This window comes from Lemur catta, chromosome 2, assembly GCF_020740605.2.
Source record: "Lemur catta isolate mLemCat1 chromosome 2, mLemCat1.pri, whole genome shotgun sequence".
NCBI classification, from domain to species: Eukaryota; Metazoa; Chordata; class Mammalia; order Primates; family Lemuridae; genus Lemur; species Lemur catta.
Genome location: NC_059129.1, coordinates 10,054,548 through 10,311,285, shown reverse-complemented (window position 1 = coordinate 10,311,285; position 256,738 = coordinate 10,054,548). Strand labels below are relative to the sequence as shown.

At 42.8% G+C, this 256,738-nt stretch overlaps 6 protein-coding genes across 7 annotated transcripts; 3 read left to right on the top strand and 3 right to left on the bottom strand.

The window, feature by feature from the left end:
- Positions 1–4,060: 4,060 nt before the first annotated feature.
- RRN3 (RRN3 homolog, RNA polymerase I transcription factor) lies at positions 4,061–29,845 on the bottom strand. The gene is made up of 18 exons (XM_045542642.1): positions 29,659–29,845; positions 28,290–28,395; positions 26,811–26,867; positions 23,342–23,431; positions 23,111–23,240; positions 22,641–22,700; positions 22,155–22,218; positions 21,270–21,339; positions 19,473–19,571; positions 17,342–17,434; positions 16,035–16,173; positions 15,158–15,288; positions 13,589–13,719; positions 12,156–12,340; positions 9,955–10,063; positions 8,203–8,355; positions 7,168–7,255; positions 4,061–5,609 (listed from the first exon to the last, which is right to left on the bottom strand). The coding sequence occupies exons 1-18, from the start codon at positions 29,745–29,747 to the stop codon at positions 5,448–5,450; spliced, it is 1,956 nt and encodes a 651-aa protein (XP_045398598.1). The 5' UTR covers positions 29,748–29,845; the 3' UTR covers positions 4,061–5,447.
- Positions 29,846–33,317: 3,472 nt separating this feature from the next.
- Positions 33,318–34,217, top strand: LOC123631986 (RAD9, HUS1, RAD1-interacting nuclear orphan protein 1-like). The gene has a single exon (XM_045542123.1). It carries the CDS (start codon positions 33,456–33,458, stop codon positions 34,215–34,217), a length of 762 nt encoding a protein of 253 aa, XP_045398079.1. The 5' UTR covers positions 33,318–33,455.
- A 6,879-nt stretch (positions 34,218–41,096) lies between these two features.
- On the bottom strand, positions 41,097–45,557 carry LOC123632405. Its single transcript, XM_045542640.1, has 2 exons — positions 44,329–45,557; positions 41,097–41,727 (listed from the first exon to the last, which is right to left on the bottom strand). Exon 1 carries the CDS (start codon positions 45,439–45,441, stop codon positions 44,377–44,379), a length of 1,065 nt encoding a protein of 354 aa, XP_045398596.1. The 5' UTR covers positions 45,442–45,557; the 3' UTR covers positions 41,097–41,727; positions 44,329–44,376.
- An 8,830-nt stretch (positions 45,558–54,387) lies between these two features.
- On the top strand, positions 54,388–65,597 carry LOC123632404 (group 10 secretory phospholipase A2-like). The gene is made up of 4 exons (XM_045542639.1): positions 54,388–54,511; positions 57,236–57,386; positions 59,096–59,202; positions 64,780–65,597. The coding sequence occupies exons 1-4, from the start codon at positions 54,439–54,441 to the stop codon at positions 64,920–64,922; spliced, it is 474 nt and encodes a 157-aa protein (XP_045398595.1). The 5' UTR covers positions 54,388–54,438; the 3' UTR covers positions 64,923–65,597.
- A 937-nt stretch (positions 65,598–66,534) lies between these two features.
- Positions 66,535–91,169, bottom strand: BFAR (bifunctional apoptosis regulator). Of its 2 annotated transcripts, none has more exons than XM_045542637.1 (8): positions 90,960–91,169; positions 81,272–81,606; positions 79,511–79,715; positions 78,602–78,771; positions 76,054–76,198; positions 71,345–71,518; positions 69,797–69,999; positions 66,535–67,914 (listed from the first exon to the last, which is right to left on the bottom strand). In XM_045542637.1, exons 2-8 carry the CDS (start codon positions 81,532–81,534, stop codon positions 67,722–67,724), a joined length of 1,353 nt encoding a protein of 450 aa, XP_045398593.1. In that variant the 5' UTR covers positions 81,535–81,606; positions 90,960–91,169; the 3' UTR covers positions 66,535–67,721. The 2 variants fall into 2 exon arrangements, with proteins under 2 accessions (XP_045398593.1, XP_045398594.1); XM_045542638.1 differs by having other exon boundaries at positions 81,308–81,606; positions 90,960–91,130.
- A 1,769-nt stretch (positions 91,170–92,938) lies between these two features.
- PARN (poly(A)-specific ribonuclease) lies at positions 92,939–220,081 on the top strand. The gene is made up of 24 exons (XM_045542636.1): positions 92,939–93,092; positions 93,535–93,612; positions 94,982–95,061; positions 95,562–95,629; positions 95,714–95,795; positions 100,115–100,175; positions 104,933–105,098; positions 105,766–105,831; positions 107,238–107,276; positions 108,386–108,428; positions 109,448–109,528; positions 112,293–112,349; positions 116,584–116,661; positions 120,833–120,876; positions 122,081–122,123; positions 122,820–122,895; positions 124,813–124,923; positions 125,584–125,653; positions 142,578–142,633; positions 144,015–144,101; positions 146,571–146,645; positions 199,411–199,600; positions 210,721–210,914; positions 219,082–220,081. The coding sequence occupies exons 1-24, from the start codon at positions 93,074–93,076 to the stop codon at positions 219,132–219,134; spliced, it is 1,917 nt and encodes a 638-aa protein (XP_045398592.1). The 5' UTR covers positions 92,939–93,073; the 3' UTR covers positions 219,135–220,081.
- Positions 220,082–256,738: the final 36,657 nt, after the last annotated feature.

Sequence of the window (256,738 nt, the reverse complement as noted above, 5' to 3'; positions counted from 1 at the left end):
TATTTCTAGCTAGCGGGAAAGTTTTTATGTGATACTACACCTTCATTTCTCATTTGCAGGCATAGTAACTTGCCCAAAGTCACACAAATAATATAAGAAGTGGCAGAACTAATATTACACCCAGCTTTGTATGAGTCCAAAGTCAATGCTCTTCAACACTTTAATATACTCCTAGGTGGTAAGACCATAAACAACTCATTGTAATGCCGATAAAATTAAATAAATACCAAATAGGAAGCATGGGGCCAAGACCAGGGTTTGAATCCAGGGTGATCTATTACCAGCTCTGTGACCTTGACCAAGTTACTTAACTTCTCTGAACTGGTTTTTCTCATCTGTAGAACAGGGCTGATCATAGAATCTATTTGTTCCTCGCATATAGTAAACACTCAATAGACAGCTGTTACTGGAATTGCAGTGCAAAGAGTAGTCAATAAAAGTAAGGCATTTTGGAAGTGCAAAGGTATACAACAATGTTCCGTCACTTCTGCGTGGGGCTGGTACGGTTTGCCTTAACGAACTGGTTTTTAACTTTTGAGTGATCTTTTTCCAAGTAATTTCAGAAAGTTAAATGAATCTCCTAGGCTAAGAGTCCTGCATCAAAGGATTAAGTGAGTCAGATAACCAGAAGGAAACCACCCTACCTTCCTCCGCACCCCGGCCCCACAAAGTTTGGTCTACAGGTAATGAGGAAGCAATAGCAGGTTTACTGATTTTGGACAAATTAGTCACAATGCTGCAAAGCCTGTTCCCTCATCTCAAAGATAGGAAACCTACCCTGCCTACCTACTTCACAGGATGGCTGACTGACTGCAAGGTACGAACAACATATATAGGGAAGTTGTTTTTTTTTTTTTTAAATTATAATTTTAAAGTTACTAAAATTTTAAATATTTAAAATTATAAAGTACTCACTACTTTACTGTAGTAAGTATATGACAGTATTCTATGGTAAATATGTAGCAAGACATGATGAAGTTCATAACCTGTCCTCTGGGAAATCATTAACTCAAGAAAAACAATTCACCAAAAATAGAAAGCAAAATCAAACAACCGAATACCAATACCAAAACGCTCCATGCACAGATGTTTTCACAGCTTTATCTGCAATGGTCATAATCATCACGGTCATCAACTTTTAAGGAATGGTTTATCCCATCACAGCAATACTGTGATGTGTATCACAACCGTTAAAAAATGACGAACATCAAATATATGGGGGATGTTGCCTAAGGAGTGGTGAACTGGCCCAGGTCGGAAACAGAGCAGGTCAAAACTCCCGTGCTGATCAGTAGTGGGATCGCACCTGTGAATAGCCACTGCGCTCCAGCGTGGGCAACATAGCAAGACCCCGTATCTAAAAAAATATACATATATGGGAAAACATTTTAAAAATAAAATTCTCTACTTAAATGAACATTATGTAGAAACTTGGTAAATACTTTGTGAAAGAATCTAAATTACTACATATACTATATGCTACTATAAGATCCATAGGGTCAGACTGAAATGTAACAAAGGAAAGCATTTGGTGGGGGAAAACACAGTGCAGCTATGAAAGCTCAGTTGGTTTTTTTTTTGTTGTGGTTGTTTAAAAAAGACTAATGTCCAGGCCCTTCCCCGGGAGATTGATTTAATCAGACTGGTTGAATTTTGGGGTATGGTGGACCTGGGCATCCTTAGTTTTCCAGAGCTTCCTGGGGGATTCTGGGGCATAACCTGGGTTAGGAATCACCATTGTAAGTGCTGCCTGGCAGGAGTGGCACACTGGCCCTTCCTCTCCAGTTCTCATCTAAGTTGGTACCAAGGAAGTAACATGGAAGAAATGGAAATTATCTTTGTCTTGAAAAGACCTTTCCATGAAAATGCTTCCTGCTTAGACTTTCTCGTAAGGTAGCCAATCACCCACTATTAACTGACTTTTACATGTAAGCACTGAATCCTCAAAACCCTAAAGTAGGTATCAGTTATTCCCATTTTACAGCTCAATAAGAGTAGGCTCATTGAGAGGGTAGGTAACTTGCTCAAGGTCAAACAGCTGGTTAGGAAGGAAAGCCAGGTCTGACACCTGTGACACTTTGTAAGTCACTTAGTTATTTCACATTTATATAAATTCAGGGAAGACCCAACCAGAGCACAGACAAAAGGATGGACCCTGGAGACTCCTACAATTGAAGGCTTGCTTTTTAGTAAGAGGGATAGAAAATTCCCATTGTTTCACGTAATTTCCAAGGAAATTTTTTTCCCCATAGATGTTCCTTCAAAGCATGCAACTTTCTTGAAGAAGTGTTTGCTTCCCTTGGACCTGTTCAGGCCTCAGCCACTCTTGGCTGGGTGTGGCCAAGGAGCGTGTCTGACACTTCAGAAATGATGCGTGTGGCGGCCATCCTCGCCACAGTGCGCAACTGATTTCTCAACACTCCCAGTCACACCAGCAATATTTCCCCCTTTTCGATGGTGAGGTCTCAGAAGCAGTTTTCCATTGCAAAGCCATGCCTTTTAATACATCAAATCAGTTCAAAAAAAACAGAACCATGGCTGGGTGCGGTGGCTCATGCGTCTAATCCTAGCACTCTGGGAGGCCAAGATGGGAGGATTGCTTCAGGCCAGGAGTTTTTTTTTTTTGTTTGTTTGTTTGTTTTGAGAAAGAGTCTTGGTTTGTTGCCCGGGCTAGAGTGAGTGCCATGGCGTCAGCCTAGCTCACAGCAACCTCAAACTCCTGGGCTTCAGCGATCCTACTGCCTCAGCCTCCCGGGTAGCTGGGACTACAGGCATGTGCCACCATGCCCGGCTAATTTTTTCTATATATATTTTAGTTGGCCAGATAATTTCTTTCTATTTTTTTAGTAGAGACGGGGTCTTGCTGTTGCTCAGGCTGGTCTTGAACTCCTGACCTTGAGAGATCCACCCGCCTCAGCCTCCCAGTGTGCTAGGATTACAGGCGTGAGCCACCACGCCCAGCCAGGCCAGGAGTTTGAGACCAGCCTGAGAAAAACCAAGACCCTACGTCTACAAAAAATAGAAAAATTAGCTGTGTGTGGTGGCATATGCCTGTAGCCCCAGCTACTTGGAAGGCTGAGGCAAGAGAATCACTCGATCCCATGAGTTTGAGGCTACAGTGAGCTATGCTGACCCCACTGCACTCTAGCCTTGGTGACAGAGCGAGACTCTTGTCTCAGAAAAAAACAAAAACCAGACCAACAAAAAACGCTACAGAATCAAAAGGACATTTATGTGAGAAGTCTTTTTATTGGGATACTGTTACAGTCTGAGTTTCGCGCCGAAAAATCATTAATCTGCCATTCTGCTTCTGTAAACCTGCTTGCTCCTGCTTACTCAAGATAGGACCCGCAACACAGAAATTCCTAAGTGACTACAATACCCATGGTTCTGCGTAAAATGATTACAGCCCCCTCGTTTTGCGTGAATCAATTACAAAACTCATGTTTTGCATGAACAAGATATGGCCCAGAGCCCAAACTGCCCAGATCCTGTTACACCAAAGATAAGAAAATGATGTAATGCTTTACTCAAGGCTTTCTGTACACGTGCTTGCTCAATCTTAATAATTTTCCACCCACAAATTTACAATATAAAAACTTTCTGTTTCAAAGGCTCACTGCTGCTTTCTGTGCCGCCTCTGGGCGGTGCAGATAGTTGCTGGCCAGCTAATAAAGACTCCTGATTTGGCTCAATTCGGTCTTTAGGTGGTCATTTCCCACGTCTCAGACCATAACAATACCTCCCTTAATTGGCATAAGAATGAAAATTCCAGATTAACCATGTCAGTATTTTATTTTCACAATGGATTTTTTCCTGAAACTCCTTCGAAATTAAACAGACTTCTTTGTAAATACTAGCCCTATCCTTCTACATTAAAACTACTTCCCAACCCACAAAGATCCCACTTACATTAACTTCTGTAGATACATTTTCACTTACCCATTTTATCCAATACACAAAATCCCACCTTTTTACCAGCAGTTAAAAAAGGAGAACCTTAAGGTTCTTAAATGACTTTCTACCAAGTCACCAAAAGAAAACCACCAATATTCCAAACTTTTTAAAGCAATAAAAATTTCTATTTTACAAAAAAGTATTTACAGACTGAAATTCAAACTCTACATTGCCATCAGTATTACACAAGAGCATACAAAGCCCTAGGAAAGAGTATTTCATTATAAAATGTTTGTGATCAAGAAAATATTGCTTGCCTTTAAATAAATAGAAGTGGCAGAAAAATAAATACGCTTAAAGGTGGCCATTTTCACAAGTAAACATAAAGTACACATATAAGAAAGAAAGCAAAAATGTGCTTGAGCTTCAAAATGACTCTAGCAGCGCTTGCACAAATTGGTTACAAAGCGAGGGTGTCTTAGACTACCCCTCTCTGTGTTCAGTTATAAAAATACAAAAAGAAGCTTGGAGAGAAGGACTTCCCCAAGCTAAATCCATGATATGCACAGCCATTAGACAAAGACTGCAGTAGTAACTTCGGTCTATTGTTGCTAGCACAACCATTCCACCGAATAACCTAAAAGAAAGGCTTTTTTCCTCCTTCGGACAAATAAAATAACCAACTGATACTGGTCAAAATAATTTGATGTAACTGCTACAATGAGCAGTTCCAATTCCAAGAGGATGCTTGAGAGCCCAAGTGTAAAGCACTGTGTCATGTGTTTATGAAGGTCCAGGCCCACTTGCAGTCAAGGGGAATTACATTTACCTGGACCTCAAATTTTCTTTAAAATCCATTTTTATACTGTACACCATTTGTCTGATTCTGTTTCCCTAAATCCTCAATCTCTTCCCTACGGACTTTTATTGGTCTTTGAAGTCCCTAGGGATCCTTTTCAGTACCACCTCCAGGGCTCGGATTCCCAGACCGGGTCTGGCCATCTCCCCACTTTCTGTCTAGCTTCTCTGCACCCCACTGAAATCCCAGCACACAAATACAGTTACAGCAGAAGCTAAACAATGTAGCCAAAATGAACACAATTTAGTAAAACAGAGGTAAACAGAGGATTTACCCGAGAGGATTTTTCACTGAAAGCAGATCAACAAAGTCCTATGACGATGCCTCTGACAAAAGCCTATGTTAAAAAGACAATCTGTTAAAACGGGCTGCTGCCCATACTAGCAATTTCACAATTAATTATGTCAAAAACCTGTGACACAAAAAGTGTACCCATTAAACAAACAAGAAGTCTTCAAAATTTATCATCAACCCCACTGTAAAATATTGCACATGATACTCAGTCTTTTCATTTTGTCTGTCAGAACAAAAAAGAAAAAACCACATTTCTGTTCAGATTTGCAAGTATGATGCCTGAGCCACACACTCCTTGTAGTTCAAGCAACGCCCAGACAGCACGAACCAGGTGCCAAAGGGCTTGGTGGGGAAGCACGTGGCTCGTTTCAGTCCTCTCGGTCACCAATCCTCCGGGTCACAGGGACTGGTCTGGCATGTACAACACAGGTGGGGAGCCCACACTACTCGAAGGACTTCGGAAGTGCGCGTCAAAGGAGCTTGGTGTAATCCCGATCACAGTATCATTCTGGGCCACTTCACCTTTCAAAAAATCATCGTCTTCATCTTCTACTGTCTCCTGTATAAAGAGAAATCGTCAGGAAGATTCTAAGTGGTTACTGAAAAGTTTTCAAGATTTCCTTTCCTCAGGAATGTGCTACTTTTGTAAAGATGAGGGTGAAGGAAATATCTTAATTTACTGAAAAGTCTGATTTGCAAACAGATTTCAGGCTCAATGAGGGCAGGTAATAGGACACATCATTCTTGTTCAGTTCCAGCCCCTGTATCTAACACAATGTGAATGAATGATGTCCCCCACAAATGCAAAATATGAGGAAAAGTATAAAATGAGCTTTCCAATGATTACTATAATAAAAAAAAAAGATTATTAGAATCTTGAATCTTGTGGGTTAAAAAAATAACCAAAAAAAAAAAAAGGCATACTAAAGCTGAGTTTTAATGTAGGAATAAATGTGCTATGAAATAAACAGAAGAGTGACATCATGTGTTACTGGATTCTAATTTTCTTCTCTGGCCGTACCGCGCCAGCTCCCCCTAACGTCTGCTGGAGGACATGCCGCAGATCCACGTCTTCCCCACACATTTGTGGAGATCTGTAACATTGATGAAAACTCCTGAGATCATTCCAACACGAGGCAAGTTGGGATTGTTACTTGCTACTAATGATCAAGTGGTGAAGATCTAAATTTGTTCAGCTAATTTGTAATTAATCTTCACTCCCCCAAGCCAGTATGTAAAGTGTTATCAAAAACCCAAAAACTAGGCCAGGCATGGTGGCTCACGCCTGTAATCCTAGCACTCTGGGAGGCCGAGGCAGGTGGATTACCCAAGGTCAGGAGTTCGAGACCAGCCTGAGCAAGAGTGAGACCTCGTCTCTACTAAAAATAGGAAGAAATTATATCGACAGCTAAAAATATATATAGCAAAAATTAGCCGGGCATGGTGGCGCATGCCTGTAGTCCCAGCTACTCGGGAGGCTGAGGCAGGAGGATTGCTTGAGCTCAGGAATTTGAGGTTGCTGTGAGCTAGGGTGACACAGCCCAGGCAACAGAGTGAAACTCTGTCTCAAAAAACGAAACAAAACAAAACAAAACAAACAAACAAAAACAAAAACCCAAAAACTAGCTGGGCATGGTCGCCCAGGCCTATAATCCTAGCAGTCTGGGAGGCTGAGGCAGGAGGATCACTTGAGGCCAGGAATTTGAGACTAGCATGGGCAACATAGTGAGACCCAGTCCATACAAAAAATAAGAAAAATTAGCTGGGTGTTGTGGGGTGCGCACCCCTATAGTTTCAGCTACTTGGGAGGTCAAGGCAGGAGGATCACTTGAACCCAGGAGTTTGAGGCTACAGTGAGCTATGACTGCACCACCATACTCTAGCCTGGGTGACAGACTGAGACTCTGTCTCAAAATAAACAAATAAATATTTTTAAAAAATAATAAAAAATTTTTTAAAATCCCAAAACTCTTAATAAGAAGAATATAGCCTGGAATATAGCTTGGAATTTTGTAAAGGCAGAATGAATACAATTTAGTATTTTTAAAGTGTAACACTGCTTATGACCTATAACCACAATGAAGATTCCCAGAAAGTGTGTTGAGTCACAAATTTACCTTTTTAATGGGTTTCTTAAACTCTTGAAGCTCTTCAGCACTCATGTCTTCCCATATCTGATAAACAGGATCAATGAATTTCTTTGACCTGTCAGCAAAGATCACATTTCAAAGACAAGTTTATGCAGCAAAAGTCAAAATGTATTCAGCTCTCCAGACTCATTTCCCAAAACTGAGACATGAAAACAAACTATGGCTCAAGTAATAATAATGTCCCAAGTACCCCACGTAGCAGCTCTTTGTGTGCAAGAGCTCTTTCACTCGTGCAGATGCAGCGCCATGCCGACTGTTTCTCTCCTTTCCCTTTTCAAGTGAAACTGTTTCTAAACTTTACAAAGACTGACAACTGAGTTATGGTACGTCTAGACGAACACAGAATTGTAATATTCTGGAACTCCCTTTTTTATATTCCTACAGTAACTTACTGAAAAGATAAGTCTAGGAAAAACAACTAATCTGGTTTCCATCAATCAAGACTTAGGGGACCCAACAATCCCAGATGGTCACACTGCTTGCTAGAAACTGCATAAGCAAAAATCTTGCTTACTTACACAAATGCAAAGTTAAGGCTAGCTTGGTGGGTTTTTAGAGTAACCCACCTAGATAAATCATTTGGCTTTTGGTTATCCTGAACAACAGTATAGGATGTGGTCTCTAGAGGAAGGAAGAAGTTACTTGGCAAAAAATTATGAGCCAGGAAAAGACAGCACCCTCCCTCCCTATCCTGGCACCTTTATCCCCATACCAAGAAAAGAAAGGAACAGAAAACAAAAAAAAAAGAAAAGAAGAAAGGAAAGGAGAGGAAAGGAAAAGGAAAAGGAAAACACCCTTGGTGTCAATCTTGGTTCCTACTGAGGCACAGATCTATAAACCCTAGTGTGCCTATGACACTTGGCAGACTCTGCTCAGTGTTCTCTAGGTTAGGCCTGGGAAATATGTGCATGGAGACCATGAGACCCTAGCTAGGAAGGGCCACTTATGACAAAGAAACCCTAAATTCACCGCCAACAGTGCCACCTGTTTAGGAGTACCCACCTTTTAAGCACACAAGGATCAAAGGGGAAGAAAGTGTCAAGCGGGTTCGTGCAGGTTTGCACGGAGTCCCCTCCGGCTGTATTTCTAATAACTGGCAGCATCTGGCGATTGTTCCTCTCAATGATGGTGTAGCAGAAGACCAGCTGGTATTTACTGTGGAACACCAAAACCAACACAGAAGGAGGCATTAACATGCTGGAGTTACTCTGCACAGATGTGACTTGTGTATGACAACAACCCTGACCACACAAATAATGCTGAACATAACAAGTGCTAGTAAAAATAATATAAAGCAGGCCAGATGCAGTGGCTCACACCTGTAATTCCAGGGTTGTGGGAGGCCAAGGCAGGAGGACTGCTTGAGCTCAGGAGTTCTAGACCAGCCTGAGCAAGAGTAAAACCTTATCTCTACTAACAGAAAAAATTAGCCAGGAGTCCTGGCATGTGACTGTCATTCCAGTTACTCAGAAGGCTGAGGCAGGAGGATTACTTGAGCCCAGGAGTTTTGAGGTTGCAATGAGCTACGATGACGCCACTGCACTCTATCCTGGGCAACAGAGTGAGACTCTATCTCAAAAAAAAAAAAAAAAAAAATTAAAAAAAATAAACATCTCACTCCTCACCTCAAATACACAACCCCCAATCTAGAGCCTCCAGACCAGTCGGCTCATCAAGTGCAGCCCTCTGTCCGCACCCAGAGAATACTCCAGGGGCGGCTGCCTGTTTTGCTTCATCAGTCTTCACTCTTCCCGTTGCTTCCCATCTCAGCAATGTGCCGAAACCTTCCACCCACTAAACGCTGTTGCTTGTTGGCTTCTTATTCCTTTTCTTAATCCTTTACTATCCTTTTTGAGATCTCAGGACAGATAGGATACCAGGAACTATCATGTGATTACTGAGGGCTGGTGGGAGAGAAAAAAACTAAAATCAAATTAAAAAATGGATACCTGGAACTAGATGCTCAGCAAAATGGAATTAATGTTGGTGAACAAGAGCAGCCAGCTGTCCAAAGGGGACTGAGGGACAAAAAACGAATAGACGCGTAGCTGCTGAACATTTTTAAGCCATGATCCTGCCTGCGTATCCTAATTAAATAAATGCCCATGGCCTCCAATTCACGTTCTCCATAACGCGGAATAACTTAGTGAACGCTCACAAAGGGGCCAGGCGGCCTGCATTCAAATCCCAGCTCTGCTGCAGTCTGGCTGTATGACTTCAGACAGGATCTAAGCTCTCTGTGCCTCTATCTCCCCGTTTATTAATTGGGGTTAATAATACAGTCATAGGGTTATATGAGGATTAACTGAGTTCAATGTCAAGTGCTTACAGCTGTGCCTGGCGCAGAGTAAAGCCGATGCATTAGCTATAGCCACAAGGTCCGAGATAATGTGCTATCTAAACCCACCTCCCACTGACGGCGTTTACCTCACGTCCAGTTTAGTTTTATTACTATTACAGGAGTCACTCAAACAAGCATCTTTGGTTTGTACCTCTCGGCCTACTAGTTGCCTTATTTATTGCAAAGTGCCGAGGCTTCCGTTGAATTACACCCTCTGGATAAAAAGTGGTAACAATTCCCAATGCCATCTAAGTTTAAAAATAATAGCTGCACTGCAGTATTTCCTGCAAGGACTGAGTTGTTGGTTTTTTAATGTTACTTGTTTCACAGAAATTTAATGGAATCTTACAATACTGATCTGAACACAAACTTACTTTTAAATAACGTCCATCAAGAAAGTGTATAGGACTTACTTTGTGATGGCAGCAAAAAAGTTCACCACCGAGGGCAGGCAAATCTTCAGAGGATTTAGCTGGCTCATCACTATCCGTTCAAAGTTTAGACCTTGAAGATACCTCAAGCCTTTGATTACAAAACAAACAAAAAAAATTTTAAGGTACAAATGTCATTGAAAAGCCTGTATCTTTAAAAGCACAAACTGTCACACATTAAAAAAACAATTAAAAAAATTATTGTTTGCAGAAATGCTGTGACTAAAGGTCCACGAAGGTAGGTGGCACGGAGTATCACTAGGCCAACTACGTTCACTTACGACAAAGGCAGCTAGCTCTTCTAAAGATAACCGTTTGTGCTTTTTTCAGATCTAGGAAATAAGCACGTGTTCCTAGAGGGCTGGGATTATATGACAATTTAGAATTCACATGTTTGTAAGCTCAGCATATGGTAAATTTATAGAGAGGGGGAAAAAAGATCTTGTGATCTGATTTCAGCAAACAATCATGACAGGCAACAAAACAACAACCTCATTTTGACTTGCATGTCTTAAATTATCAGTGAAGCCGAGCATTGTTTTCAGGTGCACATTACTTGCCATATTGTAACAAGAAAATTCTGAAGGTAGAAGCAAATTTAGACAGAAACCTCTCTCGTGGAACTAATGAATATAATTCTCTCCTATGTTAGTAAAATAAAGACCCCACATTTATTTTCAGATACAAGCAGACCAATTTGTGCTTGAGTACATTTTCCTACAGTTCCTTGGATACATATTTCAATAAAAATTGCACAAATAGGATAATATTGTGGCTTGTAAGAAATACATCCTCTTTAACCAAGACTCCTGGCACCAGAGAGAGGCTTCCAATGGTGCCCCTGTAGCACCAGGGCAATAAAAACAACCACAAGATTCCTGGCATCAATTTATACAAAGAAAAGCAGAGATTTTATTCACCCTATGAAAACCCTTGTTCTCCTGTTAGTTCATAAAACTAATTTTAACCCACACATCTTTTTAGAAGCATGAAGTAAATGCAACCCACACAAGATTCAGTTTAGGGCCGTGGTTCTTAGCCCAAGGAGACTGTGCCCCTGCAGAGGACACTGGACAATGTCTGGAGACAGTTTTAGTTGTCACAGCTGGGGGTGGTAGGGAGTTGCTGTTAGCAGCTAGTAGGTGGAGGTGAGATGCTGTTAAACATCCTACAATGTACAGCTGCGGTCCCCAATCCCTGGTCCTCGGCCTGTTAGAAACTGGGCCACGAATCACTGCCTGAGCTCTGTGCCACCCCACCCCATGGAAAAATTGTCTTCCATGAAACTTAGGAACTGGGGTCTCACAGCAAGAGGGGAGTGCCAGGTGAGCAAGCAAAACTTCATCTGTATTTACAGCGCCCCTCACCCCTGTTCTGTAGAAAAATTACCTTTCATGAAACCGGTCCCTGGTGCCAAAAAGGCTGGGGAGCGCTGATGTATAGAACAGCCCCCCACGATGGCCTATACAGCCCAAACTGTCAACAGTGCTGAGGTTGAGAAACCCTGGCTTAGAGGAAACAGCCTACTAAACCATTTGAATTATTGACAAAAATAAACAAAACAACTTAAATTGACTTAATTAATTACATTTTTCTTAGGGACCCTCTTCACTAAAATATACTAATCTAATAACAAGTTTCAACTGATAGATTACTGAAAACTCTCATTAACTCTCAAGTGTTCCGAAAGAGGAGTTTCATACTCTTGTGTCTGAACACAAGCTATATAGTCAGCCCCACCTGCCTTCAACTGCTAATCCTGCCAATAACTACATGATCTTGGGCAAATTACCTCCCTGTGCTTTGGCCTTGTCTGCAAAGTGGGAATCCCTGTCATTCACCTTGCTGTTTCCAGAACAATAAGGACAAAGAATGTTGGCAGCTTGGTGCAAGGAACCGGAAAGCCCAAGGGCTCAGCCTCTCCACCAAAGAGGTCTTCACTTTTCACATCCTCTGGAGCAGGGGTTCTCAACCTCAAATCTATCAACAGTTAAGAAGAGGCTTAAGGAGTTTTTAGGGGCCTATGAACTGCTTGAAATTACTTATAAAAGTTTGAGTGCACATGCGGTTTTCGGGATCCACAGTTTTTATCAACATCACAAAAAGTAAAGAATCACCATTCTAAAAGGTGATAAGTATACAAGGAAAATCCAGTTTGAGTCCGTGAACCCCATATCACTGACCTTCCTTCAGGTTTCCACTTAAAAGCTGCTTGTGTCTAAAAACAAAAGTGTAGAACACAGCTTGGCAGGCTGCATAAAACGGTCCGTGGAGAGCAACATCACAAAAAGCCTTTGTTCCTGAATCCTGGTTATTAAGGTACATGTGCAGCCAGTTAACCAAAAGATCTAGACACGATTTTACAGTACTAGAAAAAAGAAAACTTCAAGTCAACTTTATTTACTTTATTATGTTACTAGAATAACATAAAAACACATAATTCCCTCTCATTATAAACTACAAAAAGTTCTTTAAACATCATCCATGGGAATAAAGGAGAAGCAAAGGAAGGAAGGAAAAAGATGGGCTGGTGGGAGAACAATCTTCCAATTACAAGGCAGGACAGATCTGACTTTCCAGGAATAAATGTCCCAAGGGATGGAAAGTTTCTCCTGATCAACTCAGAAGGGCTTCTCTAACGGGCTGTCAGCTCTCTTAGGGAGATATGGCCAAACAGGGCACATGTGCCTGCATCTCACAAAACAAAGACGGTCTAGTGGACTTCACTGTTCCCTGTGCGATTCTGATGAAGTCCTATGGCCAAACCATTTAGTTGTTGGGGAAGGGTTTTTAACAGCATTATTGCCCAAAGATATCTTCATGGATCACAGGAAGAAACTGGCCTCCTAGACAGGTCTTTCTATTACCTTCAAGAGAGTTTTTCTTCAGCTTTAACAGATACAACTGTTTTGGAATGCACATGAAAAAGGACAAACCTATGAAAAGAATCAAAACAGTATACAACAGGCCGGGCACAGTGGCTCACGCCTGTAATCCTAGCTAGCACTCTGGGAGGCAGAGGCGGGAGGATCGTTTGAGCTCAGGAGTTCGAGACCAGCCTGAGCAAGAGAAAGACCCCGTCTCTACTAAAAATAGAAAGAAATTAGCTGGACAACTAAAAATATATATATATAAAAAATTAGCCGAGCATAGTGGCACATGCCTATAGTCCAGCTACTTGGGAGGCTGAGGCAGGAGGATCGCCTGAGTCCAGGAGTTTGAGGTTGCTGTGAGCTAGGCTGACGCCACGGCACTCTAGCCTGGGCAAGAGTGAGACTCTATCTCAAAAAAAAAACAAAAAAACAAAAAACAAAACCAAAAAACCAAAACAGTATACAGCACTGTACCCTATCCATGAAGACAAACGGATCTTCAAGTGTAACCACATAGAGAAGATGACAAAAGCCTTGCATATGAGGTTTTATATCTAAAAAAGGAGACATTTTATTCCAAAATCGCATCTTAGAAATAAACATCTCGCATAGAGTGGGGGGAACAGATTTTTTTCACTTTAAAGACAGACCAAAAAAATTAAGACATATTTCTGACGTGAGACAGCACTATACTCTTTTTAAAGCATGATATTAAAAAGTGCTTGGAAAATTAGGTTACTTACATAAGAGGAATAAATTTAGCTCTTGCCAAAAAGCTTCCAATATAATTTCCAGCAGCTTGCCTGATGATGGCAGGGTTATTTGGATCCTGCAATTTTTTCCAGAGATGTTCCAAAAATGCTTCAGCAAATCCCTATAAAAAGAGAAGGTGTTGGTCTGATTTTTTTTAATGCTTAAAATAGTTTAGCTATCAGAATCCAAAGATTTTTACTTTACCCATGTGGGAAGAAAGTTCTAGTACCTCAGTTATACTGCTAGATAAAGAATGAACACAGTTATGGTTTTTCTTTTTCTTTTTTTTTTTACAAAACAGGGTCTTACTGACACCCAGGCTGGAGTGCAGTGGTGCGATCATAGCTCACTGTAATGGTTCTTAATTTTTAAAACAATTTGAGATAATACTACTGAAAACAAAAGGTATCCCAGGTATTAAAATCCAGTGGGCTGGACACAGGAGCTCACATCTGTACCAGCACTTTGGGAGGCCGAGGCAAGAGGATCACCTGAAGCCAGGAGTTCCAGACCAGCCTGGGCAACATAGCAAGACCCTGTATCTTTTGTTTTATTTTTTTTAATTAGCTGGGCATGGGGGTGCGAAACTGTAGTCCCAGCTACTTGGGAAACTGAGGTGGGAGCATTACTGGAACCCTGGAGTTTGAGACTGCAGTGAGCTATATTGCACCTCTGTACTCAAGCCTGGGCAACAGAACAAGACTGTCTCAAAAACAAATAAATAAAAATATTCCAATGGGGATCCCAAACCTAACTGAGCATCAAAATCAACCCTGAAGATATAGATTCAGTAGGTTTATGACAGGGCTTTGGAATCCACATATTATAAAAGCTCTTCAAGTAATTCTGAAGCTCACCCAGACTAAAAACCAGTATAATCCACTCCATGAAGTTCTAGACATGGGAACTCCAGCCTTTGAACTTAAAGCACAGCTGGTATTTAACTAATTATGCTAATCATGGAAAAAAAAGACCGACTAAGCTTCTTAGCAAAGGGTGTAACTCCCAACTTCTCCCAAATAGCTCTTTTCCACAGCTAGGAACACCCAAGTTTGGGTGGACTGGGTTTAACCTTCTTACGCATGACAAATACTCTCCTGACTGTCCCAGGAAGCTACAAAAAGTTGTAAAGAAGGAAGAGCCTTCTGTATATTTTCTGCCCCCAAAGAGAGCCAAAGCATAAAGTTATAAAATTCTGGATCGAAAAGTTGGTTTCCCCTGAAAGGGAATAAAGGAAGTAACAGTTAAATATCCCATATGAGAGTTTAATAGAGAAAGGCTTGAATTGAAGGGAAGAACTCCGCCTAGTGGCCAAAGGCAGGAAGGCATCTTCAGAGCAGGAGCTGAGCTCACAGGCAGCAGCAATCCCCTCTGTCCTTTCCACGTGTTGACAAGGGGATATGATTTTATTAAGGGACTATTAAAATGAGCTCAAGGAGAAGAAATACTAACCAAATTTCCCTGAAAAACTGGGGTCTCTCTTCACCCCAATTTTAAAGGGAAAAATTGTAGGCAGCAAAATAATAAGCTAATATAATGTTAATGACATTTTTACTTACCAATTTGAAGCTACAGAGGTAAAACATGAAAAACTGTACATGGCAAGAGGCATGAGTAGGCAACAGGAGTTTGTCAAAGATGTTTATCAGATCACGGTATAAATCCTTTGTTTTGTTGTTATCAATCTTACCTAAGGAGAAAATTTGGCATTTCAGTTTTATAAATACCCATTTTCAAGCCACTGGATTCATTTGCCAAAATTTTAAAAAGAACATAATAACCGTTAAGAAACACAACATTATCCATTAAGCTATGATAAAAAAAATGCTATTTTTATTTGGCACAGATTTTCCTTTTTAAGTCTAATAATCCAGTACTGGCAAGGCAGCAGGCCCTCACCTCACACACACAGCCATGATGCCATAAACATGAGCCCTTCTAAAGGGCAGTTTCACAACTCATAGAGCAGAAGCCTTTGCTCTAGCAATTCTACTGCTTGCTTTGCTCAGTATAGTACCAACATCTGGCACAATGATGACACCAAGCAAAGATCCTTTAAATTCAATACATAACACTAAGCACCACGAATCAGTGCCCACTACACCATTCCTAAGTTTCTTGAGCAACTTGAGTATAATTTGATCTCTGCCTAAAACCGACCAAACTCCATATATTACCTTTAACACAACAGTCACTGAAAAGATAAGGGACTTCAGAAAACAAATATAAGTGAGCCTAAATCCCAGTCCCATTTCCAAGCCATGTGACATTGGCAAGTAACTTGACTCCTCTAAACCCTTTTTAACTCATACTGAAAGTGATTTTTACAGGATTTTTATAAGTACTAGAGATAATATATGGAAAACGCCTAGCACAGACCCAGGTACACTAGGTGTTAAACACAGTGTAGCTACTGTAATCATTATGGGTTGTTACCATCTACGTAGCAGACATCCTTAATGTAGGATAAAAGCAATGACAGCAGGATGTCCAGGCGTTCAGCTACAGGATGTACCATCTGATCAGGCCGTTCAGGACCAGCCACTGTTTCACGTTCAGTTTCTTCGTCTTCATCCTTTGAGGATAAAAAGTAAAAACTGACATTTAAAAACACAATGTATACTATTCAGATGATGGGTACACTAAAAGCCCTGACTTCACTACTATACTACTCATCCATGTATCAAAAAAACCACTTGTACCCCCTAAATCTATTGAAACAAAAAATAAAAAATTAAAAATCTAACATGAAATGGTTTAGTGGGAAAACCCTCACAAATGATTACTTGCTCTAAAAGATAAAACAAAGAAAATGCATAGACACCTTTCTAGGCAGTGGCTCTCATTCAGGCATATGAATCAGAACCACCTGTTAAGTTTAAAATAAAAGCACAGATTCGGAACACTGGCTTCTGGTTTGCATTTAGAAGACCCAAGCAGACTGCCCATGCAAACATCAGATTCCCCCTGCCACCCAACTTCTCTTCCTAGAGCCACTGTGATGGGCACTGTTTATCTAGGTCCCCTTTCCAGGTGAGGGTGCCCATCTCCCACCTGCTGTGAGTACTGGCAGCCAATGGCTCAGAGGTGCCCACCTCCTCCAGAGAGCTGCCCTGAGCATACAAGCAGCCAGAACTACCCTTGCATTCCTGGCCTCTTCCCCTCAGAAACAATGACACGGGAGTCAGAAGTGGCCATCTCCCTGGTCTCCAGCTGGGAACAAACTCTGTAGCATAATCTACGCTCCCTAGCTCCTGGTGGGGTCAGGCTGTAGCTCAGCGAACTCCTCTGCCCTTTTCTGTCACCTGACACCCTCTGTCCAACAACAGCTGAATCCCTGACTCAGGTTTTTCTTCCACTGAACCCAACTTCAGACATTACCCAAAGTAATACTTTAACGTATACGACCAGTAAAAAGTAGAAACTAAACTGGTCTGCTATTCTATAGATCAATCCCTCACAAACAACATATGGTTTACAAAAATAAACACTAAAAATTATAAGAATGAAAGTGAAACATACTTCTCCAAACTCAAATTTGAGGCCTTGGAACTAAACCAATTATACCAGGTAGTAAATAACATGGCAATAAACTACTCATTTAAAGAATCACTTTCAAGTTTGCTGAACTATTTTAATTATTTTAACCAAAAGCCTTGAAAAAGATGAGAGGCCACAAGCTATCTCTTCCCACCCTCTGAAATAAACTTCATATATCTGCTGCCATTAACAGAAATGCTGACCATATTAAACAATCCTTCTGTGGAATCTGTCCCAACACAAGTTTGAGCTGCTGTTTCCTCAGCATCTTCAATATCCTGCCGGGATGCATTCACCTATAATACAACAAAGCAAAAAAATAAATAAATAAAAGCACTTAAAATACAACTATGCTATTTTGGGGCTGGAAATTCATCTGATATGCATATTTTACAGGTGCCCAGATTAGCACCTTCTATAGCAATTTAACACAATACACAATTATGGTGCAACTCCATTAACTGATCTCAGTCATGAGGAATTTAAATATTATTAAGCAAGCCCCTTTTATTACAAACTTATATAAAATCAACTATGACATGATGCCCTAAATCAAATAGCCTCAACAAATTCAATGCTTATTCCATCACAAGACACTCACACACATGCCGTGTAAGAACCACATCATCATCAATCAACTGAGCAGAAAGATGATGAACTGTAAGCCAAATTTGCATTATTAAATATCTACTTTGGTATATTACATTCCAAATATCTTATTTAACATAGCACGCAAACCATGCCCTTTTTTGCTATCTATGCGTGACCTTCTTTGTAAATTATTCTAAAATGCTCCTTAAACATGTATGAAAGACTTTACAAAGGGTATGTATGCAGTTGGCCAGAGACATGTAATTCTAAGCAAGCTCCATGTCAGTTCGCTCAACTTCCAGCTCTTCTAAGACCTCATTCCATCTTTCTGCTCCCCTACAATATCAATACTTTTTTCCACCAAGGCTTATCTCTCCTTGGAGAAAAACCTGTTCCTGGTTCACAAACCTGCTCAAGTCTTCTTCATCTTGAACCACACCACTCATCCCTACTCCAGCCCTGTCCCTCCCTCTACAAACTCTCACCAAGACCTCCAACAGCCCTACCTCCTCACCATCCATGGCCCTCCACAAGACAACTAAGAGACCACCTTCTAATCACCAAACCCAAGAACTTTTACTTTTCTCATCTTCATTAAAAATGCCAGCAATATCTGATGCTGCCAACCAAACCAGCCCTTGGCATCCTTCCTCTTGGTTTTTCCTTTTTTTTTCTTTCTTTGAGACAAGGTCTCACTCTTTCACCCAGGCTAGAATGCAGTGGTGTCATCATAGCTTACTGCAACCTCAAACTCCTGGGCTCAAGTGATCCTTCTGCCTCAACGTCCTGAGTAGCTGGGACTACAGGTACCACCGGTGCCTGGCTAATTATTCTTTTTTGTAGAGATGGGGACCTGCTATGTTGCCAAGGCTGGTCTCAAACTCCTGGCCTCAATGGATCCTTCCACTGCGGGACTCCCAAAATGTAGGGATTATAGGCATGAGCCACTGCGCCTGTGACGTTCCCCCCATGTCGTTAATTGCATCATTCCACAGGTTTGTGCTCAGTTTCTTACCTGCAGCTACTACTGCTTGGTGGGTACTCCCTAGCTAGATCTCCACTTGCAACTCAACCTGTCAAAATGGAACTCCTGTCTTCCAACATCCTCCTCTTGAAGTTTCTTATTGCTGTTAACTGCAACACCAAGATTCTATTCCACAGGCAGCTGCCTTTGAAGGATTCCTTTCTCTTACACTCTGGCCTTCCCACTTCCAAACCAGTCTCAAGGAACAGTTCACCTTTCCTCCACAATGTCACTAGAATCTACCACTTCCTTTCATTCCCCTGCACCTTATTGCAGGCCTCTTTAAACAAACAAAATTTTAAGTTGTTTACAATCATAATGTGCATTTTTGAAAAATGTCAAACGCAAAAAGAGGTACACATAATCTCATCTCAACATCACTTCCTTAGGAATGCCTTTCTGACCCCCTGACTACATCAGGTTCTCTAGCTCATAATAATGAGTGTTTAATTCAAAGCACTTTCTACCAGAGTACCTTTACATGTGTGTGACTATGCATTTAATGCCTTGTTCCCCAACCATGAGAGAAGAAACTATTCGCAACTCCCATCACATAGATGTAGTTCAAGAAACATTAAAAGAAATGAAGCAAAGAATGGTGGAACTGTGTTTTTTTCCCCCATCGTTGCTACTGTTGTTTCTACAAACTGTGATTATAACAAATACAATATATTCAATAAATGAAAAGAAAAAAGAAAAACGGATTATTCAATACTTACATCCAACTTGAGTAGCTTTTCAATAATAAGCTCCAGAATTTCATGTCTCAATGTTGGAAAATATACACTAATCCTTAGTAAGTTATGAACATAACATTCCTAAAGCATAATACATAAGACAAACATTTCAACAGTGAATAAAGGTTTCATAACTAAGTAAGCAAAATCTTAATGATAGAACCTTTTGTTTCAAATATTTAAATAGAAAAAATAAAGTATCCTGCAATATAGAAACTGTACTGTTTCTATATATATATTATGTTCAGTATAATTATTCCAATTATCCCCAGTAAATTGAATTTGTTGCATATCTTAAAGCAGTGCTTCTCTACCTAGAGCAATGTCTGAAGATCCTGTGCCCTTTTTTTTATATATACAAGTCCTTTATCAGATATATATTAATAATTTGGAAATATTTTCTCCTCTTGGGATTATCTTTTCATTTTCTTGAAGGTGTCCTATGAAGCACAATTTTTAATTCTGAAGTCCAATTTATCTATTTTTTTCTTTGGTTGTTTGTGCTCCAGATATAATGAAAATTTACACCTATACTTTCTTCTAAGAGTTTTATAGTTTTAGCTTGTAGATTTAAGTCTTTTATCCATTTTTAGTTCATTTTTGTATATGGATATCCATATAGTTTACTCTTTTGCATGTGGATATCAACTTGGGCCATCAATATTTGCTGAAAAGGCTATTCTCCCCCATTAAATTGTCTTGTACAACCAGTTTTTGTATGGGTCTTATATCTCATAACCACATTGAACTCATTTATTAGCTCTAATAGTTTTTTTTTTGTGGATTCCTTAGGATGACAGATCAAAACAGAGTTTTACTTCTTCCTTCTCATCTGCATGCCTCTAATTCTTTTTTGCTTGCCTAACTTCTCTAGCTAGAGAAGTGTCGAGAGCAGACATCCTTGTTTCATTCTTTATCTTAGGGGAAAGCTCTCAGTCTTTCACCACTGAGTATGACGTTAGCTGTGGGTTTTTCATAGATGCCTTTTATCAGGTTGAGAAAGTTTCCTTCTGTTTTTGTCATGAAAAGGTTTTGGTGTTTGTCAAATACTTTTTCTGCATCTTCTGAGATGATCATGTGGTTTTTGTCCTTTATTCTATTGATATGATGTATTATTATTACTTCATTTTCAGATATAAATTAACCTTGCATTCCTAGGATAAATCTCACTTGGTCACAGCAGATAATTCTTTTTATATGTTGCTAGATTCAATTTTCTAGTATTTGTTGAGGATTTTTGCATCTATAGTCGTAAGAGACAGTGACTTATAATATTCCACTTGAAGCAAGGTACCACAAAGATTAGCAAAATTTATTAACTCCTTATTTAATATATGTACTACCCTATTGAGGAAAAAATAATCTATGCTTAGAAGGCAACCACTATTATTAAAAATTTACTACACAAATGACCTAAGTAAGCATTGCACAAAAACTTCAGCAGAATTCATCTACAGAAGAGTCTGCTTTCATGGGTATGTTTACAATTAGTGATATGTGAAGCATTACCTTCTAGTAATTCTTATCTCTATGAGCATGAAGCCTCTAAAGATATTTCTGAAATGGACTCTGACCTTGGCTTGCACATAGCAATAAGAGAAAAAGGCACTGGGAATCCCCAGTGGTCACTCACTAAGAAACAAACCTGAATCAAATTCTTAAACTAGAGCTTGATATCTAGTAGACAAAACCACTTTTAAGAAAAAGACCTAAGATCACCTAAAACAAAATCACACAAAACAACTTTTCTACTATTTTCCCCATGAAAATATCTCTTACCAATGTTCTCTCTGATTTTCGAACAAATGGAAATTTTTCCACCAGTATTGGCATAAGAAACCATGGTGTCCTATTAAAAAAGAATTCAACAAATCCATGTTAACTGGACCTTCTAGTAAAGTAACATTTCCATTCTAAAAGCAAATATGGATAGATACACAGGAGTCAAACAGCAACCCGGATCCCAAACAACTGGAACTTGAAATTAATGTACAGTTTCAGAGAAAAATAAGTAATGACTTAGGAGAAAATAAATTTCTATAAACTTTGATGCCAACAGTAAATCAAAGGGAGAGCTTTTTTCCTACAGAAGAGTATCAGGGCTTCAGTTTAAAACTTAAACACTTCCCACAACACATACATAACTTTAAAAGGGGAAAAATGTATCACCCTGAATTGTAACAAATAATAAACTTATAGAGGGAACCAGAAGTCAACCCCTCCAAAAGAAACCCACAAACCTGAAAAGCTTTTCTTAGAACTGCAATTTTTATTCACATGGCATGACACAAACACACACAGGGGTTTCTCACTGAAAATTTTTGGATATATCTGTTGAAGATAAAAGCAAAATTCCAACCGCTATACAAAATTTGGGGGAGAATATGCATGTAGTTTTGAAAAATAATTAAAGACAATGAACAGAAAACAGAAATGCCATTTTCTTTATAAAGTGATGTTTCATCAACCGGATACAAAAAGCACACAGCATATGACTCAAATTTTGATGCTGTTAGCATTTTATAATTTTCTACTAATTGATTACAATTTTCTTGAGAATTAAACATCATTATAAACTCATGACTAGTGGTTAGTCAGAAAAAAGAGCGGAAAAAAAAAGAGAATTAAACATCATTATTCAAAATAAAGAATAAGCATACTCACGATGGGACATATCTTGCTATTATTTGCAAGGCTCTGTGACATGTGTCAAAATTTGCAGGAAGGTCTACAAGGAGAAAAGTTGAGTATGAACATCATAACAAAATTAAAAACTGAAAAACTGTGTACTTAAAGCTAAAAACACTTGCTAACCAAAACTGAATAATTTATCAGAGAAATAATAATTTCAAGATTTTTCTCTACAATCAATGAAAACTAAATGAACTAATTATGTAAGTAATGCATTCATGACAACTGATTGCACATTAATGCTGAATGTAACAATAAGGATTCTATCAAAAGTTGTCACTTGTTGCAGTCTACTTACTAGATTAGGTGCCAGTATATTTTATCATTCATGAGGACACAGGAGGCATTCCTTGCTTTAATCTTTTTTATAAAGATCCTCCCACTTCAGCCTCCCAAGCAGCTGGGACTATAGTCATGTGCTACTGCACCTGGCTCTACTTGAATACTTTTTATACTTACTCTCATCTTCATCATCAGAATCTGAAACATCTACATCGCCTTCCTTAATGATCACTCGGGCTTTTGAGAGAAACGGAAAGTAAGTTATTCTGTTATTGACCTAGAAAATGAACAGCTACACAAAAAACCTATTTTTCCACAGCCCAAACTTAGTACAATAATTAGATTTACAACCAGAAGAAGTAAAGCAACTTTAAATAGCTAAAAATTCCTAGATGAATTCTAAGACCTCATCAGAAGCTCACTAAAGCAAATTACAACCCATTAAAAAAAAAAATCACAACAACAAAAGAATCTAGACACCTCTATAGCGGTCTTTATAGAGAACAGACATCTACTAGAACTCGTGCCAATATGCGACTGGAATTTTCCGTGGTGGTGGAGCCCCCTACATAAAAGGGGAAGGCAGTATTTTAATAAAGAGGTGTTTAAATAAAGAAAAATAAAGCAAGTGAAGAGTAGCCACTTACGAGGTACAAAATGGGAAGCAATCATGCTGAGACACGGTCTGAGGAAGACAGTTTGTGCTGACACAAGATTACCAAGAAAAGCCAAATATTCCTCCACCACTGTTTTACTTCTGTTCAACCAAGGCAACCTCTAGAGTAGGGAGAGGAAGATGAAATAAACATTTTGTTGATATATACTATTTTCAAAGTACTGAATTACATACTAATCAGTGAAATGAATGGTGAACTTACCAATATAATACTGATAAGCTGTTCAAAGTCTTTTGTCAAGTACATGATAGAAGAGCGGAATTCTAGCAGCCAGTTAATGATCTGGTCATCCTTAAGTTAAAACAAAGAAAAGTACTTTCAAAATCACAAATACTCTTAAGATAGCAGAGAAAATCATACCTACCTTACGTCAATCATCTATCAATAATATTTAAGTTTGGGGGGTGGTCACAAGCTTGGAAGGAAATAAAAATTGGGTAACAAAGCATAAAAAGGTATCACACACAATAAATGTTCCCATTTTAAAAAAGTAATCTAGTAACTCTGATATACAGGAAAAAGAATTAAGCGCAAGGCCGGGCGTGGATCACGCCTGTAATCCTAGCACTCTGGGAAACCGAGGCGGGAGGATCATTTGAGCTCAGGAGTCGAGACCAGCCTGAGCAAGAGTGAGACCCCGTCTCTACTAAAAATATAAAGAAATTAGCCAAATAACTAAAATCAGAAAAAATTAGCCGGGCATGGTGGCGCATGCCTGTAGTCCCAGCTACTTGGGAGGCTGAGGCAGAAGGATCGCTTAAGCCCAGGAGTTTGAGGTTGCTGTGAGCTAGGCTGATGCCATGGCACTCTGGCCCAGGCAACAGAGCAAGAGTCTGTCTCTAAAAAAAAAAAAAAAAAAAAAAATTAAGTGCAATACTTCAGCCTGATTTTCTTTGCCCTTAAAAAGTGAAAATAACTCAAATATTGACACCGGGGACTTTTTAAAACCGCAGAAGTATAGCAGATTCAAATATTAGAAGATCAAACGACCAACAGCTATCTCTATTTCCTCTATATTCAAGCTAACCAGAAAGCATTTTAATAACATTGAGTCTAGGCTGATTAATTGGAGTCATCAATAAATTTAACTTTTTCTAAACTCAACCTGTGGCTGGGTTTAAATGTACTAAGATGTGTTCTGTATAAATAAATGATGGTTCTACTACTCCATGAAATATTTTTTAGGCAATAAGATTACTGTTCATTCTGGAAACAAGCAATTTTAGAAGAAAAATAAAGGAAAAAAAAGAAAAGATTACTGTTCATAATAATTCTGAGTGACATGAGAAAAACTGCTAAATTAAAAAGATCTATGTATAAAATACAGTATCAGTTACATAAAATATGTCATTTATATTCACGCATATATACAACATACACAGGAAAAAACTGTAAGAAAAATCCCCAAATTTGTGAAAAACCATGGTTAATGCTCATGAAGACCCAGTAGGGGAAAGAGACATATAAATAAAAGCAATACAATGTCCTACCTACAGGGATAGACTGTTCATAAAGAGCAACATTTAGTGAGAACACACCATGTGCCAAGCATGGTGTTCAACACTGTATATCTTTTTCTAATCCTAAAAACTGCAAGATGATTACTTATTCCCATTTTAAGGTTCAGGAATCTGAGATTAAGAGAGATGAATAAGCAATTTGCCCAACCAAGAAGCCAATAAGAACCAGGTTCAAACCTGCCTGTCTGGGTCAAGGCTATGCTCTGCCTACTTTCCCACGTGCCTTGCTCCATGTGAAGGAGCTGCCATCTTTTTCATACTTTCATTCACCTACTGAGTGCTTTCGAAGCCATTACCTTGTGCCAAACTTCCACGGGATTCACCATTTTCTGATGAAACTCCAAGATAAAAGAGGATTGGAACTTAGAGACCACTGAAGAGGTTATTGGAAGAATCCAGACAAGAGAGCATCAATAAAACAGGAAAACCTGGAAGAGTTTTTTCCTAGACGACTTGGTGAATGAACAGATATGAGGGGTGATAAAGTCCAGAAAGACTCCGAAGTCCCTAGCTTCAGAACTGGGTAAGCAATACACAGTTCAGCACATAAAGAAGGCTGTAGGAGTCGGTCTGTGAGAGAGATGATGAATTTAAGACATGCTAAGTTTGCAGCACCTGTAACAATTCTGGGTAAATATATCTAACAGGCAGTTAAGAAATAAATCAAGAGCCCACAAGAGCAATGTGAGACATAGATACAAATTTGGGAGTTATCAAAACACAGGCTTGCAAAGAGTGAAAAGGCAAAAAAAGAAAATGAATTAAAATTATAAAAATAAAATAAAAAAAAGAACACAGGCAGATTTCAAAACCATGAGGGAAGATAAGGAGATCACACAGGAAGAATCTGTAGAGTGAGAAAAGGATCAAGTTTGGAAACCCAATCAATGACAAATTTAAGAGCCTATCAACAGAGTGATTAGAGATTAAGTGATCACAAAACAGAAAGATCAGAGACATTGAGGAAAGGTTTTAAGAAGTGGGTGGCCAACAGTGTCAACTCCTACAAAGAATTCGTATGAGGCTGAAAAAAATAAGTCCACTGAATCAGTATGTAAGGAATCACTGGTAACCTTTGTCAGGGTAATTATAATAGTCATAAGAATAGTGGACTTAAATGTGAATGAGAAATGATAAAGTCCAGACTGTCAGCAGGAACAAAATAAAGCTAACAATTACAAAGTCCTTACTTTGGGGTCAAGGGCTATTCTAAGTGTTTCCTGTACATTAATTAACTCATTGTTGCTTTTACAGTCTCCATGCTTAAAAAACCTCCTTTGGTTTCCTGATTTTACACAGAGGAAAACAGAGGTAGAGAAGTTAAACAATTTGCTCAGGATCACACACTGCCTAACAATGGAATTGGGATTTTATTCCTGGCAATCTGACTACCACTGCCATGGTAATGAACTATTCTTTGCAAAATTGGGCAATAAAGGAAGAAAAGTGCAACAAAACGTATTGAGTTATTACTATATGACAGATATATATCTTTAAGTTGGAAACACTGAAAGAGGAGTAGCTTGAAAGCCATGTCAACTTTGGTTTTGTTTTTGTTTTAGCCTTAGAGAGATATGAATGAGAGTTGCGTGCAGCACAGAGGAAAGAGGTAGTAGAAAGGATTAAAGCAGGTTTCTAAACAGGCACAGTGCCTCACACCTATAATCCCAGCTACTTGGGAGGGTGAGGTGGGAGGATGGCTTGAGCCCATGAGTTCAAGGCTACAGTGAGCTATGTATGATAATGCCACTGAACTCTGTCCTGGGTGACACAGCAAGATCCTGCCTCTGGAAAGAAAGTAATAATAATAAAGCAGGGTTTCCTGATGTCAGCACTGTTGATATTTTCGGCTGGATTATTCTTGGTTGTGGGAGGCTGCCTGGCACATTGTGAGATGTTTAGCAGTATCCCTGTTCATCCACCCACTAGATGCCAGTAGCACCCTTCCCTCTCAACTGTGACAACCAAAAATACCTCCAGCCACTCCCAAATGCGCCCTGCAGGCAAAACTGCCCCTAGTTGAGAATCACTGGATTAAAGGGATCACAGAAAGAGCAAGTCCTGAACAAAGGAAGAGAACCAAAAGTGCAAAATAATGTCTGCACAAAGTGGCAACTTTGCTAATGATGATCAAACACAAAATTAACTACCTTTATGTCTGGATCTGACAACTGGTTCTTCAACAACTCAAAGTCACTTGTTTCACCCTAAAGGAGAAAAAAAAAAGTTATGCTTGTTTTGGCTTCCTGTTGGATATCAACAGTGGGACTTTTAACTAAACCTTAACATCTGGTGAAATTACAAAAGGAATATTTTAACTTTCACACATCAATGGCAGATTATAAAATCTTTTTTTTTTTTTTTTGAGACAGAGTCTCGCTCTGTTGCCCGGGCTAGAGTGAGTGCCGTGGCATCAGCCTGGCTCACAGCAACCTCAGACTCCTGGGCTTAAGCGATCCTACTGCCTCAGCCTCCCGAGTAGCTGGGACTACAGGCATGAGCCACCATGCCCGGCTAATTTTTTGTATATATATTTTTAGTTGGCCAGATAATTTCTTTCTATTTTTAGTAGAGACGGGGTCTCACTCTTGCTCAGGCTGGTCTCGAACTCCTGACCTCGAGCGATCCACCCGCCTCGGCCTCCCAGAGCTAGGATTACAGGCGTGAGCCACCGCGCCCGGCCAGATTATAAAATCTTGACTACAAAAATTTAAATTCATGTTAGTTGAGCCAGGGGGCTTGGAAAAAAGAAAATGGAACAACTAAAAAGCATTCATATTTAGCTATATTGTACACTGACATTTGAACATGATAGTTGATACTCCTGAGAATTCTCAAAAAGCATAAAAGGAAAAAACTGTTGTAATGATCTAATTCAGGAGGAACTAAAATAGTAACCATTCATAAATATGGATGTAAATGAATACTATGTATAAACGAACAGTCATTTACCTTTTCCTCTACCACTGAGATTTGGTAGAATCACTTATAAGCTCATGCATAAAACAAACAAAATCTCTATTAACATAGCTGGTTTATTGTCCGGAAGTAATGCTTAGGTAATTCCTTAAAAAATAAAATGTTCCGGCTGGGCACAGTGGCTCACACCTATAATCCTAGCACTCTGGGAGGATAGCTTTTGAGCTCAGACCAGCCTGAGCAACAGACTCTGCCTCTACTAAAAATAGAAAAAAAAAAAAAAATTAGCCGGGCATGGTGGCATTCGCCTGTAGTCCCAGCTATTCAGAAGGCTGAGACAGGAGGATTGCTTGAGCCCAGGAGTTTTAGGTTGCTATGAGCTAGGCTGACACCGTGGCACTCTAGCCCACAAGACAGAGCAAAACTGTCTCAAAAATAAATAAATAAACAAATAAAATGTTCTAATGGTTTATTCTAGCACTTCCTAAAGTTTTTAAAAGACATTATGTAAATAAAGCATTTAAAGACGCGAAACCTCTACAAAGACATTATTACTCTAATTGTGAGCTAACAGCATCATGCTATTAAATACTGGATTTCAATATTCGTATCTTAAATTCATTTTATTATGTCTACTGGTCTTTAGTACAACACCTATAGTTGTATTCTCATCAGACAAAAACCAAACCTCAGACATTATCTCCTCTTACCTTTTTGTACTTCAACAAGACTTCTGTCACAGTTCCACCAAACCGAACGGTTTTTCTTGGGGGAGAATTGAAAAAATCATTCTCTAAGGCAAGCATATCTGAAATCCTGTAGAATCAAGATCATCAAACTATTATTAAGTTCATGATAAAGAATAATAAAAATTAGCCAACATTTATTGAACCAACGTTGTTCAGTGGAACTGCTGCCAAGGCCACTTAACTGGTCTCTCTGCTTCCACTCTTCATCTCCCAACAATCCATTCTAATGATCTTTAAAAAACTGTCTTTCCACTGCACTTAGAATAAAGACCCAAACTCCTTACTTCTGTAGGTTTTCAAAGCTCTACATTAACCTGGCCCCTCTGCTGACTTCTCTGACCTCACCTCAACCACTTGTTTTACTGCAGCCATAGTGTCCTTTCTGTTCTTCAAACTTGCCAAGCTGGTTCCCATTGCACTGGCTGTTCACTCTATCAGAAACACTCTTTTCCAAGCTCTATACATGGTTGGATTCTTGTCTCCACTCAAGTTGAAGCTCAAATGTCCAAGGCCTTCAATATCAGCAATCTCAAGTACCCATCCTCTCCCTTCCCCTTCCCGTTACCCTGTCATATTTCTTCACAGCACTTATCGCTATCTGAAATCATCCTGTTCATTTATTTACTGGCTTATTTACTGTCTTTCCTCCCTAGACTGTAAGCTTTGTTGAAAGTGGGGACGTTAGTCTCTTTGGATAAAGTACCATCCCTGGTGTCTAGCACAGTAAGTAGGAGCTCAATAAATATTGTGAATTACGTTATGCTAAGTGTTTTACAAGGTTTGCTTCACTTAAACAGTGTGGGTTAGTGAAAAAATATGGCATCTTACTAATGACTCTGAAAGTTAAACCCCAAAGTGTCCTGCGGGGGTTAGAGGCTTTCAAAGAGGAGCGAGATAAAGACTGTTAAACAAATATGTGTGTCGAAACAAATTCCAAACAAGAAAATCTTAAGATTCTATTCGCCACCAATGACAATATTCGGCTAATAATCCAAATAGCCCAGGGAACCCCTTCGAAATCTAGACGAAAAAGCGGGAGAAAAGAGAAGTCCAGGAACAGAACGCAGAACCTACAGGCCTGGGACACTCCGAGGGAATCAATCCAGTGGGGAGAAAGGGGCCTCTGGCAAAGAGAACAGACTCACTTCTCCAGACACGTCCCATCTCCATTACCCACTTACGGGGAATGGGCTCACTCCTGCGACCCCGAGGTGACCCTGTACCCCCTACTCCTCTACTAGCTGTGTCCCAGCCCCTTTCAACCCGTTCCCCCAAGCCGGGTCCCGGGCTTTGGTCCCAGACGCACAGAAGGAAGCGGCCCGAATCTTACCCGGTCCTCGACGCGCCCAGCTTCTTGACTGCAGAGGCCGGAGCAGACGCATCACCGGGCAACCGCGTGTGAAGCAGCGGGGCCGCCATTGGGCCGAACCAACACGGCGGCTGAACCTCGCGCCGGAAGCCGTGCGCCTCCGAGTCCCCGCCTCCGTCCCGGAAGTCGCGCAAGGAGAGCGGCGGCCTTCAGCCAATCACGCTGGGCGAGAGCTGTGCGCTCAGCGGGCTAGAGCGTCGTAAAGCCGTCTCCTGCCCTCCCCGCCGCAGGCCTCGCCTCCCTGGAGGACTGGCTCCGCCCGGCCAGGCTGGGGCGCTGGGGGCGGGCTCTGGGGTGAAAGGATGGGAAGGGTTGGCCCTGTCCCGCACTGAGGATTCCAAAGTAAGGGTGGGGACGCCCAGGAGGTGCTAAGTGGTAGCCGGGTTTCCCTGCGTATTAATTTCTTGCAGTCAGAGCCTTCCTCGTTCAAACTGAAGAAATTGAAGCCCTGTGATGAACCCAAATCCTCAAGGAGGAAAGAGGATGCGAACCCGGCCGCGTCACTTAGAGGCCCCGGCTCTATTCCCACTGTACTATTCTCACAGACACCCAAAATAATCTTACCCTCTTGAAAACAGACTCCACGATGGGACCTACCCAAAAGCCTCGGGACTGTGATGGTGCTGGGGTGAGAAATCAGAGGCGAGAGAGTTCCCAGGAAGAGTTAGCCTTTGAACTTAAATGTTTAAAGGGGGAACAGGAGGCTGCCAAACCTACACAGCAGCGACAGGTCATCCAGGCACAGGGAACAGCAGAGGCCAAGGCGTGGGGGCCGCGGGGGATGCAGAGGGAGAGGTGGGACCGCCCCTCTCCTCGGTTTCTAGGCGGGGAAAGCGTTGCAACTTTTGGAAACTGTACAGAACTGTCAAAAAGACGTAAAACCGGCTGCAACAATTTGTTAAATATAGTTCTGTTTTGTAACAGTGTAAAATCAGTATCTGTCTTTCTGGTCCTTACTGAGTTGCAGGGGAATGTTGGGAGTTCCTGGAGAATGATGGGCAGAAATCATCAGTGTCCCAAGAGCGGTGGAAATAAGTGCACCCTAGCTCGCAAAGATGCTGCAAGATAGCTGTTTAGGCTGGTCCGAAGGTAGTGAGTTATCTCACTTGATTGTTCACAGTCAGTTACAGATTGAACTCCTTGTTCTACTACTTTCCCCCCTCCTCACTACTGCGCTTGACTAGTCTTTAAAAAAAAAAAAGATAGCTGTTTAAGTGGGAACCTCTTCGCCTCCACCCCAAAACAAAGCAAAAAAAAAAAAAAAAACACAAATTCATGAGCACAATTCACATCAGTAGAAGTGTAAATACACTGTCAAGCAATTTGACAATTACTTTATTCTTTCATTTAAAAAAGTCTGACATGAACAGGATATATTAATGTCCGTTATAAAACATAATAAAATGAACACCTGAGAATGCACCACCCAATTTAAGAAACAGAATAGTAACCTGTACTATATTGGAGCTTCCTGTGTGCTCCTCCCAGAGCCCATCTTCTCCTTGCTTTCCTCCCAAAAGTAATCACTATCCTGAGTTTTTAAAAATCATTTTAACTTTTCTTAATGTAATTACCATATATCTTCCTAAACAATGTACTACTTACTTTTGCTTGGCTTTAAATTTTATAAAATTATTTCTATGCTTTATTATACCACTTCTCATTTTCCATCAACATTATGCTTCTAAAATCCATCCCTGTTGTATGTAGTTGTGGTTCATTCTCTCTGCCATATAGCATTACATTATATGAATATACCATGACTTAATACTTATCCATTTTCCTATCATGAACATTTGTTTCCTTTTTCTCTTCCCCCCATTATGTAAATTGCTGCTATGAATACTCTTGTACAGTGTCCTGATGCACATGTGCAAGCGTTTTTCTAAAGAATTGTTGGCTTGGAGAGTATACAAGGCATGATCAAAAAGCTTTCCAAAGTGGCTGTGCCAATATACACTCCCAGTAATATCTTCTCCTTAGGCTGGGCGAGGTGGCTCACACCTGTAATCCTAGCACTCTGGGAGGCCGAGGCGGGCGGATCATTTGGGCTCAGGAGTTCGAGACCAGCCTGAGCAAGAGCAAGACCCCATCTCTACTAAAAAAATAGAAAGAAATTAGCTGGACAACTAAAAATATATATAAACAATTAGCTGGGCATGGTGGCACATGTCTGTAGTTCCCAGCTACTCGGGAGGCTGAGGCAGGAGGATTGCTTGAGCCCAGGAGTTTGAGGTTGCTGTGAGCTAGGCTGATGCCATGGCACTCTGGCCCAGGCAACAGAGTGAGACTCTGTCTCCAAAAAAAAAAAAAAAACCCCACAGTTTCTGGGGTCCCAACCCTGTACTACGGGGACCGTCACCCCCAAAGTCAGCTGGGGGCGGGGGCAGTCAAAGGGCCAGCTGAGAGAGGGGTGCCGCGGGAACAAGCCCTGAGCACAGAGGAAGCGCCTCTGTTTTCCACAAAGCCAGGAGCCTACGCACCACCTTCACGTAAATCAGGAATAGACGCCCTCAAGACACTTCAGAGCTGGCCACATTCGAGGCTTCTGTCAGCCTAGGGCGCTGATGGTGTGAGAGGAAGCCGAGTCCCAAATGATCATTATTATCATTACCATTATTTATAACAAGGAAGATGGGCAACCTTTGAGCACGCGCCAACTCTGCCCCGCATTTCAATTTCTGGAAGGACCATGGCCAGCAGGTGGCGCTGCAGCACGAGCCTGGGTGCGTTGTGCGGCCGCCTGCGCAAGGCGCGCACGGGACAGGCAGGCCCTGACTTAGGGTGGTTCAGCTGATGAGTTTTCGGCTTTACGATGGTGCAAAAGTGACACGCATTGAGTAGAAACTGCACTTCAGGTACCTACACGACCATTCTGGTTTTCACTTTCAGTACAGTGTTCAACAAATTACATGAGATAGTCAACACTTTATTATAAAATAGGCTTTGTGTTAGATCATTTTGCCCAAAGGTGGCTACTGTAAGTGCTCTGAGACCATGTAAGGTAGGCTAGGCTAAGCTCTGCTGCTTGGCAGGTTACATATATTACATGCACTTCGACTTACAACATTTTCAACTGAATGCTGCGTTTATCAGGGTGTAACCCCATTGTAAGTTGAGGAGTATCTGTATTAATAAAGCACATGCTGACTGAGCGCTTCCTAGTCTCTCTGATGCCTGGCTTCCTCTTTAGGGTAGATTGATGCCTGGCTTCCTCTTTAGGGTAGATGGCAACGATGGCTCTGTTATTCCTCCTGATGCGCACTGCCACGTAATTCTGCAGCTCCACCACAAGAGGGTGACTTGTTCCACTCTTTCGGCTGGTGCCGTGTCACTTGCTTTGGTCAGTGGAATGTTAGCTGATGTGATGAAAACAGAGGCTCGAAATGGGCTTGCATCGTGGAGCTTGCTCCTGTGCACCCCAACATCCCCATGAGAACACAGCAGATGAGGGAGAGACAAATGGAACCGAGTCCAGTTGTCCTCTGCTGTAGACTGAGCATGTCCCCCCTCAAATTCATATGTAACCCTAATCCCCAATATTGAACTCTAGTTCCATGATAGGCAGGCTGAGGTGTTTAATCCGCCACTTACTTTACATTCATTGAAAAGGTAAGATGGGGCTCGAACGCTCTGCGCCCTGACAGGAGCGGCGGCCGGGCCTTGCCAGGCGGGCATGGGTTAAAATTGGAGCCTATTTCCCAACCTGAAGACAAACAGCATCATGTGGTTACTAACTGCTCTTCATTCACCTATTGATGCCTCCCAGAAAAAAACGGCCCCAACGTTCCCAGAAAGCCCGGCTGCTATTCCACCACCAACCACTGGAGGGCCCCAAACACCGCTATGGGTCACCACCGCTTCCCATCACTCACACGCGACAGGTGCCTGGGCAGCCCATTGACCACAGCACCATCACTGCCTGGATATCACCTGAGTCTGACACAACAGCAGAAAGCCAGTTCCCAGCCCACCGGAAACATCATTACCGAGACCAGGCAAGACATTCAAGTCGAAAATCTACCACCTCCAAGTTTCCACATCTAACCTTTGAGAGTCCACAATCTTCTTCCATTTCAGAGACATTGGAGATCCCCTTAATCAAGGAGTGCCCCAATCAATCAGAAAAGGACAATTCCAGAGGACCCTTAGTTCCAATGCTCAGTCCCCCAGGTTGTAGGGACCTGTCAGTACATGCACTTCAGAGTTTACCTTACGTGTTCATTCCCCCTGACATCCAGACCCCAGAGTCCTCTTCTGTGAAGGAAGAACCTGTTCCCCCTGAACAGAAGGAAAATAGCCTTCCAAGCTGCTCTCTTCGCACTGCTACTACTAGCAGCCCAGAGCCTGGGCCCATTCTGGTTAAAGACACCCCTGAGAACAAGTATGGAATCGAGGTCACGTGGAGGAGACGACAGCACCTGCTTGCTTACCTCAGGGAGCGAGGGAAGCTGAGCAGAAGCCAGTTCCTTGTGAAAAACCGACTAGCTCTCTCATCAACAATCTCCAGAAATTGCTGATTTTCATAGAGTTGCTAAAGTCACTTTCCTGGCTCTCAAGAGTATACAGAGTATAAAAGGGAAATAACGCAAATAGAAAAAAAGGTATCTTAACTAGAGTCCTGGAGTCATAAGGGAATTCACTTCCCTGATTTGCTTTTTAAGATACCTTGTGTCATAAACTGTTCACTTCATATTTTTCTGGTATTAACTGTTTAAAATGTATGTAAACAAATGGTTGCAGAAAGTTTTTAGAGAAAAAAAAAAAGGTAAGATGGATTGACCTAATCCCCAGTGTGATGGTGCTGGGAGGTGAGTGTGTCGTGAAGGCAGAGTTCTCATGAAATAGAAAATTAGAATCACAAAAAATAAAAAGGATAAATTAGGAAGGTAAGGTAAAAACAAAAATAAAAGAGAAGCCAGAGAACTCTCTCCCCCCTTACACCTTGTGAGGACAAGGTGGAAAGACAGCCATTTATTAACCAATTAACCAGGAGTTGGGTCCTCCCTAGACACCATGAATCTGCTGGTGCCTTGATCTTGGGCTTCCCAGCTTCCAGGACTGTGGGAAATGAATTTCTGTTGTTTATAAGCTACGAGGTCTATGGTATTCTTTGCTGTAGCAGCCCAAGTGGATATATATATATATTTTTTTAGGTTTCCTTTTTCTTTTTCTTTTTTTGAGACAGAATCTCATTTTGTTGCCCAGGCTAGAGTGCCGTGGCGTCAGCCTAGCTCACAGCAGCCTCAAACTCCTGGGCTCAAGCGATCCTCCTGCCTCAGCCTCCCAAGTAGCGGGGACTACAGGCATGCGCCACCATGCCCGGCTAATTTTTCTATTTTTAGTAGAGACGGGGGTCTCTTCTTGCTCAGGCTGGTCTCGAACTCCTGAGCTCAAGCAATCCTCCCACCTCGGCCCCCCAGAGTGCTAGGATTACGGGCAGTCTGGTGCTGCCACCTGGTGGCGATGGCTGGGATGGACAGAGCCGGAGGGCATCATTCTCTCTCAATTCACCCTCCAGACACTTCAGAGCTGGCCACGTTGGAGGCTTCTGGCAGCCTGTGGAGGTGGCTCACGCCTGTAATCCTAGCACTGTGGGAGGCTGAGGTGGGAGGATTGCTCGAGGTCAGGAGTTCAAGACCAACCTGAGCAAGACCGAGACCCCGTCTCTACAATTAAAAAAAAATTAAATAAAAAAATTAAATAACAAGGGCACTGCCAAGTCATGGGGAATAGAAAGCTCTGGCTGCCCCACCCACCTGCTGCGTTAACCAGAAGAGGCAAGCTGTGGGCGTCTGGAGACCCCCTGCAAGCCTTCCCCAGAACGCCCAGTCAGGGAGGGTCCCCCCTCGGAGGAGCTCCAGGTGCGGGAGCCCAGGCTTCCCCTCTGCTGCTGGGGCTTCCTGGTGCGGCACGAGCTCCCCGTGGGACAGAGTCTGATTGTGCAGCCTGGCACTGCGCTAGGTACTGGGAAGACAGCTGTGAACAAAACTGAGATCCCTACCCTCTAGGAGCTGACATTTTAGGGGAGGCTGATCAGTTAAACTAATATCAGAGCAGGTTAATTCCAGAAGGTAACTGTTGTCAAAATGGAACCAGGTGATATAATAGAGGTGGCCAACTCCTCTCCACAAAGGGGCCACGGTTCCCTCCCTGAGAAAATGACAATGAAATGAAAATGAGCCATCAGATATTTCGAGGAAGAGATTCCAGACAGCAGGAACGGCAAGTGCAAAGGCCCTGGGGCTGGAGCTGAACGGAGAGTACACGTGTGAAGGCTCAGCCCGTGAGGTGCTGCCACCTGGTGGCGATGGCTGGGATGGACAGAGCCGGAGAGCATCATTCTCTTTCATTCACCCTCAAGACATTTCAGAGCTGGCCACATTGGAGGCTTCTGGCAGCCTGTTGAGGTGGCTCACGCCTGTAATCCTAGCACTGTGGGAGGCCGAGGCGGGCGGAGCGTTTGAGCTCAGGAGTTAGAGACTAGCCTGAGCAAAAGCGAGACCCCATCTCTACTAAAAATAGAAAAAATTAGCCGGGCATGGTGGCAGACGCCTGTAGTCCCAGCTACTCGGGAGGCTGAGGCAGGAGGATCGCTTGAGCCCAGGAGTTTGAGGTTGCTGTGAGCTAAGCTGATGCCACGGCACTCTAGCCGGGGCAACAGAGTGAGACTCTGTCTCAAAAAAAAAAAAAAAAAAAAAAAATATATATATATATATATATCTTCTCCTTAAGCTCCTTATTTTCCCAAAGCACAGCTAGGCTGCCATATTGTTGTTTTTTTAAATTCATTTATTTATTCATTCATTCATTTATTCAGAGACAGGGCCTCATTATGCTTGCCCAGGCTGGTCTGGAACTCCTGGGTTCAAGTGATCTTCCCACTTCAGCCTACGGAGTAGCTGGGACTACAGTCGAGTGCCACTGAACCCAGCTTTTGTTTAAAAATTTAAATGGAACCCTGAGAATAATACAAAAAATTCTTAAAACTAAATAGCATAACTTAGAGTTCTTTGGGAGCCTCTACTCAGTCAACTTGTTCCAGGGGCCAACTCATCCAGGATAAAAGCCTCCTTTATTCAGTCTTGCCTTCCCCAGAGTCCCATCTTCCTTTGTCTCCAGCCCTAGTCAAAGAAAATAAAGACCCTCCCCTCCAAAAACAAAAACAACAAAAAAACAAACAAGGATTAACATGCTACCCACAAAGGCACGGCCCTGCCCACAATGTAGCTGTCCTTTCACCTCACTGTGCATTATGTTGTTTGTAATTGTTCTGAGCCTCTTCATTCCAGAATGAATGTTTGCTTTACTTTCACATACCCAGAAGACCCATTAAACTATTTTTTCAAAAGAGCAGTCATTCCCTAGAGATACATTTTACAACCATCCCTAGAGTAGTTCTGTTGGTTAAAGCCTCTTAGCTTGCTAGTATCCGAAACTAACTTGAGCTAGTGTAAGCAGAAAAGGAGTTTGTTCTAAGGATACAAGGATATTGTAAGGCACCAAAAAAGAATTTCTGGTCGGCCAAATTTGGGTAAGGTGCCCTCCAGTAATCTAATCAACACTGGCTAGAAAGATGAGGTCAGAATGGCTTCCAAAGATTCTTTGCTGTGGATGAGAAGGTCACTATAAATGCTCAAGAAATGTTTTGGAAATGGATGAATGGTGGGGGAGGAGCCAGATCAACAATTTCTAAATAGCAAAAAAAAAAAAAAAAAAAATAGCAGATGTCCCATTTGTTCCTTTATCCTTTCCAAAGAGTCAACAGGTATTTTATGAGTCAATTATCTTTATAAAAACTCCACACTTATAAAAACAAAAATTTGAGATCTCAACTATGTCTTTTGTAATACACATGCATGTATACATATACACATAAGCATATATTCTCCCTCTCAAAGATAATTAATTTAGACCCTTCCTTACCCTAATAGCACAAAGAAGTATAAAGTAGTTTCTCAGCTTTGGCATTATTGATATTCTGGGCCAGCCGGATCCTTCTCTGTTGTGCGGGGAAGGGGACTGTTCTGTGTGCTGTGGGATATTTAGCAGCATCCCCCGCCTCTGCCCACTAGATGGCAGTAGCACTACCCGCCTCCACATAGTGACAAGCAAAAATATCTCCAGACGTTGTCAAATGTCCCTGGGGGACAAAAATCATCCCAGTTAAGAACCGCTGGTATAAACACAAAACTTATTTGAAACAATTCAAGAACAAAAAAGCAAAGTATAATATACAAAATCGTATTGTAAAAAGTCCTAAAATTTCCATTTTTGTTTTAATATTCTTGAGAGAACATATGCAAATCACTTTCAATTTTATTCTGCTGGAAAACAACGGTGGTACTATACAAGAGTCTCATGCTGTTTAATTCCTACTTGGAATATGTTTTTCAGATTAATTTTTATTTTTATTTTTTTAGAAACAGGGTCTTGCTCTGTCCTCCAGGCTGGAATACAGTGGTGTGATCACAGTTCACTACAGCCTCAAACTCCTGGGCTCAACTGATCCTCCCACTCCAGCCTCCCAAGTAACTGGGACTATGGGTATGGCTAATTTTTAAATTTTTTCAGAGATAGGGTCTCGATATGTTGCCCAGGTTGGTCTCAAATTCATGGCCTCAAGCAATCCTCCTGCCTCAGCCTCCCAAAGTGCTGAGATTACAGACATAAGCTACTATGCCTGGACATTTTTCAGATTTTTACCAAGAAGATTCTACAAAGAAAAGTACAGTAGTAAAAACCGAAAGGAAATGACTTCTAAGGAGACCAAATCTCATCTTTGTGTTCCTTGTAGGAGCTATCACTTAATATGTACTAAGTAAAAATCAATTTTATAACTTTTTAGTAACTCCAGTTTTGAAAGTCTTCGATAAGATCAAAGGTAAAAATAAGACTCTGAGCTCTGTCATGTTGTTTTACACTGTCACCATCCCTAGCCTTTTCACAATTGAGCTTTGACTATGGCAGAGAAATTAAATGAAATGCTTAGAATAGTGTTGAATAGAACACACATTGATTTTTATTCAGGTTAATGTCAAGTATGACCTTAATTACTAGAAGAATAAAACTAAATCCAACATACTTAAGTGTATTTTATGTCCCGGGGGAGAAACAAAAGAAGAAAGGGAGAGAGGATTCCAGACTTCAAGGAGCTTACAAACTTATGAAATCAGACTTTAACTTGCATATTAATAACTTGAGAGAAACTTGAAAAGGGGGCACAAAGGGGAAGGTACAGAATATATAATATATAGTATAGTCAATAATTTTTTTTTTTACTGAGCCCATTCTTCTGCAGAACACTTTTAGGAGAGAAGGTAAAATTATCCTTTTTCATTTCAAGTTCAAACCTCTAAGATGATTATTTTAAAGGAGGTTATTTATAATACAGTGAAATGATAATTATACTGATCTGGTAGGAAAAAGACTCAAATTCAGGATTGTAAGATTTTAGTTCAGCCTCTGCTATTAATGAGCTATGTGATCTTAGGCAGGTCACTTATGATTTTTCTTAGGTTTTTTTTGGGGGGTGGAGGGTGGAAAGGACTGGACTACATGGCCTTTGGGCATCTTAAAGTCAATGGTCAATCATTACCTATGGACCAAGGTCCATATTTATTATTGCTTAGAAACATTAGATTGTAAACAACCAAAGTATCTATCAATAGGAAACAAGTTAAATTAATTGATACATCCACTAAACGTAATACTACATGTTCAAAAAAAGAATAAGAAAACTTTTTAACTCCTAAAATGGAAAGCTCTCCTAGATGTATGTTAAGTGAAAAAAGCAAGGTGCTGCACAGTATGTAAAGGAACACTGGCATACATAAACTCTTTGTATATATATCATATATATAATGAACATACATTATACGTGTAATATATGTTCATCGTATATATATAAATCAAAGAATTGACAAGAAACTAATAGCATTTAATATCTGTCAGTAGAACTGTGCCAAGTGACAGGAGTAGGGTTATAGGGAGATTTCACTGTGTGCCATTTTATGCTTTTTTTTTTTTTTTTTTGAGACAGAGTCTCACTCTGTTGCCAGGGCTAGAATGCAGTGGTGTCATTGTAGCTCACTGCAACTTCCAACTCCTGGGCTCAAGGGATTCTCCTGCTTCAGCCGCCCAAGTAGCTGGGACTACAATTGTGTGCCGGCTAATTTTTTCTATTTTTTTGTAGCGGGGTGGTGGGGGTCTTGATCTTGCTCAGGCTGGTCTTGAACTGCTGGCCTCAAGCAATCCTCCCGTCTCAGTCTCCCAGAGTGCTAGGATTACAGGCATGAATCACTGTGCCCAGCCTGCTTTTTTAATTTCATAATATGGAAATATATAGTCAAAGAATTACATTTTAAATATTTACCCATCTTATAAAAACATTTCTTTTAAAACTTGGAAAAAATAAACCAGAAAAATTTAGTGTTTTTAAAATACATAAACATCTGTATTCACTAAGATGAAAGCAATTTGTATTTTCTTTCAAGGTGACCATTTTCTGTTTCTAGGCACACTGTAGGTAGCACGTGAAGTTCTTAAGGTTCTATTTACCCAAGATAAAATCTAGTCATACTAGTATTGATTAGCCATTGCATGATAAAAGGCTTTTCTGAGGGTTCCTGCAAATGCTTACACACCCCCTTCTACAATGTCCTTTGTTCCATAGTACATTAAACTTAATTTTTCTCTAAGTTCCTAATTGTAGTTCTAGAGTTATTAAAACAACTGGGCTTACCTGGCGCATTCCATATATATAGAAACTCAACTATTGTATATATTACTTAAAAAGAAATTTATAAACATCATATGGCTTATAAATTGTCAGTTTAATTCAATTTTTGCGGTAAAATACACCCAACATAAAATATACCATCTTAATTATTTTTAAGTGTTAAGTATGTTCACATTGTTTTGCAACCATCACCAGCATCCACCTCTGGAACTTTCTCATCTTGCAAAACTGAAATTCTGTACCAATTAAACGACTGTCCATTTCTGCCTCCCTGCAGCCTCTGGCAACCACCATTTTACTGTGTCTCCATGATTACTCCAGGTATCTCATATAAGTGGAATCGTACACCATTTATCTTTTTGTGACTGGTTTATTTCACTTATCATAACGTCCTTTCAATTGTTCTTTTTTCCAAGCATCTGCAGTGCATAAAGTCTTCCAGCTTGAGTTATTAAAATTATAAATACATAAATATTGAAGCAAGAGACAGAGAAAGGAAAACTATAAAAACTAGAATTTTTGTAAGTTTCTATCAAAGGTACTGTACCATTTAAAAACCCACTTGGCCTATAACAGGAAATTTCAAAAGGAAACTATATCTGTATTAGAGCAGTCTTATACAAATAATCCAGCAATATAAAGAAAGAACATAAGAGGAGGCAGGCCTAAATGAATTTTATTAGATTATCATTAAAATGTGCAATAAAATCAGATTTTAAATACTTGGGAAAATGAGAAACTCAGAAGTTGTGAGCATATACATATCAGTTGCAGCATATTATAATGCACTGATTGCATTAATACCTTCTGATAGCTATTTCATAAAGAGGTCACAAAATATCCTTAAATAAAAAGAGTTGTTTGGACTCTAAAGAGCTGTCAGGAAAAAAAAAAAGAGATAAAAAGAGTTGTGTTTTTTAATATCCGTTTCTGTGGGAAGTTTACTTACATACATATTCACCTAGAGTATGTGAGACATTATTTTCCATTTGGAATGCTGGAATGCCTTCATGAGAAAAGTCTATTTTAAAAACCAAATTATTTTAAAACAAGGTTCATTTGGAATAGCGCAGTTTATTATGGCTTAAAATTCTGGCAATAGATAACTTTATCACCTGAAGCTGGAAAACTATCCCCATTATCGAAACAGGTATACTTGGCAGAGGCAGTCCAGTAAGTCTGCTGGTCTGAGAGAGGTCAGGACTGTGGATGGAGGTTTCCAAAACAAGATGAGGATAAGTGTGCTTTTATAAAGTTGGCAGTTAAATCTGAAGAAACATTGGTGAGTTCTGAAAAGAAAAAGGCAATTTTTATTTCAGATGATATTTATAAACAAAATAATCTGAAGTAAACAAGAAAACTAAAGAGTTGCTGATTCTCATTCTCTCTGTGCCAGTAAAGCTTTAAATCAAGAAGTAACCCACAGATTGATCTGGAGTATTACAGCTCAAGTTACAAACTTTAATCTGGAAGGAAAGCTTATAATATGTACCGTATAACATACTGTACATTAAATGTACATCTATTCCAGCTCCTCCATTTGTGTGACATTGGACAGATTACTTAACTTCTCAATATCAAATCTACTAACTTTGAAGTGAAGATTATAATGGTGTCCAACACAAACTGTTGTGAGGAGTGTCTATAAATCACTTAGTACCTACCATGTGTAGTGAATTATCATCCAATAGCACTAAAGTTCAGCTATTATTATTACTAAATGCTCTAATCTGTGTTGATTCAGAGATGTACAAACTGGGGATACAAAGACAAATAAAACAAAAATGAAGAAGATTCTCATGTAGAGAAGATACAATTACTACATAAAGGCTGAGTCACCTGACGATCAAATTAAAAATTTTTAAAGTATCTCATGAACTATAGAGCAGTTTTTGATTATTAAAGGTCAGGATTTCTCAATCTCACAGTATTGACATTTTGGGCCAGATAATTCTGTTGTGGGGTGCTGTCTTGTGCACTGTAGGATGTAGGTAGCAGCATCTCTGGCCACTACCCACTAGATGGCAGCAGCACCCCTTCTCTCCCTGCTGTAGGCTAGCCACATGAGCCTCAGAGGCCAAGCTGGGGCATCAGTTTCCACTCCTGCTCCCCCGGGGAACTCCTAGCGCGTGCCTGCCTCTCTGGCCAGGATCTGGGCATCACCACCTACATGTGGGGCACTCTGCTGTTGGCAAATGCCAGGCGCCAAAAGGTAGAATCACAATCTGGGAGTTGAAGACTTAGCAAATCACCTTGGTTGGCCAGAGAACCAAGTTGAGAAGGCTTGGTATTCTGGAAGGAGAATGGTGGGCCCACATCTGAGTGTCACTGGGGCAAAGTGAAATAGACCAAGTTGGCCACAGATCTGCCCAGCCAGGCCCCCTCTCCCTCTGGCCAGTTGAGTCAATTTACAGATAAAAATTAATTGTACAACTGAAACTTGAATGATTCTGAAGTTTGGAAAACATTTGGCTACTTGTATTATCACATGAGCTTTCTACTTAATGACAAGACCCTTTGTGCTAACCTGTTTTTTTTTTTTTTTTGAGACAGAGTGTCGCTTTGTTGCCCTGGCTAGAGTGAGTGCCGTGGCCTCAGCCTAGCTCACAGCAACCTCACACTCCTGGGCCTAAGCAATCCTACTGCCTCAGCCTCCCGAGTAGCTGGGACTACAGGCATGCGCCACCATGCCTGGCTAATTTTTTTTTTATATATATATGTTTTAGTTGGCCAGATAATTTCTTTCTATTTTTAGTAGAGACGGGGTCTCGCTCTTGCTCAGGCTGGTCTCGAACTCCTGACCTGGAGTGATCCACCCGCCTCGGCCTCCCAGAGTGTTAGGATTACAGGCGTGAGCCACTGCGCCCGGCCGTGCTAACCTGTTTAATGAATTTATGAGTAAGACTGTTGAGGACGAATTCCACTTAACTCCTCAACCTCTTGTCAATTAGAAAGATAGAGAAGATCAGAATTGGTGACCCTGCTTCTCTGTGGGTTAAGTGCTGTTATGATATACATACGGTATCAATATATCATTGCACACAGTGATATACAATGCCCATTTCTGTGTATCAATTTCATGGTCTTTCTCCAGTACTGTTTCAAAAGTTATGTGCGCAGGTTACCGTGGTGCATACCTGTAATCCAAGCACTTTGGGAGGCCAGGAGTTTGAGACCAGCCTGGGCAACATAGTGAGACCCTGTCTCTACAAAAAAATTGTTTCAAAAATTAGCTGGGCATGGTGGCTCATACCTATAGTCCTGTCAACTTGGGAAGCTGAGATGGGAGGATCACTTGAGCCCAGGAGTTGGAGTTTACAGTGAGCTATGATGTGCCACTACACTCTAGCCTAGGCTACAGAGTGAGAGCCCGCCTTTAAAAAAAAAAAAAAAGTTACCTGCTCTAAGGGATCACCAACCTCAAACTGAGGACATTCTTCCTGATAAAAATCAAAAGGATTGAAAAAGAATTGAAAAGCAAATAACTTTCCCACCCTAGGTCCCAATGCCGTTTAATGCTGGGTTCCTGTACTACCTAAAATCTCTTGTTTCAAAAACCTTGCAGAGCCCAAATCCTCCACCCACTCCCAGACCTTATAGCTCCCAAAAGAACATAATTACCACTCTCTCTCTCCCAAGCCTAAATAAAAGGAACCGATTTTGTTATCTTTCGCAGCAGGCAAAACCTTACTAGCACTCATCCACTCAGACCACCAGGGTTAAAAAAAAAACCTACAAAAACAGCTAGTTCCTGAAAGACAAGGCCACTTCGCTTCCACTAACTTTATTCTTTTGGACAAGAGGGGTCGTGGAAGCCACCAGAAAACACAGACCAGGACTAACAGTCAAGGATTCGTGTAGGTGGTGACTCTGCCCCCAAAGGCACTTACTTGCCAGAGGCCTGAGCAGCCACTCAAATGGCTGGGGTCCGGTCCCTACTAGAGAGGGCCACTTTTCTTCACTGCCACGGGGGCTGCCGCACTCTCAGTGGGGACGGACTGCTGGGCCTGAGTGGCTGGAGCTGTGGCCTCGGTGACAGGTGACGCGGTGTCAGGGAGCTCCTGAGATAGTTTCTGGTCAGGTAGTGGTGGAGTAACTGGATTCTTAGGAACCTTCAGGACATGCGACGATGGCCTTACAAAAATCTCCTGGACTACAGGGGTGCTCCGGGAGGTCTGGGCAGGCTGAGAGACCCGTGAGTCCACAGCCTGGGTTCCAGCAGCCTGACCAGGCCGAGCCCCAGTTTGAGAGGCCCGAGGAAGATTCTGGAGCTGGCTCTGTGAAACCACAGGCTGGCTCACAGAAATGCCTACAGGCTGACCAACAGAGATGGAGGGCACTACAGGCAGGCTTTTCGAGGCCAGGACGGCGGGCGGCAGAGGCTGGTCCGATGGGCACACAGCTTGCTGACCAAACCACGGCGGGCCTGGGGAGCCAACTGCCTCTGAGCTTTTGTCATCTTCAGGCTTGGGACCCAGACTCTCTTTGCAAAAGTCTTGAGGGGCACCGCTCTCCTTGGCACTTTCCCCTCCCTCTGCGTCCTTGTTCTCCTTTTCCTGCTCTTTTTCCACGAGGCCTGTGACGGTCATTTTTAGCGAGGTAGTCCTCCGCAAGGTCCGCTGGCGGCCGCGCCGGCGCCGCTGGATCTGCAAAAAGGTGGTGGAGACGCTGCCTATGGACAGCGAGAGGCGGTGGCTCAAGTTCTGGCGCAGGGCTTCCACCACGGTGGCGGGCGGCACGCGCCAGGCCTGCTTCGAGGCCTCCTCGGGCAGCAGTTCGATGTTGCCGGTGTACCAGGAGATCCACCAGAGCAGGCTGAAGAAGATGATGATGGACCCCATGTAGACCAGTGTGTCGTAGAAGAGCAGGTTGCAGAACACGCCGGTGAACAGCACCGCCATGCCCACCGCGTCGAAGATGACTCCCAGCCAGAAGAAATGCCTGCAACGGCCCAGGCCCGACCGCTTCCCGTTCGTAACCACGGGCGCTCCCGAAAGCTCCATGGGTTCCCACCGTCGCCGCCGCAAGGTCCGCAGAGGCGACCAGGCGAGCGGCGCCGCTACCACAAGGTCCGGGGCGGCCGCTCGGTCCCCAGGGCAAAGCCGTCGGGGGTGGGGGGGGTGAGGGGTGGGGCCCAAGGGCGGGAAAGTGAGGCGGTCTCTCGCCCGCCCTGCGGCGGAACAGGCGCCTGCCCGAGAGGCGCGCGTGCGCAGTACGCCCCGTCGCCTGCGCGGCCACCTTCTGCGCCTGCGCAGGGTCTCTCCTCACCTCTAGTGTGTTTAACTCCCGCGCACCCCTTCGAGCTCTGTGGGTGGTGACATTAGTAACTACTGGCGCCGCTGGACCCTGGTTGGGGCAGCAGACTGTTCCCGCGGTCCGGGAGGGATAGGAAAGTCCCCCGCACGGCTGGGAGTGCTGTTTGGCCCCCAGATGCAGCCACTTTCTGAGAAGTTCAGTTTTTTTTTTTATTTTGGTGGAGAAATGGCGAAATTAGGGTCTACTGTCAGATCTGGATTCCAGTCTTATCTATTTGCCCCCAGCGACGACTGTTAACATACTGGTGCTAGTTAACAGCAGACCCGGAGGTGAATTCCCTGAGAGTTTTCCGCCCCCTCCGGTTTCTTCCCTTTTGTTTGTTGACCTGTTTGCCCAGGCCCTTAATACTGAAACTGAAAAGTGGGACTACTTTTCCCCCTGGGAGGAAAAACGTGTGAAAAATAGAAAAACTAGCTGGAACCTGAAAATTAAAGAGCTTTAAAATGAGCTCATTTCAAGCTTTGAGAACACGGTGCAAGAAAATTAAAACCCGGGTTCAGACCTGGTGTCATTCAGGTTGTATTAATGAAAAGTTATAACCAAGTATAGGCCTTTGGTTGCTCCCTTGCTAAAAGTGAAATTTTGTTTTTTAAATAAACTTAAATTTTAGAATAGATTTAGGTTTATAGAAAAGTTGTAGGCCAGGCGCAGCAGCTCACATCTGTAATTCCAGTACTTTGGGAGGCCAAGGTGGGAGGATCGCTTGAGCCCGCGAGTTCAAGACCAGCCTGGGCAACACAGCGAGACACCCCACCCCCACCCTCTGCACCTCTACCAAAAAAAAAAAAAAAAACCAAATTATGAAGATAGTACAAAAGGTTCTCCTGTGCTTCCTTTGTTTATCTTAATGTATTGTGAAACTTTTTATTTCTTTTTTGTAGGTGTTTTTGCAAGTTCAGCAAGCAATGTTTTAAGAACTACTTGAACTCATCAGTAAGACTATGAACCCAGGTTGTACCCCTGAAATATGGCTCAGCTGTGCCTGATGCCACACAATAAAAACATGGTCCAACTTCCTAAAATATCAGTTTTATTTGATAGTATTTTAAAACAATATTATAAAACAAGTATATATTTTCAGAATAAAATCTAAAATCAGAAAGCAGAAGCTCTGGACTAAATACCCAGGATACAAATTTGTTCTTATACTGCAGAAGATGGGGGAAAAAAATTAAAAACAAATTTGTTCCCCCTAGGCTACTCAGGAACACTGGTCATGGTGCCACAGCGTACACAAGTCTCAGTGTGTTTTCTTTTTTTTTTAGAGACAGGATCTACACTCTGTCACCCATGCTGGAGTGTAGTGGTACAATCATAGCTCACTGCAGCCTTGAAGTTGTGGGCTCAAGGGATCCTCTCACCTCAGTTTCCCAAGTAGCTGGGACTACAGGCATGCACCACCACACCTAGCCCCTAATTTTTCTAATATTTGTGGAGACGGGGTCTTGCTATGTTGCCCAGGCTGGTCTCAAACTCCTGGCCTCAAGTGATTCTTCTGCCTTGGCCTCCCAAAGTGCTGGGGTTACAGGCATAAGCCACTGCACCTGGCCAACTCTCAGTGTATTTAAACATGGTATATTTTCCAGGAATTTTAGTTTCTTAGTGGTAAAAAACTTGAAATTTTTTTATATGGAATATTTACCTTTATGAAATAGTTATATATATATATATATAATAGTTTTAATATATCAAAATAAGCCTGGAGACATGGAGTAGAATAGAAAATCCATATATATTTAATATAATAGTCATTATATTATCTCCAGGGTGGGGCTTTTTTCTTTTGACATTGATTAGAAAATGTCAATTGCTATATTTATAGAATGGTGATATAAGAGAAACTCCTTGTTTTTATGGGAGAAGCAATCTGCCAACAAAAGCCCCCACTGTATTAATATAAAAGAGAGAATGCAGTTTATTAGTATGTATTAACAGATCTGTACGTACAAAAGGTAGCTAAATCTTTGTGCTGCCTTTGTGGTAGCTGGATATACCATCTGAGGGAGGTGTCGCTGTGGCTTGGGGACCAACTTGGTGGCCAGTCAATAGTAAAGAGCTTCCTTCTTGCAGCCCTGGCTGCTTTACTTTGCTGAGGTTTCTCTGGAGATATATTTCTCTCTTTTTTAGAAGTGAAGTCTCATTGTGTTGCCCAGGCTGGACTCAAATTCCTAGGCTCAAGCGACCCTCTCACCTCAGCCTTCCAAGTAGCTAGGACTACAGGTGCATGTCACCATGCCCAGCTAATTTTTTGATTTTTTTATAGAGACAGGGTCTCCAGAAGCTGGTCTGGAACTCCTGGGCTCAAGCGATCCTCCTGCCTCAGCCTCCCAAATTGCTGGGATTATGGGCATGAGCCAATATGCTTGGCCACAAAATTTATTTTATGCAAGCGTCCATTTATTGGGGGATATGATGACCCCAAATCATAGCATGTGATAGTATTTTTTAAAGACTCAAGATTATTTCTGGGGAAAAATCCTAAGACAGATTGAGAGGAAGAGGAAACACATATTCAATCAGAAAATGAATATACCAAATATTGAGACCTTTCAGGAAAATGAAAAGGGGTTATGTCCAGTGCCTGGCCAAGTCATATTGGAGCCCCAGGTGAAAGGGAAATTGTATACCAGCATGTACTTTTATTAATTCTTAACTTTTTAATGGCTAATTTTCCCTACAAGATTAAATCAGTTGAAAAATAATGAAAAATTGAAAATTGAGTGTATTAAAACTTACAACATTGAATTTAAATATAATATTGATGCCCAAACTAGAATTTATTACAATTTTACATTCCTGGCTTTAATAAGGAGCAAACATAAGTAACATTTTGAAAATGTACTTCTTAGCTTATCTCATTTTCAATTGAGAGAATTGCTATGTTTTACAGTTTTTCATCAGCCAGTGATTATCTTAAATAATTTTAATTACTTTTAGCTTACTGAAACAGTTTTTGCAGAATCCCATTGTGCCTGTTATTGTTAAAAAAAAACCCCAAAAACATATAAAGACTACTTCCAAATTTAGAAAAGATTGCAGGAAGCAAAATTCATGAATCAATTTTAGAAGATCAGAACACAGTGGTGATTTTTTAAAATACCAATTGTTGACATTGCATGCTGCTTAAAATCATTGAAGATGACATTTCAAAAGGATTTAAATCATTATTAGAATATTTGCAAACCAACTCAGTGACTGCTTGTTGTAAATTAGATTATTCATTGAAAATAATTTTTTGCCAATTAAAATCCAAGGACAGTTTAATTTTTTTACATCTCCATTTCAAAGGTGAACTTGGGATATCCATACTATCCTAATATTTTTTAGTGTGCCCATTTCCCATAATAATTGTAATTAAATCCAGTTATTCATACATTTTCAATTTCTTTTTTATTCTTTAATTCAGAGGACATATTCATATGTCTTGCTGAAGTTTTACATGCATGAAGCATACTTTCAAAGTTACAGTTATGTAAGAATAAAGAGCTATGGGGTGCACAGCAGTGATTTTAAGCCGTCAGAGGCCTGAATGAGTTTGGGAACTCTGTGCAATCAGGCAGAATAAAACCTTTAGGGAGTTCAGCTGAGGACAGGGCCCAGGTCATCAGTGGGGGTTTGTCCTGGTCACCTGGGGCCCTACTCACCAGCTGGGCACTCCCCACCCATCACTCCTGATGCTGCCAAGCCCTCTGGGTATTGTCCCCAAATCCTCCAGGATGGAAGCTGATGAACTTTGTCTCTTAAAAGGATCCTTCGAGATCCCTGGATTGTCAACTGTCAAAGTCACCTTGGTTTTTCTCCCTGTTTGGTTTCAAAATGAACAGTCCAGGCTCACAGGCAGTAAGGTGACATAGATAAATGGCATACCCACCCCTGTTTCAGATGTTCACATGTCTAGGTTAGTTAGGGGTGATGTGAGACCACACAGTCTTGTTACACAAAGTGGAATTCCCAGCCCAGAAGGAGACATTTTATTGCCATATTATCATGTCATTCAGTTCAAACATAGTCTCTTTTTATTTTGGATTTTTTCTTTGAATCTACTAAAGAGGACATGTTTTGATAATCTGAGGTTTGCTTCGGAGGCCTTAAAATTTCCTTTAATTCGAAGCATTCAGCATGTGAAAATGCCATATTTTGGGATAACATTTGGAAACAGCAGGTATCAGTGCTCTTTCCACTTTGGTTTAACTTTAAAGTCCTTCCATCTCCCATAGTTCAGTTATTTTGCTCCCTCGTCTTTCACCGAGTATCCTAGTTCACATGTTCTATGAACTGCCCACATTCAAAGCAAGCTTCATATATGTAATGTACCACTTTCTTCCTCTTAGGAGTTACACACTGGAAGGTAGGTTGTTTCTAGCACTATAAACAGTATTTTTGAATTCTGATTTTTTATTCCATATTTATGTGGATCAATGAACAAAGAAATGGCTTCAAGACAGGAGGAAGAGGGGAAAAAAGATTCTTTTTGATACTCCACTTAAATTTAAGGTAAAATCCATTGTTTTTGCCTGGATTACATTCTAAAAGCAAAGGGAAAAGTAATGTATAATTGTAGATGGATCAATTTTTTTTGGAAGGATCATATCAAAACATGTGAGGGAACTAATAAAATTGCAGATGAAATTATTCCAGCTACATGCACTTAGGTTTCAATTTGAGAGAGGTCACGGTAACCGCGCCGCGTGCACGCGACTCCCGCCCAGTGCCGCCTGGAATTGTGTTTTCTAACTAGCCTTGATGCTCTGGTTTTAACCTTATACTACGTAGAGTTCCTCTACTCTACAAATCTTTCATATACTTTAAAACAATTCAGAATGAAAATAAACATTGACAAAAAAACCCCATTAATTGAGAAACTTGGCCTTAAGTATAGCCTACACTTTCTATTGCAATAATATTAATAATTCCAATATAATTCTGTACCAACTGCCTGTTATACCCATATCCTGAAACATAATTCTCTATCTACACACACATATATAATGTATATGTTTAATTTGAAATTTTGATTATATTTGCCCTGTCATTGATACAAGTTTGGTATATTGTTGGCTATTTTCAAAGGATTTTCTCCGGGCAATTCGTAAGTTATGCAAAAGAAAATGTCGATTTTTCCATTCAGTGTAAGTGTGTAACTTACTTATTTTTCTTAATTATATAAACTATTTTATAAGTTACATTCTACAAAATAATAAAATTTATTTTCAAAATTTTGTCCAAGAAATTGTTTTTAAACCCTTTCATTTTGTGTATCAGATATTTTTCTACATCTTGACAGAGATATAAGGGATATGTAAGAAACAGAGCCTATATAAATTTTACAATTTATTGAATTTTGACATATGTATACAGCCATAAGAACATCACTAAAATCAAGATAATTAACATATTCAAAACTCCTCAAAGTTTCCTCTTGTTTCTTTTTAACATTGTCCTGTCTCTCCCTCCCTTCTTTCCGTCTCTTCTTGACACACTCATCTGAATTTGATAGAATTTTATGTAATAGAATCATATAGGTTGTAGTGTGTGTGTGTGTGTGTGTGTGTGTGTGTGTGTGTGTTGGATTCTTTAAGTCAGCATAATCATTTTGAGATTTATTCATGATATTTTCTGTATTAGTCCTTGGTATGAATATACTACTATTTTTTTTATCCTTTACTTTGGAAAGAGATATGGGGTTTATTTTCCTTTTATTTATTTATTTTTTCAGACAGAGTCTCGCTCTGTTGCCGTGGCATCAGCCTAGCTCACAGCAACCTCAAACTCCTGAGCTCAAGCGATCCTCCTGCCTCAGTCTCCCGAGTAGCTGGGACTACAGGCATATGCCACCATGCCTGGCTAATTTTTCTATATATATTTTTAGCTGTCCAGCTAATTTCTTTCTATTTTTTGTAGAGACGGGGTCTTGCTCTTGCTCAGGCTGGTCTCGAACTCCTGAGCTCAAACAATCCTCCCACCTCGGCCTCCCAGAGTGCTAAGATTACAGGCGTGAGCCAACGCGCCCGTCCATTGTGTTTTGAAACCAGACACCAGGCACCATGCTGCCCCTGAGGTCCCACGGGCTGGGGCTGACAGAGCTGGGGTTGAGTCCCCTCTAGGGTGATTAGGACCCAAAGACCCTGGGCCTTCCCTTCTGTTAAACAGAAATGCTTACATTAGTGAGCGCTCTAACCCCACCAACATACTTTCTCCAACTTCCTTCTCTCTCTCTCTCAATGACCAGTCCACGGTTTCACAATCTTTACTGTAAGAAAATGTTTTCTTCCATCTGACCCACTGATTTCCTGCTTGGAGCTTCATGCCAAGGTTGTCTAGCAGGTGGTGGCCTGTACCGTCTTGCACTGCTTCCCGACGTCGCCCCGCATTCTAGGAATCCTCTTGGCATGGGCTCTTTCACACCCACTGGCCTCTGTCCAGCCAGGCTCCTCTGCCCAGCCTGCTTTCTCTCTATTTCTCACCACTCTCATCCCCTTTGGCAAGTTCAGCTGAGACATCTAGTCTGGAGGATTTAGCTCACTGCCACCCCTGAGCTGGCCGGGGAGAGGTTGGGCACTTTCTGTTTCCTGCCTCACATCTTCTTGGCCTCAGCTCGGATTCCAGCCAGGACTCTGGCAAACAGTCCATGCAAGCCTGGACCAGATTCAGGCATCCCTCACTTCCTACCCTGCTCCCACAGGGCAGCCCGCAGTGAACGGGAGGCAGGAACCTGGGGATAAACGCTTCTCCCATTTGTCCCTTGGGCAGACAGTTATGATACAATTTCTAGATGGATTCCTGGGCGATCCCTTCGGGTAAAGACTCAGTTGCCCGCAGTGTGGCCACCTCTGTAAAGGCACCCTCGTTCTAGCTTTTCTCTCCTTCACTCTCCAGGTCCCTCGCTCTGCTCCCTGGATCCACTTCCCCAAATAATCCACCTGCTCCACAGTCCTCGGTCCAGGCCCTGCTTTCAGTTAGGACCACGGGGCCCCACTCTGGGTGCCCACAGCCGTGTGCCTTCCACTTACACTGCCCTGGTCACATCCTCGTGTCCCTTGGTGCTTTCATGCCTGTCCCTTGAGCCCATGTGAGCTCCTTGAGGCAGGAATGGGGCCTGATCCCCTGCTGTACCCTCGCACAGGGCCTGGCCCTGGGAGCTAAGTGATGAATGAATGAATAATTGACTAATGCTTTGCAATTAGCTTTGTCTTCTATGCACTGATCAGTTTCTTGCTCTGTGCCTACTATGAGCTCAGTTTTCCCATCTGTCAAATGGGCATCCCACTGTCTTCCTCAGGCTTTGGTTTCAAAGCAAACACTGAGGCAATGTACCTGGCCATCTGCAGGGGTCCACCCTGGGCAGGGGGCTATGAGTCCCCGTTTCTTGGCCCAATTCTCGGCTAGACCCATTTCCTGATGGGCACAGCACTCTGAGCCTCATTACTCACATCCTCTGCAACTCCAAGTCTTGCAATGTCTGTAACCCACATTCTATATAGAAAGCCTTTATTAAGCACCTAGGGTGGGCTAGGCAGGCCAGCGCTGGGCATATAAGAGGAAGGAGCCCCAGACTTGGCCTTGAGAAGCTCACATCCACGTGGGGAGACAGTTACTCCAGGAGTGTGGCAGACAAGGGACTGGAGCCACAGATGTTCGCAGAAGGAGGCAGAGAGAGGGTTGGTGCCAGGTAGAAATGAGTTAGAATCACGGTTCCTCTACTTCTTGGCTCTTAGCTTCTCTGACCCTCAGTATCTTCTTGTGAAAGGGACTGCCAGGGGCCCCAGGTTGTGATAAGATGGTGCACCTGCTGCTGGTGGTGCTGGAATAGCTGGAGACACATCACCTTTGTTGTCATTGTCTTTACAAGAAACAGGAGGAGGGGTCTAGGGTCCCACTCTCAGAAGTAATTACGAGGTGAAATCAACAGAAATTGGTGACTATTTGGGTAGCACCGGCACTAGGGACAAAAAGCGAAGAGATATCGTGGACTGTGATTACCATCTCTTCAATACTGGCACACATTGTGTCTGCCTTCCTGGCCCACACAGTCCCTGGGAGCGGTGGCCTCCTTACCCTTGCACAGATGAGAGACATGAAGCCAAAGGGTGTGGGATGCCTGGCGTGCTCAGACACAGTTGTGGCCCCTCTGCCCTCCCCCGTCGCAGCCCCATCTTTCACCAGAACCCACTGTGACCTTGGGCAAAGCTGTGGCTGCCTCAGTTTCCCCACTATGGCGATGGTGGCGGGATTGTAGAGAGTTGATTTCAAGGCGTGTCAGGAGTGCAAAGTGTCCTACATTTACACATTTAAGGTAAATTCAGTACCACCCCATCCCCAAGTCTCCTGCTCTTTTTGGGGTGGCCAGGTGGACGCTTGGAAGGGGCTGCGGGGAACCATAACATCGACAGAGCGCCCTTGAGCTCACTTAAGCCGAGGAGAAGCCTGGCGTCCTCCTGGCCCCCGCGCCCCAGCTGGCGTCTCGAGCCCATCGGGCGACCAAGATGCAGAGGTGGGGACGACCGCGCGGCCTCGGGTGCCCGCCTCTGCCTGGCTCCGCCCGCGCGAAGGTGAGGCGGGGGGCGTGGCCGGGCGCGGCGGGCCGGCTGGGGGGCGGCGGGGCTGGGTGACTACCCCGGTCCGCCCGCCCGGACGTCCCGCACCTGCCGCCTTCCGACGGGGCGCCGCCTCCGCGCCCGCCAACCATGCTGCTGCTGCTGCTGCTGCTGCTGCGGCTTCTGCCCCCGGGACCCGGGCCCGGACCCCGACCCGGCGCCGGTGAGTGACGAGCCGCCTGCGGGGACCCAGAAGCTCCCGGGACTCCTCCAGCCCTCCCTGGGGACCCAGGAGCCCTGCAGCCCCCAGCCCCCTCTTCTAACACCCACCCACCCATCCTTCCTGGGGGCCCAGGAGCCCTGCAGCCCCCAGCCCCCTCTTCTAACACCCACCCACCCATCCTTCCTGGGGTCCAGGAGCCCTGCAGCCCCCAGCCCCCTCTTCTAACACCCACCCACCCATCCTTCCCGGGGGCCCAGGAGCCCTGGACCCCCGTCCTCTCCAGGGGCCCCCACTCACTCGCTCCTCTCAGGGACTCTGCACCGGCCCCGCCCTTCTACGGGGGCTCTGAGTCCTCTGCAGACCCCCTCCCCCAGCAGCTGTCGCTCTCTGCAGCCACCCGGAGCCGTCCCCACCCACCTGGTCCGGGCTCCTGTGTGCCGACCCTTCCCTCCACCTGTCTGTGGGGTCTGAGTTGGGACGACCGGGTGGACACCGGAGGGTGAGAGCAGCTGGGCAGAAGGCGCGGGCTCGCGGGAGGGAGAACAGAGTGTCCCCTTGTCACCCACCCCTGGGGGCCACCCTCAGAGAGGCCCCCTTGGTGACCTGGCATTTCTGGGGTGCGCAGATACACGCACTCACAGGGAAGTACGCAGACGCCGCAAGCACGGAAAGCGCAGCCTCCAACAGCCCTAGACTCCCCCGGGCCCGGCTGGCTCACAGTGTACGCGGCCCCCACCGATCCACGCTGCAGACGCGGGCAGGTACCCCAAAGGGACACGTGCACACTCCACTCAAGGAAAGCTGAGACAGCCCCAGGGCACAGTGTTCACACACACGCACGCAGAGACCCTGGGCCCATAGGATGCCCAGACAGCCCTGGCACTCCCAGAGGAGGCCACAGTGTGCAGAGCAAACAGACCCCGGCGTGACCTGCCCCACCTGTGTTGGCACAGAGGGAGTGGTTTCCTTGGTTCTAAACCCAGCACCTGGTGGCCGCCCCATGCCTGGGCCCTTCATGGGGCTGGTCCTAGGCCTCTGGGATACCGGGGGGTGCTCAGGTCAGAGGAAGCGAGGACCTCCAGGGACAGCTTCAGGGTATGAAGATAGGACTGGAGCCTTGTCAGGGGGGGCGCTTACAGTGGGAGTGTTCCATGGGGCTTGGTGGATCGGGAGGTCCAGAGACCTTTCCTGGAAGCTCACCCTGTGCCGGGGCATCCAGAGCTGCCCGAGTCGGAGATCTGCTCTCCGAGGCCGGGCTGGAGGCTGCTCCCACAGGCAGACAACAGCGCTAAATGGGGACGGTCCCTGTGGCCACCTGGGGGGCAAGGCAGACTCTGGAAGGAGGTGGCCCATGAGCAGGGTGAGCAGGGGTGGGGGCACGAGGGCATTTTCGGCAGAATATGTAGGTGACAGGGCATAACTGGGGGGACACTGGAGAGTTTGGAGGGGTTGACTGCCACCAGGCCTTGGGGCGCAGTGAGGCCCCTGAGTTTGTCCAGACTCCAGGGAGCCCCGGGAGGTTTGAGGCAGGGGCGCAGGCTGCGGGGAGAGTGAGGACTGGTCACCAGAGAGGAAGGTGAAGCTTTGAACTCTAAACTCATTTTCACATTTTCTTCCAATTCGCTTCGTCTCTGTTCCCCCACACTAATATGCTGCTTTTTTGATCGAGGAAAACAAAACAAAATTGAATTTAAACTTGGTCTGGATGCCTCAAAAAGTCAGTGTGATGAAAACATGTTCTAGATACAAAAGAGATGAAAGAGATGAGATGACCAAAGGCAGCGCTGGGACTGCCACTGGGTGCAGGGCGGTAGAGAGGGGACTCCCGGGAAGTAGGCGGGCCTGGGAGTGAGGTTCTGCTTTGCTGCCAAGGCCCTTGGCTCTGTCACCCTGAAAGGCCACCTTCCCCTGCTGGTACCGTGCTAGGAGGAAGGACCACTGGTTTTTGAGTCAGAGCCTGGGCAGGAGCCTCAGCTTGGGCTCTTGTTGGCTGTATGAGTGTGGCAGGCACCTTTCCCAGCTGGCCTCCTCCTTCTCGCCTGTCCAGAGCAGGGGTTGCAGTCGTGTGCTCTTGGGCACCGCTGTGTGTCAGAGCTGCCCCGGGATCCAGGGAGAGGGCTGGACTCAGGCCAAGGGGGCTCCCTGTCTGGGCAGTGCAAATAAAAGGAGATGCAAAGGCCCCTGAGCCAGTCTGGAGGGGAGTGGTGAGGCCCAGGGGAACCCCAGGGACTGGGACCCCCCCAGAGGAGACATCCTTGGTGACAGGGACCCTACTTAGCTCATCTCTGATGCCTGGTGCCCAGAACAGGCAACTGGACAAACATTTGATGTATGACTTGCAATCGAACTGCGTGTGGAGTTGACACGACAGGGGATTGGGAATTGGGACATTGTAGGGAGGGGGACCAGCCCGTGCAAAGGCTGTGATTTTTTTTTTCCATAGCTGCCTTGGATATTGATTGTAATAGTTAGTCCTTGTCATGGGCTAGGTGCTTTTCATGCACTGTTCACTTCTTTCTATGAGTTGAAGTCACCTTACCCTCCCATTTCCCAGACAAAGAAACCAAGGCACGGAGAGGTTAGGAGTTTGTCCAAAGTCACATAGCTGGGAAGTAAGATTCAAACCCAGACAGTCTGGCTGCAACATCCAGGCCCTTTTCAGGCTACTGCCCTTCTCTACAGACCCGCAGCCTCTGACCTTTTTTTACCACCACCGCATCCCAGCCTCCAGGAGGTCACATGTGCACCGGCGTGGGATCCTGGAACTGGCGGGGACTGTGAGTTGTGCTGGCACCCGAACTCCCATCGCCTACATGAACTATGGCTGCCACTGTGGCCTGGGTGGCCATGGCCGGCCCCGGGATGCCATTGACTGGTGAGTGCGTGCTTGGGCCCAGGCTAGAAGGTCCTCCACCCCCGGGGGTAGTCAAGACCTACAGGGAAATACCCAAAACTGAAGCTGGGGGTTGGCCCAGGAAGGTCCCAGCATGTGGTACTCCCTTGCAGGCAGAGGACCTTCTGGGCAATGTGGCCAATGAGGCCAGATCTTGGTGCCAGCTGCCCCTTACCCTGGCAATGGGCCTCAAAAATAACATAAAGGTAACCAGACTTATTATGCACTAGGAACTGCTCTGAGAATCCCTTTGAGTCCTCACAATAACCCCATTTCACAGATGAAGAAACTGAGGCATAGAAAGGTTAAGTAACTTGTCTGGGGTCGTGCAGCAAGGAAAGCGTGGGAGCTGGTGTTTGAACCCAGGCAGTCTGGCTGGATTCATCCCCCAACCTAGGCACTCTTGGTGCCGTGTGAGAAGTGCCTGCCCTGTGCAAGGCTGTGGGCTGAGATCTTTCTGTGACTTCCTCTCATCCACTCTCACTGCCATTTGTGGAGACGGGTGTGACGGTTATCCCCATTCTACAGGTGACAGCCCTGAAGCTCAAAGAGGCGCAGCAACTCGCCCATTTCCACAAAGCTTGTAGGTAGCAGAGGGCAGAATTTGGCTGCCTCTCCCCTAGTCTGGAGGCCATGATTGTCACTGAGAGGTCTTTATTTACCCCTGTGTCTTGGTTGCTTCTGCTGCCTTCCATGAGCTCCTGCGCTCTGGCAGTCTGGTTCCTGCATGTCCTTCAGATGTGACTCACTGCCTCCAGGAAGCCTTCCCTGAAGCCTGCCTGGGCCTGCCACCCTGTCTAGGCTCCCAGGGTCCCCAGGGCTTATGCCACATCCCAGCACTTCTCACCATGCATGTGTCTGGGGGCCATTTGCCTGTCTTATGAGACAGGGGACTCCCCAAAATGCTGGCCTCTCCGCACCACACCTCGCTGAGGGATTGGCTGATGGGTGGATGGAGAGAATACCAGTAAATGAATGAATAAGGGAGTGAATGAATGATTGACAGCTATAGGGCAGTTTGTGAGTCTTCCTCAGGGAATTGTTCAATAGTAGATGTTTCCTGAGGTCCTATTATGGGCTGGGCCTTGCGCTACTGTGGAGAACTGAACAGACTTGGTTCTGCCTACATAGTTTCGGTTATAGATGCTAATGAGGTTTTTGATGAGGGTTCCATTATAAACCTGCCCTAAAGGAAAGGAACTGGCTTTATGAGGGGGTGTAGCCTGGGGAGGTCAGGTGAGGCCTATATGATGTCCCAGGGTGGGGGCTGGTGCTTGGACTGAGACCTAAAGGACAGGAGGGGGCATGAAGTTATCCCAGGCAGAGGGACAACGAGTACAACGAGCAATGCCAGGAGATGGCAGGGACTTGACTTACTCCGGGAACAAAAAGGAGGCTAGTGGAGCTGGAGCTCAGAGCCCAGAAGCTCCGAGACTCAGAGTGAGACAGGCAGGTACCGGGCGAGACTCAGAGTGAGACAGGCAGGTACCGGGCTCAGGCACTGCCAGGGGCTGGAGGCGGTTGCAGGATACGCTGGGGACAGTGCATGGGGCTTTTCAGGGACAACACTTAGACCTGAGGATGCTGGGTCCTTGGAGGTCTTCACTCACCCCTAGTCCCGGCAACGGAGGGTGGCCAGGAGAGCTCCCTGCCTTCACCCACCTGCTGTTCTGCTCATGTGACATCCACAGGTGCTGCCATCGTCACGACTGCTGTTACAATCGTGCTGAAGAGGCTGGCTGCAGTCCCAAGATAGAGCGCTACTCCTGGCAGTGCGTCAATCAGAGCATCCTGTGTGGTGAGTTCCCGATGCCACGTACACCAACCCCCCCCAAGTGTCCCCTGGCCATCCCAGCAGAGCCAGATGACTTCTGTGCCCTGTTGCACTAACATACCACTGCTTGCAACGCTCCATAGACCACGCTTGGGTTTATCTAATATAAGTGATCTTTAACATGGAGGACTTGGAAAAAAAAAGAAAGAAACCTATATCTTCTATGTCTGGAACAAAAGGGAAGAAGACAGAAATGACACCAGGTATAAACCACCTGAATGTGTGTCAGAAGGGGTCTGGGTAAATAAACACATGATGTATTCTCACTGCAGCCTGGAGGGAGAGTATGAGGTAGAGCCGTATGTGCTGACACAGAAAGAGGGTGAATAAAAAAACAAACTGCACAATGACTTTTCTAGTACAGCACCATTTGTGTGTTTAAAAAAAGGAAAAGAAAAGAAACTTGCAAAATAGTACCATACTACTTTCCATGGCTACACGTGGGCAGCCACAAAGCTCAGAAAAAGCTGGGTAAGGATACGCTCCAAACTGAGGATGGCTGTGGTCATCTCCAGGGACAAGATCAGGTTGAGGGGGCAATGGTACAAGGCAACTTCGTGTTCTCTGTGTGTGTCTGTTATGTACAAGGAGAATGTCTTCATGAATCACTTGTGAATTGAAAGTGTAAAAGGAAAGGAATGCACAGCCTGAAGTGTTTAAGGGTGATGCGCACTGATGTTTGCAACTTACTTTGAAGTGCACCAGAACAAAACAAAACAAAAAGGCAGACAGATGGATAGAGAGAGGGATGGACTGACGGAGGGCTAAGTGATGAAGCTGAATATTAATCTGTGTAATATACAGGTGTTCTCTGAACAGTTTAACTTCTCTGTATTTTTGAAAATTTTCACAATGAAATGTGATAAATACAAAAATAATTGAAAAGAAAGAGGATGACAGGAGGGCTCCATACCTCCATTTCCTCACCTCCAGCCACCATGTGGGAGCCTCTCACCTGTGGGGCTGGCTCCACCTCAGTGTGGTGTGACGACCCTCTGGCCCCAAATATTCTGTGTGAGGAGGGTCAGAGGCCTTGGCAGGGTCCCACCCTAGTGGATAGAGGGGTGTAGAGCCGCAACTGAGCCTGTACCACAAGTGTCTATTTCCTTGGCCCTTTTTCCTAAGGCTGAGCCAGGCAAGAGTGGCCACTTCCCAGTTGGAGACTTCAGGAAACGTCCTTCCCTCCCCGGGACACAGAGCCTTCATTTCTACAAAATGGGGACAATTGTATTATATCACTAGTTGATGTTCCTTGGACGATGTTTGTCCTGCAAATGTTTTGCTTCATCTGCACAATGTTTGGAAAAGCAGTTTGAGCCAGTATTTGAAAAATCAATATATTTCACATAAAATCTGAACTTCTGAATGTTTAGTTTTCCTTAAAAAATTGGAGGCTCTAACAGCATCAGACCTAGTAGCTGCCATTGGCTGGAGCTTAGAGGGGCTGTCACTCACAGGCAGGGCCTGTCTCTCTCATCTGCCCCAGTCTCCACTGTGCCCTATTTTCTGTATGACGTTGAGGACAAGTGTCGATTACCATATTTCATATTCCTTGTGCTGTTGGTTTTGTTATAAAAGAGAAATAGTTCTAACAAACCCAGGAAAACAGAAGGTAGACCAAACAGCTGAATGTTTCAAGAAAAATGAGAGTGCTGAGCCCGTTTACTTGTGCAAATGGAGAGTATTCCTGTGTTTGACATACCTCCCTTGCTTCACTCGTTGACAGCGCCTGCCCCAGTGGACATCTGAGTTTGCAAGCCCTCGGCTGGTGGTCCGTAGCTTCTGCCTTAGTTCATTTCTAGTTGTGTGACTGTGGGCAAGTTCTGATCTCTCAGAGCCTCAGTTTCCTCAGCAGTAAACTGGGGGTAAAAATCAAGGCCTCCTGTTATGAGGATGAAATGACGACACGATGCTTCATGCATAGTAGGTGTCATTGGAGAAATGACCCAACACAGATTCTCCAGTGAGGATGACACAGCAGTGACCCACGATCACAGGGCTTTGAGGATTGCGTGAATGCAGCTCTAACCCTGAGCCCCCAAAGGAGAAAGTTACTTCTCTTGCAATTCTCTTTTAATCGTTCTAATTGCGTGGAAGAGAAAGTCTCAGTTCAGTGCTACTAATTTAGCTTTAACATCTCTTGAACACTTGCTGACCTCTTTTTAACAGAGAGCGCAGGCTTCTGGCTTCTCTTATTTAAGAACACTTCTATACCTACATTTAATTCTGGTTTTAAAAAAAATTCTTTGTATCTGTCTACTTACCTATATGTTTATTTATCTTTAATCACAAGCAACATGTATTTAATGAGGATAATTGTCACATAAGCCGTTCTCCCATCACAGTTTACATTTTACAGAACCAACCCACTTCTAAAGTTAAAAGAAAAATAAAACTACAATTAAACATGTTGTGTCTCTCAGGGCAATCGTACCTGATTTTGAAACAAAGCAATAAGAAAAGGAGTGAGGAGGAGAATGTATTTTTAAGATGACTTTCTGATGTTTGGTGTTTGCCATTTAACGGTTTCCCTGCAAAAAGCTGAATCAATTTACAAACTAGGAAGTGAGCAGTAGTACAGGCAGAATGTAGGTAAGGCTGCAGTTCGGACGGCGAGGCTTGAAGTTATCTGAAGACTTGGACATGACCCAGACAACTGGCTCCAATCCCTTTTATTTCTATTTTCTTTCAATTGAAAATAAACATAACATAAAAACCATTTTAAAATGTACAATTCAGTGATATTTAGTATATTCACAATGTCATCCAAGAGCCACCCAAACATTTTTATCATTCCCTTTCCAAGAACCCATGCCCACTAAGCCTGTCCACTTCTTCCTAACACCAGCACCAGGCAAATTTACCAGTTTGCTTTCTGTCTCTATGAATTTACCTGATCTAGATATTTTGTATAAATGGACTCATGCAATATGTGTTTTTGTTTGTGTCTGGCTCTTGTACTTAGCATAATGTTTTTGAGGGCCATTCATGCTGTAGCATGTATTGGTGCTTCATTCCTTTTACGGCTGTGGCTATATCACATTTTATTCCTCCACTGTGTGGCTATATCACATTTTATTTATCCATTCATCCAGTGATGGGCATTTGGGTTGTTTCCACCTTTTGGCTAGTGTGAATAGTGCAGCTATGAGCATTCATGAACAAGTATTTATTTGCATAGCTGTTTTCAATGCTTTGGAGTGTATACCTAGGATTGCTGCATTATATGCTAACTCTATCTTTTACTTTTCGAGGAACCACCAAACTGTTTTCCACAGCAGATGCACCATTTTATATTCTCACCAGCCATGCATGAAGGATCCAGTTTCTCCACATCCATGCCAACACTTATTATTTTCTAGTTTTTTTATTAGCGAGTATGAGGTGGTATATCATTGTGATTTTCATTTGCTTTTCTCTAATGATTAACAACATTGAACATCTTTTCATGTGCTTCTTGGCCATTTTGTATTTTCTTTGGAGAAATGTCTATTCAAATCCATTTTTAATTGAGTTTTTTGTCTTTTTGTTGTTGAGTTGTAAGAGTTCCTTATATATCCTGGATACTGACCCATGTTAGATATGTGATCTGCAAATATTAGTATTTTCTCCCATTCTGTGGGTGGTCTTTTTACTTCCTTGGTAATATCCTTGAGGCACAAAGGTTTTCAATTTTGATGAAGTCCAATTTATCTGTTTCATTTTTTATTGCTTGGGTTTTTGGTATCCTAAGAATCCACTGCGAAATCCAAGGTCATGGAAGTTTACCTCTATTGTTTCTTCTAATAGTTTTCTAATTTTAACTCTTATGTTCATTCTGAGTTAACTTTTGCATATGGAGTGAGGTAGGGGGGGTTCATTCTTTTGCATGTTGTTATCTAGTTGTCTCTGTGCCATTTGTTGAAGAGACTATTTTTTCCCCATTGAAGAGTCTTGCTGCCTTTGTTGAAGATGACTTGGCCCTAGATAGATGAGAGTTCCATCACTTTGAGCTAATGATTTGACCTCTCTGAGCCTCAGTTTCCTCACCTGGGAGGTGGGTGTTGTGAAGATGAGAAAAGGATTTAACATGATAAACAGACTGCAGGGGGATTTTTCTTCTCTCTCTTCCCCTCTCCTTCTCTCATCCTGATCTGAACTCCTCTCTGACCTCTGCTACCTCCTCTAGAGAGAATTAAAGATCTGATGTGACTCTGCACTAAACCCCCAGCTTCTGCAGACTTGATCTGCTCTGGGGCAAAGAGGCTATCATTAGTCTTACTAGATGTGTATTTTTAGATATGTGTGGATTCTCAGCTATAAGACCTTACTATGAATTAGGAGTTGGTCTCAGAGCAAAGATGAATATGGAGACATAATATAGATTTTTTAGGACTGAAAATGCCCCAAGCATTGTCTCATTCAGCCCTGTCATTTAGAGTTGGGGAGAGTAAGTAACTTGTCCCTAAAATGCTCCCTTTCAGTGTGGCTGGAGAGGAGTTGAAATGGGCTTAAATGGGAAATTTGCTAAAGATCTTTCCCTTCTCTCTTCAACTTACATGTCCTGTTTGTTTCTACCCTTGTGAAAATGATGTTTATAAAAATAGGCTGGTGGAGTCTATGCCTGTTTACAGAACTGTCCTCCTTGAACCAAACGAAAAGAACGAAAATATCTATTATGCATTTTTGGCTAAAAATATTCCCTTATTCTGTTTGGAGATATTCTGAACATAGTTGTTTATTTAATTACAGGTTTGGCCCATTTTCCATTTATGGGCCTCACTTAAATATATTAAAAAATGTTTTAACCTATAATAATATTTACTGGCAGGCCTTAATTTTAAGCTTAACCTTTGGGAGCTACTTTTCCTTTTAAGTTTTTATTCTTCTTGAAAAACGTGATGCCATTGGGTTCCTGAGGCCATGGAGCAGTGGGGCCTCCAGACTTGTCTTTGTGCGGCAACCTCTGCACGTCTGTGTAAGCTAGGTCTAGGACAGAGGGGTGAGATAGAGTATGTGATGGTTACCTAAAATAAGCTGTTTTTCTTGAAAGAGCATCTGAAAGAGACTTGGAGAAAGGAGGCAGAGAAATGCAGGAGGGAGCGCTTTATGTAGGCTTCTTACCCAGGCTGCTCGATAACCCTGCACAGTGGAGAGTGCCCCCATACTATATGAGGACTTGGGTTCAGAAAGGGTAGGACATAGCAGAGCTGGGACATAGCAGAGCTGAGACATAGCAGAGCAGGCTTTCCAAACCCAGGCAGCTACTGTCTTATCTAAATGGATTCCCAAACAGTGTCATATTGATGCAGACGAGAAGTCAAAGGTTCTACAGGCTTTGGACTCTGCCATTTGAAAATTTAATTTCCTTTTCTGTAAAATGGGGCTGACATCACCTGCCTCCTGGGGTTGCCGTGCTGACGTAGATCACCTGGGAAACTGTCAAGTGTCTCAGAAATGCAAGGTATGACCCGTCCTGCCTCCAGCTTTACTGGCTCTCCCCATGTTCACCCTTGAGTCTCTGCAGGTCCCTACTCTAACCTGTTTCCCCACTTCTTCCAGGACCAGCAGAGAACAAATGCCAAGAACTCCTGTGCAAGTGTGACCAGGAGATTGCTTACTGCTTAGCCGGGACTGAGTACAACCTAAGACTTCTCTTCTACCCCCAGTTCCTATGTGAGAAGGACTCGCCCAAGTGTGACTGACCAGGTCTACTGGACATTCTTTTAAAGAGGCAATAAAGTTCCTTCTCAAGAATGAACAACAGCATTCAGTTCTTTGCAGGAGGGAATGGAAGCCAAGCGATAAAGCCATAACCTTTATGTTTGCTTTCTCTCCCCATTCCGGAACTCGGGGCTGGAGTCTGTTTGGTTTCCAGTTTGATAAAGGTCAAAAGTCCTGTGCCTATTTAATAAAACCATGACTGTATTTATGACTGTGTTGGGTTTGGTACCATTTTTGAGGTTCCACCTTTACAAAAAGTTGGTCTTTGTCTTCTAGCCTGCTCCTGCTGGCTGGTTGTCAAATGTGAACAAACACCTACTGTGCGCCTGGTCATGTTCTAGGTCCTGGGTCGCAGCAGTAAACAAGATGGCGGTCACATGACGCCCACCCTTGTGAAGTTCAAGTCTAGGAGCTGTTAACAGGTTAAGAAAGGGTATTCCCCATCCCACTCTACTTTCAATGGTTAAAATTTATTTCCCAATTATGAAAGAAGGGTATACTCATTGCTTTAAAAAAAAAAAAAAGGAAAATACAGAGAAACATGGGGCAGAAAAAAAAAAAAAATCACTCCAATGCCCACAATCCATAATAACCCCTGTTAGCATCTTAGCGTGCTGTCCATCAGTCTTTTCTATAGTTTTAAAAATGTAGCTGAGATTATACCATATGATTTTCTCCATGTCTAATTAGACATCTTCAGAAACTTTAAATAGATGTATCAGATACCATTTTATAGAGTAATAACTTTTGGATATTGGAGATATTTCCTGTTTTTATCAATTGCTGTGAAGATACTTATAAATAAATCTTTGCCACCTCCTACCTCTACAGCCTGTTTATTTATATTCCTTAGCCCAGATTTGCAGAAATGGCCATTTTTGGATCAATGGGTCTGAGTATTTTAAATAGACACTGACACCCTCTTCTGGTGCACCCAAGCCCGCTATGATTGGTAGAGGGTCCGGGGGAGGTGAGAGGCAGCCTGTGGCCCTTGGCTGGGGTGAGTGTGCCCATCCCTCCTGCTGGCCGGAAGCAGCGAGAGTCCAGCCCAGCCTGTTTGCCTCAGCCAAGCCTCCTTCCCCGACCAGACCTGGGTACGTTACTCATCCTTGAAGCAGGGTGTGGGAGTAGGTGGGGTCGGTGTGGGAGGCCACAGGTCGGGGTGGGCAGCACTGGCCTGGAGTCTGGCAGCCTGTGGGTGGCCCAGGCCCCGCTCCGCCAACGCCAGCCAGCACCAGCGCTGTGACCTTTTCCAGCCAGCCTCTATCTCTTCATCCGGAAACAGGGAGGACACTGGCAACCCTGCAAGGCATGAGACCAGGATGTACAAACACCGAGGTGTCCCCAGACCCACAGTGCCACCAGTGTCTCTGGCAGGTCATGAGTGTTAAACAGATAAAACCAGGGAGCCCTGGGGCCTGACGAGCAAACTCGTGGAGGAAGAAAAACACTCTCCTTTCTCTTCACATCCCTTAGGTGGCTCCATGGCTCAGTGCCTGCGTCGGGCTGGGGGACTTAAGCATGGCTAGCAGATTATACTGGGCAATGCAGATTTTTTTTTGTTTTTTAAAACAACCAGTTTTTCTACAGATAGAGGTTTTATCTGTATAAAAAAATCTTTATTTCAAGTAATTTCTTCAAACTTTCAGGTGCAAAGTTTGAGTAAAATCTTCACTCAAAGATACAAAGCGTTAATGAATGGTTCATGAAGTCACAAAAGAACACTTTGGATGCAAGCGTATCTCTGGCCAGTCTCCAGAGAGATGCCATCTCACACCTGCTGTTGTCACACTGGAAGGAAATGAAAGGCCATAGTTCATCTCGTGCCATAATTAGAATCACAGCGCTTGGTGCGATTACACTTGCTGTTTTATACATCAGGACAGGACAATGAATATTATACAGTGTGAGGTCAACTTACAAAATGTTTCCTTGAACAAAAAGGACTATCCTGGAATTTATTTTACAGATTAAATCCTTAGAAACAAAACAAAACAAACCCTAAAACAAGTTTTAAGTAGCACTGAGGCAGCTGATGGGAATTAGCCCCAAGGAACGCCTCACATCCCACTCATCTCTGTGCCCAGAGACAGGGATCCAGACATTCAGTGATTACAAAAACAACAACAACAACAACAACAACAACAACAACAAAACCCCAGAGACTGCAAGTCTAACCACCATTCTAGTCTCAAACTGAATCCTTTTAGAGGCTTTACTCCGAAACCTAGCAACTCTTCAATGAGACAGAATTGTTGATTGAATTCTGGGTTCTCCTCTGTACTTTTTATGTGAAACTGTCTATGCCTATGACAAAATTTTATCCTTGTTTTCCTAAACTTGACTTATAGGCCTGGCCCCAACAAGCCTGTTCCCAGGCGCTGGGAGCCCCTGTCAGTTCCTGAGGTTGCAGCAGGGGGCCGCCGATGTGGTGGCCTTCTGATGTCGCCCATACCGCATCCTCTGGGGACTCTGAGTCTTGCTGGCTGTCATGGACTGAGCCTCCCCAGTCCCTGTGAGGAAGGTGGCCGGGTGGAAGGGCTGCTCCTGTGTCGGCCAAGCAGACTGTCCTCCCCGCGCTGGGCTGTCAGTCCCTGCTGCCATGCGGACACAGGCAGAGGGTGAGGAGGACCCGGCTGGAGCCTTTGACATGCAAAGCAGCACCTTGCTTTGCTAGGGGTAGAAAGTAGGAAGTCCGCTCCCTGCCTCAGCCCTCCTAAGCATCAAAGCTCTGAGGTCAGGGAGACCCGAAGAGCCTCTCGGAGCCTGGGCGGCGCCAGTCACAACACCTGGGTTTCCAGCCGTCGGACTTCCTTGACCACGAGATCGATGTTAATAATTGGGTTAAAGTACAGGGCCCAGTAAAACAGACAGTTGCAGACAAACTGAGGAATGAGGGGCCAGAACATGGCCACAAAAAGCCCCTGTGTCGATACTTTCCAGAAATGGCTCCACATCCTCTGCGGCACAGTCCTGAGAAAAGAAGAGAAGCGGCTCAGAGGCAGAGCTGGGGAGGCCTTTCCAACGCCGCCGCCCCAGTGCATAGACCTTTTCCCACCCATAGGCCTTCTCCCACCGCCTCGACTGTGGCTGCCCGCGCTGCAAAGACCTTGTCTCTGTCCCCAGGGCCCGAGAAAGCTTTGCCTGACCAACCCATCTTCGACTCCGAGGACGCAGCCTAGAGGCGCCTCCTCGGGCACTATGGCCTGGGCCCCTTGCCCAGCGAGGCCTCGCTGTTCCAGCCCCCACCCCACCTACACTTTTTTTTTTTTTGAGACAGAGTCTCACTCTGTTGCCCGGGCTAGAGTAAGTGCCGTGGCGTCAGCCTAGCTCACAGCAACCTCAAACTCCTGGGCTTAAGCGATCCTCCTGCCTCAGCCTCCCGAGTAGCTGGGACTACAGGCATGCACCACCATGCCCGGCTAATTTTTTCTATATATATTTTAGTTGGCCAGCTAATTTCTTTCTATTTTTAGTAGAGACGGGGTCTCGCTCTTGCTCAGGCTGGTCTCGAACTCCTGACCTTGAGCGATCCACCCGCCTCGGCCTCCCAGAGTGCTAGGATTACAGGCGTGAGCCACCGCGCCCGGCCATACACCTCTTTTTTAACATACAGATTTTTCTCTACTAGGCCACGGGCTCTCAGAGACTGTCTTCTTTACCAGAAGATCTGCCGTGTCCAGCGAGAGCCAGGGGCACAGTGAGGGCACAGACATGCCCGTTCTGGGCATGAATAAATGAGTCTGCTGAATCAAAACAAATGAGGAGGCTTCTGTCAGGTTCTCAGAACTATTTATAAGGCTGTGAGTCACAGGATGTCAAGAGGAAAGGCTGCTGGTGTGGTGGCAGTGTTATCTGCTCAACTGCCATCCCCTTCTAGAAACAGCTTCTAAGTTTTCCTTCGAGGATTCTCCCTCCCTTATTCTTTTCCATGTGGTCTGGGTAGAGCCAAAGGGAGCCCCTGGCTGTGGGGTGAGCCCAGGCCTCGAGCCTGGCCAAGGACAGCCTTGCACACCCTGGCACGGAGCCATGGGTTTATGGGGCACGTGACCCAGGCTGGGCCAATCAGAAAAAGGCATGTGTGTCCTGAGACCCTTACAAGTGCTACGGGGAAAGAAGTGCTTTCTTTCCACCAGGTTTGCTAAGCTGCTCAGATGGAAGCCTGGCATGGCCAAAGCCCCCACATGAAGAGAGCTGCCTGAGGCTGGACACAGGAGAGAACAGCGCCATGAGAGGGAGAGAAAGAGTCGGTCCTAATGACAGTATTTGGCTCTCTGGGTCCAGCCACACTGAAGCCTGGACTAGGCATTTCCTTTTTAGTAAAACCAGTTTAGGTTCTTTTCTGTCACTTGCAACCAAGAGTCCTGAGTCAGATTGTCTAGTCTAATGTGCTCATTTTATGCATTCATCAGAGAAGTTATTACTGTCCTAGATGGTGGCAGGTCAGGATTAGAACTCAGGACTACTGAATTCCCCATCAGATCTCTTTATGCTCTGCCATACTGCCATTTTCCATAAAGGACCCTTTTCCTCTCACTTGCTTACTCCTTGATCATTAAAATCCTTTGCTGCCTGCCCCCTAAATTAAATGGTATATTATCACACAGCAATAAGATGTAGGGAAACACTTTAACAACGAGCACCGTGAAATGTTCCCCTTTTCAACCACAAGGTAACTTTCCTATTCTCTGCTGAAGTGCTATTTCTCAAACCAGAGACTGAGGAGTCTCGGTAGACAGAGGATTTATTTCCTTTTCGAGTTTGAGAAATACTTCAAAGAGGGTCTTTCTCTGACTTGGTATTTCCTTCCCAGCCCCTGTTGCTCCAACCATCTCTGAAATACAAACACACTTACTTCAGTTCGCTTCTTGACCAGATTCTCCAAAAGGAGAATAATTCCAGGACTGAGAGCAACATGGCATTGACGATGAGAAACCGTGACGTCCAGTAATGGACCTCCAGCCAGTCCCAAGCAAATTCAGCAATCAGCTGGTACGGAAGGAAGGAGTATTTGACAAGGAATTCTCTCCACTGCTTCCACGTGGGCTCCCTAAGATCCTTGAAAAAGAACACACAGACACAAAAAATAATGAGGACCAACTTTTACACAAGATGCTGTGATCATCCCAGTGAGTTTTACATTTATTAAAATATCCTGCAATCTAAAATGAAATTTCCATCCATCATCTCATCTTATAATAATTAATCTTAAATTAGATAAATGTTATTTAAAAAGTTGGAATTGGAATGCTTGCCACATAATTGTGGAAGCTCAGAAGCAAAAATCTAAGCATGAGGTATGAATAATGGGATTGGAATGAATTTAAATTAACCAGAGTTTTATTACTTATTATTTATTATTAACCATCACTGCATGGGCAGCTCAAGCTATTCCCTAAATTCAACATCTTACAATGATGACAGTTTGTGAGGAAATGGCACACATACTCCCTTCGAAAAAAGTAATTTTTTTGTGGTGGTGGTGGGGGAAGCTTTTCAATTACAGATATTAGCAAATAAAAATGTTAACCTGATGAATAGCAGAGGCTGCTGGGGCTTGTTAAAATGGAAAGGTCAGGGTCTCTGCACCCCTGGTCTGGCGAGGCAAGTAACGACTAGAAACTGGGTGACTAAGAGGCGCACTGAACAAGGGGCTAATTAGCAGGCTTTAAACTGCATTCAAGGCTGAAGTCAGTTAGGCAGTTATTTAACTATATTGTTTAAAAAGAGTCTTTGGAGATTTAGAAATTCCATTTTAATATTCATAGGTATGGATATGAGATTCCTACATCCATGTGACTGTTTGATACAAACAGGTCAGAAGGACTGGCCCCAAGAGTAGCAAAACAAAGGTTATTATGCTCAAATGACCTAGTAGACACAGAGAAATCACCCCCAGTGAATGTGGTCCACCGACAACTCTGAAGGAACCCACGGGTCAAACTGGAGAAAGGCGCCCATGGTGGATGACCACCGTGCGAACAGCCTTGTGCCAGCTGACGAGCTGGACACGGATGAGCACGAACCCTGCCGTGGCAGGACAAGTAGTCGTGCTTTGGGAGTCCTGTTAAGAGACAGATTACCAAACTGGAAGGCCCATAAATCTAATCCTCTAGGGCAATCTGGACCCATCTTCTTTTATAACAAAAAAATTTTTTTCTTTTTTTAACATTTCAAGTCCAGAGGGTGGCCCCTCTTGCCATGTAATGCAGGAAACAAAACGGGCGTCTAGGAGTGGGGAAGGTCACACTGTATTTTCTTCTGCAGGGGGCTCTCTCTGCAAAATTCACATGAAGGCTGGCTGTTGTCTGCTGTCCCGTGACAGGCTACGGCCACGTCTCCATTTCCACACCACACTGAGGGACAGTCGAGTAATTCCACTGAAGGCACTCTGCAGACCTACCAGGAGCTTGGTGATGATGGCCTCCCCAGAGCTGTCTTCCTGCAGAGGGCAGATGGTGTGGATGAAGGGCAGGAAGGTGTCTGTGTAGTCAAACAGGTACAGGTACAGCAGACCAAGTCTGGGGGAGCTCTTGAGGGCATACAGCAAGAAGAGGGACCTGCCTGGGTTCACGGCCTGCAGAGGACGACGGAAGCACAGGGCCACGTTACAACTGTGGCAGCTAGCTCCCCATCACCCTCCTTCCAATCTCCCGCTTTCTGCCGGCCCCCTCTTTGCATGGTGTGCACAAATAATGCATGAACGAATAGCAAGAAGAGGCCAAGTGATCCATATGCTAGGCTACATTCTGCAAATCAGGTGTGGGGAGCAGGTGAAGGGGTACAGATGAAGTAAGGACGGCCATGAGTGGGTAACCACTGAAACTGACTATGAGTGCACTCGCCCCTCTGTTTTTGTATATATCTCAAATTTTTTATGGTAAAAGATTTAAATAAGAAAGATCCAACTTGTGAAATGACTGATTCCAGGCCTGGGGCAGGAAACGTATAAGAGTAACTTGAACACCTTGACAAATGAGAAAGGAAAAACTATCAAAGACTAATGAGGTCATGTCAAAAGGACTCACTAGCAAGTATGTTATACCTCAAATCAAAAGTTAAAGTTTAAAAAATGGACTCAAAATAAGGTGAGGAGGCTCCTGCTCAAAAAAGGACAATTTGAGCATCAATCACAATAATAACTAAAGCATACTGAAACCCATCAAGAATGTTAAAATCTTCAGCTAACGATCCTAAAGAAAGTAAGTGGCCACCTTCAGAGGATCATAGGGAACAATACCATTTTCCTGAAACTGATAAATAAAGGGAAAGAATCAAGCGATTAACCTGCCTTTCCCGTATAGACTGTACTCAGGGTGATTACATGATGACGGAAAAGCCCCTGTTTTTAAGATTTATTTCAGCTAATAAGTGAAGAAGGAATGAGAAAATTACATCACCATTTTGCAACCCCTAATGAACCAATTGATCTAAACAATGATCACAGTGGCTGCTGCCGTCAGAAAAAGGGAGACCATTGGATGTTATGAGCCTCTTACTGGAAGAAAACAGCAGCACCTAGGAAATAGCCTTGCCAAAACATCAAACCTGAACCAAAGCAAGTCTCTAGATCTAACTGCTAGACTCCCTGGTATGCGGGGGACAGAGGGACTGCTAGGGATAGCGCAGAGACAACAGCAAAATTCCAAAATGTGCAAAAACTCTACAGGACAAAATGATCTGGTTTCTTCAACAAATAATCATGGGGTAACAAAAAGAGGGAGGGAGACTCCAGAAACTAAAAGAGACTTAAGAGACATAACAGCCAAATGTAGACCTTGTTTCAATCCTGATTGCAACAAACTACCTGTTAAAAAAAAGAAGTGGGAAATTTGAAAACTGACAAATTATTTGATAACATCCAAGGATTATTTTTAACTTGGGGGGAGTACAATGGTGGTATTGTAATTGTGTCTTTTGAAAATCTTCACTTTTTAAGCCGGGTGTGGTGGCATGCACCTGTAGTCCCAGCTAATTGGGAGGCTGAAGCAGAAGGATCACTTGAGCCCAGGAGTTTGAGAGACCAGCCTGGGCAACATAATGAGACCCCATGTAAAAAAAAAATAGTCTTTACCTTTTAGAGATTCATGCTGAAATATTTACCTAAGAAAAATATGGTAGCTCAGTTTCAAAATGATCACAGGTAACAGTAGGTGGGGGAATTAATGAAATAGATGTGGCCACCAGTTGCCGTTGCGGGTATGGGTAGATGGCAGTTTTGCACTAAAGGAACACAGGTCCCAGAAACAAAGCCTGATTGTGTCCAGCCAGATCACGGTAAATATAAGAGAAAGGGAGATGACCAGGTCACGTGTGTAGGTCTGGTGTCAGTGTGAGTGCTGAACCAGAAAGGTCCAACTCTCAGTGACTTCCCATCAGATAAGGAGGAAAAAACCAACCACCCAGTGATGTGACTATGATGGCGGCACCACATGGGGGAGCTGCCTCCTTCATGGGGCTGACAGACCCGGCATTCAGGAGCAGCTGCGTAGGGACACGGGAGTCTTTCGACTAACTGTCAAGTGCTGCCCTCAGGGAGGGGCTGGGTAGCACGAGAGGGACTGGGTAGCACGAAGAGCCGAAGAAGCTGACTCATGATAAGATTCTTCTCACATTCCCATTTGTTCTGCTTAATATTGAAGATTACAAGATGACTTGTACATATTTTAAATAAGGGGTGATTGCTGAATACAAGACTCAGAAGTGTTCTGGCAGATTTTTCTTTTTTTTTAAGAGACAGGGGCCAGGCGCGGTGGCTCACGCCTGTAATCCTAGCATTCTGGGGGGCCAAGGCGGGAGGATTGCTCGAGGTCAGGAGTTCGAGACCAGCCTGAGCAAGAGCGAGACCCTGTCTCTACTAAAAATAGAAGGAAATTATATGGAAAACTAAAAATATATACAGAAAAAATTAGCTGGGCATGGTGGCGCATGCTTGTAGTCCCAGCGACTCGGGAGGCTGAGGCAGGAGGATCACTTGAGCCCAGGAGTTTGAGGTTGCTGTGAGCTAGGCTGACGCCATGGAACTCTAGTCAGGGCAACAGAGTGAGACTCTGTCTCAAAAAAAAAAAAAAGAGAGAGAGATAGGGTCTCACTACGTTGCCCAGGCTCAAGCGATCCTCCTGCCTCAGCCTCTTATATGGCTGGGACTACAGGAACATGCCACTGTGTCCGGCCACATTCTGCCACATATTAAAAACCACCATGGAACTAATATTGGCTACAAAAAGTCCAGAGTTTGACTGCATTAACAAAATAATTTATGATAAAAAAGAAGGATTTTTTTAAATATTAAAAAACAAACAACAACACAAAAAACAATGAATCTACCTCAGGAGCCCCACATCATTTCTTCAAAAAATTTGAACTAGTTTTTAAAGTAATACGTGTACAAAGTAAACAAACATCTTTTCAAGTGGCCCAGAGATATAGTAACTGACAAATAAAATTCTCCATTCCATCTAAGTCTCATTTCCTGGATAAAACCACTGGTAACCCTTCCTGTATCCTTCCAGAAATTTTCTATGCATATGCAAATACATAGATACATAAAAATTGATATGTTTTCTAATATGCTTTTCTTTATTTTCAGTTACCAATACATCTTGGGCATCCTTCCTTATGAGCACACAGTCGCCCCTCCTTTGTCAATGCTTGCCTGATGGGTGTGCCTTATTGATCTAACCTGTTCCTGATGATGGGCACTCAGGTTGTTTTCCATGTGCTGCTATTATCAACAATGCCGCAGTGAAACAACTTGTTTAATGACTTTTCGAGAATCAAACCTTCCGTTTTCACAATGACCCGATGAGGTCATTTACCAAGGAGGAAACAGGCACAAAGAGGCCCAGGTACTTGCTCCTGTTCCCACAGCCAGTGTGTCCTGGAGGAGCCCAGGCAGGTGGGCGCCAGAGCCTTGCTGCTGACTGAGGCGCTATGCTGCCTCTGCTCTGAGTGCAGAGAAGTGAAGGGTGCAAGTGTTCAAGTGCCGCCCTCCTCCTATTATTAAACGTTCTCATCCTCGACAGTATAATAGGTGAAAAAAATGACATTTGGTTGTTTCAGTTTGCGCTTGTTTAATTACGAGAGCACTTTCCCCCCTACATTTATTAGTTATTTGTATTTATTTCTCTCCATGATGTCTTTTTTAGGGCATAAGTCTGTGTATTTCAGATATTCTATAACTGATAAAAATACAGTATTTGCTTTACAGTACAATAGTCATTAAATCCTCTCTGTGAAGGAGAAGCAGCTGGTACAGGTAATTGAAGATCAATTTCTCAGATCTAGTAAAGCTGAAGACATGCGTTACTTGTGACCTAGTAACTCCACTTTTCTGTAATACGAAGAAACTTTTACATATGAGCATACGAACTTCCCAAGAATGTTCACAGCAGCACTGTTTCTTTTTATTTATTTATTTATTTTGAGACACAGTCTCACTCTGTTGCCCATGGCGTCAGCCTAGCTCACAGCAACCTCAAACTCCTGGGCTTAAGCGATCCTCTTGCCTCAGCCTCCCGAGTAGCTGGGACTACGGGAGTGCACCACCACACCCAGCTAATTTTTACTATTTTTAGTAGAGACCGGGTCTTACTCTTGCTCAGGCTGGTCTCAAACTCCTGAGCTCAAGCGATCCTCCCACCTCAGCCTGCCAGGGTGCTAGCATTACAGGCGTGAGCCACCGCGCCCGGCCAGCAGCACTGTTTCTAACAGCAAAAATGAAAACCCTCTCAGTGTCCATCAACAGGAAAACACACACACTGTCATATACTCATGCAATGGAATACTGAACAAAACAGTGAACTGTTGCCACATATAAAAGCTACGTGCAGAAGGGTATGTTTAATTCATTGAGGCCTCATAAATTAAGGGTAAAAGCCTGTAGGACAATGCTCCTATTGATTGCGGACACACACCCACAGGACAAGTAGGAAAACAGGCCCAGGAAGGAAGCACAGCACCAGCCGCAGGAACATGGTTACCTTTGGAGAGGGAGGGGTACTCGGGGGTTTCAATTCTACCTGTGATGCTTTCTTTCTTAAGCAGTGGGCATGCAGATGACTGCTAAGTTGTCTTCCATACTTTTCTCACTTAAAAAAATAAAGAGTTTACCTTATATTCCCAGAGATTTTGGGGGGGCTTCACGCCTAAGGCTTTGACACGTTCTAGCTCCATGAGGATAGCCCTTCTGTGGCTGCTGTTTTCTATGGTATACGGTGCCCTTGAAAATTCTTCCTCTGTCAAGGTTAAAAGCAATCTGTGGAGGGGCGGGGAGTAGGAGGAGATTTCTTTTGAGATTATATATTACAAGCAAACTTTCCACATTCAGAGTTCTACCTTATTGATTAAATACTTTAGGCTTGAAGTTAAGGTGAGACATTTAATATGTGTAATGACATTAATAACAGCAAATAATTGAATTGCTTACTATTTGCCAGTGACTCCCTGCAAATGCTTTCCATAAATCATCACTGATCCATTTAATAGTTCTGCACGGAGGGTGGCCTTATGCCCCTTTAGGGGATCAGATAACTGGCTCAGAGAAATAAGGTGACGTGCCCAAGGCACACCCAGGTCAGTTTTGTTCCTAAGCCTTTGATTTTCCAGTTACACACTCTGATCTCTCACATATTATTCTATTGTTATAAGTGTGTATATATAGAAAAAAATTAGAAGGAAATCAAATAAAACATTATAACATTAAGAGTCGTTGGCTGGGCGCAGTGGCTCACGCCTGTAATCCTAGCCCTCTGGGAGGCCAAGGTGGGTGGATCGCTCGAGGTCAGGAGTTCGAGACTAGCCTGACCAAGAGCGAGACCCCGTCTGTACTAAAAATAGAAAGAAATTATCTGGCCAACTAAAAATATATATATAAAAAATTAGCCGGGCATGGTGGCGCATGCCTGTAGTCCCAGCTACTCGGGAGGCTGAGGCAGGAGGATCGCTTGAGCCCAGGAGTTTGAGGTTGTTGTGAGCTAGGCTGATGCCACAGCACTCTAGCCTGGGCAACAGAGCAAGACTCTGCCTAAAAAAAAAAAAAAAGTTGTTTTGGGGTAGTGATTTAATTTAACAAAAAATTGCCGGAGACTCATCTGCTCTCCTCATCAGAAAACAGTGATTTGCCATTAAAAATGTCACCATATGCTGGCGGAAGCAGAGGAGAGAGCGGCAGGCACACACAACCACTGGCGGAGGAGGGTAAATTTATGGTCCTTTTGTGGATACTTTGATAATATTTATTCAGGCTGTACAGAGCTATTCCCTTTGACTCAGCAATTCCAGTTCCAGTAATTTATCCTCTGGGAGACAGTTATGCAAAAATACACTGTAATAATGAGGTAGAGAATTTTCTAGAGCATAATTCTGGGAGGTGAATTTCTATGAAAAACATATTAAAGTGGGAATATTTCTCTTCCCCAAAGGAGAGCTCAGAGGAGGGGAGAAGTGACTGGAGTGGGAAGGGTGGCAGCTGGGCAGCCCCGAAATGAGTGGATCTCATGTCTAAAATAAGCGACTTAGCCTGAGCAAGAGCGAGACTCCATCTCTACTAAAAATAGAAATAAAAATTATCTGGACAACTAAAAATATATATAGAAAAAATTAGCCGGGCATGGTGGCGCATGCCTGTAGTCCCAGCTACTCGGGAGGCTGAGGCAGGAGGATCGCTTAAGCCCAGGAGTTTGAGGTTGCTGTGAGCTAGGCTGACGCCACGGCACTCACTCTAGCTCGGGCAACAAAGTGAGACTCTGTCTCAAAAAAAAAAAAAAAAAAAAAAGTGACTTAGAGTGGCTGCTCCCATCACTGCGTGGTGTTCTATGTGACACCTCCACTCAGGGGACTGCTATATAAATAAATATTATATTCATATATATACACACATGTATACATATAAACAGTCTGTCTAGTACAATAGTATTTTCAGTTTGAATTAAAAATAATACATTGATATATTATAAATAGGATTATAAAGATATGTCACTTTCAATATCATACAGTTCCATATTATTTTAAAAAAGCAAATATGTTAGTTTTATAATCAGAAGGCAACAAAGAAATTAAAATTTCATTGATATAACTGCTATTGAAAATACTTTGACAGTCAAAATAGAGTTACATATGACCCAGCCAGCCATTCCACTCTATTACTGAAAACACATGTCCAAGCAAAAACTTGCACGTGAATGGTCATAGCAGTATTATTCATCATAGCCAAAAAATGGAATGAACCCAAATGTCCATCAACTGATGAATGAATAAAATGTAGCATACCCACACAACAGTCATAAAAAGAGTGAAGTCCTGATACATGCTACATCATGGGTGAACCTTGAAAAAATTACGTGAAGCGAAAAAGCCAGCCACAAAGGCCACGTATTGTATGATTTCATTTATGTGAAATGTCCAGAATAGGCAAATCCATAGAGACAGGAAGTAGAATGGCATTTGCCCGGGGCTGAGGGGGAAATGATGATTGACTACTGAAGGGTAACAGCTTTCCTGGGGAGTGATGAAAATGTTCTAAAACTAGATGGTGATGGTTGTACATATTAAAAACCATTCATTATATACTTCAAATGGGTGAATTTTATAGTATGTGGATTATGTCTCAATATAGCCATTTTAAAAAATGTCCATGGTGTCAGAAGACTTTGTTCCTCACCTTCCATTTACTCTTTCAGATAAAAACCTGTCCCTGTAGAGAGAGGCCCAAGGGCCCAGCTGCTCCAGCCAGAGGACAACTTCTTCTGCTGTCCATTTGGCCACAGCCTTGTGGACCAGGAGATCATGCTCAGATTCCCTGCTGCTCCAGTGATACACAAGCAGGACCACCTGGGGAAAAGTGACAGGGACCTTAAGCATGGAGAGCTCAGAGAAGCCCATTTCTAAATATGCTAGTGTGGGGCAGGGAAGGGAAAAGGCTGAGCTCAAAGGGAATGATGCTGAGTGTGTACATGGAAGCAGGGCGGTGCCACTGCTATGGAGAACTGGGGAGCACAACTATCCTTGGAACATCTCTCTGACTGCTGGGCAGTGAGGGAACAGAGGCCAGAAAGGGACTCATTGCAGAGCACCTGGGAGCAGCTGCACCCTTGACTCCATCAACTTGGTCAACATAACTGACTCATGTGCTTTTTCTATTGAAAAAACATTTAGATTTTTGTAGCATAGAACTTAAAAAGAAAATAAGCCTCTACATTGGAAGTTAGTGGTGCATACTTAAGATTGACTCATCAAGGCAGACATGGTCTTGAATTCACGTCCTATCACCTTTCTGCACCTGTTTCCTTAGCTCTATAGGAATAATAATAATGGTGACTGCTGCATAGGTTGTCAGAAGGATTAAATAGGATAAAGCTAACATTTACTGGGTGTTAACTATTATGTGGTCTACTTGAGTAAGCAACATTCCTGGAGAAATCATACAACCCAGCAGATTTCAATGTAGGCAGTGAATTACATGCAGTCATGTCATCAATTGTTTAAGCGATTTTAACAGCAATGACTTCAGTGGAAAACAGCGGTAGGGGGGTCCGGGCTGGGGTGCACAGAGATATAGCAATAGACTTACTGCCACACCAGTTAAAGCTGTGAGCACTCCGGAAAAGAATCCCCCTCCTCTCTGCCGATTTACTTGGCCTGTGTTGGGAGCTAAAGGAATCTGATCATTCCCATATTTTTGAAAGGCTGCAAGACTTTGGATTATGTCATTATTCTGCTGAATGTCTTCAAGTCTCATTCTAATCGCATCAGGAAATAACTTTTCAATGGCATCCCTATGGAGAACAGAGAAAAAAATCACAAGATAGTTGTTTGACTAAATATACTAATACTTACAACATTTAGAGGCCAAAATAAAACTAATAGTCAACATTTAATGATATACAGATACCCTAAGTGAATTGACAAGAATATCTGTTATAGTCCTGTTGGTAAAAGCAAAAAATTAGAAACAATCTCATGTCCACTATTAGGGAAAGAGTTAAATAAAGTATGGTATATTCATTCAATGGAGTACCACATAGTTTTCAATGAATTCACTGGATCAGTATATGTCAAGATAGATATATTTTAGATACACATATTGTTGAATGAAAATAGTAAACTGCAGAACCATACAGAGAGTATGCCACTGACTGAGAAAATACTTGCATTTTCTGTTGGCACATCTACGTTTAAAAGTATTTTTTAAAATCTTAAAGAAGTGACAACTAAGTCATAAGTGAAATTACTCAGGGGAAAAGGAAGGAAGGAAGGATTCTAACATGGAGAAAGAGGGATGAAAGAGGTCTTGCTTTATCAGTAATGTTCCAAAATTTTAAAAAGAATAAACAATGATAATATATAAAAGATATATTGCTTAGGTTATTAAAATTAGTTTATAAAAAGGGAAAAAAAGTAAAATTCAGTCATAACAGAAAGGCCAACCATCAGGTTATACTGTAGGGCCGTTTTCATTTTCAATTATATACCATCAGAGACCCCTCCTTCAAGTTCAGATTAACCTTCAGGTAAAGCAAGTCTGACAGGTAAGAGCAAACTGCAAACACATCTCCTGCGAAAAAGAGAATGTTGGGTTAATGGTTTCATGGAACTTTCTGGTACTCTTGATGATCGAGAAGGCTGCACACATTGCTAAGGCAATAGAAGAGGGGACAAGGATTTACGCCTCAAAGACCTTAGAGCACATTGTGACCATAAGGAAGCAGAAAAGAAAGATAGTCTGTGTGATGCTATGCATGAGAAACTATTAACGTGATAACTGGAACAGAGTTTATAAAAAGATTTTGAAAATCAGTATCAAATCAGTTATTCAGAATTATACAGTTATACCATCTTCTCTATTAGACCTAAGGTGTTCTCAGTAAATATTAATACAAATCAATAAAAAGTATTATATATCATCAGATTACAAGCAATGGTCTGATAACTAAAATTGATTTTTTTCTGTCACTTATAATAATCTTAGCACTTGGGAGGCCGAGGCGGGAGGATTGCTTGAGCCTAGGAGTTTGAAGTTAGAGTGAGCTATGATCAAGCCACTGCACTCTAGCCCAGGTGACAGATGGAAATCTTGTCTCAAAAAACAAACAAACAAACAAACAAAAACAATAAATTGTGGTCACCAATGAGGAAGGGAGTCTGGATTTTTCAGGTCCCCCCCCCTTCTTTTTTTGATGCTCAGGTCCTTGAGCCCCTAATTCATATTCAAGCAGATGCAGAGTGACCACCCCGGAGGTGAGCTCTGAATCTGCAGCCTTTTCAAACACTGCCACTTCCACTAAGAGAGAACACATTGTACGAGCTGCTACGGATGTGAGCTGAGCATTACCTGAGGAGAATGTTGACTTTGGGGAAACCTTCCCACCTTTCTCTGCATTCCGGACACTCTGTTTTCTTTGAAGACACCCACCATAAAGCTAGGCAGTGCCGGCAGAAGCTGTGCCCACAGTTCAGGGTGGTGGGGTTAACCAGGATGTCGTAGCAGCAGTGGCAAGAAAATTCGCTAACGGAAATCTGAGGCCCGGTGCTTTGGAGAGGGTCATCTTTCTCGAGGCCCATCACGTTCAGATCATTTTTCTGAGGCTCCTCCATCTCTTAGCAAATTCTGGGATCCACAGATATAAAAAAGTTCAGACTTGAAAACCGCTGCAAAGCATCATTAATCTAGGAAGAATAAAAAAAAGACAGCAATAGGACAAATAGTTGTTTGAAGAGAAGAGTAGTTAATACAATAATATCACCATTCTATCGAAGCTCTCATTTTTAAATGTGACAAATTCAGTTTATAAAAGTCTACATTCCATAAGCTAAATAATCATCATTGAATTTCTTTCTGGTCTATTCATTATACTTTTCAAAGTTAGTAAAGCAAAATGGTATACTGGAAATTTCAACAGATTTGGGGGTTGGGGATAGAGAATTCTGGATCCTTCCCTTTCACTAACTTCCTTTGAAATTTCTCTGGTCTCAGTGTTTGCAATTAAATTTCTACAGTCCTTTCTAGCTGTATGATTTTAAAATAACCCAGCTTCTTGGTTTGGTAAAATGTCTGGGGCTGACAACAACAGATACACTTCATGTAAATAACTCCTTTGGTCCACACAAATAATTCCCATTAGGGAATCTGATTTCAGAGGCGCTAACAGAAGCAATTCCAAGAAGTGAGTGAAGCCTTGTTTTCTGGTGCCCTGTGCCAGGCCAACTCCTCCATGACTCAATATACCTTTTCCCCCTAAATCAACCCAAACGTGCACATCATGTCCTATGGATCTGGCCAGTTTGGTGCTACAGAAACATGCTAACGTCATTAATACACAAATGGTGAAGAACCATTCTCTTCTCATTCTCATCCGGGTCTTAGGAGATTTTTTAAATGGAGAGGCAGTATGACAGAGAAGACCCTGGAGTTAGAAACTCAACTCCCCAACTCACTAGCTCTATGACCGTGCAGAAGTTACTTGAGCTCTGAGCCTGGTTTCCTCGACTGTGAAACGGTGGTAACAGTACATAAACCTCAAGGGCGTCTTGTGAGGATTAGAGACAGTGAAGGAAAGTGGCTACAATGATGAATGGTGTCAATAGGTGCCAAAGAAATGATTATTCACGCTATTTCTGGTGTTATTATAAGAGTCTCCCAATCTCACTACTGTGAAGGAAAAGAAAGGAAATCACCCTCCGCCACCCACACCAGCCATGCAGAGCAGGGCTCATGCTTTATGCTTTGCACGCATGTGGTTAAGAACACAGGTACCAGTGCTGGGTGGCCTGGGTTCTTACCCAACCTCAGCCACTTGCTAGCTGTGCGTCTCGGCTTCCTCATGTACAAATGCGGGTATTCGGAGTATTCCCCCATTGGGAGGTTTGCACAGTTCAGTAAGAGAATGTAAGTATGGTGCCTAGTACAGAGCCTGGCATATGGTTTATTTAAAGATAAACCATAAATGGCAGCAATTTACTGATTTTAAAAATCAACGGTAAGAGATTTTTACCACATTTTATAGGGTGCAAAATTTTACATATAGCATGAAAACACTATAAATAAGTAAACCAGTAAATAGAAACTAGAAAGAAAGATAAGGGTTAGCAGTAGATATGTTTGGAAGGGGAAGATCATGGGTAATTTTTGCCTTCATTTTTAGTTTTCTATATTTACTAAGTTTTTAATGAAAACGTGTGACTTTATAATAATTGTAAAAAATACAAAAATTGTAAAACTGTGTGTGTGTGTGTGTGTGTGTGTGTGTGTGTGTCTGTGTATGGTATTCCTTTTGGCCAAATACTGGTGGGAGGTCTTCAACTCAGAAAATAAATACAACTAAAATTTAAATTTGGTGTTAAAAGTAGACTAGAGGTTCCTTATCCAGCACTAAAAACATAATTAAAGATAAAATATAAATTTAGAAAATAAATGTAATGAACAAACGTATTCAAAGTAAACGATGATGGTAAAGAGAACAACCTTCTGTACAGGCCCATTAATAACTCTTCTTTTTTGAAGAGAAAGAGTTTAAATAAATGTTCTCAACAGATTCCAGATTATTTCCAGTAATCAATCATATTTGCTCATTGTTTATATGTTTAGGAACATTTAAAATGTTTCTAAGTGCTTTCCTTTGGGCAGCTTCTTCAAATTGCTAAGGAAGTAGGAAAGCTTATGTAGGATTTTGAAAAAAGAATCCTTTTGATAAAGTAGTGCCTTTATTCCACTAATATTCATGAAACAACTACCACGTGGAGGGCATTATGGTAGGAAATAATAATCAAACCATGAATATTTATTGGGCATCTCCTCTGAGCTGGGCATAGAGCTCTTGATCATACCTGGATTCAATGTTAGAGGAAAGATACAGAGCTCTGGGTGAGGGCTATGCAAGGGCTGGGCCTGGCTGGGGAAATGTCCTCATGTTTTCACTGAGAGCAGGCGTGACACAGCTGGAGATGAGGCCTGAGACAGGGTCTCGAGTGCCAGGTTGAGGAGAGGCAGGCAGATCGGAGATGGGTGCACAGAAACGTTTCAGAGGTGATGAGACCAGCAGAGCTGGGCTTGTGGATACAAATCTCACCAGGAAGGAGGGATAGACTGGGAGCAGGGAGAGCAATTAGGGACAAGTTAGAAATGAGATGTTATTACTTCTGGGACTAAGGTGGCAAACATGAAAATGTGAAGAAAGGGATAAATCTGAGAGGTGCTAAGGAAATAATTTACGGGCTCTAGTGACTAGAGAGAAAGAATGATCAAAGATGTTGGCTAGGTTTCAGAACAAGGCCAGAAAAGCTGTACTCCTGATAAAAATGAGGTCATTGTAAACAAATAGTGAATTTTAGAAATGTGGGGTTTGAGGTAGTAAGACTTCCAAGTAGAAATGTCTAGTGGAGAGCTGGAGACACAAAACTATAGTTGGGAATAAGAATGAAGCTAAATGTATGGATTTCAAAGTCGTTGCAGAAAATTACAAATAATGTATTTTGAAATTAATTTCTCACAAATTAGCCTTTTAAAAACTAGAATATACCAGCAGTTCCTTGCCTATGAGATCTGCAATTTTATTTCTCATGCGAGAAAACAAATCATCACACGCTAATGTTAAAGGTTATTTTGCAAAGGTGAGGTGACCTTAATTAACTTTGTTTTGTAACTGCCTTTAACAAATTAGAAACTGCACTGACTTTGATAACTTCTTCGGAGTTGTGCTTGTTTCATTTTACCCTAAATTCAAAAGGTGGAAGCTAACAGAGAAATGGTACACATTCTTAAACAAATTCAGTGGATCATTTCTGTTACTTCTGTATCTATTTGGGTTATGTCCACCAATTAAAGAAAGCAGTACTTTTAGAGGATGAAAGTGCCTCTTCAGTGGTAACAATCTAGCTCAGACACTAAAGTTACAAGCTGTGCTGTTGGGACTTGGGTAAATATACCCACCCCATTAAAGGCCTCTTTGAGAAGGTCTGAGCATGTTTACAGCTGTTCTTGCAGCAGGTTGGAGCCCCGAGAAGCTACTGGCCAGTTCCTTTCTGAGTTCCTTCCCAAGTGAGCACGTGTTAGAAGACTCTCGGCTACTGTTCTTTTCACCTGTTTCCCCCTTGTGTCAAAGGCCTTGAAGACGACAGGTGGGGATGGGGGCAGGATGGAGTGGGGGGAGGAGAATCGTTTTATTATCACCCCCAGTGCTCTGTTCACATGGATACACTTCTGTTTATGAAATTACAAGTGTTAATTACCTAGTTCAAAACCAAGGGGAAGAATGCATGAGCTTGGGGAAATCAACAAACCAGCAAACAGTAACAAGTCCATGGCAGGGCCTAGTGGCTCATGCTTATAATCCCAGCACTTTGGGAGGCTGAGGGAGAAGGATCGCTTGAGGCTAGGAGTTTGAGACTAGCCTGGGCAACACAGTGAGACCCCCCCCATCTCTACTCCCCCTCCTCCCACAAAAAAATCAGCCGGGTGTGGTGGCATGCCTACAGTCCCAGCTACTCGGGATGGTGAGGCAGGAGGACCCCTTGAGCCCTGTGAGTTTGAGGTTGCAGTGAGCTATGATGACCACTACACTCTGTCCTACCTCAAAAAAAAAAAAAAAAAAGTTTAAAATGATAGGCTAAACAGTACAGCAAAACTTCAGGAGTTCCCACAGGTACTGAGTCAGTCTCAAGAGCTGTTTCTGAACAAAAGTTGGGTTTTCAACTGAAACTCAAGAGAAGTGCCTGAGGTCTGAATTCCACATCAAGCTGGAGTGTGTGCACGGTACGTGCATTTCCCTGCAAGGCAGTCTAGAGTTTTTACCAGGCTCTCAGAGGGGACCAAGACCCGGAGGAGGTTAAGAACTACTATTTATCCACTGGGATAAAAGGTTCTTAATAGAACACACCCCTCTGCCTCTTGCAGTGGTTTTCACAAGCCAGGTGAGCCCGGCCACAGTGACGGAGCTTTATCATCATGGGCACCCATCTTCCTTGTCCCGGGCCAGTCACCACCAGCAGCCACCGGCCTACTAAGGCAACATCTACCCCGCAGGCAGGCTTTCTTTCATGTGGTGTTTTTTCTTTTCCTTTTAAATTGAATTTGGTGCCAGCATTTAAAAAAAAATCTAATTTTACATAAAATCCTAGATTTCTAGCTTCTCTTAAAAATATATATATATATCAGACCTGGCAACACTGGGATCTAATTTTTCACCTGCAGTCTGCTCTGGTCCTCTCCCACCTGTTCTCAGTTTTGTTACCTGCCTCACCTCTGAGTTCTCATCCCTTGTCCCATGATGTGATGTCTTCTGAGTCTATTGAAGGGTGTACTGTTAGCCTTAGGCTAGTCAGCTTTTGGAGTTGTCAGCTTATAGCTTTCCTATCTTTATTTTTGAGATAGGGTCTCGGTCTGTCACCCCAGCTAGAGTGCAGTGGCATCATCATAGCTCACTGTAACCTCCAACTTCTGGGCTCAAGTGATTCTCCTGTCTCAGCCTCCAGAGTAGCTGGCACTATAGGCACATGACCACACCCAGCTAATTTGTTTTCTATTTTTTGTAGAGACAGGGTCTTACTGTCTTGTTCAGGCTGGTCTTGAACTCCTGGCTTCAAGTGATCCTCCCACCTGGCCTCCCAAAGTGCTGGGATTACAGGTGTGAGCCACCACACTGCCAGCTTTCTTTACTCTTGATGTGCTGTCAGGTTGTCATCTATTGTTGCTGGCACAACTGATAGGAAACAATTATAATCTCTGATGATCTGGGCAATTCCAAGATATTTAATCAACATGACCTTTTCTATGTTTGCCCAAGAAGACATCCCTAACTGATCTACTACAGTAATCTGAAAATCCGTGAAAGAACAGAAAGGGCTGGGATACACGCAATCTCCCAATAATGCTACGTAACTAAAGAACCCAGCAGGAACTTGGCTATTCCTCCCTTGGAAGGAAGTTGTTTGTCTGACTGGGTGAGTGCTTACCTATGGATTTATCTAGAAGGCTACTATCCAGGAGGTGATGGCCCTACTGTTACCTGTTTCCTTCTTTAGTCACACCCAACTAATATTTATTAGGAAACTCAATTAATACAATAATTTTTATTGCATTTATCCAAGACAAATGCATTAATTCTGAGTTTAAGTAGCTAGCTTATAAAGATCTCACTATATAATGACTGACTCTTAAGAAACTGTAATTTTTAAACTGCTTGCCTGAGCAGTATATGATTATGGTTCTACCTCTTTATTCAACATACATCTATTTTGACTGTATTTTGCCTAATATTTTAGGAATCTTTCTAAGGGCTAATTTATTGGGGTTCCAGCCTGAAAAATATGATTCTAATCATTTCTTAGCAAGGATATTCAGTGTAAGAATAGAAAGATCTTGGCTTTTTTGGGCTTGTGGTTAGGCTATTTCCTTTCATTGCATAATACCTGACAACAAAGAATAATCAAACTGCTAACATTTACTGAGCCTTTGTGATGTGAAACCCACAAAGATCCTATGGGATAAGTATTACTAGCATCTCCATTTCAGAGATGAGAAAATGGAGGCCTAATTAGTAAACGGCAGAGCCAGGTTTTAAATCATGGTCTGACTTAAAGCCTGTCTTCATAACACTTCATTAGCCCAGTAAAGTAATCAATAACAGTTATCAGTTCAAAGGACTGATTGACTCTTTTATCATCTTGGCTACATCACAGAGCTGCTACTGCACAGCTGAGAAAAACAAATGGGAGAAAACAAACTAGAATGTGACAACACTGCATTCTGGAACATCAACTCCAGCTGGCAGCTGCTAGAGTGAGTATGCTGTTCTCTGCAGAAATTTTACAATAGAACCAGGCAGGTTCTGTGAAGTGGGAGTTGAGAAAAAGGAAAAAAAAAATGAAAAACAGGGGTAGGGATGGGTGAGGAAACCCCTAGCTCTGGCACCCCAGATCCACTCCTGGGGACAAACACTGGCAGAACACTACAGACATTATTAAATGTCCAAAGTGTGTCCACCTATTTATGGTGACTATGAAATCAAAATAAATGTGCCCAAATGTAAACAAGGCAAGGGTCAGAAATGGCAATAAGGACAGAATATTATGTGTTCTTCCTGCAGGTGGCAAAAACTGGCTCTTCCATTCATATGAGTAGCATTTCTAGTTGCTTACTGTGTAAAACCTTGTGTTTTTCTGACTCCAGATAGATTTTCTTTCTGGAGAGGGTCAGAAATCAGTAGGGCAAATGCCGTGGGCTCCTTTGGGTGTTGACTTGCTGCCTAAACTTTGTAGCCCCATGATTTGTTGTCTTGCGTGGTAGTGTTGGGCAAGATGAGGGCAGGCTGAGAAAGAGATCCTGGCTCTCTCAGAGCTTGTCCTCTTTCATTTCTGTTATGTGTCCTATATTCAAGAACCTATCCTGTACTAAACCCTGTAGATGTTCAACAACTCAGAAAGCTATGAAAAGCTGCTGGAGGTTACTAAGTAACCCATACTTTAGCTATTGGTTTTAAAATATCCTGTATGACTCCTATTATAAACTAATATGTCCTTTTCAGATTCAGCTCACTCTCACACTTTTTACACACTACTGTTTTGGTCATGTCTTTGCTTCTTACATCAAATCCTGAGCTCCCTGAGGTCAGAAACCAAGCCACTAAATTTTATCACCATACCTCAGAGTGACCTGCACAAAGCTGAACTCTAGGTATTTGCAGATGAAAACCAAATCAACAAATATTTGACTCCTTCACCAAAATCACCTGGTAAACTTCAACCAGGATGTCTGGGAGAGAGGCTCAAGAATGTACATTTTAAACAAGCCCTTCAGGAGATTTTTATGCACACACAAGTTTGGGAACCAGAGAAACAGTGAGCTGTTACATACAAATAAACACTAACATGCCTAAATATATATCTCAGAAAAGGTATGAATGTGTGTGAACAAAAAAAGTTTAAATGACACTTTCAATTCGCTTCTTGCCAATCCCTCCTCTCTCCATTGCCTGAAACATCCTCCTAGAACAAAATTCTGACCAAGCCCCTCGTTTTCTCAAAAGTTACCTACTATAAGAAAATAAAGCCCAGAGTTGAAAGCTGGCCATTGAATTTTTATGGCCCTTAGCAATCAACATAATTTTTTAACTTAGAGCACAAACTATGGAGCGAGAATGAATGAATTAAAATCCCAGCTCCACCAATTATTAGCTGCATGACGTCCGGAGAGAGTCACTTAACCTTTCTGTGCCTCTGTTGCTTCACCTGTAAAACGGGGATATTAATAGTACACACCTGATAGGGTTGTTGAAAGGATTAGATGAATTTAATATATGCTCAGCATTCAGAACAGTGCCTAGCACACAGTAAGTGCCATGTAAGTGCTAGTTATTAGTATTATTGTGATTGTTCCCTACTACTCCTCTAGTCACACAGGAGACTACACGATAGTCTCATCTATTAATTCCTGCTCCTTGGGCATATTTTCACATCCTCACGTTGTTCTCTCCATCTGTAACACAGCTTCACAATATTTCTGGGTCAAAAGTATCCAACTGACAAGATCCAAATCAACGGTCACTTGAAAGTCTAAATCTTTCCTGCCTCTGTGCATTAGTGTAACTTTTATTTGTGTAAGTTTCTCATCTCCTGGACTGCAATTTCTCTGTGGAGGATGGTAGAGTTGGAACAGTATGGATTTTTGAGTGAGACTGATTCCTAGGCCTACGAAAGGAATAGAGAAAAAAAGAAACAAAACAAAAAAAGACTGAGACTGATCTGGGTTCCAAACCTGGTCACCATTTATTCTCCCTGAGTCTCATAGCCTCAACAGCCTTCAAAGGGCTGTTGCGAGGTTTAAATGACAAACTCTATGCATAGATACTCAAAAATTTGTTGTATGGTAGACTGGTACTATTAGAATTATTTAACGGTGGCATTTACTGAGTGGTGGCTGTGTAATTAGTGCCAGTGCCAAACGCTGTTGGCACTCACCTGTAAAATGGGGATATTAAAAAAAAAAAAAAGACAAAAGTGTCCTGGAGAAGTACAGTTTTTCAATCAAGTTTATGGAGATACACAGGGAAATGCAAAGCACATCGGTCAGGATACACCCAGGGTGTCTGTTTACAAAGCATCAGTGACAGGAACAAACAAAACAACCCTATCAGCACGTGCAGTCTGCGCTGCCTCTGGGGTGTGCCCTGGGTAGAGAGCAAAGCTCCTTTCCTATTGGCCTTTCAGAGCGTGACATCAAGACCACCCCCAAGGGCCAACCAATGAGCTTCAGCGGGGAGGGCAGCACGGCGACAGTTGAGAGCGTGACAGCCTCTCGGCTATCACTTCACCAAAGTTGGGGGGCTGCCTTCTGCCCAGCCAAATATCCTCAGATAGACATAACCTGACTCCCATTTGCCTCCCCCTCTTTTAATAAAAGAAAACTCCTTTGTGCACAAGTTCGGATTTCTGGGCAGTGAGGCTCGGAATCAGAAGAGCCCAGCCCAAGCGTGACTTTGGGGTTTCCCTTTCTCCTTCCTGCGCTTCCGTTACCCTATTTTAAAAAGGGGCAATAATCACTCCGCCTTGGGGCAGGAAGGGGCCTCACTAACTAGACTTCAAGCTCAGCCTGGCGGCTATCAGGAACCTGATCAATTCTGGTTGAGCTGCTGCAGGCTGTGGCAGGCACTCCTGGCGGGCAGGCGCCCCGTTGTCCCCCTCCAAAGTGTATGGAAGCGACGCCTCCTCCATCCCGCCCTAGGGAGCCCCTGGAGCGAGCGGATCTGACCCTGACACCCCCAAGAAGACGCAGGCGAGGCCCAGCGACCGGCCTCGCCGACGTGGGGCCCTCGAGAAGGGATGGGGCAGTTGGCCAAGCTGGGATCCGCACCCCGCGGCCAGGACTGATGCGGATCAGGACCCTGGCCTGGGCGAGGAAAAGGCCCGCGCGTCTCCTCCAACCCCGCCAAGGGGACCGGCCAAGGGGATTCCGGCTCCGTCTTGCACATCACGCACCGAAATCATGCCTGGGCCGCTCCCTCACCACCCCCCACCGTGCTGTGGCTTACCATTTCACTCGTCCCGGGACCAACCCGGCCGTCGCCCCCCGCCCAGACCCCCGGAGAAGCGGAGAAAGAGGCAGAGGCTTCACTTCCGGAAGTAACTTGGGACAGACTGCGGAGGAGACTGCCCCCCAGCCCGCGACCATAGAGAGGCCGCAGTCGTTTCCCAATCCCCTTAACCCCTCGACCTCCCCGCTGCCTAGAGCGGCCACTCCCCGGTGGAGGCAGTCGGCGCATGCGTACTACCGCCGGTCCCGCCCCTTCCTTTTCGCCGACCAAAGGCTAGCACCCAGGTGTTATGCCCCGGGGCGACCGAGAGTGTCTGCGTGTGTTCCTCCTAGGAGGCTGTTTCTGTACCTGGAGGATACAACTTTACCCAGAAATTAAAACTAATATTATAAGACCGCACTGTATTCACCACAGTTTTTTGTTTTTTTGCATTCACATCTTGTGCAGAAAATCACAGGACCGTGGCTAAAAAGTACCATTAGTTAAGAAGGATCCATCCGTCGCAGTGGCTCACGCCTGTAATCCCAGTACTTTGGGAGGCTAAGAGTGAGAGGATCTCTTGAGCCGAGGGGTTCGAGACCAGCCTGAGCAACATAGCGAGACCCCCATCTCTACAAAAGATTAAAAAAAAAAATTAGCCGGGCGTGGTGGCTCGTGCCTGTAGTCCCAGCTACTGGGGAAGCTGAGAATGACTTGAGGCCAGGAGTTTCAGGTTGCAGTGAGCTGTGATGAGGCCACTGCACCCTAGCTCCAGAAACAGAGTGAGAATCTGCCTCAAGAAAAAAAGAAATCAGAATTAAAATGATCTTATCACCATTCCCCCCCCTCCAAGCAAGTTGGTCTTTTGAGAACTCATGCTGATTATCTGTTTTAAATCGCTGGCCTGGAGATTGCTAAAGTGCTAATTTGAGATGACATATTCTTTTCTACCTATCAAATTGGCCAAGATTAAAAATATTGGTAATCATTTTACCAGTCTCCCTAAGCCCAGGCAGTGTATGAACTCAAGTTTCTGGAGGATAATCTGGCAATAAGAATAAGCATTTTTTAAAGTTGTGGTAGAAGATACATAAAATTTACCATTTTAACTATTTTTAAGTATACTACAGTTCAGTGGCATTAAGTATATTTACATAGTTGTACAAGCATCACCACTATGCATCTCCAGGACTTTTTCATCTCACCAAACTGTAACTCCCCTCCCCTTAAACACTTTTTATACAAATTTACTTACACTATACTTTACATTTCACATACATTATCACCACTGATCCTCAACACAACCCCAGGAAATTGAGATTTAGGAAGGTTTAATACCGTTCTGGAGCTAAATGGCTGAGCTAGCCTTTGAAAACAGGTCTTCCAACCAACTTCATAATCGGCTTTTATCAAAGACCAAGGTGAATTCATTCACTCAACCCCATGCTTACTGAGCGTCTACTACGTGTCAGCCCCGTGCTAAGCTTTGGGTATCAACAGCAACCCCAAACCAACATACAACTCCTTTAAGGTAAGAGCTCACATGTTGCACTAGCCCTAGTATTCCCAGTGGCCAGTGCAGTAAAGGTCTCGGCTTTGCTTTTCCTGCTCACTAGGTAACAACCCCCATTATTCTCTATTACAGCACCCTGCTCTTTTTCTTCGTAGCAATTATGTTTTCAAATGGCAAGTTTGATTCTCGCCTGAGCTTCCCATCTTACCCCAAGTTTAAGCTACGATGGGGCAGGGGCCGTGACTTCCTGTTCATCATTGTATTTCTAGCCCTATCAGCATGGCCAGCACATAATAGGAACCCAGTAAATATTTGCTGATCGACTGACGTGAGGACATGCATATCTTCTAAAGTGAACACCCGCACACATTAGGCCACGCCTTAGGCACTTCGATGACCACGCCCCGCCCCTGTCTCAGGGAGGAGTGAAAGGAGCCCAGGTTTGGCCCCGCCCCCGATGCTGACGCAGGCGCTGACGCAAGCACAGCGGGCGCGCGCTGTTTCCGGAAGTCGCTGCCGCGGTGTCCGCTGCTGCTGCGTCCGCTGCCGCCGCGGAACTCTGCGAGTGGAACGGCCGAGGCTGGCCCGGGCGGGGCCGGGGTTCTGGCCACTCTGCAGAATGGAGATAATCAGGAGCAGTGCGTGTCCGCCGTGCACCTCTCCGCGTCCCCACTCCTCCACCCAGGCCGCTAGGCCCAGACTGCGGCCGGCCTGTTTGGCTGTGCCGGGAGCTGAGGCAGCGCCTCAGGGCTTTGGACCCTGCCTAAGCTCGTGTGCCTCTTTGGGCCTTGTCTCGCTGCGGACCGTGCACCCTTAGGGGCCTTGTCTTTGTTCGGCCTGGGCACCATCCGGGCCTTGTCCCTTTCCGGCACTGCACCCCTCGGAACTTGTCCTGCTCTGGCCCATGCACCCCTCGGGGACTTGACCCCGTGCGGCCGGTGCACACCCCTGGGACTTGTCCCCTCCACGCTCTGGCCTTTGGCCTCAGGAGCTCCTCGGCCCACCTTCCCTCTCCCCTTATGAGCCAATGGGCAGGAATTCAGGCCACTGGTTCTGAGCCTCTTCTCGGTTTCTCTGCAGATTTTAAGAGTAATCTTCACAAAGTGTACCAGGCCATAGAGGAGGCAGACTTCTTCGCCATCGATGGGGAGTTTTCAGGTATCCCTTCTTTGGAAGCTCAGGGCTAGCACCAGCAATGCATAGCCAGGGCTTTTGCAGTCCCCTAGTCTCTGACTTCTCATGCCTGATGGGGACTCCTCGCTGTTTGTAGCCTTGGGTGGGTTGTACAAGTCTCAACATTTCCCCTTAAACGTTTCAAAAGCACGGAAGCGGTGAACAGATGCGGTGGATTTGTGATTGCTCTTTGAGGATTGCAGATAGAGATTATGGTTTTGGTGCTGCTTAGAACAGTTCGACATGTATATAGAGGAAAGCATGAGGAGCAGGGTCGGCTTTTTTTTTTTCTTCGTGATAAAGTATATATAGCATAAAATTTACCGTTTTAATCATTTTTAAGTGGTTTTACAGTTCAGTGGCATTAAGTACACTCACGTTGCAATGTTACCATCACCGTCCATCTGTAGAGCTTTTCCTCTTCCCAAACTGAAACTCCATACACATTGAACTCTCTATTCCTCCCTTCTTGAAGCCTCTGGCAACCACCATTTGTCTTTATCAATTTGACTACTCTAGACTCCAAATACATGAAGTCATTAAATATTTGTCGTTTTGTTACTGGCTAGAGTCAGACTCTTGCAAGTGAATGAGGATATTCCTTTATCCATTAGGGGAAGTGTTCATTGCCTACCTAGGCAGGTGTGTTAATGTGTGTTATACTTTATCAAAACTTATAATTGCAGGGTTTTTTCTTTTTCCTTTTTTGGGGGGGGAGCAAAGACTAATTTTTAAGTTGTTGACATCAATATGAATATTTTACTCTTTTTGGCATAAATATTTACTTTTGCTGTGTGATTTTACATGTTTAAAAAGTCCTAGCTCTTTTTAAAGGAATCCATGTTAGGATAAATGTGGTTGTTGGCTTTATGTGTGCAGTGTCTAGTTGGAGTCAATTCCTTAGGAGGATAAGAGTTTTCACCAAAACTAATTTTTTCTTGACCTTGAAAATACTTTGTCTTATAGCTGTTACTCCAAGCTGTTGACTAAGATTGGTACTCTGGAAATAATATGCTTAAGGATTCATTGATGTCTAATTACACATTAATCCTTTAGAAAGCAGCAAACCTTATTCAAGCATCTAGGTTGTTTTCTTAAATGATTACTTTGCTTTAAAATCTATTTTAGACACTGGAACTGCCCAGTCTCAAGTCGAAATAGTCACATCTCCAAATTTATTGTTAGAGAGTTTAGCTTGGTGGCCAGTGAAATTAATGCTAATTTTGAAAAAGTGAGATAGGGAGCATTTCCAATTAATCTTAATTCATGATGTGAAATTATGGAGGCATTGAATGGTTGACTGACATTTTTACATTTATTAGTAAGTTAAAAGCTTTTATTTCTTAACATCTAGGTATCAGTGATGGACCTTCAGTCACTGCATTGACAAATGGGTTTGACACTCCTGAAGAAAGGTATCAGAAACTTAAAAAGGCAAGTGGATATGCTGGAAAATCTTTTTCTTTCTCGTGTTGGTCTTCTTTATTTTAAATTATAGAGAAATATAATTATTAAACTTGCCCGTTAAGGTTTTCTAAGTCCAGCACTTCTTCTCAAACCCAGCCACAAAGTGATATTTTAGTGATATTTAAAACAGCAAAAATAATTGTTTGCTGGAAAACATTTTGGGAAAAGTTTAGTATTTTCAATGTTGATTTGATTTATAGGAAATAAGATGTGACTATTTTAATCACTTGGAAAATAGGCCTGATATGATACTCTGGATGATGGATAGGTACTTAACTGGGAAAAAATATTAAGAAATGTATATAAATTAATAATGCTTCTGACACATAATCTGTAATCGGTTCTACTCGGAAGCATTCTGCCAAAGTCAAGTTGAGTAATTCAGAAAGCTCGCTTGTTTGAGAATACTTTTGCTCACGTCAAATATGCCGCACTATCGTGACAGATGTTTTATTTCCCTTTTCCAGCATTCCATGGACTTTTTGCTGTTTCAGTTTGGCCTTTGCACTTTTAAGTATGACTACACAGATTCAAAGTAGGTTGTTCTGACAAATGGTGGGAATTCTTTTGTTGTGGCATGATGTAACCCCCTAAGTCTCCTTTTATTTTATTTTCCCAGGTATATAATGAAGTCATTTAACTTCTATGTTTTCCCAAAACCCTTCAATAGATCGTCACCAGATGTCAAGTTTGTTTGTCAGGTTAGTAGCATAATTGGGCTTTTATGGATTGCCGACAAGGCAGCGTGGAAATACGGAATCTGAATTCCCTTTACAGTTTGGTTCTACCACTAATTTTGGGCTTTGGACAAATCATTACACCTCTCAGACCTTTGGTTTTGGGATTATAAATTAATGACACTGCAATCCTACCCTTTGCTTCAGATAAGGAATAAGATGCCAAGACAGATGGAAATCAGAACATGAGCTTTATTGTTAATAAAGCTGAATTTGAGAACATGGCTTTCTAACTGTATTTGGGATTTTTAATACCTTACCCCCAAATTCAGCTTATACATCAGGACTTACAGGCTTCTCCCTATCCCATTCTCCATGCACCCATTCCAAGGGTAGAGCTTTATATACAGGAAGAGCAGAGCATATGTGTATCCTATCCAAAAAGAGAGAGCCCAGAAGGGGCTAAACTACTACACTCAGTTCCTTTTCCCAAGCTCACCAATTAGGAAAGGAAAGATAGAAAACAATGACTGTTTCATCTTGAGGAGGAGAGGGCTTACTTTTTGGCCAAAGTAAGGATGCAGGGAGCTTGCCCCTTAGAATATTCACTCTAGGGTTGTTGTAGCTGATAACACTGAGTGGTAGACACTCAGTGAGTATCAGTTTTCCCTTTCTGCCCTCTTGATTATCTGTTGTAATGGATAAGAAGAAGGTTAATAAGTGGTATGAGTGTATGGATGGATATGTGATTAAAGATAGTGTAATCTTTTCTCCCTAATAATCTTGCTTCCTGTCTTCTCTCTCAGTAGCAACACGAGTCCATTTGAGTCTTGCCATCTTTCCTTTCTCTTGCAAATAAGTAGTAATGCAATTATGAAAGCCTGGAGGGTAGGCTTTTAAGTGATTGAGTCATGTCAAATTTTTTCTGAAATAAGGCAGGATATAAACAAAGGAAATTGAGAGTTATGCCTGGGTGCAGAAGAGAAAAGGTAAAGATAATTTTAATCTTGTAGCCATTTTCTTAAGTTAGCAAGTAAACCATAGTTGACATTTCCTTCACCCTGCAGTCAGTCGACAGCTTTTTACCAATTAACCGATATTTGTACATTTTCATTGAGAAATATTTTTGAGTAGGCTCAGTTTGGAAATTTGTGTGGATATAGTTTTCTAGCAGTACCAGGAACAGAGAATTACTTGAAAAGTGGGTTCCCGGGCTTTGACCAGGGGATGTTCTAATCTGGAAAAGCAAAGGCAGAGAAAAGGTTTAGACGCTAACCTTGTGAATTGTATGGATATGGTAAATGTGTCCTTGGATTTTCTTCCTTCTGTCTCTTATTTAAGGTGTTTTTTGTTTTATTTAGAATTCTGTTATTGCAGCAGAGTTGCTATCTCACAAGGGAGTTAGATTCTAGAGTCATAGGGTAAACATTGTTTCAGATCACTCTCAGAAAGCTCTTGTCACCCTTAAAACATGTAGGATTTGAGGGTAAAGCAACTTAATTTGTTCTTTGAAAAATAAGTATATACACAGTGAGATGCTCACGTGCTAGATGGGATATGAAGAGATAGGCTGACAGAACCACACATAAACCCAGGGAATGTTCTCATTGAATAGAATGGCAGGCAGAATAGCATGGCATTTACATAGCTTTTGTTTCTCCTTTTTCTTTTCTTCCTCTTCTTTTTTCTGGCTGAACATCTGTAAAATTCATGGAAGGTGGTGCATATATGGTTGTGAAAAACCAAAACATTACTGCTGTATATAGAGTAACAGATGAGTTTCTTTTTTTATAACCTTTTCCCATGCAACTTCCTGCCCATTTCACTCCCTGTTTTCTAGCTTTTGTGTATATGTATACCTATGTATGTATACACACACACAATATTGGCATTTTTCATTAATATAAATAGAATCCTAATAGTCAAATTTTATGTAACTTGCATTTGCCATTCCACAGAATGTCTTTGTAGTTCATAATATACATACGTATAATTGTTTAGTCATTTTCTTAGTTGGAATTTAGAGGCTTTCCAATGGTTATCAATAATTCTGCAATCAATATCCATGTGCACTATATCTTTTTGTATATCTAGGAATTTTTCTGCAGGATAGACTTCCTAGAAAGGGCATTGTTGAACATGTACGTTTAAAATTTTGATAAATGCCTCAAATTGTCCTCTCAAATACCTGTGCTTATCTCTTGAATCTTGAAAATGTTACATTTAGGACAAATCAAAGGTATTGGATAGTAAACCACAAATACAGTTAGTTAGTTCAAAGGTTTTTTTTTCACATTGTAGTAAAATATACATAACATAAAATTTACCATTCTTTAAAATTTATTAAAATTTTTTGTAGAGACAGTCTTGCTTTGTCACCTAGGCTGGAGTGCAGTGGTGCAGCTATAACTTCTAACTCCTGTGCTCAAGTAATCTTCCTGCCTTAGCCTCCCGAGTAGCTGGGCTACAGGTACGTGCCACCATAGCCAGCTAATTTTTTTATTTTTATTTTTTGTAGAGACAGGATCTTGCTGTGTTGCTCAGGCTGATCTTGAACTCCTGGCCTCAAGTTATCCACCTGCCTTGGCCTCCCAAAGTTCTGGGATTACAGAGATGAGCCACTGTGCCCAGTTTAAATGTATATTTCAGTGGCATTAAATGCATTCACATTGAACAAAGAATATTGTTTGACTCAAAGAATATTGTTTGACTAGAAAATAAATTGCTTCTAAGAAGGAATAGATGAATCTTTGACTCTAGATTTAATGGGATGAGGGAAAGTAGGGTGTTTTGGAGATGAGTACAAGGACAAAAATGTCTTTTCACAATCTATCTTTTGGTGCCTTTGTCAGAGGTGAAATTTTTAGGTGGGCATTATTGTAAGAATATTCAGGAGTGGTAGACAGGAGGCTGGTAGACCAAATCAAAAGACATTGAGTCTTGGTTTAGGACAGTGTAAGAAAGGAAGTGGAGGTGGGGGAAAGTTGCTTGTTTTAAAGTATAGAAAACCTGAACTTGATGGAAATGATTTGCATGTATCCCAGTTTGTGTGTGTATGTGCCTGTTATGGTATGATTGTCTTTTTTATCCCACCGTGTTTAAAAAAGGATTTGTGTTGGCTAACAAAAGATACATACTATATTTACCTTTTATCGTACAGTTAAAAAAATAAGTAAATGAGAAATTGAAAGACAAGACAAATGATATTACTATGGTACGAATAGAACACCGAATTTATGCCAAAGAAAGTCTCAGTTGTTTGTCTCTGAGCTTCCTAGCAGCAAAGAAGAGGGAAACACATAGTCAGTTCTGTGGTCCATAGGATTGAAATAATCAAGAGCTCAGGATTAGTATTAATATAGCTTTTCCCAGAATAGAGCCCTAGAACATTCACTCTTTGAATGTAAAAAATCATGACTATAGAAAACCTTGTTTCCAATCGCATCTCTGAAGTAAACACTGTGATGAGTTTTGTGGGAACATTTGGCATATGTCCCTTGATCTACACTGATGGTATAATGTCGAAGTACAGCTCAGTAAAGGGACCAGATTAAAATGGTTCAGGTGTGTAGCCTGCTGGTGTTCTGACTTAACCCAAGAATAAAAGTAGCTACAGTAATACTGCCTCTTTTTAGTCAATTTGAGTAAGAACTTTATGATTTTGCCATACTTGTTTACTACCTGTAGTATTGTTTACTTGAGATTTTTATTTAAATTTACTTATATGTTTCTGCTCATCCTAGGTTTGAGATATGTTTGTTCAGTAAGGCTTGTTACTAGGAACTTTTCTTTCTTGATCTTGGACATTACGAACATCCAATTAGGATTTTGGGGCCAGATGTAGTGACTCATTCCTATAATCCTAAACACTTTGGGAGGCTGAGGTGGGAGGTTTGCTTGAGGTCAGGAGTTCAAGACCAGCTTGGGCAAGAGTGAGACCCCCATCTCTACAAAAAAGAGAAAAATCAGCCAGGCATTGTGGTATGTGCCTGTAATCCCAGGTACTTGGGAAGCTGAGGCAGTAGGATCACTTGAGCCCAGGAGTTTGAGGTTGCAGTAAGCTATGATGACACTACTGCACTCTAGCTGGGGTGACAGCGAGACCCTGTCTCAAAAACAAAACACACACACACACACACACACACACACCAAAAGAAGAGCCCAGATATTTTAGGTAAACGAATGGATCATTTGTTGAGCAGAAATCCCTTGTCTTCTGACCTTTGGCATGTCGCTTCCTTGCCTGATTGCCTTGTTTACCTACCTGAGTTACTTCTCTGCTTCTTTTCACATATCTGCCACTAACATCCCTGAAATGTATGTTCTGTTTATTCTTGTTTCAGAGCTCCAGCATTGACTTTCTAGCAAGCCAGGGATTTGATTTTAATAAAGTTTTTCGCAATGGTAAGACTATATCTGACTTATTTTACAGTTGATAAACCTTCTAAATGTCCTTGGGAAGTAAATATGGATTTGGTCAAGAATTATCATTAATAGCTTGTTGGTTTTATTTTTATCAAAGAAGAGAAAGAGCCAAATTGGAGTATGCCTCATTCTCATTGTTTTATAGTCACAAACCTTGGAATGTTTTAGTCACAACTGAATCAGGAGTCCCCGGCCACCGATTATTACCAAGACTTATCCGCATGCTGTTGTTGCCATTCTCTTAATCTGATCTAGACTCTCATTTCTCTTTGTTATCAAATCCTTCCATTCAGGCTCTGTAAATGCCGTACTCTTTTCTTTTGGCAGTCTTCTCTGAAGTTCTTTGACCTCCTTGTCCAAAAGTGGACTAGGTGACTCCTCTTGTTACTCTTCCCCCGAGCAGCCTACTCTAAGGCAGGTGGTTTTACCTGTCACTCTTCTCCATCTCTGGCCATGCCGTGCTAGGTATCCTTGCTTCTCCATGCCACTTCCAAGGAGCCACCGTTCTTCTCAGGGGTGTGTCACCCAGCTCTACCACCCTCTCTTTGCTGACTTCACAGGCAGCCTTGGCTTTGGCTCATTGTCATTTTCTCCATTCCCATGGCTGTCCTCATTCTGGGAGACTCCAGCATCCACAAGAATGACAGCAAATGCTCTGTCAGTCCTTGGCCAGGCAGTCCACTGTCTTTGCTTCTGTCTCCCTTTAATCCTCCACACCCTTGGCAGCATTGTGGGCCTTGTCACTAACTGCACATCTCATTTACCGTCTGTGGTGTTTCTCTCTCTGAGAGCCCTGCCTCTTCCCCTTCTTGTTCGCTTACTCTAGTACCTCATGTCAGCAATCTGCTGACTACCTTCCCCTCTTGTACCTTGACTTTCCTTCTTACCCACATGGTTCCTCACTATGCTTCCATCCCTTGCTTTTCTCTCCCTCCATGGTGCTTGCCTAGCAAAGTCCCAACCATGGTGGAATCTGACCATCCACCTTCTCTGTTTCTGAGCATCTGAATATTACTGGAAAACATGACACACCTGAGCTAATTTGTCACTCTAAGTTCATGGGCATAAGCTTCAAATAAGCACTCAGTTGTGCTAAAAAATCTTACGTTTCTGACCTAGGTTGACCTTTCTGACTCTAAGATGTCTTTTTTAACCACTGATTTCTCCAAGCTCCCTACCCCGGTCATGCCCATGTCTCTCCAATGCAAATGGAAGCCAGCAGAGAAGAAGGGTTTTGTATTCTTAGCGCTAGATCCACAAGTCTGTCCTAAGTCTGAACCTCACTTTTTTGCCTCCTTCCGTTGCAGTGGAAGAACAGTCCATGTAGCTCTCAAAGGCTAGTCTGTCTACCTTGTCAGGCACAAGCTCTACCAGTTTGCCCCTCTTTCTCCTGAATTATTATTTTCCTTTCTCTACTAGATCATTGCCATCAACCTTTATAAACGTGCTGCCAGTACAGGACTTCTTAACCCAGTCCACAGGCACCGTTTTCTACTCCCCATAGGTAGAATTCAGGAGTCTGTGAACTTGGAAGGGAAAACATTTATGTCTGTATTTTTTCTAACCTTGAGCTGAAATTTAGCAGTTCCTTCCATTATGAATGTAGGCAACAATTCCAGCAGTAGTGAGCAGTATCTGGGACCGTGACAGCGGAAATCCCAGGGATCTTCAAATGACGTTTTAGTTGTTACAGATATCTTGAATGTTGTTTATGTTCATCAGTACTTTGAAATTATCATAGTTATTTTACTTGCCACCAGATCTTGTCATTTAATGTGTTGATCAAGAAGCTGATATACTATATCACAGATATTTAAAATTACTCTTTTATAACTATTTTAACATAATTACCTTACTTTATAATCTTGTATATTTTATGCATTTAAAAACATTGTTCTGAGGGAGGAGTCTGTGGGCTTCACCAGAGGCACTGGAAGGCTAAGTGCGCCTGTAGGAGTATCTCCTACAATAACCCAAACCAAATACAAACCAAACCCTTTCACTGTATTCCATATCCCCTTCCCCTTTCTACCGTGTGATGCTCCCACTCAGAGCAAGTGCCTTGATCAAGTGGCGTGCTTTCACCATTTCTTCTATTTCCCTTCCAGTGTTTTCTTCACCCTGCTCCAGCTGGGCTTCCTTCCACACCCCTCTGCTGATGCCGTGCTGGCTGCCTTCACCAGGGTCTCAAACCAGCACGTCCCTCCTTGTCCTCATCTTGCTCTACTTTTTGGCAGAATTCAGCCCAGTTGGTTGCTCCCTCCTGGCTTCCAGCACATTTTGTGCTTCTGGTTTTCTTCCTGCCTCACTCGTGGCTCTCCATGTCCTGATTGGGTCTTTCTCATCTTGCCAGCTTCTAAATATTACTTTCCCTAGCTGGTCTCATATATTCCATGGGTCTATTTTATTATTATTATTATTTTTTTTTTTTCTGGAGACAGGGTCTCACTCTGTTGCCTGGGTAGAGTGCAATGTCGTCATCAAAGCTCACTGCAACCTCAAACTCCTGGGCTTATGCAATCCTCCTGCCTCAGCCTCCCAAGTAGCTGGTTCTGCAGTCATGTGCTACCACGCCTGGCTAATTTTTAGATTTTTTGTAGAGATGGGGTCTCACTCTGTTGTCTAGGCTGGTCTCGAATTCTTGGTCTCAGATGATCCTCCCACCTCGGCCTCCCAAAGTGCTGGGATTACAGGTGTGAGCCACTGTACTCACCTTTAAATTTTTATTTTGAAATAATTTCAGACTTATATAAGTATTGCAAAAAATACCACAAAGAGTTTGTGCAGACCTTCCCTCCAGTTCTACAAATGCTAGCAGTGTACTGCATTGGCCTTGTCGTCTTTATATGCGTACATCACACTTTTTTTTCTCTGAACCATTTTAGATTAAGTTGCGTCTGCCATCTCTTTTTATCCAACTACTTGTGTATATTTGCTAAAAACAAGGACAATCTCTGTACTGTTACCTAATTTACAAACCTTATGTAAGTTTTGCCACTTACAGCAAGAGAGAAAAAATGTTCCACTGGTCCAGATGCAATCCAGGATCACATGTTGCATTTAGTTGTTGTTTCTTTACTCTTTCTAAATCCAGAACTGCTTCTCAGTCCATTTTTGGTTTTTAATACCTTTATGTTTTTGAATATGGAGGTTAGTTATTTTGTAGAATGCCCATCTATTTGGCCTTATCTGATGTTTCCTCAAACCTATCCCTATGGACTTACTCATTTTTGGCAGGAATACCATAGGTGCAAGAGCATGTCCTTCTCAGTGTGTCATACTGGGAGGCGCATGATGTCGATTGGTCCCGTTACTGGTGTTGTTAACTTGGAACAGTTTTTTTTGCCAGTTAGTTTTAGCATCCATTGATGATTCTTGTTTCAAATGGTTTGTTGACAGATGGTGGTTTTCTGATTTCATTATTCTTCCTACAAATTCCTTGGTGTCCCATGGCTTTTAATACTACTCATATCCCGATAATAACTAATTTTTTTTATCTCAACACCTTTCCCTTGAGCTGTAGGCTTATATCTGCAACTCTGTATGTGTATATCCTTAGATGATTTAATATATCCAAAGATAAGCTTTGGATTTCCACCCCTTAGACTCCCACATCTATTCTTCTGCTAGTTTTCCTTATCTCAGTTAGTGGCCCTACCATCTTCCCAGTTGCTTAAACCAAATAGCTAGGTGTCCTTCTTGATTGTGCCTTTGTCTTTATTCCTCACCCCTATTATATCAGTAAATTTTATCTCTTGTATCTCGAAAATCACTCTCCTCATGTATCCTGCCATCTCAGTTGTCTAAGTCAAGGTCACAAATAGTGGCCTACGGCTGGTGCCTATTATGTAGTAAAATTTTATTGGAACACAGCTGTGCCCACACATGTGCATGTTGTGAGTGACTGCTTCTGTGCTGCAGTGGCAGGGTTGAGTGTTGCGATAGAGATCCCCATGTGGCCCACAAGCCTAAAGCATTTATTATCTAAAACATTAAGAAAAGTTTGCTGACCTCTGATCTGAGCTGTCTCTTCTCTTGCCTGGACAGTTGCTCCTATAGCTGGTCTCCCCAGTTCCATTCTCACAGTAGTCGACATGAGCTTTCAAACATGAAGCTGATAACGTAATAATCTTGCTCAAAACCTTGTAATGGTGTCCATTTGCTCGTAGAGTAAAATAAATTTCTTACCATGGGCAGTAAGGGCTGACATAATCTTGCTCTGTTCTCTTTCCAACCTGATGCCATGCCATTCCCCTTTTGCTCACTGTGTTCTGGCCACACCAGCTTTCTTGCTGTTCCTGCCGTAGTCCAAGCCATTTCCATCCTGTGGGCATTTATACTTGTTTCCCCACCTGACGTACTCCTCCCCTAGCTCTTTGGATATCTGACTCGTTCTCATCCTTCCAGTTCTCCCTCACAGAATCCTTTTCTGATCACCTTGTCACAAGTAGGTCCCTTCACTACAGAGCAGGATGCATCTGTTTGTTCACTGTTAGTTCCCTAGTGCCTAATAAAATGAAAGCCCTGAGTAAATTATCTGTTGAAAGAACGATAATTGAATGAGTGAACAAACACATTTCAAAATCACTTCCCTTTTCTGTTGATTTTTTGAGATGTAGGTAAATATGGTATGTCTTTCCTGAGCAATATAGCCTCTTTGGTGTGTTAAAAGATTTTTTTTTTTTAATTTTAAACAGTTACTTCTGCTAATGCCTTTTTTTAAAAATTATGTTTAGGAATTCCATATTTAAATCAGGAAGAAGAAAGACAGTTAAGAGAGCAGTATGATGAAAAACGTTCACAGGCCAATGGTGCAGGAGCTCTAGCATATGTATCTCCGAACACTTCAAAATGTCCTGTGACGATTCCTGAGGATCAGAAGAAGTTTATTGACCAAGTGGTGTAAGTTCCTAAACTAAAACCAAATGTGCCTTTCACGGTGTGTATTGGGGTGGGACTAACATCTGTATTTCAAACCTGTGCTACACATCCGTAGTATGTTGTGAGTGCAGGATTTAATTGTGGCATATCTGACTTTGTGTAACAGCGGCAAGTTGTAAATAGAATTCCATGTATTGTACTTGGACTTGTTACATGTTACTAGGCAGGAGACCTCAGCGAGTGGGCAGACCTGCAAGCGCTGAAGGCCTGACAGCCACTGTCCAGTCTCCCTGCACCCATCCAGACTGCAACCTGTCCACATTTATTTCTCTCACAGTGAAATTTCTGACAAGTAGATCTGCCGTTGGAAGAGTACCTGGCCTTGCTTAATTTAGTTGTCAGTGTAACTGCTTTACTAGAAAAGTAAGAAATTAAATCACTTGTATTGACGAATCCTTGAGAAGTTGTCACTAATTCATTAATAACATTAATCCCTCCCAAAAGAATATTCAAAATAAAGCATTTTTAAAAAAGTCTTTTGAGCTAAAAAGTTATGGCATGATTTGGTAGAATTACATTGTCATCATATGTTCTTGTATTTAGACTGCTTTTGGGTATGACTATTCTGTTGGTTGATGACTTTATTCCCTAAAAGTACTGATGGTCCTGGTCTATTCTAATTCCTCAGAGAGAAAATAGAAGATTTATTACAAAGTGAAGAAAGCAAGAATTTGGATTTAGAGCCGTGTACCGGGTTAGTTGTCCTGAACATTTTCACGTGTCTTTTTTTGGAAAGGTAGATGATTTCTGGCATTTGATGCATTTGGTCTTTTAAAAACACCTTTATAAATAGTCTTTTTATTATAGGTATGTTCTCAAGATTTAAGCACTAATTTTAGCATTACACAGTGAGGGTGATTGTCTGTTGAGACGCTGAATGAATGCTTTGTCCTGTACCTGGTGGGGAGACAAGCTGTGCCACTTTGACTGTAAGCTATGCCCAAGAATGGCATAATTCCTTTGGCTTTGAGGAGTGCTTAATACATGAAGGCTTCAGAAGATAAGAATTCAGTGTGAGTCTACTTCTATTTTTTTAAGTTCTCTTTTGCAGTAAAAAAAAAAAAATCAGCATTTCAAAGAGTCAGGAACTTGAACATCTTTTTTTTTGCTTTTACTTTCTGATGAGCTTCACGAGAGTGTTTTAATGCATCTGTCTACTTTAAACCCTCTTTATGCAGCCGCAGGAAGTAATATTTTGATTAGACAAGAACTTCTACCTGTTCTATAAAAGCAATATAATAATATTAAAGAAAGTTTTGAAAAGACAAGTAATGAGGAATCCTCCTACCTCAGACATCTGCCTATTTTCTTTTCTTTTCTTTCTTTTTTTGGTGAGATAAGATCTCACTTTGTCACCCAGACTGGAGTGCAGTGGCCTCATAGCTCACTGCAAATGCTAACTCCTGGGTTCAAGCAGTCCTCTTGCCTCAGCTTCCCGAGTAGCTGGGACTACAGGTGTGCACCACTACACCTGAATCATTTTTCTGTCCTTTGTAGAGACAGGGTCTCTCTGTTGCTCAGGCTGGTCTCAAACTCCTGGCCTTAAGCCATCCTCCCGCCTCAGCCTCCCAAAGTACTAGGATTACAGGCATATACCGCTGTACCCGGCTCATCCTGCCCATTTTCATTTGCATATTACCTGTCAGTTCTAATGAAGTCTCTTTTTAAAATTAAATCTTTCCTCACCAATGCTTGGTAAGTTAGGGTTTACTTTTTTTTTTTTTTTTTTTTTGAGACAGAGTCTTGCTCTGTTGCCCAGGCTAGAGTGGTGTGGCGTCAGCCTAGCTCACAGCACCCTCAGACTCCTGGGTTCAAGCAATCCTTCTGCCTCAGCCTCCCGAGTAGCTAGGACTACAGGCATGTGCCACCATGCCTGGCTAATTTTTTCTATATATATTTTGAGCTGTCCAGATAATTTCTTTCTATTTTTAGTAGAGACGGGGTCTCACTCTTGCTCAGGTTGGTCTCAAACTCCTGACATCGAGCGATCCTCCCACCTCAGCCTTCCAGAGTGCTAGGATTACAGGCATGAGCCACTGCGCCTGGCCAGGGTTTACTTTTAATGAGCCAAAATTAATACCTTTTCTTTTCTTTTTATAGGTTCCAAAGAAAACTAATTTATCAGACTTTGAGCTGGAAGTAAGTATTTATATAGCATGTGAGAGCTCTGTGAGGGACCCAGGATTTAAAAACTAAATATGATCTCTTAGCTCTCATTTCCTTTTTGAAATTCTGCAGTTCTTGGTGATTTGACCATATCAAATGCCCCGTACTTTCTTAAGTTTAATATCCACTTAATTTATTTTTCTTTATTGCTTTTTAATAGATGCTTTAAAGCCTTGTAAAGTTTCTTTTAATTATCACATTGGCCTCATCCATTAAGCTCCAGATATGTATTGTGTTTGTTCTTTGGAGGTGTACGATAAAGATTTGGTTTTAAGACTGAGGAAATACTCAGGTGAATGCTTTTTCTAAAGCAGAGGTTCTTAACTTGGGGTTAGACTTTGGATGGATTTCAGGAGATCTGTGATTCCCCTGAAATAACATCCAAAATTTTGTATGTATGTTTTTCCCAGGATGTTTCCCTTTGTTTCATTGTATTTGCAAGTGGGTCTCTTAACTTAAAAATTGAACGTGGAATTAGACAGATGGACATTTGCATTTGCCTTAAGGGTCCTTGTTCTTCTGTTGGAGTCCACTGATGACATTTGTATGGGGAATATACTTTGAACAGAAGAGGACAAGGTCATTGTTGAGTTTTCCAAGACTCCTTTGCTGTCATGTTATCCTCGCACCTTACTCCAGGTGCATTCCAGATCCCTCTCCTTCTTGGCTGATGCAAAGTACCATGCCAAATTACAGCAGAGATGGCCATCTCAAACCTCCCCTTCATATGCCCCCTGCGATCTAAAAATTCAAAATTTCACTTAGGAAATAGACATTAAATTTGGAAGCAAGATTTGACTGTGCACTAATGAGTTGACTGTATTATGAGATACAAGACATTTTAGAAAATGTCCAAGTCGTTAAAAATTTAATTTGAAATTAGGTACATTCCTATGTGTTTAGGGTACCATTTAGCAACTGAAATAGGCTTACTATAATGTCTTCATTGTAGTGATAATTATTTCATATTTAATAAAACTTATTTCACTTAGTTTATAGCTAGATAGTTGCTTTTAAAATACTTTGGGTTTTAGCTGTCATTGACTCATCTACTGATACCATATTTTCCTTCTTTTCTTTAGGTATCCCAAAGGCATTCATGTTGAGACTTTAGAAACTGAAAAGGTAACCCCAAGAATTATCCAGGACTAACATTAAACAGCCAATAATATATCTATATGTTGAAGGTCAGAATTTATACCTTGGCTCTGCTACTTGTAAGCTGGGTGACCGTGGGCAAGTCACTTAATCTCTCTGAGCTTCATTTTCATTGGGGCTGAGCATAATAATGATGATTTATACCTATCTCATAGCTTTTTTATGGTAACCCCATGGGTAAATGGAAGTGAATGTGCTTTGTAAACTAGAGAGTATGCAAATTTTAGTTCATAGTTTTACTATGGCAGAAAGCTGCAGTGCTATTCCTGAACAAAATGGCTTTGTGTTATGTGGTCAGGTAAAATTAAATTAGAATGTGGGTCATAAACATAAACATAGCCATTTTCATGTATTCACAGGGTACACTGATAGAACCGTGATGCATGACGGGTGGTTAGTGGTGGCTTCCTTTTGCAGAACTTTTGAGTTTTAGAATTTGGTTGTTGCTCCTAAGTCAGATATCAGTATAGAGATTAAATAAATTAAAAACAATCTTGCTGGAAGATAAATCTCAAACTTTGACATAGCAAGTTTTGAGTCGTGTTTAATGGTCATAGAATGCAATATATGAGAAAGCCGTAGTTATATGGCACATTACCTGAAAGTCCAGGTTTTTTTTCTTATGCTGTTAAAATATATAGAAATTTTACTTTAGAACTAGTTATTTAGAAATTTGTGTTCAAATGCAGCATAACTTTTTAGTATTTGTCATAGAAAATGTCTTTTTCTCACAGTCTGTTGATATTTTTAACTGATGTCTGTTGGGTTGATTTAATAAACCATGGGAAAATGTCATGGAAGCAGGCAAAATTTTGGTTTGTAATGCATCGACTTAGCTTTTGTTGGCATTTCAAAATACTTTATGTTGTGTTTGGTCCGTGAAAGGCTTGCAGTGATAAAAATTATAACTTGTATTGGTAGCAGAATTCTGAATTTTTGGGTCAAGTTGCTTCCAGAAAATTGTATATCTGCTTTATGTCTTTTAGAAGGAGCGATATATAGTTATCAGCAAAGTAGATGAAGAAGAACGCAAAAGAAGAGAGCAGGAGAAACATGCTAAAGAACAGGTAATTGGACTATGTAAATTTCCTTTGAGTGAGAAATGGAACATAGATACTGATTCATTCCTGTCTCTGTATTTCTAGTGTATGTGTTGGATTCAATTTAATGAATAGCTTTCTACCATGGAAGAATTGAATTGGTAAAAAACAAACAAAAAACCTAGACTAGAATAAGGAGAAGTTAAGTTTTAGCATTAGGCATAGCCAAACACAGTAAATCTCATGTCATGGTTGACCAGTGCCTACTTGGGTAAAGCAGTCTTGAAAGGAGTATTCTTGATTATCATGTAGCTTATATGTCACTAGCCTCACTGCCCAATACCTAATGCTGCCATGTCTAACTTTACAGTTAATTGCTAGTTTTCCTAAAACAAAGTTTAGAGCGTGTGATCTGATAGATTAGGATGACATACTCATATTTGCATTGTTGGAACATTATCCCCCTGGTTGCTGTTTGAAGAGTGGATTCTTGTGAGGAAGACTTGGAGGCAGGAGGCCAGTTCAGCTGTGGAGTAACCCAGCTAGGAGATAGTGGTCTCCTGGAATAGGATAGTTAGTAGCAGTGCGGATAGAATCTGGAGATATTTGGAAGGTAGAATCTGTGGAATTTGTGATTGGATGTGGGCGTGGAAGGGGAAGGGAGAGGAAGGAAGACACTCAAGCCAGCTGGCACGGCTGGGTAGATGGTGGCCAGTTCACTTAGATGGGGTTGGCTGTAGTGACATTGGTGAGGGAAGGGGTGGAGGAGGCAGGAGTGGGTTTGGGTGTGGATGGATGTCAAGCTCACAGATATGTAAGGCAGGGCCACTCCTGACTGCCTCAGCCAGTAAAGATGCAGCGAGCCACTTTCAGATTTAAAGAGCTCATTACCCATACACAGAAAGGAAGATTAGCAGAAGATGCCAGCTGCCTGTGGTCCTTGTCCCACATACAAAAAAGGACAACACAGAAACAAGAGGGGCCAGACGACTGCAACTTGAGTTGTGGGATATCCCATTACTAGGGAACCAGTTCTAGACTGTAGCTCTTTCTGAGGGGGAAGGCAGAAAGCCCCACAGCTCCTCATAACCTATGACAGCCTCCCAGGAGTGCTAATGAAGTAGGTGGGAGATGTCCTCATCACAGCTCCATACACTCCTCTGCCTCCCACCCTTTGCTCCTGAGGTCATCTGCCAAGACACACACAGGTCTGTGGCCAAGGCGCAGAGTAGCCTTTGTGTGTGTGGCCTGTTTGGAAATGTGCAAGGTCTCCAGGACACCATGGCGAGACTGTTCCCTGCAGTGGAAATAGATGTTACCTTTTATTTTTGACCTGATGAGGTTTTAGGTGTCTTTTGGACCTCCAAGGGTGGATGTCCCATCAGCAGATTTGTCAATCTTGGGCACAGGAGAAAGGTGAGGGCTAGACATGATTGTCATTGCAGAGTTATCAGGACTGGATCTAAGCACACACAGTGTGTGAGGATTGAGGAAAGGACCTAGAGTAGAATCCTGAGGACACCAGCATTTAAAGATAGGCATAAGTACAAAAAAAGTACCAGGAGATTATTGTGACACACAGCCAAGGGAAGAGAGTGTTTGAAGAAAGGGGTGGTCCACAATGTCAGATGCTCTCGAGAGGCAAGGGTTAGGATGAAAATATGGCTGTTGGATTTAGCCTTGGGAGTTGTTTGTTGCTGTTTTAAAAATATACTTGAAATCTTTGATTGTGAAATACGTATAACAAAATTTATCATCCTAACTGTTAATATTTGCAAGTGTACAGTTCAGTGGCATCAAGTACATTCACATTTGTTGTGCAAATCATCACTACCATCTATCTCCATGGGTGCTATGAACATGGGTGTGCACATACCTGAATCCCTAATTTCAATTCTTTTGAGTGCGTGTACTTAGGAGTGGAATTGCTAGATGATACGGTAATTCTTTTCTTGAGGAACCTCCATTGCTGTTTTCCCTAGCGGCTGCACCATTTTACATTCCTACCAAAAGTACACAAGGGTTCCAGTTTCTCTACATCCTTGTTAGTCTTAGGATTACTTCTAAGGAGGTGTGCAACTTCAGTGAGGGTGAAGCCAGAGGGCAGAGGGCTGGGAGCACCTGGGAGTTAAGGTGGAGCCGGTGCGTGGCGAGAAGTCTTTCAAGCAAATCAGCTGTCTTGAGATGAGGAGAAGAGGTGGTAGTTGGATGCAGGTAAGAGTTAAGGAAGGGTTTTCAAGATAGGAGAGACGTTGAGCCTATTTACACACCGTTCAAAAGAAAACAAGAGAGAAGAAGGTGAGTGGGGATGAGTCTCAGAGAGCTGTGCTCTAAAAATTTTGTAAAAAAATGCATTTGTCAAAGAAAGAGGTCAGGAATTATGAGAATACTTGATCTGTCAGCTGCTGGGTTTCCATAGACATGCATTATTGAGTTTAGCCAGCAGGTGGCAACTTTTTAAAGTGTGTGTTTCTAAGACACCTTGATAGATGTGGAAATTTCAACAAATTTTGTGAAATAGTGGGTAAATCCTCAGCACCGTTATTTCAGTAACGAATGAGTAATTTCCCAGTTACTTATTCTACTTTCTAAAACAGGGTAAAGGAGTGTCATAGATCATTTTAGATGCAGTTGTTTGGGATGGTAGGTACAAAGCAAAGTCCATGAAACTAAAGCTATCTAACTTGATACAAAATTTCTGGGTTTTTTGGGTTTTTTGGCTATTTTTTTAGTCCATTCAGTTAAGGAGTATGTGCACATCAATAGTGGGCTTTTTTTTCTTTTTAATTAGGAAGAACTGAATGATGCTGTTGGATTTTCTAGAGTCATTCATGCTATTGCTAATTCGGTAAGTGAACCACTTTTTCTTTTTAGCTAGATCTCTCAACGTAATATTTAAGGTGAAATACCTAATTATCATTGCAGATGAATCATTTGCTCTAATTTTGATTTAAAAAAATCTTTTCCCCCCGATAAGATGACTGGGAACATTTGCTCTACTTTAGAATGTTTACCTGGTATGGAGGAGGAAGTTAGAACTTCATCAAGATAGATTGTTGTTATAATGCACTTGATGAGAGACATCATAATTGTTGTATTATATTCAAACCATTTTTCAGAAAGCCTTGCTTGTAAAATGCATAGGAGTATTATACTATGATGTCCTTATGTGGCTCCATGAAACCAGCGTTTATTATTCTCAAAACCAGTAATCAGTTGAATAAGAAATTTAGGAGTAAGGGGAGAAACAATCAGATATGTAACTGAAGGTATTTTGTTCTCTAAATAGAAGAATCCAAAGGATGTTGAGTTCTGAATAAATATTATTGAATCTTATATCTAATAGCATTAATAATATTTGATAAGTTTTTAAAATATATTTGCCATTTATATACATGTGTTAGAGGGTTCTATGATAGATATGACAGACATTTTTCCTTGCTTCGTGAATCCTTTCCGAAAAGAGGCATCCACATTTTGCATAGGTGAACTGGGTCACGTTGCTGGTGGTTTTAGGCAGGCAGCCTGCTTCAGTGCTAATTGCCTCGAGTCTGAGACTTACTTTTCCTTGAGCAGTTGGCCCTGGGAGAAGGAATCATCTTGTTCCTTAGATGCCAAGCATTGCTTCAGGGAAGCTTTAAGGCCACAGAGACCCTCTCAGTTCCATGGCCATCTGCCTACCAGGGGCAGGCTTGTAAACACAGGGGCGCTGGAGAGGAGGAACACCCTGTCCTCGTTTGGGGATAAACAGAGGTTATAGAGTCTCGTAAAAGAAGAAGGTTGGCTCACCAGAAACTCTCTCGCTGAACTGAGGTTATCGGAGTGGAATAGAAAGTTGAATGAACCTGGAAAGGAGCAAAAATATGAGCCTCTTCAGCAGCGGCTGAGGTCTCAGGTAGCCAGAAAAGCAGAGATGAGCTTCTGGTTACATTTGCTCACGTTGTACACACTTAGCCAGCAGACTTCAGATAAGTGGTTAGTTTAACTGAAGCCATCCCTAAAATGCAGAGACCTGTGACATCAGTTGGCTTTGAGCTTTCTTGTAGCCATCATGATAGTTTAGTTAGCTTTTCCAAGACTGGGACATTTGTTTGCCTTGTACAAATTCAGATACCTTAGCTTACTCTACCTCTGTTTGCTCTTCTCTGACATCTTTCTTCTACAGGATAATTCTTGGTATGTTGCTGACCATTGGGTAGTTAACATCCCAAAGCATACTATGAAAAAAGCTCTATTTATTAGTGATTCAGACATTTGAAATTTATAAGTCACCTTAAAAATATTAATATAGTTAATGTCTGCAAAGCCAGTAAACAGTAAACACACTTATTTATATCACACCAGATTTTTTTCCAGTTAGTAAATCTGCTTTCTATGGTTTTTAAAAACTTTATTTTATACTAACTTTACACTCACAAAAAAGTTGCTAAAATAGTGCAGAGTTTCCATATATCCCTAACCCAGCTACCCCTAATGTTAACATCTTACATAATCATTGTACAGTTGTCAGAACCAAGAAATTAAAAATGGTATAAAATTATGAGATAAACTGAAGACCTTATTTTAATTTCACCAGTTTTCTCTTCATGATTCTATCCAGAATCCCACATTGCATTCATTTATTTCTCCTTGGACCCTGCAGACTAACAGTCTTTCTTTCTTTCATAACCTGGATACTTTTGACAAGTATTGATTGTTAGTAAAATGTCTCTCAGTTGGGGTTTGTCTGATACTTTCTCATGATTAAACTGAGGATATATGGTTTTGGCAAGAATACCATGGGAATGATGGTTCATGATGTTGACCTTGGTCGTTTGGTTGAAGTGATGTCAGCTGGATTTGTGTTCTGTGACGTTAACTATTTCTCCTTTCTAGTTAATAAAATATATTGGGAAGATACTTTGAGACCATGAAAATCCTGTTTTTCCTCAAACTTGTGCCTGCTAATATTAGCATCTATCAGTGGATCTTGTCTGCAGTGTTTGTTACTGTGATATTCTAATGGCGAGTTTATGTTCCCCTCTCTTTCTAATTTTGTTCTTGGAGTTCTTCTATGACTGAGAGCTTTCTCTTTTCTCTGTTTAACCACATTTTATGTATGTGAGTATGGCCTCAGCTATATTTATTTTATTCTACAGATTATAATCTAGTATTTTTATTTACTTTGTTGCTCAAATTGTACCACCTTTGGCCATTAGAGCTTCTTTGGCTTGGCTCCTGTGTCCTTTGAACAAGCTCCCATCGTTTTCTGAACACTTCATTACTTTCTAGCATTACGAGATATTCCAGGCTCATTTGTATTTTCCCTGACTCAGCTGTGGAAACAATGACTTCTCCGAGGAGCTCTGGTTCCTCTTATTGGAGAATACTATTTAGAAACCAAGATCTGGCCCTAGCTTACTATTATGACGTCTTTGCTTGTAGCCCTCTCACTGAACAGAGCTGAGTAAGAATGGTATTTACGTATACCCGTGCATATACGCATACAGCTATACTTGTGTGTGTGTGTATGGGCATATATATCTGTGTGTATATATGTATAATGTATTCATGCCTTTATACTGGTAACTCAGATTCCAATACAATACCACAGGTTTTATTTTTAGTTTACTCTCTTTTCTTATTTGTAACTTCTTTCTCAAAAATGAGAAATCCAGTTCTTATTATCTACATTATATATATTTGTTTAAACCTGGTATACATATACTTTCAGAACTACTAACCCATATCTTGTGAGAAGTACATTTACTGACTAAATTATAGCATTTATGTGCAGTTCTTTGTGTCTTTAGCCTTACAGTCTCTAGTCATGATGCTGTTTTCCATGTTAGTTTTTTTCTTCCCAGTCTCCTTCGGTGTGGTTGTGGTATTCATTTATAGTACAGTTAGCTTCATTTATTAGTGTTTGTATTCCATTTTAGGTTTTCTCTACACCTTTTCTATGGTTTCAGTCAATGCTCAGTGTTTTGGCTTTGGATAGGTATTCATGTACACAAATACTGAACCAAACAGACAGCTTGTCTGTTAGGTTTGGGAGATTCTGTATAGCAGCAGTCCCCAACCTTTTTGGCACAGGGACTGTTTTCATGGAAGACAGTTTTTCCACAGACTGGAGTTGGGAGGCTGGGGATGGTTTCAGGATAATTCAAGTGCATTACATTTATTGTGCATTTTATTTCTGTTATTATTACATTGTAATGTATAATGAAATAATTACACAATTCACCATAGGTTGGGGATCCCTGCTGTACAGGATTAGTTATTTCAAGGAATTATGTTTAATTCTATGAGTCGAGTGGTGTTACACTGACAGTCCATTGGGACATAGTAAAAAGCTCCACTGTAGTGATGTGATGCTTTATGTTAAAACTGATGTCGCCTGACTAGCTAAATCTAAGTTGATGTTCCATTTTGATAGTTTAATTTTTATCAAAATGGAATAATTTATTGCACAGACACTGTGAGGCTGACTCATTGCCCACTGTGCCAAGAGGGCTGCCAGCACATATATTGTACTTCAGTTGGTTGAAAAGCAATGAATTTAAATGGTATATATTTAAGAACATGTCTCATGAATTTTCACATAGATGATCTAGGAAATGAAAATTCATTCTGCTTCATATAGTTATTTTCACATTTTAGCATTGTTATAAATGTGTCTTTCAAGATAAGTGGGTTGTTTTAAAGAATACAGTCCTAAAATATGTAATTAGAGTTTTGTCCACAAATTATTTGACAGTTCAAGGGACTCAGTGTTTTCAGACTTTATTTTTAAAAAGCTCTTCAGTCCAAATTTTACTACTTCTGATTCTTGAGAGTAGCATAATTAATAAAAATCAGAGAAAAAGGTCAAGGAAATGAAAATAATTTGGAGCTTTTACTTTACATTCTGGATTTAACACTCCGAAATTGAAGAGAAACAAAGCTAGCCCAAATTATTTGCATATATTTATACTTTTCTTTGATGTGGAAAAGCAAGTATAGTAAAAAATCCTCATGGAATTGGAACCATACATTTCATTCTCAAACCCCAGTATAGTTTTGTACCTAGAAGTCTTTTTTCTAACCTTGACTTTCTTTAGGGAAAACTTGTTATTGGACACAATATGCTGTTGGATGTCATGCACACAGTTCATCAGTTCTACTGCCCTCTGCCTGCGGTAAGTGGCTTGTCAGCCTGTGTTAAAAATAGATGATGCCTTTTTACTGAGAAAATGTTCTGTACTTGGGTGCTGTTTCCTTGTATGCAGCATGTTCCCAGAGAAAGAATGTTATACACTTGGTTGTACTTATTTGACAGGATGTACGTGCAAGCATTGTTAACATTTGTTTCATCATCTTAATACCAGTGGTTTGCTCATTTAGTGCTGAGTAGGGGTTCCAAGGCCACAGGTGTGGGCTGCTAGTTTGGTACTGCTAAAATTAGACGTAACAGGGCCATTGAAGGCAAGTGGTGTCAGCTGCACTGAATCAGGTCCTACATAATTCTTGATTGCCTCCTGCTAGGTTGCTTCCCTTAGATTCTCTGTTGACCTCTGTAGTGTTTTTTCTCTCTGAGCCAATTTGTCTCAGTTCACCAACGCACAAGCTTGTTTGGTTCCTCTTCTGGCTCTTCCTGTCCTGCTGGCCGACTGCATGCTGTGCTCCACTCTCTTTTATTTTCTGTCCGTATTTTCTTTAGTGATCTCGTCCGTCTTCATAACTTCAGCCATAGACACCAACATCTTTATCCCCAGCTGTGCTCTCTCTTCAGATCTGGGTCTGCATTTCATGCCGGATTCCAAATATCTCCACCTGGACAGCCCTCAGACTAAGTGTTGTTTAAAATTTATGTGTCTCAGATGAGATATTTAACTTACACTCCCTTCTCCCTTTCCTTCCTTCTTACCATCTCCAAACCTGTTCTTTCTCATCATTGTGTCACTGTAAAAGATACCCAGTCCCCAACCCTGTTTTTAGCATCAATTTTGGCTTTTCCTCTGTTCCCAGATCCAGTCAGTTACAGGATCCTGACAATTTCATTTCCATGCTATGCTGTGTCTCACATCTGAGTTCTTTTCATTTCTACTGCAAGCAGCCTTATTTCTCACCTGGAGTTTAGCAAACTCCAGGCAGGATTCCTGTCCACTTTCAACTTTCAGCCCACCCTTTAAACCAGAGGTTGGCAAACTTTTTCTATAAAGAGTTCTCGACTCTGCCTTGTAGCACTAAAACTGCTGCAGAATGTATGAATAAATGGGTGTGGCTGTGTTGCATAAAATTTTATTTAAAAAATAGGTGGTCAGCCAAATTTGGCCTGCAGGCCATAGTTTGTCAACTCCTACGTTAAACTGCCACCAGATTATATTAATCTTTTGTTACTTCTGGATTGGAAAACACCTACTTGAGTGTTCAGTTTCATTTATGCATCTGCAAACCTTCAGTAACTTCACATTTCTTAGATCACGTTGTTCCATTAGCATCTTGATTGCCCTCCTTTGGAAAAGTACAGTCCAGTCCAGCCATGAGTATAGTGGGCCTGTTGCTCCTCTTCTCCTATTTCTGCAACCTTAAGTTATCACTTTTTGTGACAATCCTGTCACTTTCTGGGACTCAAAGGCTTTGTAGTTGTGAATCTCAAAATGAGTGTGAGGGTGGATTTGCATTTTTTAAGTCTAACAAGCTAATGTTTATTTCAGATCACCCACTTCTTATTAGCCAAATAGACCAAAGTAGCAGCTTCTCTCCTGACTTTTTGACCTTTAAAGCAATGAAGTTATCAATAAGGAAAGTATATTTAATACTGTGTTTCTGGGTGTTTTGAATACCAAACAGAGCTTGGCACATAGGAGGCATTAAATATTGACTTAACAAATGAAGTATCTCTGACTGTGCCAGTTTCATAATGTTCTGATGTATGGCTCTGTTCACATCACTGCCTCTGCTCAAAATTCGAAAGTAATCCCACATTCTTTGTTTTTCTGTACACTTGACTCTCTTTAACCTAACATGTCAGGATTCCTGTGATCTGGCCCAACCTTTCTGTATAGTCTAACCTCTTGTTATTCTCCTTCCCAACTGGCTCATTTGTTTCCTGAGAAGTCTTTGTGTTTTCCCAGGTCTGTGGTTTTGGTATATGATTTCCTCCAACTTGAATTTTCTCCAGCTTTTCTCAATGTTTGCTGTACACAACTTTACCTTATCTTTCCACGTTTCAGCTTATGCCTCCTCTGTGAAGTTTTTCCTGCTTGCTGCCTTGCCCAAGAGGTGATCTTTCCTTTCTCTGAACTCCCACAGAACCTTGTACCTCTGTGCTACATAAAATTTGTCTTGTATTATACAGTGTAACCCATCCTTCTCCTTCTAGGTGGTTATCTCCTTGGATGAGGAGTGTAGCCTTTTTATTGTCTGTGTCTAAGTGCCTAGCATAGCACGTTGGATGTAAGCACTTAATGAATGTTTAATTGAATGAAACTTGTCTTGAATTAAATTCTAGTAGGAAGAGCACATGATTTGTTGCATACTAGAAGGTGGGTTACGAAAAGCAATTTATCCCTTGCTTTATTACTGAGGCTACCTGAGTATGTTACTTCTTTATATTCTGGTATGTTAGAGGGAGAAAATTATTTTCTTCCATCTACTTTTGGAAGAAGTGATGAGAATAAATGAGAAAACCTATTTAAAATGGTAGGACAAGCAGGGTGCAGTGGCATATGTCTGTAGTCTCAGCAACTTGGGAGGCTGAGGCAGGAGCTTCACTTGAGTCTAGGAGTTTAAGTCCAGCCTGGGCAACATAGCAAGACCCTGTCTCTCAAAAAAAAAAAAAAAAGGTAGAACTTTTACATGTACTGGCACCAAAATGTACGTTTAAAAAGGACACTAAAGAATCCATATTTGGGGCCGGGCGCGGTGGCTCAACGCCTGTAATCCTAGCACTCTGGGAGGCTGAGGTGGGTGGATCGCTTGAGGTCAGGAGTTCGAGACCAGCAAGAGCGAGACCCCGTCTCTACTAAAAATAGAAAGAAATTATCTGGCCAACTAAAATATATATAGAAAAAAAATTAGCCGGACATGGTGGCACATGCCTGTAGTCCCAGCTACTTGGGAGGCTGAGGGAGTAGGATCGCTTAAGCCCAGGAGTTTGAGGTTGCTGTGAGCTAGGCTGACACCACGGCACTCGCTCTAGCCCAGGAAACAAAGTGAGACTCTGTCTCAAAAAAAAAAAAAAAAAAAAAAAAAGAATCCATATTTGGGAGCTGCCTTTTGGGGGGGAGCATCTCTCCTTACAAGTTATCTTGATACTTGAGCATGACCTTTCAGAAGGCGTTGGTCTAGAACTCTGCTGTATGTTGGCCTTGCAAGCAGCCATAATTTTCTTTTTTTCTTGCTTGTAAAGCTTTATGGTGGTATTGAGAGATTACAAACAGTTATTGGATTTTTGTTTGACTTAGCATTGAAACCACTTGTTCATGTATTGCCCACTAATTTAACTATAGCCATTGAAAAGCTGGTAAATATTTCAAGCTAGCTAAATACAGTCTGTATTTACAGGCTTGAAAAGCTAATTGGAAATGGTAGTTTCCTATGAAGCATGAATAACATTGAAGAGAAGCGTAGTTTGCAAAGGGTCAGGAGTATGACTGCTCAGTCTAGCGTGGCAATTATGTATGTAAATGAGTTAATTCAAAATTAGAGCAGTCTTATTTCAGCTCTAGACTTCCTGATCAAAATAAACTTGGGAAATGAATTGTCTAATCTAGGCACTTGCTGTTAGCACCACTTTAGCAATTTTCTGAGTAGTTAAAACAGGAATGATGTGTATTGAAAAGTCTGTGTTTTAGTGGCCATTTTTACTAACATTTCAAATGTGATTTCAGTAAAGGTCTAAGCTAGTTTAGTTTGTCCATTTTCTTTAATTGAGTTAAATTAAAACCATTTTATTTAAATGACTCACTGGTCTCATTATTATGATAAATTTGTGTAGTAGAGTACAACCTGTTAGCTATCACTAGAAGTTTTCTGGACTTCTTATGAGCTTCTCAAATATATGTAGTCTTTTACATATAAAAGAACTCCCTCCCCCCAATTTGAGCTGTATAATCCTTAAATTTGTCTATTTTGGTTATGCAAAAGTTAGTTATCGGGTCACATGGTTCCCAGTCAGTGAGAAAATTGGGAAGATTTTTTAAAAAATAATTATTAACTAGAAATGGGTTTTTCAGTTTAGCTTAAGACCTGTGTGACGTATGACAGTTTGAGAAGACAGCTGCAGAACTGAGCTGTTCACATATGTTTTTTGATACTGTGAGCATATTAGGAAAATTGTAACAAGTCATTCTCTTGGTTTTTTAGGACTTAAATGAGTTTAAAGAGATGACAACATGTGTTTTCCCCAGGTAAGCTGTCTTTGAGGATTTGTCTTTCATTTAAAACAGTCATCGTGACATATCCAATGTGGATAGGTATATAGTAATTTGTTAAAACCATTAGGTCATGATTAGAATTCAGTTCATATAAGCCTGGAAATTATTAAATATCTCTAACTTTGTGATGGTTTGCTTTTAAAATTTATAATTGGTTTTGCTATCCTATTAAAAATCAAAGTTTGAGCTGAGAGTGAAAGTAGACAGTGACTCCTTTTTTTTTTTTTAATTCCACATCTTCCTGTCTGAAGCACTGGTGAAGCTTCCTTGAGATGGCTCTTGTCTGTCTTGCATGTAGGATGTGCCTTGTAACTATTGAAGTGGACAATTCAGACTACTCTAGTCAGTCAAGAACCGTCTGGCTAGAGATTTTTTTTTCTCCACTTTAAGTCAATGCCTTTTCGTGTTAGTGGTTTCCACAGTTAATATTGCATGTTAGTTTTGATATGTCACGTGTCACATGTCTGATCTCATGTTAGCCATGTAGTGCCTATAGAGCAAGGGTCTGTGTTTTAGGACCGATTGAAGGGGGACAGACATGGTGGCCGAGCAGTTGCTCTTTCAGCAGGGCTATTTCTGTCCTGTTTTCCAGAGTGTTCACAATTACGTGAAAAAAAAATAGAGAAATAGAGTTTTCATATTAGTCCCTCTCTCTTTCTCTCTCTCTTTTTGGTATTTCTGATCTCTGAAATGGAATAGTGAGAAATAACAATTACAGCCTGAAACTTACTGAATGCAGATTTTATCCTCCAGAAGACTAGGGAGCGTATGAACCTGGGTGGTAGCAGGGGAGAGTACAGTTTGCGAGTGTTAGACCTGCAGCAGTATTGGAACCATGTAAAAACATGTAAGAGGTTTTGACTTACCCTTGAGATTCATGTAGCCCACACTTTCTCAGGGTCCAAGTGAATCTGGAACTTGTGTGTCAGCCACTTGATGAAGTCCCTGGTCACAGAACGGAGTCCCTAGCCTAATGTAGCAAAGATGCCAGTGCTAGGTTCAAAACGGTTCATGTGTGTAGTTCCCCTTTCCACTTTTAAGTATTTTATGTGTTAAATATTTTATGTTTTACGTATATATGTGATGTGTTAAATATTTTATATATTTGAGTAAAGTACATTTTGAACATTGATGTACATTTTATTTACTTTATTAAAAATTTTTTTTTTGTTTTTAGACTCTTGGATACTAAATTGATGGCCAGCACACAACCTTTTAAGGTATTATTTAAGTTTGAACTATCATTGGTCAGCTATATTTTGAAAATTTCTGAATTACTGCTAAGAGCTTTTGGACTCTGGTCTATTTAAATGTCATTTCAAATTCATCAAAAAAAAAACAAAACAAAAAAGAAGGATAGAGAAAAAAATTGGGAAAAGACCAGAAATAGACATATCAAAATGTGAATAGCAGGTGTCTTTGGGTGATGGAATTACATATATTTTTTCTTCTTTATTCTTTTTGAATGTAAATCTTTACTATTAAAATATATAACTTATTTTTTAATAGGTTACACATGCAAACAGTTCTTCCTTCTTCGTTTTCTTTGTTTATATATTTTGAATATATTTTCTAATCAAGAAAATTCAAGTAAAGGTATTATCATTTGCTACTTTGTGAAGTCATTTTATAAAACTGAGTGAAATGAATGCCAGAACAGTATAGCCTTCTGGCAAAAGGTTTGCAGGTAGTTAATATGTCTGTAAAAATCTTTCATTTGGTTATGCTTTCCATACAGTGAAAATTAAACTTGCTGCTTCTCCTTCACATTGAATAAATGATGACGTCTATGTTTCTTTAAAAAACACAAGGGGGCAGTACTAGATTTTTTTTTTTTTGTCCTGACAGTGAATCTCTTTATTATATATTGCACTGAGATGATGAAGTCTCACAATTCTCTGCTTCTTGGTTTGCAGGATATCATTAACAACACATCCCTTGCAGAATTGGAAAAGCGGTTAAAAGAGACACCTTTCAACCCTCCTAAAGTTGGTAAGACTATTAAACAAACAAAACCTGCAAACTCTTTGTGGTAATTATTGATGTATATTGTAGAAGAAAGGTGAAATAGCTCTAGAAACTATGTTGCACTTTTATAGATTTTGGCTAAATTAACTTGGTTATTCCCTATGTTGAATTACTGTTTTCTGAATAAAGTTGATCTTCTAATTCTACATCTATTTTATGTTAATAGAGTTTGGTTGCCATTTATTGAGAATTTTAGCAATTAAAGCTTCAAGGCTTTTATTTCCTGATACTTGGAATTCTCCCAGAACTTGATGTGTCCTTTTCTGTGGTGCATTATTTGAGCAGAGACAAAGAGTTGGTGATTAATTGCAGGGGGGTAGAGTGAAAATATATTTTCTGTCTCAGAAAAGCCCAAGAACTGGGTTTACAGATGAAAGTAAGGAGAGTCCTCATCCCTGCCTCCTTTTGAGCTGGTTTAGAGAGTGGAAACAGCAGCATTGAGGAAAACCAGCAGTTGGGAGGAATGTTCTTGTGGGCTGGAGGTGTTTTGCAGAATCTGGCCACTACCCAGGTATTTGGTGAGCCTTCCAGGTTCTACTTCCTTGGTCCTGGTAGCCTAATTGTGCTGCTGATATTGTAATTAGCATTCCATTAGCTGTGGCCTGAAAACTTCTAAAGACATTGATAATAGGATTAATGGTTTATAAATTGATAATGCAAGGTATTAAAGCAGCCAAGATTATAGTTATTTGCTTCCCTTTCTGGGTAATAGTCCAGGAAAGGAATTAAGAAAAGGGTTGGTGAGGGGAAGACAAAGAAGAAAACCTAGACCTTTTCTATAAAAATATAATGGAAATAATTGATTTTGGAAGTAATGTGTTTCAGCTGGTGATAGAATAGAAGCTATTACTTAGGTGGCTACCATGTTAAAAGGCCTTTTTTTTAAAGTTTGAAGTCCAATATTTAGTACTTACGGAGATTAAGGAATTCTTGCTTAAAGAGCATTGTATTGACTTAAAAAGTTACAGCCTTTTCTTTGTTAATTTTCATTCATGCTTTTGATTCTGTGTCGTAGTAGCCTGCTTGACCTTCATTTCCAGAGTGATTCTAAGAATTATTTATGAGTTAGAGTTTTATCCTATTATTGCCATATAAAATTCTGGTATCTGATAGAGAATTGAGTCTAAAGCAGGTCATTCCTCTCAGACTTCATCCCCTCACATCTGTGTTTGTTAATGTGACAAAAGAATCATGTTATTAAATGGTCTTTGCAGTGAAGTGGTTCCATGATCCCAGGGCAGCATTACAGCAAGTTCTGATCTGTTTTTGGAGTTGCAATGTCTTCTTTAGATTTCTAAGCTTGGAAACATAGTAGGGGACAATATTGAATTTGAGCTATCAGTATTGAATTAGAATCTTTTGGGGTTTTTTGATTATTGATAGATAATAATTTCTGAGCATTTACCATGTACCAAGCACTGGGAAGAGCTTTGCTCCAGAGACCATGCTGTTAATCTTTACTCTGAAGTATCTGTTGTGTCCTCATGTTATCATCATATATAAGGGAAGAATTTCCTTTTCTTTACCTTAGAAGGCAATCAGGAGAGGAATAATTGTCATAGAGTGAGTTACGCATGATCTTGTGCATGATTGTAAATAGCAGCCACCAGTGTGGGACAAGAGGCTTACAGCCGAGCCTTTGATAGTGTAACTGGAGCATTTCTCTAATCTAGATCAAAGCCCTCATTTTCAGTGACTGTATTATATTGTATTGTAAGGTCTTGTCTGGAGAGAATTAGAAATAGATAGCTTTTTTCTGTTTATTTAGGATATTTCTGTAGCACATACTAATGCAATTTGGATTTGGTAGAGTAATGTGCTTACTAGTCTTTATGTTTTGTGATGTCCTGGGAAAAACTTTTTTTTCCTTTTTCTCTTTAGAAAGTGCAGAAGGTTTTCCAAGTTATGACACAGCTTCTGAACAGCTCCACGAAGCAGGCTACGATGCTTATATCACAGGACTGTGCTTCATCTCCATGGCAAATTACCTAGGTAAGCACTACATGTGCTTCTGTCAAACACACAGTGGTCTAGAGTGAATCTTACCTGTCTTAGCTCAGGCTGCTGTAACAAATCACCATAGACCAGGGGGCTTAAACAACAGGCATTTACTTCTCACAGCTCTGGAGGCTGGGAAGTATAAGATCAAGTTGCTGACATATCCAGTGTCATGAGAGCCCACTTTCTGGTTTGCAGATGGCCATCTTCTCTTTGTATCTTCATGTGGTAGAGAACAGAGAAAGAGTAAGCTCTCGTGTCTTTTCTTATAAGGGCACTAACCCTTTCATGAGGTCTCTACCCTCATGACCTAATTACCTCCCAAAGGTTTTGCCTCTAGATACCATCATGTTGGGGATTAGGTTTCAACATATGAATTTTTAGGGGGCACAAACTTCCATTCTATAGCACTACCGTTTCCCTGGGATCCACTCATCCAGTTAGAAGTGGGAGAGTTTTGAGGTAGGAATTGGAGGAGCTGGGGTTGGGGGACAGGCAGGGAAGAATCATGGATACCTGTGGTATGGTACTTGGCCTGTAAGAATATCTTTTACCCTTGCTGAACCATACTGTTGATTTAAATATATTTTTGTCTGAACGTTCGAGCTTTGTCTACGTGGCTGTGTATAATACCCTGCTTCTTTTCTTCATTAGGTTCTTTTCTCAGTCCTCCAAAAATTCATGTGTCTGCCAGATCAAAACTCATTGAACCTTTTTTTAACAAGTAAGTAACCAGAGGGTCCAAATCCCCAAGTTCTCTCATGAGCTCAGTATCTTGGGATGCCCATTTGGAATGATTGGGAGCTGTAGTGCTTCTTTAGATAAAATATTTCTCATCTCTAGTGACTCAGATGTTTTTTGAAAATAGAAATTGACCTTTTGGGAAATAATTTATTTTAAACTACTGGCTTAAAAAAAAGAAAGAAAAGAAAACATTGCCAGAGCTAGTCCATCTCTTCCAAGAAAAAGAACTGGTGATTTTGGCATTTAAATTTCCTACAACGAAGATGTTTATGTGTATGGTTCAACCTAACCCCTGACAAACTTAACATGTGAGATTATTATTTATGCTTGCATTATTTACTGATTAAATAATGTTGTTTCTAAGTAGATGTTGGTTGTACAAATGGCTTTTAAGAAACTATGAAATTTTGATCATCGTTGCATCCTGAGCTCTTATCTCAGTGGACCTAATGGAGTGAAGTCTTGCTTGTGTGTCTTCATTGATGTGATAAGTTGGTGGGGTTTAGGGAGGAGTCTGCAGTTCAGAGCATTTTTAGAGAATCTCAAGGTTATGGTGGGGTTTGGGTTGCTTGGCAAAATTGAGACTAAAATTAGGGATGTGATTCTCAAGCAGGCCACAGGGTGGCTCTGTGCCAGAACCCTGAATCTTCATCTTTACCCAAGCTTCAAGGCAGCGTTGGTTCTAGGACTGTGTCCCCAACCCCTGGGCCACGGACTGGGACTGGTATCGGTCTGTGGCCTGTTAGGAACTGGGCTGTACAGCAGGAGGTGAGCGGCGAGCGAGCAAGGGAAGCTTTTCATTTGTATTTATAGCTGCTCCCCATTGCTTGCATCACCTGTCAGATCCGCAGCGGCATTAGATTCTCATAGGCGCGCAAACCCTATTGTAAACTGTGTGTGCCAGGGGTCTAGGTTGCAGCTCCTTATGAGAATCTCATGCCTGATGATCCAAGATGGAGCTGAGGCAATGATGCTAGCGCTGGGGAGCGGCTGCAAATACAGATTGTCATTAGCAGAGAGGTTTGACTGCACAATAAATGTAATGCGCTTGAATCATCCCCAAACCATCCCCCCAATCCATGGGAAAATTGTCTTCCATGAAACCGGTCCCTGGTGCCAAAAAGGTTGATGATTGCTTTTCTAGGAAATTCTGGGTGAGCCACACAGAACCAGGCAGCCCACAGCAGTCACGACCACTGGAAAAAATAACTATTGCAGTGTTGAGTTGGTTACATCATTTCCTTATATTATAGGCAGCACTTCACAATCCTATCATTGCTTCACAGGGTAAGAATATTGTGCTGTCTCCTTAAGATGTCTGTATAACTGCTGGGAGCACAGTGCTTGTGCTTAGGTGGCATACTGTAGAGACAGATGGTAATCCCAAACATTTGAATTCCTACAGGTTCTCAGTTAGTGAATTTTATCATACTGTGGCTGCTGGTGCTTTTTTTTTGTTTTTCGACAGAAGTTCAGAGGTAGATGTGTGACTTTCAAAACATCTTTCAAAGTGAACTGGGTAACAGTGTGATATATATTGGAAATAAAGTAGAATTTTTCTGTGTGGAAAATTAATTCTGCCAACCACTGAGTCCTTGCTGTCTATCCAGTTCCTTGAGGGTATAAAAGGCTTTTCTTAGTTCTTAGCTCTTATTTTGGGGTACAGTGTTTACTGTTGGAAATATAGCTTATGCCATAGACCATAGAAATCACAAGTGACACTAAATATGGTTCTAAATTATGACCATTCCTTACATTTTTATGTACTTGATGTTAAATTCATTGTTCAATAGTATTTTTCACCTGGGAGGTGTTGATTCATTTGTAAGTATCTAAAACAAGAATGCCAGATGCCTTCTTTACAGTGTAAGAGTTTTACTTGAAAAACTAATAAAAACCTGAGTACTAATAAAAACTTCAGTGCACTTGAATCATCCCGAAACCATCCCTATCCCTTCTACCCGCCATCCGTGGAAAAATTGTCTTCCATGAAACCAGTTCCTGGTGCCAAAAGCCTGGGGACTGCTGGCTTGAATGAACACATGGATGAGATTTTACAATGTTAAGGAGAGAGCAGAGAAAATGTCTCCCTGTAAGCTGCTAGAATGTTGCTCATCCCACCTGTCCTTTCTGGGAATCGTGTTCCCGGGCAGGGGGAACAGCAGTAGGAAAGAAATGTTGGTGGGAAGCAGTCTGGACTGTGATGTGGTGGTGGCCGGGAGCATAAAGTGCAGACTCATGGTGAAGGGAGAAGAGAGGTTTGAGTGAAGCCTAAGTAGCACACAGGAGAGATGACAGACAGGAAGGCTGCCTTGGTCTCCTCATTTGTAAAATGGGGATAATAATATTCCTGCCTATATTCATTTTTTTTTGGTCTATTTTTTTCCCTATCTGTAAAGGAAGAATATTTTCTTCATCTTAGAAGGGAAAAAATTCCAGCAAGATTTGCAGTGCAGCATAAGAACTGGTTTTGTTATGTGGTATTGGAATAACGTGGTCAAGTGGTCACCCATTCTTAGCCCATTTAGAAAGGGGGGGAAGCGATTGCTTCTTTTGACATCTCTTTCTGAATTAATATTGTCCTTGTTCTTACTTTCAGGTGTGGTTTATGACATTAAACGTTGATTTTGGTCATTTTTCAAGATTTCCCTTGTAAAAAAATGTCCAGCAGTTGCCCCCAACATTATCTCAAGTTGATGATTTTAGAAATATATGTAAATTTTTCTGAAGGCTAATTTATTTTGACACCAGGCTTTTCTAAATGTAAGCTTTACCAAACATGCATAGTCCTCACATAAATTTGGATGGACATCAAACTGTCCACATATGAAAGTAATATTTTGTTCTGCTCTCACCAGATTTAATGTTTAAAAAGTATACCTTGAGGGGAAATAAGCTCCCCTGATTTCTGCATTATTCTAAATTATAATAGCATTTAGTAGCATCAGTTATGCCTTTTTGGGAAGCTTTATGGAATCAACTATTGAGAAAATCCTGAGACAGCTGGTGTTGGAGCAGTATGCAGAGACCAAATGTAATATAAGGTGTTTTCTAAGCCATGCTGGTTTAGAAGAATCTCCCATGAGGGTTTTGCTTGGTGCCATTTTGTCTTTTTCGTGGCCTAGGCCCAGACACCTCCCGTAGACCTACTTGCTTTGTTGGAATCAGAACAAAAGTCCTAAGAGGATTGAGCCCTGGAAGTCAGGATCAGACCACTGCTAATGATAGGCTGTGTGGAATGTGCTCTGCATTTGTGTTGGAGGCTCTGTGGTCAAGAAATGATTTACCTTCTTTCATAACCTTAGTTGGTTTTAATCAATGCATGGAAAACCAGACTTAAAGTTAAGATCCTTTGGCCAAATCCTTTTTGGCTGGGAAGAGCTAAAAATGCTCTCTGCTTTTACTTTTTATTGCACCACAGAAAGCATCAAATCAGAATTTTGCCTTATGTTTTCACAGTCTTCTGGTTCTGCAGCACACCTTGAATGCTCATGTAGATAACCTTTTATGAGGGTTTTTTTTGAAAGTTATTTTCCATTTACCTCAGTTCTTAGGAAGGAAATGAGCCAGTCTCTTATTTCAGCTATTCTCTGTAAGCGATGGAATTTAAAAGGGAGAGGTAGGAAGGAGCCTGCAGTTTAGGGGGCTGCTGCCTCATTCTGAATCTGCACGGGATTCCGCTGGAAATCTAGTTCTTCCTGGGATGGCATTGCTGTGTGTTCTTTCTGAGCTACTGAGGAGAACAAGCCATAACAAGGAGTGACATGTTTCTTGGACAAATTGTTTCCTCCTCTGTAAAATGTGGATAAAACTATTCGCTTTCCATGGAGGTTATAAAGATTGCATGAGATGTAAAAGGACTTTAATAGTTCCTAGAACTTAGCTGCCCAATATATATTATTTTGTTTTATTGAAATGTAAGGTGTGGAGGTTTGGGGGAGACGTTGTTGAAAGGATACAAAATTTCAGTTAGAAGGAATAAATTCAAGAGCTTGATTGTATGACATTGTGGCCATAGTTAATAACAATGTGTTGTATACTTGAATGTTGCTGAGGGGGTAGATTTTTAGCATTCTCCCAACAAAAAAAAGTATATGAGGTAATGTATATGTTAATTAGGTAGATATAGCCATTGTACAATGTATATATTAGTATTTCAAAATATCATGTATATCATAAAAACAATTTTTATTTGTTAAGAGAAAAATAATAATAAAGAAAAATATATGAGGGTGTAACATGCTAGGAGATTCAGGGAAGTAGAGGTAGTTTTATGTTTTTAGTTTAAGGATCTAGAGGAAGGTTTGTTACCATGTGGACGTAAACTTGGAGTGCAGTGGCCGCAAAATATGAGGTGTCTACTTTTGCCAGTGCCTGCCTTTTAGCATTTGTGTCAGATTGGCACATGAAGGAAGCAAGATTGTTTTGATTTGGAGCATTTTTAAAGGTTTTGTTTTTCAAAGGAATATAATGCAGCAATTTATGGAAGGTTGCAAGGGTATATCTCTAACAGCCACACGTACAGAAGGGAGAGGAACCCTGTGGTGCCCAAAATAAAGCACACCAGTGTTTTCTCCTGTTCCTCCATGGAAACCCATCATGTGCTGGCAACAGATTGGGTTTTTCTTATAATATGCATGTGCTTGATATTTAATATCAGAGAGATTTTAAACTAAAGGATTAAAGATTTCTTCCTAATGTCAACTTGTTTTGGGTGACAAAAAAAAAAAAGATTTTTTTCTAGTCCTCTGTCTGGTGATGGACAGAGCAGCTCTTTATTTGCCACTCCCTAGTGCAGCTGCCATTGCTGCCCCACAGCATGATCTGCAAGGTCGCTGGCGGGTTGTTAGTGGACTCCATGTGTCCAGCTTGTCTCTCCCCAGAGGGTGTTGCCTGATCACCTGCAGGGAAGCCCTGGCTTTACCTCCCCTGTCCTGCCCGTCCTGCCCTCCTACAGAAGAACGGCATAAATGAAGTCCACAGTAATTCCTCCTCCTTCCTCCTTGGGACTTCCAACGTCCCAATATAAACACGACGCAGAACACAGTTTGTACTGTTGGTAAGCACAACACTCCACAGGATTGGTTTCCTATTTGAATTTAAAATTTTAAAAGCCATTTGATTGATTTCTCCAGTAGAATTGCTTCGCTTCAGGTTACTGTGTCGTGTCGTACAGTGCAGTTGGATCCTAGCTCTCCTCCTTGTTACCTGTGTGATCTTGGGCAAGTTACTTACCCTCTCTGTGCCTCGGCTTCCTCATCTGTAAATTGAGGACTTAGAACCCATTTGATAGGGTTGTCGTTAGGGTGAAATGAAAGTATGTAAGATGCACAGTGCCTGGCATATCCTGGGCCTCAGTCAACTTGTCACTGCCATGGTGACATTTATACTATGAGATGGCTTCTCTGACTAGATGCTGGGAGCAAAAGGAGGGCTGTTTTGTTTCCATAGAAGATCCTATGTGATCATACCTTTTGCACTATAGGCACACTTTAAGTAGGACTTTGTGTTGAATCATGAGCCTTGACCAGAAACAAGGGTTGGAGAAAGAGACCAAAAAAAACCTTGTAAGATTGTAACCTTGTAAGATTTGAATGTATTTTCCTTTTTTGTTTGTTTTTCACCTTTGAAGCATGTAGTTAGTTCTTAGTCTTTGTGCTGTGTCGGATTTTCAGTTGTAGATTTTTAGTGGAAGAGGGAAGTAAAGAAATAGCATCTACTAAATGACCCATTAGAAGCTATTTCTTTCCTTTTTTAAAAAATTGCCTTACTGAGAAATAAATACATATACCATACAGTTCACCGACTTAGAGTTTACAATTCAATGGTTTGGGTATATTACATTATTTCTAAAATATTATAAAATATGTATAACAAGTTTTATCTTTCTGATTATTTTTTTTTTAATTTTTTAATATTTTTGTAGAAACAGGGTCTCACTATGTTGCCCAGGCTGGTCACCAACCATTTTAACTTTTTTTTTTTTTAAGACAGGGTCTTGAGTGTAGTGGCGTCATCATAGCTCACAGCAACCTCAAACTCCTGGGTTCAAGATATCCTCTCTGCCTCAGCCTCCCAAGAAGCTGGGCCACCATGCCCAGCTAACTCAGTTTTCTATTTTTTGTAGAGACAGGGTTTCACTCTTGCTCAGGCTGGTCTTGAACTCCTGGCCTCAAGTGACCCTCCCACCTTGGCCTCCCAGAGTGCTAGGATTACAGGTGTGAGCCACCTCACCTGATCTTTTTTTTTTTTAAATGCCCTGGATGTGCTAAGGACCATTTTAACTACTTTTAAGTGTGCAATTCGATGACATTAATTACATTCACAATATCATGCAACCATCACCACTATTTATTTCCAGAACTTTTTCATCACCCCAGATAGAAACTCTATAACCATCAAGCAGTAAGTGCTCATCTCCCCACTCCCCTCAGCCCCTGGTGACCTCTAATATATATATCTGTCTCTATGAATTTGTTGTTTTATGAGCTGTTTCTTTTGGAACAACTCATTGTTTCAGTGGGATTTTAATCAAAACTATTGATAATTTGGAATCACCTGGAGCATTTTTCTTTCGTGATTGTATTGCTGTTTATGTGTAGGTCACTTGAGCACAGAAATGTTAAGATACATACATCATAGTTCTGCAGCTGTCTCAACTGAGGCGGCTTAGAAGTGAAATAGGGGCATGAGGGAAAGAGCAGAGGCCTCAGGGTGGGGCCACTGGGTTCATACCTCCCCAGGGCGGCACGTGAGTCCTTTCGGAAGCTCGGTTTCTACATCTGTGAAGTGGAGGTAATAAATCTCCACCTTGTCTGGCGGCCCCATTGATAAGGCTGCCTAGCGTAGAGTGTGGCATGCAGTAAGCGTGCAGAGAGTGTCATGGGTACTGTGACTCACACCACCATGAACTTCAAGAAAATCACGTCAATCTGGTTTTTCATTTTATTATACGGCAGTGGTAGAGAAACAAAGTGGCGGTGTGTACTTAGCTGAGGAGCCTCGGTGGCAGTCTGTCTGTGTTGACAGGAGCAAAGAGACACGAATACATGATGCCAATAAAATCTTTTTTTTGCAGAGAATAGCAACTTAGAAATCCTCTTAAGAAAACACTTCATAGTTGTCTCTGTGTCTTAATTTTAAAGGTCTGGCTGTGACGTTGGGTAGTGAATGAGAAGAAAATGTCTGCCCTGTGCATTAGTTGCACCCGTGTGCATGGCAAGTTACGATGCTGGTGGCACAGTGTGACTTGTGAGGGCGCAGAGTGGAGCAGGCCTCTCCGTGTGTCTGCCTGTGCCGTCCACATCCCTCCCCCCAAATCCCCTGGTGATGCCAGAACCGAGGTCAGAGTGGGCAGGATGGGGCAGATTAACAGCAGTGGTGATTGTGGGACCCTCTTTCCTATTGGCTGGTTTTCCCAAGAACTTCATAGTAGTTATCCTTTAATTTATATTAATAGTGCTTGAGTAAAGAAGTAACACAAATCTTTTTAAGTATGATGTCCTCTGCCTCCTAGCTTTTACCAAGAATGGATCTTGAACCCTGGCTAGGGAGCATAACTCATCATAAACTGGCTAAACGTGGACTGTGGTGCTGTTGTGGGTATTACCCTTTAATCATAAAGAGCCTAAAAAGCCTTTTAATAGAAATGGAGTCCATTTTCAACCTCTTCCAGATTGTGCTAATTTTGGAGTCAATGGCCAGGGAAGTAAAATCATAGCACTGTAATGCTTAGAGCAGCCTCCCAGATTGCAGAAGGCTTGAAGCCAGTTTTTCCCTTGTTTACAAAATATATTTTTCCCTAATGCACAGGGTGTATTTTTATTCTCGCATACTTTAACCAAAGCCCTTTATTTTGCCTTAGAGTCTTGTTCATTTCATTATTGGTCCCTCAAGTTACTGTGATAAAAAGGATCTCCAAGAATTGGCTTGGTTTGATTGCCCTGGAAGTTCTTGAGTGCACTGATGTTCATAAAAGTATTATAAAAGATAGGTGAGGCTGGGGCACCTTAAATTATCCTTAAGGCTTTAATTTGGTTTTTTAAGACTGAGAACTAGTGCTTGTTTCCACGACTTCTTCAGGGAAGGGAGTGCTCACCTCAAGTTGATATTGCCTTATCTAGTTTATACTTTCCATCTTGATTGCCAAAAGATTTATCAGGTAAGCTGCTTCTGTGCCTTCAAGAAAAGGCTGCTTTTTAAAGAGACCTTAAAGGGCTTCCACCGAGCATCCCCTGCTTGGCACACTTGCCCTGCGGGCGCTGCAGGAGCTGTCCACGTGCTGAGCTGCTCTAGCCTGTGTCTGCTCTGGTTACTTTAAAGTACATTTCCCTCTGGCTTAATAATTGTTTATCATTATGATCAAAAGTAATTTGTTGAGGTAAAAAAAAATCAATCAACCCCTGGAAGTCTATTTAAGCAGCTTGCCTCCTCCGCGGTAGGGTATTGTATTAGTGTCCTGTGGCCGCTATAACAAATTACTGCAAGCGTGGTGGCTTAAAACACCAGGTGTTTTATGGGAATACGTTTATGGGAATAAAGGTTCCAAATCAAGTTTGCAGCAGAGCCAGCTCCCTCCAGAGTCTCTGGGGAAGAATCTGCCTCTTGTCTCCTCTAGCTGCTGGTGGCTGCTGGCACTCCTTGACCTGCGGCCACATCGCTCCAGTCTCTGCCCCCATGATCACATTGCCACCGCCGCCTCTGTGTGTGTGTCCTTTCCCTCTCTGCCTGTCTCTCGTAAGGATACCTGTGATGGCATCAAGGGCCACTTACATAATGCAGGATAATCTCCTCATCTCAGGGTCTTTAATTTAGCAACATCTGCCAACAGCCTTTTTCCAAGTAAGAAGCAACATTCACAGGTTCCAGGGAGTAGAATGTGGGGCATATCTTTTTGGAGGCCCCACTCAGCCCACTGTAGGCACATTAGTAGTAAAGCCAGCATTCTTAGTTATTCCTAGCCTTGCATTGGTCCTGGCCAGGAACAAGTGGCCAATAGTTATTTCCAAGACTATTTAGCATTTAATTTGTATTTTCAAGGGTTAGCAGTGTATTCTAAGAAATTTAGATTACTGCTAAATAGCTTATCCATTTAATACCTTCCACTGTGCATTGACCATAATTTCTGAGGGCAGCCCTTACCAGGTAGGTGACAGTGTCCCCATTTTAAAGCTGAGATCTGTCTGGGGTCCCAGGAGTAGCAGAGGCAGGGATAACCCAGGTGTGTCCTTGACTGAGTGTGTGTTCTTCCTGCGCAGCACACAGTCTTTAAAAGGGACAACGCTACAGTTGGTTGCATATATTTAAAGAGACAATATTAGTATCTTGAAAGATTTCCTTTTCTCTCAGTGTTTGGCTGAAGCAGTGATTCTCAGAAATGTTGACTTTGACCATTGGATTGTGTGAGGCTAGTTTCCTTTGACACTTTACAGTCTGTTTTACAGGTTGCCTTTGTATAATGCTTAGTTTAACATTTTTATTTGATGTAATTTGATACGGTTCATTTGATGGTGACTGTTTAAATGAGCTGCTGGTTTTCTTTTTTCTTTCTTTTTTTTGCCCTTGTTTCTAGCATTGTATGTGCTTAAGAAAGGACACGAGTTGGCTTCAGGACAAATGTTGGGTAACGCTCTATTTGTCAAAACAGCAAGCGGCTAGATCGAAAACTGTATCCCCCCACCTGAGTGAAATTAAAATAACTGATGCCACAGTCACTCCTTTGTAGCCAGTGGTTACCCTTATTTTACACAGGAGCTTCAGTGAGCAAAATAAATGAGCTTATTTTGTGAGAGATGTCTACATGCTTCCTAGCCTGGATGATAAAATTAGTTTTTTATAGCACATAAATATGTATAATGATGAGCCCTTGTATACAAGGTTCTTATGAAGCTTTTACTGCTGTGCCCTGAAGGAAATACCAAAACCATTTGCAAGTACAATAGAGCTGGTAGTTGTTAAAGGTTTCAGTTTTCCATTGCCACTTGGGGTGAGCTACAAATTAATTCATTGCTCAAATTGTGTTGAGATTAGATTTTACTCAACATTTCTGCATCTCGGTCTTCAGTGGTATGAGAGGGGTACAAATTTACCTGGAAATCTCTTTTTTGACATGAAGTGGAAGTGTAGTCTTGATGGAAGCAGAAAGGAGATGGATAAATGCACATTTTTACTTGGGGAGTAAAATACTAGGTTTTTAGGAGGAAGGGTAAAGAGTTTGGGGCTTGAGGTTTTTCCTTTTTTTTTTTTTTTTTTTGAGACAGAGTCTTGCTCTGTCGCCTGGGCTAGAGTGCTGTGACATCAGCCTAGCTCACAGCAACCTCAAACTCCTGGGCTCAAGTGATCCTCTAGCCTCAGCCTCCCGAGTAGCTGGGATTACAGGTGTGCGCCACCATGCCTGGCTAATTTTTCCTTATCTTTAGTAGAGATGGGGGTCTCTCTCGCTCTTGCTCAGGCTGGTCTCAAACTCCTGACCTCAGGCAATCCTCCCACCTTAGCCTCCCAGAGTGCTAGGATTACAGGTGTGAGCCACCATGCCCGGCCGGTTTTTCCTTTTGCTATGGAGAGAGACCAGAATAAACACCGTTCTTCTTTATTGAGACATGTCTTGACATTAGAAGTCTTTCTAGGTCATTCAGGCCTGTGTGTATGTGTAAAAATCTGACATTACATGAAACAAGCCCTAGTACCCGTACATGTCTGAGGGCTCTCTTAACCCTGAGATATGATGGTTCACTGGTTTTCTTAGATGGTGATCACAGTGTGCAGCAGCAGGTGTAGCTGGAAAGCCTGATGCCCAGGTAGCAGCTTGTTTTGATGCAGGAAGGTTGTCCTTTTGATCTCTGGCCACATGGCTCTCTTCACTGCCTGTTGTTCCTTCCCATTGCCTTGAAAATTCACTCTACCCAAAGCTCTTTCTCAGACAGCAACCTGATTTCTTGTATCTGGGCTCTGTGTTATTACATGAAGCTATAATTTAATCAGCCCTTAGAGTATTATAAAAAAAAATGTTTCTGGGATCTTGTATCCTGAGCTCTTAGCTTCACCCATATACCCCAGGGGCCCTGCTAGTGATTTAGGATGAAAATCCTTGTCCCTCCCTGCTCCTGCTAGAGGACTCCAGTGGCACCATGTCACATAGAGGCTTTGGAAACAGCTCAGGTTAACAGCCAGGTGGAGAGGGGTACCCAGCAGAGAGCAAGCAGGGCCTGCTTGTGTAGGGCTAGGAATGGGAAGCTTAGGGTCTGAGTCCTGTCTCTGCCCACATGGTGGCCAAGGGCAAGTCACTGAACTTGAAAAAACATGGTTCCTCATTCCTTGTATAGGGGGACCCATAACTTCCCTGCCTTTCCTCTAGACCTGAGAGGGATCAAATGAAGCTGAACAGGCAATAATATTGTTATTTTAGTCAGGACTTTTGTACTTTAAAAAAAAATTTTTTTCTGGTTAAACAAAACCCACTTACAATTCTTCATCTGAAAAGGAAAAAAACTGTCATCTTAGTGAATTTCTTAACTTGTCTGTGTTCTGCATCTATTTCATTTATTAATTGATATCAGTGTTCCTCATTTACTGTTTGAGATTATACTAGTTATATAATTATTTTTTTCTAAGAGACAAGGGCTCTCTCTTTCGCCCAGGCTGGAGTGCAGTGACACAATCATAGCTCACTGCAACCTTGAACTCCTGAGCTCAAGTGATTGTCCCACCTCACCCTCCCAAGTAGCTGGGACTACAGGTGTGTATCACTACATCCAGCTATTTTTTTTTTTTTAATTTTTTGTAGAGATGAGGTCTCACTAAGTTGCCCAGGCTGATCTCAAACTCCTTACCTCAAGTGATCCGCTCACCTCGATATCCCAAAGGGCTGGGATTACAGGTGTCAGCCACCATGCCCAGCACTAGTTATATAATTTTATAACTTTAAAAAGATACCAAGTCGTGGTGGCATGCACCTATAACCCCAGCTACTTGGGAGGCTGAGATAGGAGAATTGCTTGAGGCCAGGAGTTTAAGTCCAGTCTGGGCAACATAGCAAGACTCCATCTCAATTTGGAAAAAAAAAATACAATAAGAAATTTTTAAAAGACATTAAACTAGTGGTCAGCATCATGTAGATGGCCTTTAGTCGTCTGTCAGGTAGACCTGTGGTGGTTTACTCGCAGCCTTCCTTGGTGGGTGGGACTCTTGTCTGTGTGCACTCCACTGCACTGCTCTCGATTCAACACTAGGCCTGACTTTTTTGCTGACTACTTAAAGTAGCTATCAGCCCACCTCTCTGATTCACTTTCTTCTTCTGCCATCAGTTATAGTACTGGAAAGCCTACTGCTTTGGGAGCAAAATTAAATATTTTTTTTTCATTTTTGAATAAAACCAGTGATTTCCTATATAGATTTAAAACGCAGAATTTTAAAGAACTGTAATGATCTTCTCAGTTCCCAGAGGTTGGAACCCCCATGCAGAGCATTCCTGAGTCACCTTTAGGACAGCTTGCATGCATTTCTGAACATCACATTTTGTTTTCTTGAGCATAGCTGCATAAAATGGGTTAAAATCGGCATTATTTTGCAATTGTTTTATATACACTAGACAACTAGGGAATAGTTCATATAAGCCGTAGCCCAGGGCAAGCTATTGTGTCATCAAAGAATAACCTTTGATCTTAGTGCACTTGTACTTAGAGCAGCGTAGTATGTTGTGTGCTTGCCAGAATCTGTGCCTGAAGCTTCTTGGTTAAGGTTGGAGAATTTTGATAAGGTTAGAGGTGTCTGATTCTTTGTTTTGTGTGCTTTACTCTTCCAAGTGTTTGCCAGTCTTCAGTGCTGCATTGGTGGCTAAAGCTTAATTTGTGGCCAGTTCACAGAAACAGGTTGGACTTTTGCTAATGAGCTGCCAAGAGAATAGTTTGAGTAATCTCTTCTTTTTCTTCTTCTTAAAAATGAGAATGGCAGCTGTCAGCAGTAATTTCCTCCAGTTTATCACTTGCAGAGAACCTAGTGGCTTGCCACAGCTTGATGGTATGGTGTCAGCCTGGTAGAAGGCTCTTGGATTTCAAGGTAGTCCTTGGTATTTGTTTTAATAGTTCTGTGTTTTTCTAAGTCAAAATCATTTAATGTAAACAAATCATTAAGACAAATACTTTTTGGAGAAGTTGGGACAAATCATTATTACCTGGCTGATTACTGAATCATCTTTAATGGCAATTAACAACACAACATTGAACATACTGTTTTCCTGTTAACTCAGTGATTTTCAGTCCAGAGTTTCTGAGTCAGTAGGTCTTGGATCGGGCCCAGGAAATTGCATTTCTAGCAAGTTCCCAGGTGATGCTGATGCAGCTGGTAGAGAACCACATGTGGGCTTAAGGTTCCGTGCTCCTGAGTTGTGTATCTGAAATGAAATTCTTCAGTGACTAGCAACCCTTAGACAGTCTAGGATACAGTGTCATATGTCCCTGGTCACAAAAAAGTTTGGAGGGTGGCTTTTCATGAGTGCTGTACAGCACATGGGTAACAGAGATGGGATGGTTCTTTGGCTACTAAGGCATTGTGTAGCCTATGCTGTGTAGCCTATTAAGAGACTGAGCTGAAGTTACCCAGTGTGCTGAGCAAAAAGACCCTAGAGTATGCTATGCTTTACCCTTGAATCTTCCCAGACTTGTTTAGCAGCCAGGATGACCAGCATTGCCAGTAGCATACTCTTAGAATGTTTAAAAAAAAATGACAAATCGCACAAAGGATAAAATTTGTTTTATGGCATCTAGAATTGAACTTGAAACTTACACAGTTTCTTGGGATAGAATTCTCGTGGAAAATTGGCCACTGTATCAAATGGGATTTTCAATTTTTATCTTTGATAGAGTTAATGTCAATCCTTTTAGAGAATAAGTGGGAAAATAGTGTTTCATCAGAAAGCTTTAAGAAATGTGGCCGGACTCCTGCACGCAGTCTTGAACGTCTTACCACGTTATAGCCATCTCAAATTTTCACTAAAATTGAAAGAACGTTTCACCCAAGTGTTAGTCCAAGTGTCTTTTTGATATCTGCAGATGAAAGTCCTTCTGGGAGAGATTGTTCTTCAATACAATGCACAGTGATGGAACATCCTTTTATGTGTTTATCGGCATTTCTGCTTGCCTAGTGCATTTCCTCTTTTGTTAAGATGAAAACTGTCAAGTTAGATGCTCCATGTGTGAAGTATTTTATCAGATCATTCCAGGGAGTCAGTGCAGGCCCTTTGGCAGCCAGTTTGGATGAGGCATGCGTGCAATGAAATGTTTTAATTTTACTTCAAAAGGGCAGGGATGTTACCAGAATGGTTTCCAAACAGCATGGCATAAGGAGGGTGGGAGGCCGTCGGGAGAGTTTACTTTGGTTCAGTTCCTCAGACGCTCAGCTAAAGCTTTAGAGTTGGTTTCACAATTGTCTGGCTCTTTCCAGAGCTGCAGTCTACCATGTTACACACAGGGTTGGTTTTCGTGTTCCTCCAGGGTTTGGGACTGTCCAGCCCTGTCTAAACCCCAGACATTGAAGGTGGGGGTATAAGGGAAGAGTGAGACGTGCTATTAATAATTCTTTTGGAAGAGATTTCTATTTAAAGTACTGTCAAGTAAGCAAACAAGATAGTGAAGGATTGACTAAATAAAAAAAAATCTTTTGGGTATTTTAGCTGAAAATGAATTTTTACTTATTTTAATCAGATATAATATTTAGAATCAGATGAAATATTAGAGAACAAATAGCCTATCTATTGCGTGACAAAAAATAATTTTCAAGAAAAAGTTTTAAAACATCTGCATGGTAAAAGAAATTGGGGAAGCCACTGTTTTCTTTCTAAGTATAATTGTTTCTTGTATTTATAGGACAATAGGTTTTCTAAATTTGTTATCAAGGTCCCATGACTTTAGAAATAAAACAAAATTTTGAAAGAAAGAAAGAAATTACAGATTCAAACTTGTGATTTTACTGTATATCCCTCTCCCTCACAACCAGGTAAGATGGTGCACAAGACATACAAGATTAATTCAAATGGCATTTTCAGTTGGCTTTTTCTAAGAAAGTCTCTAGTTATTCCCCCTGGGCTTCTCAGTTCCAGTAGCCTTTAAAGGTTAAAAAATAATAGTAAAAGGAATTTTAAAAAGCAAAGCTCAGTTTCTCCAAAGCCATTGGTTTTTTTTTTTTTTTGGGGGGGGGGTGGTATTTTTATTCTTGGTTTAATGACATATTTTACAAAGATATAATCATAGTATAAAATTTTATGCTTTTTAAACACTTAAAATTGTATCACAAGTTATTCATGTTTTGAAGTTTTCACAGTTATTTTGATTGTTTAATATTATGTTGAAATTTTGAGCTGTAATTTACTGACTCCCACATGTTCTCGAATCTTGAAGTTAATTTTGATTACTGGTATATTTCACAGGACAGCCATGAACATACTTTTGGTTCAGTTTTTGTTCTTAAAGTTAGGGTAAAATTTTTAATTATTTTTATGGTGCTTGTTATGATTCATTAACTTTTAAGTTTTTAAAAATTTTGTTTTTAGAATTGGGAGACTACCTCTAAATTTACTGAATGAAGAATTGAAAATTATATGCAGCATGACAGTATTGAGCATCCTAACCCAGGAATAACTTTTCAGGTTCTGGCAGCCAGTCGTAATGATGGCTGGGGAACCTGCCATGCTAGGTGCTTTATGTATCTTATTGTTTTCTGGCATTGCAGGTAGTATTGATTAAACTGGGTAAAATAGCTAACAAAACCAGAATAGTATGCTTGAGCCTAAATTAGTGAACTAAAAATAAATTTGGTTTCTTAGCTGTAGCATTTGGTTTATTAAATTGTAGGCCAGACAACAAATTCTCAAACCACAGAGTACCATGACTTCATTTTTTTCTGACATTAACAGAACAGTGTTGTTCATGCTGATGGTTCCATTTGTAAACTAGCTCATGCCCTGCTTGGCTTTTGAATGGCTGGTAATAATGTGCCTTAATTGCGGGTCAGTGAAGCCAAACTAATTGCTTGGTGGGCACTTGGATTGCCTTTTTAATTTGCTGTATAATGTAGTCTCTACCAGAAATGCACAATGTATTGTTATCTAAGTAAAACTCATTAAAATCATCTTACAAACAGCAGAATGCGTGATATTTTGTCCATAATCTTGCAAATAAAAGAAAATTGAATGGCATTACAGAGAGTTGTAATTTACAAGTGCTCTTTTAAAAGTGCCTTTGTATCCATTTTGGAAGATACACATAAAATGACTGCTATGGTTTATGTTCGTGTGATAGTTTTGTTTTTTTTTTTTTAACCAAGGATTATTTTGCTTTGTGCTTTTATTATATTTTAGATGATAATAACGATATGGGCTTTTGAGATAGTCACTTATTTCAGACTGTGTAGTTTGCCCAAAGAGATTAGCATTCATCCAGTGACTTTGCATTTCATTAAAAACGAAGAAACCTGTGCTGTCTTTCTCAGCTCACTGCCACCAGTCATAAGGATTACTTTTATAATTTGTGGGAACACTTGTTCATAGATTGGTAAAATGGTTAATATTTGTTTACTTTCAGTTTCCTTGGACTAACTTAACAAGGCAGCTCTGCACAAGGCTCTTTTGAGTCTTTGATTACTAATTTCATTCATTTAGCTAATATTTATTGAGCAGCTACTGAGTGCCAGGAACTGTTGTAGGTGTTAGGGATACCAGTTTGTTTGTTTGTTTTTCTACTTAGGATAAATATTTGGCCCAAGAGAAAAACCTCTGAGATGAATTTCAGAGCTTTAGAAATGATTTTATAAATAAAGTAATGTAATCAAAGAGTTTCTATTAATACTAAAAAATTTAATAAATGCCTATATAGGCTTTTAAAAGAAATTAATCCATTACCTGTTTCTTTTTGTAGGTTATTTCTTATGAGGGTCATGGATATACCCTATCTAAACTTGGAAGGACCTGACTGTAAGTAAATTTTAATTTTCTTACTGCATCTGTACATTTAAGTGTGTGGTCTGGAAGGGATAACTAGAAAAGTATTACTTAAAAAAGCTTTTTTCACTTAAAAATGGCCAGTGATTTTATGGTTGTTATGAAGACTATGCTTAAGTTAATGGGACCCTTGGGTCTTCATTAGTCGTCTCTTTAAATACATTTTTCAGTATATGCATTAATTAAATTAAAAAAAAATCTTCTCTTTAGGATTTCATTTTCACTCAACTCTTAATTTCATTATTTTCTATAAATATTTATAATAAATTTTAAGATATACTAGCTGCCACTAACTTGGTAAAATTTCTATTTTCCAGTTACTTATGTATATATTTAAATTTAGTAGGTTGATATATATATTTTTTTCATTTAAAAACCTTGGAAGGCCAATCTATTTGGGAGGCAATTGCTTCTTTTATTCTTCTGTTTAATGTTCTGTTTTGTTGCTTTTTTTCTATCCTTGGTTTATTTGCCTTAATACATGTCATGGCATGTAGAAATGGGTGAACTGTACTTGGTGATGATAATTGTTGCAGTGATAGTTTGAGGATATACTGTTGGCTTGCCCTCCATATTAGACTTACATTTCACTCTGTAATTCTCACAAGAATTCTGTAAGCTAAATGTTGCCATTCCTAATTTATAGCGGAGAGTGGTTAAGTCTCTTGCTTTTAGAGTTCCACAGTTAAGTGGTGGGCGTGGGATTAGAACACAAGATTGTGACTCAAGATTGCCTCTACTTAAAAACAATTAGTCCATTTAATTTGGACAGCGCTTTTTTTTTAACTAAATAAACATGTAGAAAGATTAAAAGGAGAAAGTTAAATGTTTAGTGAAACTTCTTGAACAGAGTAGCCTTTTTTTTTTCCTTTTGAATAATTTGCACAGGAACTTCATGAAAAGAGATGTTTCTGCATAGAATTGCTAGGGCTCAAATTGTTGTGAGTTCTATGCTGTTGTCCCCAACCCTCTGGCCACACAGCTCCTCCTAGCCATACCCACCCGCATCCTTGGAAAAATTGTCTTCCATGAAATTTAGGAAAGGGAGGAGTACAGCAGGAGGCGAGTGAAGCTTCATCTGTATTTACAGCTGCTCTCCATCGCTCGTTGGCATCACTGCCTGAGCTCTGCCCTGGGCCCCCCACTCTACCAGTAGAAAAATTATCTTCTTGAAAGCAATCCCTAGTGCCAAAAAGGTTGGGGACCACTGCAATCAGAACCTGAGGTCTAGATTACGATGCCAGAATCCTACCAATCCTGAGAAGCTTAGGAATTGTTAGTTTTCATCAGAGAATCATTGGTTTACTTGATTACTTTTCAACTATCAACATTACACCAAAAATGTGTCTTGTAGTGCAACCTAAACGTGACCATGTTCTCCATGTGACATTCCCCAAAGAATGGAAAACCAGCGACCTTTACCAGCTTTTCAGTGCCTTTGGTGAGTAAATCATAAGTATAGATTACTTTTCAGGGTTTTGCTATTCTTTTGGTACAAGTGGTCAGAGGTAGATAGCTTCACTTTGAGCATAAAAGAATGTTAATATTTCAATCCTGTTGCCTTAGAGGTAAAATTAAAAAAAATGTTAATATTCAAGGTTTTAATTTCACTCATGGAATTTTTTTGGTTTAGGATTCTATCTTTGTGTTAATATGATCTGAGGAACTTTTTAACAGCACCTCACAGTGAAATGCTTTTAATTCATGGAAAGCAAGATGCCATTACTATGACTGCCCTTACTACTGATCAGGGAAAATAAGCCTAGGCTGAGAAGAAGTCATTTTTAAGATTAAATTCAGAGAAAATGTCTGTTTCGTAAGGATAGGTGGTCCTTGTTTGAGATCGAATAATCAAAGCAACAAACAGATGTTTGAGCATCAGGGCACACGAGTAGGTTAATTTGAGTAGTCTTCTGATGAGAGGTTTTAAAGACCATTCTGATGGGAAGCCTGCAGCAGTGCCTCTTTATTTTAACAAATGAAGTATTTAAGCTATCCTCTTTGGAAATTCTTGGATTAAGTGAAGGCAACAAAACCTAAATGTCCAATAGTAAGAATGTTTAGTAAATGTTGATGTACTTCCTCAAGGGTCTAGTATGTAGCCATTTAAAAAATATTTGAAGAGTTATTAAGAGATGGTAAAGTGTTTATATTTTAACATTTGAAGTAAAAAGCAGATATGAAGCTGGCTTCCTATCTAACACTATTTTTAAAAGATTATAGAGATTAGACTGAAAGTATCATGCTATTACCACTGAATGTTTTAGATAGGATTATTTTCTTTCTTCATGCTTTTCTGTATTTTATCAAATAAGCATGTTTTACTTTTTATAAGAAAAAGCTTAACATAGTTTTTTAGAAAAGTATGGGAAAGCAGGTATATTTCTGGAAAGTTATCCTAATCCTTCTGAAATTCTAGTCCTGCTTTTTAACTGCTAAATGAAGATACAGAAATGCAGTTGAATTTCAAGGCTCATTTCTTTTGAAAGCTTTTGTTGTTTTTTGTCTTATAAATTCTTATCCCTGTGCAGTCAGACTTATTGGCTAAATTAAGTAAAATTCTTTGAGTAGAATTTTTTTCAGTTTAATTTTAAAAAATTAGGTGTGTAACCTTGGGCAGTACCCTTTCTGTATCTTTGTTTCCTCATCAGAGACGATGGTAATGATAATAATAATTATTATTAGTATTACTTTATTGGCATGTTAATAGGATTAAATGAGCTAACCCATGGAGGGCATTTAGAACAGCATGTGGCATATAGTAACTACTCAGTAAATGTTAGCTAGTATTATTTATCTAAAAGGTAACACATGCACTCAGGGTGGAGAGGTAACCAAATAAGAATAAGTGATTTGTAATTGGGAAAGTCGGTATGTTGCCTTACTATGCAGCTGAAAGCATGAGTTTTTTTTTTTCTCTTTGGTGGTAAAACAAAGTAATTTTCAAAAATTTCCAGCCTTTCAGTAGGAATGAAAACTTTTTTTTATTGGTAAGTTCTAGGGATATTTGCTCATTTCGTAAAATCCAGTGTTTTGTTCTCTGGCTCCTTCTGTTCTTTGTCCCCCAGGATATCCTACTGCCTGTTCTCTTTACCTGGCTTTGATATCAACATTGGATTTTTCTTATTACTGGTTACATTTATTGACTCATTTCCATGTTTCCCATTTTTAATTTTCAAAGTTGGTATCTCTAAAAAGAAATAGTTGTGGGGTTTTTTGTTGTGTTTTGTTTGGTTTTTTTGAGACAGAGTTTCACTCTGTCACCCAGGTTGGAGTACAGTGGTGTGTCATAGCTCACTGTTGCCTTGAACTCCTGAACTCAAGTGATCCTGCCACCTCAGCCTCCTGAATAGCTGGGACTACAGGCATTCACCACCTCGATGGGCTATTTTTAAAATTTCTTGCAGAGATGTTGCCCAGGCTGGTCTCAAACTCCCAGCCTCAAGTGGTCCTCCTGCTATGACCTCCCAGAGTGCTGGGATTACAGGTGTGAGCCACAGTGCCTGGCCCTAGTTGTAGTTTTGGACCTATGTGGTCTCTGATTTTTATTAGTGATCTTGATAAGGAAAAAAAGTCTCCAACCCTGGTATAAGGTTGGACTGAATGATGGCATGGCCTAGGATTTAATCTGGAAAGCTCTTTCTTCTGTGTTAAAACAAATTTCTGACAGCTTCTTTTCCCCCCTAGTTTGTCTCCCCTCTTGGAGTTTTAACCTCGTAACTGCTGTGGTAGATTTAGGTTTTAAGCAGGCTAACTCTCTGTAGTGTTGAGATTTTGATCCAGTTTTAAAGAAGCACCTCATCTCCCTTTAAATTATAGCCTACACTGAAATATGTCAGATATACAAAGTAAATCTGGGAGCTCTCTAAATGGTCAAATGGTCACTCTACCTTTTAATTCAATATTACAGGTAACATTCAGATATCCTGGATTGATGACACATCAGCGTTTGTTTCTCTCAGCCAGCCAGAGCAAGTACAGATTGGTAAGCATGTTGGACATCTGTTTTGAATATAAAATAAAGTGGGAGCTTGCCCTCCCCTCTTACCCGCCTCAGTTTAAAAGCTGTGCATTCTGTCATCTCGTACACAAGCGTTGCTGCCTGGTTTGTTTTTGAGCTTTTCTCCAAAATAAAGGAAATAATTGGTATCATGTATAGATGAGAAAATGAGACCAATCTTTTGATTGATAAAGTATCCTACATGGTTTAATTTTTCACTTACCTCTATTCTGTTCCTTTCCCATTGTACCTTTTCTCAAATGAGATACAGATTTCCTTTGAGAATTACAAGTACCTGTAGTAAATTTAGGGGAGTGGAGAAGACTGAAAAGTGATACCTATGTTGACCTGTTCATCTCTGTGCTTTTACCATTTATTTATAAATGTTTGTGATTTATTTACTCCATTAAGCTTGTGTCAGATACTTGTTTTACAAATAACTGAATGATATTTTATTTGCTTTTAAAACAGGGTTCTAAAAAAATGGAGTACCAAATGTTTTGTTGTACCCTAAGTAATTTTGATATTAACCATCACTAAACATTCTATTTTCTTAAGTTGAAAAGTTATTGGATAAAATATTGAAGAAAATATGTATTAAGCTACATATTCAGTGGTGCTTAATAATGGAAAAGGTGTGAAAAAATATGTCTAATTGTTTTTTTTTAACAAAGTACCACACACTAAAACTATATAATTCTGATAACGTAACCATTGAGTAATTATATGTGAAAACTTCTGAAAACACAATAAATTCAGATCAGAATTTTGGTATTTTTAATTATCTGACCATGGCAGGAATACTCATAGGCTGTGTCATAAAGGGTAAAAGCTTAGGCTCTTGGAATCATAGCACCACACCACCTATGGTTCTGTGACCATAGGGATGTTATTTCACCTTGGTAAGCTTCTGTCTATCTTTGTAAACTGTGGATACTAGTATGGATTTGTTAGGGTTACTGTGAGAATTAATCTTACATAAGATTATGTGTATAAACCATGGCATAGCTTTTAGCTTTTATTATGGTTATTTAATAGCAGATTTCAATGTGAAATGTACTTCAGCAGCACATGACGCCAGGGATAGTGTTGGATGCAGGGTGTGAATGATGTTGCTTATTAAATATTTTAATTTTTGCTTAGGGTTATTTTTTTTTGTAATCCATTCCCTCATAATGCTTAGAAAGACATTTTAGAGAGAATCCAAAGGGATTAAATTGTTAGAAAGCTAAATATAACTTTAAGTGGGGGCAGGAACCCTGAGGTTGAGATTGTAGCGAGGCTTCAGTGTGTCTGAAAGACTGAACTAAAACTCCTGACTGGCAGTCTAGTCCCATCTCTTCTGCCAGGTCCACTTGTCAGCTCCCTCACTGGTCACATTTGGGTGACATTGAAGCCAGGCTGTGGAATGGAAGGAGATGCACAGACTGACACGGGAACTAACTTTAACTCGACCACTTGTCAGCCGTGTGTCTTTGAGAACGTTATGTAAACCCTCTAAGCCGCAGGTTCCTTGTTTGTGAGAGGGAGAGGACAGTAGTTACTTTGCAGGATTGTCAGGATGAAATGAGATCATAGTATTAAGTTTCCAGCAAAGAGCCTGGCACTCCACAATCAGTGCTTGACAAATAGTAGGTAATTATTAAAATATCTGTTTGGCCTCCCTTGCTGTGAACAATGAAAATGAGAATGTGGGCCAGGCACTTTGGGAAGTTGAGGCAGGAGGATAGCTTGAGGCCAGGAGTTCAAGACCAGTCTGAGCAACATAGGGAGAGCCCCATCTCTACTGCTAAAAAAAAAAAAAAAAAAAAAAAAAGGAAAGAAAAATGAGTGTGTATAAAAGTGCTTTGAAATCTGTAAAACACTAGTTAATAGTATTTATTTGCAAATATGAGCTTAATTCCTTGTTTATGTGTATGGGATATCAAAGATTATTGTGATGTTCCTGTTATACCATATTTGATGTCAAATAATGATTGCTCCCTTACTTATTACCGGAAGATTCTTCAAACAGTAGCTTTTAAGCTAAGTATTTTATTTAATGATAACTGAAATGAAGGAGCTACATTTCAGAATCATGTGTAGCCGTAGAAGCACTCTATTGTATTTGATTGTTCCTTCGTGTTGCTCCCTGAAGGCAGTACTAGGTTTATCTTGCTTACCACTGAATCCTCCCTCGTGCCTGGCACACACCGTGGCATGAGGAAATAAATACGTGTTTAGATGGGGAATATGGGGAATAGGCTAAGGTGAAATTGTGATCTTTTACCTTTTTTCTTCCTAGATTAAGAAGTAGATGACTGTTGTCTTTTGGTATATGCAGCTTTGCTAGTAAAGTTTAATTTTCCACCATAGTCGTTTTTCTTGCATAAAAGGCAACTCTTAAAACACCCGGCAATTGAAACATGCAGTGGCTCTCACCGTAGTTTCCTTTGCCAGAAGCCTTTGCCAGAAGCCGTCCTTTACTCAGCCATCCCCTGCCTCCAGAATCTGGCTACGCCCAACTTCCCGCCTTATCTCAGCTTAAATATCAGTTTCCGGATGTTTTCTCTGGCTCCCTTTGTAGGAGATTGGACCCCGTTTTCTGTGCTTGGTAGGATCCTTTATACTTTGTCTCACTGTTTTCACAGATAGACTGTAGACTCTTTGAGAATAAGGACCATGTCTCTTGTTCACCATTGTATTTTCAGTGCATGGAGTGGTAGTATCTGATGTTAGTAAGTAAAAGTTGAGTATTTGTTGAATTGAATAAATGATATTCATCATGTTGACTTAGAAATGCCTTTTGAAATGTAATGGATGAATCTAATGTCTCTGGTCTTTTGCTGTGATTTCTAAAATTATTCAGATGTTTTGCTGAAAGACAATGTGAAATTTTTTTTATAATGGTAATTCTAATAAGAGAGACCCAGGGTATCTAATGTGCTGCACATTGTATTAATGTTATCTTAAACAAATTACTTATTCATTTCAGCGGAAACAGAGGGCCTGTTAGATCAATACTGTAACATTGAAAAAATCATTAAATGCCTATTTATATAGCAGCTCATAATGGCTTCTTTGGCTCTGTTACAAACTGTTTCCGATTTACATTTAAGGAGTTGCTTTTTAACTGACACCTGTTTTTCTCTTTTAGTAATACTAATTCTGAGTAAGATTTTTTAAAGCTGTTTTCAACATCCTAATATGAAAGTTCTCTTTTTATAGGAAGTCTTATACTAATTATTAAAACCTTTCTGGCCAGGCACAGTGGCTCTTGCCTGAAATCCTAGCAATGTGGGAGGCCAAGGCAGGGGATCACTTGAGCCTAAGAGTTCGAGACCAGCTTGGGCAATAGTGAGACCCCGTTTCTACAAAAAAAAAAAAAAATATATATATATATATATATATATAGCTGGGCATGGTGTCACATGCCTGTAGTCCCAGCTACTTGGGAGGCTGAGGCAGGAGGATCGCTTGAGCCCAGGAGTTGGAAGTTGCAGTGAGCTATGATGATGCCACTGGCACTCTAGCCAGGGTGACAGAATAAGACTCTGTCTCAAAAAAAAAAAGAAAAGAAAAGAAAGAAAGAAAAAACCACAAAATTCTTCTGAATGCCATTTGGTTTGATTTCTGCTGCATTTTGTTTGCTGGGAAGATGGGGGTCCTGGTGGCTTTGGGGTGTTCAGATGACCCATGCAAGCTATACATTTAGCATTCTTCCCCCTCTGGCTCTTCGGATGAGGCAGTATGTGGCTGGGGTGAGACTTGATGCTGTGGAGGAGACCACTTATTCTCACCATTTGAGAATTGTTCTCAGAGTGGTCAAGTAAGAAATCATCTTTAGTGGTCAAATCTAAGTGCAGCCAGGGGTAGGTGAAAAAAAAATAATGGCCAAATCTGAGTACCTCATTCATATTTAGGATTTTTATATTTCCAGTGTTTTGTTAAATGGGAGAAAGAGCTCAATGATATTTCAAATGTGGTAGAATTTTCTAGCCATACTTGCAATATTTAGATGTTATCTTGAGTGTCCTAAAATACATTGTAGGACATTGTCTGTCGGCCTGTAATTTTTATAGAAGTAGCCTGAAAAAAATAGCCTTTTCACTTATTTTGAAAGCTGGAGATTGGAGCATACTGTGAATAGTATAAGGGATTTTTCAAAAGCAGAAATTGATAAAGGGACTTTAGAAGGGGTAGAAACCCAACAATCATTTTGTAAAGCCAGCCCCAATTCAGATAGTTGTATAAATTCCTGATATGCTGCCTCAGAAGCTTGTTCAGGATGATTTGTTGGGATGTGGGAAGATACTTGGCTTTGCCTCAGTGCAAAATATAAATGTGCTTATATTAAATCATATTTTTAAAAGCTTTTGATTATGCTGAACAGATAAATATTAGAATTGTGGATATAACTCTTTGGAGGTGATCATTCAGCATTGAATTTGCTAAAACTCTAAACTTTACCTGTGCTTTTTATTATCCTTTGGATATTTTGCAGACTCTGTAGTGATACTGCTTTTTATTTTATTTTTATTTGGTCATTTGTATCTTGTTTCTTCGTGATCATTCTAGCTAGAAATTACCAATTTAGTTGACCTTTCCAGAGAATCAGCTTTTGGCTCAGTTCATTTTTCTGTTGCTGTTATCTGTTTTGTTGGTTTCTAGTTCGGTGGCGCCCCCCCCCCCACGTTCCTTTTACTTGTTTTGGGTTTACTTTGCTCTTCTTTTTTAAGTCTGGCTTCCCAGAGGTGGTTGATAGGTCAGCATAGCCTATTTGTTAGCCAGTGTTAGGTCAGGGCTTGTGCTGAAACACCTTGAGCCAGTAAAGCTTTCACCCTTTGCCAGCTAAGTTAGGGAACACATTCAATACCCAAACAATTTGCAAGTTTGCCCCAGTTTTTACTTTTGGTTGGATCTTCCATCCTCTGTAGATACACAAGGTCTCATGCTCAGCTAGCAGCGTGTACACAGCTAAGATTCCTTCCAAGTCGTTGACGTCGACCATTTTTCTTTTCTAATATGAACATTTAAAGCTGTAAATTATCCTCTAAGCACTGCTTTAGTTGCATCCCATAAATTATATGTGTGTTTTCATTATCATTAAGTTAGAAAAGTCTTCTGATTTCTCCTTTAACCTTGGATTATTTAGAAATGTGTTGCTTCATTTTGAAATGCTCAGGATTTTCCTAGATTTCTTATTGTTACTAATTTATAATTTAATTCTATTATGGTTAGAGATTTCAGGATGATTTTAGTCCTTTTAAATTTATTAAAACTTGCTGAACATGACGTTTGTCTTGCTGAACATGCTATGTACACTTAAAAAGAATGTGAGTTCTATGATTTGATCGCTGTCAATTAGTGTTCATACAGTGTACGTCTTTACTGTTTTTTTAAAATTTAATAGTTTTGTCAGTTTTTGGAGAGGAGTTGTTAAAATCTCCTATGATTGTGGAATTGTGTATTTCCCCCTTTAATCTTATAAATGTTCGTGTCTTTTCCTTTTGTCTGCTCTCAACCTATCTGTTTATATATAAAGCGAATCTCTTGTACACTGTATAGTTGGAGCTTGCTTTTTATCCATTCTGATAACTCTGATTTTAATTGGAGTATTTAATTTAATGTCATTGTAGATATGGTTAGGCCTGCCATTTTAAAATTTGTTTTTTGTTTTTCTCTCTGTTTTATCTCTTTTCTCCCTTCTTTTAGATTATTTGAATTTTTTTAAAGAATTCCATTTTAATTTCTTTCTTAGCTTTTTAGTTTTGCATTATTTTTTAGTGGTTGCTTTAAAAATTTCAATATCTGTAACTTTTTACAGTCTACTTAGTGTTCATTTTGACCATTTTGAATAGAATGTGAAGATCTTCCAACCATATATGTCCATTTACTGCCATCTCTGTAGTCTTTTAGGCTGTAATTGGCACGTATATTAAATCTACATTCATTATAAATTCCACAAAGTGATATTATAATTTTGCTTTAAACAATCATACCTATTTTAAGAAATTAAGAGAAAAAATTATTATTTATTTACCCAGATATTTACTATTTACAGTGCTCTTTATTCATTCCGAAGATGCAAGTTTCTTTTTGGTATACTTTCTCTTCAGCTTGAAGAACTTCCTTTAGTATTTCTTCTATTGCTGGCTTGGTGGCAAATGATTTTCTAATTTTTTCTTTACCTGAAAATGCCTTTATTTTGCCTTCATCCACTGGTTTTAGAGTTTCAGGTTTTTCTTTCAGCATTTTAAAGATGTAGTTCCACTGTCTTCAGACTTCTGTGGTTTATGATGAGATGTCTGCAGTCATTTGAATCACTGTTCCCCTATGTGTAATGTGTTATTTTTCTGTGGCTACTTTCAAGATTTTCTCTTTACCATTGGTTTTTCAGCAATTTGACTGTGATGCACTCAGACGTGGCTTTCTTTGTAATTATCTTATTGGGGTTGGTTAAGCTTATTGAGTCTGTAAATTTGTCTTTCACCAGATTTAGGAAGTTTTTAGACATTACTCATATTTTCTTTTTTCTGTGTCATACTCTCTTGACTTTCCTTTTGAGACTCCAGTTACCCATGTGTAAGAGACTTTTTGATGTTGTTCCAGTAGTTCCTGATGCTCTGTTCATTTTTTTCTACCTTCTTTTTTTCTTTTCTTCAGAATAGATAATTTCTATCTATAAGCTCACTCTTTCCTCTGTCATTATTCTGTTATTAAGCCCATCCAGTGAATTTTTTATTTCATATATTGTATTTTTTAGTTCTGAATTTACATTTAGTTTATTTCTATTTTTTCTGTTTCTCTCTTGAGATTTCCTTTTTTTTTTTTTTTTTATTTGGAGCCTATATTTCTTCACCTCATTGAACATAGTTATAATAGATTGCTTAATAATTCCAACATCTGTATCATCTGAGTGTGGGCACCTGTCAATTACCTTGTCTCTTGAGCATGGGTCATGTTTTCCTGCTTTTTCATATGTTGAGTAATTTGGGATTGTTTCCTGGACATTGTGAATATTCTCTTGTGGAAACTCTGTATTTGATTACATTCCTCAGAAGAAATTTGATTTTTTTGTTTTAGTTTTAGAAGGCAATTAACTTAGACTCAAATTACAACTTCTTTCATGCTTGCGGTGGGTTGTGGCTCAGATCTCGGCTGAGACTGCTTTCAGTCTGCCCCACGAGTGGTTAAGGGTCAGCCGGAGACTTGGGGTGAGTCTCTGTCATATTTGGGATTCCCTTTCTCTGGTTTCTTCTCTTCTAGAATTCCTTCCACGCTTTATATTGCTTCTGGTTGCCCCCATGCTTCATCCTTTGGTTCCTCATACCAGAAGGACAGGGGACTTTGTATTAGAGTTTTAACTGGCCCATGCTTCTTTAACCACATTTGCCCTTTAAGGCAAAGCCAGTCTCTCTCTCTCTCTCTCTCTCTCCCTCTCTCTCTCTCTCTTTCACACACACACCCCCCCCCCAGGAAATTTACTGTACCAGTTTGCTTCTTCCAATTTTTTGGCTCACCTCCAAAGTCTGCCTATTTTTGTTCATGTTCCAATACATATTTTTCTCATTTTTCCAGAGATTATAGTTGTTATCTGTGGGAAGACTGATTTGTCGGGAGCTTCTTCCTCTATGCTGGAGGCAGAACTCTTACCTGTGCTTTTAAATTGTTCCCCTATAGCATCTGCTTTTTAATCGGATCTTCCTGCCATATTATATACTATGTTTAAACTACCTCTTTCTTTTTGTTCAGTAACATTCTAAGAAAATCTAATGTAAATGCATCAAAAGAACATGCAGCTCACCTCTTTTAACTGATTAAAAGTGACTTAAATTCATTTCCCTTCAGATACACACAAAAATATGGATAGACAATGTCCAAGGTATTTGGTGTCTTTGCTTCTGTTTGTGGTGCCTTTTGTAGTTGGCTAGTGTGTTATGGTATACTGATTCTTGTCGAAGAGGAAATGCACAAAATATACAAGAAAGAACCAAAAAAGTGAATGGTGTTTTTCCTTGCATGTTAATTTTCCCAGTCTTAAGCTGTGTATAGAACTGGTTTACAACAATGACCTTGAATATAAATGTAACAATAAGTAAATGAATCTGACTGTAGCATGACTTGTAAAAATAAGATGTCTATTAAATAAGCTTATTTTTGAGGGGAAAGAGATTTGATTTTTAAGTACTGGATCCTAGAAACAATGTACATTTGTCCCTTGATATCCATGGGGGATTGGTTCCAGGACACCCTGTGTATATAAAAATCCATTCTGCGAAAAAAAAAAATCCGAGGATGTTCAAGTCCATGATACAAAGTGGTGTGGCATTTGCATATAACCTGTATACATCCTTTCATATACTTAAGAACATCTCTAGATTATACTTATATTGCCCAATGTGATGTAAATACTATATAAATAGTTGTTATACTATATTGTTCAGGGAATAATGACCAAAAAATCTGTATGTGTTTAGTACAGACTTTTTTTTTTTTTTTTGAGACATAGTTTTTTTGTTGTTGCCCAGGGTGAAGTGCAGTGGCAGTCATAGCTCACTGCAGCCTTGAACTCCTGGGCTCAAGAGATCCTCCTATCTCAGCCTCCTGAGTAGCTAGGACTTGCAGGTGTGTGCCACCGTGCCCAGCTAAATTTTCTTTTCCCAAATATTTTCCATGCATGTTGGTTGAATCCACAGATGTAGAGCCCACAGCTATGGAGGGCCAGCTGTATTTCTTTTTATGCAGGCAATATTTTTATAATAGTGGCTTACAGAGTACTTCAGTTTGCTAAAGGAAAATCATTGTTAGTAAGGTGTGTGAATGTATGTTTTGTGTAGATACTGTCTGACTTGAACATTTTTAAGAGCAACTGACTTTTTAAAAAATTTCTAAATCACTTAATTCATCAAAAGCACTGTGGAAATTTGTAATACTATTTATTAGGAACCTGCTAGTTTTGTGATTCCACTAATGTGTTTAATTTTGAGAATTAGCAGTATTATGTATCTCTGCTATGAAATCTTCATCAGACAGATTTAAGAGCATTACAGTAAGTTAGACTTTCTCTCTCTAATTAGCATTCTTTAGGGCATTAACTGGTATGCGAACAGAGCAAAAAGCTTCTTGACTGCCAGAGGAGGATTCCCAAGTCCTTGGTATTTGAAGCAGCAGTGTGTCCTGTGGCAGTTAGAACATAACCAGAAGAAATGAAGTGCTTGTGCTCTAGAGATTGAATTTTCATGTTCTGTTATGTTGTTTCTTATCCAAATCACTGGCGTATTTTTGTTTTAGGGCCAACGTTATCTGGATCTGAGAATGTTTGCCCAGTGATGCACTATCAGAATATTCAGTAAATCTATCAAATTTAATTGCAGTATCACTTGTAAAATATTGATTTTGTTGTGCTCTCCCACCCCAATTTTAGAAGTAAATCCAACTCATTGTTGCAAATGTGAAAAATATTTGAAAATATAAAGAAGAAAACAATTCAACCATGATCTCACAACCTAGACATGAATGCTAGCAAAATTTTGGTTAGTATTTCCTTTTAGTTGTTTCACTGTCTAGATGAATATTTTCATGACATTTTTTCCCCTTTTTTTTGACAGGTAATAATATTAATAGTACATCTCTATGGGTTACAGAGTGATATTTTGATACATGTATGCAATGTATAATGATCAAATCAGAGTACTTAGCATATTCATCGCCTCAGACATTTATCATTTCTTTGTGTTTGTGAACAATCAAAATCCTCTCTTCTAGCTTTCTGAAAATATACAAAAACTGTAATTAACTATTGGTGCTGCAGAACACCAGAACTCCTTCCATCTAGCTGTGATTTTGTATCCATTAACCAGTCTCTCCCCATCCTCCCCTCTTCCCACCCTTCCTGGCCTGTAACACCCACAGTTCTGCTCTTTACTTCCATGAGCACAAAACTTCCCTTAGCTCCCACCTGCCGGTGAGAACACTGTGGTATTTATCTTGTGCCTAATTTCATTTAACGTAACCTCCACCAGGCTTATCCATGTTGCCACAGATAACAGTATTTCATTCTTTTTATGGCTGGCTGGTTTTCCATTGTGTGTATATACCACATTTGCTTTATCCATTCATCTGTTGGAGGGCATTTAGATTGATTTAGTATCTTAGTTATTGTGAATAGTGCTACAGTAAACACGGGGGTGCAGGTACCCCTTTGATACCCTGTTTCCTTTCCTTTGGATAAATACCCAGTAGTGGGATTGCTAGATCATATGGTAGTTCTGTTTTTAGTTTTTGTGTGAAAGTTCCATACTGCTTTCCATAATGGCTGTATTAATTTTCATTCCTATCGACAGTGTATAAGAGTTCCCTTTTTTCTACATCCTCACTAACTTTTGTCATTTTTGCCTTTTTGATAATAGCCATTCTAAACGGATAAGATGATACCTCATTGTATTTTTGATTTACATTTCTCTGATGATTGTGATGTTGAGCATTTTTTCATATGTTTGGACATTTATATGTCATCTTTTGAAAAATGTCTATTCATTTCCTTTGCTCACTTTTTAATTTGATTATTTGAGGTTTTTTGGCTGTTGAGTTGTTCGAGTTCTAATTATTCTGGATATTAGTCCCTTGTTGGGTCAATAGTTTGGAAGTATTTCTCTCCCATTATACGTGTTGTCTCTTCACCTTGTAGATTTGTTTCTTTAGTTGTGCAGAAGACTTTCTGTTTAATATAGTTGCATTTGTCAATTTTTGTTTTTGTTGCCTGTGCTTTTAAGTCTTAGCTATAAAATCTTTGCCTGGACCAATGCCCTCAAGTGTTTCCTCTATGTTTTCTTCTAGTGGCTTTATAGTTTCAGGTCTTAGAACGTGTAACATTTTTAATAGTAATTGGACTCTGACTTTAAATGCATTTTGGGTCTGGTTTTTTAGTGAACATTATGTCATGAGCATTTTTTCATTCCATTACACATTTGCCTAGAAAAATTTTCTTTCAATGGGTGCATTATGTTTCATTGTACTGATAGACATAATTTATTTAGCTGTATTTCTTTTGGATGTTTTAAGTTATATTCAGATTTTTACTACTTTAAATTAAGACTTTAATGAGAATTTTATACTTTAGTTCTTATCTATATTTCTGATTAATTTTCTAAAATAAATTTTGAAGATGTGAAATCACTAGGTCCATGATGCTCATTTTTAAAAAACCTAAAAACAAATAATTTTTCCCTCCTTACTATTAAACAAGTGATAATTTATTTATTTATATTTTTTATTTATTTTATTTATTTTTTTTCTGTCCCCTCCCCCGATAATTTATTTTTATTAATAGATTAAAAACTACATAGAAAAATAAGGAAGAATTGACTAGTGCCCCTTTATTAACAAAGATAATTGCAGATAATATTTGAGATTTACCTTTCAGTTGTTATATATGATCTTTAAGTACATAGTGCATCTGTTTTAACTTTGCATATTATTTTTTAATTGACAAGTAATAATTATATATATCTGTGGGGTGCATATTGTTTTACAGTTTGTTCTTTTCACCCAGCAATTCTTCATGTCTGTAAATCAACTCTTCCTTTACATTTTTTGTTGTGTGTAGTTAAACAATGTTTTGTTATATGAGTGTATCAGCGTTTATTTAACCAATTCCTTATTGGACACTTAATTTAAACAATTTTAGCACTCTTGGCTTCTAGATAAGCTTTTTATTCATCTGATTGAGCTTTAGAGTCATTTTCTTAGTGCCACTCAAAAAACCCCATTGGGATTTCCATCGACATTTGTACTAATTCCATTAGCATTTTTGTTTAGATGTAGTCAGTCTTTATGACCAGGAATATATGTCTCTCCATTTACTCAGATAATTTTGTGTATCTTTGAATGTGATTATATGTTTTATTATTGTTCTTCTTGCTTTTTTCATGCATACTTTTAAAGATTATGCAACATAACTGTAGAAAGCAGGTACCATTGTGCCTGATTTAGTGCCATAGCCTTAGTTAGCTCTTGGTTAATATTTTAGGATGCTGGCGATAATAGGAAACTTAAAGGAGTGAGATTCATCTGCCTGTTTCTCTCAGGCAGCTGAGAAACTAACTGTGATGACTCAATTTAAACATTGTGGCTCTCTGATTCTTAGAAGCCTCTCTGAGGCTTCTAGTGTTGTTTTGTTGTTTTTCTCAGTAGATATAATGAACTGATTAAGTAGGTTAGCTTTGCTAATCTTTACATGTTGACATTGTTTTCTCATACACAATTGTTATTGTTTATAACCTTACTATTTTAAAAAATGAAATCTGCTTTTAGCAAATTTGAAAAATAAGTCAAATGTTTCTAGAGGACTTTATTATGTAAATGGATATTATTTTGTTACTAAAGTGTTACCAGTAAATCTCTTAGGGTGATGGAATTACAGGTGGATTTTATGTTCTCATGTTTTTCTCTATTTTCAGGTTTTTTCATAGTGAACAGGTATTACCTATATAATACATATTTACATTTAAGGCTAAAAAACTATTACTTGCTTTTTTTATAAGTAAAGGAGCACAGCAAAGGGAAACATCTTGTTTTCAAAACTCTTAGTATGGCAGGGTACAGCGGCCGCCCCTTATCCACAGAGGATACGTTCCAAGACCCCAGTAGATGTCTGAAACCACAGATAGTATGCAACCCTGTATCTACTGTTTTTCCCCTATCCTTTCATACCTATGATAAAGTTTAATTTATTTAGGCACAGGAAAAGATTACAACAATAACTAACGATAAAATAGAATAATTATAGCAACATGCTGTAATAAAAGTTATGTAAATGTAATATCTCTCTCTTTTTCTCAGAACATCTCGTACTGTACTGAAACCGTAACTGAAACCTCAGCAAGCAAAACCGTGGGTCAGGGGGGACTACTGTAGTCCCTTCTTGTGGTTGACTCTAATTATTTTATGACATTGTTTTTTAATCATGAAATTTATAGTATTAGTTTCTCTGAATTTTCCTTCAACTTTTTAGTTTAAATCTGCTATTCTGAAAAGGTGAATATTAAACATTTTTGATTTGTAACGTTAATTGATAATATTTCCACTGTTGAGTGTTTTTGTAACCTGTCCACAGAAAAGATATATTTGTTTTTCCTGGAAAGAAGCCCAAACTTCACTTTAGTAGTAGAGTGAACATCGCTTCATTATGTTTAGCAAAAAATGCCAGCAAATGCTAGTATCATTGGAGCGTTAAGTAACTTACAATTGATGGTGGTGACCCAAGCACTTCAAACTAGGGTTTTACCTTAACTTCTACACCTCACATTAATACATCTAGGTATTAATGAGTGTTTTTCAAGTGGTACGGTTATAAAAAGCAAACATGACTTAAAATAATTTTTTAGTAATAAAGCTTTATATTATACGGTCCAACTAGTAGGAATACCTTTCATTCTTTCTGCATGTGAATTGGAGCAATGGGGGGAACATCACAGACACTTTTCAAATTGCATCAGAGGTCCATGCACAACTTCTATGGTGTGGGGGAAAGGAACATAGAAAAGATACCGACATATTAAAATGAAACTTTGAAACTGAGATTTTTTCCCCCACAAGTTCTTTGTTGTTGTTGTGTATATAATTTAGAGAGAAGAGAAATTATCACAGCATATTATATAGCAAAAGAAAATGAGCTAGTTATAGGACATCACTAATTTTAATAATTGTCTGTTAATCCCCCAAATAAGTTTGAATCACTTCATGGGGTGAGCAGGGTCACGTTTTTGTGTTTTTGTAATTATAGCTTTAGATGGAGTGTAAGCCTTTTATTCTTTATTGATTTTTTCTTTTTTAAAAAAATTTTTTCCAAGGCATCCACCACTAAGTCATATTCCTTATTAATTTATCCTTGTATATTGCTAGATACCTTATGTTTATATGCTCAGTGTTCTTTATAGAAACAACAGAGAAGAGAATAATTAAGAAGGTATTTTGCAAGAGTTTTTAAACGATGGCTTTCATTTGTAACCTGCAGTGTTATTCTCTGTGTACGTATTTGCCTGTCTACCGTTGAAGGACTGAGGGACTAAATTTAGATGGGGAATAGAGATGCATTAATAGTCTCTCCACTCAAGGAATTCAGTGTCTTGTGATGCAGACAGTTGTGTCGACAACCAGTGCATCAGTGTGTACTGAATGCTGTGATAAAGGAAGTTGCTGGGGAGAGAGAGCTAGCTCGGACTGGCACAGAGACAAAGAAGAGGGCCAGCAGGGAAGGCTTCCTGGAGGAGGTGATGCCTGTGCTCATCCTCCATTAATGAGTTTGAGTTTGCCTAATATAGGAAGGCTGTATTGCCTAATATAGAAAGCTTTGGTGAAGAATGGGACCAGCACATCCTTTGGTGTTCCCAGAGCAGAGGGTACATGCAGTGAGGTGGCAGGAAGGAAAATTAGGTGGGAACACGGATTTGGATCAGGCACAGGGGCTCACACCTGTAATCCTAGCACTTTGGGAGGCCGAGAAGGGAGGATCACTTGAGGCCAGGAGTGCAAGACCAATCTGAGCAACATAGCAAGATCCTCGTCTCTACAAAAAATAATTTAAAAATCAGCTGAGCATGGTGGTGCACACCTGTAGTCCCAGCTCCTCGGGAGGCTGGGACAGGAGGATCACTTGAGCCCAGGAGTTCGAGGTTACAGTGAGCTATGATGACACCACTGCACTGTAGCCCAGGCAACAGAGACAAGACCCTATCTTCAAAAAAAAAAAAAGGAGGAGTTTGAATCTTATCCTTTGTATGAGCCTTGCTGTCGGGTTGATTTGGGGTATGTTTCTTTTTGGTTAAAGCAAATTTCAAAATAAAATACTGCATCTAACCAGTTTTCTTTGAAAAGTCTGGGGCTTTCAAAAGAATTTCCAAGTATTGAGTACCAAGTTGGTCAACCAAACAGGAAACTGCCCTTAGAAAACCTGGTTGTTGTGAGAGGCACCCTGCTAGCACTCTTTTGCACGTGTGTTGGGTGGCATTGTAGAGTCAAAAATAGGTGAAATAGATGGACTTATTCTACTTATTTTGAGGTGTCCAAAAGGTTGGTCTTTGCATTTACTCTAGTTCATAGCCGTCTCTAAAAGGCTGAGGCCAAATTGAATTTATCTGGGAACCTGCCACATCTATAATTGCTACAGAGAGTAATAAATAGGACGTTGACTTCCAAGAATCGGTGACAGTGCACTTCACTTCCTAATTTAGAGTTCATGAAAATTATCCCGTGACAAACAGGATTGCAAAAAAGGAAACACTATTAGATGGATTCATCTTTTGACAAACATTTAACTGTCATTTACACAAATGGTGCTGGAGAGAGTCAAGGTAGAGAGTGAGTGGTTGAATGAATGAATGAATACAGATGGCAAGTGTTTTTGTGTTCAGAGGAAGAGAAGATGACTAAGCCTAAAGCATATCATGCAATATTAATTTGTCCCACCCAGTAGACTTGGCTTCTTGAAGTAGGGACATCTTTTTTTTTTTAAGACAGAGTCTCACTCTGTTTCCTGGGCTAGAGTGCCGTGGCATCAGCCTAACTCACAGCAACCTCAAACTCCTGGGCTCAAGCAATCCTCCTGCCTCAGCCTCCCGAGTAGCTGGGACTACAGGCATGCGCCACCATGCCCGGCTAATTTCTTTCTGTTTTCAGTAGAGACAGGTGTCTGGCTCTTGCTCAGGCTGGTCTCAAACTCCTGAGCTCAAAGTGATCCACCCGTCTCGGCCTCCCAGAGTGCTAGGATTATAGGCGTGAGCCACCGTGCCCGGTGGGACTACATCTTAGTCATTATTTTACATCCTTGGTGTTTAGGACATGCTGGGCAGAGAGTTGGGGAAGGCTTTGAGGAGAGGCCTTGGTCCTTGTGAGAGGGCAGTTCTGGGGTATCAGACAAGAGAGGATTATGCCACCACGACAGAGTTGGGAAGGCAAGTGGAAGTTTACAACAGTGTTTTCAAACTATGGGCCCCATTCCTCAATGGGTTGTGAAATCAATTGAGTGAGTGGTAATCAGCATTTTTTTTTAAAAAAGAAGTTGGGAAACGTCAGAGTGTGTCCCATATAATAGAGGTAAGTTTGGCTTTTTTAATGTAACTTTTTTTTTCAGACAGATATGCATGTATGTGTACTGGATTATAATAAAAATGTGTTTCTTGTGGGTCGCGATCAAAATTGTTTGAACTATGATAGTTAGAAGAAAAGTAGATTAAAGTCTTCATTTAATGGAGAATTACTGTCTTCGTTGTGTGCAGAGTATTGTGGCAGGTGTTAGTAGCAGGGGGAGGAAGCAAAGGTGACTGTGACAAAGCTCTCCCTCCCGTCTCTAGACCAGTCTGGGGCTCAGGATTCATGTCACAGCATCTGGCAGAAGTGCCCTTTCCTTCACCCTCACATCTCCATGGGTGGGAGGAGACTGTGCCTCTCCAGGAGGGGAACATTGTGGTTGCAGCCTGGCCGCTCTGTGCGTCCCCGTTGCTTGGCACCCCCCTTGGCAGGAGGATGAACGGCTTGACTGGTGGGCGGCACCAGGAAGTGTCTGACACACCAGGGCCATGTGCATGGAAGACGGCAGGCCTGGGAACCAGTTGCTGGGGTCTCTTTATTAAAATATTACAGAATTGATTTTATAAAAAAGTAAAGAATAGAGTTCGGAGGCTCCCTGCAGCTGTCAGGGCTCCTCACTGATGGGGTCTCATGGTCGGGATTTCTGTAGGGGTGGCATTGGCCATGGTAGGGAGCCCCATGTGGACCTCAGGCCCAAGTTCCATCTCCAACACTATCTACCAAGGAGTCCTACAGCTTGGGGGAACATAAAGATGATGCTAAGTCTGTTCCTCAACTCAGAACCCTAAGAGAGGGTAATGCTCCCTAACTGCTAACAAGCACCACTGGGAAATGTGCTTGAAAGGCCAGATTCTGATTCTTCATTGCTGCTCCCATCAGATTTGTCCTTTGTATGTGTACAGCAGAGAACCCTTTTACACATTCAGGGGGCTGGGTGCGACTCTAAAGATGTGTTAAGGAATTTCTTTCATAGGCATAATGGGTTCCAGTGTGAGAGGGCCGACTGTTTGGGAGTGGCTGAAGTGTTTTCATAAGTGGAATGGCAACCAGTAGTGACCTACAGTTAAAATATTTTCTATTCTGTGATTGGTCTGTGAGGGTGTTTAATTGCTATTGACATTGCTTGGATTTTACGGAAATTAAATTTTCTAGTTTGCCACCCTTCTGGCTTACAAAACTTGAAACGCTTTTTAACTCCAGATGTCACTTAAATATGTCTTAATTCCATCTCACCAACCAGAAGATGGTGCTGTTGTGCTGGGAACCAATCTGCCTTTCCAACTTAAAGTAAAACTTGCTGTTTAAATGCTTATTCATGCTAAGTAATGCAGACAGATTTAGCAGTCGGATTCAACAGTGGACCGACCCCTCCTGCAGCATGGCAGCACATAGACAGCATGGAACATGCGTGAGATCAAACCTTCAGAGTCTGGAGCTAGAGAAGCCTGGCACAGGGGCCTTTCCTGGGTACTTGCTCAGGGGCACCTTTGCACTCAGGGTGAAGTGACCCTGTAGGAGTCAGAATGTAGATGTCTGTTAAGTGGTCTGTGAGCAGGCTTCCATGATTGGGTTTAAAGATTTATGAATAAAGATGAGAAAAGTTTCTGTAAAGAGGAAACTTTTTTTTCTTCTTTTCTTTTTGGAAAAGATCTGAGTACTTAGAAGAAAACTCATGAATCCAGTTTATAAGAAATACTTACAAATTAATTATTAATAGTTAATTGAATACTCAACTAAAATGCCCAAGGAATCTCTAAAGTTATTTTAGCCACTTGAAGGAAACCCAGTTGGTATGATGGATTTGGAGTGAAATTGATGGTTTTTTATTTAACCTCTGTGAGCCCTGAGCTATAAAATGGAATTGAGAAAATCCACTTTACAGGGCTTAGAAGAATGAAAAAAGGTAATAAAGGTAAAGTTCTTGACACAATGCCTAGCCCTAGCTTCTCAGTAAATGTTCACTCTTCCTCCCCGCACCTCAACCCATTCAGAAATCCAGACATTAAAGTGTTAAAAAATTGATTTTATAAAAATATGCATTGCTGCATCATGGAGACTGAATATAAAGCTCTTGGTGTTTACATGATGAACTTGTAAAGTACTTGCAGGTAAAGTCTTCTCCTGTCTGCATCTTTTGAACAAAAGACAAAAGCTGCTGCCAAAATGATTTTTAATCGTCTCTCCTTTTCTCTTCTGTGGCTTCCGACAGCTAGGTTGCTATTCTAATTAATGTCTTACCGGTGCAGTCAGGGGTCTCCTTCACATCCTCTTGGGGTCCCACTTCACTAGTTACTAGAGCAGTTTTCTGTTATAGAGATTAGCTTTTGAGTAGATTCACAAGTATCATGAGGATTCCACAGACACAGAAGTTGGTTGCTGTAAGGTAAGTTCAGACTTGTTAGGTCTATGGATTTATTCTCAGATGCAGTTTGGGAAGCTGGTTTGGGCATGGTTTTAAAAATACAGTAAGTCCTCATTGTTTACAGATTTTGTATGTGTGAATTCACCTCATTAAAAGTTTTTTGTAACCTCAAAATCAATACTCACGGTGCTTTCGTGGTCATCGACAGACATATGCAGAGTTGGGAAAATTTTGTGTTGTCCAATGCACACGTTCCAGCTGAGGTTGAACAAGATGATGCTCCACCTTCTGGTTTCAGCTCTCATGCTGTAGACAAGTGTCCTTTTCACATTCTTTTTAGTGCTTGGTTTTTTGAATTTTTGTCCTTTTTATTGGTGATTTTGCTATTTAAAATGGCACCAAAGCATAATGTTGAAGTGACATCTAGTGTTCCTAAACATAGGAAGGCTGGGAGGTGCCTTACGAAGAAAATACGTGTTAGGTAAGCTTTGTTCAGGCATGAGTTATAGTGCTGTTGCCTGTTAGTTCAGTGTTACTGAATCAACAATATATATTAAATAAGATGTTTTTAAACAGAAACACACATGAAGCAAGATTATATGTTGATGCATTGATGAAAATGTGACCAGAGGCTTGTAGGAACCTAATCTTGTATTTTCCTAGTAATAATGATTCAGTATTTGCTAATTCAGTGTTCATGGTATCAAAAAGAAAAAAATTACAACAAATTTAGTTTAAAGATCTTAATTGGCTTATTTGAGATTCTAGAATCTGGCGATACCTCATTGCATAACACAGAATTAGTGTTCCTGTGAGCTGAGCAGAAGAGGTTGGTTTTATAGACAGAGAAGGGCTGAAGAAACCAGAAACAAAGAACGAAAAGCAGATTCGTCATTTCAAAGTTACTTTCCTTGTAAAAGTTAAAGGAGAGGGAACTCCCTTATCACGCCAGCTAAAACTGGCTTGTTTAGGGATCTGCTATTCTCCTAATTCTCTGAAGTTCATATAGCAACTTCGTTTCAGCTTAATGACATGGAACTTTAGCACAAGTGACTCCATTTTAGTTTGGTCTGTTGGGCTTTGTGCAGGAGCTCAGTCCAAACCAATGACCTCCTATAAATTTTATTGAACAATGGAGTCTTTATAGGATATAACTGCAACAAGACTTGAGTATGTGTTGCTTTCTGCCTTCCTTTTCCAGCCTATTTGACCCAACGCTGTTAGGGAAAAGGATTTCTGGGCTGCCTACTTTTTATTTGTTTTTAAAGGAGAGGTACCTATCTCAGAAACTCAGGAAAGTCATTCTGGTTCTTGCCCGACAAGAACAGTGCTGCAAAAATGGGTTCACCACAGGGCGGCAGAGCCTCTTCCAGCCCAGCAGGCTGCTCTTCCATTACCCTGGCACAGTGCCCATAGACAGTGCCATGTCCTGGATGATTAGGTGGATGGAGACATAGGGTACAACTGTTGAATTTAACTTTAACCAAAAATGGCATCTGTATTCTTTTCTCGATTACTTATTTTCTGCAGATGAATCCTTTTGATGTGGATCATCACCTTAACTTCTTTGTGTCATAAGGTTTCAGAAAATCAGGGATGTGTGGTTTACTTTGCCAGCATCTTCGTTTCAGCTGTGTTTGAACTTGCACGTTGGCCCCTTTAGAAGGAAAATGGGCCTGAGATGGGAGAGGAGTAAAATGCAGTGGACGACTCATTCATTCTTTAGGCAGGCACTTGGGAAAAGTCACACGGAGCAAATTTGGTTGAAATCACAATGAGAAGGGTCAGTATCCTTTTATGCATCTTTCTTTTCACCTCTGTACGTTTGACACTTAGTACAATCTTCTGGTGGAGGCTACAATTAAGGAAAGTGTTGCTTTTAGGTCTGTTGAGCTAATTGAATCCTTGGATTCACTGAGTGGCTCTGCCCTGTCATTTGCTAGCAGGGCCCCTTTGCAGGTGGGTGATCATGAAGAAAGGGTGCCAGGAACATGATGGATGCGCTGAGGGACAGGGTCCTGCACCCCAGCAGAGCGTCCAGAGGCATGCCACTGCTGTCACTCATCCGGCTGGAATCTTGTTCCGCGGTCTGCGCTTGTTTGCCATGCTGACTTTAATTTGTCTGATGTGTTTATTTGCCCTGCCTCGCTCTGAGAGTAATTTGGTGCCCTGGCCTGCTGTCTCAGACAGGTTGTCCCTTTTGTGACCACTGCATTGGTGGTCACAAAATACTGTATCAGTATTAAGTGGTAGAAATTTATGAATCTTGGACAACTTCAAACCAAGCTTCTTGAGTTTTCCAGACACATCTTTATTTTTCAAATGGAAGGGGGTCATCTGTTTCATTTCTTGGCAAACAGCCTTTATCCCCTGGTGCATTTACTTCCTCATCTGCAAAGGGTCACATTTAGTAAGAGTGACTTAAGAGCTTAATCTGGGTGTTCCCCCCGAGATCTTCCAACTGAAATTCCATCGTGAGATTATCCATAAGTATTCTGGATAACTTCAGACAAGCAGAAACAAGGAAATACTTCATTTAACACCCCCCATGTTTTTGAGTAGTAATAGTAGTAGTAGTAGTAGAGTGTTTTAAAGTTTGTCATTGTTCAAATCGTTCTTCTTTTTCCTGAAATTAGATCTCCCTTCTTCCCCATTGCATATGCTGTGTTGGGCTATATCGTTTAAAGGAGACATTCATCTTGATACACAACTGAAGTAAGAGTTTCATTTTATATGTGTGATACTACCATGTTGTCTGGTAATAGAAAGATTTAATGGATCCAAACGAGGAAAGATACTCATAAAACCATGGAGCAGGCTCTCAGTGGTACTGATGGCTGTATTTTGTCAATGTTAACTACTTGGGGAAAGTTTTACAAGCGGGTAGTAACTCAGTCTTAATATGGCTTCAGAGACATTTTAACTGAATAATGTTTAGGAAATTATATTTAAGTGGAGATAAAATATTTTCAGTAAATTATTTAAGTAAATTTAAAGAGTTTCCCCTAAATTTTCATTAGATTTCTAATTTTAGTTGGGGGAACATATCCCCTCCTTGTCCTTCTTCCTCCCTTAAGTGCTTGCAAGCAGTGTGAAAAGTGATTATGTAAGAGCTTGATCTTTGTCTTCTTATCTTGATAAATCGAATACTCATAATGCTGCGTTTTAGCAGCGGCAGTGAACAGCTGCCCCTAGGAGGAAAGATCTTTTTCATAATTCATGTTTGGACAGGAAGGTATACCTGGTAATGAATCTTGATTATCTAAACTGCCAGTGATGGACCAAGGATATGCAAACATACTGGTTTGCCTTCAGGCCTCGGCTCTTCTTTGAGAACTCACCAATAAGGAAAAACAAAACAGAGCATTCATAATCAGGCAGTTGCCTTAGGAAAACAACAGTTCATGAAGTGTTTTAAGTGCCTTAGGCTAAGAAAAATGAAAATTTTAATGAAGCTCACTGATCAGAATCAACTACAGTCATGTGCCACATAATGACATTTCAGTCAATGAGGGACTGTGTTTAAGTATACCACGGTGGTCACATAAGATTATAATGTCGTATTTTTACTGTACGTCCTTCCTATGTTTAGATATGTTTAGGTACACAAATACTTACCATTGTGTTCTAGTTGCCTACAGTATTCAGTACAGTAACATGCTGTGTAGGTTTGTAGCCTAGGAGCAAAGACTGTACCAGAAAGTCTTACAGGACCACTGTGGTATATGTGGTCCGTCATTGACCAAAATGCCATTACGTGGTGCATGACTGTATTTGACAAATATTCCAAATGGAAAGCACAGACATTTCTGATGTTCAGTGGTTCCATGTGTTTATTTACTGATGTGTGAATCTGTACAGGTTTTACAGGCTGGAGGATCAGGCAATGGGGGGGGGAACCTGCAGGTCTTATTAGCATTTTTTGGAAACCTTGATTTGCTTTTAGAGAAAGCTGCAAGAGATTGAGTTTGGGGATGTGTTTGCTCTGTTAATTGTTTGAACTCCTAATCCCCAGGAGTGTGGAAGTTGTGAGGTAGCCACATCTGGCTCATATCTTAGCCAATGCTTAGGCCTCATCTTAATTTTTTCGGAGAAATAGTGAGAGGAACTCACTCTACTGTCTGTCAAGCACTCTATTTTACTTTGTTTTTCATATGAAAAAGGAAAGGGAATGTTTAGGTTTGCCAAAGTGTTATGTTATAGCAGCTCTTGATGGAGCTGAAAAGCAGTGAAAATGAAAGTGATGTTCTGATGAATCTTTTACCTTAATTAAGCTATTTGGAGAAACTAGAAAATTAAAGGGGAAAGCATTGTGGCACAGTTCCCCAGTCACCAGAGGAGCAAATACAGTGTCTATAGCGATGGGAGTCTCCTCCGTGCTCTGACTGGTGTGGGTAGGGGGAGGGGAGAGCCAGCTGCAGTCAAGGCTGTTGATTTAGTTGAACTTTCTATTGCAGAAAAATTTCAAAGATACACACACCATAAAGAAGAATATAGGCCAGGTGCGGTGGTTCATACCGCTAATCCCAGCACTTTGGGAGACTGAGGTGGGAGGGTCTCTTGAGGCCAGGAGTTCAAGACCTGAGCAACACAGTGAGACCCTGTTACTACCAAAATTAAAAAGTTAGCTGGGCATGGTGACACATGCCTATAGTCCCAGCTAATTGGGAGGCTGAGGCAAGAGGATCATTTAAGCTCAGGAGTCCGAGGCGGCAGTGAGCTATGGTTGTGCTGTTGCACTACAGCCTAGGTGACAGAGTGAGACCCTGTCTCGTAAAAAAAAAAGAAAAAAAGAAAGAAAGAAGAATATAATGACTCCTATGTACTCTCCTCCCTCCCCTTCAATCACTATTATGGCTGATCCTGTTTCCTCTCTGCAAACACCTGCTGTCTCCCTTTCTGTTTTATTTTGAGGCATATTCTAGCTCCATGTCATACTCCCTGGTGTGAGTATTTGTATGTATCTCTCAAAAACAGATGCTTTTTTAAAAACATAGATACCATATTATTGCTCCTAAAAAAATTCCTTAATATCCTAAACTGTTGACAGACTGTTCAAATTTCGAGTTATGTCACAAGAATCATGAGTTTTGTCTTTTTCCATTCAAGTCAAGATCCATATTAAGGACCACACATTGTGATTATTGAAATGTCTATAATGTCTCTTAATCTATAGGTATGTCTGTCTGTCTGCCTAACTTTTTCTGTCATTTGTTGAAGAAACAGGATCATTTGTCCTATAGAATTTCCTAGTCTGGATTTTACTGATTGCATCCACTCCCCTCCCCTCCATGTGGCTTTATATATTCTTCTGTCCTCTTTTTTCATATGAACTTGTTGTTAAAGCTAGAAATTTGATCTGAATAAGATTTGATTTGTTGAGGATGCAAGAGTGCTTCATAGGTGGTTTTGTGTTCTTCCATCAGGAAGCACATATGATATCTAGTATCCCTTTTTTTGTGATTTGTTGGCTGTTAGTGCTTAACCTAGATCCATTATTTCATTAGAGGCTGCAATATGGTGATACTGTAATTCTAGTATTCCTTTTCCTTTTATTTGTTGGAATAAATCTATAAAGAGAAACTTTCACTTATCTGCTATGTGGTTGGGAAATGGTATAGGAAAAGCAGAATTTATGTTTGATTCCTTCCTTTACTACTTTTTTAAAAAAGTAAGTTGATTTACTAGAACTTGGTGATGGTGACCAGTCAGTTAGTATCATTATGGATTTGTGGACATGATGGCATGGAGACATTTATGATATGATTCAGTCCGTTGCGGTTTTGACCCTTGCTAATACTCCAGTTACCCCAGCTTTGCAAATAAAAGCTTCTTTTGTTTGGCCAGTGAGTTCTTTTGACTGGCCCTCAGAAATGACAAGATATTCCAGGCTCATCGTGTACATTTGCTGTCCCAGACCTGGAATCAGTACTTCTTCACGGAACTCTGGTTATTTTTCATGGAAAAGGGAATTTCAGGACCACAGTCGGGGTGCTTGAGTGCTCATTGTACTGGTTTGGTCATTGTTTGAGCCTTTACAATGGAGAGAGCTAAGAAAATTTTCTTTCTTTCTTTCAGATAAAAATACAACACGAGTTCAAACTGATATTTCTGATTCAACATCAGGACTACAGGTTTTTTTACAAACTACAAACCTCTTTCGTCATATATATATATTCTTTCTCCCATGCCAAGAATCTTAGTTCTCAATGACACTAGAAATGGTAGAAAAAGAATATCACATAATTATTCAATTGCTTTGTCACATGATACATGCCCAGCAGTCTCAGGAGTAACAAAACCAATGCCGTCACCACCAGTATAATAATTGAGACTAGTTTAAGATTTGTCTTTTGCAGTTCTTTTTGCCTGAGGGTGTCTCCCTCGAGGGATGCACAATCTGATAGCTCTGTTTTAAAGCTTTTTGAAACAGTTCCCTCTCTGTGAGCTTATGCCCACACATGGAGTCATTTAGCTTCATTTGTTTTTTTAATTTTCAGTTTTTTTTTTTTTTTTTTTTGAGACAGGGTCTCGCTTTGTTGCCCTGGCTAGAGTGAGCGCTGTGGCGTCAGCCTAGCTCACAGCAACCTCAAACTCCTGGGCTTAAGCGATCCTACTGCCTCAGCCTCCCGAGTAGCTGGGACTACAGGCATGTGCCACCATGCCCAGCTAATTTTTTTTCTATATATATTTTAGTTGGCCAGATAATTTCTTTCTATTTTTAGTAGAGACGGGGTCTCGCTGTTGCTCAGGCTGGTCTCGAACTCCTGACCTTGAGCGATCCACCCACCTCGGCCTCTCAGAGTGCTAGGATTACAGGCGTGAGCCACCATGCCCAGCCTAATTTTCAGTTCTTAGAGATCACTTTTTAAAACATAATTAGTTTTGTAATTATTTAAAATATCACCATGGGTCCAAAGTCATATTTTAAAAACCAGGTATACTGTATTGAGAAAAGTCTAGTTTTTATTCCTATCTCCTCTAACCTGTTCTCTCCCTCCCCTTATAAGTAACTATTTTTAAAAATTTTGTTTATGCTTCATCCTTCTATTGTTTATTTTTCTTAATATAAACAGATAAGTGTACATATTTATATTCTTTTATTTCTTAGGTAAATTGTAATATGCTATATTTACTTTTTTCTACTTTGTTTTTTTTTTGGTGGTTGTTGGGATTGGATCTCACTCTGTTGCCCTGGCTAGAGTGCAGTGGCATCATCATAGCTCACTGGAACCTCCAATTCCTGGGCTCAAATGATCTTCCTGCCTCCGCCTCCTGAGTAGCTGGGACTACAGGCATGTGCCACCATGCCCAGCTAATTTTTCATTTTTTGTAGAGACAAGGTCTCGCTATATTATAGCCCAGGCTGGTCTAGAACTCCTGGCCTCAAGCAGTCCTCCTACCTCTGCCTCCCCAAGTGCTGGGATTACAGGTGTGAGCCACTGTACCTAGCATCTACTTTGCTTATTTTATTATTTTACAAGATTTTCAGGAGATCACTTCGTAGCAATACTGACACAGGAAGGTGACTCCCAGTGCTGGGAGCCATTTGAAGTCCAAGTGGGTCCTTTGCTTCATGCAAGAAAGAATCCAGAAGCGAACTGACAGTATACAATGAAAGCAGGTTTTATTCAGAAACTATAGAAAGTCTACTCCATAGACAGAGTAGACAGACACTAGTTCTCCTGTGGAGGAGAACCGGCCCCCTGGTTCCTTATGCCCCTCTATTTAAGCAGCAGCTTAATTACAGGCTAAACAAGGGGAGGGATATTCATGTTATTTCTTGAGATGGGGTGGTGTTTTTCTGGAATTAGGGTGACCCCCCCCTTGACTACATATGGTCAAACAGGAAGTATCATGGCATCAGGTGCATGATGGGAATGGGAAGTGTTCTTAGAAACTTTTATGGTAATGAAGTGTATAATGAAGCTGTAAGGTCAAGAAGCAGTCAATTTCTCCACCATCTTGGCTCTTACCAGTTGGAACTTGCCCTGCCTCCATCCTGTTTTGATCAGGGTAGCTTGAAACTTTGTTTTAAGACATCCAGACTCAGTTAAACGATTCCTGTACAATTAAGCCATGGCCGTAGCAATGCCCAAAGCAATACCTGCCAGTTAGTTTCCTGTCTCATTACCACAGGAGTAGCACAGCATAGTGTTGGATTTTGCTTTGCTAACCAATCTGAAATTTCTTTCTTTTAATAGGTGAATTAAGCCCTTTTAAATTTGTTGATACGGCCAATATGTTTTGCCTCGGTCCTCTCATTGTTTCATATTGTATATGTATACAAGTCTTTTATATGAGTAGTCTTTATGTGGTCTATTTTATTTATTCTCTATCCCTTCTAATTAGTATGTTCTTTGTTTTTGTTTATTGTTTTTGTGGGGTTTTTTTTAAGAGCAACTTAAATTTTTGTTCTAAGGGCTACCATATTCTAACGGCACTATATAATACATTAGCCACCCTCTGTTTTTCATTGCCCATTAGTTCTCTACTGGAGGAATATTGAAATTAGTTAACAACCCCTCTCCTTTAACATGTGGTTTGGGAAAATGTCCTTTTATTTCCGGTTGTTTACTATAAGGCAATCAACAAGCATATTCTAGTTTTCATATGGCCTCCCCATTCTTAACCTCATTTTTTGGTAGTTGCTACTTAACAACCACCCTAAACATAGTGATTTAAAACAATACTTATTATTTCTCTCAATCCTGTGGGTTGGCTAGGTGGTTCTTCTGGTCTGTGCCAGGCTGGCTGGGGTGGATCACCTCATTCAAATTTTTGGCATCTCAGCTGGGAACACTGGGGCAGTTGGAGCCTCTCTCTCTGTGTGGTCCCTCATCCTGCAGATGGCTGGCTCAGGGTTGTCCCATGGTGACTGAAGGACTCCCAGCAGAGGAGAGGGCAAGCATCTTTCAAGCCTCCATTTGCATCGTGCTTGTTAACACACCTTCAGCCACAGCAGGTTGCATGCCAATCTTACATTCAAGGGGGAGCAGTAAATATACCGCACCTCTTGATGGGAAGAGCAGAAAAGTCACATTGCAAGGGTGTGCATAAAAAGAAGGAAGAATTTTTGGCTATTTTACAGTCTACCACAAATAACATAATACTTTAATCTTGTCTACTTTTAGTCATTATCTATTGGTTGCCTACTATGACAAATATTGAAATTAGCTAGTAATCTCTTTTTTCCCCTGCCTTTCCTCGTCTGCATTGGATTTAACGAAATACCCTTTACTTGTCACATTACTAACTCTAAGGGGCCAGCACTCAAATTTATTCTACTCTTCTTGTATGCCCTCTCCATTCTCACCTTTTCTTTTTTAAATAATTATGCTGTATCTACATTGTCAGAGCAAACAGCTATTATGTACTATATGGTAACCCTTTTAACTGTCATTTAGTCTCAGTTTTACAGGTAAATGTACATTTAATTCTCACTGTCAGTATGATGATGTTTCTACAGTGAGTTTGGTCATCTGGAGTTTTTGTTCTCTAGTACGTGCTTTAGGAAGAATCATGGGGAAAATGTTCTTTGAGTTCTTGAGTGCTAGTTTGTCTGCAGTCTTTATACTTGAGAGTCAGTTTAGCTAGATAAAAAATTTTATGTAAAAGAACATTTGATTCAAATGTTCTTTCTTTGAATGTCTTAAATATGTTCCATTTTCTTTTGGCTTGAAGTGCTTTTCTCAGAATGACTTACTCTTTTTAACTGGATATACCAAAGTTTTCTTCTTCAAAGTCTGCTACTTTTACTGAAATATGTCTTCAGAGTAGTTGTTTTGGATTAGTTTTCCCAAGTATGTGGTGTCTCCTTTCAGTGTGCAGTATTGAGCCTTTTTTGGTTATTTCAGCAGAGTTGTCTTAGCTTACAATTTTCATCATTGTTGTGTTTCATTGTTTTTTGGTTTTTTTTTTTTTTTGTCTATCAGAACTTCTATTATAGTAATTTGGATCTTCTGTGTGTGTAACTTTCTTTTAAATCATTTTTAATCTCTTCATTTCTTTTCAGTTTTAAAATTTTTTGCCTTTTTATCATCCATTTAAGGCATGTTGTGTTAGTTCAATCTTGTATTTTTTCTAATTTAGCCTTCATTTGTAAAGTGATTTTTTCTTTTACATCTAGTTCTATTTTGAGTTCTAATATTTTCTTGAGTACTATCACCTCATTTCTGAGTTTTTCTAATTCTGACTTATGTTCTTTCATGTATCATTTTCTTTGCCTTACCTCCCCTTTAAAAGTAACTCTTACATCCCTGCCCCTTCCTTGCCGTGTTGTTTCCCAGAGCACTGATTGTTTGATGTTTCTTTTTGGCTATACCCTTTCTCCCACCAATGTCTGTTTCCCTTTGCTAGAATTTGAGTTCCATGATATATCCCCTGGTGCCTAGAACAATCCCTGACACACACTGGGTGCTCGGATGTTTGTTGAATGAATGCGCGTGTGCCGAGCATGCAGTGGTGAGCAAAACAGATGCCCTGCCCTCATGGAGTGTGCAGTCCAGTGGAAGAGACAGAAATTAGTCCAATAAAGCACAGAAAGTGCTTTGTGAGAGGGCAGAATGGGGGAAGTGGACCTAATCCAGGGCAGTCAGGGTAGGCTTCTCTGAGAAAGAGTTTGGTGCTGAAAGTAAAAGAATCTTCAGTGTGAGCTTTGTGACAGCGGCAGGGAGGGCTCCAGGAAGATGGAACAGCTTTTTCAAAGGCTCAAGGAGTGGAAGACAGTGCAGCTGCAGTGCTATGAGGGGACTGGAGTGGGGAGCCAGAAGCCAGGAGATAGGCTGGGCCACGTCCAGCTGGACCTTGTGGCCGAGTTGCAAATTTTGCTCTAAGTGAACTATCTAAATAGTAATACAGTTCACAGCTTCATAGGTAACATGTTGAGCCATAACTCAGAAAATATGGTATATCAATATATGTCTAATAAATACAGGATTTTACAGCATAGCTGGCATGGAACTATAATGATTAACAACAGAATCCGTTGGTAATGGCCTGAGAGGTCAAAGCATAGGTCAGATACAGCAAATATAATGTTCATATTTGCATTATATATTAGCCGGTTGTAGTACTTTACTGCTTTTGTTTATAATGGTACGCTTATATTAGCTGACGTTTTGAAAATATTGTTTTAAGTGCTCCTGGAAGAAAAGCATTTATTTGACTTGTAAGATTAAAAAACAACAACAAAACCCCTTTAAAATGTACAAGATGGCTGCTTTTATTGCTAGTAATAGTTTCACCTGGAAGGTCAAGTTTTATAGAAGCGTGTGGATGAACAAGCGTATCAGAGGCAGTAAGGCAGAGTGGAAAGAGCAGGCATTTTGGGAGTCCTATAGTTCTTACTTTGATTTGGGGGCTTATCAAGGCTCCCTGAGCCTAGGTTTCCTTCTGTGTAAAACAAACCTGAGACAGTACTGTGCATGTACGTCTGCAGCGAGACAGTGAGCCGCCTCCTCCTAGGGGCACGGTTCGCACTGGCTCCTGGCAGTGCAGACCTCGCAGGGTCCATCCTAGGGCGGTAGGATGATTATTAGCACAACACTTAGCACGGGCCTGGCACTTAAGGAAGCACTCAACTGAGTGACAGTTCTCACCTACACAGTGGTAGAGAAAAATCTTTTGTCTTACTGGTTTTTGTGCACAATTAATACCTTTTTGACTTACGCTTTTCAGAAGGAAGGGGAAAAATCACTTTATTGTTAGACTCTGAAGACTTTACAGAATTACTTACGTATGGATTAGTTTTTAGATGCATTTGACCTTTTAGTACATGGATCTCTACTTGAATCTGCTAAACCTAATAATTCAGGAGGCAGGGGAGAGCCAGACATATCTGAGGCTCATATTTTTGTCATGATTTCAGCTCGTTGATTCAAGTTTATGTGTGATGTATTGTGTCTTAGCCATCTTCTCTGACTAGCGTAGGAATTCATCTGCTGCTTGATCACTTCCCAAGTAATTTTTTTTTAATGAGCCATCAAATAGGATGTGGCTTGAGGTTGCTCAGCAGTGGGAATAGATTTGTGTTAATCTGTCTAGACTCTTTCCCTGTCCTTTGTGAAAACAGCATTCATTTCTGAGCAGAGGGTGCCGCGTATAGACTGACTGTAGAACAGGCCAGGCTGTCTCATCCTTGACCTTTAAAAGATAATGGGACCTTGGACTCATCACCCTGTGTCAACTGATGGAGATAAGTAAGCTAGGGCTTTAGGGTTTGAGCTAGCAGTGGATTTTTTTTATTTTGTTTTGTTTTTTAAATGAGGGTAGGCTAATGTACAATTTAAAGGAAATATTTGCAAAGATGTGAGATAATAAGAGAATAAGAACTTGTGATCTGATTTTCTGTATTCATGGGACTCTTTAAAAAGAAGAAATGATCCAGAAACTACCATTACTGAGCAATCCCATGGTTGGGTGGCGTTCAGAACTTTTGACATTGGTGAATATTTTTTCCTCTGTGGCTCACTTCTTTTCTGAAAAGAAAATGTGGCTCAGAAACATTTTCTGCTGTTTTTATAAGTATCTTTTCTTTCTTTGTCATGTCTTTCCTCCTTCCTGGTTTAGCATAATAGAAAAGTAAGCCGGGCTAGATGATAAGGACTGTCTGCATGGCAGAGTCAAAACACCATGTCACAAAGATGGTGATGGCTGGACATCTGCTGCCTGTGCCTCTGCTTTTGGCAGTCGAGGGCTGGAACACAGAGACCCAGGCTTAAAACATAGTGCCCTGGCACGGGCCTTGGAAAAGCAGAATGATAGATGAAGAAATTAAGTCCAGCTGAAGGTTTGGGTTTCCTTACTTGTTATTTTAACTAAGTAATTGTTTTCTTTCTCTTTGAGTCTATGGGTTTTTTTTCTTCTTTTTTAAATCATAAAGATCAATCTTTCTTCTTTTCTTGTGGCTCAAAAAAACAAATTTTTATAAAGCCCTCTACCATTTGTGGTTCCGTACAAGGCACTCAATAGTCCCTAAGTAGGTAGCTTTCCTAGTCACCCCCCCACCCCAGGATTTGTGAAAAAGACAGAGAAATACACTACAGGGTAAATTGGATATGGTATATGTGTTGATGAAAAGAGCTATCCTGAATGGCAGTTACAGTTTAGGAGAATATGTAGGTTTACTCAGTTTTTCTGTAGTTTTTGTTGAAATTTGTTTGGTGAAACTCATCACCCCAGGCTTTGAAAATGACCATGACCTTTTCCTTTTCTTCACAAATGAACATATTCCCCCAACCTTCTGCTGTGTGTGTCTCCTGGGAAGAGTCTCAAGTTGCAGCGATGCTTGCAGTGTGCTGACAGTGACACCCAGTAGGTTAAATTGGTAATTGTTAGGTGTGCTGGGAGTCTTTCTGAATAGGAACATTTCCACCAGTTGTTTTCGTCATTGTTTTGTTGGGATGTTGTGTTTGTTTGTTTGCTCCTGCTGAGGATTTAGAGCTCTCCACTGGAAGACACTGGTTAGGAATGTGTTTGCATGAATTGAGCCCTGACATTTTGGTTTTGTGCCTCTCTACTCTGGTGAGTTGTGACACCTGTTTCTTAGGGGCCAGAAGTAGTAAGAAGGACATTTAACCATTATCTTCCTTCTCTAGCAAAAGAAATGCAATACCAAAGTGTTTATTCCTTCAGGAACAGAGAAATATATACAGACCTCCTCAAGGGTTGGGAATGTACTTATTTATATGAAGCACATTTTCACCTGAAACAGTAAATTCTCTAGTTTTTCTTTTTTCCTCCAGCTATGAAAATCTCTGAAGTTGCTTTAATACTTTTTACCCTTATACTTGTCTGTTGCAGTTAATATTATAAATAAAAACATTTTTCAGGTGCCCTTGGATATTGGTGATGCTTGACAAAATATTAGAGCATCATATTTGTGGGTTTTAAATGATGAAGAGAGTTTTGTTTCCTTCTTTTTTTTTTTTTTTTTTTTGAAACAGGATATTGCTCTTGCTCTGTTGACCAGGCTGGAGTGCAGGAGTGCAGTAGCCGGATCACAGCTCACTGCAGCCTCAGACTCCTGAACTCAGGCAATCCTCCTGTGTCAGCCTTCTGAGTAGCTAGGACTATGGGCATGCGCCGCCACACCCAGCTAATTTATTTTTAAGTTTTTTTAGTAGAGACAGGGTCTCACTATGTTGCCCAGGCTGGTCTCAAACTGCTGGCCTCAAGCAGTCCTCCCACCTTGGCTTCCCAAAGGGCTAGGGTTACGGGCATGAGCTACTGTGTCTGGCCTGAGGAGAGTTTATCTTCATAATTTGCCATCCATTTGATACCTATCTTACATGATGGGTGGGTATAGGGTTTAAAATTTGCATTCCCCCGAAGATCCTTTCACATGAAAATGGGCTGGTGATATTAAGCTGCTTTACCATTTTCAATAAAATTTTAAAATAATCTGTTTATTTAAAGGTAAATAAATTTGTAGATAAAAAAATCACTAAATAATCATGCAGTAAGTCGCACTTACTGAATAAAGCCTTTTCTCCCCCTTCTCTCCACCTCCAATACAGTAACTCTTAAGCGTACTGTGTTCTTTCTGTGAGCCAGCAGGGCCCGCGTGATGATGTTGCCGAGGTGCCTGCTGGAAGTCGGTGCCTGTGGGTGGGTGGTGTCTGGACGCCACCTCGGGAGCCAGCGAGTAAGGTCTAACAAGCAGGTTGACACAGCGTTTATATCCTTTCTTTGGCAGCTTCTCAAACAAGCTGTTTTCCATAAGCCCAAAGCATCGTATCCACTGTAACCTTGTAGGAGAGATTCCTTTCTCATTGCAAAGGGGTGTCTTTCTTGAGGGGTCACAGTAGACAGTGTCCCCAAAGTTGTTTATTTTATTTCTCAGAATAGTTTTATTTAATTATTTGTGAATAATTTTATTTATATTTAGCCGCTTCTTTGGAAATTTTACCTTTTTAAAAAAATTTTTGCCTTCTGGATTCTCAGAATAATTTTATTATTCTCAGAACAATTTACTTTGAAGACTAATTTTTAAATTGCATCATATGTTTCAACTGTCAGCTTAAGATGTTGATTTGCATACATTCAGAAATGATAGGGGTTTCCATTCAATTTGTGATAACTCTGTTACCTTCGAGCCTATGATTATAAGTGAAATGAATTATGGAATTTTTGTTTAGCCAAGATGAGGATTTTTGAGGTCGTGCTATATAGTTAGACACCAAATACACCAAATTAATTAAATAAAATATTGAGACTGTTCCTTCTCAAAGAAAATTTGTTTGGTTTTTGCTGGCATGAATTGATCCTTTTGAGTATAACAGTAATAGTATGTGCAAAGGTGTTTGTAATTCATAACCTTCCTGTATAATTTTCAAAAACTTTGCTGTACCTGGATCAATTCAAAAAGTTTTGTTTTTTAATTCTTACAGAGTACATCACTATGGGAATATGAGCTTGTGTTACCCTGCACTCAGCTTTCAGATCATCTAATCAGAAAACAACAGCAACAAGAAGTTTTTGCTGTGTTCTGAGTCTAGGAATGCCAGGTGGTTTTTTTGGTGTTTTTTTTTTTGCTAGTTATTAATTAATTAATTAATTAATTAAGAGACGGGTTCTTGTTCTGTCGCCCAGGCTAGAGTGCAGTGGCTCGATCATAGATCACTATAGTCTCAAACTCCTGGCCTTAGGTCATCCTCCTGGCCTTCAAGTGATCCTTTTGCCTCAGCCTCCCAATAGTTGAGACTACAAGTGTGTAGCACCACTACACCTGGCTAATTTTTCTCATTTTTTTATTGTTGAGACAGGATCTTGCCATATTGCCCAGGCTGGTCTCAAACTCCTGGCCTCAAGTAGTCCTCCTGCCTGAGCCTCCCAAAGTGCTGGGATTATAGCTGTGAGCCATCACACTGAGACTTGCTTTTTATTTTTAAAAACAGATACATGTTCATGACAGAAAATTTGGGAAACAAACACACACACAAAATAAACATAATCACCCAGAAATAATTAGGATAACATTCTGGTATATTTTCTTCCAGTATCTTGTTTCATTATTTTATGTAGGTATAATCTTACTATAGATATAACTTAAGGTTTTGCTTTTTTAATAGTTGTGAGAAATTTTCTGAAGTTGCTTAAACTCCATGAAAACATGTTTTAGAGACAGGGTCACAGTTTGTCATTCAGACTGGAGTTCAGTGGCCCAATCATAGCTCACTGTAACCTTGAACTTCTGGGCACAAGTGATCTTCCCGCCTTAGCCTCTCAAGTAACTGGGACCACAGGCGTGAGCCACTGCGCTTCACTCTTTTAATGCAGTCTATGTTGCTATACCAAAGCTTTCCATTTTTCCACAATAACAATTATCAATTTATTCTTATATAGTTTCTGGCTTTGGTGTCCTGTTTAGAAGCATTAAGCATCTAATCCATTAGAGGTGAGTTTTGTTCAAGTGTCTATTTATCTATAAGAGTAGGGTTGCCAGGTTTCATTTAAAGTAACTATATCCCAAATATTGTATGGCATACACTTATACTATAAAATGACTTGTTATTTATCTGAAATTCAGTTTGAACTGTGCATCCTGTATTTTTATTTGGTAACTTTATCAGTAAGGCTTTCCCTGACCACTCTATTTAAAATCGCAACTGACGTCTCAGCACTCCCTCCTTTTTGCTTTCTGGATAGCACTACACGTACACTGTATATTTTTGGTTTAGTGTCTGTATCCCACCACTGGAATGTAAAATCTATGAAGTCAGGCTTTTTATTTTAACTTCTAATTGAAGTTTAGTATGCATATAGAAAAGTGCACATGTCATAACTGTACTGCTCAATGAATTATCTCAAAGTGAACGCATCCATCCAGGAGGGCAAAGGTTTTTTATTCTGAGTTACTCTCAATGCCTAAAATAGTAGGCACATAGTAGGTGACCAGCAAATATTTATTGAATGAATCAATGATACAACCTGTGAGATAGGCATTCAAGTTATTTTTTCTAAACAACTAGCTAGAGAATTTATTAATTATTTATTGTTTGGTTATTATCCCCTTGAAAGCACTTTTTTTTTTTTAAGAGACAGGGTCTCACTATGTTGCCCATGCGGGCCTCAAACTCCTGGGCTCAAGCAGTCCTCCCACCTCAGCATCCCAAGTAGCTGGGACGACAGGCACACTCCACTGTGCCCAACTTAAAAGCGTAATTTTTAATGAATGTGAATAGCATAATTTATTTAGCTATTCCTCTACTGTTGAACATTTATTTGTGGTTTCTAAAATATATTTTTAATTTTTAAAAGTTTTTATGCATCTTTTGTGCATTAAAAATTAGTCCTCATTTCAGGTTATTTTTATAGGATGATTTCCTAAAAGAAGAATTACTATGTCAAACAATATGATCCTGTCTAAACCCCTTCTAGTTTAAACAGAACATTCACTGACCGTCCGTGGACTTCTCTGCTGAAGAAGGCTCATAGAAAGATTGTTAACACCATGCCCTTTTGTTCGCTGCTTTTAAGAACAGTTTAGCAGTATCTGCTAGCAGAGTGGGTGGCCAGTACTTAGTGTCTTCTTTGACATCATCTCCTTGCAGCATACTATGACTGAAACATCTTGGGTTTGTATTCCGGTTCTTCTTACACCAGCTGCAAGAGTTTGGGCAAGCCATTCAGCACATCTTCAGTTTTCTTCTCTGTAAAGGTGAGGGTGACAGAGCCTGCAGCATTGGCAGCATGTACTATATGTGATGTAGTCTCAGGAAATGGTAGCAGTGGTCCTAGTGCATGTGGCCCTGCTGTTCAAGGCTTGCCCAGTGTTCCAGACCATTTTTGGTAGATGAGTCAACTGATACAAGGTGACCTCTTCACCTTGGCCAAGAAATACTTGTCAAGTGAATGAGAGCCAGGGTGTGACTTTACAGGACAGGATTCCCACCTCCCTGTTGTGTCCACAGGTGTACAACAGGGAAGGGAGCAGTATCACAATCCCTCTCAAACAAGAGATCTATTTGAACTACAATAGCAGGCCTTCTTAGCTTAGGCTGCCCTCATCTTTCCTTGCTTATATGTGATAGCATCCATTTCTGTTATCTTTGCTGGAAAAAATAGATACTGCATTACGCTTTTCTCACACGAGTCAGCTCTTTTCAAGACTGTTTCTAACCACAGAGAACTGCCAATAGCTCCCAGAGTGTCTGTTGTGAATCTAGCGTACAAATCGACTTGTGTAAACTACTGTGTGGACATTACACTCACCACCTTGTCTCTTCTCCTCTGTTGTTCTCATTCCACTGGAAAGGAGAATCGGTCATTCATTCAGCTGATACTTACGAGATGTCTCTGTGGGAGGAGACTCTCTCAGACTTCTGCTAAGCAGCCCTAGCACCAAAGGAGAGCAGATAGGAGCGCTCAAGCGCATTGGCTGGGGGGAGTGGAGCACAAGTTGGAATTTCCCTGCAGCCTTGTGTTTGATTTAAACCAGTCTCACAGATTTTTAAACTTTTGTTCTATAATACATCCATTTTATTTTAATACCAAACTCTTTTAAGTTACCAGATTAATTATTTAATTTTTCCTTCCTGATCTCCAGGAAAAATCTGTGCCCTAGGAAGTTAAGCCACAGTTACTCAGTGGCTTGTATTAATTGTGATTACAAGCACGGGGCTGTTTGGAAGCAGAGAGAAGTAGCTGTGATGGGTGTTTTGCCCGAGAAATAGCACTGGGGCTGTAGAACACCTTCTCTGTCTTCAGAGAACTAGCTTAGGTGTGTGTGATCAGAGGACAGGCACAAAGGCGTAGATTGTTTATTCCCTGGGTACCAAGTAGAGTTGCATGATAAAAGTTTTAAACTTGTGTGAATTCAAATTTACTGCTTGGATAATTAGTTTTTAGGTAGTGAGACTGGTTCGGCTTGTCCCTTCACTCAGTGAAAGTACGTGTGACTTTGAGGTGAAGTGGAGATGTGGATCTGCTTTTCCCGTGTGAATACCAGTTCTCACACTCCTCTTGTAGCGAGCCTCCTGCTCATTATAAACCACGTGTGTACACGAATGTGTGTGCATGCATGTTTAATAACATGGTGCTCACAGGCAAGCCATCTTCTTCCCCTGGTGCGTGAGAGAAGCAACAGCAGTGTACTCCGACATTGGAGGGAATCCCAGCTATATTGGACTCAGTGAGAGATGCATGTTGTTCTCTAATGTGGCAACTCCAAAAGGAATTTTTAAGGGTAATTTTGACTGAAGGCAATTTTCAACTTTAGCCTCCCCTCCCCTCTCCCCACACACCCATACTCCGCTGCAACTCCAGTCTTAGGTGCTTTCCTGAAACCACCTGTGGAAAGCACCTCAGTTCAGAGATAGGAAAACAGTTCCAGGGAGGGTGACTGGCAGTGCAGTAACAGAGCTCTCTGCCCCTGGAGTGCATGCTCATTCTACTGCACCATTCTGTCCCCACGATGTTTGTTTAATCATTTAAATCCTGAAGTGGTCAAAAAAATTGTTTTCTTTTTTTTAAAAATAATCCAAACAACATTTAGTTAAGCCTTCTAGAGAGCTGAGCACAAGATCTGCCTGTGCTCTTTTTGGAAACAACAGTGAATTATGGCTGCACCCTGGCTCCAGTTCGTGACAGAACACGCCCTGATTGGTGTGAGTTTTGTGCCTTGTCTGTGGCTTTTGGGGTGCATTCAGTAGCTGCTTGCTAATGCATTCCCGGGAGAGTCTGCTTGCGGAGAGAGAATGTGCACGCAGGAGGCCAGCTGTGAGCTGGGGGGAACAGATGACTCAGCGTTGCAGCGAGCTGCCCGCCCAGGGGCTCTCCCCATGACTGCTTTAATAGAATGGTGGCCCGTTGCCTGGTAACCTGAGAGTCTGTGGGGGGTTCTTCTACCTACTTTACCAAAAAGCCGTCTGTCTGTCAGCTGTTGATCATGTCAGGGTGGAGTAAGAAATAAACTTGGCTCTGCAAGCTGACATTCTTTTTTATTCTTCATGCCTCTGCCTGCATTTTATTAACAACATTTACTACTATCTCTTCTTGTCTCTTTTCTGTATTACTTAAAGGGGGAAGCTGGACAGTTGACTCCCATATCGAGTCCTTGGGGGAATTAGTTATTGAAAACATGGATTTTTTTTTTTTTAATATTGGTCAAAATTGTTTCATTTGCAATTCAGACCTGTGGACTGCTTTACTGGGTATATTGTAGCAGAAGAGTCTGTAGCCATGTACCTCCTTGCCAGTAACTTGGTTTTGGCAGAACAGATCTGGATGTAGCTTTAGAAGCAAGCTGGGCTTATTCTTTTCCTGTTGGTAAGGGCCCCTAACTGCTGCTGTGACCTGGTATGGGGGACAGGCCACTGTCTGTGAGCTCGCTGGAAAAGCATGGTTTGTGGAACTTTATAAGTTGGGTTCCATGGAAGTTGCTTTCAATTACTTAATTTTTTTTCTTTAAAATCACAGCATAATACTATGCAAAGGCAGTATAAGTAAATTCATTCATTAAATATGCTTTAAAATGAGACTTATGTGAGAGGCATTAGATGTGGGACTTTAGAATTAGAGTTTAAAGGATGGGAGTGTTTTTCTAGGGGAAAAAATAGTACTTTTTAAAATCCACTAGTACTCCATTATCAATCAGAAAACATTCTGCGTTCTGTATAGATACATGGTTTTCAGAAGTTGTTTTTCGATTTTCTAAGTTGTGTTGAGTATTTTGACATTGTAGGAAACCCTTGGGTGGTTGGAAATTTTACGATACAATGTTATAAAATATTCAGAAACAGTTTGAAGTATAGTAATACCACATTTTCCATTGTATTAATTATTTTTTAAATTTTATTTTAATTTTTTTAGTTCTGGATTTTTTAGAGACAGAGTCTTGCTGTGTTGCCCAGGCTGGCCTTGATCTCCCATCTCAGCCTCCTGAGTAGCTGGGACTACAGGTGTATGCCACCTGACCCACCTTGTATTAATTTTTTACATATAAACATTAGGCTTGACTTTTAAAAAAAATCTAACCAGTTGATTTTGCACTGGATGTCCAAGGAAACAAAAAGATCTATGTTAATTTCTCCTGAGGATGTAGAAACCCAAATGAATGTTTAGAACAATTTAGAGATGCGAACAACTTGAGGCAGGAAAGCTGAACAATGCCGGTATCACTTTTTTAAAAAAAATCTTCTTCTCCTGCTGGCACAGAATTTCACAGATGCTTTTACTGTGCTGGAGTGGTGAAGAACTTGTTACTTCTCTGAATTTTGGGAGTTGCCACCTTCTGAAAGCACTTACTCAGCAAAGGGAAACGCTCACTCTGCCCTCCCCCTTCCTCTCTCTGCCCTGCACTCCTCCTCTCTCCCTTCTTTCCTTCTCCCGCTCTCCTGTCTGTGTATGTCCCTCGGCACACTTCCTCTTTTTGGCAGCTTAACATGCTCCTGTTCAGACCTGAAAGCCTGCAGATCTTATGTCAGCAGCAGCCGCCCTCCACAGCAGGGAAACAGCTTCCTTAAGGAAGAAGTAAACAGAGGTAACAGAGGTGGAATAGTCTTTCTAAAACCCTGAAGTACAACAGGAAGTGACTTGGTAATTTTTAAAAGGAGAAAAAATAATACAAGTGTAGAATCACTGTGTTCAATGCCAAGACAGGATAGGACTTTTAAAATTAAAATAATTCTTACTCAGTTTTGTGCCACCATTCGGGGATGTTTGGTAATCCTTAGGGTTTTAGTGGATAGTGTATAGACAAGACCCACCAGTGAAATAAGTCATTTGTTGGGCACGTCATCTCATCAAAGGCAAAGGTTAAAATTGATGTGAAAAATAAAACCAACGTCCTCATTCTTTATTTCCCGTTTGGAGTAGTGTGACTCTCTCTGCTGCTTTCTGAAGTCAAATATTGCCAGTTATAACAAGTAAATTTCATTGTCCCAAGGCATCCTGTGGTCTGAAGAGAGGATTTCATTCCTTTTCTTACCAAACTGATCTCTGTCCACAGAGGATGGGAAGCCCAGGCACAGTGCCCGTGGGGCTCCACGAGAGCATGGAGGTGGCTGGCCGAGTGTTAAAGGAGGTTGTATTGGCATTTTTCCAAATCTTTTCTTTTTCTCTTTTCTTTCACTTTTCTTTTCATAGAGATAGTCTCACTATGTTGCCCAGGCTGGTCTCAAAATCCTGGCCTTCAGGCAGTCCTCCCGCCTCAGCCTCTCAAAGTGCTGGGATTACAGGTATGAGCCACTACGCCTGGCTCAAAACTTTGTGGTGGTGACAGATCACGTGTGGGGTGTCCTGTTGACACTGTAAAGTTCAGAATGCTCTGCATCTGTAGGTGGATTGCAGGGGTGGGGAGTGGAAGAGGTGAGAGGCCCAGGAAAGGGGCCTGTGTTGCTAGTGTAGCATCCGGGTAACCTAGGGGGAGCGCAGAGTGCTTCCAGCGCTGGGGCCATGGCAAGGAATGGCTACAGGGAACCATAGATGGAGTTGTCCCATTTACAGTTTATGTGGAATTTCTGTGACTCCTTCCTTAATAGGTTGAGAGAGGCCACTTTTGGTGACTGACCGCCTCCCTTCCAGGGGTCATGAGCCCTGCCTGGCCAATAAGGACCTGTCATTCTCACTGTCTCCCCAGTTCCTCTTCCTTCCTCCAGGTTTCACTTGGTTAATAAATAAGCTGAGTCATGAGGCTAAGGTAAATTCTTTTATCAAATGAAAACCACTTCAAAAACTTCCGCAGAGAGACATTTAATGAAAATGTAAACATCCAGCACAGCCTCTCCTCTATTAGATTATAAACAGACTTTAAGCTTTGCAACTATTGAAACCTGTAAATCTTAAAACATGTGCTACCCTGGCAGGCTTTTAGCATACATGGTTATGGGAAGTGGAAAAGTAGATGGTGCCACTTACGCTTTATCAGAGTGTCACTAATCTTGTGACAGATTCAGTGCTTCATAAACAGCTCAACAAGTTGCCAAGGTTACCTAGTCCCAAAGTGTCGTCTTGGTGCTGGTGGTGTATACGTGTATTTGGTGTATATTTGTACCTGGCATCCAAAGTTCCTGAGAACTGGTCCAGGTGAAAGGACCCTGCTTAATCTGCCTGTAGAGCCAGACACTACCTCCATCCAGTGGCTCAGTGACACACAGGCTCCGAATAGGTCGTGTCCTCAGAGTTCTTTTGTTGATTAACCTTTTAGAACACAAAACGCATTGTTGAATAGAAATGCTGTTTTGAATGGTGGGTGTCAGTGAGCTGTGGTGTGTTTCAGTCCTCAGGTCAGGGCCCGTTAGTGGGTCAGGAAATCAATGCTGGTTGATAGCAGCATAAAAAAAAGAAGAGAGGAAGATGAACAGAACACATCAGAGTGGGGTTTTCTGTAGTGACGGTAGGGGGTGTTTGGTGATACTGTTGTGATTTAAAACCCATTGCAAGCTGTAAGCGGCCATTAAAGCGGGGAAGGCACTCAGGTAGGGGAAGTGGTGTCAGCGATGGGTTAAGTACTGGCCATTTCCCACAGTCAAGCCCTGTGAGTGACATCAGGCAAGTTACTTAACCTGTCTGAGGTTCTGTTAGTATTGAAAGTAGGGCTGTCTTACAGAGGTAGGATTAGAGATAGAAAAGAATAGATTAAGATGAATATATGAGGATAGTGTAGGATTTAGAATAATATCTTAGGATTAGAGGTAATATAGCACCTGGTGCTTAGTAACCTCTCTATAAACCATGATTATTATCTATTTGTACTTCTTTATGATATGTATATAAGCAGACCTTAAAGATATAAAATAGCACAACTAAAACATGTACTATTTAGTCTTCCTTGGAGTGGAATTTATTCAGTGTTCTTGACATTTAGGATCTGCCATTTCACATGATCCAGGAGATCTTTGATTTTACCTTAAATTATTCTTGTGTGGTTGAGACATCAATCTTAATTTTCTCCCATGAAGTGTGAAGAATGTTGTAAATTGCTTAGGCCTTTCAAAGCTGTCTGTCAGCTTCCTCAAGACTGTTAGTACGGAATTGCTTCCCAACTCCTATTTTAAGTTGTGTGTTACATCTTAAAAAAAAAAGAAGAAGAAGAGGGTATTCTTCTTTTTTTAAAACAAAAAGAACAATTCAAAACTTTTTTCTGAACTCCATCCGTTCCTACTTGACTGCATCACAAATTCCCTCTTACCTTCTGCCTGTCACTACCCCACCTTTCAGGAGCCGTGTCAGCACTTGGGAAACCTTCTTTTGTCTGGCTGAGTTTGAGAGCAGCTGCTCTGTTGACTGCTTTGAGGGCTGGGTTGAAACTGTGGTCAGAAGCGGGCGTCAGAGTCAGGGAGCTCCGGCTGCCAGTCTGGCGCTGCCAGTTAGCAGTCGGGGCCTTCAGCGGGTTACGCAGCCCCCCTCAGCCTCTGTGTCCTCATGTGTAAAAGCTCAGCTGTTACCTGTACTATTAATAACTTGTCCGGTTGTTTTGAGGAGAAAAGACTTTGGGTAGATTGGTGGCACTGAATCGAAGGTGACTGACTCTGGTAGAGTCCTAGTCAGTCACTGGCCCCATGGCCTGTTCTGCCCTCCTGTCCTGCCAGATCCCGGGGGACCCACCCCCACCACCTCCACCAAGGAAACAGCCAGCTTCCAGGTGCAGCTCCCTGCCCCCATTCACAAACCCTCTGCAGGCACACCTGTCTTCTGTGCCTTTCTTGGAAGTGTGTCCCCGCAAAGGTGCTCTGGGTCCCATCTCCTCCCGGGGGCCTTGCGCTGCCCCTCGTCACTGTGCCCACCCCCTGGCTTCTTTCCAACAGCATGAAAACCCGTGGATCCCTGCCATCTTTTCATGATCCCGGCTCGCTTTCTCTCCCAACACATTCCTTCCTGTTAGGAATTCGCATGGTCCGCAGCCCACACCATGCCAGGGTCCTCACTCACTCTGCTCTGGCTGTGGTCCCCACACCACTGAGCTTGTTCTTACCGAGGGCCCCAGTGACCTCCCGTCACACCCCAGCAGACAACCTTCTCCCCCAGCCCATTGCTTGGTATACTGCAGTGTGTTCTCGAATCCTGGGACGCCGTACTTGCCACGTTTGTCCCCCTCCCCTTCAGCCCACAACTTCCCGGGCTCCCGTGCCTTCCCTCCCATCCACAGAATGACTAAAGGTGGGTGTTCCTCTGAGTTCACTCTGGAGACTTCTTAATTTTGCCTTCTCTGTTAGTGATTCTCTCCTGTCTCAGGGCTCAAGCTGCCTTCGTGCCACGGATTCCGAAATCGACTCTCCCTGCCTGTCCCATGTTTCCCAGGTACCCCAGAGCCACCATCTACCCCTTCCCTGTGCTCTCTCTCCTGCTTCCTGGTCCCTAAACAGTGCAACCCTGCACTGCCCAGGCTGGGACTCTGAGGACTGTCCCTCCATTCTGTCTTTTTCTCTGTATCCCCACTGCCTCCATCCTAACTCCATCCTTTCTCTCCCTATTTGTTACACTAGCTTCCTACCGATCTCCCCAAATCGCAGTCAGGAGGCGGAGATCCCATCACAAGCTCCTCCTGAGCAAACCTTCCGGGGTCCCACTGCACTTGGCACGGTGTCTCTGCCCGTCCCTCCAGCTTCCCTGCCAGGTTTCGCCATTCTGGTCTTTCAGTCCTCAGTCCAGACTGTTGCCTCACGCCAAGATGGGCCACTTCATATTCCTCCTGCCTGGAACACACCTTTGATATTTTCTACACCGTCTGCTCTCCCAGCCCTCAAGTCTCAGGAAAGACCTGAATGCCATTTCCATGGGGAAACTGTCCCAGAGTCCTTGGGAAACCCCAGAGCACAGCTCCTGTTCTAACCTTCAGCGCAGGTGTGGTGGTCTGTGCTCTCAGTCCCCCATGAGTACTACGGCTGTGTCTCTCTGACTCACTCACAGCCTCAGTTGTCCAGTTTTAGAGGATGGCTTGCTTGTTCACAAATGAATGGATGAATAAATGAACAAGGGAGAATTAAATATACAGTCGCCCTTCAGTATCTGCAGGGGATTGGTTCCAGGACCCTCGACGCGTGCCCAGATCTGTATTTACTCAAGTGCCACAGTCTGCCCTGCAAACCTGCGTTGAGGGAAACTCAGCCCTCCATGTATGCAGTCTTCACATCCCTCGAATACTGTGTTTTCAATCTGCATTTGGTTGAAAAAAAAATCCACATATGACTGGTCCCGGGTTGTTCAGGGGTCAGCTTCATTTGTTTCTAAAGCAGCTAGCATCGTTCTTGATACATAGTAAGTACTTAATAAATGGTAGCTTTAATAATTTTTAATTGACTTTTCAGCCTGCAGCCATGAAAAAAGAAAAACACGAGGCTGGTTAATCGAAGCGGTGTTCCTTCGTGACATCATTCACTAAATGCCCAGGCAGCTGGCATGGACCGTGGGAACCTACAGCCTAGACGGCAGGTCTTCCACCTCCCCGTCAGCCTTTCATATCCGTATTTACTGTCATCTCTTCTGCTGCCCCTACTCGTGTTAGAGTCACCATTTCCCACCTGGATTCCTGCCTAGCTGGGGCTCCTCTGCAGTCTTCTCCTTTCCTTACTCCTGTAGGTCGTGGGCTGCTCAAGGGCAGGGGACATCTCTCCCCTCTGCCGCACCCCAGCACCCAGCACTGTGCCCGGTGCCCGTCTTTAGGAATGAATGACATGAATATTTCAAAAGCAGACTGTAGTGGTGTCAGGAGAATTTGTGAAAATCAATTAACTAATTTTGGTCTTGGTAAAATTGTGGAAATTTACAGTTCAGACCTTTTGATTTTATACTTGTCGAGATTGCTGGATTATACCCCAATTCTAAATGATAGGGCTGTTCCATGAGCTGTTGCAGCTTCAAGGGGCCTCGGGCCACCCTCAACGTCTGTCACTCTACGGCATGATGAGTTTGAGGAGTGGACGGCTCACTGCATCTGTATCACTGTGGAATGTCATAGATTGGCTTGGGCACAGTTCTTTTTGTCTCAACTGTATGTTTTGTGATTTAATAGCAGTAACCTCATTCATTAAGCAACTACTATGTGTCTGTGCTAAAAGCTTCGTATATATACTTCGGCTCCCCCAATGGATTTGTAAGGTGGGTAGCGGTGCCCATTTTTGGGATAAAGAAATGGGAGTCTGGTGAGGCAGATGACTCACTCAGGCAAGTTAAGATTTGGGCAGGATTCAAACCCAGGCCTGTGCAGCCTCAGAACCTGTGGTGTTCCCACTTGACTTTGCTGCCTCTCTTTGGGTAGGTTTTAAGTAATTGAACATCACCATCATCTTCTTGTCCAGTTTGCAAAGAGTTTTCTTTGCCACTTCCTTGGCCTTAATTGGAGAGCTGTGAGGTGTGGGAACAGTGGCCAGCAGGAATGCCTGTCTTTCTTTGATCGAGGGGCTGGTGTGGCGAGAGCACAGAGTCGGGGGCCTTGTCGTAGGCTGCAGAGCCAGGGTCACACCTCTGCCCCGACCTACAGGGTTACACCTCTGCCCTGTCCTGCCACGTCCTAGCCGCCTGCCAGTGGAACGTTCTCTCCACCTTAGCAGTGGCACTCTCTGCCCTCACAGTGGTAGGGTCTGTGGCGCTTGTCGTTAAGCACTTAGCCACTCTTGCTGGTGCACTCTGTGCTCTGCGCTCTGTGAGCACCGTCCTCCGCGCCTCCTGCGTGTCAGGCACTAGGGTGGAGGCCCTGGGAGGGAGGGAGGGACGAATCCAGCCCCTCACCGCCTGCCTTCATTAGTTCTGTCTGTCCCCTTTACCGCCTTGGATCTCTTTCATTGACCTAGTTTTTGCTCTTTGAGCCTCCGTACTTAAAAAAAAAAAAAAAATTACCCTTTGTTGGAGAAGCACCATGGTATGAAAGGAAGAGTGAGGACAAGGACTCGCAAGCCCCAGTTCCTTGCTGTTTCTTCCCAGTGTCGCTGGAGGCTTAGGGGTGGTGCGGTGCACGGGTTATTCCTGCCCAGGTGAAGCTGCCCTTTAGGGTCAGGACTGGGGCCGCTGCCTCTTGTTTCCCGCTAGGTTGTTATTAAGGGCCCCATATGGTATACCAACAAGTTTGGACTTTATCTTGAAGACTCTCACAGTCCGATAGAAGAGGGAGGATGGATCATGTCAGCAGGGGAAGGATGGACTAGAGAGGGTAAAAAAGAGGGCTGTCATTTTCTGGGCTGGCCTGCCCTTTTATACCTCTTGGGCACATTAGAAATACCTGCATTTTACCAAGTTTCCGTTAAATCACTGATTCCTGCACGTAGCTTAGCATGTGCCTAGGCCCTTGGATGGGTCGAGGGGAAAGGCATCCAAGATTTTTTTGAATACAGGAAAATGTTCCTAGTGACCCTTACGGTTGGGTGTTTCTGTTTTGATTGGTTTTTAACTCCTTCCTTTAAAGATTTTTAAAGTTTGTTCTCCTGCAGAATCCATGATGAAACCCTCCATTCTATATCTGCTAAAATTGGAGAAGTGATCAATCTGTTGTAAACCCAAACCTGATCAAAACAGTATGGAATGTGAGCAAACTTTTGTATCCAATATATTCATATTTAAATAAGCAAATGCCCACTAAACAACATTCAGTGTCATCCAGGCATGGGGTGACAACCCAGAATGACAGCATGGTAGTTCAGGGCCCTGGGCTGGTGGAGGGGAGTAAGGACAGGTTGTCTTAAAGGGCATCAGAAATGGCACCATTGACGTTAAAGTTCTTGGTGGCATTAGGGGAGTAGAGTTTGGGTCTGTGAAATAGGCAGAAGTTGCTCTTGGCACATGTCACTTCTGGGGGGTGGTGGGGGGGAACATACTGGGTGATCAAGCAGAGACTCCCGGTGTTTACACAAAGTTTTGTCAGGGAGATGGGCAGACTCTCTGGTTTTCTTGCAGACAGATGTATGCCTGTGTTAATCCAAGTGACAGAAACCGCGACCCTTCCAGTGCACATGGTGTCATGGAAAGAATGTAGACTTTGGTTTGGGTCCCAGCCTAAACCCTTGTAATCTTTGGGACCTTGGGCTAGTCACTTCTGATTGTTTCCTTATCTATAAAGTCAAGATAATACTTAAAGGATTTGCTATGCCTGACGTAGAGTAAATATACAATAAATACTTCTCTTTCTTGTAACCATTGGATTAATGAGAATGTAGGCAATTCCCTTAGACGCTAGGAACTCGATGTTTGCTGAGGATAGCCATTGCAGAAAATGCAGGACTAATAGTGCATAGCTGCTTCAGCAGTTTCCTAATGTCCCCCACCCCTGCCCTCAACAGTTGCTGCAACAAAAATGCCTTTAGCTGCCTGAGTAAGGCTTGAGAAGTCTGACATCTCAGCAGTTCTTATTTTCACCAAATGTAATATGCAGGGGGCCCTACTTCTGTGTGACTGCAGACGTGGAAACAGGAGTAAACTTCTAGCTGGTCTTAAAGAGACCTTCTCACTTAGACTGTGTTGGAAATGACTGTTAGTGTGGGACACTATAAACAACGGAATAGCTAGACATTTTGCTTGTTTAAAATGTAATGCACATCTGTGAAACCACCACTCAACCAAAGAACTAAAACATGACTAATAAATCACATCTACCTCTTGTTTTTTTTTTTTCTCCTTCCCATCCTTCTCACTCCCTGCCGGGACAGCCACTCTCCTGGAATCTGTGCTGCTCATTTTCTTGCTTTTTTGTGCGTGTTCTCTCTCATACACATGCTTCCATGAAATGACTATGCATGATTTTCCATGTCTTTTGCCCATTATTCTGTTGTTTCCTTACTGATTTGTAGGCGTTTTTATGTATCCTGCTGCTAATCCTGTCAGTTGTATGCCTCACAAGTATCTTTCCCCAGTTTATAGATTGTCTTTATTCTGTGTAAAGTGTCTTCTGATGGCCAATAGTTTTGATATTAATGTAGCCAAACTTACAGATTTTTTTTTATGGTTAACCTTTTTTGTATCTTCATAAATTTTTCCCTCCTTCAAGCTCAGAAAGATAGTCACTTACATTTTCTTTTCAAGTTCTCAGAGTTTGCTTTTGACATTTAAGTTCTTCATCCATCTGGAGTGGATTTTTCAGCACAGTGTAAGAATCCAATTTTTTTTTTTTTCCTATGGATAAACAATTTTTCCAGCTTTTCCTTTTCCAGGCTGTTCTGTCAAAAATCAAAGTTTTACAGATGCATAAGTCTTTTTCTAGGCTCTTACTTCTGTGTCACTGGTCAGTTTGTTTATCCCTGCGCCGTTCCGTTCGGTCTTAGCTACTTTAGCTTTGCAGGAAGCTGTCTGAGCTTGCAGGGCAATAACAGCCCTCCTGTGCTTCAGAAACCTCCTGGCTATTGTTGGCCCTTGTGTTCTTCCATTTAAATTTTAGACTCTATCTTTCACGTTCCACAGAATAATTGGAGAGTAATTTATATACAATAAAACAACCGTCTTTGGTGGGCAGTTCTGGCATGTAACCAACACCACAATTCAGATACAGGACAGTTCTATCAGCCCCCACACTCCCTCATCCTCTTTGTAGTTGACTTCCTCCCCCAGTGCCAGCTCAGCTCCAGTCTCTCATAACCACTGTTGTTTTCTGAGACATTTTTCTTAATTTTTATTTTTAGTTTTTTCAGTGTTTAATTAAAATGTTGGAGTTTTTTGGTGGAGTTGCATTAAATCTATAGATCAATTTAGGAGGGAATCTACGTCTGATGTTAAGTCTTTCTGTTCATAAACATAATGCATCCATTAACTTAGTTCAAGAAATTTTGTTTGCTAATAATGGAAAGTTCTAAAAAAAAAAGTCTAAACATTTTAAGTGACTGTCTAAAATTCCTAATACAGGAAATATAATTGTCAACCTAAATAAACAAATTGCATTTAAATATACAACAGGCATGTGGCACTATTACATTGTAAAATACGTGTGTCTGTATGTGTATATGTATATATATATAATATATATGCCACCTCTTGGTTCTAAACCAGCTTTGTTGCTTACCTACAAGACTTCAGACAAGCTCTTTAGCTTCTGTGATGCTCAGTCTTTTTATCTGTATGGTGACTAGACCATCCCTTCCTCGGGGGGTTGTGGTGAAGATTAAATGCTGTAATCTGTGCAAAGTGTCAAGGGACAGTGGACCAGGCACGATAAAGCAGTGAGTGGATGAAACTATTATGTGAGGGGAACTGGTCTCACTCACCTCCAGGGAAACAGGGAGAACTCTGAACGTGTTTGGTTCCCCAGTGGCTTTGACAAAGTGGCAGGACCGATAGATTGCCTTGAATCATTTCCCTGACAAATTTGGAAAAGGTTAGTGTTACCCAGCAGCCTGCTACATGCTGCTTCTGACAGGCGAGCTGGAATCACACGGTTGACAGCCAATTCATTTTGCTGATTCATCCATTAGAGGTGTGGCTTTGAGCCAGAGCTTGGCTTCTAGATTAAAGGCAGAGAGCTGCAAAGCTGCTGGGACTCGAAGGAATGCTGGTAAATTATTGCCACGTGAAGGCCAGCAGTGAAAAGCGGACTGTTATTTGTTTTCCCTTTCAAGTGAGCCTTATTCCAAATGTGCTCAGATAAATTCCCTCACCATGGTCAGAGAGTTGTTTGTAATATTTGTCTATCAACTGGGAGCTAAATTAATGGAAACAGTCAGACACCGTTAAACAGATCGTCTTAGCTTCTTTATGACCCTGTCATCACCTTTGCTTTCATGGGGGATATTCACCCAAGCCTCCTCTTTCACTTGGTAATCCAAATTAAACTTGAGAGCGAGATTATTTGCAGGAGTCATCTCTTTGGGCACGCTTGCAAAGTAAATCTTCCAGATTAAAGAATGAAATTTACAGAGGAAAATGCAGGAGGTGCTCAGTTGCCAATAGTTGGTGTAGAGAGATGATGGTAGAACCTATGAGTTCTCGTTGTACATCATATTGATAGAGTCACGTGTTTCAGTAGAGAATCTCAAGCTTACAGGGAAATCACCTCTGCATAAAACTGGTGTGTGACAGGGTGGGCTTCAAGAGAGTGGGGATTGTGTCTTGTTTTACCAAATACATAGCGTAGGCTCTGGGACAAAGATAGTAAGCAATTGCTGGGTAGATGATGTTTGTTGGATATAAATTGTTGGGAGACTGGATAAATGAGTCAAAAAATCAGAAATATGACACATCGAAAGTAGGAAAAGTAACTGTTCCAAGGAATAAAATTTTCAAGAAAGGATCCTATTTCTGTGGTTCTCTGATATGAGTAACTGTTCAATAGCACATCCCAGAACTGGCTGCTGTCACGGTTTATCTCCTCGTGAGTGAGTCAGAGCATGCTGTTTTGAGCTCACGTTTCAGTAACTCACTTCTTCTTTGGGAGACTGTGTAATAGGAAAGTTGTCTAATACTTTGAGGGTCTTTTTCCACCCTTTTTCTCTTTAATTCAAGAGTGAATATTTGAAACTACAGCAGACTTCTTGTTAACAATTTATGTTTTCTAAAGAAATAGAAGTTTTTTTTTCTGTTTTGTTTGTTAGATGACTAAATATTTAGGGCACAACCTTCTGGAAACCATTGTTGTGCTAAGAAGTTTTAGTCACATCTGGTCTACGTGAAGATTAAAAAGCATTGGGGTTGGGTGTGTGGAACACTCCTCTGATACAGTTGTCTTTCCCCCCAACTTGAGGTGCCTGATGTACCAGAGTCCCTTGTCCAGTTCTCAAAGGACGTGCTCAAAGCCTGCATGCTCATCACTCGCTGCGCTCTGTCATTCATTCATTCCCATGATGTTTACTGAGTACCCAGAACTTTTCTAGGTGCAGGTATGCAATCTATGTTTCTGATGTCCTGGTGCTTTTGCAGCTATCCAGGTACAAGACTGCCCCAACAGCATGGCCAGACTCTTACTGTCTCGCCGCCAGTGTGGGTACTAAGTGTTGGCAGTGATAGTGGGCTAGGAGAGCATATGCCCAAACCACATAAGCCAGCACCAGCAGACGGGCAACCGTCCAACAGGCCTTCTTGTGGTCTTCCCTCCCATGCTACCAGCATGTTCCATCCACCAGCCTCAGAGGAGGAGGCAGCATGGGATTAGAACAAAATTGACCCTGCCTTAGTCTGAAGCATTAACACCAAGGGGGGAATAAGCTCTAGCTCTCAAGTACTCCTGCCAGCCAGAGGCACATGACAGAGAATTAGCAGTCTTTCACAGCGGAAGGGGAAGAGGCATGTCTCAAGAATCCTAGAGCTGTCTGAAATCTGCAGCATCCAGAGTGAGGGGCAGAGCAGCAAGGAGGGCCCTGCCACTAGGGTCGGAGCAACCCAGCTTTGCATCCCAGCCTTGCCATTCGCCCCAGTGTGGCCTGCAGTAAATGCCTGGCCTCTGTGACCCTGCTTTCTCGTCAGTAAAGACATTCTGTCCCTTGCAAGTGTCTTGTGAAGATTTGACATAAAGTATTAGGCACAGATCCACAGGAGACCGTCAGTACCTGACTCTGATCACCACCACTGTCCATACTGCTTTTGTTAGTTTTAACAAAGTAGTGAAGGCTTCCAGTTTTCCTTTACTAGCTTTGTTTATTTTCATTTCTTACACTGAAAATGAATAATTTTCAAGCAGTAATGTTAGCTGCAAATACTTTGAAAATTCGTATTTTACTTGTGTCATTACGGTTCTTTACAGTTTACAAAGCACTTTCACCCTGTAAGGGAGCTTGGGGAGCAGTGGCTCTCTCTTTTCTCCACCTGAGGGAACTCAAACTTGGAGAGTTGATGGGATGTGCTCAAGGTCACCTGTCTTCTAAGTCAGAGATCCCCAACCTTTTTTGCACCAGGGTCCGGTTTCATGGAAGACAAGTTTTCCACAGACCAGCGGGGGTTGGGGGGGCGAGGTGGGGCTCAGCTGGTGCAAGCCATGGGGAGTGGCTGTAAACACAGATGAAGCTGTATGGAAGCTATGGAATGGGGGTGGGCCTCCGTGGCCCAGTCCCTCATAGGCCACAGACCGCAGTTCTAAGTGAACTCAAACTTGGAGAGTTGATGGGATGTGCTCAAGGTCACCTGTCTTCTAAGTCAGAGATCCCCAACCTTTTTTGCGCCAGGGTCCAGTTTCATGGAAGACAAGTTTTCCACAGACCAGCGGGGGTTGGGGGGGGGGGCGAGGTGGGGCTCAGCTGGTGCAAGCCATGGGGAGTGGCAGTAAACACAGATGAAGCTGTATGGAAGCTATGGAACGGGGGTGGGCCTCTGTGGCCCAGTCCCTCATAGGCCACAGACCGCAGTTCTAAGTGACAGAGCCGGGGTCAAGCTTAGACCTGAACCTAGGGCTCCTTTGACTACCTCAGGCCACCTTTCAAAAGTGACATCTTTGAGGCTAGGCCAGACCTTCATAAGGACTTTTTGTTTTCCTTGTAGCTGTTAATACCAGCAAATATGCAGAAAGCTATCGGATCCAGACCTATGCCCAGTATGTGGGGAAAAAACAGGAAGAGAAGCAGATCAAGAGAAAGTGGACAGAAGATGGTTGGAAGGAGGCTGACAAGAAGCGGTTGAACACCCAGTGCGTATCCTACACTCTGCAGAATCACTATTACCGCACCAATAGGTAAGAGTTCTCGGCTGTTGATTTACAGGGCAGAGTTCTAGCAATCACTGTTCTTGTTGCTTCTTATATGATTGTAAGTAATAAATCTGACTTTTAAGATTGTTTTCCTAACTTTTCACATTACATCAGAAGTGACTACTACTTTAATTTCCTATATTTTGAAGAATGCTTTATAGAACACAGCTATTTTGATTAACCCTCAGAAAACCTCTGTGAGGCAGACAGGGTGTGTCTTGGTCCCACTTCAGGGGTGACGAAATGGAGGCTCTGTGACTCGTCCACCAGTTCAGTGGGGGAACCAGGATCAGAGCTGACCCTGTCTGCCTCTGATCCCCTCCTCTCAGCGTGCCGTGTCGTCTCTGCCTGCTCTTCTGCACTCATTGCAGATCCCACGTGGATGCTGAGCCACGTGTCTGCTGTGGAATGAATACTTGGCACACCTTTCTGTAATCACCCATAACCTGCCTACAGAAGATAAATGCTGGCAACATTTGCTACCTTTGTGAAACTACAAAACACAGGTATAGAAAACAGGAAAAAATTTATATAAAGTTGAGAAAAGTATGAATTAACAAACAAAAAAGTTAGCCAAAATCCCAGCACCCAGAAGCAGTTACTATTAGTATTTTGGATTGCCCCCCATACTTTTAAAATGGTTTTTTAGGGACTTTAAAAATTGAGGTGTAATTAACATACAATAAAATGCAAAAATCTTAAATGTTCAGTTCAGAGAGTTTCAGCAGTTGTGTATACCCATGTAACCACCCACCCAAAGCAAGATACAGAACATTTCTATTTCCCTAGAGTTTCCTTGTGCCCCTTTTCAAGCAATCCCAAATTCCCACCACCCTAAGCGACCATCTTTAAATTTATACTGCTATAGATTAATTTACCTATTCTGAATCAGATGATAGTGTTTGACTTTTTTCATTTAACATGTTTTGAAATTCATCCTTGCTATTGTGTGTTTTAATAGTTATTTCTTTGTTGTTGAGTAGTAGTTCATTAAGTGAATATGCGGCATTTATTTTACCCATTTTCTTGATGGTGGACATTTGGATTGCTTCTAATTTGGGGCAACATAGTGAGACCCCTTCTCTACAAGAAAATTTAAAAATTAGCTTGGTGTTGTGGCATGTACGTGTAGTCCCAGCTACTCAGGAGGCTGAGCTGGGAGAATCATTTTAGCCCAGAGGTTCAAGGTTACAGTGAGCTGCGATTGCATCACTGCAGTCCAGCCTGGGTGACAGAGTGAGACCCTGTCTCTTAAAAAATGAACAAATAAATAAGTCTGCTATGAATGTTTCAGTAAAAAAAAAAAAAAAAAAAAAAATTTTTGTCAGCATATATTTTCATTTCTCTTGAATAAATACCTAGGAGTAGAATTATTGATTTTTAGGACAGGTGTGTGTTAAACTTTATAAGAACAATGAAACAGTTCTCCAAAGCGGATGTACCATTTTATAGTCCACCAACACTGTGTGAGTTCCAGTTGCTCCTCATTCTTGTTAGCATTTAGTGATGTCAGTCTTTTAATTTTAGCCATGCTAGAGGATATGAGATGGTATTGATTGCATTGTGGTTTTAATTTGTATTTCTCTCATGACTAACGATAATCACTGCATTCTGACGATGAGGTTTCTTTTCTGCAAAATGGGAATGTAAATATAATACTTGTTCAGCTTCCAGTAGTTGATACAAGTCTCAGACAAGAGGATGTTGTGAACAGCAGCCCTTTAAAATGAAAATTGAATATTATTTTATCCAGCAGTGTGAATCTTCCAGCCAGCTAAAGGACTGACTCTACCTGTCTTTAAGACTTCCTATAATGCTGCATTAATACAGGCAGTGTGGTGCTGGCATGAGGAAAGACAAGTGGACAGTGAAACAGAATAAAGTCCAGAAATACATGTGTGTGATCAGTTGATTTCCAGTAATGTTTCCATGCAAGAATTCCTTCCTGGCATCTCTAGGGACATTTGTATGTTATTCTAAATCATGAGAAAAATCAGTTGAGAGATCAGGAAAAAGGAAAAATGCTATGAGAATTAAAGTTTTAACAGTCAACATGGGTATTACTAGTTCAAAGGAATTCACTGGCATCAGGTCAAAAGCAAAAGCACAGTCAGTGGTACGTGGAGTCAAGGGTTAAGGTCAACATGTTCAGGACGGGATCGGAACGTGTAGAAGAGAAGGGGTCACAGTCAAATCACCCAGTCTTGCTTGTCACTGTCACCATGTTACAAGTATGTGTTCGTGGCCCCGCTGGCTGCTAACAGTGAGTCATTCTTATCTGTAAAAAGCTATTAAGTTTATACACATTAGTCCACCTTATAAAACTCCTGCAAATCTTGCTTCAAGAGATGATAAGTTTTGGAAGTAGTCTGAAAATTGGTAATTTTGAAACATGATTCTGTGTAATGCTGTTAACCTTGCTAGAATATCCACATGTTACCTTATCTTCTTAGAATCCAATAATATTCACTAGTGTTTTCCAGTGTTTGAATATTTGATGTAGGTTACAGTTCTTTGTAAATACTTTTATAGAAGAAATGTAAGGAGAAGATACGTGAATATCATTGTGGAACACTCCATTGTGAAGTCAGCTGATATAGTATCTGAATTAGGAAAAGGAATATCAATTTTAACAGCAAAATAAAGTCAAGCAGATAAAGTATTTTCATCACTGAAAAAGGAAATGAGCTTATATGAAGCAGTACGTAGTTTAATGCCCAGCTTCAATTTGCTTTGGACACACTCTGAATAATTTAACCAACATCAGCATAACACAAAAGAAACTCTTCTATATTGGCATATTTTTTACAAATGAGTATTAACAATTAATGCCTGTGTGTTTTAAAATATCATTTAAGAATAACTTATTTTTCTAACATAAATATAAGAAACAGAATAACTTTTAAATGTTAAATATTTGCGATATCTTTCAATTTTTAAATGATATTTATTTGGTACCCATTCAGTGTTAATGTATTCTTATAATATTTTCTATTACCAAATGTCTATATCAGGTAGTGGTTATATTTGCATGTCATTGAAATATATAATTTTTAATAATATATTGATTCACAATAGTAACCTATGTATCATCATATCTTAGTTTACAGAACTGACCCTTGAAACTTTTAATATAATCCTATCACAGAAAAGTGATTCACTGTTTATGATATCCTGTTATTCAGCAACAGCAATAAAGTACCATGAAAAGTACAGAATAATTTATGATTTGGGAGTTTTGACTTCTTACTTCCAAATCTTGAAGTTAATGATTGTTGAGAGTTTGGAAAAACTAAAAATACCTGACAGGGGTGCTGTTAATACAGTAGGCAAGGGTAGTTGCATCAACAAACAGTTCTGAAATAATAGGAGTGGCACTTTTTTTTTAAATGAACTTCTGTTTTTACATTACACTATATACAAAATGAACTTGAGATGACTCATAGACCTAAATGTAAAAACTAAAACCATAACACTGCTCAAAGATGAAGGAAAATGAGGCAAGGATTTCTTAGATATACAACAAAAACATGAGCCATATTGATGTTGATAAATTTGATTTAATCAGATTTAAATATTCATTTCTTCAAAAGATACTATTAAGAAACTGTAAAGAGAAGCCACAGACTAAGGGGAAAAAATTATAAAACACATATGTAAGAGAGTAGTTGTATCCAGGCTATATGAAGAACTCTTACAACTCAATAATAAGAAAACAATCCAATTTTTTAAAAATGAGGATGAGGACAAAATATTTCATCAGGCACTTCAAAGAAGATATACAAGTGGTTAGTAGGTTGGCAATTTCCTATAAAGCTAAAAGTACATCATAAATGTTTATTTCTATATCACCCAGAAATCCTTCTTCTGGGTATTTATCTTAGAGAAATAAAAACTTATGTTCACAGAAAAGCTTTTAAAACAAATTTTCGTAGCAGCATTATTTATAATAACAAAAAATTGGAAGCAGCCCAAATGCCCATCAACTGGTAAATGAATAAACAAATTGCAATGTAGCTATACTATGAAATAATACTACTCAGAATTAAAAAGGATGGAGTACCAGTACTTCCAGCAGTGTGGCTGGCTCTTACAATGTTATGCTAAGTGAGAAGGGTCAAACACAAAAGACTAAATACTGTGTGATTCCATTTATATGAACTTCTGGAAAAGGCAAAACTTTAAGGACTACAAGCAGATTAGTGGTTGCTGGGGTGTGGATTGAGTGCAAAGTGGCACAAGGAATCTTCTTAGAGAAAGGAAATTGTTCTATATCTTAATTGTTATAATGGTGACATGGTTATATATTAATACAATTCCCAAAGTTAACCAAACTGTACGCTTAAAATGAAGAAATTTCATTGCATGTAAATACTACCCTAATTTAAAACAAAGAGGAGAAAAATTTCATGTGGCAGCCAGATTTTTTTGTTGTTATTTTATGGAAAAAGATATTTGTAGGAGCTTGTAAATATGACCTTTCTATGAGCAAACCTTTTTTTCCTACTAAAAGGAAGAAGTTAATGGAGATGTTCACCCTTGCAGAATTTGATTGGTAGCTGATAGTAACTTAACTTGTAACAAAATACTAATCAAAGTTCAATGCTGAATTTTGACATACTAGCTTGTGTCTATAACATTTTATTTTTTAATTAGTCACCGCACTTCCTACAGTGGATTTAAATGTGCACTTCATATGCATTATAAACTAGCTTGCTTTGCACATTATAAATCTGCATGCAAAATGAGCTCATACTAATGGGAAGTTGTTTGGCCTGACTCTGATTTTAACATTTCAAATCAGCATATAAAAGAATACCTTAACATGTATGTATTGGGAATGCCTATACACACGTACACATATACAACAGTACCTTCAAAATATATAAAGAATCATATGCATAAAGGCGGTATTATATATATCTGGTTTTCAGTGTATAACAAAAACTGGTGGGTTTTTTGTTTTGTTTTTGCTTTTTGACAGAGTAAAGCAAAAGCAAGTTTATTGAAATAACAAAGAAACAGAAGGAAGGTTTGCTCCATAGGCAGAGCAGCGGCTCTATTTTAGAGCAACAGAGAGTAGCCTAAAAACTGTTTTTTTATACAAAACTGCTTTAGTTAAGTTATGTAGGATACAATCACAGCTTTTATTTTTATTAGAGGATGGTAGTTGACAAAATTTTGTTATTGTGGGTATCACATACACATGTTAATACATATGCAAACACTTGAAATGTACTAATTACACACATACCCCGAGGGCTTTCTCAGGCAGGATGCCCAATAACCAACTAATAGCCCCCTGTAGGAAGCAAAGGACACTTATTCGAGAGCAGAAACCACAGATTAGAAACTAAGAAATATGTTGTAAATTAATTGAGATATGTTTACAAAAATGCTTTGTAAACTTAAAAATTATGTAAAAACAAGAACTTTCCAGAAGCACACCTGGCATAGTCTCTCCCTGTTGTGTAGTAGACAATCGTATGTTTGTGGGGAGGGACATTACAGATGACAGATGCATGGGTCTTACTGGGCAAAAATACCATAATAAATAATAATAAATACAGATAAAAACAATGTATTTTAGCAAGGGCCTACAAAGTCATTGTTTGCGATGATGTTAAAATTAAAGCAGTCAATCCCCATGTCTGTAGACTAGCCACCTAATGTTGAGGTATGAGTTTTGACAAAAGTGTACTCCTGTAAAGATACAGAGTATTAACATCACCCCAGAAAGTTCCCTCATGTTCCACCAGTCAATCCCTGCCTACCCTCCCACCCTCACCATTCTTCTGAATTTTTTTCTCTTTAGTTAGTTTAGCCCTTTTCTAAATGGATTTATGAGATACTCTTCTGTGAAGGCTTCATTCACTTAGCAGAATGTTTTTGAGATTCGCCTGTGTTATTGGATATATCAGTAATTGCTTGCTTGTTTTGTTGCAGTGTGGTATGACTATTGCCCAGTTTGTTTATCCGTTCTCCTGTTGATGCACACTTGCACTGTTCCCAGTTTTTGTTTATTGCGAATAACATGGATGAATAACTTAAAGGCCCCTTGAAACAGGCAAGCAGAGTGTTATGGGAAGCATGGAAAGAAAAGAACTCTCAACAGGGATTGGGAATGTTCTGAGAGGATGGTGGTGTTTGAGCAGGAAGAGATGGGCAGCAGGGTCTTAGCCTGAACAGTAACGTTGAAAAGGGAAGCGTAGGATGTACTTGGACTGATAAGCTCTCTGGTGAGGGTGATGGACATATGGTGCGTGCATGTGGTGGAATTCATTAAGGTAAACCTATATAGTCTGTACAGCTTGACTACCTACTGAGAGATAAGGCTAGAAAAGCAGATTGGGACCCAGATGATAGAGGATCCTGGATGCTGTGCCAGGCAGTTTAAATTTAGGTTTGTAGGTGGAGAGCCATAGAAGTTTTCCCTTCCCTGCCCCTCCCCATCTCCCCCTCCATCCGCCACCTCTTCCCTTCCATTATATATTGATGTAGACTCATGGATTCCAATTTTTTTCAATGGTTTAGAATTTATTACTGCCCCTTAATTATTCTGGTGTTCACATTGTCCCAGATTTGAGCGGTGGGAGCTCTTTCAATCTAGTTCCTACGTCCCTATGGCATTTCTTGAGCAGGTTCTTACTTTCTGGTGTTGCAGGATATTTCAGGCTCGTTTTATAGCTTCTCTTGATCCTTGAATCAGCCACTTCTTTGAGGAAACCTGGTTCCTTTTAGTGAGGTATGGTATTAGAAACTAAGATCTGGATGCTAGATGTGCTCATTGCTACTGGGATGTCTTTGCTTCTAGGTCCTTTCGGTGGACAAAGCTAGGAAATATGTGCATGGATAGACACACTTACACATAAACATGTGTACATGCACATATATGTGTGTGTGCATAAATATGAACACATACACACACACTTATTTTAGAAATTACAAATGTAAACCCTTATCTCTAGTTCCAGTCCATCCCCACAGGGTTCTACCTTCCCTTCCCTTATTCTAATATTTGTATGTCTGTCTTCCAACAGCATCAGCATATTTACTGATTTGCTCAGTACTATGATACATCTAAGTGTTTTCGAAATTGCTTCACTCGTTCTACTGCAGAAGCAAAACAACTAAAGAGTTCAGGATTTGTTTGCAGTTCTCTCCCACATCCCACTCAAGATTGGGAATAATGGGTTCACAAGTTGATATTTTGCACTGTGTTTTTTATACATTTTTTGCTGGAAATCATTCCATAGTCATTCTCAGTGCATTGAGATCTTCATTCTTTTTTTTGTAACTGCTTGTGGTACTTCACTGATTGTATGTGCAATAGTGTATTCAACCAGTTTTCTATGCTTAGACATTTAGGAACTTTGCGGTATTTTGCAATCACAAATAATGCTGTAATGAATAACTTGTATATATGCATTTTTGCATAGTTGGAAGTGTATCTTCTAAATTCCTAGAAGTGGGATTGCTGGCTCAAAGAGTAAATGCCTATATAGTTTTGTTAGCCATTGCCACACTCCCCTCATAAGCGTAAGTTGTGCCATTTTGCATTCCCACTAGCAGTGTGTGGAAGGGCCCTTTCCCCATTCTTAGTAATGGAGTATGGTGCTGAGCTTCTGCTATTTTTTGCCAATCTAAAAATCTAGTGTGTGAAAAACGATATTTCAGTGTTGTTTTATTTTGCATTATGAATTGAATTGAAGATCTTTTCATGTGTTTAAGAATTTTACGGCTGGGCGCGGTGGCTCATGCCTGTAATCCTAGCACTCTGGGAGGCCGAGGCGGGTGGATTGCTTGAGCTCAGGAGTTCGAGACCAGCCTGAGCAAGAGCGAGACCCTGTCTCTACTAAAAATAGAAAGAAATTATCTGGCCAACTAAAAAATATATATAGAAAAAATTAGCTGGGCATAGTGGCACATGCCTGTAGTCCCAGCTACTCAGGAGGCTGAGGCAGTAGGATCACTTAAGCCCAGGAGTTTGAGGTTGCTGTGAGCTAGGCTGATGCCACGGCACTCACTCTAGCCCGGGCAACAAAGCGAGACCCTGTATCAAAAAAAAAAAAAAATATTTTTACATTTATAAAGTAAATTTTACATTTATAAATTCCTTATTCTGCCTGGGTTATGAGTCATAGTAAGAAAACCTTTTTCTACACCTAGGTTTTGTTGAAATTCACCCAAGTTTTCTTTTTAGTACTTGTAAAGTTACATTTTTTTACATCTGGATATGTGATCCACTGGACATTTATTCTTTTGAATGGTATGAGGAGTGGGCTTACTTTTATCCTTTTTTACTTCTCCCAGCACCATTTTTTAAAAGTTCATTTTTGTCCCAATAATTTGAGATTCCACCTTTGTCATACATTAGATTTCTGTATGCAGCTGGGGCTATTTCTGGACTTTGTATTTCACAAAGTGTTTTTAACACCCATAGTTCCAGCTGTTTTCATTAAACAGTTGTGTCTCAGAGGCTACCAGATTCCAGAGGTTGCAGTAGAGAGGAACTTTTGTGATGGAAGAATGGGTCTCTATTATTTTCTTACTTTGAATTTTCTAAACTTTCTGAAATTAGCCAAACCTTTTCTAGTCTTTAAAAAACCTTCTTTAACACACTGACTGCCCCACTAGAAAAAAACTTTTTTCCTTGGGGCCATGGTGTTTTATTAAGAAAATAGAATAAAAACTTTGAAAACAAAACTATCCTTTCTAACTTAATGAAAAATTTGTTATTTTTTATTGTTTTCTGTGTGTGAGTTATATGCACCTTGAAAAATAGTTCTTTCAGCTCCCAAAGTGAAAAGATGTGTGAGTTACATGTGCTTCACGAGGCCTCAGGCTCAAAACTAGCATAAGTTAAATACAACTCACATGGCAGTTAATGTGTCAAGACCAGGTGTGATGGCTCACACCTGTAATCCTAGCACTTTGTGAGCCCAAGGCAGGAGGATGACTTGAGGCCAGGAGTTTGAGGTTGCAGTGAGCTACGATCACACTACTGCCCTCTACCTGGGGTGACAAAGTGAGACTCTGTCTCCAAAAAAAAAAAGGACCTCATCTCTACAAAAAAAATAGAAAAATTAGCTGGGTGTGGTGGCACATGCCTGTCGTCCCAGCTACTCGGGAGGCTGAGGCAGGAGGATCACTTGGCCCAGGAGTTTGAGGTTGCAGTGAGCTATGATGATGATGATGCTGCTACTGTGCTCTAGCCCAGGAGTCAGAACAAGACCCTGTCTGGGAAAAAAACAAAACAAAACAAAAAAAACTTCTTAAAGATATTATCAGTTTTGAAACAGTAAACTTTAGCATGAATTTTTGATAGTCCCACCAAAATATTACCCTTGGTATCCTCCCCTTGCTTCACAGCTCCTCAATAAGCAGAGATGTTTCAGAAAGCTCTATAGTAGGTGTGAAGACGAGGACAAATGGAAGGCAGGCAGCCAGTCTTAAGAGGAAGAGTGCTCCAGTCTCTTTTCTGCTTCCTTTGCCTTAGAAAGTCCCCAAACCTTTTTGGCACCAGGGACCGGTTTCATGGAAGACAATTTTTTCACCCTCTTGGGGTGAGGGAGAGCTCAGGCGCTGATGAGCGGCCTGGGGGTTGGGGACCACAGCCTTAGAAAAACCACCAGGAAAGCAGTTTATTCTCCTTGTTCACATGAGGGCACTGTCAAGTGCAGTTCTCAGGTTCAGAAAAGATGTGAGGGGAGGAGTAATGTGCAGGAACTTGAATATTTGGGCAGCCAGAGATTTTATATGGAACATTTTTAAGTATTCACTTCCTAGGGTAGGCTGATAGGAGTCTGTTTGTTCTCTCTCTCTCTCTCTCTCTCTCTGTCTGTCTCTCTCTCTCTCTCACCGCCCCCCTCTCTGTGCTTGAATGGCTCCCTTAAATGGAATGCCTTGAATTTTTTTATGCTTTTCATAACTTGGGGGCTATTATGAAAAATCTGTAAGACCCATTTAGAGGAAAAAGGACTCACTGGCTATGTGGACTCTTTTTTTATCCAGCTATATTTCAAGGAACCTATTTTCTCAAGGAAAAATCAGGACACACAATGTGATTTAATTCAGCATACTAAATCCTATAAAGCTTTAAAAATGAAACTAGGTTTAATTATAAATTTTTAACAAGTCACATTTTTGGAAAAGAAGAGAATTACATGAAGGTTGGTATACTCTGTGGCTGCAGTCCCCAACCCCCAGGCTGTGGAGCTGTAGTGGTCAGTGGCCTGTTAGGAACCAGGTGAGCAAAGCTTCATCTGTATTTATAGCCGCTCCCCATCACTCGCATCACTGAATAAGACCACCTCCTGTAAGATCAGCAGTGGCATTAGGTTCTCCTAGGAATGCGAACCCTTCTGTAAACTGCACATGTGAGGGGTCTAGGTTGCAGCTCCTTATGAGAATCTAATGCCTGATGATCTGAGGTGGAGCTGAGGCGGTGATGTTAGCGCTGGGGAGTGGCTGCAAATACAGATTATCATTAGCAGAGAGATCTGACTGCACCATAAATGTAATGCGCTTGAATCATCTTAAAACCAACCCCCTGCCCCTATCCATGGAAAAATTGTCTTCCATGAAACCAGTCCCTGGTGCCAAAAAGGTTGGGGACTGCTATTCTATAACTATATTCAAGTTTTGAGCAGTGTGATAGCAGCTGATTCAAGAATTCCGCAGGCTGCTGTTACCCAGTAGGCAGTCATGAAGGCAGCAATACTACCCTCTGATTTAATGTGATCAAAACTATTATTTGTTAGAGTAGCTCTCCTACTGTGTTCTACTATTCTGTTACAATAGCTTTATCAAAGTAGAGACCAGGAATTTTCTTTACAAATTTGTTAAGCATTAAGAACAGTTTATATTTGTATGTATCTGTATACACGCATAATTTAGAACTTTCTTCTGAATAAGCTTGTCATAGGTAAACTTGCAGACTTCAGTTCATAAAAAGGTCTTTAATTTTTACACACAGGCAGCAGCTGCCCGTGTTGATGATTGCTAGTCAAGTGTTAATAGAATTAAGAGTATTAAAATATTTTTATAGACTAGTCTTCCTGTTACTCTCAACACCTTTCATGTTGTTCCACTTTGCATTTCAGTTTTACAGCCACCAGCGCAGCAGGAAAGAGAAATTTGAGTCCGACTCAAGAAGAAACTGGCCTGGAGGACAGAATATCAGGGGAGATTTCTGACACGGAGCTTGAGCAGACAGATTCCTGTGCAGAATCCCTCTCAGAAGGAAGGAAAAAGGCCAAGAAATTGAAAAGAATGAAGAAAGAGCTTTCTCCAGCAGGTTTGTATTGGATTGTGCTGAAGTTCTGGGATTGTGTACTCTTTAAGTGCTCTAGAAACTTCTATTTTGGGGGAGAAATTACAGGAAGACGTCACTTGGTGGCAAAGCCCTTGTCGTCTTCCACCAGATCAGATATTTTTAGGATCAATTTAATTTAATTTGAGGAATCCTAAAAAGCCCTGGCTTGGGTAGCATAAGGCGTGGGGTGGTTGGGGGGAGTCTCCTTGTTAAAGATGGTTATGTTAGTCTATTTTGGTAATTTTCTCTCTCCTCCATGGTTTAGAGAGTCTCCTGATGTGTTAAAGTAGCCTCAGTATTTAAAATGTGCATTTAAATTTGCAGAGAGGCCTACTCCTACATAAAATTTTCAGTAGCGGAGTTTTCACTGTTCCCAGCAAAACCCCCAGGCAACCTGGAATTATATAAGAAGCAAAGGAAACAGGAAGTTAACACGTGTTGGGAGCCTACTACATGCTAGACACTGTAGTAGGAACCTGTCCTCTCCTTATTTCATTTAGTTTTCAAATAGCCCTGAGGTAGGGACTCGTACTTATTTTAGTAAAGCAGATGCCTGGCTCAGAGTTGAGAAAGTATGCAGGTCCGCGTGCCTGGGAAGAAGCAAGCTGAAAGGTAAACCCAGGCCTGGCTGAGCCCAATCCCATGTCCTCTCTGCCCCGCAGACATGCCATGGGGGTGGGTGGCGGTCTGTGGCCTAATTCAGCCCTCGGTGCACAGATCCTACACGGTGCCAGAGCAGGAGACCAGACAGGGCTTCCTGTCCGTCAGCATGTGTGAAAGGCCATTTCCTGCTGCTGAGGGCCATCAGCCACGGCTTGGTCAGGCAGCAGTGACATGGTGATAATTGTAGCCACTGCTAGCTGAGTGCTTTCTAAAGGGCCCAGGACAGCACTTAGTGCTTGACAGAAGTTTGTTCATTTAAAGCTGTGAGGCAGTCATCCATGTACAGTTAAGAAAACGGAGGCCCAAAGGGTTATGTGACTTGCCCAAGGTCATGGAGCCCTTGAGTCTGTTCTACAAGAAAGCCAATGCTTTTACCCAGGGTTACATGTTGAGAGACGTGGACCTCGATGTGACTGTCATTATCCTTTGTTGTGCATAGTGACAGGTGCCCTGGTTAGCAGAACTGACAATCAGATCAAAGGAAGGTAGTAGTCAAGCAATGGAACTCGATTCATGCCCAAGCTAAGACTTCACCGTGTTTTCATTAATTCCTTTTTGCATGTGGCCTGATCTGACTGTGGGGAATTTTCGGAATCTCATTGATGTTAATGAAATCATAGAAGCCGCAAAAATGTGGCATATGCTTTTTATACATTGTGCTGAAGCTTAATTTTAACAGAAAACTTAAACTCTGGTTTGAAGCCTTGATTACATATGTTAGTGTCTGCTTGAATCGGGCAGCTCCCTTTACTTGCCGCTCCTCCTTTCCATAAGTATCAAGGAAGTTTTTAATCTGTAGCATCCTTACTCTTCAGATTTGATACCTGTTCCCACTGTCAAGTTGTACATGCTCAGCAAACATTAAATATTAAATGTCAGCATGACTGAGAGATCGTGCTGAGCATGGTTTGGAGGGGTGAGGTGGGGCTTTTCCCTCTTGTATTCCTGTCCTTCATATCTTGGTCTCATTTAAATTTTTTCAGTTTATTACTTCTCGGGGACAAGCTTTTCATTTCTTCCTTTTGTATTAGTATAATCTTAAAAATATTGAAATTAAAATACCTAATGAGACACTGCATTAGATTAGCTCCTTTTATAGCTTTCATCATTTTACGTGAAAACTTTCTATAAGTTATTTAGGGTTTTGAATTTATAATACTGTAATTAAAATAGAGGTTTTTTTTCTCCCATTGACAGTAAAGCTGTCACTGCCACAAGATTTGAGCTAAAAAAAAAAATTGTAGATTTTGTACTTCTTTGTCAGCACTGCTCAAAAAGAAAGGGAGAGAGAGATGTCTTGACAACTTTTAATTGAATCAGAGAACTTGAGAGAATTGGGCTTTCTTCTGGAGCACCATTCACCGAGTGAGACCTGACAGTGCAAGGTGGAAATGTAATGGATCCTTTTCACCTGGTTTGTTTTAAGTGTTTAATCCTATTAGTATCAGCAGGATGTAGGTCAGGATATCAGGTGCTGAACCTGTTGTATCTACCAATTTCGCTTGCTCAGTTACTTGAATAAGGTCCCATAACGAGTGAGAGTAAGAAGTTCATGCCCTGGTAAGCGTCTGTATTAAACTCTCAGAGGTATGCAGAGTGTACCAGGAGCCGTGGGGGCCTGGTTCCGGTGGTGGCAGGTACTCTGTTAGAGTGTTAGGTACGGTGTGGCAAAGTCTGTCCATCCAAAAATAGTTCTGAAGTGTTGGGTCTGAGCTCTGGTATTCGCGAGGGTATCCGGGCAGGTGCTCAACAGATTCACGCTGGTGGTGGGTGCCCAGCACTGGCAGAGAGGGCATGAAAGATGTAAAAGGCACGTACCTATAGGAATCCTCTGTTTTCGAAGGAGGAAATAGCAAAAACTAGGACCACAGAATATCATGTGCTACAGCAATCCTGGGACAAGTGCTGCTCAACAAATGCCACACAAAACAGTGTCATTTCTTTTCGTTGTACTTTTTAATATCTAAGATACACTACAAGTTAAGTACTAGACCCTATCCCAGATAATACAATGACCTAAATATCAGAAGAAATGACCATGTATTGATTTATATTATATGCTAGATGTCATGCTAGGCACATCCTTTAATGTCTTATCTAGTCCTTATAAACACCCAGAAGGCATAGATATCATTATTTTCCAATTATGGAGAGGAAACTGAGGCTAAGAGGTACAGACTTGTAAAGTCAGAGTAGATGGGAGGCTGTCTGGCTCCAAAGCTCATGCACTGCACCCCTCTGCAGTGGGTGACATTTGTCCAAACTATGGAAGAAATGAAGGATTCTTTACTGAGTATTTCTTACAGCTGTTCTAGATCAAAAACAATTTCCAGCCGGGACTCTCATGTGATAAAGTCATTTGATAAAAATCCAAGCAACTGCTCCCCTTTGGGGCTTCTATTTTATGTACATATTATGTACTCGGCAAATATTTTTTTCTCTTAAATGTAGTTGTTTCTATGCTGTTTTCAGGAAGCAAATATATAGTGTAAGTTCTCTTTTTTTTGATATGTGTTATGATTAGTGTTGACTGGTAGTGCTAGGTACTTTCCATGTGAGGAATTCAAGGTACATTCTTGGATTGGTACTTAAAAGAAAACAACGCTACGTACCATTTATGCTGGAATAAAATGTCTTTAAAACCCAGCCTCACCTCCACCCCCTCACTTGTTCAGAAAGTCCCAGGGCCAGCGTGGACGGTCTGATGCTGCCCAGCTGGCCATTCTCAGAGTGCTGTCGGACAGTCCAGTAGCTGGAGGTGGCATCAGCACCCAGTTAGACAGTGTTTACAGAGGCGTGCCAAAAGAAGATGCATTGACTATTCATGGTTATTTTTTGTCCTGTAAATAGAGACGTTGTTCCAAGTCTTTTTTCCGCTACCATTTAAAACAACACATTAGACCTTTAAATGTTTGCCAAGTACGGTGAATTTTATTGGAGTCTTGACTAATCTGCAGAACTTTTCGAGCTTAAACCCCTAGGGTTACAGTATAAAAATTTAGAATCTACTTAGAGCAGCAGTCGCCTCGTGCTATTATAGGTCTCGTTGAAGGTCTCAGTAAAGTCATAAACAAGACGGACAGTGGTGGCTGTCGTTCACCTGAGAGACCAGGCTAAAGAAGTCCAGCGACATCCCAAGGAGCCTTTTAATTACTATATTAAAAGGTGGTTTTCGGCTTAAACATGGCGAGGGAGGTGTGTGCTGGGCTGCCGAGGCGGTGTGCTCAGTACACGTCTGTGCCTCCCTGTGCCTGCTGGCGTTTCCCAGGACTTCCCACCGGCCGCCTGGGGGACCCTGCTTTCTTAGTGTGGGAGACCCACCCGCTACATGCCGCCTCGAGCACTTCCTAGGTAGAAACTTTATATAGCTCCCCAAAGGATCTTTCTGTATGCAGAATTCTACGCCGAGAAAAATGATATGATAGCAGATTTCCAGTGTACTGTGCACTGTTTTAGATTCTGTTTGGGATTCACCTGGGGAAAGAGATGTCTTAGCCCTCGAGCGTTTTCCCCCTTGCGACCCTGGTTAGGTGAAAGGGTAAATAAGCAGAAACAGCCACCTTTTGTGTTCACCCCCTTTTAATTTGATTTGTTGTTTTGGTTAATAAAAATAATGCACTCACCATGAGAATCTGTAAAATGAAGAGTAGAAGTTTTAAATCTTGTTAAGGTCCAAGTTATCAGCTTTGTTTTCTTGGAGTATGCCTTTGGTATTATATCTAAGAAATCTTTGCCTAACTCTAGGTTGCAAAGATTTTCTCCTATATTATCTTCCAGAGGTTTTATAGTTTTAGGTTTCATATTTAAGTGTACAGTCCATTTGTCCCCCTTAATATTTTGAAATTAAAAAAAAGAAGACTGACTTGCCAAGAAAACCCACAAAAGTATACAGTCTGTCCAAGTTAATCTTTGTATATATTGCAGGATATGGATTAAGGTTTACCACGGCAGGAGGCAGATGTTCTTAAGTATCTGTTTAAAAAGAAAAATTGTTCCTAAGTGATTCTTTGTGCTCTAATGTTAGGTCATTAAATCTGAAATGTCCGATTTCAAATTAAAAGTTTAGTTTATTATATCTCAAAACAAAAAACAGTACAATTAATCAAAGGACGCGCCTAAACCATGGACAGTTTTCTAACAGTAGCTTGTTTATGCCAGAAGCGAAGAAGCCTGGAGAACGAGTGGCGATGAAATAATGAAAGGTGTTTTCCACAGCTTATTGAGAACTGAATATTTTTCCTTGCAAGAAGTGGTCCAAAGCCTGGAAGAAGTGGTAGTGAGTTGGTGCAAGGTCTGGTGAATACGGTGGATGACAGAGAATTTCCAAGTCTACCTTCTGTAGTTTGAGCAGTGTTGTTTGTGAGATACCGTTGTCTTGCAAGCGGATTGGCCTGTCTCTATTGACCAGTCTTGGAAGTGTCCTCATCATTTCATCTAGTTGGTTGTAGTAGACATCCGCTATGATCAGTTGACCAGGTTTCACGAAGCTGTAGTGGATGATACCAGCGCTGTACCACCAAACAGACACCATTAGCTTTTTTTGATGAATATTTGGTTTTGGACTGTGCTTCGGCACTTCATCTTTATGCAACCATTGTGCCAAATGCTTGCAATTGTCAAAAAGTATCCATTTTTCATCATATGGAACATTAGGGTATAGAAATGGTTTGTCTTTATGTCATGACAGCAAAGAAAGGCAAACTTTGAGACGATTTCTCTTCGGACGCTTGTTTAATTCATGCGGAACCCAGCTATCCAGCTTCTTTACCTTGCCCATTTGTTGTAAATGGTCCAATATTGTTGGAACAGTAACATCGAACCTTACTGCTAATTCATGTGTAGGTTGAGATGGATTCGCTTCCACTACAGCTTTCAGCTCATCATCATCTACCTTGGTGTCAGGTCGCCCACATGGCTCATTTTCAAGATTAAAATCACCAGAATGGAACTTCTCAAACCATCAGTGTACTGTGCGTTCATTAGCCTCATCCTTCCCAAACACTTCATTGATATTTCGAACTGTCGGCGCTGTACTGGTTCCACGATGGAACTCATAATAAAAAATAACACAAATTTTTGGCTTATCCGTGGTTTCACAAAAATTGCTCTAAAAAAAATTTGAAAGACAATCACAAGCCAAAATTTGTGTTTGAAAGAATGAGGCTGTTCCTTCACAATAAAAAAGTGTCAGAGTGAAACGTCAGAGATACCAACTGTCAAACTTAGTACTTAAGGAAATCGGACATTTCATACTTAATAACCTAATAAAACAGGGCTATGAAAATGAGTTCTCTGTTAAGCTGACCATAGCTCCTTCCTTTTCCTCTAACAAAGACTGGTCCTTTGTTAGTCTACAGCCCTCTCTTTCTGGAAAATGCTGGAAAAAATGCTGCATGTGGCCTTCAGTCCGCTCTGATCTGGGTCTCCTATTGATTACTCCTAAATTTCTGGTCCCTCTGGGCACATCATCCTTGCTCAGCGGCTGCACATTTAGGCAGTAAAAACGAGCGTCTTTCTGACACCAGGTTGTTGTCTTCCTGGGGAACAACCGTGTTCAGTATTGGGCCACCTCATTGACAAGGGGAAGGGACCTAACATTCATTAAAAACTTATCCAGGAACTTTGCTGTATCACAGAAGTCCTGTGAGCATAAAGTAGTATTAGGTCCATTCTATAAATGAGGCAGTGAGACTTGTTCAGAGTCATCCAGCTGGCACGATGGCCAGACCTGACTTCCCTCACCACAGAGCTTTTGCTCATGCCATTATTTCTCCCTGGCTCTGCACAGTGAGGTCCTGTGGGTGCTGCGGCTCACCGTCATGCTCACACCCCCGACTAATGGCAGTGCAGGTTACAGGTATTGCAGTGCAGTTGCTTTTAGCAATTTATCTTTTTTCTTCTCAGCTGGATTTAATTTACTTCAGTTCTCTGCATTTGGCATTGTAGCTCTTACCTTTAGGATGGCTGACGGGCTACTGAAATATTTCCTTGATATGTGAATTATCAAAATGCCTTATTGATATTGATTTTCCTACAGTTAGGTATTGTGGGAATGTGTGACTGAGCAGGCCACGCTAGTTGTAGCTTCCCATGGGCCATTTGCAGTGTCCATTGGTTCCTGGGAGTAGGGGGTGTTGTTTTTTTTTTAATCATCTTTATTCCTTTTCTGACTGAACCGTGTGAACCCTTTTCATGTGGATCATACCCTGTCCATCTTCACCTCTCAGGAGTCTCACAGTCTGTATGGGGAGTCCCAGGACCTGCAAGTTCCACAGAGCCATGAGACCCAGGGCAGAAAAGTTCCAGTTTTTCCTCTCCTGGTCTCCCCATCCTAACTCTCTGGATCTTATCGTAGCAAATGATCAGACATGGGAATGCTCATGTTAGCTGGAATTCTCTCTGTGTAATTTCTTGTGTGTAGACCTACTTATCTTTAGGCATCCCTGTTACTGATGAAAGCTACTCTCAGCCCAGTGAGTTCCTAGTTTATAGGACACTGCACCCCCTCCATTTTTAAAAGTCACTTCCCATTGGAGGCATCATCAAAGACTTCTCTCCCTTTTTGAAATCTTGGAGTGTCAGCAGCTGGGAGGGACTTTGCCCATTTCTCTGCCAGCCCTGCTTTGTGACTGAAGGCATGGTGCCGCTTGTGCAGCTCAAGCCCGGTCTGCTGCACGTTGCTTCATGAATATTCTCTTTCCTGACTCAGTGCACATTCTCTGAAGTCTGGCTATCGGTGGTCCAGAGCCTAATTGTTGGCCGCTGGTGGTGCTATTGTAGAAAGTGGCACAACTGAAAAAGAAGGGCTTCTGACTTTGGGGTGGAACTGTTTGTAACTGAAGGGATTCTCTTCAGTCCAGCAAGAGGGATCTTAGGCGACTTGGCTGAAGTTGGAAAAAGCCACAAGCTTCTTTTGCCCCTTTTGGGATTTCTCAACCCCTGCTGGTCAGCTTCCCTCTGCCCCACCGCTGCCACCTGAGACTTCTCCGCTAGGTGCCAACTTCACCACAGTGCAGAGAAGCCCAGTCTCCTGGGACGCCAGCAGGGATCTTGGTGCTGTGGAATGGAATGGAATGGAATTGAATGGGAATTCAAATCCCTTCTCTATCACTAGCTAGCTGCGTGCAACTGGTCGTGTGATCTCACCTCTCTGAATCTGTTCTTGCATCTGTAAAATGGAGAGCTACTATGAACATCCACATTTTAACTCCTGTAAAATAAATAAATAGAGGCACCTAAAGCTAGGGGTGGGAGGTGCTTCATTAATCCCTCCCCCACCCCCCCGTGATGTTTTCTGTGGCTTTGCCTTCTTTTGCTGAGCGCTACTCTGCCTAGACGGGACGTGTCCTTGCACTTCCTGGTTGTGGCTGTGCAGCCAGCCCCATCTGGCCCCGTGCAAGGCTGTCTCTACAGCCAGCTGGTGGCGTTGTGTTCTCCTGGAGTGCTGTCCTCCTGTCGTTCATATCACTTTGTTCTTTCCCACCAGGAAGCATCTCGGGCAGCCCTGCCACGCTCTTTGAAGTTCCTGACACGTGGTAACCAAGACTTGAGCGAAACAAACCGCTGGTGCTGTCGCTGAGGAGGAGCCAGCCGGCACGTTTGGAAGCCATACTGTGTTGAATTTAATCAAATGTGGTATGGGAGGGGTTTGAAACCAAGTATATCTCCTGAAAGAAAACAGTTTTTATTTTTGTGACCCTGGTTTTTTTCCTTTTTAATCTAAACTGCCTGTTGACACTCTTCATGGTTGTAGGCTGTCATGAATGTGTACGTTATTAACCAGCTAATTATTTGTTGCTTGTGTGGAAACCTTTGCTGTCAGGGATGTGCTTAAGAATACACCTGATGGGGAATGTCGGCTGTGAAATATGCAAAAAGAGCTGACATTCCGGGTGCTGTGATCATGAATTTGGGGTTTGAACTCTGTCCTGCTTCGAGAGGTTCTCATCCGTCTTCTCTTCGTGCTCAAATATGGTGGCAGTTGCAGAACAAGGCTGCTGTCTCCCTGCTTCCCGCCATAGCTGCCTGAAAATACGAAGCTCTCGCGCTTGTTTTTCCAGTAGGAAGACATCCACCAGGGTCATCCCACGAAGGAGCTTACCATATGCCTCGGCCCTTGGGGCGTATTTATTTGGAGTTATTTTTCCTAAGATGTGAGTTTCTCATGGGGGGTGTATGAGTAGAAAAGGTCAGTTTCTGTTCTTACATGTGGTGGTGCGTTGGCTCTCCCGTGTCTTAGCCTGCTCGTCTCTTCTGCGTGCGTGGCAGCAGCGCGTGTGCGTACGTGTGCGTGTGTGTGTGGAATCATGGCAAATCTACAACATGCACCAGCCCTTTCTGTGTCGAAACAGATCCCAACAACAGCAAGAGTTCACGGGTCTACTTCCGTAGATCTGCTTCAGATAGATCATTGTTAGATATTTAACATTTTTGTATCGTGGAAATAAAAATAAAAAATGTATTTCCAAAAGATGAAAATTAAAGGAATTTTCATAGGACTCTGGTTCTTTCTCTTTTTTATAAGTGAATGACTTATTCACTCTCTACATAGATATATTTCTCACCCCTAAAAAAGTCTGGTAAGTCACTAAGCCTGGTGTGTTTGTGGGTTTTGTTTTTTTTTTTTCCTTTTTTTACTTTTTACCCTTTTACCTGCCCTAATGGGTCAGATCCTCAGAGCTGGAGCTGAGCTGGTGGTACGTGGCCTCGTGGGGGATGGGAGGAATTTGAGCTCTTGCAACTCACCTTGGAATTCGTGGTAGTTTGTGGCTGGAAAGACTCTTTCCCTACCAAGAGCCTCTTAACCCTTCCTCTTGCCCAGGAGTTCTGTAGACACAAAGTCACCAGCCCAGGCTTGGCAGGAAGGAGCCCCACCCCTCCTCAGCTGTCAGTGCTCCAGCTCCAGGGAAGTGGAGGGCTGCTGAAGGCGCGGAGTGGAACGAGGCTGCCGGGCCAACAGCACTTAAGGCAGACGCGAGTAGTGCCTGACCCCTCTCTTTAAGAGAAAAAGAGGGAAAACCGAAGACCATGGCTTAGCATGCTAGGAGAAAGGTGCCCGCGGCCTAACGCGCGTGCCTTGTGTGCAAGTAAGTGCAGAGCACGTGGCAGGTGACAAACCCCCTGTGCTGCGTAGGTCTCTCGAGGGAGCCGGATGGAAGCCTCTGGCCCTAAGGTGCTGACAGTCTTCACTGTACCCTGAGGTACACTCAGAACTCCCAGTGCTCCCTGCTCAGAAGGCTGTGCACGCACAGGTGCAGAGAGTGTTTGGCCTCGTGGACTGTGCTTGCATCCAGTCCCAGCTCTGCGTTCTGGGACACATTATTTATTCTCTCTGAGCCTCAGTTTCCTCAATCGTAACATCAGGGTAATAAATCTACCTCACTGGGTAGTTGTGAAGATTAAATGAAGTTATATAAAACGCCCAGTGTGCCCAAGCACACGATAAATTGTAGTTATATTTAAAGATTATGCTTTTGACCTGAAACCCTTACTGTGTCTGCTTCTATCTACCGGGGCAGACGTAGTCACAGTCACTGGGATTTGGCTGACGTGTAAACGCCCAATGGAGCTCTCATACATGCCCAGATCCCTGTCTTCCCAGCTGTCGCAAGTGACTTAACACAGGTGAGCCGGGTTGCTCCCCCTCCACACGTACACACCAGGCTTTCCTGCCATCTCGTTGGGGCATAAATCCCCAGGATGGTGCTTCTGGCTTTTAACACAGAGGCCTAGGGCTGTATTAGGACGATAGAGCTGTGGTCTGGGGGCTTCTTGAAGATTGTAGCCAGACCTGGAGGCAGGCATGGGAGTGGGACCTCTGTGTTTCACGTGCCACGTGCAGTTCCTGTCAACAACAGGCCACAGCATACACAATGGTAGGCCCGTGGGATTGTGGTGGAGCTGACAAAGTCCCATCTCCTCCCATGGGTTTGTGTTTTAAGTTAAGTGTTGCTACAAAGGAGTCAAAACGTTAAAAAAAATTGAGTTTATAAAGTAAGAATTATAACCTAAGATTATCTTATTATTGAGAGAAAAAATTTTTATAAATTTAGTGTAGCCTTAGTGTACAGTGTTGATAAAGGCTACAGTAGTGTACAGTGATGTCCTAGGGCTTCATGTTCACTCACCACTCACTCACCCAGAACAACTCAAGTCCTGCAAGCTTCATTCATGGTAAATGTTCTATAAGGTGTACCTTTTTTAAAAAAATCTTTCACACTGTTGTTTTTTTTTTACTATTCTCTTGCCCATATGTTATCGGGTTGTCTGTCTTTTAGTAAGTTGTAGAAGTTCACTACATGCTGTGAACATCAGTCCTTTGTCAGATAGTTGTTTTGCAAATGTTTCATCTAAATCTATGTCTTGCTTGTTTATTAACAGTATCTTTTACTGGGCAGAAGTTTTTAATTTTGATGAAGTCTATTTTATCAATTTTTTATATGCCCTGCCTACAAAACCGCCAAGCTTTCTTCTGGAAGATTTCTAGTTTTAGCATTTATGTTTGAGTCTATGATCCATCTTGAACTAACTGTTCTATGCAGGGCATGAGGCCCGAGTTGAGGTTCCTGCATTCCGCGTGGAAGTCTAGTTACTCTAGCACCACCTGTGGGGAGGACCTCTCCTATCACATCCCATTGGTGCTTTAGTTGAAAACCTGTTTGTCCAGTAATATGTTCAGGTCTTGAATGTGTTGGGTTTTTTTTTTTTTCCGCTTTTTTAATTGACAAATAATTACAGAATTTATGCGGTATATAGTGATGTTTTGATACCTAACAGTATATAGTGATCAGATCAAGGTAATTAGTATATCCATCTCAAACATTTGTTATTTCTTTTTAAATTTATTTTTTTTTATTTCAGAATATTACAGGGAAACATTGTTATTTCTTTGTGCTGGGAACATTCGACATCCTCTTTCTAGCTATTTGAAGCTATCTAATATTGTTAACAATAGTTCATCCTACAGTGGTATAAGTTCTCCGATATAGCTATAATTTTGTATCCTTTAACAAATTTCTCCCTATCCCTCCCTTCTCCCTGCCTTTCCCAGCCTCTAGTATCCTCTGTTCTACTTTTTACTTCAATGAGATCAACTTTTTTTTAGCTTCCACATGAATGAGAACATGGTGGTGTTTAACTTTCCATTCCTGACTTATTTCACTTAACATAATGTCCTGCAGTTCCAACCGTGTTACCACGAATGACAGGATTTCATTCTTTTTCATGCCTGAATAGTATTCCATGGTGTATATACCACATTTTCTTCATCCATCTGTGGTTGGACACCTAGGTTGATTCCATATCTTGGCCATTGTGAATAGTGCTGCAATAAACACAGGGGTGCAGATGTCTCTTCCATACAACAAATTCCTTTCCTTTGGATAAATTCCCATTCGTGAGATCATGTTGTAGTTTTATTTGCAGCTTTTTGAGGAAGCTCCATACTGTTCTCCATAGTGGCTATACTAGTTTATATTCCCGAGTGTGTGTTTTTTTAAAGTGTTGTTCTTGTGGAACAGCAGCACAGAGAGTCTCATCATTCCTGTGTGTGCAGCAGTTTCACTTGGACTATTTTGCAGCATGTCTCTTGACGTGGAGAGGAAAATGCTGTGACACTTGGTTACTGCTGAGGCCAGGCCAGGCTACCCTCTTCTGACCTGGGAAACCAGTGAGTATTAAAAATAGTTCAATCTTTTTGGATACTTTTTTTTAACCTCATGACTTAAGTTTCATTGCTTCAACTGAAATCTTCCCCCCCCCCCCAAATGATTCATGGAGTAAATCGATGCATCTGATTTTGCCGAGGAGGGGAAATAGAAAACCTAAAGGCCGGTTCGTGTTTCTCTTGGTTTGGAGCCACCCTCTCCTCCAAGTTGTCTGGTCCCTGCTGAAGTAGTTCAGTTTGTCTTTAGCTGCTCGCCCGTTTCTGTCTCAGCCTCTTGCCTTTTCTAGTCATGCTGTGAACTTGAACTTGAGAAAGCTCTTGATGCAGACTGGCCCTGGTGAAAATGCAGCAGAGAGGGTCTTTTTACATGGAAATGTTCTAGACGTTAGGTTATTAAGTAGGAAATGTCTGATTTCCTTAAGAACTAAGTTTGACAGTTGATCTAACATTTTCCTTTGACTCTTCTTGTTTTATGTTTTTTGTAAGGATACATCTGGTCTTTCAAACACACATTTTGGCTTGTGATTATTTTTCACATTTTTTAGAGCAATTTTTGTGAAGCCATGGATAAATAAAAAATTTGTGTTATTTTCGAATATGAGTCTCATCGTGGAACCAATGCAGCACAGACAGCTTGAAATACCAACCCAGGATGTGGCTAATGAACACACGGTACGTCTATGGTTTGAGAAGTTCCATGCTGGTGAGTTTAATCTTGAAAACCACGTGGGCAACTGAGACAGAGGTGGATAATGATGAGCTGAGAGCTGTAGTGGAAGCAAACGCCTCTCAACCTACATGTGAATTAGCAGCAAGGTTTGATGTTACTACTCCAACAGTATTGGACCATTTGAAACAAATGGGCAAGGTAAAGAAGCTGGATAGCTGGGTTCCGCATGAATTAAATGAGCATCAGAAGAGAAATCACCCCAAAGCTTGCCCTTCTTTGCTGTCATGACATAAAGGCAAACCATTTCTACACCCTGTTGTTACATGTGATGAAAATGGATTCTTTCTGACAATCACAAGCATTGGATAAAGATAAAGTGCTGAAACACAGTCCAAAACCAAATATTCCTCAAAAAAAGATAATGGTGTCTGTTTGGTGGTCCAGCGCTGGTATTATCCACTACAGCTTTGTGAAAACTGGTCAGTCGATTACAGCAATGTCTACTGCAACCAACTGGATGAAATGATGAGGATGCTTGCGATTAAGCAACTGAGACTGGTCAATAGAGACAGGCCAATCCTCTTGCAAAACAACACTGTTGCACAATGTTGCTCAAACTACAGAGGCTGGACTTGGAAATCGTCATCCACCGTATGCACCAGACCTTGCACCAACTGAGTACCGCTTCTTCCAGGCTTTGGACCACTCCTTGCAAGAAAAAATAATCAGTTCTCAATAAGCTGTGGAAAACACCTTTCACAATTTCATCACCACTCGCTCTTGAGGCTTCTTTGCTGCTGGCATAAACAAGCTACCGTTAAGGTGCCACAACTGTGTAATTTAGGTGCATCCTTTGATTAGTTGTACTGCTTCTTGTTTGAAATATAATAAACTACACTTTTGATTCGAAATTGGACATTTCATATTTAATGACCTCATCTTGACAACCAAAAAGAGCCCTTTCTTCTTTTTTTCTTTTTTTTTTTTGGAGGGGGGAGGTGGGGAACGTTAATCTGTATTTCATAAGAAAAGAGTGAATCCTTATGCTGATCATTTTAAAAGTAAGAACACAGGGAAATACTAAACCAGAAAGCCTGAAGCCAGGGAACCTTGCCTGGGTGTGCAAGTGCAGACTTGTGTAGGGCCCAGTGTGGAGAAAAGCCGGAGGTGCCCATGCCAGGCCCATGCAGCTTTTCCATGGAAACTGCTTGCCATGTTTCCAATACCAGCCTGAGAACTAGTCACCAGCCTTTTGACACCTGCCTCTTCCAGCAGGAGGAAGGGTGGGAGGGCAGGACTCTTCCACCCAGTTGTCCCTGCAGGTGCTCTAAGCCTGGATGGTGGAATCTTCCTTACTGGCAGGCCTTCCGTGAGCAGCAGCCAGGGTGCCGAAAACACTCAGACTGAATGTGGTTCCCGGTCTGTTTCTGTTGGTAATGAGGAAAGTAAAATCTCTTTACACATCTCCCCCATGTGCACTGTGGTCGAGTTTGCACAGCCTCTTATTTGTAATAACCCGGAATCTGAGAATTTACAGTCATTCTTTTTACTCTGGAAGGACTAATCTTACCCGGCGGGTTGTCCTCCATTTGTTGAATGGGGTAAAAATTACCTAGCGTCTTGGAGTGCTGTGCTTACAAATTACCTTGATAAATGATCGTGACTTAGCAGAGCTTAGGCTTCTGCCCTGCTTTTGGAGGCTGAGCCTAAATGGGAAAAAATGGAGGGTCTGTTGGGTGTTCCTGCTGCTTTTACAAGCCTTCATAATTCTCCATTGTCTGGGTGCGTGTGGATCAGCGAGTCCTTCGCATCCTGATTGGGTGGCGTGGTAGCAGCACCCACTTGACACAGCCTCAGAGCCCTCATTGTCTTGCTTTTCCATTTGCTCATCCCCACTCAGACGTTTGGCCACGAGCATCCTGAATTTCCATTAATAACAGGGTTTGGGGAAACCACACGTTCGAGGCAGCGTGCGCCGTTGAACAGCGTCCGGACCTTGTGGCTGCGGAGCTGACTCAGGGCGGGCTCTGCGCCACCAGCTGCCTGAGCCTGGGGCCGCTGCGGGGGTCTCCTCACCTGCCAGGCTGGGCTATATAGGACAGACGCCCACCGCCCTCCTCGCAGGGGAACGGAAGGCACCCAGAGGGAGTTAGCGCTCACTAAGGCCTTTCTCGGATCCTTCGTTTCCTTACACCAGGAAGCCCCCAGAGTCTCCTTGAAAACACACAGCCCCTGCTCCCAAGAACTCTCCATTGAAAAGCAAACTCTCCCTCTGGCACGTAACCCTTGCTCTCTGAAAGTAAATCCCACTGTCTCTCCACCCCACTGTTTTTCTTTGATAATAACAGGAAATGTGTGTTGGAGCTTCCTCTGTTCTAAGCACTTTACACTTTTTGAAGCATCGGTACTATCATTCGAAGATAAACTGAGGCTCGGGCAGGTGCTGTGTGTGACCTGCACAGGGGCAGAGCTGGAGTTCAAAGCCCCGGAGGTGTGACTGCAGTGCCCGCACGTGCCTAACCGTGATTCCATACTGTCATCGGTGCGAAGGATGTCACCAGGAAGGGAGATACAGACGTGGAAGAGGTAGGCGTGCTGAGTGACGTGGGGTAGCCGGAATCCCGCCTCACCTGCGTGTGTCCCCTGTCCATCGGGAGTCCCTGTGCCTGGTGGGGGCCGGAATCCCCACTCTGGGAGTACAGTTACAACCCTGCACCCTCCTCCTCAGCGTCACGGGCAACCATAAAGCTTTGTACCTTAGACTGCTTCTTCCTGGAAGGGGAGATTTCAGCATTAGGAAGCAGCAACATTTTAAAGCCTCTCGATATGCATTGCCAAGTTGGCTTTCCAATTTACACACCTGCCAGAGGACTACAAATCCTGAGTTTAGCGGTGTCCAAAATGCCCACCTCATAAACCAGGTAATCATTTCGATTCCAGAGGGGGTGGCGGGGGCCCAGAGCTGCGGGGCGACACACCCCGGGATCTCCACCCCGGGGAGGAAGCAACCCCAGGGCCTGCGCCCCGGTGTGTGAAGCTCCTTGTTCTCAGAGGCATCACCCATCACCGGAGGACTTGTTAGAAATGCAAATTCTTGGGCCCCGCGCCAGTCCTTCTGAGTCAGAAACTCCAGGGCCGGGGCAGGCGGTCCGGAAACGAGCCCCGCAGGTGAATCTGCTGCCCGCCAGGTCTGGGGAGCTCAGTCGACCGAAAGGGGAAATGTACGGCGCTTGTTTATAACCAAGTCTGCGACGGCTGGGAGCAAATCCAAGGGAAATGTCACTGCCATCGCTCGTTCACATTAGCAGTTGGCACCTCTCTTAGCCTGACGGTGTCTTGAGTGTGAGTAAGGTGGCCCACGTGGGAAGTGGCCGTCTTTCCCTCATGTTAAGGGTCCAGCTCTCACAGACACGCGCTGTTCGTACCGAGAGGTTTATTGTGTGCCAGGCACGTTGTTATTATCCCCTTTGCTCCCTCGGGAGGGGAAGTGAAAGAGCAGTTCAGAAGCAGCGTAAGGTCGCAAAGCTAGTAAGTGGCAGAACTGCAATGTGAACCCAGTCTGTCCGCCCGAGACCGTGCTCCCAGCAGCCACATCGCCTGGGAGAGGGAGTTAAGACACTTACATGATGTGGGAGCCTTTCAAATTATTACTGGGCTGCTTGTTCTGGAATCTTCTGAAGCTCTGTCTTGAGTGCTGTGAGGAGTAGCTTTCCCCTGCATGTCCTAACCTTGGACCCTGACAAACCAAACCCCGTCTTGGGCACAGGTAGCTCTTGCCTGGCTGCTAATCCCAGCGAGCTGGGGGAGGTGAGGGAGGTGAGGGAGGCGAGGGAGGCGAGGGAGGCGAGGGAGGCGAGGGAGGCGAGCTTTCATTTTCCTCCACCTGTTTGAACTGACTCTTAGGAATTGTTTCTAGAGCATTGAGCCTCCAGGGCAGCCCCTTGCAGGTGCCTCAGTGGTATGTCACCTTGCCTATGACAGTGCGGTGAGGTCCCAAGTCCTGTCTTGAATGACAGGTCGGGCAGAGGCACTTGGAAGGCTGGGAGTTGAGGGGACAGGCTGCCCCCGGCTGCCCCCGGGGCTTCCGGCCCGGCTTCCCGGGCGTGGCAGAGGGGTGTGCCAGGGACCAGGGCCCGAGGGCAAGGCGAGCCTCGCTGCTGCCCAGAGGATTCCCCGGGGAGCCTCAAGAGGTGCCTGCGACAACCACAACCACGCAGCAGAAGAGGCTCTAAGCATTTTCTTTTGGGGATGGGGGAGGGAAGGCAAACGAAATGTGAAGAGGTGTCTGAAAGCCCAGAGGAAACCAGTAGGCCCCTCCAGAAGTTCTATTTGTGGTAAGAAACCTTGGCATGGGGCGGCCAGCTCTACTGCAAAAATAGACCAATGTGCCGAGAAACGGCTCAATTCTGGAAGCAAATGTCCCTCCGCGGGGAAGAGGGCTTGAGCCGAGACTCGGAAGGCTCTGCCCCTCTGCTCTGCTTCCCTCTGGCGCCCAGCACCCTTTGGGGGAGGAAAAAAAAAGATAAACATTGTTTAAAAGAACTCTTGAGCACAGCCATGACTTTACTGTCAGAAGTGGGGCCAGTGGAAACACAAAGGGAAGGCGGCCCCACAGCCCCTCCCTGTGACCCAGGACCAGCCCCCTCCACCAGGTCACACTGTCCTCTGGCTCCACCTGGGTGAGATGGCCAAGGAAACAGGGCACAACGCAGCAGGCGGGAGTGTGGTTAGAACACGATGCCCTTGACCGAGATAGTGTCCAAAGGCAGGAGGACCCTAAGAAAGGTGGTCTGGGGACCCTCCTTCACACACAGCCGTGAAAGAAGGAAATGAGACGAGATGCACTCCTGGGGCCATCCTAACTCTGGAACACAACACGACGGCCTCTGTGTGTCCAAGGTGCTCCTTCAGCTCCTCTCTCAGGCCACACTTCTTCTCTCTTAGGAGCTGCCCTGGTCTCTCGCCGCAGGGGGCAACAGCAGCACCAGGTGCAGATACTGATCAGCTTCCTAATATCACCTGGGTGGTTGCCGAGTAAGCCCAGCACATCCTGCCCTGGACTCCTGGCCGCGCTGAGGTTGCTGTGAACAGGCACCACGTGCAGGGCCACGTGTGGAGTAGAGTTCCTTGAGCAGGGGACACTTTATTTTGTAGCCCAAGTAGTTTGGGGGGAAAAAAACCCCACAAGGAGCTTATCCCACTGTGCCCTCACTAGAGCTGGAGACTGAGCTAGTCAGATCTGCTTGTCCCTTCCCTCCCTCTCCCTCCGGGCAGCCAGGAACTGTCAACCTCGGGCTGTGACTTTGCACTCAGCTGCCACTCAGCCTGCCGGGGCTGGAAGATCAGATGTCATCTGGAACTGGCAGCCCAACTTCCCAGCAGCTCTTCTGTCTTCAGAGCGCAGCGAGAGCAGCCGTGAGACGGCTGAGGCACGGACCAGAGAGGGGACTCCCTCTCCCGTGACAGAGCACCCTGGGTTAGGTGTGTCCCCGGAACTTCATTAGCCGGTGGTGACGATCCTCAGCCAAACAACAGGAGGCAGGAAAGTGAGAGTGGGGGGGGTTGCCAGGAGGCCGGAGGGTGGGCCGGGAGCCCCACGCCACGTGCAGGAGGCGCAGTACCTGGGAGCTCCCTCTGCAACCCGGATTCCGCAGGGCACTTGGTTTTACAAACATGCACAGAAAAACCTTCATCCACATACACGCAAAGTTAGGCTAAAGTGGAAACGGGTTGCTTTTTTCTGGAAGCAACTCATTTCTTTAAGCTGAACTTCTCCAATTATGTAATTCTGGGAGAGCCAGCCATTCACAGCACGCCCCACCCACAGCAGCAGGCCCAGCCAATCACAGTGCCTCATCACCTGGCCACGTGACCCAGGTGGGCCAATCACAGGGAAGACTTGCCCGTCTGGACCACTGGGCGGGAAGAACCGGGTGCAGGGGCTGAGCTCCGCCTTGCAGTCCACACCGAGAAGCCATCTGCGGTGGGAGAGGAGGACAACCCAGTTTGCGGGAGCGCATGGACGGCAGCTGCACGTGGATCCGTGTCCATGTGCACTGCTAGATCCACCCGTCCTTTGCACTTCCATAAATCAGCACATCTTGAACCCCCTTGGGCGCGTCCTAGCTTGGGTTCCAGCTCTCACACTTGACGCCATAACAGCCCAAACCATTGCAGGAAATGTGTGGCCACAGCCAGGACCCCGCAGTCTATGCAAAGAGTTTGCTGATGCGTAGTGGCTGTAGACGGGTACACAGAGTAAAACAGAAACGTGGGTCTTCGCTGAGAAAGTCTTTTCAGCTCCTTGAAAAACAAGCGTTGCCCTACAGCTATTAATAATCGATAAGCTGATAGCAAACCCTTCTGCATCCGTCCGAGTGGGGGCACTGACTGGGTGGACGCCCCTGTCGGAAGGGGCTGTAGGTCAGGGTGAGTGAACAGGAAAGGGCTGCCCGGAGTTGAGTTGGTGGCATCACTTCGCCACCAGTGGAAGGCTGGTCGTCTGGTTGGTTCCCCGGTCAGGGGATGCCCCCTCTCAGCCCGAGCTTCCCACCGCATTTCAGTGGGGATCTGATTAGGATCTTCTCCAGAAGGAGGCGGCTTGTGCCTTGGCACTTTTTAGTCTGTGTGTTCCTCCTCTAGGAGGGCATTACCAGTGGCCCCGCGGGAAGGCAGCCTGTCTTCAGTCCCCGACAGCACTGCGGGTCCCAGACACAACCCCGGTTGTTTCCCAGACCTTCTGTTATTCAGAGTTTTTTTGCTCTTTCACTCCAGCCTCCCCCATCACTTATTCTGAAATTGGGAACGTTTCCCAAACCAACAATTTCCTGGTCCACAATGTTCCTTTCTGAGTGTCCCCACTGGGGAGACAGGGAGCATGGTGAATAAAACCAGCAATCTTTGCTCCCCGCCCTGGTAAAGGACTGTTCTGCCAGGCAGCTGTCACATACCACTCCTGTCCTCCGTTTGACTTCACATAATGAAAATCATCTAAGAGACGGAGCAGGAGCTCCAGATGACCCCTCCCCCCATAGATGCTCTCTAGAAGCATTGGAAGAAAGCGCTGGAAGCATCAAAATGGTTTGCAGTGAAACACATTGGAAGTCAGACTTAGCCTCAACCACTTACTTGCTTTTGACCTTGGTAAGTTCTATGTACCTATGAACCTCAGGTTTCTTGTATACAATGGGGACAATAATACTGCAATGTGTACAATTAGGTTCAGCTGTGAATAACAGGTCTGAACACGGTGTCCTCTGACACTCAGGTAAAAGACTCCGGAGGCAGGCAGTCCTGGGCTGCTAGGATGGGTCTGTAAGTCATCACAGCCCCAAGCTTCTTCAGTCTTCCTGCACTAGCTTCTATTCCAATGGTCACCTCATGGCCCAAAGTGGGTGCTTGGGCTCCAGCCATTGTATTCCAGACCACAGGAAAGAGGAAGTACATTCTGATTCATCTTTGATGGAGCCTTCTTAGAAGTCCTTCACAACACTTCTGCTTGTATTTCATTGGCTAATATTTAGTGACATGGCCACACCTAGCTACAAGGAAGTCTGGGAAAGGTAGCTTCTAAAATGGCCCCAGTAATCCCTCTATCCTGATATTCACTTTTTTGTGTAATTGCCTTCTCTTGAGCATGGGCTGGACCTAGTAACTTTCTTCTCACCAATGGACTGTGCAAAAGTGATGGGATGTCGCTTCTGAGATTAGGTTTCCAAGAGATGGTGTTTCAGCCTTGGGTACCTCTCTTGCTCTCTGGCTCTGAGGAAAGCCAGCCACCACTTGTGAGCTGCTCTGTGGAACAGCTAGCAAGAGATCTCAATCCAACAGCCTCATCGTGAGTGAGCCTGGGAAGAAGATCCTCTCCGGGTCGAGGCTTCAGATGACTGCAGCCCTGGAGGAAAACTCAGCTGCAACCTCACGAGAAACCTGAGCCAGGGGACCCACTGAAAATGTGAGACAATAAGCCTTTTTTGTCTTCAGTTGCTAAGGCTTGGGCTCATTTGTTACACAGCAGTGACTAGCTAACCAATACAGTCATTTTCCAGCTATAGACACCTATGCAGGATTCTATTTCTAAGAAGATAAGGAAGGATGGAGAGTGGGGAGCAGCCAGCAGTTGCTGCCACCTGTACCTGCCTCAAAGGACTGTTGTGAGGATGAAATGGGATAAATCCGTAATGTATCTATGTACACCTTGCCAGCACCCAGGAAGTGCCTAAGGAGAGGTGGTGGTTAGCAAAGGACCACTGTTGTTAGCAAAACTTCCCAGGTTTCTCACCATGCTCTTCCAGGAGGTAAGGTTGGGCTGTGCCTAATGTGACAATTTCTCTGGCTCCCTCTCCCCTTTTACAGTTCAGAACCCCCTTCCCCAGTCCAACTAGTAGAATGACAACTCCTGCAAAACTAAAGACCCCAGGCCCAGCTGGTGGGTTCATAGAATGGTAAGATTTTAGAGGGAAAGGGGCTTAAACCCGCTCTAATCCATTCCCCCCACTTCTGATGTGAATCTGTACACCCAGTCAAGGTCACCAAACCTCAAGGCAGAGAAGGAACCTGGACCCCCCTAGAGCGGTGACCTAGCTCTCTGTCCCAGTGTCTCCACACGGCTATTGCTCAGGCAGGGCCCGGTGTGTGAAGCATTTATAAAGCTTCCTATATATAAAAAAATTGCACTAGTTCAACCCAATTTTCTCTCCCCAAGAGAAGTTGAGGTCAGGTTTATGGGACAGGCGGAGCTCTGTGAGTGAGCGAGCATCATATTTCCTTCTGGGTTTCCTGGAGGCTTCGGAGGTCCCTCCTTCTTGTCCCTCTGGCTTGGCAGTGAGCTGAAGTCCTTGCAATCAGCCCCCAAGAGCCTGTCCCTGGTGAATGTACCTGGTGGGAAAGTCTAGAGAGTGCTCCCCAGGGTCCCAGGGCAACGTGTGCGCCCACCTACGGCAAGAATGGAGTCTGCATTCTCACCCTTCCCCCAGAGTGCAGGACGCGTGTCACCCGGACTCCCAAATCATCTCACATGCAGCAAAATCCCTGGTGTTCAGAATAGATGGGGACCAGGGCCTTTCAGTGAAAACAAATGTTTTGGGGAGGAAAAAAATTCATGATAAGTCTTGTGTTTTTTCCCCTTAATCTCCTTCAGTAATGACAGGAGGTAACGATGTGCCGGTTTTCCTGCTCCTCATTTCGATGAGTGAACTAGGCTGTACAGGGACTTAATCAAATATTCACAGAAGGCTCAACTGCATTATTAAAAAATCTTTACTGGTCATTTGAATTTCATAAAAGCAGCAATTTCATTAAAATCAGTGTGTATGGCAGGAAACGGGAGCATATGCAGGGTCCTAGTCTCTTATTTAATGGTGTGTTAACATGTTTTTGTACGTCTTAAATATTGGCATTAATAAGTTTTTTTTAATATTTTTTTTTTAGTGATGGGGTCTCACCGTATTGCCCAGGCTGGGGTCCAGGGGCTCAATCATAGCTCACTGCAGCCTCGAATTCCTGGGCTCAAGTGATCCTCCTCCCTCAGCCTCCCGAGTACCTGGGACTACAGGCATGTGCCACCGTACCTGGATAATTCTTTATTTTTGGTAGAGATGAGGTCTTGCTATGTTGGCCAGGCTAGTCTCAAACTGCTACGCTCAAGCGGTCCTCCCACCTCAGGCTCCCAAGGTGCTGGGATTACAGGTGTGAGCCACCGCACCGGCAGTTAATACTTTTATTCTGATACTGAGCAGGAGCATTTATGAAGCAGCCACCAACCAGGTGCGTGTCCAGCTGAGTCTTAATGGTGAGCATCTGATAACTGTTGTACTTGGTGACAAAATAACGGAACCAGTACTTAAGTGGTTGTTTTTCTTGACACCGTGCTCTGCCATTATATTCTGTATTAGGAATTCGATGTGCTCAAAAGATACAGAGAGTTGGCTGTTTGCTAACAACGGGGTTCTTTTGGGTAGTGTCCTGCCCAGGAGACGTTACCATTGGGCTTTGGTGACCCTGGCATCCGTACTTAACTGGTGTCAACCCTCCCCCAGCACTCACCTTCTCAGGCCTTGTGGGGTGGCCTTGTAACCTCAGAGCTAAAGCTGCATGCACAAAGGTAATTGGTCACAGTGTGTCCGTCTAGGGTCCGACACACACCAGCGTTCATCTGGGACAGCTCCCCTCCCCCTACTCAGGCCAGTTCCCGACCCCACTGCCCTGTGTGTGCCTGTCTCTGTCTCACGGGCCACCATGTGTTTGCAGTGAGCCCTGAATATCCTCCTCGCTTATGTTTTCGGAATAGGAGACCCCATTGCACCTGGAAGGTAGCAGGGGTTCAGGTGGACAGCTGTCTCACCCTGGAGGGGGGAATCCAGGCAGGCAAGGACAGGCTGGGCTCACTGTCATTTGTGGGGTGGCCACAGGGTTCACCGTGTGAAGCTGGAGGGAAAACCCAGACCCCTGAAGGGGTTTTCGACGGGAAGGCCCCGGCTACAGGGCCGCAGGAGGAAGGGGGCAGCCACCGCACGTGGGTACCAACAGCAAAGGCAAGTAGGAAGTGAATCGTGACAAGGGTGAGCTCTTTGGAAATCAAGTGAGCGGCCCAAGGAGAGGGAGGTTAGAGGAAGGTGTCCCGGTACTCACCAGGGCACTGAGGCAGGGCGCTCTGTGCAGGGTGCCTGGGCTGGGGAAGGAGACCTGAAGTCAGAGAAGGAGTTAACTAACAGGATGCTGGGAAGAGCATCCAGGCTGAGGGAACAGCACGGCAAAGGCCCTGCGGTTGGGAGGCTCCCTCTGTAAAACCAACAAGCTTCCAGGCCCCGTGGGTCTCTCTGATGTGTTGTCTTGGTCACAGAGGGCTTTAAAAAGCCACAAAACTGGGCAGGTGTCACACTGCTCGTGGCAGTAGCGGCAATTTGGCGCCTGTGGTTTCAACTCCACCCATTTCACATGTTTGTGTTACCAGACTGGCCCCTGAAGGGAAGCCACAGGCCAGGCCCCGACCTGCCCGGCACTCACAGCAGCCTTGCAGTGTGCCCTGACCTGTGCCCCGCCCGGTGGAGCTGGGGCCCGGTTGCCCACGCTGGCTGTGCCGGGGTGTTTGCTGTTCCCGACAAACGAAGGAGACAATTTATTACTGCCTTTCATTGCCTTGTGAGAGCTCCACGAGGCCTGGCTCGAGATGTGGCTGGTGTACAGGGCCCCAGACCTGCTGTACTGCGGGGACTGTCCTTGCAGGAGCTGGGGATGCAGCCAGTTCTGTTGCAGTTGGTCCTGGAGCAGGGGGCAGGGCCTTGGGGCTGCAGGGGAGGGGGAGTCCACTGGGGTGGGGTCCTCAGGCTGCTGAGGAGGACCGAGTGGTTTTGATTCCTCCAGGAGGCCAGCTGCACAGCCTGGGACACGCCATCCCTGTGCCCATTTTGCCATCAATAAATCCGGAGAATTTATTCTCATCCGCTCCTGCTCTATAAAACAGGGTTCAGGCCGGGAACAATGGCTCATGCCTGTAATCCCAGCACTCTGGGAGGCCCAGGGGGGATGATGGCTTGAGGCCAAGAGTTCAAGACCAGCCTGGACAACATAGCAAGACCCCATATCTATAAAAAATAGAAAAATTAGTCAGGCATTGTGGCACGTGCCCATAGTCCCAGCTGCTACTCAGAAGGTTGAAGCATGAGGATCGCTTGGGCCCAGGTGTTTGAGGTTGCAGTGAGCTGTGATCCTGCCACTGCACTCTATCCCTGGCAACAGAGTGAGACTCTGTCTCAAAAAAAAAAAAAAAACAAAAACAAACAAAAAAACTCAGGGTTCAGAACTATACCCCTTTTGGTAAAGCAGTTGTAAAAATTAAATGAGATGATTTGCTCTTTCATTCAACAAATATTTTGGGGGCAGGTGCTAGGTGCCGTTCTAGATGCAATTGATACTGCGGCAAACAAAATAAGACAGACAGACGTGCTCTCCTGGAACTGATATTCTAGAACAGGGTCTGCAACCTGCAGCTCACAGGCCAGATCTAGTTGGCCATCTTTCCGCAGAGACTGTGAACTAAGAATGGTTTTTGCATTTTTACACAGTTGCAAAGCAATCAAAAGGATAATGGCACTTCGTAGCATGTGCAAACCATGCAAGTCAAAGCTCAGGTCATAAACAAAGTTTTATTGGAACACAGGCACGGTTATGTGTTTGCACATTGTCTGCATCTGCTTTTGCGATGTATCAGCAAAGTCGAGTCGTCACAACGGAGACCGTAGGCACTCAGCTGAAAACGTTGACTATCAGGGCCTTCACGGAAAGAGTTTGTCAACCCCTGTTCTAGATTCTTCCTGTTCAAAACGTGATCTCTGGACCATGGCATCAGTATCACACGGACGCTTGTTAGAAATCTAGACCTCCTGAACCAGAATCTGTTTTTTAGTAAGATCTCCAGGTGATCTGTGTGCACAAGAAAGTGTGAGATGTTTTTGCAGCCATATGGATGGAACTAGAGTTCATTATCTTAAGTGAAACCAGCCAGTTACCTAACGACAGCTATCACATGTTCGCACTCATAAGTGGTGCTGAAAAGCATGCACACGTGGACGCACAGAGCAGAATGATGGCAGTGGAGACTCAGAAAGGTGACGGGGTCGGAGAGGGTGGAGAATGAGAAATTACTTCATGGGTACAACGTACGTTATTGGGGTGATGGATACCCTAAAAGCCCGTTACACAATCTATGCATGTAACAAAGTTGTACTTGTTCCCTGTCAATTTATATAAATAAAAAATGAAGTGCGAGACGTGCTGCTCTAAAATGATGCATGCAAAGTGCTCAGCACGGTGTCAGGCACTTGGTAAGTGCTCCATGAATATGAGCTACCTTGGGAGGCAGAATCGTGGTCCCGGAAAGAGGTTTGTGTCTTAATCCCCAGAACCTGTGACTGTGTTAATTTCTGTGGGCCAAGGGGCTGGGCAGGTGCGACTAAGTGAAGGCTGTTGCGATCAGCGAATTCACCTGGGTTAGCCCGTGGGCCCTGAGGATGTGCTCGCGGGGCCCAGCAGGGGAGGCGGGAGGCACACGGAAGACGCCGGAGATGTGCCGGGGGAAGCAGGGGTCAGAGCGACGTCCTCTGAAGGTGGCAGCCAGGAGCAAAGCAGTGCAGAACCTGGAGCGGATTCTCTGTCGGAGCCCCCGGGGGGAGCTCCGCTCTGCCGAGCCCTGGATTCTACACGTCTGACCTGCGGAACTGTAAGTGGACAGATTTATCTTGTTTTCAGTCACTAAGTTGCGGTAACTCGTGACGGCAGCAGTAGGTAAGGAGTACACCTGCCGTTCCTGTTGTCACCATTGCCGTCATTGTTGTGGGCTGCGTGCTGGCTTCACTCTCTACCCGTTACGTCGTTTTAGGCGTTATCGAATCGCTGCGAACCTTGGTTTCCTGCTGTGTAAAGTGGAGAGGATGATTGTCCTTCCTCAGGTCACCGTGAGGCTTTCTTGTGATAATGTACGCAAAGTAGCTCCACCAAGTGTCCGCTGCCGAGATTGTTGTTGATCTTGGCTTAGTCGAGGTGGTGGCCAAGGGCTGGCACTGTGTGACCTTGGGTGAATTGTCTGACCTCTCTGAACTTGAGTTTCCTGATCTACAAACGGGGGGCTTATGACAGTGACCGTGATTCTGGGCCCAGGCTGTGCGTAAGGAGAAGGCAGGTGTGTTTATGGCCACGTTGGAGAACGCGGGGTCGATCTCCGAACTGGGTGGGCCCCTGCAGGATCCGGGCCCTCTGTGGGCTGGTGGGTGGAATGATTCGCATTCCTGCTGCTGCCCTCGCTCTTCCCGTGGGAGAACCCCCGTCCCCATTTTCTTTGCTGTGACTGCTGCAGACCCACGCGGGGTCCCTGCCCTCAGAGGGCGGGGGGCTCACACCAGCTCACTGAGGAGGGGCCCGGGGTCCTGACTCAAGGGTCTGTGCTGAGCTGAGGCTCCAGCCTCCTGTGGGTCAAGGGAGAGTGAGCGTTCCGAGGCCAGGAGCTGGGACGCAGACTTCTGTCCAGGCGGGGACTTGCGGGCTTTGCCGCTGTGGGTGCTGGCCGTGGCTCCCTCGGGCCGCTTGTTCCCCTGAGTGGGAACTGTCTGTCTTTGCAGGGTGGCCCTTAAAGGCAAGGACCAGGTAGACATAACACTGCAGGCCCCTCAGTGCCCACAAGTTATCCGGCGGACCAGTGAATGGACGGCCAGAGGGACCGAAAGTGCCCAGCGCCAACGAGAGGGCATCCGTGTCAGGGGAGCCTGTCCCAGGCCCCCGTAAACAAAGGCTGTGTGATCAGGGCCGCCCCAAGATTGGGGTGTCCCGAAGGGGCCTTACCGCTCTGATGACAAGAGGTGGCATCTCCCTGTCCGGCCAGGCCCGGGCCAGGAGAGCTTAGATGATGCGCCGGGGGCCGCAGCACCAGGGAAGACTTTCCTGTTTTCACTTTTTTCCTTCTTGGTTTTGTCACTTTCCCCCAATGTTTTATCACGAACATTTTCACACACAGCAACATGGACTCGTTAACACGTTAGCAAACTCGATTGATCACGCATCTGTCCCTGTGTTCGCCCATCAGTCCATTCTGGTTTTGGTTTTTAGCATGAGAATTTTCAACACACGCGAAATAAGGAGAATAGCATAATTAAAGACCCATGTGCCCGGCTTCAACATAGCGACATTTTGCTGTTTGTTTCCTCCATCCTCCCTGTCCCCGTTTTTTTTTTTTTTTTTTTTTCTGGAAGCTTTTAAGCCAGTCCCAGGCGCCGCATCCTCCTCCTTGTGACTCTTCCGTGAGAAGGTTTTACACGGAGGCCCCTTCGTGTCTGTCCAGGTGGCTCGGCTCCCAGGGCCCATCAGACGCTGGCGAGTTTGTCCCCACAGCCTGGTGGCCTGGGGTGAGCTGTGTGGCCTGGGCCGAGCGTGGGAGATTAGGAGACGGCCAGGCCTGGGGGGGTCAGGTGGCCAGCTCACCCTCTCCCCACTGAGGGGGCTCCTCCTCCTGTCCTGCGAGCCCGGCCCTCTGGCACCTGTGTGTGGGGACAGAGCCACGGTGCAGGTAAACTGAGTCTTCCTGCTTAGCTGACTCCCTCTGCTCAGCCACTGTCCCCAGGGCCTGGGACACCTCCCGAGAGATGGGCAGGTGCTTTCCAAGTGTCAGTCACGAGGCCGCAGCCAGCATGTGTGTGTGTGTGTGTGCATGAAATTCACATAGTACAACAATGACCATTTTAAAGTGAACAGTTCAGTGGCATCTAGTACATTCACAGTGTTGTGCTGCCGCCACCTCTAGCTAGTCCAAAACATCTTTATCACTCCAAAAGAAAACCCCGGACCCCTGAAGCAGCCACTCCCCGTGTCCCCCCTCCTCCCAGCGCCAGGCCACCACTAATCTGCTGTCTCTGTTGATCGACTTACCCTGGATATTTCATACAGATGCAACCATACGGTAGGTGACCTTTTGTGTCCTGCTCTCTCGTTGGCCTCATGTTTGCAAGGCTCCTCCACCTTGTCGCGTGTGTGAGTCCCTCCTACGTGCCCCTGTGGCCGCGGGCCTTCAGGGAAGCCCCAGGAGCGTGTGTGCTTTCCCTGCCCTTCGATGTCTGTGTCAGTCAACAGTCCCACCCACAGTGTATGGGAAGGGCCACTTGCCAGCACTGAGGCTGGCCCTTGTGATTAGCACATGTTTTCCTTTGTGCCAATCTTAGGGCTGAAGAAATAGGAGGTCACTGTTTTAATTTGCCTTCTCCCGGTCAAGCATGCTGGGCATCTGCAGGACATTCGCTCCCGAATGGCAGGAGCCGCGGTGCCGGCGGCCGACTAATCAGGGAGGTGAGATAATGTGGGACTCGAATCTCCTGGACACCCTCGAGTCTCGCTGGGTGACCAACTGCTAGGGTGACAAAAAGTCCTGGTTTGCCTGGGACTGTTCTCGTTCTGGCACTGAAATTCTCACGTCCCAGGCCAATGGGGACATCCTGCTGCCCTTGGATATAGACCATGGCGTTGAGGGAGGGCCAGTGACACTGAGCGGGAACTGGGGAACCCCCTTCTTACTAAAGGAGGAGGAGGAGACAGCTAGTGGGGATGTCTTGCTACCAGGACCCGCTCGTCCCATCCTGTGCTGACCCCCTAGCTGGGGCCTGGCAGATGGGAGGAGGGGCTCCCACCCACCCCACGTGCTGAAGCCCGTTGGTGCCCGGCTCATGGAGGTGCCCGGAGCCAGGCAGCCTGGCCCTCTTGCTACTGCCCGGTATCTATTGGCACTTGCCTCACCTCCCATGTATACTTGAAATGTCCCTCCCTCTGGGACCCCTTCCGTGAGCAGAGCTGACATCACCCAGGGGTGCATGAACTAGGGACCACGTATGTCTAGAGAGCCTGTTGGAGGGGACTTGCTGCTTCCTGGTTGACACCCCCGCTGGAAAAGCAGGTGGGGTATGGGGGATGCTGGAGGCTGCCGCCTTTGATCTGTCCCTCCCTCTGTCCCTCTGTCCCAGTGGCATCATTTTCCCATGTGAGGTTCCTCTGAGACAGGCTCCTGGGGACAGGCAGGAGAACTAGGCGGTGTCTGTGCATAGGGGGGAATCGTCACCTCTGCCCTAAACACAGGACTCCCCAGTCAGGCCCAGGGGCGGGGCAGCGAGTGACACCGGAGCTTGGCCGAAGGTGTTAGTCTGTCCATCCCTGTCTGTGGAGCGAGGGAATGTTAGGACCACAGCTGGGTCTTGTTCCTCACTGCCCTGCCATTCCTGCTCATCACAGGGATTGGCGTGTCATAGGTGCTCGGCGGATGCTTTTTGGACGGAGGGACATAAGAATGGCACTAACTCATGCCATCTTGGGAAAGTCATCTCTCCCCTTTGTGTCTGTGTTCCCATTCATAAGACAGACGTGCTTCCCCGGGGAGTCCCTCGGGCGGCTCAAGTCCACCAACCTGAGAGGACCCCTCCCGCCCGTTCTTCCTGTCACTGTCCCCACCCATACTTCAGACCCCTGCTCAGACACATACTTTCTGGGTCCTTCCCTAACCTGCCTCGCCCACGTAGATGCCCACCCGTTACTCGCTATCCAAGCACCTGTTGCGTCCTTTCGTAGGATGATGAAGATGACAGATACACTTTTGTTCGTTTTCTTTGGGGGCACGGCTAGGCCTGTCTCGTTCCCTCCTGTGCCCCCGTCTGGCGCAGCGCAGGTGCTCTGCAAGCACCTACTGAGTGCACACACCCACGAGGAGGACGCGACCAGCCTTTGCTCCCTGCGGCTGCCCACCCCCGTCAAGTCTCCACATTGCTGATTGGCCGAGGGCTGCCTGTGTGTCAGCCACTGTGCTGAGCCTGCTCTGCAGCGGTCCCCTGAGCGAGGCACCCAGTTCCTGCATTTCATAGACGTGGCAGCTGAGGCTCAGAGAGGTGCGGCCACAGGCCCCGGGTCACACAGCATCTGGGGGAAGCCAGGGTCCGATTGAAATTGCTCCAACCCTAGGCCCAGGCTCTGCGTCTCCATATGTCCATCCTGGGATCCTGAGTGGGTCCCCATCCCGGCCCCAGCTGTCTCTCCTGCTCTCTCCAGAAGCAAGACCTAGAAAATTCCACGGGGCTCCAGATGCCCCACCTGGACAGGGGCCTGGCTTGGGCAGACCTGCCTCCCCAGCTCCATGGCATGTCCCTCCCTCTCTCTCTCGCTGCCTCCCAAATTAGTTCCACGTTCGGCCCAGGGCCTGTGGTTTCCACTTGTTTTCTGTAACCGGAGCTCCCCCAGTGCTTGGCACCGAGATCCACGACTTGGAGTCAGCCCGGGTTCCTGACTTCCCTGGGTGACTTAAAATGATTTTATTGGCAGAGAAAAACCCAGCCAGGGGTCAGCGGGCAGATCAATTTCGCTTCCCCATCATCAGGTAGGGGCAGAGCACAGATATCGGCAGCGGCTCCAGGACACGTGGGCGTGAGGGACGGGCCTGCTGAGCACTGGTTGCTTAAGCCTCATTTGCCAACTTCATCCTGGCAACCACTTTGCAGGGTGGGCCTTGCGATCCCCACCTCCCAGATGAGGAAGCCAGGGCTCAGAGAGGTTGATTGATTTGTCCAGAGTCACACAGCAAATAAGTAGCAGGGCAGAATCTGCCCCTGGGTCTGCTGGCCCCAACACCCAAGCTCTTCCTCCCAGATTCCTATCCGGTTCCAGGCTGCAGGCAGGACCTGGCCCTGGGGACCCAGAGTGGCGAAAACCCAGACCTTGCCCGCAAAGAGCTCAAAGTCGAAAGAAAAGGACCAGATTGAGTGCAAACAGTGATCAAAGCAGCGCCTGCCAGGATGAGACAATATATATTTTTAGACAGTGAGTCAGTCCTGATGATTCACGGACCTGGCGGAGCTTGCAGGGCAGCCCCAGGCCACAAAGGGCAGGGCAAGAGAACAGCCACACAGGGGACGAAGACCAGGAAGGGGCAAGAGCTGCCCCTGCCGGGGCCACCTCCTCCCTCTCCACTGCGCAGTCAAGGGCTGGAGCCGGGGCTGGACACCTTCCCGCTTGCTTGGAAGATGCGGTTTTGAATAAGTACTTAAATAGCTCATGTGAACAGAATTAGAAAGTGATATAACACATCAATTTATAAACATCTGCCCCGGGCTGGGCACCTCGCTAGGTGCTGAGGAGACAGCAGAACATGAAACTGACCAAGTGCTAACCTCATGCAACTGATCTTCTAGAACAGGTGTCAGCATACTTCCTCCGTACAGGGCCACGTAGTACACGTTTTGAGCTTTGCAGGCCCTACCGTCTCCGTTGCAACCGCTCAGCGCTGCCCTTGCAGCAGGAAAGCAGCCATGGGTGATACGCAAATGAAATGCTTGGCTGTGTGCTAATAAAACTTTATTTAACAAGGCAGGGAGCGGGCCGATGCCTTCCCCCACACCCTGGCCTCCCTCATTTGCCCTCCGCTAGGTGACTTCAGGACCCCCTGGTGATGCTACTGACTGTCTCCTCCGAGGCAGTGTGCTAGCTCTGCAGGTGACAAGGTGCTGGTGTTTGGCCTCACAAGCCCTCATGTGTAGGTACCTCCGGGCCACGTCAGCCTGGAGCCTCCTGGGGCAGCAGCATCCACGAGTCACTCGGTGTCCAGCCTGGTGCTCAGGACGGAGGAGGTGGTGGATGAACATTTGCAGAATGAATACCCCAAGGCTGTTTCCAGCCCTGGCCCCCTTCTTTACTTTAGTTCACTTTAATGTCACTTTAGTTAGAAACTGGCAAAAAGGGGGTTGTATGACTTATGAGGTCCCCCTCTGGTCTTTCTCCTTGTCCCCCAGAGTCTGGGCACCTCAGTGTCCTTCCCCCACCCCGTGTTCACATGAGGGTCCAGGAGGGAGTTGAAGGGCAGCAGGAAGGGCTCTGGCGGGAGCCCCAGCCTGGCTCGAGGTGGGCACCCAGTGCCAAGCCTCAGCTTCCTCATTTGTGAAGTGAACGGGGATAAGGCCCACATCTCTCATGGAGGTTGCTCGGAGGCTCAAGCGAATCACCGTGCCAGCTCAGCCTCTAAAATTCGAGGCGAACTATCTCCAGGGTGCCTCTCAGCCCTTCAGAGAGGTGGCGTTAGAGCCACCTTTATAGATAAGTTAACATAGACTGGGGCATCCAGGGACTTGCTTGAAGTCACAGCGAGTGGGTTCAGACCTGGCCTCTCTCTGCCTCCCTTGACCCCAGGCTACCCTCTGCATCAGGGACAAGCAGACAGGCCCCCACCATCCACTTACACCCATTCAGTGGCCAGCCAGGGGACAAGGCTCCTCACTGCTGCGTGGATGTTTTGGGAGGGGGCAGGCAGCCTGGCAGGGCGACCAAGCAGCAGCCCCACCACCAAAGCTTCCAGAGGCCCAAACTCTGGGGGAGGGGCCGCAGAGGTGGCATCCTCAGACCTGGGTTCGAATTTGAGGACAGCTAGCTTTGTGACCTTGGAAAGGGATGTGACTCTTCCAAACCCATCTTCTCATTTGCATAATAGGAATGGTAAACGACACACATACACATAGTTGATTCTTGTTATTTGTGGTAGTTATTGTCTACAAACTGGATTAGCAAGTCCTGACCCTTTGCTCCCGCGAGTAGCTGGGACTACAGGCACACATCACCATGCCCGGCTAATTTTTTCTATATATTTTTAGTTATCTAGCTAATTTTTTTCTATTTTTAGTAGAGATGAGGTCTTGCTCTTGCTCAGGCTGGTCTCGAACTCCTGAGCTCAAACAATCCTCCTGCCTTGGCCTCCCAGAGTGCTAGGATTACAGGCATGAGCCACCGCACCTGGCCCTGAATTCCTGTGTGCCCCAAGCCAGGTGCAGGGCCCGGCGGCCGCCAGGGGCGTTCTCCCTTTCTCCTCCCCTTGGGCCAGAGCCTTGTGAGGAGCAGTTCTCCCTCCCACTAGTCATCGAAGGAGCTGCTCCTCACCCCTGGCTGTGCAGGAGAGTCATCTGGGAGCTTAAAAGCATGTATACATCTGGATCCCACATCAGCCCAATTAAATCGGACCTCTGGGAGCCAAGCACAGACATTCGTATTTTTAAAAAGCTTCCCCTGTGATCCTAAAAACCAGTCAGGACTAAGAACCCCTATATTAAAATAAAGTTAAATAAAATTTAAAAATCAAAAAGTAGCAAAAAGACAATTTTAGATTTTTTTTAGGCCATTCTCCAACTTTTTCTTGTAAACTTTTTTTTTTTTTTTTGGAGACAGAGTCTTACTCTGTCATCTGTGCTGGAGTGCAGTGGTATCATTATAGCTCACTGCAACCTCAAATTCCTGGGCTCAAGTGATCCTCCTGCCTCCGCCTCCCAAGTAGCTGGGGCTACAGACACGTACCACCACCGTGCCCAGCTAATTTTTTTTTCTAGTTTTGGTAGAGATGGGATCTCCCTTTTGCTCAGGCTGGTCTCGAACTCTGACTTCAAGCAATCCTCCGATCTCAGCCTCCCAGAGTGCTAGGATTACAGGCATGAGCCACTGTCCCTGGCCCTTTCTTTCTTTTTGATACAGATATCCTAAGTTCAAGTGGAATCAGCCATTTCTCCAAAGAGCTTTAGTTAAGAGGAAATGGTATTTAGAAGCCAAGACCTGGGCATTAGATGTGCTCATTGCTGTTGGAGTGTCATTGCTCCTAGGCCATTTCAGTGGTCAGAGATAAGACCTGTATTTTTTAAAATTATATATGAATATTGATAAATTTATGCACGTATACATGTTGATAGGTCCAGTTTAAACTTCACATGTCAAGAGTGTTTTCTAAACTAATTTTTTTTTTTTTAAGACAGTCTTGCTCTGTCACCTGGGCTAGCATGCAGTGGTGTCATCATAGCTCACTGCAACCTCAAACTCCTGGGCTCAGGTGATCCTCCTGCCTCGGCCTCCCGAGTAGCTGGGACTACAGGCATGCGCCAGGACATCTGGCTAATTTTTTCTAATTTTGGTAGAGACAAGGTCTCACACTTGTTCAGGCTGATCTCGAACTCCTGACCTCAAGTGATCCTTCCACCTTGGCCTCCCACAGTGCTAGGGTTATAGGCATGAGCCACAGCACCCAGCCTACTTTTGTTTTTTTTTTTTATTGTGGCTAAAATATACATAAAATAAAATTAAACATCTTAACCATTTTTAAGTGTACGGCTCAGTGACATAAAGTACATTCTCAGTATTGTGTAGCCATCACCACCACGCAGCTCCAGAACTATTTCATCTTCCCAAACTGAAACTCTGTCCCCATTAAACACTAACTCCCCTCTCCCCGTCCCCAGGTGCTGGCAGCCACCATTCTACTTTGTCTCTATGGATCTGACCACTTAGGTATCTCATATAAGTGGGATCATACAGTACTTGTTCTATTGTGCCTGGTTTCTTTTACTGAGCATAATGTTTTCAAGAGTCATCTGTATTGTAGCATATATCAGAATTTCCTCCTTTTAAAGGCTGAATATTATTCCATTGTATTTATGTGCCACATTTTGTTTATTCATTCATTTGTTGATAGCCATTTGCATTGTTTCTACCTCTTGGCTATGGCGAGTGATGCTGTTATAAACGTTGTTAAAGAAGTATCTGTTCATCTTTACTTTTATATTTGTCTCTTTTCTCATGCACTGAAAATCTGGGTTCTTAATAACATTAGTATTTACTGCTTGGTTTATTCTACAGATTGCATAGAATTGTTCCAAAATTATAATAGCAGCAACTTCTAAATATAAACCTACAAGAGACAGAAAGCGGACGGGCCGTTTCCAGGGGCTGAGAGTAGGGTGGAACAGGAGTGACTGCTTCATGGGTACAAGGTGTTCTTTTGAGATGATAAAAATGTTTCAGGACTAGATAGTTGTGATGGTTGCACAACATCGTGAATGTACTAAATGCCACTGAGTTGTAAACTTTAAAATAGTTAGGCTGGGTGTGGTGGTTCACACCTGTAATCCCAGCACTTTGGAAGGCGGAGGTGGGAGAATCGCTTGAGGCCAAGAGTTCAAGACGGGCCTGGGCAATAATAGCAAGACCGCATCTCTACCAAAAAAAAAAAAAATAAGCTGGATTTGGTGATGTGCACCTGTGGTCCCAGCTACTTGGGAGGCTGAGGCAAAAGGATTGCTTGAGCCCAGGAGTTCCAGGCTGCAGGGAGCTATGATCATGCCACTACACTCTAGCCTGGGTGACAGAGCAAGATCCTGTCTCAAAAAAGAAAAAAGTAGTTAATTTTATGTTTTGTGAATTTCACCTCAATTAAAAAAAAAAAAACACCAAACCTCTAGTTCTTTTTGTGCTTAAAATATATCACTCTGAGGAGGTACAGTCAGATCACTGTGTTCAAAAGGTATGAAAAGTACTTTCTCATTTTAATTATGTTATCAATTTGTACACTTAGGTTCACTTGTTTCTGTTCTATATTCAGCTTTGAGATTTGCTTTCTTTTCCTTTTATTTTCATTTATGTATGTATGTATGTATGTATGTATTTATTTATTGAGACAGAGTCTCACTCCCTTGCCCTGAGTAGATGTATTTATTTATTTTAAGAGACAGGGTCTTGCATTGTCGCCCAGGCTGGAGTACAGTGGGACTATCATAGCTTACCATCAGCTCAAATTCCTGGGCTTAAGTGATCCTCCCACCTCAGCTTCCCAAAGTGCTAGGATTACAGGTGTGAGCCACTGTGCTTGGCCTCATTTTATTTTGTTTTATTTTTTGGAGACAGAGTCTCTCTCTGTCACTCCAGGTAAAGTGCAGTGGCATCATCATAGCTCAGTGCAACCTCCAACTCCTGGGCTCAGGTGGTCCTCCTGCCTCAGCCTCCCAAGTAGCTGGGACTACAGGTGCGTCCACCACACCTGGCTAACCTTTTCTATTTTTAGTAGAGATGCTGGTCTCGAGCTCCTGAGCTCAAGCAATCCTCCTGCCTCAGTCTCCCAGAGTGCTAGGATTGTAGGCATGAGCCACGGAGCTGGGCCTCATTTTATTTTTTGAGTACACAAAATAATACATAATTTTTTTTAAAGTATCATTCCCGTCCCTATTCCCCCTTCTACCCCGTTCCCAACTAGCCCCCTTTGAACAAATGTCTTTATTAGTTTCTGTTCATTTTTGTGCATTTCTGTTACGGAAAGTTCAGCTCTTGTCCCTGAGGCTGCATCAGAAGAACCAGGAAAAGTGATTTGAGGAGAAGGAAAGGGGAGTTTATTCATTTGCTGGCAAATGCGGAGGTTGGCAGACTCAAGTCTCAAAGTACCAGTGTTGTCCTCTGAGCAGAAGTGCAAGCTTTCAAAGGTTCTGATAAATCCCATAATCCCATCTTTGGTTAAGACGATCTCACGACCTCCCCCGGGGCAATTCCTGCAGCCATCTCCTGTGGCACAAAGAACAAAAGACATTCTCTGGCCCCTCCGAGCACTGGCCTGAGGCTGGGATGTAGATTTCAGTTCTCAAAAAGAGTGAGGGGGTTTTGAAGAGATAGAAAACATTTTTACCTTTTTCCAGGTCATTTTCTCTGTTACATTTCTTTTTGCAAAAGTAAACAGATACTCTTACGTCTCTTTTCACACAAACATAGTATACTCCATACACTGCTCTATGCTTTATATTTTCTACTTCAACTTTTAAGAAACAACCACGTTATCAAATGTTGTAATTTTTTTTCAGAGTTTGTTGTTTGCCTTTCATTTTTATAGATACCCTTAAATAGAACAGCATTGTAAAGTTTGTGTGTGGCCAATTGTACCCATCTCCTTCCTTAATGGTCTCTTGCTTCTGGGGTCCTGGACATTTTCTTTTAGTTTTTCTTTTTTATTTTTCTTCTTCTTTTTTTTTTTTTTTTGCTAACTATTAATATCAGTTCATAAGAATCCAATTCTTTTAGCTTTAATGGTGCATCTTTACATTTAAATATTTAACCACATGAAATAGGAATGTAACTTTGTTCGTTTTCCAAATTGATGACCGTTCGGCTGCTTTGAGATGCCACCCCTTATGCAGATGAAGGTCCTATGGGGGCTTGGTTCTCCCTCTGGACTCTGTGCCAGTCCATCGACCTGACTGTTCATGTTGTTATGGTTACTTCCCAGTCTCTGCTGTAGAACCTTTATACTCCTCCCCGCCGGACTATAGCATCAGGATCTCAGACCGACTCTGTGAGAGTCTCTGTAGTTCAAGGCAAATCACGTGGCCAAGCCATTCAGATGGCATGATCAGGTGACACCTTTTCTCCAGGTACTATTTTCGATGCCAAAGAAGAAACAGAGCTGATGAAGGCAAGGTCCCCAGGGCCACAAGAGTTGAAGTTGAGTTTTGAAGGTTGAATAGAATTTTCCAGACAGAGCAGAAAGGGCTGTGGGCAACAGCATGTGGTAAACCAAAGGCGTATCAGAGGACAGGGCTTAGGCCAAGCTCCTACGGCTGTAGCGAGGATGGCAGTGAAGGAGTGTCCCCAGCCTTGGCCTGCCCTCTATCCCCAAATGTCAGGCACTAGGGAGCCACTGAAGGCTTTATAGAAGCAGAATAGTCTGGTTGGTTCTGGTAAGATGGGCCCAGGGTGGGGTGGGAGGCAGCTGTTTAGAGGGACCATGAAGGCCAGTCAGAGAAGTCCCCCCAGGTCCCTCTGGGTTCTTAGATCCGGAGCTGAGGGCACTCCCTCCCTCCTGACCCTTCCCTGCCCCTGGGAAGGCTTAGGTGGTGTGTCCTCCCTGTGGCCTGAGGTCCTCCTCCTCCTCCTCCTTCCTGGTGTCTCCAGAAAGGTCCAGACTCAATTCAAATGAGGAGCCCAGTTGCTGTGAGCTCACACCTTCTGCCACACCTCAGCAGCAGCCTTGACATCTCTGCTGGGATGGGGATGTCGGGGCAGGGGGTGGGTAACTCCAGGCACTGGGGGAGCATGAGGGAGGAGCCATCCGGCCCCCCAGTGCCTCCTTGGTGGCTCCTCCCAAAGCCCCAGGAGGCTCACTGGGCAGGTGCGAGACGGAGCCTGGGGACCCCCAGGACTGGGGCAGGGAGTGCGGGAGACGCCCTCTGAGTGGTCCTCAGGAGGGGTGGACAGGAGAGGTGGGGTGTCACAGGGGCTGGGCCCAGTAGAGGGAAAGGCCCCCAATCCCGTGGGCTGTTGAGAGAGATTCCAGAGGACCCAGGGCAGGTGGAGGGCGGGGGCTGTGGGGCTCCGCCTGGGTTACCCGGGCCCTGTGACTCACGGTCCCACCTCTTGGCCTCTCCACACGGAGCTCAGTGTGGGAACCCCCAGCCCCCACCCCAGCGGCCCGTGGGCGAAGAGCCCTTTCTGAGTCAGCATCTTCCTCGAAGGGCCACTCACCGTCTGGAACCCCACGCCCAGTCCCACCCGGGCTGAGTCCTGCCACCCAAGGGTAGTACATCCCTCGCCCTGCCACACCCTCCCTTCAGGCCATCAGGTGAAAGGAAGCCCAGCGTGGGTGACCCTGGGTAAATCTCTTCCCCTTCCGGCCTCAGTTCACCCATCCACAAGGACAGAGTTGGACCCAGTAGCCTTGAAGTTCCTTCCAGTTGTCCAAATTCCAGGATTCTATTTTTTTTTCTCCATATCAATGGAATCCTATGGTATTTGGCCTTTTGTGTCTGGCATCTTTCACTTAGCGGAGTATTTTCAAGGTCCTCCCTGTGATCGCAGGTGTCGGCACTTCCTTGTGTTAAGGCCGAATAACACTCCATGGCGTGGACAGTCCACGTTGTGTGGCCACCCACCTGGTGACGGACATTCGGGTTGTTTCCACTTTTTGACTCTCACGAATAACACTGCTATGAGCTCTCGTGTGCAGATTTTGTATGGATGGATGTTTTCCGTTCTCTTGGGCATGTGCCTAGCAGTGGAACTGCTGGGTCACAGGGTGATGCTACGTCTAGCTGTTGGAGGGATGGGCCTTCCACGCAGCTACACCGTTCCATGTAAGGTCCAGTCTGAGTTCCCCGTGCTCACTTGCCTGTTAGGGTTCCCAGGGTTTAAAAATTAACAAAAATAATTTGCAGCAGAAGAAGCGGCTGCCCGTGTGGCCAGAAAGCCTAGTGGATCGTTCGGGTGCCTTTGTCCCTGGTTAGCCCGCAGCTCTGCCTCTGAGCTCCTCGGAAGGCTGGCTCCTCCGTCAGGGAGAGACCGGAGAGGATGAGGATCCCAGAAAGTCCCCTGCCCACTGCCTCAGTCCTGGCCGTGGCCTGCCAGGAGGGCACTGGTACTTCTATGGTCAGCTTTTGCACAAGGAACTTGGGGCTCAGAGAGGTTACAAGACTCGCTGAATGTCAGACAGCCCTGGATGTGAACCCAGGCAGCCTGACTCCAGGGTCTGTGCCTGTCACCACGAGTCCGCACAGCCAATGCCCCTCGTCCCTGAGCCGGTGGGGGCCGAGGTGCGGGTGGCACCGTCTGCCCACTGGTGTTTCATGGGTAGGGGGTTCTGGGTCCACTTGGAGAACCTGGAGGTGGAGGTTCCATGCCCATGGAAAGAGGTCGCCTGCCTTTGACCCCAGGGGAGGAGAGGGATGAGAAGGGGGCACACTGCCAGCTGCCCAGCCCCCTGCCTGTGCCCCTCGTCTCAGCTGGCACCGACCGCGGTTCCTGTTGCCCAAACCACCTGGCTGATTAGCCCCCACCTGCTGTCTCTAGGAGCATGGAGATGAGCTGATTACTCAAACAGCAGGGCCCCTTTCTCCCTCGGCCCCCTGCCTGCCTCCCCTGGGATCTGTCCTCAGCCAGAGGGCCCCGTGGGGAGGGAGGGACAGCTGGGCACAGCCCCACTGGTGGCCGCCCTTGCTTGAGGGCGAGGGAGTGTGGGAAGGCTCCTGGCTGGCCCCTGCTCAGACAGCGTGGAGGGGTCTCTAGACCCCTCCCTGGGCCCTGGGAGGCCAACGCCTTTCAAACAGCGTTGGTGAGATGCGCTTTCCGTATCATACAATTCACGCCTGTAAAGTATCCAATTCTGTGACTTTCAGTACATTTACAGAATTGTGTGACCATCACCACGATCTCATTTTACACATTTCCGTCACTCCAAAGAGAAGCCGGCTGGTCACGTCCACTTGTTCCCCTTCCAACGAGGGCCCCAGCAACCGCTGATCTGCTTTCCGTCTCCACAGACGGACACTCTCTGAGCACTTCATGATCACAGAGTCACACACCGTGTGGTCTTTCGTGCCTGCCATCTTTCACCTGGCGTGTTCGCGAGCTTCATCCGTGTCACAGCAGGTGTCGGTGTTTCATCCCTTGTCATGGCCGGATCGCCTTCCGTTGTGTGGACAGACCACAGGCTGCTCCCCCGTCCATCCGTGGATGGATATTTGGGTTGTTTCCACTTTGGGGGCTATTACGAATAATGCTGCTGCGAACACTCGTGTACGAGTCCTTGTGTCCTTGTGTGGACGTGTGTGTACCTTGCTCTGGGGTGTGCCGAGGAGCAGAATCGCTGGGCCACAGGGGCATCTACCTGTTCGACGGACTGCCAGACGCCCGCACCGTGGCTGCACCATTTTACATGAAGCTCCAGTCTGAGTTCTCCATGGTCATTTTCCAGTTAAGGTTCCCCTGGTTTAAAAAAAAAAAAAAAAAAAGACACAGCAAAAGAAACGTCACCTGTCCGGCCTAACTCCAGGTTTGACTTTTTGGACAGCTGCCAAGCCGTTTTCCAGAGTGGCTGCTCTGTTTCACCTGAGGGTTCAGTCCCTCCCACAACCTCACCAATATTTTTGTTTGCCTTTTTGTTTACAGCCGTCCTGGCGGTGCAAAGTGGCATCATACTGTGGCTTTCATTTTCGTGTCCCCGGTGGCCAATGATGCCGAACATCTTTTCTTGTGCTTGTTTTGGTCATTTCTATATCTTTGGGGGAGAAATGTCTACTCGCATATTGTGTTCATTTTTAATTGGGTTATTTGTCATCTTATTATTGAATTGTGAAAGTTCTTTATATATTCTGGATACGAGTCCCAGGCGGGCATCTAATGTTTCTATTCCCACCTCTATTCTTGAGGTGCTGAGACCCCACGACTGGCCTCTGCCCAGACCACCAAGTCAGTGGCTGCTGGAGCCACAGGTCCGTGCGTGCTCCACTGGGGAGGGCTCAGAGGAAGTCCCTGGGGCCCCAGGTGCCTCTGGGTCCCCGATGGCTTGAGATTACCATCAGGGATAGGGGAGAGGGAGAAAGGCCAGGGGCTGGGTATGCTCTTCTGACACCTGCCTGGGAGGTGTCACCTCTGGCCCCTGACCCTTCTTATTTCCAGCAAGCAGGTCCCCAGAACCCAGGGCCTGTCTCCCTTAGAGCCTCCAAGCCTGCCCCCAACCCTGGCTCTCTGCAGAAGTCCCCAGAGCAGCCTTTGGGGTCCATGCCCAGCTGCAGAGCCCCAGGCGGGAGCCATCAGGTGCCCAGGCCACACCTTCCTGCACGTCCCACCACACCAGCCATCAAGCTCCAGAGATACCAGTGTGAGCCCGGAAGCAGCCAGCCCCCGTGGACTCGGGGAGAAGGGGACGTGTCTGTCCCGCTGGGCTGCCATCTACCCTTCCCGCTTTGGGCCTGGGTCCTGTGACCCTGTGGCCTTTGCTGGAGAAAATTCCCCAGCAAGAGGGGTTTTCGGGGCCAGAGCAGGAGGCCTGACATTGGCTCTGGTGTGTGCTGTGGGTTGAGGGACAGCAGCCAGGAGAGGCTCCCTGAGCAAAGAGGCCGTCATTTTCCAAAGTGCTTCCTGGGCATGATGGAGTCGGAAGCCCTGGGTTCAAATCCATCCCTCCCTGTCCCTCGGAGGGTGATGCTGTTGATCTCTCTGCACCTCAGTTTGCTCTTCTGCAAAGTGGGTCATGATCCATCTCGCAGCACTGGCCGTGGTTAGAATTGGAGCCGGACGGTGAAGCCGACTGAGAAGGCAGCCTGGGGCTTCCCCTTCGTGACAGTGTGATGACTCCTGTCCTCCGAGGCCCGCCCGGGCGTCACCCCCTCCGGGTGGGGCGAGGGCGTACTCCTCTGGGTTTCTCAGCCCTGTGCGTGGCCCGGGTCCAAGCTCTGGTCCCGCGGGGCTGACCTTGTCTCTGTCTGTCTCCTCTGGCTGATCTGGCAGCTCCTTGGGGACAAGGGTGTGCCGTGATCACCTCTGTTCCCCAGCTCCTCTGAGCCAGGCGGTGGGGACTGAATGGCTGAATTAATGATCCCTCCTCCCTCGGGGCTTCCCGGTTTGAGGACCCAGAGGCTGGGCACAGACTCTCAGGACTGGTGGGCTTCATCCCGATCTTAGGTAGCTGAGGACGGTGCTGGGCTGGGTGCAGGGCCAGTGGAGACAGGCCCGGGGCCACCCGACGTGAGTGGGGCAGGAGACCCCCTGTGCCGGCTCCATGCTCTGCCCACCCTGTGGGCTTGGCAGGTTCTTGTTGGATTTTGCTAGAATGAGGCCAACCAGTGCTTGTCCCTCATTCTCAGTGTCTGCCATCCTGGCTTGTCCCTGACTCCCCCAGGGGAGGGTCTCTTACCCTGGCTGGCCTGTGCCCCATCTTTGCCAGGCGAGAGTCCCAGTGGGGCTGCACCACCCCAGGGACTTGATGTCACAGCTCTCCTCCTCTTAAAAGGAACAGTGTCTGGTGGGAAGGGGACCAGCTCAGTGTGTGTGCCTCCTCGGCCTGGATGTCCCCCTCTGGGAGCCTCCGGTGACCTCAGGCAGATGGCCTGGGCTCCCTGTTCCCAAACTCAGTGGGTGTCCTGGTACCATCACACTCTGTGTTTCCTGAGCCGTAAAGTGTGGGTCAGACGCGTGTTGCTTGCTAACAGTGAACCCCCCAACCCACCCCGGGCCAGTCTGGAGTGAGGATGATGGTAGAAACCTTCCCACGGGCGGTGTCCCTTCTGCGGCTAAGCTCTGGCTTCCGATGTGGCCTCAGAGGTCAGAGTGACCATGAGCTGGGCCCCAAGCCTGCTGCCCTGCCTGGCTGGCAGCTCCCGTGGTCCCTGGGTGCCCATCCCTGTGGCCCTCACGGAGGTCAGGGGCCTGGAGCTCCCAGGCTCTGGCCCGGGGCCACCCTGGAGCAGACTCGCTCTGTCTAATGGCCTGTCTAATGGCATCGACGTCACAGCAGGGTAGGACTAGACCAAGCCCCTGGCTTTGTGGGGCTCACATCTCGTGGGGGAGGCTGAGAGTAAGGAATAAATTGGCGAGATAATTTCAGGGAACCATGCATTCTAGAAATAAAATGAGGTAAAGGGAAAGAGAATGACTGGGGAGGGGTCTTGGGGAACCTCCCTGGAGAGTTTTTGCCAGGAGGCCTCTCTGAGGAGGTGAGTTTTGGGCTGAGACTGGCAGAGGAGAATTTCGACAGGGTCCAGAGAGGCTAATGCCATCGGGGTGGGATGGTGCGAGGGGGAGGGAAGACACGTCTGAGAAGTTGCTCTTGGGCCAAAGTAGAAACAGGCATTCCCAGCTAAGGAAACCGCCTAGACAAAGCCCCTGACGTTGGAAATAGCCCGTGATCCAGCCCAATTGGGTTGGCTTGAGGCCTATGAAGCTGTTATTTTATCACTGTTGGGATCTGCTGAGAGATGTGCTTCCCCACACCCCTGCTGACCACACACGCAGCTCCAGCCATGGGCAGCCCTGCAGGGAGAGAGCATTCTAGGTAGCCGGGGATGGCCCGTGCAAATGTCCTGGGGCAGGCAGGAGCTTGGCCACACAGGCATCAAAGGAAGGGCGGTGTGACTTGCAGAACGACATGAGGGAGGGGTTGGAATTCTGAGAGGTTGGCAGAGCCCACATCAAACTGAACCATAGGCCTTGGGGATGGGTTTGGATTTGAACCAATATATCCTTGTGTCCTCAAATGCTGTTATGATATCAGCGGCTTAGAATATGGAGAAGGAGGTAACCTCAGTCCCCTGTGCTATGTGGTTCCAGTAAAGGTCCCGTGAGGCCCAGGGAACTCCGTCCCTAGCCCCAGAGAGCTCAGGGATGCCTTTCTATGAGGCCAGGCTCGGAGGGCGCGGAGTGTGGGATGGAGGTCGACACACCAGCTGCGTCCGTGGAGCTCGTTCTCGGGGGCAGAGGAAGGAGGTTTTGGGATTTGGGGAAGCAGCCTTCGTGGGCCACCAGGGCTCTGCTTCACATGACGCCAAGGGGCACAGCTGACCAGATGAACTTCTGGCTTACACGGCACCTGGGTCTCTCTCTCTTTTTAATTGTAATGTTTACAAATCAAGATTTAAAAAAAAAAAAAAATCCGGATTTCCGACTTGCTTGAACAACAGAAAACTCTGGCAGCCCTAGACTCAGTGTTCCCACCTGCCCGGCGCTGTTTGGAGCCTGCTCTCCCGTTGCCCACAGACCCCGCTGCTCCCTGTCGCCTCCCACCAGCTGCCTTCACTCCTGTCCCCCAGCCTGGTCCCCGTGCCCATGCGAGGTCACGGTTCCTGCTGGGGGCGGTGGGGAGCCACCTTAGGGTGGACCCAGGGTAACAGTGTTAGGACGGACCATAGAGGCTGGGGCAGGGGCGTGGAGGGGACAGGTGTGCCAGGACCCAGGGAATTGTGGTCACCACCCCCTCCCCCCCCCCGGGTGCTGCAAGTCTTGACCCCAGGTGGTGGGTGTAGGATGCACGGAGGGAGCTGGCCCGTCCCCAGCCCGGACTGGCCCTGCTGGGTTTCTCACAATGACACTGAGGACTTGTCTCCATCCCCCACCGCCTGTCCCTGCTCCATCAGGCCCTTCCACCTGACCTTTCATCCGCAAGGAGCCTCTTCGTGTCTGGATTGGACTCTCCATAAATTGTGCCATAAATCCGGCCGGAAGGTTGTCATCGGCAGTAATTAAAGGCTTCCCACCCCACCCCAGGGCACCCTCTGTCTCGGGAGACTTCGTTCCTGGATGTGTGGGTGGCAGGGAGGCCTTGGTCCCCCGGGCATCGCTCTCCCTTTGCTTCTGTGCACCCCGAGTCCCTGAGTCATGACCGGCTCGACCAAAGTCCTCGGTGACTCAGCAGCCGGGTCGACAGTGTCTGTGGAAACCAGAGCTGCTCAGAGCTTTGCAGGAGGAGCCTGCAGGGCCTGAGATGTCGTTTCCAGCCCACCGTGGGGGGCAGGAAGGAGCCGGGCAGGTGCAGCGGCGGGCACGGGTGGGTCGTCCCCCAGCACATGCCGTCTGTCCCTGCACCCCGGGGTTGGACATGCTGCTTCCAGCTGCTCGCGTCTCCCTGGAACACCACCCTTTTGTTCTCATGGGGTGTGGCCTTCTTTTGTTCTTTGTGAGGAAAAAGTGCTTCAGGAAGGGAGGTCACAGGTGGCTGGGACATTGCAGGCAAACTGGCCAAGTCTCATCCCG

Bases quoted from the DNA above. Each gene is read 5' to 3' on its own strand.
- RRN3 (XM_045542642.1), bottom strand. From the start codon at position 29,747: ATGGCGGCCCCGCTGCTTCACACGCGGTTGCCCGGTGATGCGTCTGCT. The intron at 19,572-21,269 runs GTAAGAGATATT...ATTATGCTTTAG, and splicing joins GAAAATCAGAGAGAACATTG to GAATGTTATGTTCATAACTT. The intron at 7,256-8,202 runs GTGGGTACTCCT...CTTTGCTGACAG, and splicing joins GATCCTTGTGTGCTTAAAAG to GTCAAAGAAATTCATTGATC.
- LOC123631986 (XM_045542123.1), top strand. From the start codon at position 33,456: ATGCCTCCCAGAAAAAAACGGCCCCAACGTTCCCAGAAAGCCCGGCTG.
- LOC123632405 (XM_045542640.1), bottom strand. From the start codon at position 45,441: ATGGAGCTTTCGGGAGCGCCCGTGGTTACGAACGGGAAGCGGTCGGGC.
- LOC123632404 (XM_045542639.1), top strand. From the start codon at position 54,439: ATGCTGCTGCTGCTGCTGCTGCTGCTGCGGCTTCTGCCCCCGGGACCC. The intron at 57,387-59,095 runs GTGAGTGCGTGC...TGACATCCACAG, and splicing joins CCCCGGGATGCCATTGACTG to GTGCTGCCATCGTCACGACT. The intron at 59,203-64,779 runs GTGAGTTCCCGA...CACTTCTTCCAG, and splicing joins CAATCAGAGCATCCTGTGTG to GACCAGCAGAGAACAAATGC.
- BFAR (XM_045542637.1), bottom strand. From the start codon at position 81,534: ATGGAGGAGCCTCAGAAAAATGATCTGAACGTGATGGGCCTCGAGAAA. The intron at 79,716-81,271 runs GTAATGCTCAGC...TGTTCTCCATAG, and splicing joins AAAGTCAACATTCTCCTCAG to GGATGCCATTGAAAAGTTAT. The intron at 78,772-79,510 runs GTAAGTCTATTG...ACTTTTCCCCAG, and splicing joins CAGCTTTAACTGGTGTGGCA to GTGGTCCTGCTTGTGTATCA.
- PARN (XM_045542636.1), top strand. The intron at 109,529-112,292 runs GTAATTGGACTA...CTTTTTAATTAG, and splicing joins AGAAACATGCTAAAGAACAG to GAAGAACTGAATGATGCTGT. The intron at 122,124-122,819 runs GTATTATTTAAG...CTTGGTTTGCAG, and splicing joins CCAGCACACAACCTTTTAAG to GATATCATTAACAACACATC.